Source organism: Galleria mellonella, unplaced genomic scaffold, assembly GCF_026898425.1.
Source record: "Galleria mellonella isolate WM207_F2 unplaced genomic scaffold, CSIRO_AGI_GalMel_v1 utg184, whole genome shotgun sequence".
Lineage (NCBI taxonomy): Eukaryota > Metazoa > Arthropoda > Insecta > Lepidoptera > Pyralidae > Galleria > Galleria mellonella.
In genome coordinates this window covers 8,965,339-9,175,113 of record NW_026442025.1, presented here as the reverse complement: position 1 = coordinate 9,175,113, position 209,775 = coordinate 8,965,339, and the positions used below count along the sequence as shown (strand labels likewise).

At 32.6% G+C, this 209,775-nt stretch overlaps 3 protein-coding genes and 1 long non-coding RNA gene across 5 annotated transcripts; all 4 read right to left on the bottom strand.

Annotated features, from left to right (window-relative positions):
• Positions 1-35,516: 35,516 nt before the first annotated feature.
• LOC113512106 (synaptotagmin-10-like) lies at positions 35,517-160,519 on the bottom strand. Of its 2 annotated transcripts, XM_031909228.2 has the most exons (11): positions 160,376-160,519; positions 104,777-104,930; positions 103,064-103,205; positions 76,872-77,015; positions 65,001-65,123; positions 62,038-62,192; positions 56,161-56,329; positions 54,376-54,496; positions 52,062-52,233; positions 44,842-45,042; positions 35,517-38,838 (listed from the first exon to the last, which is right to left on the bottom strand). In XM_031909228.2, the coding sequence occupies exons 1-11, from the start codon at positions 160,482-160,484 to the stop codon at positions 38,835-38,837; spliced, it is 1,494 nt and encodes a 497-aa protein (XP_031765088.1). In that variant the 5' UTR covers positions 160,485-160,519; the 3' UTR covers positions 35,517-38,834. The 2 variants fall into 2 exon arrangements, with proteins under 2 accessions (XP_031765088.1, XP_052749875.1); XM_052893915.1 differs by lacking the exon at positions 35,517-38,838 and having other exon boundaries at positions 44,838-45,042.
• On the bottom strand, positions 111,495-112,217 carry LOC116412952 (bombyxin A-1 homolog). Its single transcript, XM_031909229.2, has one exon. The coding sequence runs from the start codon at positions 112,174-112,176 to the stop codon at positions 111,865-111,867; it is 312 nt and encodes a 103-aa protein (XP_031765089.2). The 5' UTR covers positions 112,177-112,217; the 3' UTR covers positions 111,495-111,864.
• Positions 116,039-116,531, bottom strand: LOC128200457 (bombyxin A-1 homolog). The gene has a single exon (XM_052893917.1). It carries the CDS (start codon positions 116,470-116,472, stop codon positions 116,155-116,157), a length of 318 nt encoding a protein of 105 aa, XP_052749877.1. The 5' UTR covers positions 116,473-116,531; the 3' UTR covers positions 116,039-116,154.
• Positions 160,520-168,022: 7,503 nt separating the features above from the next.
• Positions 168,023-193,966, bottom strand: LOC128200422 (uncharacterized). The gene is made up of 3 exons (XR_008252722.1): positions 193,430-193,966; positions 192,082-192,227; positions 168,023-168,090 (listed from the first exon to the last, which is right to left on the bottom strand). It is a non-coding gene; the product is annotated as an uncharacterized LOC128200422 (long non-coding RNA).
• Between the last annotated feature and the right edge of the window lie 15,809 nt (positions 193,967-209,775).

Sequence of the window (209,775 nt, the reverse complement as noted above, 5' to 3'; positions counted from 1 at the left end):
AGAGTTATTTCTATATATAAATTTGCACGCAATACAGACTTGTGGGCATTTAAAACAGTAGCTATACAATCATTAGCGTCATCTGGGGACGTATATAGAATAAATGAGCTTAAAATGTTCATAGGCAGAGAAGAGTTCCTCTCAATTCACAGACAAATATCGTTAAAATTCAGATTTTTTTTATACAACTTAGAATGTCAAACAAGCTGATGGCCCACCTGATGGAAAGTGATAACCGTCGCCTATAAACATGAGCAGTACCATGGACATAACAGAGTAGACTGTTTCGCCCATGATACCCCCCATGCGTTGCCATTCCTGAGGACTCAGATGTTATTCCTCTGTACCCAGTAAATTCACGCCATATCCCACCCTTCAAACCGAAACACAGCTATGCAAACAACTGCTTCACGGTAGAAACACGAATGGAACAAAGGTTGGGTTCCTTTGTCCTATTCGTGTTTCTAGCAATCGACTTCTGTACAAAGGCTCCCTCTGGTAAATCTGGTAATGATATTGATCATTGATTTTTTAAACTTTTCCTCGCGTGTTGATTCAACACTAATTCTATCACGATTGAAGTCAGTTTCCTTAGATCAAAATATTATAAAAGTTATTCCAGAAGGTTGTCATTTTGTTGTAAACTGACATCGTAAACTCAACAAATAACCTTGTTTTGTATAACTCATTTGAATTAGTCTCTGAAGTAGTTTTGAATTTTCTCTCTCTCCCGGGATATTTGCAGCGTTGCAACTAGTAAAACCTACGTCTGAGCTATTAGGACTTTGCGTTGGTTGCGGAGATAAACTGTAGCATACAAACATAACCTCAATGGGAATGAAAACTAATGAACCTGCAAAACTTAGATGTCTGAAACTGTCTGGTTAAAACGTTAAAAGTTATTTAAGGCGCATTGTACTTTATTTAACAAATATAGAGACGTTATACAGTGAGTCGATGGTCGAATGATATAGTACGATTCTCATCCACTGATTCCCAGCAGGGAATGAGATTAGCACAGGACTATTACAAAAAGAAGGGCTATGCTTGGCTGTTATTACACAGATGGTTAGCAGGGTTAAAATAATAAATATGTTCTTTTTCATTCCGAATACTTTATGTATACAAAATTTCATGACAATTGGTTGAGCCATTAAGCCGCCAAGTAATAAACAAACAAACGTTGCCTTGACATTTGCTATTGGTTTTTAGAGCATTACTATTTGGTGGATTTAATAAATCCTAAATATGGATCCTCCGAACGGTGAAGGGTTCACTGCTGATATGATGAGTGATACTTCTCCAAAACATATGAACTAATTAACAAGTTTCATACGCGAAATTATAGCTAAATCAGTTCACTTTAATCTCTGTCTCTTTTTTTATTTTATATGTGATTAAGCTTAACTTGCATAAAGTTTAAAACTATTCTCATTTAAAGAATTTATTTAAATTTTAAGAAATAATTCACACATCAAATTTTCACTATTAAATTTTAAAAATATCCACAAATTAATGTCTTAAGAAAATTCGGGTTTATCTGTGTATTTACATAATTTTAAATCTGGTCAACATTTTACCAACTGACAGTCAGAAGCGCCTGTCACTGTATATTACACCAGACCAAATTTTTAATTTATTTATACTTTATTGTACACAAAAATTACATTGTTATAATTTATTTTAAATAAAGATGTACAACAGTCGAGTTTAACTCTGTAAGAGTTCTCTTCCAACAAACCTTGAGTGGAAAAGAGCATTAATTACCAGAACGTAGTATTCGCCTTAAGAATAGCCGTAAAGAATTTACGACTCAAAACAAAACTTATTTACTTTATAAAATTGTTGGAAAATAGTTCAAATATTATCAAGAACTTAGGCAATGAATAATATAATTAATATAAAAAATGGAATTTGTGAATTTGTTAGTCACGCTTAACCGGTTGAATGGGTTCACTTGAAATTCGATACATACCTACACAAATTAATCATCCTTAGAAAAAATATAAATGAGAAAATGAGTTTCTTTGTTACCTTATAGCACTTTAAAGGCTTAACCAAAATTATATGAAATTTGGTATACAAAAAGATTTGGTATGAAAATGGTTATAGGATACTTTTTATCCCGGCCAGTAAACATATCCTCGGCACGCGAACAAAGTCGCGGGTAAACGCTAGTATATATAATACCTACTTTTTATACTATTTTATGCTCCTATTTTTATATAATCAATGAACTAAAATTTAATAAAATAAATAAACTAATTTAATATATTTTTTTATGATAATTAGAATGGCAAACAAACTAACGGCCCACTTGATGGAAAGTGGTAACCATCACCTATAGACATGAATAGCACTATGGGCATCACAGCATATACTGTGATACACATGGTACTTCTCATGCGTTGCCATTCCTCAGGATTATGGTGTTGTCTTGCATGTATGGTCTTGCAATTTAATTGCCATATTATTTAAACCATATCCACTAAAACATAGCCATGACAAACACTGTTGTTACATGGTAGAAACAAAAGCCCAATTTTGTTACGACATGATGTGACAGAAATACTCATGCTGAATTGCATTTTGAATTCTTCTATTAAATAAACACATACATATAAATAAATACATTAATAAATAACTTTAACTATTAAACTAAATAAAGAGCAAAAGAGGAAGAGGAAGACCAAGGAATAACTACATGGGACAAATAAAAGAAACACTAGGTGTCATGTCGTATAAGGAGGTCAAGTATATGGCCTGGGATAGAACTGGCTGGAAAAGATGCATGAATTAGTGGCACCGATAAGAGGAAACTCTTAAATGAAAAGAAGATTAAACTAAGTAACATTATAATTTGGGGACAGGTAGCCCCAAAGCAGTATGCAAGGTATAATCAAGATCAATACCATTATTCTAAGAAAGTGAAACTTAATATTTAATATAATAACTACCGATTTAACTTACGTATAATTACAAAAGGCTCGACTAGTTTCGGAATCAATTCGTGATATTTAATGATGAACGGCTGGGACGAGAACGCGAGCCTGTCTAAAATATAACGTGTGCTTACAACACTTTTAACAATGAATATTTATTTCGACGAAACATAAGTGAAATTTGAAACTTCCATACTAACTTGACAGGAATGAAATCTCTTTTACGGGATAAGTCCTCCATTGTGCACATTCTTTTCTTGAGAACTCTATATCCTGTGATTTAAGATAAAGGTATACAGTAGAGTGTTACAAATAAACAATGTTATTTGTGTCACATAGTAAAGTTATATGTTGTAAGACGCGAGCAAACATTGGAAAGAAAATTAAGTACAAACTCGACATATGCAGTTTTCATTTAACTTGGAGTCCAACTTAAATGAAACATCTTAAAGTTGTTATATTTTTCTGTATTAATACACACAATTTTAATTAAAAAAAAAAATCAAAGACGATTTGACTTTAATTTTCTCATAAATTGCCCCTTTTATATAGAAAAAAAAAATTTACAACATAGAATGGCAAACAAGCTGACGGCCCACCTGATGGAAAGTGGTAACCGTCGCCTATAGACATGAGCAGTACCATGGACATAACAGAATATACTGTTTCGCCCATGATACCATCATGCGTTGCCATTCCTGAGGACTCAGATGTTATTCCTCTGTACCCTGTAAATTCACGCCATATCCCACCCTTCAAACCGGAACACAGCCATGCAAACACAACTGCTTCATGGTTGAAACACGAATGGGACAGAGGTACCCAAACAAACGACTTTTGTACAAAGTCTCCCTCTGGTAAATTACTAGCTTTTACCCATGACTTCGTCCGCAAGATTAAAATGTATTAGCTGACTGAAATAAAAAGTTAAATTAGCCTATGACCTTCACCATCCCACATTGTATATGTATGCCAAGTTTCATAATGATTGATTTAGCCATTAAGACGCTAAAAAGTGACAAACAAGAAACATATCCTACAAGAAAAGAGCACATTCCTTTTTAAAAGGCCGGCAGCGCACCTGCAATGCCGTTAGTGTTGCGGGTGATTATGGGTCACTTACCATCAGGTGAGTCGTATGCTCGTTTGCCCCCTATATTGTAAAAAATACATTTATTTTCACAGTTACATATTAATAAGGAGCATATTGCAGCGACTTCCAAACGGAGAAAATTCCTTGATTCATCTTTTTCGCATGTATTAATTCTGGACCGATTATAATCACTAATTTTGCACTTTATAAGGTATATTTTCATTTTAGTTCATACTTATTCTTCATTTAACCCTTTGCATTCCATTGTCGCCGTATTTGCGACATTAAAATGCTAACATTAAATCCACTGTCGCGGCTACAGCGACGCGATTGTTTTACTGACTCAGCGCCCTTATCACTTAGGTAAACGAAACCGTCTGTGTTTATCCTATAGTGTTTACGATATGTTTATAATGTTTACATTATAGTAAATTATTGTCAAGTTAATAAGTTATTGGTATTTTCTAGGAGTTACTCGGCTGGAGTGCAAAGAGCTAAGCTTTTATTTTTCTTTACGAATAAAAAAACTGCTTGTGACGAAACAAAATCTACTTGTATGTAAAAAAAATATGGTTATTTGTATAGAATTCAAATATTTTATATTCCACGATACTCATTATCATATCAGCCGTTATCTGTTCATTGCTGAATATAGGCCTCCCCCTTAGGGGGGGCTTTGCCAGTAGTTATCACGCTCGACAGACGGATTAGCAACCACAATTAGACTTTGGTGATGTCTTAAGAGGAACGTTGCTGCCCATCCCTCGACTATTAGTCGCCTCTTACGACACCCACAAGAACAAAAAGGTAGCCCATTGTACGCCGGGACCACACGGCAATTTTACTTATTATTCAGAATCAAAAACAAAATCCAATGTGTGTGTGTGTGTATATATATATATAGCAGATTTGCTATTAACAAAATTATTATGAATTATGGAGGTAAATATTGTTCCTTTTACAAGATATAAGTAAGGGAACCTTAGTCGCCTGTTACGACACCCACGGGATAGGAAATAATGGCTCGTTCTATTCCGGGACCACACGGCTGAGAAGGAAACAATAAACAGTATCTATTTATATATAGCAATGTACATCTCTTACATTAGTTACATAACAATGTTTAACGATAAGAAACGAAATATCTCATTCATTTGCACAACAAATTAATCTGTCGTGTTTACATAACCATCAGTTTCCAATAAAACCGTGTAATTATAGCTCGATTGTGTTCAGATTATATCCGGATTTATCCGGTATATTGCACGTGAAATATTGGATATTAATTGACATGTACATCTGTCACTAATTAGTGAACGAAACGTGTGTGTTGATTTGCTGTTCACGTTTTTGGGCTTGCTTTCATATTAATTTTAACCAATGAAACACTATATTTATAATATTAATAAATAAAATAATGGGGATCTATATTTAGGGTCTCATCGATTATCTCGAGAATAATGAGAAATTTAATAACATTATTAATTTTATTATTTAATTATTATTTTTTTTAAACTAACATACATCTTGTGCTTATTTTAAATTGTAACTGAATAATTTTAGTCTGGTATTCTTTTAATGTGTCAAATAATTGGTAGTAGATATAAACAGATATACATAGGAACTTTTTAAAAGAAAAATAAAAAATGATGAGATGATGTTTCCAGGAGGATCGTATGAGGGTAGACCTAACACACCTATTTTTATTGGTTGGTTCATCATCATTATCATCATCATCACCATTATCCGTCCACTGCTGGACATAAGCCTCCCCCATAGACTGCCATAAAGAACGGTCCTGAGCCACCTGCATCCACTGACTCCCTGTAACGCATTTCAGGTCGTCACTCCGTTTAGTGAGGGATCATCCTACCCGTACGTAGTCGCTACTCAAGAACCTTTTTCCTTTTTTATAGTTGGTTATGAAATTATAATTCATCTACGCTAAACGGTACTGGAGTACTAGTAAGAAATAATATCTAAGGAGCCACATTGAGGTCGACCTAATAGGCTATATAGCTATTTCTAGCTGTGGGATCGCTATCCCCTATTACTAAAATTTTTTCCCATTACTATATTAAATATTATTATAATAGATGTTGGCAACCCAAAAAATATTTAATATTTTATTTTTATGTCATGGCAACAGCCGACTCTCTTATTTCAATTACTGTGCCGTAATTTTTTTTTATTATAATATTGTGTGTCCGAAATACTTAATAACAGTGTCCTGTATAATTACAAGTGTTCCTTCATTCACGTATCCAACAATCAACCTAAAGTACACTCTCCCAAAGCTACAAAGAAATGTTCTTTCGACAAATTTTGTGAAGAGGGAAGGCGCGAACAATAAGTATAAAGACTGAATAAAATAAAACATTTATGAGAATAATGAATAATCTTACGAACTATAAAAAATATATACATGTATATATTTTTTTTGATGAGTGAATATGGTATGGTAACCCCGCCTGCGCTAACGGGATACGCTGGCGGAACACCAGTGAAGGGTGATAGATGAGAATGAAAACAGGCCAGTTAGCCCATCATGATGAATTCATCAGGAATTAACCATGATAGTTTCCAGGGAGAACCGCGAGAAGGTCGACCTGGTTGGGTATATTGCTAGCAATGGGATTCTCAGTATTCATTACTAACAATCCCTTCCCCCCTATACATGTATATTAATAATGTGTTATATAATCCTATAAAACTAGTATCTCTTTCCAAATATTTTAAAACCTAGTCCTTTTCTATTATAACTCCTGACAATACGATGGGTTATATAAAATACAACGTGACTTTATTGTATTCATTATATTTGTCCTTAACCTTGACATTTATATATAAAAGTAGTAGCTAATAAAATATCATTATAATATTATATTCTGTATTCTTAGTCCCTTACATTATATGTAATAATAGATTCCGCATTCTATGATTCCATTATACATTGAGATGTTCGATTCTTCCGCAATATGAATGCCTTCCGTTTGCGTTCCGCAATAAAAGACCGGCAGCACACCTGCAATGCCGCTGGTGTTGTGGGTGATCATGGGCGGCGGTAGTCACTTACCATCAGGTGAGCCGCGTGCTCGTTTGCCCCCTGTGTTGTAAAAAAAAAAATATCAAATGTCCAGTCAGAAATTTTAGATTTTATTTCATAGTAAATTACAGATCTTGTTTTATTTTTTAGAGTACTTTGGATAAATTTCTAAATCTGCAAATATGCTCTATTAGGTATAATTCAAAAGGTCACATTCAAATTTTAGTTCAAATATATTAATTTATATTAGATTTTAATTAAAGTAATAATAATAATCTTTATTATCTCCGACAAAATAAATATTGTATATACAAATTTTTTATTTCTGTATTATTACATTTTGTCAAATTCACCTGTCCCTGAATTGGTGGAGCCTGTATATCAGTGATTAAAGACATTTTAAAAAATACAGTGTTAAATATAAACACAGGTGGGAAAGAGATTGTTAGTAATGGGGTCTAACTGCCTCCTTGTTAGCAGGTCAGGTCAGGTCGACCTCCACACGATTCCATCTGGAAACTGTCGTAATCAATATTAATTTCGTCACAACTGACTAACTGACCTACTTTCATCCTCACCTATCATCATTCACTGGTGCCCCGCTACCGTATACCGATAGCGCATTATTTATTAAGCTTACTATTTCATTTTCACTCATTTAAAAAAAATAAACACATACAAACATGCGGCTCACCTGATGGTAAGTGGCTACCGCCGCCCATGATCACTCACAACACCAGAGGCATTGCAGGTATACTGCCGGCCTTATTAAAAAGGAATATGCTCTTTTCTTGAAGGTTATGACGTCGTATATTTAATAAAGTTTGAAGTACTGTTGGTGCAATATAATTGAATGTAGGTAGCAGCAAATCATATATTATATTATTATTATTATGTTCACGGGCTCTGCGAGCCGCATCCCGCAGTGCGAGTAGAGACACTGTGATGCAAAGCACTATACGTCTCCAAAAAAATTTTTTGAATTAAGTCGAAACAATTGTCGGAGACGGACAAACACAGTCATCATATCAACCCTTAACCGTCCACTGCTGAACATAAGCCTCCCCCTTGGGGGGTTTTGCCAGTTGCCATGCTCGGCATGCGGATTAGCAACCGCAGTCAGGCTATAGAAATGTTTTAAGAGAGACGCTGCTGCCCATCCCTCGCCGTCCCTTAGTCAACTTTTACGACACCCACGGTAAAAGAAGGGGTGACCTATTCTATGCCGGAACTACATGGCGGGAGAAATACAGTAAATTTGTAAAATTCCCGTTGTGCATTTAATTTTTTTTTATACAACTTAGAATGGCAAACAATCTGACGGTCCACCTGATGGAAAGTGGTAACCGTCGCCTATAGACATAAGCAGTACCATGGACATAACAGAGTATACTGTTTTGCCCATGATACCCCCCATGCGTTGCCAATCCTGAGGACTCAGGTGTTATTCCTCTATACCCAGTAAATTCGCGGCATATTCCATCCTTCAAACCGAAATACAGTCATGCAAACACAACTGCTTCACGGTTAAAACACGAATAATAATTCTTTAATAATAATAATTCTTTATTTGGAACAAAAACAGTGGTTACAATATTATTGAAAAACGATGATATCCGCAGAAGTATAAAACTGTGTTGCGAATATCAACGCCCTCCTCCTCATTGCAGGATTCCAAAACAGACATTTATGGTAGCTAGATACATCAATGAAGACATTTTGTTATATTTAGCAACCAACTACAATACTAATAAACTACAATAATTAAAAACAATATATATAATTTAAATACAGTAGCCTACATGTTAACTTAAAAACAAAAAAAAAAAAAACAAAGTGTGTGTGCGTAAATGTGTGTGTGTGTTTGTGTGTGCGTGTGTGTGTGTGTGTGTGTGTGTGTGTGTGTGTGTGTGTGTGTGTGTGTGTGTGTGAACGTGTGTATGAGTGTGTGTGTATGAATTTGTGTATCTATGCAGGTGTGAAAAAAATTGTAAATTCATTCGGAAAATTTAATAAGATCTTCTGTATCATCATAAGATAAGGATTGGAGAAATTTTAAACATTTATCTTTGCATTTATGGTAAGGTAAAGGATATATATCTAATTCTTTGTTTAATCTATTATATAGAGAGGAACTTATATGGTGATAATGTCGGCTCGCTATAGCAGTGCGTCGAGGTTCAATTTTACAAATTTTATAAGATTTACGCTTCGAATTTATCAGGTTTACTTCATACGGTATTTCAGAATGCTTACGTAGCATAGTATTTAAAATAAATAGTTGTCGAACAGTTAAAACCCGACAGAGCACATACAGTTCCATAGTCGGGAATAAAACTGGTTTTTTAGCCAAAACTTTCAAAACAGCTCTTTGAGCCCGTTCAAGCTTCAGCAATACTGTTTTAACAGCTCCACCCCAGGAGGTGATACAGTATGTTATTATAGACTGTGCGAGTGCATAATAGATAGTTTTTAAGGTGTTGAAATGAATGGGACAGAGGTACCCAAGCAATCGACTTTTGTACATTGTCTCCCTCTGGTAAGCATATAGCGTGTGGTATATATATAAGCATATTACATTACATTCTCTATTTTACTTTGTAGTAGTTGCCATGCAAAACTGTATTTTAAATAGACAAACATCCTTCCAAAGCACAGACAGCAAAATACTTTCCAAAGAGACCATAAAAATATAATTACCAGATAAACCGAGAGTAATTTTCGTCCCGAACTGAACTTGGGTAAACTCGAATAGCGGTAATAAATGAGAGTATGTCCAAACCTTGTTAATTCATTAGGGGAGTCCAGAAGCTCTGAAATAAATATCTGGAGAGGCGTCGAACGTTTATTAATATTCATGACTCATTAATTTTTTCTAATTGCTCCCATCATACCAGTGGCATATCTATAAAGGTTAACATTCAATGATAAATCTATGATGGAAATAATTGAACGTTCATCAAACTTAATTTGAGTTTTAAGAGTCATTCTCTAGATTGATTTAGATGATAGTTTTTTAATGACTTCTAAAGGACGTTCTCAATTTTCCTGTATTTCCAAGTGATTTCAAAAAGAATGAAGTTATCGATTCGGTTATATGGTTTATTAATGTTTAATTACCTCATTACTCTGTCAATTGTAACCGGATATGGAATTTTTTTTATTATCTGAAATAATATACTTACAGATTATTTCCTTAGAATTTTTATTAAAATCTGTTCAGTAGTTTAAAGATCCAAATAACTTGTTTTGCCATAATTAAAGTCGGTTTTTTTTTTTGTGGAACACAATGTAACGTTCGTTGTACTTGTATTTACAGACACGGCAGAGGGCGAATCTTTCCCTGTAACTTTTATTGTCGATGTTTCTTTACTTACTTACTTTGCTTTTTTGCTTTGATCGGTAAATATTGATTAACTGGAATAAAGTAGTAGCTTCCTTTTCTATCCGTTTAACATTTTTTATAGTGTTAGTGAACCTGTTAACACGTCAAGTAATAATAAACAGACTTACTTTTACATTTATAACATTAGTAAAGATTAAAAAAATTGTTTTATTTATATTATTTTTACCTGTACTTTTCCTGCACTAGATTACCCGAGAATTAATTATTTTCCCTCTAACTGCACTGGGTTGGCTGAAAAAATCTTTTATAGAAATAAGCCCATCATTGCTAACAAGTTGTTAAAGTAATCGCTGTATCTTTTGTTCGAGTGCAATGAAGAATATATAAAAAAAAAACTTATTAAAACCCGATAAGCCATATTAATAAAATACAGATATAATTATTCTGAATAGCATATAGTGAACATACAATTGATTTGGCATGTCAACGACATTCGACTAGGCTGTTAGAAGATTAGAATTGAAATGGGTATAATCTACCTCGATATTATGTCCCCTGTTAGCTGCTTTATGTCTGACAAAATCGGATAATCTCTTTGAAATAGACATTTTCATTAATACCTAATACAGTCCAAATTTCCACTATCCACCCTTTCTATAAATTTTCTCTCCTGTAAGGGGTCTAATCTATATAACTCTAATCCTTCATGGGGTAGTTACAGACATTTGTCGAGTGTTACTATTGAGGTAAACATAACATTCGAAGTGCCCATATTTCGCTGTACATTATTTCAATATAATTTAACTATGGGTAATCCTACAACCCTCCCTCAGATTAATTTGATATGATAACGGTGTTATCCTATGCCTGGTCGACCTCTAGATGCCTCCTGGAAACTATCATGGTTAATTCCTGTTGAATTAATCACCATAAGCCGATTGACCTGACTTCATCCTCGTCTATCATCCTACACTAGTACCCCGCCAATGTAACTCGCTAACGAATCGTCAATTTAAATGCAGGTCGGCATTTCATTGTCATCCAATTAAAAAAATAGTGTTATCCTCCCCGGAAACCGTTGGTTACAATGGACAAACTAACTAACTTCGCGTAGAACAGGAAATTGAGCGCTGCTGTACGTAAAAAAGGTCCGCAGGGACAATTCCGGTATTTTTAATAATATTAAGGTCAATGAGACATGCTTATATTAAAGTAATCAAATTATAAATATAATTGGAGAGACAATTCCGTGGCAATAGCTAGTATTAATAATTTAAATTAAAATAATTTTCTCTGAGAGCAAATATCAAGCATCATTATATCAGCCATTAACTCTTCACTACTGAAAATAGACCTCCCTATAATGGGAGGATTGCCAGTAGTTGCCAAACTTGACAGGTGCATTAGCAACCGCAGTTAGGATTTAGTGATGTTTTAAGAGAGGCGCTGCTGCCCATCACTCGACCACTAAATTCCCTTAGTTGCCTCTTACGACTTCCCTATCCCATGGATAGGAAAGGGTGGATCATACTATGCTAGGGTCATACAGAAATTAAAATAAATAATATATATATATAAAATCTAAATGTCGATTTCGAACTAGATTTCAGTTTTTGAATGAGGAACAAACGAAAAAACATAACTAAATCGAGAAACTCCGCCTTTTTAGAAGTTGGTTAAGATATGTATATAAATATTTATTTACCATATTAGTATGTCAATAGTAGATTTGCTTAGTCTGAGACAATAGGGGGTTACTCAATAAGTAATATTTATTTATTTATTTATTAAAAAGCATTTCTGTAATATCTTTATGCAAATACGAAAAGACCTTCAACTGAACAGATGTTGAGATTTTGTTGAAACTTTCCGCTGTAAGAAATTGGGAGATGCAATTTAAAATTTTGTTACAAGTTAAATGAGTTTTAAGTTTTAATGTCAAGGTCAATATAATGGATTCCAGATGGAGAAGTGACTTTTGTGGTTTCCCCTGTTGTTTTAACAGTATTACGATCATCATACTTTTTATTTATGTTGTTTTTCGCAAATGTCCTCAGGTTCAATCCCGGTCGGGCCAATTTAGAAAATTTTCTCAATGGCCTTGGGTCTGGATATTCTGCATTGTACCATCGGATGTTCGTTGTCTGATTTCTCATAACATAAACTATTTTAAACTGAGGTTCAGGCTATTAGTGTGATCGTGAGGCAATAATTATTATTTAAGGGGGAACGGGATTGTTAGTAATGAGTTACTTTTGTTAGTCATATACCCTATCAGGCCGACCTCCACGCAGTTCCTCCTGAAAATTGTCATAATTAATAATTGTTGAATTAGTCACAATGGGCAATACTTCTAAATAAAATAGAAAGTACCTGGTACCTGGATACCTCTGTCCCATCCGTATTTTTGTAGAAAAAACAGCTGTACTATCAAAGCTGTATTTCGGTTTAAAGAATGAAATATAGCAATGAAATTACAGTATTTCTGTCCCATTCGTGTTTCAACCGTAAAGCAGTTGTTTTTGTATTGCTGTGTTTCGGTTTGAAGGGTGGGATATGGCGTGAATTTACAGGGTATAGAGGAATAACACCTGAGTCCTCAGGAATGGCAACGCATGGGGAGGTATCATGGGCGAAACACTATACTCTGTTATGTCCATGGTATTGCTCATGTTTATAGGCGACGGTTACCACTTTCCATCAAGTGGGCATCAGCTTGTTTGCCATTCTAAGTTGTATAAAAAAAATGTAGAACTACGGAGATATAACATCATAGTTCACAGGAAAGGGTATCATGAGCCATCATAGTATATTCTGTGATGTTTATATAACTGACGGTTAGCACTTTCCATTAGGCAGGCCATCAGTCTGTCCGCCACTCTAAGTATTGAAATAATTTAAATTATGTTCCACAACAAAACTGACTGCAATTGTGGTAAAACCAGTTATTTTGATTTCAAATCTAAATTTCTGAACCCATATTGATAAAATCTCTTTTAGACCAATTTGTAAGTATATCCTTCCAGATAAAATAAGAATTTTTCAAAACAGTTTTTTTATGCAATTTAAAATAGCAAACAAGCTGACATCCCATCTGATGGAAAATGGTTACCGTCGCTTATAGACAAAGACCAAAAAAGAGGAGGGAGATTTTGTACAAAAGTCGTTTGCTTGGGTACCTCTGTCCCATTCGTGTTTCAACCGTAAAGCAGTTGTATTTGCATGGTTGTGTTTCGGTTTGAAGAGTAGGATATGGCTTGAATTTACAGAATACAGGAATAACACCTGAATCCTCAGGAATGGCAACGCATGAGAGGTATCATGGGCGAAATGGTATACTCTGTTATGTCCATGATATTGCTCATGTCTATAGGTCTGCTTCTGATTCAACAACTGCTTCACGGTTCAGTTTATAACTGACGGAGATATTAAGTAACAAACATAGAAAAATAAAACTAAATTAAGAAACTCCTTCTATTTGAAGTCGGTTGATAAACAATAAATCAAGATAAAAACAGATGCAACATATACACTTCATTCCCAAGATTTCAAAATAGGATTCCCTGTATTGTATTACTGAAGAATGTTTATTTAAGCATATATTTTACTAGTATACGTAGAAGTAGTCTACGTAGAAGGACATTAATAATTATGAATTCAATTCGTACAATAGCCATCAACGCAACCTTACTACAACCCTTATAACTCCCCAAAGTCCAATAAGAAACATTCGATACAAACGAATTCAAGTTAAATAATTTTACAAACTTGGTAGACGCCAATTTTATATTAAAATCATTATTCCAATTAAATTCAAAGTTGATCAGAGTAAACAACGAACTCATCAAGGTGGACGATCAAGATAAATACTTTCTATTTATCTGTACTTTCAAATTATTTGACTAAATATTAAAATACTCAGTTGAAAACATTAATTGAAAATTTAAAAGAGAGTAACTTCTTTTTTATTTAAATTTCGAATTTATATTTTCACGGTTAAAACGGTATTTGATGGTATCTGACTGTTTACTGTTGCAAACGGTTATTAACTAACTGCAAATTAACGAATAATTTACTTTCTTTACAACAACATAATTATAAATAACAATTTTATGCCTTGTGGTCTCGGTATTGAATGCACCATCGCTTCCTTTCTAATGGATAAAAGATGCTATAAAAGGCAATTAAGGAAACATGATAAGGAGTAGCATCCCTCTTAAAATATCACCAAAACCTAACTACAATTCTAACCTGCCAAGCATAGCAACTACTGGCAACACCTCCCCTTATAAGTGAAACCTATGTTCAGCAGTAAACAGTTAATGACTGAAACGATAATCGTATTGTTTCATAAATAACACGGATATCAGGTCTGAAGAATATTATGCAATTTTTAAATATGTATTTTCGACTTTAAGGTACCTATTGTATATATTCTATGAGTCTATGTTTATATAGAATCTTGTTATTTGAAATAAATAAAATTTGCCTTAGACCTAATACTAAAAGCAGTCGCACTAAACCGAGCTAATACTGTGGTGATCAAACAACTATTATTACTACTCTATCATGTGTGGGTGTCTCTCTCTTGTATCAAGAGTTTTTTTCGTTTTTTTTTTTATTTTATTATATACTACTGTACTCTATTTCAGGTCGGATTTACTCATTGTAGAGTAGGCCTCTTCATAACTCCGCCAAATGACCCGATTCTTCGCCATGGTCATTCAGGTATTGTCCGCTGTTTTTGTTATATCATTGGTTCATCGCATAGGTTGTCATTCTACTTTCCTCCGGCCTATTCTTGATCTCCACTCTGCGACCTTAAGGCTTTAATATTCATCCTAACGTTTACCCATGTGGCCTGCCCATTATTTTAATCTGGACACAACTAGAGCGCTGCCTTCGACAGAGTCCAGTGCGTCTTTGGATTTCTATTTTTGGAACGTGGTCAGAGAACGTAATATCCAACGTTGCGTAACTTGAAGCTTCCGCACAATTTTTTTTAAATTTGTATCGAACTAATATGGGAGTAAATCCTATATATTTTAATGTAAAGTAGGTAAGATTTTGTTGCAATAAAATATCAATTTTTCATGAATTTAACATCAACCTAGTGACCTCAGGGTTCTTTCTAACCTCTGACGCACAACATGGGTGGGTGGTAGTATACTAAATATTAATTAGTATTCTCTAGGTCACTGTTATTCTGCATTGTATAATCTCCATTTGAACCTTCGTTATTTATACGTTTCTCAGACCAATCACAGGCTAGAACGCATTTTAAAGACACTCATTTACGTCAGGTTAAATAACAATTGTCATAACATAATTTGACCTTTACCTTATTTGAAGTAATTCTAAATAAAAAAAAAAAAAAATAAACATCCTCTCCTGCCGATCTGCTCTTGAACCTGTTGAATCCAATCTCAATATCAATTTCAAATTCAAGTATTCAATCCAATCCAATGCCAACGTCAATCTTGTGCCACATTCTCATAACGCAAACGACGGCTTTACGCGCCCTCCAAATCATTTTTAAATGAAGCAAACATTTGAAAATCCCAATATTTAGACCAAGATTTGATCTTACGACTTCCGTACAGGACTCCCGTCATCTCTACATTATCATACGAATATATATGCAAGGCTTAACTCTTTTTTTTTACTAGTTTATATTTACCTCACCAATTTATAAATGTATTACGGTAGCTTGTAGCCGGTTGGAAAACGAATTACTTAACTGGTTAGTCTACAAAAAAAAATCTTGCATATCTTTATAACCCGGTTATGAAACGGGACTTTAATTTTTCTAGCAGGAAAAATATTTTTTTTTAATGGGTGATAATGGTATGGTAACTCCGTCTGCGCTATTGGTATACACTGGCGAGGCACCAGTGAGGGATGACAGATGAAGATGAAAGTAAGTCAGTTAGCCCATCCTGACGAATTAAACTAGAATTGGCCACGATGGTTTCCAGGGGGAACCACGTGGAAGTCGACCTGACAGGGCATATTGCTAGTAATACGGCTATTTGCCCCATTACTAACAATCTCTTTCCCCCCGGAAAATTAATATTATAACTGACAATTGCATTTAATAGGAATATTATAACAAACAATTGTGTAATAAGAACATCCTGAGTATATTGTCTAGATTTAGTGAATCTTTGTTAATTTAATGAATCAAATAAATTGATAAAATAAATAAATGTAAGTGATACCGGTAACTTTGTTGAATTCAAATATATTCGGCGTAAGAGAGTACGTTATAGATTATTACGGATACAGATCCGATATCTATATATTGGGTTCTTCTAGTCTAGCCCTTTGCACTCCGTTGTCGCCGTATTTGCGATATTAAAATGCTAATATTAAATCCACTGTCGCGGGTACGATGACACGGTTTTTTTTTACTGACGCAGCACCCTTAACACTTAGGTAAGCGAAATAATATGTTTATCTTATGGCGTTTATAATATGTTTATTATGTTTGCATTTTAATAATTTATTGATAAGTTAGTGAGTTATTTGTATCGTCTATGAGTTACTAGGCTGGAGTGCAGAGCTAGACATTGATAATAGAAAAGAGGCCATCATTTAGATACCGCCCATATATCGGTTGGATATCTATTTTGGAGTATATTAAAATTCTTTTATCCAATATTATTTTTTAGATAACAGACTTTAAAAGAACTATAGTTATTAGGCCAGTATATAGATATTGTAACAAAAATATATAGTTATTGCTTACTAGATATTGTAACAAAAATATATAGATATATTACCCACTCCTAGCACGTTGAGAGTCACTTGTCATATCAGTAACAAGCGAGAAATGTCTCAAATTACATCATCAGAAATTATAGTCACACTACTATCACAGTCTTTAGACTGTGTTATGGCGAAGAGTTCTTTAGAACTCTTTACCATAGTTTGATTCAATAGACCATACACGTACATATCAATAAATAACCCAAAATAAAACGAAGGAAAATTTTTATTTGTAACACAAAATATCCATTAATTGAGCGAATGTTATGGTTTGTTTATTACTAATTTATCAGAGGAAGACTTTGTACAAAAGTCGATTGCTCGGGTACCTCTGTCTCATTCGTGTTTCAACCGTGAAGCAGCTGTGTTTGCATGGCTCTGTTTCGGTTTGAAGGATGGGATATGGCATGAGTTTACTGAGTACAGAGGAATAACACCTGAGTCCTCAGGAATGGCAACGCATGGGGGGTATCATGGGTGAAACAGCATACTCTGTTATGTCCATGGTACTGCTCATGTCTATAGGCAACGGTTACCACTTTCCATCAGGTGGACCGTCAGCTTGTTTGCCATTATATATTGTATAAAAAGAAAAACAATTTAAAGTATGGTAAGTCGTTAAACTTATGACAGAAATACGCAGGAGAAGTAAAATTTGGTTATTTTTTCATTGCAATCTACTTTTTATTATTTGTATGAAAGTAAGATATTATTGGTATGTAAGGTAAGATATTATACCTCATGTTGTTTTCAGTTTTGACGAAAACTGGAGCACCAAAATCAAGTAATAATTTAATTGGACATATTATTGTGTAAAAATTACACTTGAATTTATAATGAAAAAATTAATATCTGTTGAAAAACTAACTCATATTAAATAATAGAATAAAAACAAAAAAATAGAGCTGGAAGTCTAAAATTTCACAGAAATATCGAAGGTAAAAATAAATATAGATGATAAAGAATAGGTAGCTGCCTACTGGTTGTATAAATAAAAGATTTTTAGAAATTAACTTACGGAAATTGAAAATGGTGGGCGGGCAATAAATAAAAGATTAGGCCATCTACGATAAGAAAAAATCTATCAAATTTCAATTATTGTCATTTATTTTTTGCTCTCCTTACAACTACGAAATTTTCATTAAGCCAAGTGGCAAGACGTTTATTTTTATATTAAGCGATTCCAAAAATTATTTTACTTTATCTGTATTTTTATTATACATACATATATATGTCATTTCCCATTAGGGTAGGCAAAACAATGGAACGCCAAATGCTTCGATTCAAACAAACCTCTTTCGCTTCTTCCACATTCATCAATCTTGTCATACACGTCATTTTTATTATATGTATATATTATATAATTTTCAATGGCGTTCGTCTTTTACTAACATACATCTCATCCAATTTGTGACTATCAAAGCTTCCTTTTTTTGCTACACAAATTGATTCTATGAAGCTAACTCTATTTATCAATATATGATTCCGCGTTCGAAATTCAAATATTTAAAATTTTACAATACATCCATAATAAATTTTGTCATTCGTGAGTGCGTTTTATATATTTTAAAATAGGAACGGTAAAGATTATTAAATATTAAAAATGTCACAATTCGTTGTTTTTTGCGAATAAAATTTACAGCTTAATCTACTTGAATTGAACTCTAATAGATAAAGAAAAATGCTTAAAATGATTTATAGCAATACAAGGCACGGCTTAATTGATCGTGTACATTTTCACCTTGAAAGTGCCACAGAACTCGACGAGGCCTGAACGGTTTCATTAAGAAACTTTACCGTACCGGCCAACAATTCATAACTCAACACATGATACGCAGTAAGAGGAAAAGTAACAGTCATACCAACCTACGATATAAATAAACAAACTGTGTAAAAAAGTTGGTCCTCTTTATATACGGTACGGTGGTATAGAAGCACAACTTTTTTATGACATTCAGAATGGCAAATAAGTTAATAGCTCCTGCCTGTATGAGCAGCGTCATCAATATCACAGAATACATGGTACAGTTTATGTGCTGTATTGCTGAATTCCTGAGGATTACAGTTTTTTTTTAATGAAAGGTAACCCCGTTTTCGATATTGGTATACATTGGCGGGGTACCAGTGAAGGATGATAGGTGAGAATGAAAAGACAGGTCTGTTAGCCCATCGTGACGAATACACCTGGAATTCAGTACGATGGTTTCTAGGGGGGACCACGTGTAGGTTGACCCAACAGGGATATTGCCAGCAATAGGACTAGTAGTCCGCATTGCTAACAATCTCTTCCCCCCCCCCCCCTCTACTAGTAAGGGTTGATAGGTCAGGATAAAGAAACAGGTCAGTTAGCCCATTCTGATGAGTACACCCAGAATTCAGCACAATGGTTTTCAGGAGGGCACATACAGGTAGACCTGACAGCGTATATTGCGAGCATATTTTTAATATAAAGCACTACACAAGCAAATCTGCAGGTATTTGGTAGTAGATATTTAATAATATTCTTGAGCTAAATGCCCTTTGGCGAATAATAAACAATGTTGGATATAAACAGTAACTTTTCTTTGTTTACAAAATTATGTACGCCTCGGGCACAAAGACGGCAGGGTCATCTTTGTTACGATATTCACGTCTAATTATAACTTTCAACGCCTACCTAAATATCCGATACCTAAGATCAAATACAGATATTACGAGACGTATAAAAATTACATAATTTATTCATTATACTATATTATGTATTTGCTGGTACCTGGAAGAATTATTTAGTTACACTGGTAAAATACTAAGATCTCGCCACTATTTTCTGAAGATATAAAACTTTTTCATGAAACTTAGTTTAAATGAAAGATAAGCAAAAATAATTATCCTATACAATACGCCCGGATTGCTTACTCTCAGTTAACTACCCTAGGGTTGCCAGGTAATGGTAAATATAGGTTAAAATTTTAGTAAATTTAGTTAAGTCATCGTGTTTTTAATAAGATTTATGACAATCAGAAGTTTATTCTTTTTCAATATAAGGCTTAACTACATCTAAAGTTTTCTTTTGAATGATGGTGCTATAGTTACAGGGGAATGGTTGTTTTTGATAAAACAGTTTTTTATTGTTTTTTCTATACGAAAACATAGGGTTGCTTATAGAAAAATGGCAACCTGATTGCGACAAACTGAGAGCAGACTAGCTGGATGCATTATATTATATTTTCACTTATCTTTCATTTAAACTAAATATGTATTTTTATTTTTATTTTATTTTATTTCAATAGGTACACATTACAGAGAATTAACATAGTTACATTAATTTATAAACTACAATTATGTTTTGTTCAAGCTTAATTTAAAAATTGTATACATTCTAAATTCAACGATTGGATAACCTTAAGAGAATGCTAATCATTTAAATATCTTGTATAAAGGACCAAAAACAAAAATATCGTCTAACAAATTACCATTAGGCACTCAAGGTCCTATTGGCTGTTTACCCACAGATGTCACCCTTGGGACAGTTCCTGAAATTAACAGATTAAATGACCTTAAAAAGCTAATTTCCCCCATGGATCAATTGTTTGTTTAATCGAGAAAGGTCAATCCTGAAAAGCCCGTAATTTAATTACAAATACTAAAGTGGCCTAGAGGAATTAATTAAATATTTATTTTTTATGCAACTTAAAATGTCAAACAAGCTGAAGGTCCACCGACTGGAAAGGTTTAACCGTATCGGCTATTAACATAAATGGACTAATATACATGTTTTAGTCCATTTTAATGCTTAAGGTACTTCGCTTGCTTTACCTTTCCTCAGCACTATAATATTATGCCCCTATACCCTACAAGTTTATTGTTACATTCTACCTTTTAGATAGAAAATCAAGCCATATAATCACATCTGAGGTTTGTTGCTAAACTTGGTTTGTACTAAAACTGTAACTAAACGGTTAAGTTACAAATATAATAACCCGTATAGAGCATTTAAAATGGGTTTGGACAGGACTTGTGCTACGTTGCAAAATTAACAAATGGAGTAAACTAGTAACTTTATGGTGTCCAAGAGAAGACAAGAAGAGAAGTGCCCGAAAACAAAATGGATAGACGACATCCGTCAAACCTTGGGGCCTTACTGGAGCAAAGTGGCGGAGGTTAAATTCAGTGGAGAGAGCTAGAGGAGGCCTATGCCAGGAGGCATGCCAAATTAAGGAATATATTATAATAAATAGAAATGGAAAATATGTCTTGCCAAGTTAATAGAGAATTCGAAGTGATAGGGCTTATATATATATATATATATATACACCAGAGGGAGACTTTGTACAAAAGTCGATTGCTTAGGTACCTCTGTCCTATTCGTGTTTCAACCGTGAAGCAGCTGTGTTTGCATGACTGTGTTTCGGTTTGAAGGGTGGGATATGGCGTGAATTTACTGGGTACGGAGGAATTTACTAACTTAACATGGGGGGTATCATGGGTGAAGCAGTATACTCTGTTATGTCCATGGTACTGCTCATGTCTATAGGCTACGGTTACCACTTTCCATCAGGTGGGCCGTCAGCTTGTTTGCCATTCTAAGTTGTATATTTATATATATATATATATATATATATATATATATATATATATATATATATATATATATATATATATATATATATATATATATATATATATATATATATATATATATAGTTGTATTTCTAGTTCTATTCTATTATAGTTGAAAGTCTAACTTAAAAATTGGTTTATGTTTTATCTTAATACTTCATCTAGAATTCATCTATTTCATTAATTTCCCTATCTCTGAAATCCACGTGTAGGAAGTAGCGTACAAAAAGCCAGTACAAAATATATAATATAACTGAGTGTGATAGTAGGTCGCTTATTAATTTCTTATTTTATATTGCCACAGGAAAGTACTCTACATAATTTCCTGTATTGCTGTGATTCCTTTTGATTAAATTCGTTCTAACTTCCAAGAATGTAGTGCTCCTGTCTCGCAATTTACAAGAGCTTCACTTCTCGTCGCCAATTATCTCATAACATGCTCTAAATCCAGACTAGACAAGAAAATAGTGTGGTGAATGTTTGACAAGTGTTATTTCTATTTATTTATTGTAATATTGTTGTTTATTTGTTTACATATTACTTTTAATTTCGTCCAGTCCGGCGAAAAATAAATGTCAACAAAATATGTAAAATGAAATAATAAAAGAAATAAAAGTAGAATTGTCAACCTACTAATAATTGAAAAAAAAAACCGTCACCGGAGGTATCGAGTGACAATTTTTTCTATTTAAAACTAATTTCGAATTTAATGCGATCTTCAAAGTTTACTAGGACTTTTTTTATACGACTTAGAATGTCAAACAAGCTGATTCTACGCCTGTACGCGCTATATACTGTACATGATAGACAGCCGTCAATGTTTCTATTTGTACATAAACTTTTATGTTTACTTAATAGTGAGACTATACAGATCATATTAGTCCATTCACTCACAAATTAGACTCAAAATTCAAATTTGAACTATCATCATCATATCAGCCTCCAACTGTCCACTGCTGAACGTAAGCCTCCCCCTGGAGGATTTTGCCAGACTTGAGAGGCGGATTGGCAACCGCAGTTAGGCCTTAAAGATGTTTTAAAAGGGACGTCGCTGTCCATCCCTAGCCCTTGCCTCTTTCGATACTCACAAAAAAACAAGGAATGGCCTATTCTATGCCAACTACACGGCTGAAATTAGAACAATAACAAATTAATATCTGAATGTATTCCATTTTTAAAGAACTTCAAAAAGAAGGAGGTACTCATTTCTTGACACTAGAGGGCGGTGTTCGCCCACGAGTTCTCATATTAGCAATATGAGTGATTACCAATATGTATAACTTGAATAAATGAAACTAGGTAAGTTTTAGCATACGCTTTGTGGTCCCGGCATAGAATAAACCGCCACTTTGTTTCTCGTAAGTGTCGTAAGAGACAACAAAAGAAATTTAATAGTCGGAGGATGGGCAGCAGCGTACGTCTTAAAATATCACTAAAGCCTAACTGTGATTGCCAATTCCCCGGCTAAGCATGGCAACTATTGGTAAATCCCCTTTATAGAAGGAGGCCTAAGTTCACTATAGTTAAGAATTGGCATGATGATGATGATGAGTACGTGATGTATAACTTAAAGAAGAAATAAAAATAGAGAAGCCATACAGAAAATTAATATTAAAACAGATACCAAATAGAATTATTTATAATTAATGAAACAAATGAATAAAAAAGTAATAATGTATAACAGGCAGCTGGCCTAGTTTCCAGCAATAAACATGTCATTATTAAATTGCGTAGCGTCCGTAAACGATGGTCCTAATTCCCATCCTTAAAAGGATAAATCATTCAACGGAAGTCTTAAAGTTAATATCGTATCGTTAAGTCTTTAAGTTCGCAAGGAAGCAAATTGCAAAGTGTATTTACTAGATCACGTCAATGCACGAAGGCCGCGTCCTTCGAAATGTGTATTTTTAGCTCGTAATACGGGAGCAGCCTTCTGCGTGGGAAGTCGTATTTTTAGTGATGGGAATTGTCGACAATAACGGCTATGTTTATTAGCTATTTAATTTTTCATTATGCTTATTTTATTACACTTTATTTACTTTTTATTGCGCTAGCCAACCGAAATATCTTTATGGTGGTAGGCTTTAAATAACGCCCACCTGATGGAAAGCAGTAATCGTCGTCGATGGATATTACAAAACATATTATGGGTCATGGGGTTTCTTTATTAATTTTTTTTTATGCAATTTAAAATGGCAAACAAGCTAGCTGATTACTTGATGGAATGTAGTAACCGTCGCCTATAAACATGAACAGTACCTACCATAGACATAACAAAGTGTAGATACTGAACTAATACCTAATTTCTTTTTTCCTCTTTAGATAGCTACATTTATAAATATTTAGGTTACATTCTATAACTTCAAAAGAATTGAACTTCTTGACATATTACTTTTTTTTTAAATAATATTTTACTATATTTTATTCAACCTTATATCCAACCTACGCATTAAAATTATTATCTTTTATACTGATTTTCAAACTTTTTCATGAGCCCATATAAAAAGAAATTCTAAAGAATTGCATTGTTTTATTACAAAATTCGTACAAACATCATCACCGGATTTGCTCCGAGATACCACCTCTTGTTCCGTTGTCGTTGATGCTACACAGGAAGCAAAATCCAATCTCTATCGTGTTAGCAAAGGTACTGAATATTGTTCCCTTCTGTACCCCTCTGCTCCCAACATTCAGTCCCCAATATTCTTTATCGCACTTCTTTTTTTTGTGCAATTTAGAATGGCAAACAAGCTGACGGCCCACCTGATGGAAAGTGGTAACCGTTGCCTATAGACATAAATAGTACTATGGACATGACAGAGTATACTGTGTAGCTCATGATACCTATGTGAACTATTCCTGAGGACTAAGGAGTTATATCTTTATACCCTGTAATTTTATTGTCATATCCCACCCTTTAAATCGAAACACAGCAATACAAATGCAACTTCTTCACGGCCAAATAACGAATGGGTCAGGAGTACCCAAGTAGACGACTTTTATACAAAGGCTCTCTGATTATATAGAAGTACGATTTGATAAAAAAAAAAGACAAAACGAATGAACAAATGAAACATTATTTAATGAAAATTATCGGTTAAAGTTAATCTTTTAAATATTTACACGTGTTTGGTTTATTACATGTGATTAACTCATAGAGGCGTACCTACTCCAATTTTCCTGAAACAATAAACCCTTTCCAATTTACGGAATACATAAAAATGTCCAAGAAATGTATTTACCTTTATTAGTAACAACAGCTCTAATAACTTCATTGTATAATAATATATATATTTTACTAATATAATTTTTTTTATACAACTTATAATGGCAAACAAGCTGACGGCCCACCTGATGAAAAGTGGTAACCGTCGCCTATAGACATGTGCAGTACCATGTACATAACAGAGTATACTGCTTCGCCCATGATACCCCCCATGCGTTGCCATTCCTGAGGACTCAGATGTTATTCCTCTGTACCCTGTAAATTCACGCCATATCCCACCCTTCAAACTGAAACACAGCTACGCAAACAACTGCTTCACGGTTGAAACACGAATGAGACAGAGGTACCCAAGCAATCGACTTTTGTACAAAGTCTCCCTCTGGTAATTAAAATTGTAAGTAAATTGTAACTAGATGTTGTCTGTACATAAATGATGATGATGATCATCATCATCATCATGGGAGACATTTAAGAAAAAATATGTGAGGCATCTTAATTAAACCAATAATTGCTAAAACAATAATTTTTAATAATACTCTCTGTCTGTCTGTATATATGTTTGTTCCGGCATTACGAAGAAACTACTGCATCAAATTGAACTCAATTTTTAACCGACTTCATCACAGTTGTATTCTTGAATGTCTATCTTAAAATCAAGTATATGTTTTGCTTAAATCAAATGTATGCTTAATACGCTAAATCCATGCTTATGAAGTTACAGGCAAAAGTTAGTTTACAATACGAGTAAAGTTCAACAAGTTAGTACAGCATAAGCACGCTAAATTTGTCGAGAATTCTTACTTAGCAACTGGTTGTGAAATAACAATAGTATATCTTCTTTGGAACTACTTACTTTTGTAGCAAGATTTTCTTTTCTTTCTTTGATGTCTTTTGAGTATTTGTGTTTTTAATCGGAATGTTTTGGTACAACACGTAACCTAATTCGCTATTGAGCATCGACCCCCTTTCATAAAAATATTAAGCGGTTGGTTACAATACTTCCATTTCTTAAGATAAATGTATACACATTTATCTTCATTATGGAAAAAATAAATAAAAAATTTGTATTACACTTTTTTCTTATATTACAAAGGTGGCGAACAAGTGTACATGTGTTGATGGTAAACGGTCACTGTAGCCTATATTGGGAAATATTGTAAACTGCAAATAAAAATATTGTAAATATACTATTTAAGAAAGAAATGTTTAAAATTTATATATAGTCTAGACTTAGTCAGTGAAGTAGTAAAGTCTGAAGTAAAATGGGTAATACATAACTAGAACTATATATATATATATATATATATATATATATATACAGTATTTAGTGCGAGACGAAACGCCGTGACGAACAAAACGACAAACGCAGTAAGTTCATAAAATTCCCGTTATTTTATTTATTAGACTGAAAAACTACAACGTGAAATCAAAACTGAACAAAATTAAAATTCGTTTATAGATTTTACTTACGTTTTTTTAGATTTTTTTAGAATCTATAATGGTCAAACAATTTCATGCTTTTTTATGAGGAATATATTAGAAAACATGTAAAATAAGTATATATTTTCTACTATATCTACTCGTATTTATTAGTTGACAAATTTAAAACTGAAATGCAATAAAACCGCCGTCCATTCAATTTCTCAACATAAATTTATTTTTTTCGCTTAGAAAAGGAAAGACAAAGAAGCTAAAAATATAGACGTGAAAATTTTTAAAATAGAACACAAAAAATATACATTAATATTTTCGTCACGAGCAACATTTAAATAAATTATATTCAAAGTTACCCAATTCAAAGGTCGCAAACAAATAAATTCGATATTTATTACGTTAAGGGCCCAGGAAGGGTTCGTAGAGGTATTCCTCCAGCTAATTGATTTACACGGTCGTAAATTCAATTCTGAACCATTAAACGTGGGGTAGCTAAGGGCAAAGAATTTTTGTTATAATAACTGCCAAAGAACTTCGGTAAAGGTTTTCGGGTGTAAGTATATCTCTAACTGGATATTTGGAGTAATTTGTGAATGAATGTTAATGAATTGAATGATGGAATTTTATAAATGGAGTATTTTATGTAACTTAGAATGACAAACAAACTGACTATCATCGGAAGAAAACTAATAACAGATATTCATACACAATGGAAAAGCATGAGGCAACCCATAGATACCTCATGCATTTCTGTTCCTGAATAAGTCCTGGGTCTATGCCCAGTAAAATTTATGAAGATACATTACATACATACGAATAAATATAGGTGAACTATGTACCTAATTCTTTTTGAAGTTATTTAAAAATAAATCTTTTTTCTTATTATTATTATCTTTTAAACTTTACACAAATTCTCATCTCCCCTCTTAAGAAGAGGAGATGGCAACTAACCCCCGGCAGAAGCACAGTCGGCCCGGGTTCAAGGCCCCAGGGAGAGAAACCGGCGTACAATGCGGGCAGAATCTAAAAGCACTGCTTTCTGCACCTTTCTCAGGAGTGAGCCGCCTCGGAATCCCAACCGTCTGAGATGTTGTTCTAGACTGGTTGGGATAAGACCGTTCACCGACAAAACGATTGGGATGATTTCGATGGACGTCACCTCCCACATTTCGGTCACCTCGTGAGCCAGGTCGAGATATTTTCTCTTTTTCTCGGTTATTATTATTATTATCATCCATTAACTATCCATTGTTGAACATAGTTTTCCTAATAAGAAGGGATTTACCAGTAGTTGCCCTGCTTGGCAGGCAGGTTAGCAACCGTGATTAGGTTTTAGTAATGTATTAATAGGAACGCTGCTGCCCATCCCCCGAGATTTGAGTTCCCTAAGTCGCCTCTTATGACACCCACTAAAATTAGTCTTATTATTATGCAATGATTTATGGCACTTAAAGATTTATTTGAATATACCATCGAGAGTTATTGGGATGAAATGTTTTTCAAGTAAATAGTTTCGACGTGGATTGTACCACGTCGTGGTCACGACAGGACTGAAGTACGCCGTGTTTTCGTCTGGCAGCTCGCGCAGTCTCTTCGAGTACCCTCACACTATCACTATTATTGTCCAGATCCACCCTACACAAATGTCGATACGTCGGCAATAAAGAAGCAGGTATGTAGACTGTATCCCGATTTATCCCATCGCTGCCCGTATCCGGTATGGTAGGTTTAGAAACGCTCGAGGTAAGGCGAAAGTGCAATTTGATGATGCACAATTATCGGTTGGTCAACGTCAGAATAGACCTGCAACTCTCAGCCGTTGTTCTTTGTACGCACCCCAACGCTGCATGCGATTGCGTGTTTGTCGATTACTATCGGCACCGCCAGTTCGCACCTGTACTGCTCAGTTTGCTCCCACTCATCAAGCTATTTCTCTGCTCAATTCTCTGATTGCTCAGCAGCCAGATATTTATATATTTAATGACAAATTAGATATGTTTTTTAAATGTTGCTTCTGCCAAATGTTTCATCGCGCTAAGTCTCAATAGTGTATTTAAATATGAGTAAACAACGCAAAAGTTTTAAATTAACTAATTAAATATTTAAATAATAATATAAAAAATTTATGTAAAGCAGCAACCCTGTCATCTATTGTTTAAAGGGAAGACTAAGTATTTACATTTGTTTTGAACACCATATTAAATTCAGTTTTACGTTTCAATACCGAATGGCAAATTTGATGACACTTTATTTTCTTTTATTACAAATTAATGTGATACTGATCTTTTGAAATGAATCGATTTGGAAGGCGTCAGATCGTCCCATAACAACTTTGAATTAAACTAAATTAAACTTCATTTGTTTTCTCATTAATCAAATTAACAAAGTTACTCTATTTGAATTTACCTGTTATATTTATCTACTATCGCCCCGGTTCAGCTTTGCACGGGTGGGCTTCTTTTTTTAAATGTTTTGGAATAAACATAGAGTAAATATATTCGAAACGAAGATATTCGCATAAGAACCCAAATAACCGACATAGCCCGAAGGATAAGCAAGCTAAAGTGGCAATGGGCTGGTCACATTGCTCGAAGATCCGACAACCGATGGGGAAGAGAGGTTCTTGAGTGGCGACCGCATATAGACAAACGCAGTGTCGGGCGACCCCCTGTTAGATAGAGTGATAATCTGAAATGCATAGCAGGCAGTCAGTCAATGCAGGTGGCTCAGGACCGTTATTTATTGCAGTCTATGGGGAAGGCTTATGACCAGCAGTGGACGGATAGGTTTTGTTGAGTTCATAAAGCCCCTCTATAATAATTTTTCTTGTATATCTTCCATGTACAGACAGCAACAAGACACGATTTTATTATATGTATGTATTTATTATGTAGAGCTCCACCGACAAGAGCGCAGCTCTTAAATGGATAGATAAATAGATGTATTGATTGATATCCGTGTGGTCCCGGCGTATAATAAGCTACCCCTTCCTTTCCCGTGGGTGTTATAAAAAGTGACTAGAGATAAGAGTGAGAGAACAACGACCCTCTTGAAATATCACCACGGCCTAACTACGATTGCCAATCCGCCTGCCAAGCGTAGCAACTACTGTCAAAATCCCCCAAGATAGAGGCCTATGTTCAGCAGTGAGCTATAAGGCTGCTACCACCATCACAGACAGATAGATAAACATCTATATTAATAAAAAAAATTACGTTAAATATGTTGCTAAGCGTAAAACACGTCTTAAATACTGGTCTAAATTGAAAAAATATTCTTATCTAGAGAAAAGTTTGAAAACTTGTCCTGAAAAATCTAAAAGCTCATTTTTCTTTTATTCGTACAAACTCTTACAAACTATTCTTGACTATAAATTCATACATTTCAATCAAATATTATCACTTTTGACGTGACGGCGTGGAGTCAAATAATTGAAAATAAAATTCTTCAAAATCTTGAATAATTAGTTCTGGGAAATCATTGTAATAGCCAAATCTCAGTTCTATTTTCTCAGAATCTATTATACAACTATTGTATTGGAGCATAATATTGAATCATAACTATTTAAAAAACAACGAATTTTTCTAAATTAACTCGGATTTAGGTTACCCAGATATTTATTACAACACAGCATTTACTCCATCAGCGCACACCAATAGCAGAAACGAGGTAACTATTATATTTTTATTATAATTAAAAAAAAAAAAAACCCTGCTAATAACACTGAATAGTGGGATATTGATTTTAGAGATTTTATTCAGATTTGAGAAATTTGTATGATTGTCTAGCATTTATATAATAACAATATAACAAAGTATTATTATATTCTTTTATCTGGACCTATGTAATTCAGCTCTGGGAAATATCATCTCGCTCCAATATCGAGACTTCACAGACATTCCAAAATAAAATGTTGAAAATAATAATCAATGCCCCTCGCTTAGTCACAAACAAGCACCTGTATCGTGACCTAAAAATTGGTCACACAAAACACGCAATCCTACAAAGAAAGAGCGATAAAACACCCTAACAGACTGGCAAGAGACCTTATTTTTATTATGAATGTTAGTTTATTTTATCTTATCTGTTTAAATAATAATATTAATAACGATAAACAAAACAAAACAGAACGGAAAAAACAAAACAAACTGGCAAGAGACCTTATTTTTTATTATGAATATTGGTTTGATATTTTATCTTAACTGTTTAAATAATAATATTAATAATGAACATTTATTTTACTCCGATATTCATTATTTAATTTTGACATAACTCTTTTATGTATAAAATAATTAGGTTAATAAGTTTTGCATATCAGTATTTTGGTGAAACATGTATCTCGAAGTATAAACCACTGAACATTTAATGTAACCAAGTTTAATGCAAATAAATAATCGCAATTAAATATCCCAATCAGTAAATACATATATCCCAGTCATACGGACGAAGTCACGGGTAGCCCCTAAATAAATAAACAAGTATATAACCCAACTGATTACGGGATGAGTTGTGAAAATCGGTCCTGAATTGGTAACATAATCGAATAACATTTCAACAAAATTCAGACCACTCGTTCTTTTCAATATTGCCTAAATATATCATTGAATTTGACAAGTAGATCGATCAATCATCGTTCGGTCGATTGATTCGTTACCAAGAATAAATAAAAATTGTTTCTCGATATAAATTGATTGTATTAATTCAATGCACCGTCTTTTACTCTTCCTCTGATTCGCGTAACGGTTGACTGGTAGAGGATACCGTCAGGCGTTAAGTTCGCCCGATATACGTGATTGTGTGTAAATAAATAAATAAAGAAAATAATTAATGAAATATTTTATTTATTATTTAGCTATTTTCGTTATTCTACTTAGCTGTATTTACTAATAATAATACTACATACCTCTTATTAATAAATATAATATTTTTATTTATTTTTTATATTATGCAACTAAAAATGGCAAACAAGCTGACAGCCTACGTCATGTAAAGTAGCAACCGTCGCCTGTAGACATTAGCAGTGCCATGAACGTAACAGAATATACTGTTTCGCCCATGATACCTCTCATGCGTTGCCATTCCTGAGGACTCAGGTGTTATTTCTCTGTATTCTATAAATTTACTGTCATATCGATGCCATAGCCATGCCATTCCTTCAAACCGAAACACAGCCATGCAAACATAACTGCTTCACGGTAGAAACACGTATGGAACAGAGGTGCCCAAGCAAACGACTTTTGTACATATATATATATATATATATATATATATATATATATATATATATATATATATATATATATATATATATATATATATATATATATATATATATATATATATATATATATATATACTTATAATAGTATGTACTATATTAATAAAACGAGATAAGCCAGTATGGTAGGACAAAAAGAAAATGTTATTATATATTATAGATTTTTATTGATTTATTATCCCAGTTATAAATAAATATTGATTAGCTTCAAGAGCATATCTGTTGACTACGACGTATCGTGGTATCATATTAAATAAAACGCCACTATTTTCGTACCTTCACTTTAACCAATATGACGAGGTCTTAAGCGGACAAATACGACGTAGTATCCAGTTACAGAGTCCCGCTCGTTAGATACAACTCTGGTGTCAAAGTGTTCATTACTCTTCTCGAAAGATGTTTCTTGTTAGCCGAAATGGGTGAAGTTCGAAAAAACAGATCATTTGCGGTGTTCCGTTTTAATTGGAAAGTAAGGCTGGTTTGATCTAACATTTTGTTGGAGATTAGATTAAACAGAGATTAAAGTGTGAATCGAAATTGTTTAACCATAAAGATGGTACATTTGTGTATAGAATTAAAAACGGAGTGCTTAGTAAAGTTTTCAAAGTTAAATTTTCTTGATCTTTCCACAGTTTTAAATTTTCATTTTACACCTTTTTCTACAGCTTTAAATATGATGTATTCTATGTATTAAATTAAGACATAACCTTCATGATGTTCACTTTATTAGGCATTATTTTAAGTACCTTAAGTTCTAATTTATTTTCTCGTGGTTAAAGCCGTTCTTATAACAAGCTAGCTATTTTTCATGCCTGCATAAACATATATAGAATATTCTATGTGTAAACAATGTTACCTATCCGTGTACCAAATTTAATTCAAATCCGTTCAGCCGTTTACACGTGACTGAGTAAAATACATATAAATATTTTCACAAACTTTCATACATATAATATAAATAGTTGAAGGATATTATTTTACATATTTTTAAAAATTATTTGTAAAACGTTTTTATATGCAAAATATTCATCAACTTAAGGTTGAGGCCGTTTGGACAAGTGACAAGCAAATCCATTGATGGAATCGTCATCGTTAGCGAATTCAGGAGACAGAATGAGATAGCGACATGTTCTAAGAGGCTATTAAGGTGCCTCTTAATACAATTACCAAAAACCTAACTGCAGTTGCCATCCCGCTTGCCAAGCATGGCAACTACTAGGAAAAATGGAGAAGGCCTATATTCAATAATGGTCAGTTAATAGCTGCTATGATGATGAATCATTATAAATAAATAATGTCTGAAACATATAAGTAGCACGAACTAGTAAGAGAATTCAACTAAAGTATAAGTTTTTCTTGTTTATTTAAAATTATAATGCCCATTGGTTCTGCAATGGGGACGCAAAGACACTCAAGGCGTATAACTTCGGTAAACTACATTAATAAATTCCAAACTTTTTACTCTATATAATCTGTCTTCTGACACGTCATTCATCTGATCTTTTATTATAAAAAAGCAAGCAAGTGTGTGTGTGTGTGTGTGTGTGTGTGTGTGTATGTTTATGTATGCATACCTGTGTCCTAATCCCTTGTAAGGATAACAGTCATTTTGTGTGTGTGTGTGTGTGCGTGTGCGTGTGCGTGTGAGTGTGCGCGTGTGTGCGTGTGCGTGTGTGTGTGTGTGTGAGTGTGTGTGCAAGTAGCCACCACACAATAGTAATAAATAGGATAATGGTCGTCTGCTGAAACTGAGGGTCATAACCTCCAGAACCTCCTGTTTTATACCATGATTGTTGGGTTAGCCATAGACATACCAAATTTTAAATAAATTCTACCTATAAAGATAATGACAGCAATTTTATTTATATTTTTTCATTGTTATTTTTCAAGTTCTGTTATTTGTTACTCAATTGTACTTTTATAAACTTAGATAACAAATTACAAGTTAATTGAAAATTAGTTTTTAACAATAGTTTTTAATAATTTACTCAAGGGTATTTTATTTCTTAAATATTTATGTTACGAACTTCAATTTATAATAATTATATGTTTCATTAAATTATTGTATTTCAATAGTTCATTATTTAATTAATATGAAATTAAATTAATTTATATTTCAAATTTTCACAATTTAAATCACATTTAAAATCAATTTGAAATCTATAATATTATAATAATTTATATTTATATTTATATATATAGTTATTCCTATAATTATGGTCAGATAAAATAAAGATAGTAAAATATAAGAATATATTTTTTTACTCTTAATTACTTATCTACCGAATACAAGTTTCTCTGCATACGTAAAGGCTAAATTTTGACGCGCTACTAGAAGACTTGACATCGGTAATTTTTATTACCATTTAAATTTTTATACACATAAAAAAGAACAATATTAATAAGACAAAACTAATATGGAACCGATACAAGAATATTAAAATATTTTTAAATTTTACGAAAATTTCGTAACTCCCCCCTTTTTAAAGTCGGTTTACTCATAAAAGTGTGTAATCAACTATATAGGTATACCCATAAATATAATAAGAAATATTAATAAAAAAATTAACACCTATTTCGAAGTTAGGGCGAATAATATTGCGAGATAATAGCTGATATAATGACGATGGTAAATATTAACACCAGTACTTATAATAGTTTGTTTTTAAACAACTTAGAATGGCAAACAAGCTGACGGCCCACCTGATGGAAAGCGGTAACTGTCATCTATAGACATGAGCAATACCATGGACATAACAGAGTATACTGTTTCGCTCATGATACCCCCCATGCGTTGCCATTCCTGAAGACTCAGGTGTTATTCCTCCATACCCAGTAAATTCACGTCATATCCCACCCTTCAAACTGAAACACAGCCATACAAACATAACTGCTTTACGATTAAAACACAATGTAGCACATCATAAAAACTTCTAGACAAAATCACGTTTACTTCCTAATTATTAATAATACTGAAGGTCAAAATCTTATACATGATATAAATAATTATAAAGTTACTCATATACGTAACATATCTGAAATGATAGGCAATTAATTTGACGGAGAAGATAGTCTGATAAGGAATTTAGTTGCTAACGAAGCCAATGGTTTATTTCTCAAAATGTATACCTTCGACTTACATTATTAATAGCACACTAATAACCAATACGAGTATACGATATGGGTTGCTACCTAGTCCTAATGAAGGTACACCCTTATTTTTGTTCTCGAGGGATTTTGCTTTTAATTCATTGACATCTATGTGTCATGGAGCATTGTAACTTATTAGGTTAATTCTAAAAATGTCATTTCCTAAAATCATGTCTGAATTAAAAAATTTACACATTTTCATGTGGTTATCTGTGGAATATGCCATACATTTTATACCATTATGAAATCTAAGAGATCATATTAATTACATTTTTAAAATAAATATAAGATCAAATTTTCAATATACTTAGTTGAATCAATTTAAATTCTTAAATATATAAATATATCGCTGTATTGGGAATATATATGGTTATATAAATATATGGTTGTATTTCATTTTCGTAAAAATCATCAATATTGATATAACATTGACTAATTTACGATTAAACATATATACAAAAAATTCAATCGAATTGAAAATTTTATTTTCTTAAAACTCGCTTAAAAATTCAAACCATTTTTAGTCCAGTGTCTTACGGAGTAAAAACGAAAAACCAATGGTCATAAATACTTCTACACTAAATACATGAAAATAACAAATTGTTAAAGTTAATAAAAATAAAAGAATAGATAAAAATGTCAACATTTTATTCGTAAATCAGTATAATGTAACTTACATTGACTTATTTAGTGTTACAGTATAAAGAACATTATATTAAGTACAACTCTTACCCTATTCTCATACAAAAATATTACATCTCATGCAACCAACTCTTGTACTGTTATTTCCTTTAATTTACTTGTCAATTCTTACAGGTGTTCTAAATTAAACAAGTATAAATATGATAATTTATAATTGCACATTATAAAATTAATTATAATTATTTTAATTTTAAATATATTATCATTTAAATTTACATAAATATGTTTATTGATTTTTTTTATAATAAAGATAGGTATTTAGTATATTCTCAATATTTCAGATACAGTAATTTGTATTCGTAAATATGTAATAAATCTAAAATGTTAGTCTCCTATAATTATTAGATAAAAAAATTACCCTCTATCAGAACTAGAACCTTCGACTGTTTTTTCTATTCTTATCCTTATTACTTCTTCCACAAGAACCCCTAACAAGTCATAGACAATAGTTGACAACATGGCTTTCAAGATACAACCAAAAATTACTTTTTCAATAGACAAATAAATTTAAAATTCAGTATGAAATACTACAGAGTAATATGCATTGTACACTGAGAAAAAGAATGATTCATTTCTAACAAGTGTCCGAAATGACCCAATCACAAGCTAGAAAACCACACGAATTGGGGATCGAACCTTTTCTGAATGACATGTACAAGTGCATAATGCTTTATACCACTACCACTACCACCACCGAGGAAATTATAATATAAACACTTATTTAATTGTTTATATTTAAATTATTATAAAAGGTGATAGTTAATAATTAATTATTATATTTATAAGACGGAGGCAAACGAACATGCGGCTCACCTGGTGGTAAGTGACTACCGCCGCCCATGATCACACTCAACACCAGAGGCATTGCAGGTGTGCTGCCGGCCTAATACCATAACTAATTATTATGATTTTAAATCATTAATAATTTATTATTAATTATTTATTACAATTATTTATATCTTGAGCGTTTTCCCTGATTTACAACTCATTTTAGCCAATTTGTTAATTGATATTTTTTTAAGAATAAGAAATAAAATTTTTGCACTTCCGTTGCCTCAAATTTTCGTTTAAAAAAAAATAAGATTCTGCATTATTAATTAATAACAAATTATGAATTTTGGATAACTTTCCTTCATGCTTTTTTTTTTATTATTTTGATTTAAGTATAGAAAAAATTTCATCCCCTTTTTAGAAAGAAGTAGATTTTTTCCAAGCAAATTTGATATAAAATAAAAAATTTTCATTATAACTACTAATGTGATAATATTATAATATTTCAAACTTCAGTGGTAGTCATATTTTTGTTTTGAAAAAGAATGATCACTTGATTTTTAGGAAATCCTTAATACTTAGATAATGTGCGAATATGTATTTTCAATTTTAATTATAAATATAATAAAAGTGCATTTAATTATTATAAATTTTTTTTTGTTAAAACTTGTATTTAATTTTTTAATAGTTCTTCTTATTTTTATTTATAAAAATCAAGTGTACAATTAATTTATATTTTAACATCCATCACAATTTTCTTTTAAAACAATCTTCATCAATCCCATTTTCTAAGAATTCAAAACAACGCTATCAGAATATTATCCTTATGGAATATTATTCTAATTAAATGTGGTAATTTAATTATACATATTATGTGGTGCCCTTATGAAAACCCTTCTAAGATTGAGATAAAAATAAAAATTAATTAAAATAATCATAAGAGTTACAGTATGCATTTAAAATTTTTATTTTCTGTATTTTTACCAGATTTATACATTCAAAGTGTAAGTTAGGTACGAGGATTATACAGGGACATTATTATTTATAATATAAAAATATTAATGCCTATAATAATTTAATAACTCATCCAACACTAGTTATATTGTTTACAGAGTTGATTGCCTAATAATGTTGCAAACTATTTTTTTTTTAATTTCCAGCAAATAAAATTGAATACACATTCTTATAAAACATAGTAACCATAACATTAACAGCTTAGCTGATTACATCTCCGATAATTTCTTTTTAAATATTTATATTAAATTTTAACACGATTTAAAGCTTCCATTTCATATTACAAAAAATGTAATATATTGAACGAATATATTCCATGTATTTGTGCATTTAATTAAAATCAAGTTTCCTGTTGTACATATATTAAATACGGCCATATTTGCCGCTTGTTATTATAATAATAAATTGTATGTATTTCATTGCGCAAAGCCCGTCTACATTATTGTCCGACACTAAAAGAATGTTTGAAACATTCACCGTATTTTTTTTTTTTTTATTATTTCTACCTTTTAAATTGTTGCAAGTGTAGAATTGATTTTTCATAAAATGCATTTTACAATTTGTAATACTTTTTAGTTGATATGACACTTATCTCGAAGTACAATAGCGACTAGTTAATATATTTTTTTTTATATATATACCAAATACATTGTAAAAGACAACAACTATTATACAACATTTATGATAATTATGTATGTACATGATACGATCAAGTCTTGAATTTGAAATGTGCGTATATAGATATACAAGTACAATATAAATGTAAAGTGTATAGAAGTAACAGTGTATACAAGAGAGAACAATTTGAAGTAACAAAATAGGGAGTTCACAAAACGTTTATAAAGAAGTAGGCATGGGTAATATCGATATCCCTCCGATATCTATATATTAGGTTCATCTATATACTGATGGTGGAAAAAAGTTCATCCACCCATTTCGAAGTCACCTATACCGCCCAAATATCTACATATATTCGTTTCGATCGTGTTCTTCAACTTGATATTATATATTCAATGATCGATATTTAAAATATCTGTTCTTGAATCAATACACAGATATTGTAAGTACAATATATGGATATTTGCTGTATATTACCCACACATATAAAGAAGGAAAATGTACCGTGATTGTTACTGTTATACGGATATAATCAAACACTACGCCTATTAGAAACAATACGCCATCATTGATAAACAAACTTTTTTTCTAATTGTTAGATTCTTTTGTCTACTCGAACATATAAACGTCTAGTCTAGTTTTAAATCTGCATGCAATATCACGTAACATTCATTTTGACTCGTCTACGATAAATGGACATACAACCGTTATCTCCTACGTTCAGCTATAATTTGGCATCTTGAGAGCGTTTAGTCGATGGTACTATCACCTTGATTTTAATCAACAAGATACTTCGCCGTACTAGTTATTCGTATAACACTTTACGTTTCGCCATTCCGTCTCTTCATCTGAAATAGGAAAGAGATTATGAGTACATTGTTATTACACTCCTTACTAATATTATAAATATGAAAGTGGGTTTGTCTGTTTTTTACTTAATAGCTCCTTAACTAATCGATCGCTATGAAGTTTGATATACGCATAATATGAAGAATGAAGAAGATAGGCTACTATTTATTCCGGTTAGTAAAAATATTCCGGTCACGCGGACAATATCGCGGATATAAACTATACAGGGTGGAAGGGACAGGACAGGACAAAACGAACACAGCTGATTCAGATGAGTGGTCTGAATCATATGGCAAATTATTTTCCCACCGGAAATGTACCATAGTCATATAATTACCGATTTTTAGCTTTGATGCCACGCAATGTATTTGAAATTTTGCGATCCATACGACGCGAGATACCTACAAAGCGCGGTCAGTGGTGCTTCTTCGTAGTTAGTTTTTATACGCTCGTAGCGTTGACCTCGCACAACTGGTTCCGCACGTCGAGATAGGTTTTTAATATGAATATTACATTGCTATTTTTTTTTATTCTTAGTATTTCACAATATTATTAATTTATATTATGACATAATATCATGGATTACATAATTTTAAATGAAAAAAAAAGGAATAAACCTTACATCCTGTATAGATTCGATGCGAAGATGGATAGATGTAAATACCGGGGGAGACCTAGATACGCTATTTTGTTATACATTGCTCGGTATAATTAAGGGGGCACTACTTATTAATTTACTAGCTATATCCCGCTGCGTTTTTCTCAAGAATCCTAAAAGATAATCTAGATTATAGTCCTTCATCCAAATTTCAAACAAACCCATTCAGCAGTTTAAGCGTAATCGAGTAACAAACATCAAAACATCTTAAAAAGTTATTAAATTGGACGAACTGTAATGGATGGGTGCATTAAAAATCAGAGCACCCTTTATGTTAAACGAAACGAGTGCTAATTGTTCCATAATTTTTACATCAAATTAGTAAAATAAAGATAAAAAACAGCTTGTTATTTTACGAGGATTAAACGAGTCGAATAATTAGCATTTCCTTGAGAAACAGGTCACTGTCATTAGCTAAAAGATAAAATAAAGCCCTTTAGAACTGTTGTCTTGTTAGCCACAACGGTTAAGATAAATGGAATAAGTTAATAGCACATTTTTTGTGACTAAAGTGTGATCTTGATACGACCCGTCTGATGGTAAGTGTTTTTACCGCTAAGCAACTGTGCTTTCATAGCTACGAATGAGTTTGTAGATTAATTTATGAATGTGAAATTACAGGACATGAAGGCATAAAATCTTAGTTGCAGAAATAGCAAAATCTGAGGGGCATAATTAGCGGCACAGTATATTTTGTGATGTCCATAATTTTGTTCTTGTTAATAAACGATCGACATGACTTTTCATCAGGTTGGCCGTTAACTTGTTTGGCATTCAGAGTTTCGTACAAAATCCTGGTAAAGCGGACGTAAAAACTAATGTAAGATGTTTCTTCCTGGAATTGTGTAAATGCGATTAATGTAATCATTAATCTCTCTCTTAGATTATATTAATCACTCGTTCATTCAACCGTTCTATGACGTGATTATATTACTATCGGCATATGTATTAATAAATAATTTTCCGTAATTAATAAAACGCCGTGTAATCCAGGCATAGATTGGGCCACCCCTTCTTTATTCGCGGGTATTGTAAGAGGTGACTAAGAGAACTTCATGGTCGAGAGATTCGTAGCATCAACCCTATATATACATACACATACATATACACATATGTCTGTATATGTGTATATATATGTGTGTGTGTGTGTATATATATATATATATATATATATATATATATATATATATATATATATATATATATATATATATATATATATATATATATATTTTCTCATTGTGATTATTTCTTGTAATATATATATATATATATATCTTTTGATAAAGAGTATCTATCTTATAAATAGTGTTTATGTGTTGTATGTGTATTTCTTATGTATTATTATGTATAATTATTTCAGTATGTTACTCAAAACCACTTTGTATAAATTCTATAGTTTAATTTAATCAGCTTATTAACAGCATGGCATGTATTATCGCATATATTCATATATCGCATACTCTGATTCACGTAAACATCCTGACAATCCGATAAAGAAGTCTACATATATTAAATATAGAAATTTTTATAATTCCCTACTGCGACGTTTGAAAAGGGAGTACGAAAGTGGATTAATTCAGCAAAATATAAATAAACCTAAACCTCTTTGGAATAGTATTAATAAAATAATTCATAAAAATACTAAAAAGAGTACTGCAAAAAATCTACTTACAATAAAAAGTGATCCAGTAGAATCCCTCAATTATTGTAATTCCTTTTTCGCAACTGTCGGTCAAAACCTTGCTCATACAACTATGTCACTATTAAATGAAACACAAGACTCTCTGGCATCTGGAGTGAAACTTTCATATCCATCTCCTCATTCTTTTTATTTCCAACCAACTGACCCATTCGAAGTTTCTTCTTTCATACAATTACTTAATGAAAAAAGTGCACCTGGTATTGATGGACTTGCAAATACTCTGATAAAAACAGTTCGACAATATATAAACGAGCCTCTTTCTGCGATCTTCAATTTGAGTATTGCTTCCGGTGAATTTCCTGATCAATGGAAAATCGCCACTGTTACTCCTATACACAAGGGCGAAGATAAAAATTCAGTAAATAATTACCGTCCAATATCTCTGTTGGTTACTTTCTCCAAACTTTTAGAAAAAATCGTAAACAAAAGATTAGTCAAATACCTTGAAACAAACAGAGCTTTCTCAGACGCACAGTTTGGCTTTCGCCGTGGTAAATCCACTGAAGATGCTGTGAGCTCTCTCACTAATAATATTTGTTCTCACCTCGATGAAGGTCAGGCGTGTGTCGGAGTGTTCCTTGACTTGACAAAGGCATTTGACACCGTGTCAATTCCTATACTCTTGCGAAAATTGGAAGGTTTGGGAATTAGAGGCAAACCACTTTTGTGGTTTAATTCATACCTAACGAATAGAAAGCAGTGTATTAAAGTGCATGATCACACTAGTCATTTTGAGAATACTTGTTTTGGTGTACCACAGGGTAGTATCTTGGGTCCTACGCTCTTTCTTTGTTATATTAATGACTTACTATTAACCCCATTAATCAACGCAAAATTTACTTGTTATGCTGATGACACAGCTATTATATTCCATGGTAATAATTGGAACGAATGTTATTTGAACGTTGAGAGAGGTTTGGTTTTAGTTGCTACATGGTTAAACAAAAATTTACTGACAATAAATACTTTAAAAACGAAATATGTATGCTTTTATAAAACTAAAGCTTCAAGGCCGTTCTCCGTTCCAGATATCAAGATACACATGTGTATGGCTATTACTCCTAGTGTTACAAATCCGATATACCATTCTAACACGTGCTCCTGTGACACTATTAAGAACTCTCCAACTGTAAAGTATCTAGGGATGGTATTAGATGAGAAACTTACTTTCAAGCAACACATTGACTATATGTCTGCCAGAGTAAGAAAACTTATTCCCACCATGAGAATCCTCAGAGACGTGATGGATCCATCCTTACTCCGAAATGTTTATGTCGCGCTGTGTCAGTCAGTACTTACTTATTGCATCCGAGTTTGGGGATCTGCTGCTAAGATCATATTGCTGAAACTAGAAAGAGCTCAGCGTTCTATATTAAAGGTCATGTTCAAAAAGCCTTTTAGATATTCAACAGCTTCTTTATTTAATGACGCAAAGGTCTTAAGCATTCGTAAACTGTATATTTTCAAAATTATAACTATTGGTCACAGCATAATCCAAAAGTCACTGAATAACCCTAAGGCTTCAAACAAGCGTTTTTACACTCTCCCTACACCTACTACTAAAACTAGTTTTGCCAGACGCTTCTCTTCTTGCATGATCCCATTCATATATAATAAATTTTGCAAAATTTACAATCTAAAGAACTGCACCCTAAAAGAAACAAAATCAAAAGTAAGCGAACATCTGAAATCTATGAATTATGACGATACTGAAAACATGCTCTTGTTAATCATATAAATGAAAATACTGGTCACATACATACAAACACACACACACACACACACACACACACACACACACGCACACACACACACACACACACACACACACACACACACACACACACACACACAAACACACACACAGAGAGACACACACCACACACACACGCATGCACACACACTCATTCATAATACTTATTTATACATGTGTATTGGTGGTGAGAGAAAGAAAAAATAAATAAATAAAATATTTGTATTATACAGATTAGTTACACAATTGTGAGTACTGCTAAAAAGCCTGTTTAATATCTATATGCATGTATATGCAAACACGAGTACTGCTTCCTACAGGACAGGCTCAGCCTAGTGTAGGAGGCAATGATAAATTCTGTGCTAATACAAACATACTTTGTTAAATAAATAAATAAATAAAAAAAAAAAAAAAAATATATGTATGTATAAATTATAAGTGTACAAATCTTTCAAATTCAAAGTATTACGTAGTGTGACTATTTAATGTATACTTAATATTGTAGTTTTTATCATTTTTCATCCTAATAGTTAATATATAATATGAATATATATTTTTTTATACAACTTAGAATGGCAAACAAGCTGACAGCCCACCTGATGGAAAGTGGTAACCGTCGCCTATAGACATGAGCAGTACCATGGGCATAACAGAGTATACTGTTTCGCCCATGATACCTCCCATGCGTTGCCATTCCTGAGGACTCAGATGTTATTCTTCTGTACCCTGTAAATTCACGCGAATATGCGTGTCGTGGCGGCCTTTAATTGAGGCAGCATTTTATTTTGTAACCTTATTATGTTGTATTTCAAGTAGATATAAATGTATGTTTATTTGTTGTCCTTAAATAAATAAATAATTATATCACATAATTTTCACCACATCTGCCCTTCATACGCTTTCTGTTTTTACCTAATGGTTAGCCGATAGAGAATGCCATATGGCATTAAGCTCGCTACTTATACAAAGTTTTATTGTGCAATAAACAAAAAATAAATAAATAAATAAACCCCCATTATGGGAAGACCAATGTTCAATAGTAGACAGTCAACGGCTGATAAGAATAAATAGTTTAAATTCATGCAATTAATGCAATATTTGGTGCAAAATAAAATTTTATTTTTGCTTTGTAGTAAGTTAAATAAGCATTCTGTGATTAAATAGTTTTCACGTAATTATGAATAAAATAGAATTAAAAACTGATGTAGTATAAAGAAATTGCAAGATAAATTAGCAACCAAAGGATTATCTCGATCCATAATAGAATAAAAATACCCTCCCGTGTTTATTTAGAATATGGTCCATCGTTGTACCAAGTCTCATTCAAATCCATTCAGGTATCTAAATATGACTAAGTAATAAATGTCCCAATTTTTTAATATCTTTGACATTATTTTTGACATACCGTGATTAGCTTTTAGCCGCGACTTCGTCCGCGTGACTGATATGTTAACTGTGTCCTTTTCCATCCCATATACTAAGTGTATATCAAATTTCATAGTGATTGGTTAAGCTGTTAAGGCGCTATAACGTAACGAACAAACTCACTTTCATATTTATAATATTAGTAAGGATTAAATAGGACGATCACTAGTATCCTGTAGATTGGTGTTGGAAAAGTCGCGCGTGCAACACCTCTAGTATTGCAAGCATCTACAAACTAAGGTTTACCATCAGACGAGCCGTGTGCTTGTTTATCGCCATAGTACCATAAAAAATGGCCAAAACTTGGCGTCTAGGTGTACGTGAGAAGAAATATAAAAATTTAAGAGTATTATAGAAATTAAACGAATAATTGAGATGCACCTAGAGACCTTCGGCACTCAGTTTCTCTGCTAACCTCGTAACCATCTTAGCGTGAAAATAAATGGGTACATTTACATTACCTTCCGTTTAAGCAGTTCAATGCGACACTCTGCTGATCGCTCGAGGGCAGAACGACGTTAGCTGGTGGACTCTTGTTCAGGGGGTACCACTGGGCGACTGGCTTGCGAGGATTATCCAGCATTTCAAGCCAATGGTCTCGGCCAATGCCGATCAGACTTGACCCTATAGCTGTGCAGCCTATGAGCTCGTTTGGACTGATCCTGTCAAAAAAAAGACATTAATAATACAATTATCTCTTTCTTTTTTTATTTAAGAGATTTATCTTGTCGGTGCAAATAATTCATGCATTTTCTTCCAGCTAGCTCTATTCCACGCCATATCTTTGACCTCCATATACGACATTAGATATCGTCTAGTATTTCCTTTATCTGTCTCATGTAGTTATTTCTCGGTCTTTTATTTCCTCATTTTTATTTTTATTGACTTAAAAAAAAACGAGGTTCTGAATTTTTCTATACAATACGCGATAACTTTATTATTTCTATATTTGTTTCGACATTTTTTGCATTCGACAAAATTTACTTTATATATATAAGAGTAAATTTTATTATATACTGTGTGCATTTAAAAGCACTATTGTTTTTTTTTTAACATTATCTTACAGTATAAACTTCTAGGTCTATATTAAAACCTCTAGTTTGAAATCTTAATCATAGAAATCGGCGTGAAAATGACTAAAATATCACGTAATAATCACACTTACAAGAAAAATACAGACGAATTAAGAATCTCCTTCTTCTGACGTCATTTTAAACCAAACATGGGTAATATAGGTACCACTATCTATAATCGATTTCTTCTGTATATTAAAAGCAAAAAATAAGTCATTACCTATTACAATATCGCCCATAGCGGTTCGATATCTACTCTTATGTTCATTTAAATTACCTTTATTTAATATATCCGATAATATACAGATATTCTAATTTTATTAATTAATTAAATTATATATTCACATTTTTTTTTCAAGACAACCAACAGCTCTAAAAATGTGATTATAAAAACAACAGTAAAGACGTAAAGACAAAAAGCCAATTACACCAGACTGTAAAAAGTCAATTGCAATTACATATATTTAGAAATATAAGGGTGGGATACGTGAATTTACTGGGTATTAAATGCATCATGGGCGAAACAGTATACGTTATGTCCATGGTACTGTTCATATAGGCGACGGTTACCACTTTCCATCAAGTGCGCCGTCAAATTCTAAATTATATATAAAAAAAACTTGAAGTACCTAATAGATACAAACATTGTAGGTAAAGGCAGTTATTCAAAAAGAAAAATTGGCACATACGTTACATGATGTGTATTATCCATATCTACTTTGAACCCCTTTAAAATCCACTCTTGAATATAATACATCTCATAATATTAGTGGAAACAATCTCTTTTCGGTCTTTTGATATATCCATCACGGCTTCAAAACTTCACTAATGTATATTTTATAGATACAATAGTCTGACAATGATTGATTTGCGCAACCTTTATATCATATTATGAAACCAATGAACACGAATAGAGCCTTATTATCTCTTCCAAAAAGGGTATATTCCACTATCAAATATGTAATGTTAAAATAATAAATTCTTATTGGGAACATAATAAGTTAGTTCAATAAATAAATTCTATTGTATATAAATTATTATAAAACATTTTATTCATGTTGAAAATGTATCACTGACTTTAGTAAATTGTGAATCGTTTACTAATACAATTTTGAAAAGCAAAAAATTTTATATTACCGATGACTAAAGAAATTAAATTCTCTTTAAAAAAGTATAACCTGTTTTTTTTTTCTAGAAAATAAAAATAACTATTAATAAATACTAATACTAGTTCTGATTGCTATTTGCCATGGGCCATCCCTATTTTTCCCGTGGTTATCGTAAGAGGCGACTAAGGGAACTCAGTGGTCAAGGGATAGCCAGCAGCGTCCCTCTTAAAATATCACCAAAGCCTAACTGCGTTTGCCAATCCGCCTGCCAAGCTCGGCAACTACTGGCAAAGTTAGCCAAAACTTGCTGAACAAAGCTGGCTATGTTCAGCAGTGGACAGTTAACAACTGATATCATCATCATCATTTCAGTCATTACCCGTCCACTGCTGGACATAAGCCTCCCCCATATTAATATAATAATATAAAAAGATATACTAGTTTTTCAAGGAATGGATTCATCATTAAATAAGATATTATATATTTTAGTATGTATATATGTGTTATTGGTACTATGGGATTCACTGTTTTTTTTTAAAAACTTAGAATGGCAAACAAGCTGACGGCTCATCTGATGGAAAGTGGTAACCATCGCCTATAGACATGAGCAGTACCATGGACATAACATAGTATACTGTTTCGCCCGTGATACCCCCCATGTTGTGAAGTCCACGATGCTATATCGTTTATGGCCTTACCAATTGGAGAATGTGGATTCTTAATAATAGGAATTAACAGCGCTAATATACTCTGTCAGCCCGTGTAGTACTCGATGGAAACCATCATGGTTGATTCCAGAAGAATTCTTCAAGATGAGACAACTGATCTGATTCCAGTCTAACCTATCATCATTGTGGGGAAATGGATTGTTAGCAATGGAGTTTGACAGCCCCATTGCTAGCAATATGCCTTATTAGGTCGACCTCCACGCGGTTCCCCCTGGAAACCATCGTGAACAATTCTTGTTGAATTCGTCACGATGGACTAACTGACCTACTTCATCCTCACCTATCATGCTTCACTGTGCCCCGCTGGTGTATACCGTTAGCACGGGTGGGGTTACCATTCCATTATCATCCATTAAAAAAACCTATCATCATTGGGGGGAAGGGATTGTTAGTAATGGAATCTATCTGACCCATTGCTAGCAATACACCCTATCAGGTCGTACTCCACGCGGTTCCCCTGGAAACTATCGTGACTAATTTATCTTTGAATTCATCAGGATGAACTAACTGACCTGATTTTTCATCCTCACCATTTATCCCTTCTTGGTACCCCGCCAGTGTATTCCGATAGCGCAGGCGGGGTTACCATGCCATTATCATACATTTAAAAAAAAACCTATCATCATTCATTGGTAATATTTAATTCCCATCCATCCAGGAATGAGTATACACTCATGCATATACTACACAAAATGGGTTTTTCTTCGGATACACTGTGCAGACTGTGTGGGGAGAAATCGGAATTCATGGAACACTTGATGTGCAACTGCGATTCGTTAGCAAGTATGCGTATGAGTCTACTGGGAACGGCTTATCCAGAACCAGGGGACTACAGATACCTTAAACCGCGGGTTATCGTTAGGGTAACACATAGGATCTATGAAATGATGGTATAAGGCAGGGGGAAGCACAAAAGATCCGTATGGGTCGACGTGCATCGGCTTAAATGACCCCATATGCGAAAAAATAGGATAAAATACACTCGTCCCCAGTTTCAATCAAATGCTCATCTGCTTTATAGTAATTTCAAGATAGATAACGTATATATGATCCTATAATATTTAATAGTGTAACATGTCTCTTAATCTGTTTATTTATTTATATTAGTACATTTACTTTTAATATGTCTCTTAGGTTGTAACAAAAATGGTCATAGGCGGATTTATCCCTTAAAAGGTTTTAGAAAGAAGATAGTATCTATAGGTTTTATATATAAATGTGTTGTTTTAGGTGTGTATATATGTGTATATGTATATGTATGTATATGTATATATATATATATGTGTGTGTGTATTGTGGAAACTTTACTGATTTATCTTATGGTTGTGTATACAATTTTATATGTCTCAGGTATTGTATGTTTCCCTTTTAAAGTAAAATAAAAAAATAAAATAAAGCACAAAATATATGGTGCAAAAACAACATTTATAATCTGATAATATAATGACTATGGAAATTTCAGCTACATTTCACTTGTTCATCACTATTAACAGACTTATAACTTTGCTGTTACTTATTGTTTTAGTCTGTTATTAAAACCAGCATTTGCCTTCACACTCCATCGATTCATCCATCTGTTATACTTAGTTTTGATCAAATTTTGTTGGATTATAATTTAATGTTCTCGCCGTCATATGTTGTTAAAATTAATTACATCAATTTATTTTGCTTTGGAAAGTTCAAAGTATCATCAATATGTATTGAAGCCTTATTTTCACAACGGTTAAAAAAAAAAAAGGTTTTTCAATTACCCTGTTAACCTTTATATTATGAATACCGTAAAATATTTTGAACAAGCCTGAACGAGTTCTGTTTATTTATTTAAGCAATTGATAAGGTGTTAATTCCATACTAATTAATTCACGATTGATGTTATTTTTGTACTTTGAACAAAATCTTAAATTATTCAGTTATAAAAAGTTTCCATTTGTATAGTATATGTTACTGAATTATTAATTTATATAGTTTTTAAAAGATGCATTTAATTGGTTCTTTATTACTTTAGCTATATTTCGGAATGACAATGAAACTAACGGCGTATCAGATTTATACAGATGCGCAGTGTCGTAAAAAACATAAAACTACAATGTAATCCTCATTATTTTCAATTAATTGAAATATTATTAAAATATACAAATTATTCAATAATTATTAAGTGATTGAAAAATTTCGAAACCGACGCGAACCCTTATCTTTTACTCCATGCTGAGGCTCTTACCAGTCGAATTACCGCTTCACTGGACACTCATTCGAAAATAACAATCCATCAAGTCCCACCCATTTCGAAATTTTCCAATCACTTTGTTGGGTTATGAATTTCATATTTCAATAATATTTCTATTTCATTTCACATTTAATTGTCATCAAGTTAATAATTATCAAGTCACCATCATTATCATCTTCCTATTCTTATACCAATTATATAATACTTAAATTTACTAATTAATAAAAATAATGAAATACATTTCATTATTTTTATATTGTATTTTTAATTATTTTAAATAAAAATCTGTATCTTTATCCATATTGGACATTTTTTTTGGAAACAGTGTTTCGTCTAAAACTAATAAAGAGGTTGCATTAATTAAAAATAATTACTCTTAACATTCTGCGCACCATGGACAAATAGTCCATAACCTAAGTATAAGGAAAATTTAACCCAAACATATTGCTATTATTAATAGACTAAATATAATAAATTTAATTCTATTCCTTCATTTTTTTTTTATTATTTTCTTATGTTCTTGTATGTAATGTTTATTCATAAAAAAATTGTTTTTAAATAGCATTTACTTAATATTAGAAGTTAAATTATTGTAACTTTGTTTTTTAATATTTGCACGCTTGATCTAAATATATTTTGTAAGGTACTTTTAATTAATAAGATCTAATGTTTTATACACAGAATCATAGCAAATAAAAGTAAGTTTTTAACCATATTACCGAAGATTTTGACGATTCCATTATCAAGTATCTAATCATAAATAAAAATATTTAATATATCATATTTTTTAATTAGAACACAAATAATTTTCTTTTTAAATTAAAATAGTCACTCCGTCTAGACACAGATATTCATCACAAATTGACTAGCACAGCGCCACCGTTTGATCAAAAAATATTTTACGCCCGTGTTAATTTTGTTACATTTAATGTATAACGTGAATATTATTAAATATTCCACCTATCTAATAACACGAAGGAAATTGTTTTAATATCCTACGAGAGAATAACATCTCTTGATTTTAATATTACCTAGAAATGTAACATGGCGTCAACATTAATTTCCGGCTGGCATTGTTTGTGTTATTGAGTTTTGTACAAGTAAACATAGTGAACGTGGAATATTCAATCTAATTCCATTGAATGTAAGTATTATATTCACTTGCTAAGTGTACTGCAATTTGTAAATGAATTAATTAATATTTCTATTATTCTAAATAATAGGGGTATTTGATTTTAAATTGAGAACTCGTAAAAAAAAAAATTTTAAAGAAACATTTTATTTAAAATTGGAATATGAAAAATTAAACCGCTTTAGGTACCCTAGTAAACTATTATTAATTGATTCATATCAGCCGTTAACTATCCACTGATGAATACAGACCTAAGGGGGATTTTACTAGTAGTGACTACACTTGGCAGGTGGGTTGGCAACCGCAGTTAGACTTTTGGTGATGTTTTAAGAGGGACGCTGCAACCTATCCCTTAACCTTTAAATTTCCTTAGTCATCTCTTACAACACCCACGGAAAAATAGAATATACATTTTTAATTATGAATTGATAATATTGTTATTTATTAATTATGAATTAACATTATTAATAATTATACATAATAATTATAACAATATTAATTATGAATTATCTCGTTTGTTTTGCATGAGATAGGATCGATTCTCATGTTAATTATATTATTTTTCATTTCTTCTATTAACTAACATATAATATTAGTATAGAATGTCTTTCGTTCTACCTACTCAATAGCTTTAAAAAAACCTATATTTAAATTTAGTTGTTCTTTTAAAAGACTTTTCTAAAACCAATTAGATCTATGTCAACTAAGTTTGATGAAATTATTCTTCAATATTTTATATTGTTTCATATTAAGATGTCAATCAATTTAGATAGAGAATTCTTATAAATGGATCCTAGTCTCGTCTGAAAAGAATCTTTAGAGGCCCCAAATGGTCGTTATCTGGTTTCATATATCAATCACTGTGTGATAGCCAGATAATAGTTTGAGGGCTAAGTGAATTTCAAGCGTTCAATATTATTACTTGCCGTTTTTATATTTCGTATTTTATATCATATATAGTCAACTAATATTATGAAGATGAAGCCCCCTTCTTTTCCCATGGGTTCCCACCCTGCCTTCCTAGCATGGCAACGACAGGCAAAACCCCCCAACATGGGGAGGGTTATATTCACCAGTTAAAGGTTGATACCATGATGATGATGTTGAATGAAGCCATTAATCCCCATTACTAACAATCCCTTCCCATTGATTCATAGAGAGAGTGTATGAAGATCCACCTAACAATTTTTTTATGGATTTTTTTTAATTTGAATTATATTAAATTCAGTATGTTTTTTCAGCTTTTTTTCATTCTGCAATCGACAGGTTTCATCGTCAGCCATATCATCATCAATCATTGAATTTACCATTTTAAGCATAAGTATGATGACTAATAGAGATCAATGTAAGAGTAAATATACTGCGCCGCCCTCGAGTAAAGAAAGAAAGGTAAAAATAAAGAAAAGTCTACTCACATGTCATAATCAATAACTTTGACGAGCAATGTGACATCGAAGACATTGTCCGCTGGCAGATCGAAGACCAGTGCCTCGTTGTAAACAGGACAGAGTGTATTCTTCTTTACAGTAGTCTTCTTCTTCTTGATGCGCTTGCCTTGACAAATGAGGCAGATCTTCACGTACGGATCTAGGGGGAAATATATTCTTGATTAATAAATAAATACCACTGGATATATTATCATAGCCATCTTAAGTCCCAAACTAAACAGACCTGATATTTAAATACTTTTCAATCGATATTAAAAAAAAAGGAGATTATCATTTTTTTTTTTTTTACGTTATAACCTCATAATCGTATACCAACGTTTCCCTACTGGAGGGTAAGAGTGGACTATTTTCCACCAATCTTCATTAGTAGAGATGAATGGAAATCCATTTTCACTTATTTCTAGATTGGGGTCGATTCTGAGACGTTATTTCTCTAAATTTATTTCTAAAATTAAAATTTCTATTTGATATCATAGTAAAGTCTTTCTTATAAGGACTAATATGAACTAATTTTTTTATAGACTTAAGTCAATATTATTATAATTTTAGTTTATAATGGTACGCAAAACAGGAATTTTGCAAAATTATCAAATTATAATATTAGGATAAGAGATAAATTTAAATAACGCCTCAGACTCGAGCTCAGTGTATATCTGTCTATCGAATAATATTAATTCTACTCATTTTATACTATAGTAACAGCTAATATTATATAATAAAGTTTTTCAAAACTCCCACGAGAACTATTCCATGTGTGCAAAGCGGAGTGCCTCATTTTTTTTATTATAAAATGGACAGTGTCATTGATTTAATTGTAACCTTACATTTTTTACGTTTAAAACAATATAAATTATATATTCACGTTGCGTACATTTTGGTTAAAAGAATTTACAATATAACAGATTTTTTTTATATTAAATTCTTTCTTGTCTACTTTCTCGAAAAACATAATAGCACAGTGAGTTGAAAGCTGAAAATCTTTTTCCTTTACAAAACGACAATACGCCCTAAACACAATGGATCCGTTTTTTACAAACTCCGCCTTTAACATTATACGGTCGACGTATCAAAGTCTAAAATAGTACCCCTATCTCAAAGGTGAAACTTTCATTTCTATATCTCTATGCATAATTTTAATAATTTAAATTTTTGCTCCACAAAATATCGACATTACAAGTAAATTTGGTTTCACAAAAAATAACAGACTGTTTTGATTTAAAAACCAAAATACTAAACCGACTTTGATGTTGTAAGGAATAGTTGTAAGAAAAATAATTATAAAAATCAGTTAAAATTGGGAATCATATGGCGTAACTTTTTTTTTATTCTTAGGGATGCAAACGAGTAGACGGTCTACCTGATGGGAAGCAGCTACCGTCGCTCATAAACACTTGCAACACGAGACGAACTGCTTATGCGTTGCCTTTTACAAGAAAATATACAATTGAGAAGCTCATTTTCAAATAACTCAAACAATTTAAATACGGCTGGCCGTTTAAGAGTGCCTATACGGCTGCGTCCAGACACATTTGCATGAAATTTGTTTTACAAATGTGCCACAAACTAGATTAATACTAAGGATACTTTTATCTTAATATATGCGAATAAAGTTACAGGCGACAGCTAATCCATTAATAAATTAAATTGTAAACCCTTAGATTATATAGATAGAGTGTCTCCATAGAAATGCTTCGAGAAAAACGAGTTAACTTTTTCATACAATTATGAGTGATTCCTTTATAACTTGTATATTTATTTTATCTTATACATTCTGCATGTTTTTAATGCGTACACGCTTATTTTTTTTTTAATAATACGTCTAGATAAATTTTATGCGTAAATATATAGACCACTAATAAAAAAACGAGTCAGCTAATTTGACAATTAGCCGACAAAAAGGAGGGAGACTTTGTACAAAAGTACCTCTGTCTCATTCGTGTTTTAACCGTGAAGCAGTTGTGTTTCCATGGCTGTGTTTCAGTTTGAAGGGTGGGATATGGCGTGAATTTACTGGGTACAGAGGAATAACACCTGAGTCCTCAGGAATGGCAACGCATGGGGGGTATCATGGGCGAAACCGTATACTCTGTTATGTCCATGCTACTGCTCCTGTCTATAGGCGACGGTTACCACTTTCCATCAGGTGGGCTGTCGGCTTGTTTGCCATTCTAAGTTGTATAAAAAAAATAAAAATAAAAAAAAATATATAAATTAACAAACTCCGAGCCGGCGAAGCTGCGGAAAGCAACCAACTAGTTTTGATGTAAATTAAAAAGCATACCTGATGAGCCATTGATATCCATTGCCTTTAGGTTTCTACCCTTGATCACGGTGACAGTGAGCCGTCCAGCAGTGGGCAAGTAACATAGGGACAACATCAACTCGCCTAGATCTTTTTTTTCCTAAAAAAAAAAACAATATAAATATTTACTGCTTATTGTGCTTTGTTCTTGCAGGGCATGACAAAATGTCTTTAATACTAACATACACTATGTAGTAGGACGGGAAGGGATAATCAGTAATGTTAGCAATATACCCTGTCAGGTCGACCTACACACAGTCCCCCCTGGACCTGTTTTCATCCTCGTTGTTTCATTCTGATTCATTGATACCCCGCCATTGTATACCATTAACATAGGCGCTATTTCGTCTTTATTCATTAAAAATCCCCACATAGGAAACTGTTATCTGTATTCATGATACGAAATAAATATAAAATAAATACTAAATATAGTTATTATGACATAATTATTCATATTGATCATCATCATCATTATTGCCCATCTATCGTCCACTATTGAACATAGATTTCCCACGAATTTCACACCTCACATTATGATCCCACGTTATTGCATCCATCGATTCTCTGTTATACTTTCGAGGTCGTGACTCGACCTTGACACAAAATATAAAAAATACTATTCAAAAAGGTGTACAAGGTGAACTCGGGATTGTAATATCCTGTTACACAAAGCCACGTGCCAGCATTATACCACGAGGGTCGTATAAATCAATCCTGTTGAGAAAACCTCTTAGCTCTACGAGAACGCGTATTGTTGGAAACTTCAGTAACATTTTCACTCTAAACAGTTAACCCTGTCATTAATCAACATTCTTGATCCAATATTGTGCATTCTCGTCCCTCGTTCACGGGGACCGTTTAGAAATCCCTTTGGGTCAGATTTCTGCTATGGACCTTCGTCAACCCGTATATTACGGGTCCTTGGTGGTTTAGAGTAGCAATTTTTTAACGCAAATTTTTCTACAATTTTATATCAATTGCTTCTACGATTTAAAAATTTTATCAATTACAGGATAATGTCTAAATTGTTAGTATACTTTTAAAAGAATATTCGATCAGAGTATGATCGATTTTTACCAAAGACACATAGGTCAAAAAATTACAAATAATACAATAAATAATACAACAAAATAAAAAAATAACAAATAATACTTTTCGTACTAAAATCACATCGACGAACTTCGCCAGTTTAAAAAATGTATAAATTTTGAATCTTTTAACTAAAACTGCGTACAATTTGCATTCAAGGGCCAGCGATACACCGGCAATTTCTCTTATGTTGCAGATGCCTATAAGCAACGGTAACCACTTATCATCAGGTGTTCAGTCACCCGGTATGTTATAAAAGACAGTTGTTCAAATAAAAAAAAATCTCAGCATTTTTGTCGTTTTTTGGCCTATTCGAAAAACATTTAGTTACATTGGTAGCACACATCCTTTTAAGAATGCTACAGATTTTGATTCACTTTCACTATAGTGTAAGCGTATTGCTAAATAATATATTTTGGCCCCGGTTTAGAATGGACCATCCATTCCTTTCCTGTAGATGTCGTAAAAGGCGACTAAGGCAATTTAATGGTCAAGGGATGGGCAGCGGCGTCCCTCTTAAAACATACCCAAAGCGTAACTGCAATTGCCAATCCGTCTGCCAAACGTGGCAACTACTGGCAAAACACCCATTACGGAGAAGGTTTATGTTTGTCAGCGGACAATTAACAAATAATATGATGATAGTGTAAGCGCCCTCATAGTTTTTCCACATACCTGTGGTGCAGCTAAGATGTTCATTGTGTACTCAATCTCTTGATGCAGATCAGCCGACTCCAGGAGTCCTTTGAGCACAACGTGACCAATCAGATCATGACGGCTGAACCGGTCGAAGTCATATACGGAGAATTGGAGGTATCGCTGGCGAAGTTCCTCGTATGGTACACTGTAAAAATAGTAAAATGTTAACTTTGTCATAATAGATAATATTCTTTTTTCTATAATATCCTCTTGGTGTTAGAACAAAAGTATGTTCAAAAATATTGAAGAAAATATCAATAACTACAAAAAACTTTGTGATACTATATGTCCAACTATTATCGTTATGTCACAATGACCACTATTTAAAATGTTGTAAAAATGTCCACCCGTGCGAAGCCGGAACGGGCCGCTAGTTGTACAAATATAAAGAAATTAGCAAGTGAGACCTGTTAATAAACATTTGATGTATCCTCATTTCGGCTTGCATCTATAGACTTCTGAATATAGGACTAAAGGTCAAAAGGTCAACATTCCTTTGTCCGTGTTCCCGTATAACTGGAATTGCCAACCCACATTCTACAAAGTAGGTACTAATTCTACACAAATAAAGTCGTGTATAAAAGCTAGTTTCTAGTAGACATCCCTTTGTCCATATTTCCGTACATTTAGCCGGAATTCTTAACCCTTTGCATCTTATATTACGCCCACAATTCGTTGACTTTCAAATATGATTTTAAACTAAATTTTTCTTGCGGCTTTGCTTACCTTATTCTATTTTCTTGAGTGTTATTATAAGTAAATTAATTTCTTCATGATTTAAGACATTCTTATAATAAACTAGTTGTTTCCTACGACGATACCTGCATGAATCAGTAGGTATATAAAGTATCCTATGTGTTACATTAGAGTATAACATAACCAACTGGTGAAAAAAATTTCTTTCAAAATCATTCAGTCGTTTAAGCATGATTGAGTAACAAATATAAAAACATCTTTATATGCTTTCATATTTACAATACTAGCTGTATCTAGCAGCTTCACTTCACTATACAAAGTATCGTATGTTCTAAGCTAGGATATTACCTATCTTTGTATCAAATTTCATTCAAATCCATTCAATAGTTTTTCTGTGGAATAGAACAAACATCCACCAATGCATACATACATAATAATATAATTAAAAGAATAGGATTTAATCAACTTCGATGAAGTTGTTGATCCGTGCTAACGAATCAAAACATAGTTGAATGTTGACATTAAGGTTTCACTACTGAGAATTGACCTCTCCCTATAAGAGGAGTATATAGCCTACTAAATTCTGGCCAGGTGGTCTGGTATAGAGTATTAAAACGAGAGGAATTGCACTGATGTATTGCACTTATATTATCACTTGCTTTCACCCACGACTTCGTCCACGTGACCGGAATATGTAAACTGATCAGAATCAAAAATAATCTACCATATATCCATTTCCGTCCCATATAGTGCATGTATACAAAATTTCACAGTTAAGCCGTTAAGGCGCTAAGAGGGAACAAACGAACAAAATAACTTCCACATTTATAATATTAGTAACTAATAGTTTATAGTTTAGGCATTTACGTTTATTTGTTATTTCAAGGCATATTTATAAACCGCGATAAAAATTACATAAATAAACTAACAGATAACCATACTTATAAATTTATGAATAGATATCCGGTCCGATTTCACACGGGTAGACAGATTTTTCGAAAATAATATATAGCCTATAATATTCACTGATACAGTAGCTTACAATAGGCGCAAGAATTTTTAAAATCGGTTTATTCATTTTAAACAAACAATCAAATCTGTCCTCTTTATATATTTTTTCCTCATTATTTGTATAAAAGTATAAAAGTAAGATAAAATAAATCCCTTAGATAAAGAAGAAAAATCTAATATATTGAGAAAAGTAATCTATATGGATTTTCAAATTTAATTAAAACATGTGGAACTGTTATAACAAACTCATAAACGAACAAACTTACTTTCACATTTGCGGTATCAGCGAGCTTTATGGTAATATAGATAAAGAAAATCCCTCGTATAAAAAGAAAAAGGTGAATGTATTGAGGAAATGAATACAAACTCAGCGCCCAATGTAAGTGAGGATGGAACATTACGGTAAGTTATTCTAAGCTTTTACGCTCTCAGTTGGGTCCGTTCTCTTGGGGTCCGTGAACTCACTTTACCTAGTGCTTCTGAAGACTCTCTAGTGACAATTCACTTCATTTATATGTTTAAATTTCAAATTAGTTTCTGTTCTCTTTTCAATAGAAAACTTTACATTGTTTATTTTTAATTAAAACAACGAAACGTGCTTTCATTAGATATAAATTATTTAGTAAAAAAAAATATCTTTGAAAAACCTGACCAGTTGTAAGTGGGGGAGAAGGGGCTTGTTAGTAATGCGGACTACCAGTCCCATTGCTAGCAATATAGGGTATATTGCTAGGTCGACCTTCACATGGACCCTGGAATTTAGCATAATGGTTACCAGGGAAAATTCCATGTGTGTTCGTCACGATGGGCTAACTGACTTGCCTTTTCATTCTCACCTATTATCCCTCACTGGTGCCCCGCCAGCGTACCGTTAGCGTAAGCGAGGTTACCATTCCAATATCATCCATTAAAAAAAGACCAGTTGTAAATTCGTCATAATATGTGAAATAAAGTAGGAAGAATGTAAAACATACATGTACGAATAAACTCGCTCTATTTGTTCGATACGTATTTTTAATTAACAAGAAAAAAAGTATATTTAACTACTATTAGTTACCTCTTACCTATTTAACATTTCAACCAATCATTATAAAATACAAAATGTATGTTTGTAACACTTTTAAGGTTCATAGACTCATAATAGATTTTATTATCTTTTTTTTTTTTTTATATTTCAAGACTTCTTACACAAGCCCTTCGATGATGAGACAACAAATATGAGGGCTTTTTTTTGCGCTAACGGGATACGCTGACGGAGCACCAGTGAAGGGTGATAGATGAGAATGAAAACAGGCCAGTTAGCCCATCATGATGAATTCATCAGGAATTAACCATGATAGTTTCCAGGGGGAACCGCGAGAAGGTCGACCTGGTTGGGTATATTGCTAGCAATGGGATTTTCAGTCTCCATTACTAACAATCCCTTTCCCCCCCAAATATGAGGGTATAAATAAGTATATTGATTACAACTATTACTTTTTTTTACTTTATTACTAATAACTGTCTACTCCACTAGAATAACGAAGTCCATTAACGTTTCTAGGCGACTGAATCTAATTAATTTCATTTGAAAAGTTCAGGTTTAATTAAATTAACAGATAACATTCCATCCATCGGTTTCGATAATCTAATTTTCCTTAAGCAATGATAAACAAGCGTCGATTATTTCAAAGTACTGAGGCCACTTCAATCGTTTTCAAATTAAAGTAGTCATAGTTACCAGAAGTGAAGCCAAAATATTCAATTTTCATGATAATATAATTATTAAACACTCTGTGGGCTAGGTATACCCAAAAATCTTATAGCGACATTCGAATTTAATATAATAATGCATTCAGAATGCTTTTGAGATTGCTACGATATCGTAGTGCATCAGAGATGTTTGCAGAAGCCCGCGTATATTGCTTTGATGACACTGGTGCGTAAGGTAAGGGGTAGCACCAACGACATCCTGAATATGATTGCAAACAGCTTAGACTGCTCCCACATTGGACACAATTGAGATATCTCAAATGGGATGCTTCAGCGGTGGCCAAATTTTTTATGCTATTTCTTTTTTTTTTATTTACTTTATTGTAAGATGTACTAACATTAGACTAAGATTATGTTACTAACAAATTAAGCTATTGTAGCCTGTAATAATAGATACTAATGTTATTATTAAATGATATCCAGAAAGTTTTTTTTAATAATAACTATTGCGGGGTTATAATAATTAATATCGAATTTACGTTCAATAATTAATCAGAGGGAGACTTTGTACAAAAGTCGATTGCTTGGGTACCTCTGTCCCATTCGTGTTTCTACCGTGAAGCACAAGTGTTTGCATGGCTGTGTTTCGGTTTGAAGGGTGGGATATGGCGTGAATTTACTGGGTATAGGAAGGAAGAGAAGAGAAATAACACCTAAGTCCTCGGGAATGGCAACGCATGGGGGTATCATGGTCGAAAACAGTATACTCTGTTATGTCCATGGTACTGCTCATGTCTATAGGCGACGGTTACCACTTTCCATCAGGTGGGCCGTCAGCTTGTTTGCCATTCTAAGTTGTATAAAAATATATATATAGTTCGGACTCTATAAGAGCCCTTCATCATCATCATCATTTCAGTCCGTCCACTGCTGGACATAAGCCTCCCCCATAGACTGCCACAAAGAACGGTTCTGTGACACCTGCATCATCATGCATAAAAGCCCTTATTCATAATCACAGTTCATAGCTGTGCCAATAAGCTAATAGACTATTACAATTCACGTTAGAATCTAAAAGTACGATTTCAGAAGAGTTTTCTCCCGCATACGTGTAGGCTATAGTATGAATTCCCTGTCAAGGTTTTGCCTAGAGACTACAGTATGGCGTTCATTAAGAAAAATGTATTAAGATTTTTAAAAGTTCGGCTACACGCACGTGATATTCCTTGTGTTGCAAGCATCCTTAGCTTACAATGACCGTTTACTATCAGACGAACTATATGTTGTTTACAATAATAAGATATTAATTTACCTGTATTTTATTACATAATACCCAATATCTTAGCTAATTCTGAGCTACGTTTGAGAATTCTTTTCAAAATAAATAAGGTTTACTCCTGTGTATACATACATATACATATTAATTTCCTCATGATTAAAGATACAGCTTTTTTTAAGCAAATTTAAAGTTAATACTGAGAGATATATTTACATCGTGTTCTCTTATGAAAATAAATATATTAGAATATAATAGATGTACAACTGGTATTGTGAAAAGAATAAACTTTATTATTACATTATTATTATCTTATAGAGAATTATAGTAATAAGTACATAACTGATGTTCATTATTGTATTGAATATTATAAAACATCAGGTGTACTTGCAAAAACTAAGTGGATTAGGTCATTGAACGTAGAACAGAGAGCTAGACAGTAATTTTGCTGTAAGAATGCAGTACTCAAGTTTCTAGTAGACTATCTCACATGGAATTACTACAGTTTTAAGCAACTGATGATGACGATGATTTTCTGGACGATTATTTTTTTTAATCATTAAGTGTATATACCAGGCAACCTTTCCATCGAAAAGTTGCCTGGAAGAGATCGCTTTTAGCGATGAGGTCGTCCATTGTTTTCTCATTGTGATTATTTCTTGTAATTGTTTATATCTAGAATAAGTTTACTGCTGTAATCTTTTTGAAGGAACAATAAAGAGTATCATCTATCTATCTATCTGTCTACTGATATAAAAAAAAATATTTTAATTACCTCATCACGTAACTGATTATCGAATAATAATACTGAAGATAGTCATTATATTTGATCAGATAAAGAAAACTTCATATATTTATAGGTTATTTCCATATATATATGGAAACTTTTTCTATGGTTTTAGTACAAATTACTAAAACCATAGAAAAAGTTTCCATTCAGATTCATCACTCTCTAGATCAGTGTTTCCCAACCTTTTTTGTGCCATGCCCCACTTGATCATCATTATCAACCCCTTGTGGGACGTGGGCCCCACGTTGGGAAACACCGCTCTCAATTATATATTACTCTACCATTATAATATAGTACTCTATGTTCTGAATGCTCAATCTATTGAAAATTTAAATAATATTACATCTATAAGTTTAATTCATAATATGTATATAATGTAAATGTTTACCTGAAAAGGAAGGTTTCATTAAACACGGGATTCAAGTTCTTGCGATGGACTTTCGTCTGGAATTTCTTTTTGCGATCTGGAAGCAGGAACACTTTGATATACGGATCACTGCTGCCCGTCACATCTTTGATTGGCAAATCCCGGGCTTCGAAGATCTAAAACAAGTGAGTTAAAATTTCAATAAAGATGATCCAGATAAAATCAAAACTTTAATAGTATAAAACTAAGATGAGTTATTGCAGCACTAAGAAGTAAGTTCCTTAGTAAAAGTTAAAATCTAGAGATAAGAATCCTTAATGATGAAGTTAAAACTTTATTAGTAAGTCATATATATATATATATATATATATATATATATATATATATATATATATATATATATATATATATATATATATATATATATATATATATATATATATATATATATATATATATATATATATATATATAAAAACATAGTTTCGACTCAATAGAATAGACATATTAAAGTTATGACGATGATTATATTATCACAGATTATTAAGTATATATTTTGTACTTTTTCTAGTTAATAATATAACTATATTAAATACAATATGTATAACGACAATATTATTAATGATGGTATGTTACAGCACAATAATTTCATGGTTATCACTCCAATATATCAATAATCTTACGAAGCAATTTTAATGAAATATTTATTTTTATTAGATACATTATTTACGTTGACGATGGTATTATAAAATCAATAAACCGAAGCATAATAAAATGACAAATTAATAATTCATAACATACCAATTAATGATATTTCAATTGGAATATATTTTGCAAATTTTATTCGAAGTTTATTGAAAACAGGGAATATGAAATGTCATTTAAAAGTATAAATTAATTTAGCTATATTTCGGTTGCTTTCTTAAATTTCGAAAAAAATGTTTTATATTTATACAGTGTCATGTGTCCTAAACTAAACAAATATTATCATGCCATATTGAATTTTATCTTAATTAAAATCAAATTCAAATGTAACTACAAATTTTCAACTCATTTTTAATATGAAGTAAAATACTTGTTGTGTTTAATACTAAGTAATAATATATATATATATATATATATATATATATATATATATATATATATGACCTTTTACTCCGAATTCACTATAACCCTAGTAAGACATATTTTCCCTTTATTATATCTCTCAATTCAGTGTGCCTCTTGGCATAGGCCTCCTCAAGCTCTCTCCACTGAACTCTATCCTCCGCCACTCTACTCCAGTAAGGCCCCAAGGTTTGACGGATGTCGTCTATCCATCTTATTTTTGGACGCCCCTTTCTTCTAATGTAATAAATAGTAAGTAATAATAAAAATATGCAAATTAAAAATAAAACTGAATTCTGTAATAACACAAATAATAATGTAAATTTGAATGGATTTAAAGTCTATAATGTATGTCTGACATCTCCTTAGATAATTCAAAATTTAATCAAGTAAAATTATGTCTGATATTTTTAAGATACTTTACAGATGCGAAACAGTATACTCTGTTATGTCCATGGTACTGCTCTTGTCTATTGGCGACAGTTACCACTTTCCATCAGGTGGGCTATCAGCTTGTTTATTATTCTAAGATGCATAAAAAAAATCTGAATATATAATATATATGTTTATTACACAAAAACAGTTTTTATTTTAATTCCCACTCATTTAAAACAATTTTAATTTTACACTTTCTGCAGTTATATCGGAAAACCTTTAGAAAGCCATACGCACAAAGACTTGATTAACTTTAACAACCTCTCGGGACTTGAACGTCGTTGAAACTCTTAGAGACATTTTGTTGGAAGCCGTAAAACGGCAAATTGAGACCTATATCTTAATCCGAGGTCAACAAACTTTAAGTGGTACAGAACTGGCACAGGTGTATAATATTTCGCACGAAGCTTTCTCATCTAGGTAGACAGTGGTGGAAGTAGCGCGATTAATAAAAGCGCCAAATGTAAATTAGTTGCTTAATATATGCTTTATGATTAAATTTAATTAAAACCAAAATGAGTACATTTTTCTTACGTTTTGTATTTTATTACATTATTAACTAGTGAAATTCATTATACCACTACATATACATTATTTCGAGAACTATGCATGATATTTTCTCGTACTACAATTATTATATTCGATTGCCATCTTGCAACCCTATTGCTGCATATAAAAATCGCGATTAAAAAACAGGGGTTGATTGTAAAAGCATGAAAATTTTAATTTGTATGTATCTTTCAACACTAAATTATAACAAAAAAAAATAAAAAATTTTGTCAAAAAATTTTTAAAAAAATATTTAGAGTTGGGTCACCCTTATGATTGAGGGGTATGAAAAATAGATGTTGGCCGATTCTTAGATCTACTCGATATGCACACATAATTTCATAAAAATCGGTAAAGTTGTTTCGGAGGAGTTTGGTAACAAACACCGCGACACGAGAATTTTATATATTATTCATATTTCTTTATTAACCAATGTAACAGTTTTCGTCACACAATGGCATGTCAATATTTACATTATAATTTTGAAATTATTAAAATAAATAATAACAATAAGATTTAAATTATAAAATAAAAATAAAATTACAAATGAATTATAGTTAAAATTATAAATTAGTCAATACATGTCAACATAATGGTGACCATATACCAATAATGATGACTTCAATTTATGAAATTGGAATTGTCACACTTCTTACAGTTAAACATAAATAAATAATCGTGTTATAATTTAATATTGGTGTTTAGGTATTCGGTCACGTTGTAAAAAAGGATGTTGTTCAAACTATTAGATAATATTAGATTAGAAGATATTAGATGAATATGAAAAGATTAACATTAGATGTTGTTGGATAAATAAAAAAGTAATGCAACGATTTATTTTGACTAAACACAGCAGGCACACAGTAGATGTTATCGGAAATAAACTCAGTTACCTTCACAACAAGGGCCTCAACTTCCTGGTCGTATTTCAAAGCGAAGTGTAATTTCCCACAAAACTCCAGCTCGGCGCTATCGGTAGACGACTGACGGACCAATTCGTTTTTGTATAACTCCGGCTGAAAAGAAACAGGTACACTGTATATCTCTTTAGTAAACTTTTATTCTGGACGACAGAGTCATTAGACGTTTCATACGGCTTGTGATCTACCCGCATATTGTTACCAATGAACAATTTTAATTAAATAAAACATATTCATAGAAACTTCTATTGAGGAAGCCTATGTTCAGCATTGATCGGATAATGGCTGAAATGATTATATTGATTCATAAAAACTTATGTATTGTTTTCTTTTTTTTTTATACCACTGAGGTGGCAAATAAACATACGGCCCACTTGATGGTAAGTGGTTACCGTAGCCTATAAACACCTGCAATACCAGAGGTATTATGCGTGCATTGCCGACCCATTTTCGATGTTCAAAAAAATATATTCTCACGACTATTATCCTAATTCAGGTAATTAACAGCTTAATTGACAATTTTTTTTTATAAAGAATGTAATAATCGAGATATTATTTGAAAATTCGAAATTGATACAATGATTTTCGTACAAACCAAATTGACAGTCTCTGAGCTCTTTAAGTCGTGTTAATAGAGCACTAATCCAAGATACTATCTAAATTACTTTTCTGTTTGTTTGAGTATATTTGTTTTCTAATACAAATTAATATTCTTAACCTGTTCAAAATAAAATTCTTAACCTGTTCAAAAGTGTTTAGCTCTAAAATTTGAGTTACAGGCTAGATTGATATAGCTTAGATATCTTGGACACTTTCAAGATAAGCTTAAAAGTTCTCAATATATGTAGATAACAATAATATATATATATATATATATATATATATATATATATATATATATATATATATATATATATATATATATATATATATATATATATATATATATATATATATATGTCTGAATGTTTTGAGCCTTCCATACTAAATCGAAGAAGATCGAAGACTCAATTCGAATGTATTGTTTTATTTTTGTTTGTTATCTCATAACTCCATCAGTTCCCGATTTTGAAAATTATTTTTTATCTGAAAGGATATAGTTACATATTAATCTCATAGATTTGTTTTCAAAATCGGCTCAGCAATTTCATTTTTACATCAAAATAACTGGTTTTATCATGATTGAAGTCGATTTTATTGTGGGACTCAATCTGTAATATATATATCCTTTTATTTTCGGAAATATATATTAAATTAAATTACTAATAAAAATACATTCCTTATAATATATATATATATATATATATATATATATATATATATATATATATATATATATATAAATCACTAAAACATATTTTATAAATTACAACTATCAATTATATATAATTAAGCCATATATAAAATGATTAAAACTATATAGCGAATAATTTGCATAAAACAAATCCCAAGAGACGTGTATTTTGTACGTGTAAACATTATTTTGTAATGATGTTTACACATTTTTTTTTCTACGAACGTTTGATTTGTTTATTGTAAATGCTCCTAAATAAACATACACTGCTACATTTGTTCTCCTAATAGAATTCATAGTAACGTGAGAATAATAATATGCTGTTTTATCAATATAAAATATTTTTATTCGCCATACATGAATAACTAAATTAGAGCTGACGTATTATTTATTGTAATATTCTTTTTTTTTAATTTATTATTTATCTCAAAAAAGTTCTTGTCTTTTTATTTTTGTAAAACAAAATCTCTCATATTACTATTCGTATAAAAATTAATCGGATATCGATATATTAATTAACAGATAATTCAAAATACCATAGATTTGCATATTAATCATATTTTTATACAAATCTTTGGCACTTGAAATTTTAATATTACTACCTTCTTGCCTGCTACTTTGTATGGACTTTAGAAGTAGGAAAACTAATTACTCGTAAATCATTTCTAAATAGCATATTATGTCTGTATATTTGTTCTGAAAACTGTCTATATAAAATACATATTTATTTAAAAAAAAATCATATTTAACAACTACCTATAATATAAGCACTGATTAATTTGCTACTAGATGGCGTTATTTATGTTAAATTAATGATTTAACGTAAATAACAGTTAATTGACCAAATTGCCCCAACGACAATCAATTAAACAATTAGTTTACTTATGTTCTTTGATGTAACGATACAGGTAGTTAAGTTAACAGGCAAGTATATGATATAATTAGTAAAACAGGTAACTTTATATAGTTTAGACTAGTTTGCAACTACATAAGTAAGTACAAAGTAAACACACAACATTAGTCCTTATTATTGGAACGTTTAGTAATAATATAAAATGACATGCCTGACTGCTGTTACCAACCCGCCTGCCAAGCGTGGCAACTACTAGCAAAACTTCCTTCAAATAAGGGAGGCCTATGTTCAGCAGTGGACAGATAACGGCTGACGATGATGATAATGATGATAATAATGAATAAAAATGTAACAGAATTATTCGACTTATGAATAAAGAGCAATGAAGCGATTTTTTTTTATTCTCATTAAAATTTTACGCCGCTTTGAGAATTTTCAAGAAGGCGTTCATTCGTATCAATCGTATTTCCGTTAACAAATTGATAGGTAAATTGTCCATGTACTCTGTTAAGTATCTTGTATTATGTATATAAATAAAAATCAAATGTTGTTTATTACGGTATCATTTAAGATTGATTTAACTATTTTTATTTTCAATATCAAGTCGTGATGGTTGAGTAAAATTAGACGTAAAAAAGGCGACAAACAAACAAATTCAACGTCACGTTCATAATATATATAATTAGTAAATATATTTTTTTTTTTAATAATTCAAAAGTATTTCCATTATTATTATTACACTACTACTATAATTGGACTAGCAGCTCCATTACTGGTAATATAGGTTAGGTCGACCTCCACGTGGTCCCCCCTGGAAATCATCGTGTCGAATTCAAAATGTGTTCATCATGATGGGCTAACTGATCTGCCTATTCATTCTCCCCTATCACTCCTCACTGGTGCCCCTCCAGCGTATACCGTTAACACAGGCGGGTTACCATTCCATTATCATGCATTAAAGAACATAGGCCTGCCACAATATGGATTATGTGAGGTCTATGTACAACAGTGGACAATTAACAACTAATGTGATTGATGATGATCCTATTATACCTATATATTACTAATATTTATATTTGAGAAGCAAAGAAGTCGTTGCGAAGCACTGACATTCTTGTAGACACATGATACTGCATTTTAAATTCGAATATTTAGAATACTTACATTGGATATATTACTTAGTCTACAAAGACATCTATCATTGTCACTATATTTTTCCTTGTAAAATATTCTTGTATATTATATATGTTTCACTATTTTGTAAACGAGCAAATAATTAAAGATTATGTCTCACAAAAAAAACTATTTCAATTGAGACAAAACCAGTTATCTTCAATTCTATTTGATCTAAAATTTAAAACTGAACCAACTTTGATAAAATTTCTAAGAGACCAATGTATTAGTATATCTTTTCAGATAAAAAAAGGTTTTTTTTTAAATCCGTTTACTACTAACAGAGTTATAGAGTAACAAATATAAAAAAAAAATACGACCGTAAAGAGAACCTTTTTGTTTTGAAATTGGTTGAAAATTGAATATTGTACTCAATGACAAAATATAATATACAATGATGTACTACTTATATGCATTGTATTACAGATTTTACTTTCAGTTTTATAGCACATCGTAAAAGTGGATATCAAAATTGTTTCAGCCCTAGACATTGTGGATTAAAGGGCCGTCCTCACTGGGGACGTATTTATCGGCACATAGTTTTACAATAGCCCGCTTGATTTAACGATAATATGATAATAGGGATTTATGGCGATCCTTGGTAAAATGTCAAAACTTTATAATAATAAATTTCAAAATTTTTATTTCGTTTTTTTATATAATTTTAAAGGAAAAAGTATCTAATGGCCCACCTGATGGGAAATGAGAAACATCTATTTGATCTTTAACATTACACCTTTAGATTATACACCAAAGGATGACTTTATATGAAAGTGCTCTGTTGGGGTGTCGCTGTCCCTCTCGTGTTTTTTTTTATTTACAACACAGGGGGCAAACGAGCATGCGGCTCACCTGATGGTAAGTGACTACCGCCGCCCATGGTCACCCACAATACCAACGGCATTGCAGGTGTGTGTGTTCTGTACGATACAACTGTTTTTACATGGCAGTATGTTAGTTTGAAGAATGGTATATGGCACTGAATTTACGAGATACGAAGGCATAACACCATAGTTCTAAGAAAAAGGAACGCATGAGGGATACCATGGTTGTAACACTGTATTCAGTGATGTCCATGATGCTGGTCATATCCTTTTTATCAGGTGAAACGTTAGCTTATTTGCCATTATTGCCATATTTCCCATGATTGTTGAAAGCGTAGACTTTGAAGCTGTCATAGTAAAGCACTTTGAACTAGTACCCAAGCAAACGACTTTAATACAAACTCTACCTCTAGTGGTTAAATTTCATAACATATACCAAATATAAGTAAAAATAGACTAAGTATTCTGTTTCAATAAAAACTAAAGAAAAAATAACCAGAATTTAGACAAGGATTGATGAATTTGGTCTACTATATCCTTCTATGTCCGGTGGTTTTAGATAAAAAAAATGTGTAGGAATGATAATGCGTTCAGTTTTCATCTTTTTTAATATTTTTTGTTTGATATGTCACAAAACAATTTAAAAGAAAGCTATAAAAAAGAGGATGGTAGTAGTGTCGGCGACACAGGTTTTGTTACAATTATCAAAAAAAAATCTCCCTAACTAAATTAATAACAAATCAAAACATCGAAACATCAAATAATTCTTATTATTGGACATCAACAGCCTGTCTTATGATCGGTGGGTCGTTATTCAATTGTTTATATTTTCATTAAGTGCCATCGACATAGATTATACATACGACATTAATCTAATAACAATATAATATTATGTCCAATATAATAGAATCGAATAAACTTATCTAACAATATTCAGTTCATTGAACGGTATCCACATTTGTGTCTATTGTGCTCTTACAAAATAGTTTCGGGATTATAATAGTCTTTTATCGCAAACAGTGTTGCCAGATTGGGTGTATGTTTCGCATTTATAGGTTAATATTTTTGGAGAAAAGTAAAATGGGTTGAAGAAATTTGGGTAACTTTTTTAACAGTTTTGATGCTAGTAAACTTAAAGTATGAATTAAAGTAACAAAAAAGGGTAAGATAAGTTCAAAGTAGAAACAGAAGGAGCCGCTATTTTTTGTCGTTTACATTGTACTACATAGCAAAACGTACTAAAAAGCGATATAGCTTTGTGTTTAGGTAAAAATCCAGAAAATCATACGAGTATCATCGATTTGGAAAAAAATATTTGACGTTTGGGTAAAAATCTAACTCGCATTTGACAACCCTTATTGCAAATCGAGGCCAAATAATAATGTTATTTTAAGCGTAATATATTTCATATCTTGGTAAATAATTCATCAAAAAGTTGATTTTTTTCGCATGCGTGGATTTTACATATTAAAAGTAAAACATAGATTAGATTATGAGTTAGAACATTTGGATATTTGTTGTTGTTATTGTTAGTGTAGGGTTGTTATTTAATCACGCTTAAATAGCTGAACTGAATTAAATGTATTTTTTTACATAGGTAGGTGATTTACAAAGCCACAGGAAAGAGGCAGTAATAATATAAGTCATCAAGACCATAATCATAGGTAGCCTTAACGGCTTAGTATCACTGATGTATGAATGCAATGGGTATTTTATGTTTTTTTTATATTGTAGAAAGAAACAAAGTGTAATCATAATGGAGTATGCATATCCAACTAAGATGAACTCTAACAAAAAAATAAATTTAAAAAACTCACTGGCAAAGCATTATCACTTTCACAATGTGTATCTATTTGCTAACCCTTACATTCAAATAATGTTTTTAGATATCCGAGCGACCATATTTTAAACAACAAAAGTAATAAAACAAAGATTTAACACTACAACAGGTCTAGTACAAATGAAATCTGATATACACGTAACATTTATGACTGAGAAGCACATAAACACATTTTAACATCTGTGTTGCCATTATTCTTCTCAATATATATCTCTATAACAAATAACGATAGTATAAAATTAAATATGACGGTCATAAACTGTCAAAATCGATCAATTTAACAGAGGTCGTTTGTGACTTTGTCACGTGCCTACAATTTATTCTTTTGTTCAATAAACCGCTAATACCTACAATATATGTGTACAGTAGATTACATTAGTTGCATTAGGTGTTATCGGACAACTTTATTGTATCATTTATTTTACGATGTAAGTTCATTCCCCCGGGAACTCATCTTGCGAACTAACAAACAATATGTTTATATTGTTGCTCGTAAACTAACATTAACCTTGTACTGGTCGTAGTGTAAAGGACCCCAGAGGGTTGTGATATCAATACAGCCTTACAACACTTTTAAAAGCTTTTTTTTTGCCCTGAATCCAGAAATTTAGATACTCTGGATAAGTGGCAAACGTATCTATTCGTAAATCATGCTTACTATAAGGTCCTAAAGTGGCGTGTTTCCTAAAATATGGTTGAGCGCAATGATGGCTAGCTCATCCGTCATATTCGTGATCGGATGCTGCTTGTGGGACCGGTCAGCTCCTGTTTGCCTGTTTATTTTTTATTTAATAATACCTGTAAATAGACCTGAATTCTGATTACATTCACAGTACCCACGTAACAATACGTTGTACACAATTATTTGCAAAAAGTAACTGTTATGTTTCTTGCGGCTTCTTCTCAGCAGATAACAACATCCCGAATCCAGCAGTACAATCATAAAAATTGACGATTTAAAAGAGCTTGTAAACAAGTCTATTTGAATCAAAATTATTCCTATTCTATTGTAAACGTTAGGGGTAGCAATCAATGAAATAGTATGAGACGGTGACATCTGGTGTCTTGTTCCTTCTCATGCGAGCACAAATCGTAATGATTCTTTTAATGGATTTCGGCACGGCATTTGTTATGAGATGATTCGTAAAAGTTAATTTAGACCAAGAGATTGAATTCGTATTCCTTCTTTCTGCTATTTCAATTTTTTGCAGTAAACAAACTAAGTGTATCGCCACTTGATGGAATTTGCATTAGAAATATCCATAGGAGATGACAGATATAGCAGAATGGATTGGTAAACTATAGTGGCAACTGGCCGGTATGTATAAGTGGTAATTGGTCGAATGTACCAATAGCTGATGTGGTAGGAAGTTTCAACGCAATGTATGGCAACCTCCAACTATCTGATGACATTAAATGTGTTCAAAAAAGTCAAGATATAGCTTTATGCCGTTGTTTCTGGTGGTCTAAAAATCTTCTATCTTCAGACACTTTATATATACTGCGAATGGCTAAAAACCATATAAATGAATGAGACAACGAAATTGATTATAAGCACTCTAAAAGCATTATTTAATTGTTTAATTGCACTCTTCAACAGCTATGTTTGATACATGTCCACTCTAGGCTTCTTTTTTGTAATCTTTGCTTAGTCCAAACGCAGCTTAATAATATAATAAATTATACAGCATGTCTGTACACTTTTTAATTATCTCAAAGCGTTTATTTTAGTGAAATATTAAATGTAAATATTTCTTGAAATAAATTTCCATTGTTATTCGCGTTCATGTAAATTTTATCTAACAATTCTCTATTGCTCACCTCAAAATCTGTGCTACACTAGATAATTAATTAGAAACAAACCAAGCGTTTAATATTACCTACAGACTCATATAATAATATGCCATAATTAATAATAAAATTATTTAAGATTCGTTCACAGACTGTAGCAGGTGTCTATGTTCAGAATGATTGATATAGAATAAAACACACTCATATGGCACCTCTGTCCCATTCGTGTTCCTACCGTGGAACAGTTGTTTGGTTTGAAGGGTGGGATATGGCAGTGAATTTACAGGGTATTGAGGAATAAGAACTGAGTCCTCAGGAATAACAATGCATGGGGAGTATCATGGGCGAAACAACATACTATGTTAAGTCCATGGTACCGCTCATGTTTATAGGCGACGGTTACCACTTTCCATCAGGTGGGCCGTCAACTGTTTGTTTGCATTCTAAGTTGCATAAATAAAACATAAATAACTGGCAACCCGTAACTAACTAGTAACAGCTTCGCACGGTGAAAGAGAAACAATATAGTGTCAGTGTGGAGTGATTAATAATATTACTATTGTATCCGTCTATGGCTATCTAAATCTACAGAACTTGCATAATTTTTTTAAACATTAAATGGTCGTAGAATACTATATATACATAATATGTGTAAAATGTTATCGCTGACTTATATGTAGCTCTAAAAAAGAGAAACAATCCCATCATACAATATTTTGTTATGATTCAGCATTATCAATTAAAGCTCTCAATCAACTTTATTTGTTCCGACATCTTGAACAATTTTTGTTATATATATATATATATATATATATATATATATATATATATATATATATATATATCAATAAAACACAAACTTCCAAACTCAAACAATAATTCAAGGAAAATATTATAGCTAGTTTATTCTGTTTCTTTTGAGCTTAATGTTTTTTATACCAAGGAATCAAAATTTCATTGTTTAATCATGAAAAAGAAATGATTAAAGGAAGTTGGTAAAAAAATTAATAAAAGATTTATGTGGGACACTGCAGTTACGGAGCGGATAGTGGTCGGAAACTGCGGTGGCTCGAGAGGAAGGGGCCGCATTCCCATGTGCCTTTAATCTAGAAAGAAGCCAAAGAACACCCCTCTCATAAATCATTTAATATATAAGTAATCTATTTTTATGAAATTTAAAATACCACTGCTTCTCACGACGCGTGGGTAGACTACACTGTTTCTAAATTAAACAAAATATTTAAGAGTATATTAGACGCGTAGGTAGCTGTAAGGTATCCGCTTTAATAAAAATTAGTCAAATATCTTCTTAATATAATAAAATTGTATGGATGGTGTCTGTGCATGGGAGTTCTTTAAAAAAAAATAGGAATATACTACTAGAATACAAACCAAACTGATAATTTTTAGAAATTTTGTATCTTATTTTTTCCGGCATCACGCAATAACTACTCTAGCAAATTGAATGCTGTTTCCATAGTTATATTCTTCAAGGACTAACTCTAAATCTAATGTTTTTTTATGCAACAACCTGACCTGATGGAAAGGGGTAACCGTCGTCTATAGACATGAGCCGTACTATGGACATAACAGACTATATTGTTTCGCCCATGATATCTCCCACGCGTTGCCATTCCTGAGGACTCAGGTGTTATTCTTCTGTACCCTGTAAATTCACGCCATATCCCATCCTGCAAACCGAAACACAACCATGTAAACACAACTGCTTCACGGTAGAAACACGAATGGGACAGAGGTACCCAAGGAATCGACTTTTGTACAAAGTCTCCCTCTGGTATGTGTATGTTTTATCTTGATATGCCATCTATGTGGTATTTTAATGATTTCCCTACTTCTAAAATACACACGTACGAAGTAACGGATAAATAGCTAATTATTTATAAAAATCCCGTGTTACGATATTAGTTTATACTAATCTTTAAAATCACTCATTTTAATGAAATTTTATAAATGTTAAAATAGAGTAAAACCTACTTTTAGGCACAAATATCCGCATTCTATATGCAAATATTTTTAATAATGTAATATAATTATATAAATTAATTAAATAATTGGAATAACTCATAGATTCATTAATTATATAGGTAATGTATAATATAATTAATGAACCTTTGAGTTTCATTCGTTCTATAATAAGATAATAATTATGTTTCACTAAAAACAAACAATTTCAATTTTGGCAAAACCAGTTATTTTAATTTAAAAACAAAAGTATTGAACGGATTTTGACAAAAAATTCTATGAAATCAGTCTGTACATACAGTGAAACTTGGTTAAGTGGGACCTGGATAAGTGAGAAACCTTCATTACTGGAACTCATGCCAAGGACCCAGCACTTTAGCACTGAATTATATTAGCTTCTATTAGAGAGACAAAGCAAACCTCTATATCTGTATATCTTTGTAGATAAAAAAAAGAAATTTCCAAATTTGTTTACAACTAATAAAATTGTGAGGTAAACAAACATTAAAAAAATATACAATCGAATTGGGAACCTTTTCTTTTTGACGCCGTTTTAAAAGTATATATGACAAGTCAATATTAATTGTATCGATGTCGAACGATTTTGCTTTTTTTTTTTGTGGAACAAAATCTACTTAATGACAATTATATAAGTGTGTGTTTACCTAAGAACAAGGAATGATAAAATTGTCAATTCATAGCAGGCTAGTGTATAGAAAATGTTATATGGCCGTATAACCCTACCAAATTCAGGTACAACCTGCTTGCATATTCTCTACATAAACTGTGTCGAATATATAAGCTAGTAATGTAAAATTTGTTATTGACAAATAATTGACATATCAAACATTTTCTATACACTAGTCTTGTATATATATACTAGCGACCCGCCGACTAAATAGCGCCGACTGGCCGGCATATTAGAAACCTTTAAAATTATCAGTGTTTCTCTACAATATTATGCATGTATTATACATATAAACTTTCTTCTTGAATCACTATATATATATATATATATATATATATATATATATATATATATATATATATATATATATATATATATAAATAAAAAATACATAACAAAAAAGGCAACTGATGGTATATCTTTCGTCCATCTTTTTACTAATAATATTTTCATAAGAAGAAAGGAAGCAACCATATAATTTACAGTATTTATTTTATCATTCCTTCTATAAAATTCCTTGTTTTTAGGTACTTACAAAAGATTGCACACAGATAAACTCACGACAATGAACTTATTGTTCTTGTAAACTTTAAACTAGAACCTGCTCTGTGATTACGCTGTAATATAACCTAAAAACGGCACAATAAGGCTGTAATTAGGAACCAAAGGACTGTGCTTTTACGAGTATTAGCGGCACGTTGTCTTTCGTGTGTTTGTAATTACACTTTCTTCAAAAAGTATCTCTTGGTATATATTTTTTTATCATTATTTTATTTGACTTTCTTTATTTTAAATAGTTATCATTAATTTATTTATACTTTGTTATACACGCTAATAATATATAAAGAAATATAACAGTGGAAAACAAATTTAAAAGGCGAGCTTTTTTCGATTTTTTTTTAATAATATAGAAGCCTGTAACATGGGTTATACATATTATACGATATTAACGTATCTTTTTTATAGATGAAAGAATTTTTAGATTCCGTTTAGTACCTTTTGAGTTTATCTATCATAAACAAAGGAACAAAAAATATTTCCTGTTTATAATACTATAGTATATATACATATAGTATCATCATCATCAACTCAGCCATTGACTATCCACTGCTGAACATAAAGCTTCTCCATGAGGGGCATTTTGCCAGTAACTACTAGCAATTGCCATGCTTGGCAGGCGAATTGGCAACCGTAATTATACTTCAAAGATATTTTATAAGGGACGCCACTACCTATCTATTATATATAGCATACCATATAGTTTAGTATATATTACGTTAAGTCGTTTGCTAAATAGACAGGGAGAACTGAGCGCCTTCATAACGCTTTCATGTTTTCAATAATCAATATATAAATATAAAAATTAATAAATATAAAAAACATAAAACTTATACATACCTTGATAAGACCTATAGAAGAGTCCGCCCTTTCAAGACTACAGATGCTGAACTGTATTGAAGGCAGGTCCAGACGGTGGGATAATTGTCTCTGGAATGTTTGATGACGCGTCGGCACTATTGGCAACGTGGTTTGACGGAGAACCTGTAACAAATATATGGGTACTTTTAGTATAGACTCTTTTAGTAGATATAGGTAGTTTTCCGACCATTCTATGTTAAATATTTTTTTTAATACTTATTTCAAGATATTTATTAATACATTTATTATTAATTAATATTATATTATCTATTTTCTACTGCTTTAACCTCATAATGTGCTGATACCGTGGAAATTTGGAAAAAATCTTTTTTACTGGTTATTTATTTTTTTGTTTCGTTTATTATATTTATTTTACACGACACATTTTCGCCAAATTTCCGAGACTTATATAATTGTTTTTTTTTATAATATCCCGGCTATTAGATATTGTCGTTGATACTATAAATGTGCATATGTGTTTATTTGATACATATATATATATATATATATATATATATATATATATATATATATATATATATATATATATATATATATATATATATATATATATATATATATATATATATATATACTATTTTAAATAAAGAAGGACATAGATTACTTTTTATCCCGGTCAATCAATATATCCCGGTCATGCGGATGAACTCGTTAATAAAAATCAGTCGAAAATAATGAAACTGATTAAAAAATAATGAACTCAAATAAAAAAAAATTTAACGCGTTTACAAACTTATAATTTTCACGATAAACCATCCAACTTAATATATTAATTAAAATTTACTCTCAAAGTTGCAAGAAAGTGCATTAATTCATTACATTAATAAAAAAAAAATACTTTACATAGTCTTCATATATCATGCTTAAATGTAAGTAAAACTTTTTACACAAATTAAATAGATAGTAACGACTAACAGCAAGTTTCTTAAGTCTAGTTTGGCTTCTTCCGTCTTAATTCACTAATAAGGTTCATGCTTCTCTTTCTAGGTAAAAAAGTTAGTTAATGATTAGTTAAAGAGAAGAAGTTTATTCATCTAGTTATAAAGTAATGAAGAAAAATAACAATTTAATAATAAGCTTCTCATTTCGATTACTACAACTTCAATATTAACTGTTAGATTTCTTTACCTATCCCAATAATGAAGTCCCCCGTTCGTGATTCACTGTTCATCTCAAAGGTTGACTAGTAGAGAATGTAGCATTCTCTACTAGCATTAAGTCAGCCTTTTGTACTATATTTTCTTTTGTTCAATAAAGTTATTGAAATAAATAATTAAATTCAGAAAAATTAATGTACAAAAGCAATAGAAAGTAGTAAATAGATTAGATGAGAAACAAGATACATACCATATGACAAATAAAATAGACATATATGATATAAGTCTGGGTGTTTTCTGTTAAATATATATGTATTTACAAAAAAAAAATATATTTTAACTTAATTACAAGCATTTTTGAATTGTCATTTTTTTATGATTCTACCGTCCATTCGGAATGTAATCTCAGCTCCGAATAACTGGCATAAAATTCAAATGTAGCTTTTTTAAAAGGAGTTGATTTTATAATTATATGTATAAACACGGACTAGCACAAGAGTTATTAGACAATTTAAATTATTAGACAACTAAAGACCATTGTTATAATGATTAAATTGTAAGTCAAACAAAATATATTCAGATATGTGTCAAACTTAATTTGTAAATATATATTACTTAAATATCACATACGTTTTGACCATTTTAAGCTAGTCATGTTAATTGTTTGATTATTTATATCACTTGTCCAGTATCCATAGTATAAACTCTGTTTAAATTGAAACTAGATGGCGCTGTTCATATTTATTAATCTCTTCAAACCACATCCATATAAGTACCGTTTACCATCAAAGAAACGAGTGATACAGCGCAGACAACTTTTATACAAAATCTCCCTAAGGTAATAAATAATACGATCAAATTAAATTCACAGAAGTTAAATGAAGCAGCTATAAAGTTAGTCGTAATTAAAAAAGAATATACTCAAAGTTATAAGAGTGTTATTATGAAGAATTTTATATAAGCTTTTAATAATAACTCAAGACTAGCGGCTGGCCGCATTAGTGGGAAACTTAATAAGGAAAGCGGCTGGCCGGCGAGATATTTACACCTATATAAAGTAGTGAGACAGGCTGACTTAAATACTGACTCGAATACCAACTCGGTGCTTAAGTATTCGAGTTCTTAATATACAGAAATCGAATACACAAAATTCAAATACTTGCGGAACTCAAATACTAATCGCGTGTTTATTAAAAGTTATTTTGTTTTTTTTTTTAGCATTTTTATTTATTTTAGTCTTAATTTTTTTTTTTTATAATGAATAATAATAGAATAGTAACCTCACTTGTGCTATCAGTATATGCTGGCGGGACTCCAGTAAGAAATGATAGTTGCGAGTTAAAAGGCAAGGTCAGTTAAGCAATCGTTATAAATTCACCTGGAATTAAGCACGATGATTTTTAGAGAGAACCGCGAGGAGAAGGATTTGTCAGTGTATTGTTAGCAATGAGGCTACTAATTCTAATTACTAACAACCTTGTAAAACCCCCCATCCACCCCCATCAGGGTTAATTACCAAAAGATAAATTATTAGATTACTGTGTATTCGTTTCCTTCATAAAAGTAAATTTCAAAAATCGATTGAAAATTACTCAATTACTTGTCCGAGTATCTCAGATTCGGGTCGAGATTCGATTATTTTTTTAAAGATTACCAAAATTCTCGAATGCCAAAAAAAGCCACCTTGGCACATCACTAATATAAAGCATCTGGAATTATCTAGTAACGCGGTACACTTAATATAAAAGCAAGAGAAAATAATGGTTTAATTTTTAAACCTGCTATTTATTACTAGCCGTATCCGACGGCTTCAACCGCGTTGTTATCCTAAATAAGAGCAATTTATTATTTTGTCTCATAGAACAATAGAGACGTAACGTGATATTGAGTCACTTAATGTGCAAGATTTATAATGGCATTTAATTGTCTCTGCTTTTGTTCAATTTGTTTGTATTATTGGAATGTTTATGGAATGATATAATAGTAATATGATAGATAATAATATGATAGTAATCACACTGCTAGATTATTATTACTTATTGAATGAATGGATGATTTTTTGAATGGTTTATTTTTCTCTTCACAAAAGGTAGTAAAATGTACCAGCTTGAGATACAATTAAATATCTGAGACCAATTTTGTTAGGGACTGGTGCCTATAATAGGTTTTGAAACGACGTGTTACATGTCATATATTACTGACCGCACAATGATAGCCGCATGAAGATGTTATAAATCGCTCAACAAACGCTCAAATTTTCACTGTAATATAGAATCTGGAACGTAGATATTCCCGGAAGTACTAAAGTGATCGATATAGTTCGAGGACTTGTAAATTGAAGTGACAATGGGCAGGTTATATTATACTGGTAGCTTGAGCAACAAACAACTGATGGGGAAGAAGGGTTCTCGAGTGGCGACTAGGTGCGGGTAAGCGTAGTGGTTTTTTTTTTAATGAGTGATAATGAAGTAAACTTGCCCGCGCTATAGGTATACACTGGCGGGGCATCAGTGATCAGTGACAATGAAAGCAGGTTAGCTAGCCCATCGTGTTTAACCACGAATTAACCACGATGGTTTCCAGGGGGATCCGCGTGGAAGTCAACCTGATAGGGTATATTGCTAGCAATGGGTCAGCTAGACCCCATTACTAACAATCCCTTTCCCCCCAAGCGTAGTGGAGCATTGCCCCGCGAGATAGACTAACAATTTCAAAAGTTATGTAGGAATTCCTTAGATGTAAGCAGTACAAGACAATTGTAGAGAAATATAAAAGGCATATGTTCAACAATGAACGATGGATAGGTTGCAATGATAATGTCTATTTCGATTCAAATATCTATTAAAATAACATCCACTTCGTTTCGCGATAAATAATTACCTCGATAAAAAGAAATACTAAGACTTAAGTAAATCGAAAGATTTAAATTGCAGGAAAAGTCAAAACAAGATAATCAACTTTACTCAATTTGAAATTAATATTGTTTTCAGTTATATCAAAGCCTTTGACGTTAGACCCTAAAAGAGAGTGGTTTATATAACTTTTAAAATATTTCTCCCCGACTTTTCCTTGTACTTATAAAAAAGATTTACTACGCGAATATTGATCTAGTTAGCCCACGTGTTTACTATGGACGTACTAAATAAATATACTTTATTATAATTACAATAGTTCAAAGGTACTACATTCTATTCCTTAAATTCAAGAGAGCATCTTCAAAGATAATCTATTACTTTACAGGATCTGGCATATTAAAATATTTAATCCAGTTCAAAGTGATAAAATCTTTTTCGCCCGCGGTATTAAATGCTTTATTTTTTTTTCTAAATTTACGTGAAAAGTCGCTGTCAGATTAAAAGTAGGTAAATTTTGTTCTCAGTCGCTTGACCTTTCTAAATGGATATAAAAGCAAGTTTTTTTTATTATCTCTTGAATATTTTAACTGATGAAACGTTAATAGTAAAAATGAAATAATAAATACGATCGGACATATTGCACAGTGTCATCTAGTCCCAAGCTGGGGAGAAAGGGATTGTTAGTAATGGAGACTGAGAATCCCATTGCTAGCAATACACCCAACCAGGTCGATTTCCTCGCGGTTCCCCCTGGAAACTATCATGGTTAATTCCTGATGAATTTATCGTGATAGGCTAACTGACCTGTTTTCATTCTAATCGATCACCCTTCACTGTTACCATTTCCATTTTCACCCATAAAAAAAAGTCCCAAACTGAGTAAAGAATATTTTTTATGTATATAGACACATAATATACATATAAAACTTTCAGACTAATATAAAACATACTCATGAATATAAATGCTTTTTACGAGAATCAAACCCGCGACCACCAGGAGAGGCGGTATCTTAAATTGCTACATCAACAAGTTTGTTTCACTCTTGCCAAAAGAGCATTACCATTTTGTAAACAGATGGCGTTACGTGGCCTTGTATATCAGTCGGACTACCCACATTATTCGTCGCATATTCAAATCCATGTTGCAAAGAAAAGGCGAACTACCCGTCGTGTATCGGATTAATTAAGGTTTGTTAAAGGTCACCGGAGAATTTTCTTTAAGATATTCACATGAATTTCACAAAGCCTAACAAACATTCATCGTTTTAGTAAAATTGTACTTGCTTCAGCAATGACCTATTTTTTATTTTCATTATCCTAAAAGGTAAATAATCATATTATCATTCGTACTACGCTTAAATTTGATTTCACAAAAAAAAACTTAGGCAATTTTTAAACTAGTACATTCAGTTTGCCCGGGGAGAATTGTGAAGATAAAAATTAACTAGAGTTGCGATGAAATATTATTTTGAGCGACTTAAAAGCAAGAGATTTCCAATTTGTCTAGGTTTTTTTTTACGTAATTGTGTTAGGCGATGTCGTCACCGTTATTTTTATTGTAATTGTTAGTTTTTTTTAATGCCTGAGATCTACCTGGTAGGATATATTGCTAGCAATGTTCATCAGATGTTTGCGTGTGTGCATGCGTGCAAGTGCGAGCGTCCATGTGTGTGAGCGCGCATGCGTGAGTGTGTGTATCACAATTGAAGTTACTTTTTGCAGTGCAAAATATACATGTCTATTATACTAAACAAAAACAAGTAAAAAGGCTCGTATTATCGTTCTACTATACTTTAATATGACTTTTGCAAAATTAAAAGACAATTTTTAACCTAGAACTTTAGATTCCCCGGGGATTTGTGAAGATAAAAAACACGTAGAGTTGCTTTTTCATTCACATCTTCGTACTCCCATTTCCAAATATGTTCTACATTTTATATGCCTAGCAAAGTATATGAACGTCATTATATTACGTACGTAGTTCTCTAAGTAGTCTATGATTATATTGTATAGGTATATATGTACGTCTATTTGTTAAGGATACATACTGCTTATGTTTAATGTCAAACGTACGTTTCCATGAAAGGTTATAGCGGTTTATTACATGAACTTTCGACATTAAACACTCGGGTAAGTATTTCTAAGCATTACAATCTCCCCAAAATCATGCAAAATACATACTTAAAACAAAATTGTTTTAGGTAACTTCGAAAATGAAGGAGTTTCTCAGTACATCTGGAATATTTTTTATTGTTTTATTTTTTTGCTTAATCGCTTTAGAAATTGCGATATAATCGTCTGTTATTCTAATTATTTTTATAATCAGTAGGATAATATAAGGGAAAGGGATTTTAATGCTGAAAAATTTTGATCCTGTCGGATCGACCTCCATGCGGTTCTTCCTGGAAACCATCGTAATTAATTCTTAGGTATTTAAGATTATTTTATAATAATAAATTATTGTATAATAAAAGTTTAAAGGACAGTACCTATAAATCGTTCCTTAGCCATTATTCTGTAGAAGGACACAGTCAAAAATATTAAAGTTAATAGCAACAATATATATTATAATACGTAGGGGGGAAAAGGATTGTTAGCAATAGAGTTTGACAGCCCCATTGCTGGCAATATACCTTATTAGGTCGACCTCCACGTGGTTCCCCCTGGAAACCATCGTGAACAATTCTTGTTGAATTCATCACGATGGGTTAACTGACCTACTTCATCCTCACCTATCATCCTTCACTGGTGTCCCGCCGGTGTATACCGATAGCGCGGGTGGGGTTACTATTTCATTATCATCCATTAAAAAAAAACTATAATACGTACAGATACGAGACAATCATTTGAATAGAAAAAAAGAAACAATATAAAAAATAATATTAGAGATATATTTGGAGATATATTTTTAGAGATATATTTATTTATTTATTTAACAAAGTATGTTTGTATTAACACAGAATTCGATATAATATCGATGACGACGATGATGATGAAGACTTAAATTTACAAAATACAGTCACAAAGAAGTTTTAATATAATATATTCAATCCATTCCTACCACTACTCCATCTCACTCTTCAAAACGAAATATAACACACTAAAAACGTCTCGACTTTGCTTGAATTCTTTTAAATAAAATACTGCCTATATTAATTACCCACTGATAATTAAATATTAATTTATTCATTGATAATTTCTACAAATGAAAGTTTTTGAATAATTAAGTACTTTTTGAGTACTTTATCCATTACAAACAAATAAATAAATAAACCAGAGGGAGACTTTGTACAAAAGTCGATTGCTTGGGTACCTCTGTCACATTCGTGTTTCAACCGTGAAGCGTGAACACAACGGTGTTTGCATGACTGTGTTTCGGTTTGAAGGGTAGGATATGGCGTGAATTTACTGGGTACAGAGGAATAACACCTGAGTCCTCAGGGATGGCAACGCATGGGGGGTATCATGGGCGAAACAGTATACTTTGTTATGTCCATGGTACTGCTCATGTCTATAGGCGACGGTTACCACTTTCCATCAGGTGGGCCGTCGGCTTGTTTGCCATTCTAAGTTGTATTAAAAAAAAAAAGTATGAATTAAACAAAAATATAAAGAGAAAAGATTTTGTTACTTTATATAAGAAAGCTTCTTCTTAGCAGCAGAACTAGGTAGATATCCATGTAAGGTTGGCACCCTCTAGTATCAAGAGATTCTAGGTCGTCTTCGTATGCATATAAAATCATCTGATATAGCTTACTAGGTAACGATTTTACGTACCTTCCGAAACACGAAACAAGTGACAATCATCAATGATCCAAACATGAATTAAATTTTTTTTATGCAACTTAGAATGACAAATTAGCTGACGGAAGTTGGTAACGGTGGCTTATAAACATGAATAATACCATGAATATAATAGAGTATACTATGTCGCCCATGATACATGATTTAATTGTGATATTAGAAAATTTCAGAGTTTAGGCTGAGATTTGATCTTTATAGGTTAGGATCTCTGGCCTGCAATCAAGCAATGTTCCACGAAACTGTAATCGTTCGCAGAAGTGAGTGAATTAAAGGTACATATAAAATTTTGGCCAAATCCACTAAAGTAATGCATGTTCTACGTAGGTCAACACACTAAAACGAAAGCTAAAAATAAAAGTGAAGTTAACCGTTGGACAAACACTCAACCTTCCGATACATTTAACACAAAAGAAGTCGATCAACTTGAATGGTCCACAGTATTTATGCGTACACCTTGAAAAAGGTATGTTTTTTAACAAAACTAGTTTTATTTTGCGGATTTATCCATGTGTATTGGGTTACAGGCTGATAAGATGATGATTATATAAAACAAAGTAAAAAAGATGGAAACTGAACGTTGTAAAATTTTTACATCATCATAATCAAAAATATTAAAAAAAATTAAGACTTAGCCTTGGAATTACTACACAATTTTGTATGTGGTAGAGCCACGCTGTAATACCATATGGTATTGCAGCATGAATGGGCCGGCTCGACCGGGGAAGTACCACACCCTCACAGAATACCGACGCTAAGTGGCTGCACTTTTAGTGCGACCACATTCCGTATGGTGAGTGAGGGAGTCCGGAGGCCCATCCTATACCCATCCCTTTCCTTATCCTAAAATCCTCCCCCAACTCCGTCCCCCCATCTTTCAATACCATGGCAGTGGAATTTAAAAAAATAACGTACCCCAGGGAGGTACCAGCAGCCATGTTGCTGGAGAATCCTCCCTCGAGCAACCACGCTCGGGCTGCCCTGCGTATTCTGGGGGGGGCAAAATTCCGCTCTATGGGACCAAGGGCAAACAGAGCAAGACTTCTGCGGCATCCCCTTTGCTCAATGTGAGCCTCTGTAATATTAGGGGAATTCATTCAAACCTGAACGCTGTCCACCACCACCTAGAAACGGCGCGGCCGGCATTGCTCTTCCTCACGGAGACACAGATATCCCCTCCTAACGAAACATCATACCTGACCTACCCGGGGTATAAGCTTGAACATTGTTTTGTTTCGCGTGCCGGTGTATGTGCGTATGTCAGAGAGGATATCTGCTGTCGACGCCTTGGGACTCTTGAAGGTACGGACCTGTCCATTCTATGGCTGCGCGTAGATTGCAATGACCATCCCCGCATCTATGCGTGCCTATACAGGTCCCACAGCGGTAACACTGAAACCGACCAACTCATTGAGCACGTCCAAATGGCTACAGATTCCCTGCTTGAGCAGATTCCTTCCGCTGAAGTCGTGATTGTTGGCGACTTTAATGCCCACCATGCCGAATGGCTTGGTTCGCGTACAACCGACTATGCGGGAAGATCTGTTCATGACTTTGCTTTGGCTTATGGTCTGACACAGCTTGTTTCCTCGCCTACGCGAATCCCTGATGTGTTGGACCATTCACCTTCACTGCTGGACCTTCTGCTGACCACCCACCCAGACAACTATGTGATCTCCGTTGAAGCCCCGCTTGGATCGTCGGATCACTGTTTGGTGCGGAGCGAAGTGCCTCTTACGAGTCCGACTCCACCTCGTTCTACGGGTAGACGTCGCATTTGGCACTACAGGTCGGCAGATTGGGATGAGATGCGGATTTTTTTCGCATCTTACCCATGGAGGCAGGTTTGCTTTACACTGGATGATCCCGACGCCATTGCCGATTCCATTGCTGATGTGGTGCTTCAGGGAATGGAATTATTTATTCCTAACTCTGTGGTGCCCGTCGGCGGGAAATCCCAGCCCTGGTATGGAGCCTCCTGTAGAACAGCATCTCGTCTAAAACAGGAGTGCTTCCTAACTTGGGCTAAAGGTGTGGCGTCGCGAGATCCTAACACCAGTGCTCTTAAAAAGAAGTATAACTCTGCCTCTAGGTCTTTCAAAAGAGTAATAGCCACAGCGAAGTCAGAGCATATTAGTAGAATTGGCAAGAGATTGGCTAGTTTGCCCTCTGGGACTCGAGCTTTCTGGTCTCTTGCCAAAGCTGCACAAGGGAATTTCTGTAAGTCATCTTTTCCACCTTTGCGCAGGGAGGATGACTCGTTGGCCCAGAACGCTAAAGAAAAGGCCGATCTTCTTGGATCCATCTTTGCGTCAAACTCGACATTGGATGACGGGGGGAAACCACCACCAACCATCACGTGTTGTAGGAGCTCTATGCCTGACATTAAATTCACGCATAGCTCAGTGCGTAGAGCACTTTTCTCCCTCGAAATCCATAAGTCGAGTGGGCCTGATGGTATTCCTCCAATTGTGCTTAGGACGTGCGCACCAGAGTTGGCTCCGGTTCTTACGCGTCTTTTTCGGCTTAGCTACTCATCGGGCATAGTCCCAAAGTTTTGGAAGACTGCTCTGGTGCATCCGATCCCTAAAAAGGGAGATCGCTCAGATCCAGCTAACTATAGGCCCATAGCTATCACTTCCTTATTCTCGAAGGTTATGGAATCCATCATTAACCGTCAACTGCTCCGGTACCTAGAAGAGCACCGGCTGATCTGTGATCGCCAGTACGGCTTTCGACAGGGACGTTCGGCCGGTGATCTTTTAGCTTACTTAACACACCGATGGGCAGTGGCAATCGAGAGTAAGGGAGAGGCCTTAGCAGTTAGTCTGGATATTGCGAAGGCCTTTGATCGGGTGTGGCATAGAGCGCTGCTTTCAAAGCTACCTTCATTTGGGTTGCCTGCGAGACTGTGCATTTGGGTCGCCAGTTTTCTCACGGAACGTAGCATTAAGGTCGTAGTCGACGGAGCATGCTCTGATTTAAAACCTTTGAATGCTGGTGTCCCGCAAGGCTGTGTACTATCTCCGACTCTGTTTCTTCTGCATATCAATGATATGTTACAGATAAGTAATATTCATTGCTATGCAGACGACAGTACAGGAGATACATTATATACCGGTCATGCAAAGATCTCGCGGGCACATACCGATGAGTACCGGAATAGACTTGTGTCTGAAATCGAAACTTCACTCCATCAAGTTTCGATCTGGGGTGAACAAAATCTTGTCCAATTTAACCCCAAAAAGACACAAGTCTGCGCGTTTACCGCAAAAAAGACGCCGTTTGTCGTATCTCCTCACTTTCAGGGCACTTCCCTTGATAAAAAGTCGAGTCTAGGAATTCTGGGCGTTGATATATCTTGCGACGTCCAGTTTTGCGGTCATCTGGAGGAGAAGGCTAAGATAGCTTCCAAAAAGTTAGGAGTGCTCAATAGGGTGAGACGATATTTCATGCCAGAACACCGCCTGAAATTATATAAAGCCCAAGTCAGGCCGCATATGGAATACTGTTCTCACCTGTGGGCAGGAGCGCCACAGTACCAACTCCTTCCGTTAGACCGCATTCAAAGTCGGGCGGCTCGAATTATCGATAGTCAACGCCTTACTGTCCGACTTGATCCACTGAAACTGCGCAGAGATGTTGCATCTCTGTGCATCTTCTACCGAATTTATCATGGGGAGTGTTCTGAGGAATTGTTCGGATTGATACCTGCTGCTGATTTTCACCACCGTACAACCCGCCACAAACTAAAGTTTCATCCCAATCATCTGGACGAGTGGCGGTCTTCCACCGTGCGTTTTTCAAGGCACTTTCTTCCACGCACAACCATTCTTTGGAATCAACTTCCAGCAGCAGTATTTCCGAACCGATACGACAACATAACCTTCAAGAAAAGAGTATATTCCTTTTTAAAAGGCCGGCAGCACACCTGCAATGCCGCTGGTGTTGTGGGTGATCATGGGCGGCGGTAGTCACTTACCATCAGGTGAGCCGCATGCTCGTTTGCCCCCTGTGTTGTAAAAAAAAAAAAAAAAAAAAAAAACAATAAAAAGTTGTGGGATACTATATAACATGAACTATTTACTGGCAATACATGTGTAATTTATGGTTTGAAATACAAAAGTCAGTAAAAAAATCCCTGGGAAAAATTAGTAGAATTGAAAAAAAAAAATTGGGTCCCCCAATAATTTGGACTAGATTAATTTCAACACTACGCATTCAGGTTCAATTAGTATAACGTACCATGCCATATTTTTTTGTCTATTTCAACCGACTTCAACAACAGAAATGTTCTCAATTGTATTTTTTTTTATGTTTTCAAAATCAATTTGTGAGTTTCAAAAATTCTTTTTTATCTAAAAAGATATACTTAGAGATTGGTATCATAGAAATTTTATCAAAATAGGGTCAGTAGTTTAATCTTTACATCACACATTTACATCACAATTGTGGCAAAGTTACTGGTTTGCCACAATTGATATCATTTTTTTTATTTCAAAGTTTCTTTGAAAAAAATGGCGATGTCACTAATAAAAAACTCTGTAACATCAACGATTTTTATTTCAGATAATGATCACAATATCTAGAATAAATTGATTATAACGAAAATATTCAATAGAGATTCCATAGATGCTTATATTTCAAACTAGATTTATGTCCCCTACTTCGTACACGTGTACTTCAGAAATAGGAAAACCAACGAAATAGAACACTTATAGATGGCGTATCAAAATAAAACATACGCCAGATTTTAAGTTAGGCCTTTACGAACAAAACTGTAAATACCGCATCTAATTTCGTGCCGAAGCTTTTGTGTGATACTGGAACAAATAAACAGACAAAATTTCTAAAAAAATTTATTAAATCTTATTAATGGCCTTCATACAATTTTTTTCTTAAATATTTTCCATTCATGTCCAATGTACAGGCATCGTCTAATCTTTACAATTTTATTTATTATAGTAATAAAATAATACTTTCTGTTATGTATAATAGTACAGTACCAAACTCAAAGTTATTAAATAGTAATTTATCTGGGACTCAACTATTATATCGAAACTGGCAAGTCAAGATTTCGCCTTGCAATCTGAAGAGGTTGACCTACTTATATTTTAATTAACTGAGCATAGTCGCTCTTCAGACCATCCTATTCGGAGGTACTTGGTCTGAAATATTAATATATCAAATAAGGTTAAAGGCTTTATCAAGGACTTTTGTAAGGTCAAAACATCACAATTCAATATCAGTATCGACGACCTTGTATGTGTAACAGTTTAACATACTGCCTCACATTCCAATAGTTGCGGGTTTGATCCCCGCACAATACAAATATTTTCACCCATGAGTAAGTAGGTCTGTTTTTATAGATCTGGGTGTTTTTTATCTATAATAGGTAGATATGTATGTATTGCCATGTGGCCCCAGCATAGAATATGTCACTCGTTCCTTTCCCGTGGATGTCATAAGAGGTCATATGACGTGAACTTAATGGTCGAGGAATGGGCAGTTCTCTTAAAATGCCACCAAATCCTTATGGCAGTTGCTAATCCGCCTGCCAAGCATGGCAACTACTAGCAAAACCTCTCTTTTGGGGAAGGCCTATGTATGTATGTAAGTAAATATTTAAGTGATTTGTATTAAATTACAGGAGTCGCCGTTATGGCGCAGACCTCCGTCTTTTCTTCCACATATACCTATTTTGGGCAATCCTCTTCCACGTTTATCCATTCTACATCACCAGCATATTAACAGATATTGTTACATGTTATTCTAAATATCTATTTATTAAACTTTTTTATTCTAATTCCATTGTCAATTTAATTCATCACCATCATCCTATCCTTATCCCAATTATTATTTGAAGTCGGCGTAATATGTTTTTCTCTTTCATTTTTTTTTTCTATCCCTAATCTGACAATTATCTTTCAGTCCATCCGTCTTTTTAGGTCTTCTTCTCCCCTTATAGCCAGCCGTTTATACTCGATACCTTTCTTAAAATATGCTCCTTATCTCTGCGCATTACGTATTCATACTAAGACAGAAGGGTACTCCCTAACTTTTTTTTATCACTGGCGCTACTTTCATAATTCCTATGATATTAGTATTATTATTTCAGCCATTAACTGTCTAGTGCTGAACATAAGACTTCCCCATAAGGGGAGGGGAGTAGTTGCCACGCTCGGCAGGCGGGTCGGCAACTGCAGTTAGGTCTTTAGAAATGTTTTAAGAGAAACGCTGCAGTCCATCCCTCCACCATAAGCTTCCTTATTCGCCTCTTACGACACCCACCGGAAAGAAAGGGGCGGTCTATTCTATGCCGGTACCTACATGACGATCCTATGATATTCTTAATTTTGTCCATTCTTATCACACCACATATCCATCTTAACATTCCCATCTCGGCTACATGCGTTATTTACTTTATATCACACAAGTGTACGATAAAAACCAACAACGACAAAATAAATTCCATCTGTCTCGCACTTTCGCACCAACACGACGCAACGACGGGACTTGATGCAACCACCCCCGCCCTCACTCCACGACTCGTCGTCACCTACTTTGTTATATAAGTCGAGCGATAAAACACACGATTCGCGATAATAAACAAACATTCGATTCGAATATTGATTGAATTAGGTAATATATTACATTTTAATTTAATTCATACTTTTGGCCACAACAGAATATCAGTGTTTTGCTCTTTTGAGGGAAAGCAATAATTTGAGTTGTGATCATTTTGTGTTACTATGGCACACGCATGAATAATCAATGAAAATAATTAATGAATAAATATCTATGAATAATAACTATTTTTGCTAATTTTTAGTACGAGTATACCATATGTAGTAGAAATTAGCAATTGTTGGTGCTTATCAGCTATATATATATATATATATATATATATATATATATATATATATATATATATATATATATATATATATATATATATATATATATATATATATATATATATATATATATATATATATATATATATATAATATATAGGATTTGTATAATATATTACTGATTTAATATTCGAATTGTAAAATTAGTATTTATTAATTATTCGAATAACAAAGTCATTCGAATTCGCGCACCTCTAGTGTATATGCGTTTGGATGAATGTACACTCGTATATATCATTGACAACAATTCAGTCCTGCCAATTCGAATTCAAATATTCTCGACCAAATGTGGGAATAGGGAATTTTACGTTAACCACAACGGCAGCAATTGATAAATATGTCTGACACGCCATTAGGGATTGTAGATATGGGTTTTCTTTTTTAATAAAAAAATGTAATATGACAAAGCGCAAAGTAATACTTATTGTAAATATGAAACTTCATGTCAAGGCAATATTGTGTAAGAACGTTTTGACACTTTTTTTATGACACGAATTTGGTCAACAAGCATATAGCCCGTTTAATGATAAATGGTCACTGTAACCTATAGACGTCTGCAACACCAGTAAAATCACATGCACGTTGCCTACCCTGAAGAAACCTTAATACATCCTATTTAAAAACCCTTTTAAATTTTGATCATAGACATCACTACATGATTAGAAATGAATGCGAAATGTAATTAGGTCCGCTTTATTTCCATTGACATGTTTTTAATTTCCTATCTGTGTATAGTATCTAGTAGGCATGGGTAATATAGATACCGAGGGAAGAAAGGTATTGTTAGCAATGGAGTTTGACAGCCCCCTTGCTAGCAATATGCCTTATTAGGTCAATCTCCACGTGGTTACCCTTGGAAACCATCGAGAACAATTCTTGTTGCATTCGTCACGATGGGCTAACTGACCTACTTCATTCTCACCTATCATCCTTCACTGGTGCCCCGCCGGTGTATACCAATAGTGCAGGTGGGGTTACCATTACTTTATCATCCATTAAAAAAAAATAGATACCGATTCGATATCTATATATTGGTTTCCTCTGGACATTAATGACGGAAAAAGGCCTTCACCCATGTGGATGTCTATTTACGAATATATTAAATAGTCTGTTATTCAATATTATTGTTTTATTGTTAAAAGTTTTGTAAGTACACATTATATTATTGATTCCGAAACTAGTCAAACTTTTTCGACCTAATAACACGTAAGTTAAAACGGTTGTTTTATTAAATTACATTAAAATATTATTGTTGAATAACAGACTTTTAACATATTCGTTATTGGACCAGTGTATAGATTATTATTTCAGCCGTTAACTGTCCACTGCTGGACATAAACCTTCCCCATAAGGGGAGTTTTGCCAGTAGTTGCCACGCTTAGCAGACGGGTTGGCAACCGCAGTTAGGCTTTTAGAGATGTTTTAAGAGGGACGCTGTTGCCCATCCCTCGCGCACAGTAAATAGGTATTGTAACTAAAATATATAGCAATATTACTATATATTGCTATATATTGTTATATATTTACCCCTAATATCTAGAGGTTTTATTATATAAATGGCTATAGGACGAAGATTGCCCAACATCGTTTATTGGGACAACGAACTCGCATAACTGAGATGTCGACCCCAAAACGTGTGCTCTGCTTCATTCAAACTTAAGGACATTTCTTACAGACTTTTATTATTCACAAGATTTTTACTTAAGTAAGACTGGAGTTATGTTATTATGTACGTTCCGTTAATATTATATTCGTATACATAAAAGTTTGTGACGATATTTAGAAGTTTATAACTCAATCAACTATAAACAGCTCGAAGAATTTTCTTATACTCGTATTTTTATACGACTTGGTACTACGTTTCTTTATACAAACTGTATTTCTTTTTTAAATGTTTTCACAAAAGCGAATGTTCTCAATTTGGTTGTATATTTTTATGTTTGTTTATTGATTAAGAAAATTCTTTCCTTTTTTCGCAATTTCATTAAAATAAAACCATAATCTGAATAAAATCTTTATATTTAATAGTTGAAAACAAAAACAGTTGGTTAAATGAAAAATTAGATTTGTTAACAGTTATTCAAACATGAACATACTCTCTTTCAAAAATTAGGCAAAATAAAATCAAAAATTTTAAGTGACCTCCGAAATATCTGAAGAGACCTTCACAAATTGTAGCTAAGTACTATCTCGATCAGGTCAGCTTTCAAATAGAAAAACGCATCATAATCGGTCCATTAGTTTAGGCTAGCTAGGTTTAGCTACACAAAGACATACAAATACACAGATACGTCAAACTTAAAACACTTCTCTTTTTGTATTGGAGGTTAATGATAATGAATGTACCTATTCTATTTTTTTTACGCAACAAAATGTACTTCTTTTGCCTTAGGGTCACACCATTTCAGGCATGAATGCACCATTATGAAAATGGCGTTACTCCCTAAATAAGGACCCTTAGAATATTTAAAGGTCACAGAGCACTGCAAACAAGGGAAATCTTTCTTACTCGTATTTGCACGACAAAGATCTAATATTGACCTACTACAAACTTGGGTCGATAACCTTACAAGTGTCCTTAGCAACCTGTCTCACTGACAGCGAGTAAGCGACAATCGCTTAATATCTAATAATATTATACATGTAAAAGTAAATTTATTTCAAGGCTCAACCTATTGTGATAAAATTTTATATAGGTAATACTTATATAGAATGGAGAACACAATGGACACAACCGACCATTTCTCCTGAAAAATTAATTCCAGTTACGGGGACGAAGTCATAAATAAAAATTAGAATCTAATTAGTTTTTATTTTTTACGATAATAAATTTAGTGATACGAATGCTAGGTAAAATGGACCTTTTATATTCTAACCCCATGTAGTAGCTAAATAAAAATACAATCGCATTTCTTTTAAATTCCCATGATATTTACGTCATGAATATTAAAAATAAGAGGCACATATTGGGATAATAGAAAATCCATTTTCAAAACTTTAATATTTATGCAAATTTTTATATATCATCTCACTTTAAACAATATTTATTTGTTTATTTTTTATAAAAATATCTTAGCTCGGTTTAAAAAGTTAAACAAATATATATTTCAGTTTGAAGAATATGGCACTAAAATTATATGGTACGGAAGCATAACATTGTAGTTCTCAGAAATGGCAACATCAGTAACCATAACGCTGTTCGTGTTTAGACGACGATTACAACTTTTCATCAGATGGGCCATCAGCTTGTTTGCTATTCTAAGTATCATTAAAAACAAATAAATGAATGGAAACAAAATTTTTTTTATCTTATTTGCTATTCATAAGCCTGTTAATATTACTTTTAATATTTCGTCCGCTTCTTGTTAGCAATGAGACAACAACCTTACTCCTGAATGTGTTAACACGAGATATTTGTGGCAAACACCAATACGCACTTTAGAAGGTTATATTAAAAGGATTCTTTACATGCTAGCAATATATAAAAATGATCGACTAAATAAATGTATGAAGTAAATAAAGGAAGACGAGAACCAATCTCCTTATGGATATAATACACACTTATATTAAAAAATTATATATATATATATATATATAATTTTTTAATATAAGTGTGAAAGTATGTTTGTTTATTTGTTGTCTTGTTTAAGCAATCGATAATATTCACGTACTATATAGAATAGAGGAAGAATAGCGTAAACTTATCCCAGTGCGCAGATAAAGTCGCGAGTAAAAGCTAGTATTTCTATAATACTGAATTCGACGGTAAAGCATGAGCTGCTTTCTTGAGTCTCTATCACTTTACTAAGACATTAGTCACTTATTTAGGGAACAAACGTACCATGAAGTATCATGTACAATATTTTCCCCCTTTTATTAAACTATATACTTAAAATCTATTTACAGGTAGTCCTGACTTTTTTTTTTTTTTTTTTTTTTTTTTTTTTTTTTTATAGAACTTAGAATGGCAAACAAGCTGACGGCCCACCTGATGGAAAGTGGTAACCGTCGCCTATAGACATGAGCAGTACCATGGACATAACAGAGTATACTGTTTCGCCCATGATACCCCCCATGCGTTGCCATTCCTGAGGACTCAGGTGTTATTCCTCTGTACCCAGTAAATTCACGCCATATCCCACCCTTCAAACCGAAACACAGCTATGCAAACACAACTGCTTCACGGTTGAAACACGAATGACTTCTACACTAGCGTTAACTCTACATCAAGAAATATATATTGTATATATTTATTTATTTATATGTTTATTTATTTTTTATTGACCACATTACAAAAAATCTTTGGTAGAAGAAGCGGACTTATTTATTTATTTCTTGTTGCATTCCATAATATACTTAGTAGATAACATTTCAATTATGGACCCTGTTGGGCACAGCAAGCAAGCTTGGCAAAGAAATGTAGTTATGCGGTGAAAAAATTGAACATTCTTGTAGATAAACACTTTAACTATTTATACATACGTATCTATATTACAAATATTCCATTTATTCAATATTAAAGAGTAATTCCAATAGAATGTAGACAAAGATCTTAATATTGCAATACCAAGAAACGAATGATTACATTTTTTTATACCCAGGAAACAATATAAAACTGAAGACGTAAAACAGAGACCGCTGGTTGCTTATTTAGCGATGTCTTGCAGATTGAAAATATTTTATGGTATATTAAACTAGTAGAGCTTTTACCCACGACTTTCTCTATGTAACCGGAATATATCCACTAACCACCATAAAAAACAGCATTTAAAAAGCAGATCTATCTATATGCATACCAAATTTCATAATGACTGGTCAAGCCGTTGAAGTGCTAAGATGTAATAAAAAACTTACTTTTAAATTTACAATATAAGTAGTAAAAATAAGCAACAAAATACATTTTTGTGTATACATGTAGTTAAATATTTAGAGTGGAGTCGAAATCATTACAAAATTGCCGACTAATTAGTAAATTATTTTTCCTCGTAAAATAACACTGCGATCTTCCTATTAAATTAGCGCATTTTTTTATTAGAAAACATGTTCAGTTTCACTAATATAACACGACTTAATATGACTCTAATGAATCGAATTTATTTTGTATATAATAAAGTGTACGATCATAATTAAAGAAATATAAAATATGTATAATTTAAACCCATATTATGGGTACCATTCCAATATCTATATATTGGGGGAAGGGATTGTTAGTAATGGGGAGGCTAGTCCCCATTGCTATCAATATACCTTATCGGGCCGACCCCATTCGTGTTTCAACCGTGAAGCAGTTGTGTTTGCATGGCTGTGTTTCGATTTGAAGGGTGGGATATGGCGTGAATTTACTGGGTACAGAGGAATAACACCTGAATCCTCAGGAATGGCAACGCATGGGGGGTATCATGGGCGAAACAGTATACTCTGTTATGTCCATGGTACTGCTCATGTCTATAGGCGACGGTTACCACTTTCCATCAGGTGGGCCGTCAGCTTGTTTGCCGTTCTAAGTTGTATAAAAAAAAAACCTCCACGCGATTCTCCCTGGAAACTAACTTGACTAATTTATCATTGAATTCGTCACAATGGGCTAACTGACCTGCCTTTTCGTCCTCACCTATCACCTCTCACTGGTACCTCGCCAGTGTATACCGATAGCACAGGTTACCATGCTATTTTCATCCATAAAAAAAATCTATATATAATATATATATATATATATTATTGGAACCGATATTAAATAAATCAGCGATATATAGATATTGTAACTAGAATATATATGAATTTCTAATTGTTACCCACACCTATTATATATTTGCCACATTATTCTGTAAAGATATAATTTTAAAAATATTACATAAATGTTGAACAAAGCCTGTTACACCTAGCGAAAATATACTTAAGGGAGAAAAGGCCTAAAAATAAAATTAATAAGGCACGATGACACGTTTCCTTTGTACTCGTTCGTAAATATTTACAAGTAAAATATTTTAGGCAAAAAGGTTTGATGGGTAAAAGCAAAAAGATGAACAAGCTATTATGATTGCTATTTTATTTGTAAAGTCATATCATGTTTTGAAACATATTTTATTTAGCTTTATTTTATGTATTTAATTTTACTAATAAATATGTAACTATAACATATATAGTTCACTGTGTTATGTTTTCTTGATAGAATTTTAATTAAATTAAATATACTATACTAACTTTCTCCCGCGACTTCGTATACGTCGACTTAAAATTTTACCACTTAGAGCTTGAATTTTCAAAATTCCTTCTTTATTGTTCACCTACGCTATATAACGTGTGTGCTAATTTCAAGATTCTAGATTTAGCTGTTTAGGCTTTACGTTGATGTATGTGTCAGTCAGTCACTCAGCATCTTTTTTTATACATATGGATTCAAAATATTTGTTCTTTGTTCCACTGTCTTTGGTAAAATCTTTTTTTTTTTATTATTATTATTTATATACGCAACCGATTTCGAAACATCATCTGCAGGTTGTTTGAACTCTTACATTTTACACTGTGACAAGTATACTACTGTTCTACCATTCGCTCGTGATGTCTCTATTTAGCATATTACTCTGTAATATTTTTAGAAGTACCCACTTATACCGTTACATTATAAAATACACCTGAAGAATAAGTTTCGAAACCGGTCGCAAATATAAATAGTAAAAAGAAATTTAATACAGACAATGAAGTGAAGTACAAGTATTTTTATGAATATAATATTATATCTATATTGGCTACAATATAGACATATTCTTCAGTGGATTCACCTTTCTGATGAATACGGGTACGAGCTCCCGATGACCATAACCTCAAACTTAAACTCTCTTAAACTCCTTCAAAAAATCTATTCAAAAATCTTCCCAAAAATTCCAGTCATCGCTGCGTTTGTCCGACGTGATAACATATAAGTATAAACTCCCCAGTGAAAGTATCAATAATATGTGACCAAAGTGTGAAAAGCGGAGGATCACACATATTGAAATGTATGGAATTACCTCTATATTTATGCAAGTAGTGTAGTAAGAAAATAGTTAATTAATTAAGAGGTTTAATAATTGCTAATTTAGCACTGCACGGCACAGCATTGTTCGAGCTTTATGTGTCGCCCCACCAGTCGTATCTTAATTTACTTTATTTATATATAGTATATAAGATCATTTTTTCTGATAATATTGACAAAAGACGATTTCAAATGTATTACAGAGTCAGTAGATATAGGTAACTCAAGACCGTTCCTTACGGCGGTCTATGGGGGAAACCTATGTCCAGCAGTGGACGCATAATGACTGAAATGATGATGATGATGATGATAAATAGATAGATAGATAGATAATTTATTTGCATTACTTACAGCACACAAATTACAACATACATACACAAAAAGAAAAGCAGGATAACAAAAATGTCAAAAAAAAATACACAAAGCCAAATACAACTTTCGCTTGTGAGTGTGCCTTAGCAATACAAAATGGCCACAACTCAGTTTATTGCTTCGCCCTTTGTAAAATAAATATTACAAATGACTAATAAAGTTAGAAATCTGTTATACGTCACTATCAAACTCGTCGTATCAATATTTCCCGTAACAAAAGACATTGGGGAAGGCCTATATCCAGCAGTGGATAGATACAGGCCTATTGAACAGAATTGATGATCAATGCCCTACCTTAAAATGAAAGGCCCCAAGACAATTTTTTTTTAATAGATGATAATGGAATGGTAACTCCGCCTGTGTTATCGGTATACACTGGCGGGGCATCAGTGAGAAATGATAGGTGAGGATGAAAAGACAGGTCAGTTAGCTCATCGTGATGAATACACTTGGAATTCGACACGATGGTTTCCAGGGGGGACCACGTGGAGGTCGACCTGCTTGGGTATATTGCTAGCAATCGGGCCCTTAGTGGAATTATTAACAATCCCTCCCCCCGCCCCAAGAAAATTAGACAGATTCGCTTTTTCGCAGTGACTTAATTACGGCTTCTGCCTTACTAAAAAGTTCTTTTGGCCTACCTTAAACTTGGGCCTAGCTACGGCCCTGAGCGACGGTTACCACATTCCACTTGTTTACCTTTTAAAGTTGCGTAAAAAGAGACATACATACAAAATGAAACCCTAAAAAGCCACCGTTTAACTATCTATTGAATATAAAGTGCCTAAAACTCGCGAACTTGTTATCTACTAGTTATTACACTAGGTATAAGGATTATAAACGTGAAAGTTTGTGAAAATGGCTGGATAGATTATCTAGATTTACGATATGCGAGGAATATAAATGTTACAAAGTAAATCTTTACATGTACGATTATGTCGTTGGATTGAGAATATTCAGAAATGTAAATACTACATAAGATATCGACAGCTTACGAGAATAACATACGAGTGTAACATACAACACAATGGTAACACTCGAGAAATGCCTCTGAATATCCTATCAAGGATAAGTCTTTTTTAGTTTCTTTATTTGATTTATTGAAGATTTTTTTCTACAACAAAACCGGCAAAATTAGTGTAATCAATCTATCCGCGTATTATACCAAACATTTTTTGTATTGATACATTGCAAGAAGTTAGTGGATGGAGGTGGCTCAGAAACGTTTCTTATGGCAGTGTATGGGAAAAGCCTATGTTCAGTATTGGACATATAATGGCTGATATGATGATAATGACAATGATGGTTTTTTCGTAATGTGATCAATAAAGAATCATTAAAATCTATTCAAACATTGCGTACACATAAGAAATATATTTAAAATTAATTCCATTCTCACCCATCAAACTTCCCTACCCTTTCCAAATTACTTAAACTTCTAGTCAATATTAGTTTGGTCATTATTGAAAAACACTAATTATTGCAGCAAAAATATGCCGACTTGTAAAATTTCAAATGTAGACTTAGCATTTATCAATATTTTCGTATATAGCCTATGATTCCTACCTGCTTACCGAGAGACGTATTACACAAGATTCTGTCACTGGTATATAAAAAATGTCTATTGAAAATATAACTGCTAATCCAACATGAGAATATATAAACGATAAAATCTTTGTACCTTTAAGAAAAGAAATATTTTTATACTCGTATATTGTAGACACCGACGTCTGGGTTACAATTCCTAGAAATACAGATCAGTAACATAATATTTACACATTTTACCCATTTATTTTTCCATCGAAAACACAAATTATAAAAGTTCAAGTTCAAAAACAAACATCTTCATAATACGATACTTGGGTTTCTTAGAAAATCTAAGATCTATTTAAAAGATGTCAGCAAAAAATGTTTACTAACCAAAAAGTGCGACCGGTGTTTATCAATACATACTCTTTGAAAGCATTCTGTTGTTGTTCGTACATTATGTGAAATTTATTATCCTGTCATTTATGAAATTGCATTAAGATATACATAATCCCATATCATGAGAGAAGAAATATGTTAAGTAAAAATTCCGATCGTTGCGAAACAAGATCTACCTATCTACAAAAACATAAGATTCTGCGTTTAGAAACAGAGGCTGATCATTGATCACAGATCGAGCTCTAATGAATTCTAATCGATTTTTCTTTTATTGAGAAACAAAATGTTCTTATTCATCCCCAGAATCTCATAAGAGAGTACGAATGGATATAGGTACACACGAAGGCAAGAAAAAAACTCGGAATACACTAAGCCGCCTGGCTACAGTACACTAGGCCATTATCATTCCTCTCCTACTAAGCATAGTCGTTAATGGGTTATTATTGTTATGGAAAAATGTATAGAAAAAAGATTAACTGAAGTAATTCTCATTGTTTCATAAGGGATTATTAAATTGGTAAGTCAATTCTTTGAACGGAGAGATTGATTTTCACTGTACCACGTTATAAAATAATAAACAAGAATGTTCTAAGAAATGATTAACTACTCGAAAGTTTGGTAAATAACACTGAAGAATATTGCCAAGAATTCATCGTCGGCAAAATATTAAAATGATCGGAAAGAGGCGAAGGCGGATAAATTCAGGTAAATTATACTTAAATTTTCAAAGCTTTCGCTGAATCAAACCTGATACTAGAATAAGGTATTACTGAGCCTGTATCAACATTTTTCTGAATTGTTAATCTCCGTTACTTTGTAAATATTATAAAACGTTATTTTTTTTCTGTAAAAAAATGCTGCCTCTATTCGTTCTTTGATAATAAAGTTGTTCTTTATACCACTTGAAATGGTACATAAACCATTTAAAAAAGGTTAACCTACAGACACTCTTCGTCTCTTCGCCTTTTATCCTGTTGATACAATACGACACCAACTTTCCCTTCCCGTGCTTCCTTCTATCTTACACTCTCTTATAATTTTTCAGAAGTTATATATATATATATATATATATATATATATATATATATATATATATATATATATATATATATATATATATATATATATATATATATATGTGTGTGTGTGTGTGTGTGTATATATATATATGTATGTATGTATATAGTACCAAAGGTTTCAATCCTTACATAGTCGTACCTTTACTTCATCAACCTTTATAATTCTTGAGTCCTCCCTCACATTAAACAAGGTCTATAATTATTCCATAATGTTATTTTTTAATATATAATTCTCGTAATAAAACAAAAAAATATCATCTTACATGGAACAATGTTTAAAATAATATCTGCGGTAGACATTGTCTTACGGTGAAGAATATTACTACAAATTTTCCTATAAGAAGTCTCTGGTTTTTACATTGGCCGCTATAAACCACATCACGCCGCCGGCACCGATAAGAACTCCGCTGATATGAAATAAAGCCTTTATATCCGTATATGTATCTAATGGAAAAACTTAAAGCTCGAGGCCCAATACGAAGAACAAAGGTTTATTCAAGGGCCCGTACAAACAAATATTGGGCGAATAAAGACAATAAAAAGATAACGCATTTTCTTTTAAGATGCTTAAAATGATACTTGATGGAAAGTAGTAACTATTGTCTATAAACATGAACAACATCATGGGTGTCACAGAATACACTGTGATTTCCATATTACATTTATATTATAAATGTTACTACTTTTGAGAACTAAGGTATTGTGCCCCTGTACCCTATGATTTTACTTCTATATCCCGCCCTTCAAACTAAAACACAGTCAGTCAATGCTTGCATTGCATGTAGTCTCTGTCAGGTATACTTAGGTAACTTAAGTTATGATGTTTTTTTTTTGCATTATAGGTTTTTGTATTTTATATGTGTAAAAATATTAATTCACTCGTGCACCACCGACCCACTTCTATATTCTCCTTTAATCAAAGGTTGTCTTTAACGATAAGACTAGTTTTTATACATTTACGTATTAGATTTATGTATATATTTTCATTTGTACTTTATGCTATTGTATTTCACTTGAATTGTTTTTACATTATTGTATATTTTTATGTTTCTGATGCAATAAAGAGTTATATAAATAAATAAATAAATTACCTTTTTCCCTTGATCTTTATGCTCCTGGACATATTCTTGCTTCAACGGTTCAGTCTGTAAATCTGGCAGGGAGTGGCTGATACGTATGGCTGCTTGACGAGACAACGAATCACAGTTACTATCCTCTGATTCCCGTCTAGTCCTGTAAAGAAATAGTACGATATATTTCGATTTTTAGCACCTACATCTTTTTACATTTTTTAGTGTGATGAGAAAGCAAGGATATAATAGTCTCTTTACTAGCAATATACGCTGTCAAATAAACCTTGGTAAGAATCGCATTGTAGTCCTCAGGAATGATGACGCATGAATCCATAATGCTGTTCATATAAGGGATGTCATGGGTGATACAGTATACTCTGTTATATCCATAGTACTTAGGCGACAGTTACCACTTTCCATCAGATGAGACGTCAGTTTGTTGGCTATTTTAAATATCATAAAAAAGAAGAAACCAAACGAGGGATCATGTGGAGGATTTCCGAAAGGAAATCACCCTGATTAATTAACAGTAATAATCCCAATGGACTGATCTGTCTTCCTCCTCACTTATCACCACTCGCTGATAAAAAATATAGAGATTTTTTAACGAACTATTTATTCCATTTTCATCCAACAACTAAAAAATATACAGAACTTCCAGTGACGCAAATCCGATCAATAATTACAGTCGTGAATATATTAAGAATAATGTATAATCAAGTCCAACATCTTAAAAATAATTTGTCATCAATAGAAAATTACGAAATCTTATAAAGTTGAAGAACCGAATTACATTAATGAAAATATTAATGATCCCATAAGAATAAGATGAAGAACTCTCAAATGAATTACGAAAATTAATCAAATGAAACGATATTGTACTCATTTTCCACAGTAATCCTATTAATATTACAAATGTGAAAGTTTGTAACGACGAACGAATAGATAGATGGAAATCAGTTGCTCTTTCAGATAAAAACTACTGAGCAAATTTGAATGACATTTGGTACAAAGGTTTGATTGTAACTTAGTACATAGAATACTTTATGACTCACGCGGGTGAAGCCGCTTTATACAGTAATTCTTCCCCATTCCCCCCTGAAAAAATATGTTAATTTATTGAGTAGTCATTTGCCCATAATCCAGTAACTAGTAGCTGCACATAACATTCTTCATAATTCACTAAGCAACTTAGAACTTCTGCACACCTAACGGTATAAAAACATGTTTCAATATCGAAACCATCACTGGCATGACGTCTTTAAACTTTAACTTATTCTGCGTAAGACGTGGCGTAGTTTCCGAAATGCTGCCCAGCTGAGTTGAATTCATCGATCGACTTCTCGGTTGAAGTTACACTACCTAACCTAATTTGATAATTTGGCACACAAGTTTTTTTTTTGGTTTAAATTTTTTGAAGAAATAATTACCTTCTTTAGATATCGGTCCTATCGTGCCCATTTATTATATTTTATAGTTACTTACAACTTGCTAGCGATAAAAAGACATGTTTATCCACTAATTGTTTTATCATCATCACATGAGCTCATATGGGTTTTGCCATTAGTTACCATACTTGGTAGGCAGGTTGGTAACCGCAGTCAGGCTTTAGATATGTTTTAGAAGTGACACTGCAGCCCTTCCTTCGTCATCCCTTAATCGACTCTTACGACACCCACGGGAATGGCCTATTCTATACCGGTACCACATGGCCAATTATAAATTATCTACCTGCCCATAATCCAGCGCCAAGTAGCGGCGCACTGGTAGCCCACAGCAGCCAAAAGGACGGCGGCCATCACTGCAAGCAGCAGGGCCGCCGCGTAGTCTACTGTGCTACCGCGCACCGCCGACTGGCCTTCCAGCCCTTCCGGTGGCCACGCAGCTGTAACAAACATTGATGTTTCATGACTAGCTGGTACCCGTGGCTATGCCTGAGTACGTTAGTATCTTATAAAGTAAAATACAACAAATATAGTAATTGTACTTTTTTTATTAGACAAAGGTTCGTCTCAATATAAGCTGACTACATAATTGACATTTGGCTAGTATATATGGCTTGGCTTTAGCGCCCCTCCTGGCATGGTTTAGCGTGTGGCGGTAGCTGTGGCTGAAAGAGGCTTGGCTCGGCTTTGGCTAGCTAATAGCGATATCTCGTGGCGTGATGTGGCGTTACCAAAATATACTGTTCTCTGTTAATTTCGAATAATTTTGGATTACAAACAAAATCACTTTTACATATATAATAATAGTAAATATTTTGCCCAAAACAGCATTTGATAATATCGCTTTCGGTATCATGTAACTATAAATTACCAGATATAAGGTAATATCTCGCAACATGGCAACAAAACGAATGTAGTATTAAACGGAGACTTTATACAAAAGTGAAGCAGTTATGTTTGCATGGCTGTATTTCGGTTTGAAGGATGGGATATAGCAGTGAATTTACAGGGTACAGAGGAATAACACCTGAGTCCTCAGGAATGGCAACGCATGGGGGTTATTATGAGCGAAACGATACACTCAGTTATGTCCATAGTACTGCTCATGTTTATAGGCGACAGTTACCACTTTCCATCTGGTGGGCCGTCAGCTTGTTTGCCAATCTAAGTTGCACAAAAAAGAAACGTATAATTTGAACCATGGCCAAATTCAATATTGTTTTATTTAGGTAGGCATATTAGCAATATTAAACTTCTCTAGTTATAGTTGTAAACATGTCAGTTCTTATAGTATTAGTTTCAGTTATTATAGCAAAGAGAAGTTATCATTGCCTTAAATATAACTAACTAGTATATTAATTAAACTTACTAGAAGTAGACTACAAAAGACGTCTACATGGCTACCTCTGTCCCATTCGTGTTTCTATAGTGACACAGTTATTTTTTGCATTATAAACTACAATTAATGTGACTGTTATTTATAAAATCATACGAGTACAAATTTGTAAAATGATATTAGGGATGGATTTCGAACTTGGGTTTTTTTTTAATGCATGATAATGGAATAGTAACCCCACCCGCGCTAACGGTATACACCGGCGGGGCACCAGTGAAGGATGATAGGTTGAAGCAGGTCAGTTAGCCCATCGTGACTAATTCAATAAGAATTGTTCACGATGGTTTCCAGGGGAAACCACGTGGAGGTCGACCTAATAGGGCAAATTGCTAACAATGGGGCTGTCAAACTCCATTGCTAACAATCCCTTTCCCCCCATCCTCGAACTTGGATACCTCGGTCCACAATTAAGTGGTAATTGCTTATTATACTTATTAATAACTAGCTCTCCATACCATATAGCAGGTGTATAACAAATTTTATAGTAATTAGTTACGGTGGTATAAAATAACAAACTAATTCGTTTTTACATTTGTAATATTATTAAGGATGTCAAAGTGAGTTTGTTTGTTTGTTACCTCTTGGCACATTAACCAATCACTATGTAATTTAGTACACAGGTATTATATGGAATATAGAAGAACATAGGCTATTTTTCATCACGCTTATTAAACATATACTGGTTACACAGAGGAAGTCGCGGATTAATGCTAGTGTATAATATCAGGCAGTAAGGATTCAAGTTCCACCATGTACCAGCTGACACAAATTAACAACTTTGATGTTTGTATAAATTATTGATGATACGTATACCTTCAGTGACCTTCAATTGTCGATATCATCAATCGTTACCCCAGTTAGATCATAATTATAACTGACACGTTTAACGGAATCACAAACCGCGTTCCCGAACTTTTGGGTGAAGTTAGTTGTTTGATTGTCTATGAATCGTTCAATCGGAGAAATTGGAAGATAAAGTATATTCAATTATCATGTCTTATTCATGTTAAACGTCCCTTAGGAATTCCTGGAAATTCCTGAAGCTATTTATCTATTTATTCTTTATTGCACAATAAAATTTTGTACAAGTGGCGAGCTTAATGCCATATGGCATTCTTTACCAGCTAACCATTAGGTAAAAACAGAAAGCGTATGAAGGGCACATGTAGTGAAAAATATGTGACATAATTATAGAAACATACTGAAATAAATATACATAATAATACATAAGAAATACACATATAACACATTAATACTCCTTTTAATTTATGTAGTTATACTAATATGATAATATTGATAGTTATCGCAAAATTTTTTTATTAAAAGATTACAAATTGAAAGGTAATCAAGTCATTAAGCAAAGAAAATATGGTTATAGTATGAGATTCTTGTTGAGATTTTTCCAGTAGACTACAGCATGGGGTTCTTCAAAAAAGGGATAAATAGGGTTCTGCAGGGTCAGAAACGTGCAGGTAATGCCCCTGGAAATGCTATACCGTAGTCTATGAACACCTAATACAGAACAACAATGTGCCTATTTATCTATCTAAAATGCTTGATAATAAAATACTTCATAAATTGAGCTTATCACTGTAAAATGTGGAGAAACTTAATAATCGAGGAATGAGCAGCAGCGTCTCTCTTCAAACATCACCAAAACGATGATGATCCACTCCGGTAAAGCTACGGGAAACAGCGTGTAGCTTCACAAATTAGGCTTACTACTGGAATATATACATGTATTATCTATACATATAAGAATCAACTACTGTTCATCAATATCGTTAAAACTCAAAAATGGCTTGTCCGATTTGAATAGTTCTTTTTTTTTTTACTCATTATAATAGAGGAGAGGATTAAAAGAAAAAAATAATCTAAAAACACCTAAAACTTTGCTGAAAAATCATAAAATTAAATATATTTAATTTTAAAATATTATTAATCTTAAAGTTTTAGGTTATAAGGTAATTTTGTATGGGAATCGCTACTTCTTACTTTATAACTGCATTTTATTACTTTTAATGGACGACGTTGTAGATCATATTAAGTTCCCCGGTTTTTCTATATAATAAGTTACTACTAACGTAAAACAAAAATAATAATAGTCATTAAATAAACTTTGTTGTTTTCTACCATTTTATATACATTAATAACTAATTATATTACAATAGCTAACTACAAACTGTAGCAACTTTATGATTTATGGCGTGTAAAATGTAATTTTGCAAATATCTAAATAACATAACCGACATCGGGATTACGCGAAGTTTCGCCATTTTAAGTTTAAATCTGTTTATTCGGGGAAATAACGAGCACACAGCCGCCTGTGTTTAATTGGGTTTGAAATTCTTATGATGGATTGTTTATTTCTTAATTACAAAAAAAAATCACGTTTAAAATTATTTGTTTGAACTTTGAAGGCTTTTATATATCACTACATAGTATAAAATGAAGTCGCTGTCGTTGTCTGTCCGTCCCTATGTATGCTTAAATCTTTAAAACTACGCAACAGATTTTGAAACAGTTTTTTTTTAATAGATTGAGTGATTCAAGAGAAAGGTTTATATGTATAATATAGTAGAGAAACATTGATAATTTTGAAGATTTCTAATGTGATGAGATGTAGTGTGCACCCGTGCGAAGCCAGGACGGGTCGCTAGTATAATTATATAATGGTCTAATGGGAAACTGAGGAGCGAGGAAAAGCAATCGGTGCAATATGCATTACGCAACGCTATGTTAGTACAATCAATGTAGCTCTGTATATGAGCGTACACAGCACACCTACAAACCAATATGAAACACACACATCTATGAAACATATCGCAGTTAGGTATCCGACACAAAATATAATACGTATATTACAACAAGTGGTTACTCTCTAAACAGCTCGTGCCACTAAATGGGATTTAAATAATGGCCACTTAGAAATCGCCCATAAACAGTTTGTTCACCCCTAAACTTGACGAAAGTTTAAGCAACACCCGTACTTTCTTGGCGCTATTTGCTCGTTAAAATTCAGTTTAGAATGCTTGCGATACGATTAAGTCTCAACTTAAGCTGTTTGTTGTGGTCACGAGCATATTTTGTTAACTGTGTTAAATGTATGTATATGTACACATAATATATTACGATAAAATATTATTTATGAGCACTTAAATAAAAAGCAATAAATATATGTTAAAATAATATTTATACTAGACGTATAAAGAAATAAAGATTGCTGTAAATAATTAAAATCATGCAAATGGAGGTTTTATCGCTAAGCAATGGTTTGCGGACAATCTTTACTTAGATGTCATATTAAAAAAAAATTGGCTAACATTATTTTGCCTTTATCGAGAAATCTAGAATCTAGAAAAGTCAAGGTGAAAAAGACATTTTCAAGACATGACTTCATAACAGATGGGCGAGCCATGATTGCGTTCAACCATATTTTAGGGAGAACAGAAACCCAGTCCACCAGACCGTCACCCGTCTGGTCATAAATTAACTGCCAATACTAAAATGTAAGGGTGCGAGGGAAACGACTGATTTATTGCATTCTCAAAATTGATTCAAGCAATTTATTTTAAATTTACTATACACAGAATTAAATAAAAGTAATTCCATTCCTTTAAAGGAAAGTTTCACCATTAAAATTGAACAATTTTATGTTTTGAAAGAGACGGGAATTAACGCGATTATTTGGATATACAATGATAATTCACCTGAACTACCTCGACAATTGTATCAGGTTACACCAACCGTGATTATAAGCCAAATGTAACGCGAAAGTCTAACAGTTAATATTGAAGAATTTTCCCAAAAACAAAATTGATAGAAAAACCACAATTAATATTGTTTCTCCCATCCTCACAGTGAGCCGTATTAATGTTACCACTATAACATTTAATTAGTTAGTTTAGTCAGTTTTAATCAGTTTAGTTAGTTTAATTAGTTATTTATTAGTTTAGCGAAGTAATGTGTATTTTTACTTTTAAATATATTCTTATTTTTTTTATAATAAAGAAGCACCACAAAATAAATGAATATTTATTTTATTTTACATAATTTTATCATTACTTCTCTTTTGTGTTCGAATTTGTTTAAGCAGAAATCTTAACAGTGAAACGAAGACGAAGTATACAAATGGGCTTTCTCCTTTAAGGACTTTGTATTACTTTTTACCTAAATTTGAAGTTCAATCCATCTTACAATCTACAAAAGATGTCATTGTTGATAGAAGTAGGTACTACAGGAAATAAGAAGGTATTCTAAAGGCAACGATAATAAAGGCTACCCCTTCGGTACTTATTTCTACCAAAATCTATTCTTCGTCTGTGTAAATTAAGTAAAATCCAACTTCGAGTGACTAGAGTTAGTTGTTCACAATTTGTTTTACTAAATGATTTAATTATTTAGTAAAACAAATTATGATTGATTTTCCTGTAATAAAGGAATAATTTTAGGTTTTCAGGATTAATATTATATTACTTGTAGTGGACCGGATTAATACATATGTTATACATGTCAAGTAAATATTTTTGAGAGAACAAAACACAAATTGAAAAAAATACAACTGATTATTTAGAGATCACCACACAAGTAAACTGTATCAAAAGCATAACTTATTATCAAAATTAGTTAAGAATTGGCATAACGTAATCGCATAACATAGTAAAAAAAGTTAAGGGGAATTTATCTTATTTACTTGACGCACATAACAGAACAAACAGCATGATTTAGTAATAAATACGACTATAACAAAGCCATTCGGTTGCAAAAAAGGAAAAAATGTTACGTTAAAATTCCAACAATAGTTTATGATAAAAATTAAAAAAACACAAAAAGAAACAAAAGAAAGATAAATCAAAAACAAAAGTTAAATTAAAAGCTTTTAAACATTAGATTATTCAAGTAATTTCAAACAATAGTTTACGATATTGATTATGACTGTATCCAAATATACCTCTTTCTTTTAGAATACACTTAAATATATTTTCCTTGATAAACGTCTATTAAAACATATTTATAACAAATTTACTTTGCAAGTAATTTACTTTATTCGAGGATGAAAACGATTCAAACCATTCCCTGGTTTTTCAAAGTAGACAACATTGATTAATCTTTGGAAAATGTTTCCACTGCGGTGTACTTTGGAAACAATGGTTTTTAATGGGAGCTGGCTTTTGAGATGGCTGGTATTAAATCGGCTTATGAAAGCACATAAAAGTATAAAAACAGAAAAAACCAGTTAAGAGTATCTAAGTCAAAGCAAGCCATTTATTAAAATAAATTTCAGATTTTACTATTTTTTTAGAGCGATATTGTATAGTGAAAAATTAGAATAAAGAGACAGTATGCGAGAGAAGCAAACAATTGATGAACCAAGAATTTGCTTTTTACTAAATATATATGAGAAGTATAATAAAAAAAAAACGAGAAAAAAGAGAAACACAGAATAAAAACAGAAAGAAAAAGAATCAGTTAGAAAAAAAAAAGAATTGTCTTATGGACAGACAAATAACGTTAAAACTTATGATTAACATAATATAGAGTTATATAACAATAAAATATAGACAAATTGATATTCACTTAGCGCTTAGGAAATCAATAAAGAAGTTAATTCATCATGAAACCATCAACCATTTATTTAACACCATTTCTTTAATCATCATGTTCATATCGGTCACATGTCAGTAAATCTTAAACTAAGTATTTTAAAACTAAGTATCTACTCTATACTAGTTTTATAAAAAAGTAACCCTGACTTGGCTAACTGAGTCTTCACTGTTAAGTCAAAACTATGACATTTTCATTGACGATTCTTCGTTTACAGGAAACAAATTAAAAAAAAAGATCAAAAATTCATTCTTTAAAAGTCCATTAATTTTGTACTTGAAAACATGGTAGATTCTTGTTAAGATATAAAGACACCAACAAACATATACCATTATGATCTATAAGATCTGCTTAAAATAGTATTCTTGCATCGTCTAACAGTATGTCATTAATTCCGATATCGAGCAAGGCTTCAAACAGCACTCTGATGCCACTCCTTGCCTCTTGCCCCTCACACCGTCCAAAGCTCTTATCTTCGGTAGACCCAACCAGGACCAATCATTTTCGATATCGTTCGAGAAGCCGTCGTAAGTCCTTTTCACGTGATCTTGGTATGGGCATAAGAAAGCCAGTGCGTCTGATAATTTTCTGCCGCAGAATTGTTTTACTGGTACCGTCACCATCGAGTTTATCGACGCGAATGATACGATGACGACAAACACATAGATGAGAATATTGACTTTCATGATTAAAAAGACTGTCAGCAAAGGTCCTTATAGCGCAACAAGTCGACTCCGAATGTGCTTCGAGAGGCGACGTCACTTATTTTATACTGAAAGCTGCTTATTAATATTCTAATACATATTTAAATTTCATTACGTATTAAGCACATTTTCATAATTATTTTAAGGACATGTGACAATATCGTATACGGCGTGGGTTATCCTGTCATATGTCTTTATAATCAGATCCTGTGGCCATTGAATGTAAGTTGCTAAGGAAGATGTCATTTTCACGTACCTACACACTTCTAATCGAGGATTTACATATTAATGAGCATGTATTTATTGTACAATAACATGTTGTTACACATTTTCTAGGTAGGATTAAATTAAATTTTGACATGACCTCACATGTCACATGGGTCTCATTCACACCGTATACACATCTTCAAACTGGCTTCATTCACACATTTACGAATCGTAAATTAATACGAATCGTTATTTTATTTTGACAATGGCCATAAGATTTGTAATAAAAATACAGGCGATTTAATAACTTCTTCATTTTTGAAGTCATTTAAAAATTACCTGTTCGTTTATTAAAACGGTCCCATAACAAGTAACGATGAAAAATTCGTACGCGATTGTGACGTGTGTCTCGTATATCACGTTCAGTTCTAATAATAATCGTTATTTAGGTTCAAGAATTCTATCAAAGATCCCAATCATAAGGATATATATTTTGTTTGTTTTTACTATCATCAGGAGTCATTGTACAAAGAGTAACAGAAGTGATTACCGTCTATATTAACTTTTTTATTTTAGCGCTGTATATTTTATGTTTTATATGAGACGGGAATTAATTCGATTATTTAGATAAACTATGATAAATTTACTTGAATCTCGACGTTTCGACCAAGTTATGTCAGCCGTGGTCACGAGTAGACTGATGTAGCGCCTTCATGTCTCCGCTTCCGAGGCAGAAACATTTTCTTCTACCCACTCATTGTCCCACATTTTACTAATTGGGTCACTAAAAATTAGCGTCTATTTTTTAAATAATACGGTCAGTGAAAATGAACAATATTATCTGAAAAACAACAAAGAATTTTGAGTTGTCATATTAAAACGACGCGAACTTTAATTAAAAGTTTTCTCGTTTTTCGTAATAATTTAAATATCACTCTATAAAGGGATGTTTGTACAATCTAAAGTTCCAAGAATCGATTTAACATACATATCCACGTATTTGCACTTTAAAATTTTTATCGTTTTTACAATAAAGTAAGCAGGTTGTTTGCTCATCGCGCAGTATCCCTTTAGCTTGAACGTTAAAAATATTTTGCTGGAATATCGTTAAAAAATTTTATACGCTGCCATAGTCTATCATCCGATTCATTGGTTGTATCCACTCTAGTAAATTGACTACATAATAAACTCTGAAAAATATCGAAAAAAAATAGTAAATATATAATATAGTCAATCGTTGTTGTTTTATAAATAATTAGGCTAAAGATTTTGTTCACGAATTATATTTTAAGCAATTTCCAAATTTAATGGAGGAGTTTTTATTGTAGGCATGTTTCGCGATATCTTGATCAGTTTTTTACTGATTTTAATAATTATTTTTGCAAATAAGTAGAGTATAGAATGTTTATACTGGTTCCTTATTAATATTATGATATTTAAAGTACCATAAATTTATTTAAAGTGAAATGCTCGAACACCATAATTATGAAAACTGCTAATCTAAGATATGATGAAACTACGCTACTTATACAAAAGTTTAATATAAAACTTGCACAAAAAATATAATTAATTAATCAAAATCTGTTGCGCGGTTTAGGAGGAGTAAGTGGAGAAATAGACAGACGACGACAGCAACTTCATTTGACACTCTTTAACAATATACACTACCTAATGATATAATATTAATAAAATATTTTATTCTACATGCAAGCAAAGCCGCGGGAATATCTATTTCTATCAGATAATAAATATTCAAAAGAAATTCTCATTTTTATTTTTTTGAATTAAATTAACCTAACCGGTGTTTTTACACCGGAAACTAATTTATCTTATGCGACAGCTGGAGAGGAAACGCATTGTAGAAATTCCCTTTTACATTTTTATGAAGAATCACTTCAAGTTTTCTTGAATTCTATATTTTATATTACTGACTTACTAATATAATAAAATTGTAACTGCACAATGTCTGTGCAAGGGAAATATTTATCTTAATAAAATCAATAAATGCTTAAACAAAACTATTTGGGAAATGTATCTATCTGTTTAAATAATATTACTATGTCAATTTACAATTATGTAGTAATTTTTCAAGTGTCCAATCATGAATAAAACTGTCCACTCTAAAATAATTTTGTTTCACTTTTTTACTAAATCGTCTATTTGAAAATATATTAATGGGTACTCTTAAATAATTGTTAGGTTGACTTATATATGTCTTATTATTTATGGAGATTTCATATTAATCAAATGATATCAATCGATTGTTTGTAAGGCAATCTTACCTGAAGCAATCACTTGAAATAACAATAACATCTGACCCAATCAACATTCAGCCGATTATAGCCGACTCAGCTTAACCCAAATTGTTGACCATCACGGATTAAAAGTTATAAACTTTTATTGAGGTTCCGTACCCAAGTAATAAGTGTACCTTATGAAATTCTGCAATTTCAACAGGCTTCAAAAATGGAAGTTTTGAAATTTATTTTTCGTGTATTACGCAATATATTTACCAATTGAGAACTGATTTTAATGATCATTTTTTATCGAATAAGTTTCATTTTATATAGGATTTATACATCTCGAGTTTACATATTATATTCCAAAGGAAATTAGGTTTTAGATTATGTTAATTCTAGGTTAATAATAAGTACTTCCTGAATAGTGCTTTATAAGTAAAAGCACGATTCATATAAGATAAACCTACCTGTATGTACTTGATTTAATCTATAGTATATGAACAATGTTATTCAAATAGGTACTTAAAAGATATTTTAAGTGTAGGATTCAACTACAAATATTTAATGCCTAGATATACCTAGATATGCCTAGATAGATAGATAGAGATAGATATACGTTCTCGGGGTAGATCACCAATGCGATGGACCGACCTCATCAATATGGCCACACAGCAGTCTATTGTGGAATGCTCTCACTCGGCTGTGAACAGAAGTAGATAGAGACATATTGCGAGGACCTCAATCGCGAAGGAGAAGCCTCGTCGACGATCCACTGTCATTGTTAAAACCACGACCACTCTGTCAAGAGTGTACGACTGAAGAGAGAGAGATATATGTATATGAATGAGCTAAGCACATACACGTACACTGAGTATTTTTGCACAATTTGTAAGATAATACGTTCAACTATTAAGCCACTGAACTGATTTCTAATTCAGATTTTTTTTAGTTTATATAATAAAATTAAAACGGTGCTGAAATCAATTCAGCATCATTATCAAATATATATATATATATATATATATATATATATATATATATATATATATATATATATATATATATATTTTTGATATATCTTTTGTTTGTAGTGGATAAATTCAAAAAATAGTTAATCGATTTCGAATATTCTTCACCTGTAAAAAGATACATTATCAGCGAGTAACATATGCTGAAATATATTTAAGAAAAAACTGTATGATACCCCAGGACAGGGTCGCTAATACAAATTAAGCAACAAAAGATCTAACAATTTAATTTAACAAATCTTGATTCTTATCGTTCAATTATAATTATATTCACCTTATGTATTATTTCTCTTAATGCAAAACTGATATTTTGCAAAGGTGTAATTTTTTTTCCTATCAAATGAAGCAATTATAATAACAAGACCAAACTCAATGAAAATATGCCACAACTTTATTCAAATTCAATATAAATTATAAGTCTTTTTGTCTATTCCGAAATACGAAACAGCGGAAGTGCTTCAAAAGAAATATTCTTATTATGTATCTTAACAGTAACTCAGCAATTCGGATAATGCACACGGCTGATCACAACATTCTGCGGCCACTCCTTGCCTCTTGCTCCTCATCCCTTCCAAAGCTTTGGTCTTCGGAACAGCCGGCCAGGGCCAGTCATGTCGCTCGATGTTATCCGTAAAACCATTAAGAGACCTTTTCAAATGCTCCTCAAATGGACAAAACAACGCCAGAGTTTCTGGTATTCTTCTGCCACAGAAATATTGATGTGATGAAGTCACCATTGAATTTGTTGACGCCAATGATACGATGATGATGATGAAAGCGTAGAAGAAAGTTTGTAGTTTCATGATTTTGTAAGTTAGGTGATTTGTGTATACTACAATGAGTCAAGTCTGAATATCCTAAGTGCTGCTACACACCTGATTTTATACTGTGAATGGCTTATTAATATTCTAGTGTTCAAATTAATATTACCTATAAAAATTTACTATTAGACTTTAACATCGATATATAAAATACACAAGATTCCCATAGCCATACGAAACTTAGAATGAAAAGTATTACCAGTGAACCATTTTGACATTTTATAGTAATCGTGCAAAGAAGAAAGTCAAATAGCAAAAAATACGAAACTACATGTCTAAACATCATATTTTTACAAAATTAAAATATTTTCTTGGTATGCGCTCTATTTTCATAGTTGCTTTATTATCTCATTATCTTAGATCTTTTGTACATCAATGGATTTTCATAATAATTTTAAAAACACATGACAATATAACCCACGTAAATTTCAAAGCTTGTAAAAGTAACTGAATGTGAAATTGTTACTCTTACGCACGTAACATATATAATGTGAACTGACAAGATAATAGCAAGTAAAACCCACTCATACAAATATGCATATTTAAGTGAACACAGTAACCTACATCTAATTTTAGCGATGAATATTAATGGACATAACAATATATAACCACAGTGTTTTGCACACTTCGCTTATTCTCTAAGAAGCTTTCGACTGGATTACACCTCGCTTATCAGTCGCGTATTAAATTGTGTTCATAACATAATATATAAATCTATAATATATAAATATTTGCAATATATAAATAACATTATTCATTATAATTATTTCAGCTATAATGATTTTCATGATACAATAAATTGAATTTTACTATTCGTCAAGAAAAGAAAATTTTCGTCTATTCGAAACAATTCGTTTATTTTATATATTTAATATAAAAAAAAAACGGTTATAATGCCAGGAAGAGAATAAGGAGAGTACAATTTTTTCTTGTAAAGTGAATAAACGGAATAAATAAGAGAATCACATAAATAGACAAAAAACAGAAAGGCGTCTTTATATTCTAAGGGAAAGGAGACTCAACGACGTAATTAAACGAATTGGAAATAAGGAGGTATCTTGATTTATTTTATAACAATGTTTTTTTTTTAAACGCAATTTTGTAACGCCGTGTCTGTCACACTAGAAAATGCTTGGGTTGGTTATAATGAATAAAATTATCAAAACGTCATTATATTTTATACGAGTATATATTTATTGTTTGATTTTACATTTATAATATTACTTAGTATGAATGCATTTTTATATTAATATTTATTTATTAATAAAAATAATTATATACAAAATAAAGAATTCACCACATAAAGGTATAGTAAATAAATACTTATAATTAGTTTCATATGTTTATTATAGCTTATATATATAATTATGTGCATTGTATATGTGTAGTACCATATTATGTATTTAGTTAGGCACTATTTTCCAGATTTCCACATAACTGATTACTTGCTTAGAATTATTTTACATTTTCCACTCACCACTTCCGCTTAGTTTTTTTTTTATACAACTTAGAATGGCAAACACAAATGGCTGACAGCCCACCCGATGAAAAGTGGTAACCGTCGCCTATAGACATGATCAGCACCATGGACATAACAGAGTATACTGTTTCGCCCATGATACCCTCCATGCGTTGCCATTTCTGAGGACTGAGGTGTTATTCCTCTGTACCCAGTAAGTTCACGCCATATCCCACCCCTCAAACCGAAACACAGCCATGCAAACACAACTGCTTCACGGTTGAAACACTAATGGGACAGAGGTACCCAAGCAATCGACTTTTGTACAAAGTCGCCACCAAAAATTGGCCAAATACTGTAAACAAAACAATTTGACTCTTATTTGAAGCTTATGTTCAGCAGTGGATGGTTAAGGGCTGATATGATGATAATGGTGATATAGTAATGATGAACGGCTTCATACCAAACATAAATGGAACCTTATATATGTTGCTTATTATACTAAAGCCAAATATCTTCTTAATATACAATTATGTTGCTGTTATTGTTCTCAAATATTGTTAGATGTCAATATACTGCATGTACTCGTATAGTATTGTCTTCATGTTACCGCATTTTCTTCTCAATTTAATTTCAAATAAAAGCAGCGTTTCAACCTTTGATATCCGACTCGAAGGACTGAGTCCTTATGTTGATATATTTTGTACCAAATATTCGCTCAATATATAATTATGTTGTTTTTATTTTTCCTCTGATGTAAATAAATCAATATACTGCAAGTATCGCTTTTTTGCTACATAAAAGCATTTTCTTTTCTACCAGTTTAATTTGAAATAAAAGCAACGACTCAAAGATTGAAATCCGGCTCGAAGGATCAAGTTCTTATGTTGATATGTTTAATTATGCCATGCTATTGCACGCTATCAAAGAGGGCGCTAGAGGGCAAATCCCTGGAAATATATCACGTTTTATCTTTCGCTCTACATACTTTCATACAATGTAATTACATAATGAAAGCTTCCTAACTGTTAATTTTACAGGTCAGGTATTCCATTATGTAATAATTATAATATTTAGTCGAGTTCCCATATCATACTGTTGGAAAATTTTCTGTGATCTTACTTGAAACAGTACGTCCCTCCGTTTACCTATCTTTCATGTCCTTTTTGTACTCTTCTATTCAGAACAACCAAACAAAACAAATGCAACAAAAATAAATATTACTCGTAAACTATGGAGGCTAAAAATTTATTTATTCGTTTAATCTTTATCGCAAACGTATACACAATATTGATGCATATGGCAGACTTAACACCTTCAAGCATTTTTTGTTATTTTTCTATTTATATAAAATAAAGTATTCAGTTATATTATTTTTATTTCAGGTGTTAACTGTCCTCTGCTGAACATAAGCCTTCCCCATAAGGGGAGTTTTGCCAGTTGCCACGCTTGGCAGGCGGGTTGGCAACCGCAGTTAGACTTTTACATATGTTTTAAGAAGGACGCTGCTGCCCATGTCTCTATCATAAGGACTTCAATTTCACTTAATATATTTGCATTTATAAAATTTATAAATATTTTTTTTTATTGAAACTTTAATACACACGGAAACTGTGTACATATGGCAAACTTAAAACCGAACAGTGATCTCTACCAGTCAACCATTGGGCAAACCGAGAGATAATTAGGCGGTGTATTATTGAATCGAAGTAATGTAAAAATTAATACTTAATATATTCATATATTATAAACATATAATTAGACTAATATAAACATACATATAATAAATAAATAAATATATTATCATACATAAATAAATACATAAATATTACTATAACAAACAATTAACTATATTAAAAGAACAAATGAAATAATCTATGACTCATATAGAATAACCGAGTAATTTATTCTAAGTATAATGAATATAAATCTTCACGCAAATTCCATTAAGAAACAAATTTGTTAGCATATTTTTTGTTCGTCTTCGGTTTTGATATCCCATGGGAATTTAAAGACGAATGGAAAGTAAAATATTATAAATGCTCATTTCGGATTCAAAATTTTCTAAATAGATTCCCATATAAAATACAAAACAAAAAACCCTCATTTATTATAAATCACGTCAAAAATAATCATTGGAATACACTACAGAGTTATTAAAAGAAAAAATAAATACCATTTTTTCGCGCCAAAAATGTTGACATTAGAAAAAGTAATTCAAATAGACGAGTACATAATAATAAGAGTACATAATGAAGTACATAATCTGTGGTGCGGAAAAACAAACATCTTGACGACAAATGGGATTGCCAGAAATAATCGCTTGTCAGTATTCTCTCGCCTCGTTAACTTTAAAAGCAAACACTGAACGGTTGTCGTTTTAACTTGTCTTTTACACCGCCTTGACTTTTACAAATATACATATAATGTCAAGAAATTCCCAAAAGGAAGTTCCGATTCGACTTTGTTTTTTCATTATGTGATATCGTCGACAATTCTGAACAGATCTTGATAAATGTTTTCTCTTTTTTTTATGGGTACTGATGGAATGGTAACCTCACCTGCGCTTTGGGTATACACTGGCAGGGTACCAATGAGTGGTGATAGGTGAGGACAAAAAGTTAGGCCAGTTAGCCTGTAATGTGATGAAAATACACTTTACCCTCTAGACAAGTGGCAAGCGAATTCGTCGATAGAATAAAATTCGGTAACGACTCCGTGAGTTAGAAAGAGATATCCGACACTGCTATCTCATTCTGTCTCACGAACTCACCAGCGATGTTGATTCCATCGATAAAGTCGCCTACCACTTGTCCTCTACCTGGTTTTCAGCACGATGGTTACCAAGGAAGACCACGTGGAGGTCGACCTGGTTGGGTATATTGCTAGCAATGGAACCCCTACTCTCCATTATTAACAATCCCTTCCCCCCTTACTCAAACATTAGTGTCTGCAAATATGTAGATTCCATATTAATTTATTTTTATTTCACTTGGAATAACAAACAAGCTAACAGCTCATCTGATGGAAAGTGTTAACCGTCCTATAGATATGAATATTACGATTAAAGTCGCTGTTTTTGCTAAACCTAATTTTTTATATAGCTTGATACTATCGAAATTAAACATCCTTACCAATAATATAAATGTGAGTGAAATTTACTTTATATCTCTTGGTGTTTACTTCACCGTTTAACCAAGAGTTGTAAAATTTGGCATACCCGCAATATTGGAGATAAAGAAGAACATAAACTAGTTTTCATGCGGATTAATATATATATTGAATGTATTAATCCACTAGCTTCCAACAATGTATTTGAGGCCGTCGCTCCATCCAATGGAGTTCGTCCTGTTGACTGTACAGTGTCGCCAAAAAAGAAACTTTGTCCCCTGTTTGTTTTTGGCTTTTCGAGCTATGTGACCAATCCATTACCTATATATATTTCAGCCATAAGTTCTGTTACAAATTAAAATACATTTTTTATGAAGTAATGTAATATTACTAAAATTTATACCTACATATTTATTAAAGTCTCAGCAAAAAGTAAAAAAATATGCTATTCCAAATGGCCACCTTTGACTTATATACAGACCTTTAATCTCTGTGGCCTTGAATCTATGGAAATCAATACGCACTGTTTCCAAGGGAAATTTCACCACCGCTTGCTACAAAGATTTTTTAAGAGACTCAATGTCACCGTATCGTTAAGAGCAGGCCATGCCCTCTAAAATTGACCATAATTTAAAGTCTAAAGGGTTGAGGTCTGGGCTAGATGAGGGCCAGTCTTCAGCTCTTATAAAGTCCGGAACGTTGATTTCAAGCCAGGCTTGGGTAGTTCGCGCCTTATCTGTTGAGAGTACGATATACGAACATACGGCTGATACCAAGATTTTGAAATGTCTGGAATATGACCAACGGCTCCATACCCACTTTGCGCAAGACGATCACTGCTATCCTATTTTCTTTAACAGCCCATTCCATATTGTAATTTGATAATGAACACGAAAAAATATGTAAAATGGTGCAAATTCGAAAGATTTTTTTAAAATAATAAACGTGTTCCAAATTCAAAATAATTAAAAATTTGAAAAAAATAAAATTTATGGCCAGACTAGTTATATATTTTCAAATACAAATCATCTTTATTCAAATAGATTTACTAACAAGCACTTTTAAAACGTCTTTTTTTTAAATAATCTGTAAGACTGAAAATCCTGCTGTACACGTATACAATATAACCCACCGATGTAAATACACTAGTTCGTTAATATTACGCCCTTAGCGCGGGAGGCCTCTTAAACTGGGCGGATAACGTAAAACAAATCCTGTTATTTACCGCGTAAGGCTTTTTAATAGCCTCGGTCACGCTGACGAAATCATGGGTAAAAATTAGTAGATAAATTATATTACGGTGTTGGTAACCGCAGATAAGAAAACCAGAACAAAATTAATGGAAATTTTCCTTGTCTGTTGTCAACGAAAATTTTCCAAGAATATTTTACCGTCAAAAAGTTCACTTATAATTTAATATTGCTTAGAGATTGCCAACTTCTAGCAAGTGTTGTTTTTTTCTGTTTTATAATGAATAAAATTGAATATGATTAAGTCATAACTCAATAGTTAATTTGAGAGCAAAATATAGTTGTAAAGACATTTTTGTTTAAGATAAAATATAAAAAAACATATCTTAAAAAGGTCCTATGAAATATTAGTACGATTATCTAAAAAAAACTAGCCATTACCCGCTCGCGTTAATATTGATTTTGTTTATTACCTCTGGTCGTTGGTATAGGTAGAGATAAAATAGTTATAAAAAAACTGGCCCCCTTTACAGAGTACTTTAACAAAAAATAAGTACACTTATGAATAATAAACAATAATTCTAAAAAGTTTGAAGCAAATCGAACGACATAATAAAAAGTTGCATACAAAAACTACCTTTCCCTCGCCCTACAAGTGTCTTCGCAATGAAAAGTAGCCTGTAACGACCTCCAGGGTCATATCTATCTCTATACTAAAATTCACCATAATCGATTGAGCGCTTTAGGTATGAAAACGTAACAAACAAACACACCTTCACCTTTATAATATTAGTTAATATTAGTTTTATAGATTACTAGCGATCCGTACCGACTTTGCACAGAAAAATAGAATTTTCTAAAATAATGTATAACCTGAATTATCAGTGAGTGAACATATACATGTTCACTCGCTGATAATGTAGCTTTTTGTAGGTGAAATAATTTTTAAAATCGTTTAAGTACTTTTTGAGTATATCCATCACAAACAAACAAACAATCAAATTTCCTCTTTATAATACGAGTATTAACAAAGTCTACATGGTTTCATTTTCCTTCAAATACAATATGTTTCATAAAAAAAATTTCAATACATCGAGAGTATTATAATTTGTAAATTAATGTTTAGTTCTCTCACATAGCACTTTTATAGTAATTCACTAGTATTGAAAACTGTTATTGAAATATGACGGATAATTCTTTGACACTAGGTTCAAAGTATTTTATTACTACTTATTACCTTTAATAAAACGTTATTACTATCAATTTCAATTCCGTAAAGAAAATTATTACATTTGTAAATTCAGCACAATCACTGTTTATCATCAGCCGACCCCGAGCAAAAGGCAGCATTTATCAACGTCAACGGAATTATTAAGAAAATTAATGTTCGGAAAGAAGATTCATATCTATAAATATTCTTTATTTAATACATAAGTGCAAATTTATAATAATATACTTTATTATTCTGACTACAGTGTGGTCCATTTTGTTAGTAACAATTTCCTTACAAACTATGTTAGTAAAAAAAAAAGAAAAGCAAATTGATTTAATTAAACAGTTCACCCAGATGTGACCCAGCCGACTAGATCAGCATCTGAATGAAATGCCCAATTACAGGCGAGTTATATTTCTCGCCTATTACTTTTAGAATGCTGTTGGTGCTTGTCCTAACTCTGTGTAGCAATGATGCAGTCTTCTTTCTCCTTATAGTGTAGTAGACATCTACGCGAGGTTGAGCAAACATGTTAGAAGCGCTACAAAAGCGAGGTAAATTTTTTATGCAGTATAGAATAATAAAAAAGCTCACGACCTACCTGAAAGTCCAAATGACAAAGATGGACACTATATAACCGTCCCTCTTTCTCATCTAAGCTAATATTATAAATAAGGAGGAAATGGACTGTTAGTATTGAGGTTAAATAGCCCCATTACTACCATATATTACGCCCTACCAGTTCAACTTCTAGGCGATTCCTCCTAGAAGACATAGTGGTTAATTTTTATTCAATTGACCACTATGGGCCAACTGACCTGCCTTCATCCGCACTTGTCATCCTTCACTGGTTACTCGCCAACGTATACCGATAGATACATCTTCACCTAAATAAATAAATATGGAAAGAAAAGAAACAGAATAGAAGTAGAATAATAAATTTTTGTTTTTGATAAATTCAATAAGTATTTAAAATTGATTTTGAACATTCTGGATATTTAATTATGTTTTTTTTTAAAACACAGGGGGCAAACGGCTCAACTGATGGTAAGTGACTACCGCCGCCCATGATTTTATTTTAAATAAAAAAAAAGTCATGCGAAGTTGAAGAGGGTTGTATGTGAATATTTACAAGAAAATTATACCTATCAATTGAGCATGTCTCTCAGTTATCAAGCACTCATAATATATACAAGCTTTACTTATTATAGGTTTTGGTTTAAATGGCAGTATGACGAATGATATTTATTTATTCTGTTTCCATATACTAAGTAAACTAAACTCAAACTTGCTGTAAGTTCGTCTGCACATGAAAGAGAGAGAAGATTGAGAGTGAGGCGTAGGCACTTATAATACAATTCAAAAGAAACTGAAACTCTACCATTTGAGAATCGTTGAATAAAATTTAATAAAATTTGGTACTTAAATGCTAATTTAAATTCACGCGGACGAAAACAGGAGGAACATTGTCTGTATGTCTATAATGAGTAATATTAATTGCCTCACTGCCGCGCCCTTTCCCTGAATATATACACAGATGTGTATATATATATATATATATATATATATATATATATATATATAATAAAGATAATATTAATAATTTCATGAAATTTGTGAGCGTATAATATTTCTCTTACAGTTTATTGCCAATCCTATTTTCCACGTCACTTGATATTTCAATATTATGGTAATGACCCATAAGTAAATTTAACAACTGTTCTATTTCCACTCTTGTGCCAATCGGAATAAGGTTCAATTTCGATCAGAGATAAAATATATAATGAGCCGTAAGAAGTAGTGACCTTGTAAAAGTGGCCGTCATGAAGTATTTATTAAATTTTTCATGATGTCACGACTCACGCGACGCAATAAAAAAAAATGTCTGGCGTTGTAATATCACTTATTCAGTCTGAAAATACCGGACAAACTTTTTTGTATGAAATTATGTAGAACATAATTGTTAGCAATTATTGCAGTGTGTTCCAGGCATTGAATGGGACACCCCTTCTTTCCCGTGGGTGTCGTGAGAGGAAATGGACAGTTAACGACTGACATAATAATAAATAGAGTATATATTATATAGTATATGTAACTATATATGTAAATAACATGAAAAAGAATTTTTGCAAATTTTTTCCTTAAATTAATGAAAAAGATGTTAAAAATCTACACAAAACTTTGTCATTTTTATTTGAAGTTTGAAACTTGAAGCTTTTGAAATAAAAGACACGTATTTCAGATCTTTTGAAAATTATCGCCCTGTATATGTATGTATGTGCATATCATGATGGCTCTTAATTAAGGCGATACTTTGAAATGTAACTTTAACATGATGAAAATAAGGTACAAAATTGTTGATTATCCTTTAATAAATAAATAGAATAAGGTTAAAATGATTTGGGAATGAACAGCGTCTCTCTTAAAACCAAAGGCTTACTGTGGTTGCCAACCTGTCTACCAAGTATGGCAACATATATATATATATATATATATATATATATATATATATATATATATATATATATATATATATATATATATATATATATATTGATATGATGATGGTGGATATAGTACAAATAAGTCACTTCTTTATTTTTTTATTTTTAATTTATTTAGACGATTTTTCTATGCAATTTAGAATGGCAAACAAGCTGATGGCCCACCTGTTGAAAAGTGGTAACCGTTGCCTATAGACATGAGCAAAACCATGGACATAACAGAGCATACTATTTCGCCCATGATATCCCACATGCGTTGCCATTCCTGAGGACTCAGCTGTTATTCCTATGTACCCTGTAAATTTACTACCATACCCCACCCTTCAAACTGAAACACTACCATGCAAACACAACTGCTTCACGGTGGAAATACGAATAGGACAAGGGTGCCCAAGCAAACGACTTTTGTACAAAGTCTCCATCTGACGAACGAAAAGAAAAAAAAAGATGAAGCAAATAAAATGTCGCAATTTATAATTATTTTACTCAGATTTGTAAATCTATGAATATGAGATGGCAACTCTGCCTGCGTTATTGTTTTACAGTATCAGGATCAAGCCAAGGGATAATTGGTGAGGGTAAAATCGGGTCAGCTGTCCTATTAATTTGTTCCATTAATAAAGTCAGTTGGCCCATTGTGAGGTCCACCTGAATGACATGGTATATAAGTAAGAATAGGCTTGTCCGCCCCGTTATTAATCCCCCCCTTCCCTCCCACCTCAACTTGCGTATTCAGATTGTATCTGAAGAATGGGCTCGTGTAATATTTGAAATCATATGTAGGTTATTGCCAGTTATAAATATTACTTGAAGTTAAAAGGATTTTTAAATAAACTTTCGGCACTTAACGCGATTAAAATCCTGGAAGGGGATTATTAGCAATGAGGATTAACAGCCCTATTTCATATTTATTTAATAATAAATACATTTTTCTTGACATAATGGCAAGTCAATATTTGCATTATGATTTTTAAATTTTGTAAGTAGCTTTTAACCGGTTTTTGTCGTGTAGTCCCAGCATAGAATGGGCCACCCCTTCCTTTCTCGTGGATGTTGTAAAAGGCGACTAAGGAACTTAACAGTTGAGACATTTTTTTTTATACCACTGAGGTGGCAAACAAGCATACAACCCACCTGATGGTAAGCGGTTACCGTAGCCTTTGAACGCCTGCTATACCAGAGGTATTACGCACGCATTGCCGACACTGAAGAAACCTCTTTACCCCCCCTTTTGAAGAACCCCATGCTATAGTCTCTTGGGAAAACCTCGGCAGGGAGCTCATTCCATAACCTAAGTGTTCGTGGGAGAAAACATCTCTGAAACCGCATTGTACGCGACCATTTAGGCTGTAAGACAGAAGTAGCAGTGTCCCTCTTAAACATTGCAGAAGCCTAACTACGGTTGCCAACTCGCCTGCCAATCATGGCAACTACTGGCAGAACCCCCCAAAAGGAAGACCTATTTTTAATACTGGACATTTAGCGGCTAATACAATGACGATAATGATTTTAGGAACAAATATGCTATATGTTAATACTATTTGTTTTAAAGCTCTCTATATTCACAAAGGCAATTTATTTAAGAGGCACGTTCAACTAGTTATATTATTTATTCATCAAATACAGATAGTCTAATATATTCATCGTTTACTAAGATCAGTTTAAATTGAAATCATTACGTAAACTTAGCACTTAAGAGCTTTATTACGACTTGTATTCGTGAAATGAATAAATTCATTCAAAATTAATTTTACATCAGTCATAAACTCAAATATTAAAACTTGCAAATTGATACCAAAGTATCCAAAACAATATAAAATTTGTAATAGTCATTTTGTCCATTCACATTTTATTTATTTTTCATATATTTACATGTAAGTTGTAAACTCAACTTTTGTTTAAACAAAAGTAATAGCTGAGCTTCTTGCCCGTTCTTCTCAGCCGAAATTGTATTCTGGTTCGTAATAAACGGTAGATTCGTAAAAAATAACTATTCATAAATTATTATAATTAACTTTTCCCAAGAGACTACAGCATTGGGATTCTTCAAAAAGGGGGTAAAGAGGTTTCTTCAGGGTCGGCAACGCGCGCGTAATACTTCTGGTATTGCAGGCGTTCATAGACTACGGTAACCGCTTACCACCTCACCACCACCTCAGTGCCACCTCAGTGGTATAAAAAAAATATAAAAAATAAAAAATATTTTTATTTATTTATTTAGAACACGGATGAAAGGAATGGTACTCGAATTACATCGTCGATATGTGATTAAGCTCTAAAATTCAACATGCAACCCAACACGCACTTGCCTATTTTTTATTCTATCCGTATCAACATTATACATATTCTATACTCATAAGTTCGATTCAATAAATTGTATTATTGTTATCCGGACCTATAATAACGAAAGTTATTTAGAAAATAGCAACTGTCCGTATTAAATCACGACACGGAAGAAAACAATTCGTCAAAGTGTCAATGAGTCCTAACACTTAACATGTAATCCAATACTCACTTGCTCATAATTTATTGCTTTTTTTGTAATCTTACCAATATAGAACAAATAAGTAATAAATTATTTTATTATGTTTAAATAATATTCATCTATTAATACTATAATGATTATATTTAATTTATTTATATATTATTTAATAATTAATATGACATAGCATGTAAGAAGATGTTTATTGTATATTTTGAATTAATTACTGACGTTAAGTAACGAATATATTATCGTCAAAAGAGAATATTGTATTATATGGTAAAGTCTTTATTGTACATACTTGTGGAATGTGATCAAAATAATAATAATAATAATCAAAATAAATTGCACGAATAAATAAATAAATCTACACTTGATATTTGAATTCCACAGTTTATTAACCCTTAAACTTAATTAAAGTTACATAAAAAATATAATAACTATTTGTATTAAAACAATTCGTCGACGTGTGAATGCGCCCTAATACTCGACACGTAACCTAACACGCACTTGTTCATTTTTTTATTCTATTCGTGTCAACAGCTGTCGGTTTGATTCCATGAAAAGTCCTGCACAGTTCCCTGGGTCCACATTAGCAAGGATACGTGGTTTGAAAAATAGAGTAAGTGGAATTTTGTACTTGTATCCTTCGACAGTCCCGTCACGTTTATCGAATGGGCATTCGGCATGTTCTTCGGGCAAATTGTAGTGTGGGGCCAGTGTCCTAGACCAGTGTTACTCAAACTGTGAGTCGAAATGCCTAGGAGGTTCGCAAGTGAAGAGAAGTGACTCGCGGTCCTAAGCGAACTAAAAGTATTTTTCTTTTAAATAAGTTATAAACTTTCTAGCTCTAGTTGAATTCTTGATCAAGATTTTCAATAAAAAAAATCTATATATAAACTTAATTTTATTATTGTTCTAGGACACCGCCAAAGTTTCCTTACTAAAAAGGTCTCAGTGTTTAGAAGTTTGAAAAACACAGTCTTACAGAATAAATTATCCCTTTAAATAATTCAGTGTATTTTTTGATCCCTAAATCATTCGCAAGAAAGCAAGATGATAGAAAAGTTATGAAATAGGATTCTGCTCATTGTTTTCTCTTATAAATTATTTATTTATTTTATTTCATACAAAAATCCTCAGATCTCTTACAAAATATACTTGCGTGCTGAGTATCGTATAAATAAAGTCAATAATAGATTTTAATTTACAATAAACAAAAATCATAAGTTTTAAACAAGTAAAATGAGTTAAAGTAAGTGTGTGTAAAAGAAATTATAACAATGAGTATCAATGAAGTCGACTGATTAATAAGTCAAATAAAATCTATATAATATATATTTAATACTTTAAAATAATAAAATAAAAATCTATATGATATATATTTAATTTTATATTTTTGATGAAACTGTTAAAATATGATTATTTTTTAATTTTTGTTTATATTTTTTCTATAGTTTATTATAATTTTTAATCATTTTTTTAACCCCTGTATAAGTGGCTGTTGTCATATATTTCGTAAAATAAAGTTTCATTCTCTCTCTCTCTTTCCTTCTTTCTACTTACCTACATAGAAACATTAATAGGATCGTCAACATCAAAGAATTCATTGTAATGGCCGTAATACCGTACATCCTTTTAATGATTTAAATTTTGTTCCTTCGTACCTAATAATTTCACTGCCACCCACCCTTCAAATTTATACAAATACAGTAAAAACTCCATAATTATGCAAACGGATGATTAATATATTACCTATAAGTATATTAATATAATATATATGAATTATAAATCTAAAATTTTATTGAAGAATAACACAAAAAATATATAAATATGTTTCTAAGAAACAGAAGAAACCTTTTCCAAATAATTGAGTTTTATGCTAATACAAACAAGCTGTGTATTACACTCGAAGCCTTATACTTTCGCATCAATGTCAGAGTACAATGTCATTTTCATTTCGTAGCAGAGCAACATCTTCGGAGGGGGGAAGCTCGCCCGGCCGTCACTTGAACCTTCAGAGTATCGGATGAGAGCACCCTTATCTAGGTCACCCCATTCAAAAGAAGAAGAACAAGTGATTCTATAAGAAATACCTGTCTAAAGAATTTATATAGGTGTAAAAATATTTTATGATGTAAAAAATTTACCAAGTCCGAATATAATCGCATCTTGAAAATTCTGTAATAATGATGATAATACCAGCCGTAAAAGATAGGCCTCTCCCTTAAGGGATTTTGCCAGTAGTTGCCACGCTTGGAAGGCAGGTTGGCAACAACAGTTAGGTTTTAAGACGCTGCTGTTCATTCTTCGATCGTTTAGTTCCCATAGTTCTTACATCACCCACGGGAAATTATGAGGTAACTTATTCTATGCCGGGACTACGCGGCTACGGAAGATTCTGTGAATTGACAAGTTAAATAAAAAAAGAATTTAAAAGAATCAGTCAAATTATAAACCTCCTTGAATAAGTCGCTTGAAAATTTCATAAAATTATTATTATAAACCGAGTCACCAGGCATGATATAAATAAGGCATCTGTTTAAATATTACAGCTAAAATAACGACCTTTACCCGTATTTGCGTAAACATTACATTTGCACTCATATCCAGTCTGATGAAAACCTGATGATCTATCAGATAAAAGTTTGTTACTATTTAAGTTTTGTACTTATTTCTCATTCATAATCATTTCAATGGTACAATCTTCAGAAAGTGGTGCGCGCGCCTCGCCCCTATACCCGGGTGATCATGACCGGTATCTGGGTCAATATTTCATTGGTCGTGACCCACATCCGGAACACCCGGTTCTATGATCATGACCTAGAGTCCTGGGTCACCAAACCCTTAGTTAAGACGGTAGATATTCGATACAAAGAGTTTCTTCGAAACGCAATTTATAATTAAACTGATTAAGTTGTTCTTGAGAATGTAATTAAATATTTCTCTCTTACTTTGCTTTTTGTTTGCTTTAGTTGAAATAAATACGTCCTCGGGTCGACTCTCAGGCGGGTTAGTAGATTGCATTTTTATTTATTTATTTATTCATTTTACACTTTTGGATAAGGTAATAATAAACTTTAACAGCGAATACAGCACTAAGCTCTTGGCTTGTATCACAGGAATCTCAAATACAAAAAATTAAATATACATTTTTAATACAAACGCTAGTTTATTAAAAGGAGACTTTGTACAAAAGTCGTTTGGATGGGCACTGTGTTTCGGTTTGAAGGGTGGGATATGGCAGTGAATTAACAAGGTACAGAGCAATAACACCTGAGTCCTCAGAAATAAAAACGCATGGGGGTATCATGGGCGAAACAGTATGCTCTGTTATGTGCATGGTACTGCTCATGTCTATAAACGACGGTTACAACGTTCTAACAGGTGGGCCATCGGCTAAGTTACATAAAAAAACTTCCAAATATTACCTTCATACTTTGATAGTAGAGCTGGTCCACGGTATTAATAATCCTCCGTGGACGGAGCCGTGAATGTGACAAGGTACTAAAGTGTTTGACACATTATTCCGGATGACTGAACTGTACAACCCTCACGCCATACCCGGGTAAACGGGTAAAAATACCTTTATCCGGACGAGTAATCCAATCAATATGGATGAGTCCCATAATACGTGTAAGTACATAAGAATTTGATAACTTACCGACAGAACGTTACGCCCGATTACGGCCGTACGCCGCCTGAATAAGACTTCCGGATGAAGCCGAAACAATTGTCGGAAATGGCATACAAAGTTCGTTAATCTCCCGTTATACTTGTATATAGACATCGTGTTAAAAATTAAGATACTTTTAAATACATATTGTATATTAAGGTGTATACAGTGGCGGCCCCATACGGGCAAACGCAGTGTTGGAAGACCTCCTCACTAAATGGAATAATAACTTCAAAAGTATTGCAGGGAGTCAGTTTTGTTTTATAACACAAGAGTAAACGAGCATACTGCTCACCTGATAGTAAGTGACTACGCCGTCCATGATCACCCGCAACACCAGAGGCGTTGTAGCTGTGCTGCCGGCAAGTCAGTTGATGCAGGTGGTTCAGAGTCATTCTTTATAGCAGTCAATGGGGGAAACCTATGTTCTACAATGGACAATGGATGAATATATATATATATACCATGTACAGTTTGAACATGTACAGTTGAGTTTCTTTCCAGTTTTTGCTACTGAAAATATTCGCTGAACTGAGCGACTTAAAACAACGTTGGCGTACATAAGTAACTAAAAATGTCATATGTAAAATAATGATTTTGATTTCTTGATAACTTTCGTATATATTAAAGAAATGGATCCACTCGAAAACATAGATTTAACAAATGCCAAGTCTCGCAATGAAGTTTTTCCATTACAAAAAGTTATAAGATCTCATGCAATGTCAAGTGTCAAAGTTCAACAACTTTGTTATAAATTGTTATCAAATCAATTATTTACCAATAATTATAATACCAATATTAGACACGTATCAATATTAGACATCTCTATTTCTATAATAATTATAAATACTTAGCAATTGCACGGTAACATATATATACTACTAAATCTAATCCGCAAAAGAACTAAAATAACCGACATAGCACGATGGATAAACAAGCTGAAGTGGCAATGAGCTTGTCAGATAGCTCGAAGAACCGACAACCAATGAGGAAGAAAGGTTCTTGAGTAGCGACCGCGTATGGGTAAACGCAGTGTAGAATGACTACCCCTACCACCACACTAGACGGAGTGACGTCCTGAAATGCATTGCAGATGCAGTCAGTGAATGCAGGTGGCTCAGGACCATTCTTTATGGCAGTCTATGGGGGAGGCTTATGTCCAGCAGTTGACGAATAATGGTTAAAATGATAATATATTACTAATAAAATGCGTTATTTTTAAGTGTACTGTTTAAATTTGCTAGTAGACATGGATAATATGGGTATCTATATATTAGGTACTTCTGGACATTGATAGCGGAAAAAAGGTCATCACCCATTCCGATATCGCCCACATCGGTCGGATATCTATTTTCTAACACGTTAAAAGTATGTTATCCAATATTATTTATTGAGTAACAGACTTTTAACATATTCATTATTGAGTCAGTACCTATATAAATATTGTAACTAAAATATATAGATATTGCTATATATTGCCCACACCTATTATTTAGTAATCGAAAGATTTATGTAAATTTTTTATTTAGATTATTCTTTATCTATAATTTTGGTACTTAAGTTTGTATACACAACATTTCTCAAATTTTTCTTATTTTAATTTATCTTAGTCTTGACCTCTATTAGTCTCATTAAGAGCTTTCATATAATATCATTTAATTGTAATTTTATTACATTATTAAGACGATGGGATATTATTTATTTATAAGGCAATATAGACATTCAGTGTTACAAAGTTTAGTGTCACAAAATAGAAGATGTTAGAAGCGTGTCGCGACTGCTTATTCAGGTATAGTATATGTCTAATATAAATAATATAAAATTAAGTAAGTATTATAGGATATTGGAATATTATTTATTAATAAGGTAATATATAATAATAAGTAAAACTCGTTTACAAAACAGTAGCGAGCTGCACGTTGTTGACCGATGTTCCAATTCTACAATACTTTATCCCAATTAAATGAAGATTGATTCGGTAATTTGTCTCGCGGAAATAACATGATGTATTTATTTACTTAACCTCTTGAATAATTAACTAATTGTTTTAATGGAATTATTCACCCACGCGTGGATTTTATCACGCAAAAAAAGCGAATTCAAAAGACAAAATTAATATCGGCTGGACTTACATCCCCCTTGGAAGATTTTGCTAGTAGTTACCACGCTTGGCAGGCAGATTGGCAACCGCAGTTAGGCTTTAGAGATGTTCTAAAGGGACGCTGCTATATATCCCTCGCCCTCTCTTAGTCGCCTTTTACGACACCCACGGAAGGGATGGCCTATTCTGTGCCGGGAGCACACGGCTATCGACTTACTAATCAACTATTCATAATGTAGTATTCTATTCACATATATTTGTGAGATAACACATTTCTAACTACACGGTATCTGTACATGGAAGATATTTAGGAAAAAATATTATGAGACATCCTAATAAGAGCAATGTATGATTGTAACGGAATTACACCTTAGACCTAGGGTGGTCGCACACATTGTGGTTTTTAGAATAAAATAGAATAAATATTCATTGTAAGCTGTACATTATAATTATTCGTAAGATATTAATAACGTGTTAAAGGAAAACACAGCCTACCCATACATCGGGCGTATAATACAATAAGCTACATACGTTTCGAAGAAGCTTCCTCCCGCGAACACATAGGGTTGTTCAAAAAAGGCCTTCAAACACCTTGAGTGCTTGAGAGCTTGTCTGCTATCAAAGTAGTATAAAGAAAAAAAAATACGCAAATACTATTACTAGTCAAAATTGGATGCGCTTTAACAGTTGTGTTCCTAAAGGTCAAACATAATGTTAATGAATGCTTCACCATCTAGAAATGATCTATTTTATTGATTTTTCTACTTTTAAAATTCACGCGTACAAAACCGCTGGCTAACATTAAAATATGAATGGTAATAACATAGTATTGTTATTTTAAAACGAATAAAACACCTCGATAAACGTCGAGATGTTACGAATTCAAATATTTACATTCAATTCAAAATATTTGAGTTTAAAACGTGGAAATATAGTATATTTTGCTAGTATATTTTGAATGGATGCAATAATCAAAGTACAGTGTAAAAAATATGTTTTTTTTTTTGTACTGTGCAGTAAACTAGATTTTGTTCCGTCCGAAATCTTGCTCATGGTCAACCGTGGATCCACCGTTGTAGGTACGATGGGCATGTTCACAACCCTAATCAACTTATGACGTCACACTTTCACAGTCTATTGAGGTCGATAAGCTGATGATATTATGTTTATTTATTTAAACTTTAATGGACAAGCTAAATGTATGTACATTTGGCGGACTTGACACCAGATGGTTTACTCTACCAGACAACTATTGGGCAAATAGAGAAATAAGTAAGTGGTGGATTATTATGTTTCAGAGATGTTTCCTCCCACGAACACTCAGGTTGTGGAATGAGCTCCCTGCCAAGGTTTTCCCAAGAGACTACAGCATGGGGTTCTTCAAAAAGGGGGTAAAGAGGTTTCTTCAGGATCGGCAACGCACGCGTAATACCTCTGGTATTGCAGATGTTCATAGGCTACGGTAACTACTTACCATCAGGTGGGCCGTATGCTTGTTTGCCACCTCAGTGGTATATAAAAAAATATAAATCCAAAATTGCAGACACAAAATAATATTTAACATATTTATGTATTTTAAACATATAATTATTATTGGTTACTTGTAATACAGGTTTAACATCTAGATGTTACCTATACCTGCATCTGTACTAGTACAGGCACCAGCTCCCATAAATAATGTACAGTATGTTATATGTAGTAAGTTCCTTAATTGTCTGTGGTGAGAAATAAATAAATGAATATCCAATATATATATATATATATATATATATATATATATATATATATATATATATATATATATATATATATATATATATATATATATATATATATATATATATATATATAAAGGAATGAATATAAATAGCCTTTATACTTCGAATACCTTTGTAATTCTAATGAGCGAACAAACTAACACTGCACAGGTACATAAATTAATGTAATGGCGTTCTCCCCACGACTGCTCACGTAGAACTATACACTGTACAAAATCTTGGTCAGGACGTCATATATTTTGTATACATCTTCTTTATAGGAATACATTATATCGATCATGAGCGAGTTACTTCGAGTCGCATTTGGCCGATTTTCGGGTGGCAGCGACGACAACCTTTCTTGCATTCGCGCCTGCTCATCATATGCATACCTCTGCATGACTAAGCTCTATTTTAAATGCCCGCGATTTATAACACACGAATTTAGAACAGTAAGTTCTAAATTCAAATATTTTTCTAATGCGTCGATAAATCATATCATGGTTCATTGATAAATATTACAACAGGCGAGCTTAACTATATAAGAGTTCTTCTCCAACAAACCTAGAGTGGAAAGAAGCATTAGTAAAGTGTAAATATATATATATATATATATATATATATATATATATATATATATATATATATATATATATATATATATATATATATATAATTTGCACTAAAACATACAGTAATAACAAAAAGTTAATAACAACGTTAGCAAAGGCCAACTTATCTCTAACAGAGATTTCTTCCAGTCAACCTAACACAGTAGCATAGAAGGTAGTGAGTGGATCGTAAGGCCAAACAGAAATTAAAATAAATATTGTACATATAAGATGTTTAAAAAAAATCCTAAATAGACCACTCCTGTTACCATAAATAACTCAGATTTCAACTATAACTAGTGCATATAAGAACACTGATAATCAAGATTCAGAAAGCACAGCAATTGTAAAAAAATAAAACCCATTTGCGAAAGTACCATCGACGTAGTATATCTATCATTAATATACCAACGAATATAACTCATCTGTTACTCGATTTATTCGAATTGTACGTTTAACAATACGAGCTATAATAATCTCCTCGCACCTACACATCACATGTATTCTGCAATTGAAAGAAAAAATACGTCTTTTGACAACGCGACTGTATAGCGCTCTTGAAGAAATTGAGAATTCTAATTTGGAAATTAGTAACCTTAAAAAAATCCTGGTAGGGAAGAAAATAAACAATACCACTAGTAAAATCCCGTAAATGGAAAAAATAAAGAAATTCACTACTGTCAACAACTATGAAGTTTCATAAGGATATTATTAATGAAAGAATTCTTTCTTTAATAATATTCTTTTAACATTCTTTCTGTTTTCTGAAAGAAAAAATTTAATATTTTTATAATATAAACTTAGATTTAAGCATTTCACAATAGTCATTTCTTTTCATTACCGTCCATGCTGAAAGCAATTTCAACCAAGAAGAACGGGTAAGAAACTCGACTGTTCCTTGTTTTCAAAAAACAACAGCTGAGTTTCTTGCACATTAATACTGTTAATATATCTCCATCTAAAAACGAAGCATTAAAAAAAACCAGAAAAACAAACACAATTATCCTTAGAGGTCGCAGTGTTACGGGTTTTTCTGCCCAAGAGATCCCATTTACTCGATAACAATAATAATGAGTACGCTACATATGCAATTATATTGTATTTTTATTTTATTTATTTATTTACTATTTTTTTTTTTGATGGGTAAAAATGGTTTGGTAACCCCGCCCGCGCTAACGGGATACGCTGGCGGAGCACCAGTGAAGGGTGATAGATGAGAACGAAAACAGGCCAGTTAGCCCATCATGATGAATTCATCAGGAATTAACCATGATAGTTTCCAGGGAGAATCGCGAGGAGGTTGACCTGACTGGGTATATTGCTAGCAATGGGATTCTCAGTCTCCATTACTAACAATCCCTTTCCCCCCTTTATTTACCATTTATGCCAGCTTGTCTGTAAGAGATTGCTTTTAGCGAAAAGGCCGCCTTTTGTAAATGCACATTCTGTATAAATACTCCTTGTATACATCTCTAATGTACACAATAAAGAGTGTATTATTATTATATTGCAATAAACAAAGTTTACCCCAGTATTGGACCCATATTAAATTTTTTTTATTAACTCTAATTTTAATATCTCCATATTAACTCAATGCGATTGTAGTCAACTATTCAAAACAAAATCAAAATGCCGATGAATAAATATTGGTTCGAATAGTTTCGGTCAAAAATTGAAAGAATGTGTTATAGCATACTTTCAATACAATATTAACTTTTTTGCGTGATTTTTACACTATCATTAGGTATGCCCCACCAATATTACAATTTTCACATTCATAACATACCTACAATGGCATGGAATTTAATATAGATAGAAATAGGATCACAATAAATTATCTTGTAAGGACGGGAACAATTGCCTGTAATATACAGTCAGTTCTAGACTTATTTATGGATGATTGAATAACAGATATCCGAATTTCGAAATATATGTATTTGCCAATATATTACGCGTTTAAGTACGGGATTAGAACTGCCGTGTGTAAAACGGGACCACGTTTTAGATTATAACCATTGAAGCTGCAGTTTTTGTTTGCGGTACATAAAGCAAAGGAAATTAATGAAAACATGTCCAATCTAATCGTTAAATAATAAAATCATTAGTTGTTTGAATGTTTCGATTTGTTACTAATTTCATTTAGAGAGTATTCCTGTGAAAATTTAAACAAAACTTCGTTATCATTAAGTTCACTGACAAATTATATATTAATTACAGTCTGTCAATGAGTTTAATGAAATGTACTCATACTTTTATATTTAAATACACCATTTCACGTTCTAAATTCAAATATTTATTTACATATTTGAATTTAGAACATGAAATGGTTTTTCTAAATAGAGACATTTCGTCGTTTATCGGTGTGTGTGTGTGTGTGTATGTGTGTGCATTCGTGTCTGCGTGTGCGTGTGAGTTTGTGTGCGTGTGTGTGTTTGTGTGTGTGTGTGTGTGTGTGTGTGTGTGTGTGTGTGTGTGTGTGTGTGTGTGTGTGTGTGTGTGTGTTTATGCAGAAATTGCTTTTTTACAAAACAATGTATTGTACATGTTTCATATAAAAGTGATATGCAAGAAATTACTTTATTAAATCAGTCCATAATTCCTCATCTGAACAGACGTTAAGATCTCGCTTGTAATTTAAGCGATTGACGTGAAATTGTTTTCTGCGAAAAATGTTTTGGCACAAAAAATATTTAAGGCGTTATCCAAAGTGTCTTAAAGCAATTACGATCAAACCTTTTTTTTTAAATTTCGAACCGTGTATTAAATTGATTGGGGAATTTCCTAGAATGGGTATGCTAACAGCTAAATAATTATTCCCTCAAGATACGCAGTAATTAATAAGGAAATAATTTAACGGTGTTAAATTAAACCGTAACGAATCCTTTGAAGGGTCGATGAATTACAGTAATTAAATAAACATGTTTGTGCAGTTACATATGAAGGCCAATTTATTAATACGAAACTAGTATCATGTATTCCCATGGAACATGTCTCGTAATATTAATTAAATGAATCAAGTTTCGTTTCTCGTTTCAATCAATCAAGAACGTGAAATTTGAGGGAAGTTTATATATATATATATATATATATATATATATATATATATATATATATATATATATATATATATATATATATATATATATATATATATATATATATATATATAAGATGACCTTCTATGCTGCGACCACATGGCAACGAAAGATCACTGTTTTATAATTATTTATGTTGGCTTTACTCACATTTTATGGTAAATACGGGGATGCTTGACTAGTTTCTTACTAGAAACTTACTAGAACTTAATAGAAGCCCAAAATTATTGTTTTGACTTCTATTGTTCTTATTAAGACCTTCTATATACAATTTTTTTTATACAACTTAGAATGGCAAACAAGCTAGCGGCCCACCTGATGGAAAGTGGTAACCGTCGCCTATAGACACGAACAGTACCATGGATATAACAGAGTATACTGTTTCGCCCATGGTACACCCCATGCGTTGCCATTCCTGAGGACTCAGGTGTTATTCCTCTGTACCCTGTAAATTTACTGCTATATCCAATTTTTTCTTAAATATCTCCCATGTACAAACACGGTTGCAAGTTATAATTTCATTAAATGTAAGAATATTACAGAGTTACATTTTTATTAGTACGACTTGTACAAACATTTACTTCAACATAATTACTACAGCATTAACTTCAATATCTACAATTCTAAGTTTCCAAAACTATCTGCTAGCGTTTAGCGTATGATTTCAGAAACTTACGTTAAGGAAGCCATAAAGTTTTCAATACAAATTTTCGACCTAAACGCTAACTCAGTGCTAACGTAAAACTATTAAACTTACACTAAAGACTCTAATATTATAAAATGTTGTAATATCTATTATGATGAAATAACATTTTAAGAGCACATTTATAGAGTATCGTTTATCCTTTTGAACATCTTTTATTTACGTACATATATGTAAGTATATGATAATAGATTTAATAATAGATTTATTTATTTTCTCCACAAATTTTACACAAAAAGACAGGCATGAAAAAAATACCACTATATAGTCGTATTTTTTTTCTTTCTATTTCATATATATGTTTTTTTTTATTTCATATATATGTATAAATACATAAATGCAGTGCTCTGTAAAACTTGTAGAAGACTGGACCCTAAACTAAATAGATCTTTTTTATTTCCATAGTATTTTCCATTTCTTGATAACTAAGAGAAATCAAATATTGAAATAACTTGCTCTTAAGTACATATTTAGTAGTATTGTACATGTTAATTTCTTTTGTTTATATGATTATATATTTTTACCTGTACGGTATATATATTTGTATGTATGTATTGTACATTTGCTTTCTACTGCCATGTCTTTTTTTTATACTGCTTAGAATGGCTAAAAGCTGACGGCCCACCTGATGGAAAGTGGTAACCGTCGCCTATAGACATGCGCAGTGCCATGGACATAACAAAGTATACTGTTTCGCCCATGATACCCCCCATGCGTTGCCATTCCTGAGAACTCAGGTGTAATTCCTCTGTACCCAGTACGGTCACGCCATATCCCACCCTTCAAACCGAAACACAGCTATGCAAACACAACTGCTTCACGGTAGAAACAGAAACACGAATTAGACAGAGGAACCCAAGCAATCGACTTTTGTACAAAGTCTCCCTCTGGTAAAATGTTTCTGTATATTTTATTAATGTGTCATATTTTTTAATATAATAAATAAATATGGCAACGTATATTGAATAACGCAGACACATTCAAGTCGCATCTACTTGATGAAACTAGTTACAAGGCATTTTTTTTTATTAAAAATCGCAAGATTGCACGACACTTAATTATTCTTTTTACAATCGATAAGGTTCATTGGCATTTTAGTTTCCTGTTAATTTTGAATATAATCTACTTTAATCTTTTACATTCCGCGTTCTAATTTAAATTGGATATTTCGGTCCGCGATAAAATATTCATCATTTGCACAGGCCTTATTTTCACTTTGTAAGATTCGGACTTCGCTTCAGTCCGTTATCGCATCTATGTATAAAAATATAATAACTGACCTGCCTTTTCATTATAACATATCACTACTCACTGGTATCTCTCCAGCGTGTACCGTTAGTGCAAGCGGGGTTACCAGTCCATTGTCATCCATTAAAAAGAACATAGACGCGATGGTTGTCCGAAGAAAAAGCCATGTGTATTGTACCTATACCTCGTATACTGTACTTTGTATCTACATACTTACTAATTACTAATATTATAAATGTGAAAACTGTTTAACATCAACCATTTTTTAACGTGGTCAATAAAGAAAGTATAAATTGGTTTAGGAACCTCGCGCTCTGCGTGCCAAGGCGCGCAGTCAGGCTCGCGCTCGCGTCACAGCCGCTCAAGATTAAGGACCTCGAATTGTTCCGGAACTAGTCGAGCTTTCTCGACCAAATTCCACGTAAGTGAATCTGATAATTATTTCATTAAACTAAAAATGTACTACAAATTGTATAAAATAAATTAAATACCCACTGTCATTTCATGACGGTGACAGACACAGGCTACGCTTTACCCCGATTACACGGACGAAGCCGCGAGTTAAAACTAGTAAGATTTAAATATTGGATTCAGTTAATATGTATCATCGATTCATATCATCCATACATCCATTCAATGTCGCAAACGGATAGTACGCATGCGTGCGACGTCATAACCCGTTTCCGGGTGATCTTGACCCGGAAGTAGGTCACGATCGTGTCCCGCGCAGCCTCCGACCTTGGAACAGCCACTGGGATCTATTTGTAACGTTGAAAATCGTTTAGAGGATAGATAACAAGGATAGAGGCAATGTTATGAAACATTATTTATAAGCGACTTCCATATTCTTATATTCGCCTGTTTATTTTTACTTATACGTCGTCAATTCTGAACCGATTTCGATTTTTCTTTTGTAATAATTGGCTTACTATGAATGGGTAATATATACCAATATCTATATATTTTAGTTACAATATCTATATATATATATATATATATATATATATATATATATATATATATATATATATATTGGCCAAATAAGGGATATATGGTCGATATCGTTTAAAATGATGATCTTTTATCGTCTTTGGTGTTCAAAGGAAGCAATACAGATATTATTCATGCCTCTCAGGTTTATTCCCTTCTTGATAGGCATAGAAAATATCAATACCGCTCCAATATCTATATATTACGTTCCTCTGGATATTGGAATTGGTGGAAGAAAGGTCGTCACCTATTTCGATATCGTCCATACTGGTTGGATATCAATATTAATATCGATCAGATTCTTCATATTGACATTGGCTAACACACATTTACCATATTCCTTAATAGAGCCAGTATTTACATATTGTAACTGAAATATATAGATCTTTCCTTTATAATATACTTAATAACCCCAATTCTCCGTCGTACCTCCGCTCCCGGTTTAAATTATTACCACCACCAATCCGTCCTAAACGCTCCTGTCAACTTCAGTCCAGGACTCTCGACCTGACCTTTGTGTAGAACATATTTTATGGGCAACTCTTTCTCGTATCGAGCTGCCCAATTATGGAACAAACTCCCTTTCCACATACAAGAGCGCCCTTCAATTATCTCTTTCAAGAAAAGGTTGAAGTTACATTTTCTTTCGTTTGAGTCATAATCTTAATTTTTCATTTTTATAATTGAACTGTCAAACCTTAAAATCATTCAACTAAATTTCTATTGTAGATAGTATATTCATTTATTTTAACATCCATTGTATAAGTAGGTAGGTATTATATTTATTTATAGTATATGTATTTATGTAATATTTTAATATGTATCTTAATACTTTATTTAACTGTATGTTTATGTACTCTAAATATTAATAGTTGTAGCACTTCAGCTGCCCGCTAACAACATGCTTTCTAACTGCCTTGGGTTGACTGGAAGAGATCTCTGTCAGAGATAAGTCCACCCTTGCTCACAATATTTATAAATGCATTAACAATGTAATTTACAAGTGTAATAAAGAATATAATAATAGATATTTATTCCATCCTCAAAGCTATCGCAGTAGCCGCAGTATTAATTGGGTGACTGATGAAGGTGTGATAATCGTTAACACTCCGCAAACGATCAATCACCCTGACTGGTGGAATTGATTGACGAGAAACCCACAGTTTGCGGGCACCTTATTATATTCGGTCTGACTGGGACTGGGTAGATAGTACGTGTATATACAGACATTACTATATATATTAGCCTACTTCTTGGTCACATATTATTTTTGTGACTATTGAAGATAGTTTTTTTTTTTTAATTAAATAAAGCAATGTCATTACAATAATTCTAACTAGCTTCGATCACGGTGAAATAAATACAAGTATGAAATTTGTAAGAGAATTAATCGTTTCAATTAAGAAAATAATTGCTTCAGAAATGACTAAGATATCGCAAAATACAGAAATAATACAGAGACATAGTAAACTGGACGTAGTTCTCTGATATTAAATAAATAATTAAGATTACCTTTTGTACCATATATTCTGATTGGTTAATGAAATTTTTCATTAAATAATATTAGTCTAACTGTTCAAGGGCAAAAATAATTAACTATATAATTTGACTATTTAATTTATAATTCTACAGAATTACTGCCAAACTATCCAATTAGTACAATTTATAGAACAATATCTATAATATAATAATAATAATGTAATATTGGAAAATAAATAAGAAAAATCCTTTAAATATATGTTATAAATGTCAGTTTGTTTGTTGGCTTTTAGCGTCTTAACGGAATAAAATCAACCCATAAATTGTAGTGACTCAAATATATTATTATATGCTATTTTGGCAACCTTTTGTAAAATAAAAAAAACTAAGCTTTAATAATAATTAAAGATTGTGTCCCATAATAAAAAAAAACGACTTCAATTGTTACAAACCCAGTTATTTTGATTAAAAAACTAAACTACTTAACCGATGTTGATAAAATTTCTATGAAACTAAACTTTCAGTAAAAAAAATTCAATACGGTTTAGAACTGACGAAGTTGTAAGGTAAAAAACATTAAAAAAATGCAACCGCACAATACAAATTTAGCGTCGCATATCACTAAAAACAATAATATCTGAGTTTGATATTCGAATAATTAGTAATTACTAATTATAAATTTGAAAAAAGTATTAACTAATAAGTATCGAAAGCTGCAAATCTTTACTAAATATACTAATTTGGCAACACTATTTCCATTAACATAGAAAAAGATATTCCAGCTATCGGATCGACTCGGCTACGTTCGTACCGACTCGTACGTGAACAACTACTAATGAATGATCTTAGCCATTAATAGAAACATATAATGAATGAAATTGATAGTCGAATAAATAAAATTAATAGTCGAATGATTTGACAATCATTTGAATAATTCGAATGAATTGCGCAGTCGATTAATTAAATTCGCACATCGCTAATAGCTTGTCACAGGTAAACATTAAAAGAAAGTTAATACCTTTGTTACAGGTGGCAAAATTTTCTTTGCAGATACTCTCAACTACTGTTGAAAGTATCTGATAAATTACAAAGGACCCTCTTCAAATCTAATTGCCTACAACGGTATTTGCCACTACACTCTGTCATTTAATAATATTTGAAATATTATCCAGCGTCGACAGCTGTGTATTTCATTATAAACAAGCAATCTATTTACCAGAGGGAGACTTTGTACAAAAGTCGATTGCTTGGGTACCTCTGTCCCATTCGTGTTTCAACCGTGAACCAGTTATGTTAGCATGGCTGTGTTTCAGTTTGAAGGGTGGGATATGGCGTGAATTTACAGGGTACAGAGGAATAACACCTGAGTCCTCAGGAATGGCAACGCATGGGGGGTATCATGGGCGAAACAGTATACTCTGTTATGTCCATGGTACTGCTCATGTCTATAGGCGACGGTTACCACTTTCCATCAGGTGGGCCGTCAGCTTGGTTGCCATTCTAAGTTGTATAAAAAAAATCTATGATCTCTTTCATTAAAACTTGATGAAAAGGTTTTCAAAATTTGTTAAAATTATCACAAAAACACCCTCTAAATACAATTTGTAACAAATCGAAACATTCAATCATTTAATCAGCTAGTTGTCTTACGGTTACATTAATTATTTGTTAGTTTACATATTTGTTAAGTTGGTAATTATATATGGTTGAAAACAACGACGGTTAGCTCGTCCGTCATACTCGTGAACGGGTGCTACTAATAGGGATTGGTTTCTTTAAGAATACTGTGTACGTGTATGTGTGTGTTAAAGTTAATACTTTTTTATTTTCTTCCTTTTTATCAATATGACCTTTCTGATAGTCATTTTACCCATTCACATTTTTGTTGTAAACTTAACTTTTATTTGAATAAAGCAACAGCTGAGTTTCTTATCCGTTCTTCTCAGCTGAAATTATATTCCGAATTGGGCGATAGATGACTATTCAATATGACTATTCAAAAATGCTTATATTAAGGTTACTTGAATTGAAAAAATAAGTAATATTATTATTGAAATCGGACTTACTACTATTAGTTTTTTTTTAAAAACCTATTATTGTAATGTATATTTAGTATTTTCAAAAAAAGACGTATTAAATTGGGCATGCTCATCTTCTGTGATTTTATGGATTACTTGGGTATTTCACAAAATCCCTATTATCCCCGTTTTCCTGCAACACATAATTATATCGCATTGTAAGTATGATTTTACCTGCTAAAAAAATATTCTTACCATTTTTCCTCCAATTTGCGAAGATTCCTTCGAATTGTGAGAGCGTTACCGTTAAACCCTCGGCATTGAAAGGGTCGGTTAGGGATTATCTGTTCTTTGTTTATTATTTCAGTAAATTTTCCGATAAAGGTATCCCACGGCCATACTCGGTCAAGGACAAGCGAATTATCCTTTATACAAGAACCTCATTATATTGTGGTCTCTGATTTAATTAAAAAACAAATTTAAAATTACAGTAATATGTTATATGTATTATTGTAAATGTTAATGTTATTGTATGTATTATATCTATGTATTTGAAAAAAACAAACAGAGTTTTGTGCCTCTGGTCAAACTGTTTATAATTACTTTACTTCAAGTAAAGGTTGCCTGAAAGAGATCGCTTGTAGCGATATGGTCTCCCATTGTTTTCTCAGTGTAATCTGTTCTTGTAATTTTATGTATTCCTTTTTTTTTAATAATTTAACTAATGTTATCTTTTGGAGGAAACAATAAAGAGTTATTTAATATATGAATTTTTCTTTATAAACCATATTCATATTAGGAATGTGAATGCAAGTTTGCTTATTTATTTATTACCTCTTCTATCAAGATGTAATTTGGAATTTCGAATAGAAAAAGATATTATATTTTATCTCCGTCTTGCAAACAAAGACACCAGCGAAGCTAGTTTTTAATAAATATGAGAAATTCTAATTCTGTAAAAAATTAAATATAATTTTATAATACAAACACTAGTTTACCAGAAGGAGATACCCTATGTTATAATACAATCAGTGTATCGAACTTTATTAAAATCCATTCCATCGTTTAGGCATGAATGAATAACAAACATCGAAATATCTTTATAAATTTGCACATTTACATATGTTGCAAGATTTAGCTTCAATACCTACATGATTACCAAATTCAATACTCTCTTATTTTTTTACGAACAAATGAAACGGCATGCAAACGGTTTGTAATACATTTTTAGCATTTAGCATTTGCTGTCAGATGCCAGATAATCCCTTGAGGAATTTGTGCCATTTTGATTGATCAACTTCGATAGCAGATTACATAAGGGGATAAGAAAGACTCAGTTTTTTTTTTTGATGGGTAAAAATGTAATAGTACCCCGCCTGTGCTAACGGGATACGCTGGCGGAGCACCAGTGAAAGGTGAAGGGGAACCATGAATTCATCAGGAATTAACCATGATAGTTTCCAGGGAGAACCGCGAGGAGGTCGACCTGGTTGGGTATATTGCTAGCAATAGGATTCTCAGTCTCCATTACTAACAATCCCTTTCCCCCCACAAAAGCTCAGTTATAAATAATAATATGTAAATTTCTCTGAGGATGAAGGAGATTAAGAATTGTATTCGCGATTTGGGTGCCGAAAGGTTAACACTAAACTCGGAGCAGCGATCCAGTAATTTGCCTAAAAATGACTCGTTTATAGATGAAACACGTATCATAAAATATGCGTGAACAAAATGGCAATCGGAAATTGATGGCTAATAAGGAAGGTTGTGAAACTTCTGGTAGTAATAGTGGTGGTCAATCTTCAAGTGTTAGCAGTCACACATATACTAATTTGTAACGGAATTAAACAAAATAATTTTAATCAAATAACTAGTAATATGAATTTCTGCAAGATAGAACATCTACTTCAGTAAAATATAACTGTATCAACGGTAAACTTGAACCTTCAATACACATACGCATTATTTGTATATATTATTTGGCGATCATTGGGGTCTAGCGGTGGGTCATATTACCTCATGAAGCCCTCGCAATATATATATAATCTAATAATGAAGTCTTAAATGAAGTCATCGATAAAGTAGTATACAGTTTTTACCCGCAACTGCATCTGTTGAACTATATATTAATTGACATGAATAATAATAATTGTATATTGTTTCTCACAAAAAAAAACAACTTCAATTCAAATATTTAAAGCTAAACAAATGAACCGATTTTGATAAAACCTATACTCGTATGTAAACGATCTATAAATACCTATATCCATTCCGATAAAAAAAGAATTTACCAAATCGGTTTATAACTAACAGAGTTATGAGGTAACAAACATAAAAGAAAAATATTACTAAATTGAGAACCTCCTTCTTTCTAAGTCGGTTAAAAAGCAGATTATATACATTTCAGTGCCAATGTTATAGTTATTGAAACATCAAAAAGTAACAAATAAACTCAAATTTACATTTATTAATTGGGAAAGAAAATTATTAACAAAATAAAATTAAATATATTATCAATCCTATACAGTGTATTTTATGTTTTGGGAATAAATAAATAAATAAATAAAAATACAATGTGACAGGTTGATATTCCTAAGGACTACAGTATTATGCCACCGTACCCTGTAATTTTACTGCCATAGGATATGGCAAAATAAAGCAATTCTACTACTACTTCTACTCTTCAAAATAAAGCAAATAAGACTGTACAAGTATAGCTACTTAACGATTGAAACACAACAGATCGAAATATCTACTCATGCAAACTACTTATGTACAAAGTGTTCTTTTAATAACTCAACATCGTAATTTTATATTTTCTCTTTTTTTTCTAATAATTACCTAGTGATTTCCAGTGAAATGTAAGTACTACATTCAGAGACAGAGACGCGTGGGAGTGTCTATCGTGCCGGGGCTATCCCCTGCGTTAAATACGAGTATCAACAATTCGCCTACGCTTATTGCAGTACGTAAATATAACTCGTTAATAGCTACCTATACGTTTATAAAACTAAACGTACATTTTTAAAGCAAAATAACCAACTTCAATAGTATAATTTCAACACGCATATAAATGACGAGATATTTTGTAGAACCATAGGATTGGAAATATTTGAATTTAATCTCTGTTTTAATACGTACCATAGACTAAAAATAGTTTTTTTTTTTATACGACTTAGAATGGCAAACAAGCTGACGGCCCACCTGATGGAAAGTGGTAACCGTCGCTTATAGACATGAGCAGTACCATGGACATAACAGAGTATACTGATTCGCCCATGTTACCCCGCATGCGTTGCCATTCCTGAGGACTCAGGTGTTATTCCTCTGTACCCTGTAAATTCACTCCATATCCCACCCTTCAAACCGAAACACAGCCATATAAACACAACTGCTTCATGGTTGAAACACGAATGGGACAGAGGTACCCAAGCAAACGACTTTTGTACAAAGTCTCCCTCTGGTACTATAGTACTTATTATAACAGTATTTTCGTACAAAATATATAGTTTTTTACGTTGCCTAGAATGACTTCAATAGTGATAAAGTTAACATGTGATCAATAAATATGATATGTCCGTATTTCACCTAGCATATTAGAATTCAACGCGGTAGGTGGCGGTAGCGCCGTCACTCGGATTAATTTGGTTATTAGAATTTCTATTATCACCGGAGATTTAATCGGAAGTTTAAATGAACTTTCCCACTGTGTTTCAATATTGTAACTAATAGAACCTTATCAAATAGAATAAATCAATAGAATTTAATCAAAATCTTAACAAATAATTGGCTCGACCATAAGACATTCAGTTAATGTTCAATAATAGTACAAATTAATTGGACGTTTCAATTTGTTGTTAATCTCATTTGGAAGGTATTTCTGTGATAATTTCGCCAAAACACAATTCATCATATCATGTCCACTGCTGAACATAAGCCTCTTTCATGAGGAGGGAGGGGGGGTTTGCTAATAGTTGCTTGACAGGCAAGTTGGCAACTGCAGCTAGTCTTTGGTTATGTTTTAAGAGACGCTGCTGCCCATCCCTCGACTATTTAGTTCCCGTAGCCACCTCTTACGACACTCGAGGGTAAGGAAGTGGTGACACACTATATGCTGGGACCACATGGCGTAAAAACCAGGAAAATGCAGTAACCTACTGACGGATCTAATGAATTTCAGATTGTTTTTAGTGGAATGATAACCAATAATGTCGATATACTCTGGCGGGTAAATGATAGGTGAAGATACGTCAGTTGGCCTATTGTACCAAACTCGCCGAGAACTACTTTACCAGAGAGAGATTTTGTACAAAAACTGTTTGTTTGGGTATCTCTGTTCCATTCGTGTTTTAACTGTAAAGAACATGTGTTGACTTATGTTGCATGGCTGTATTTCGATTTGCAAGGGTGAAATATGGCAGTGAATTTACAAGGCACAGAGGTATAACACCTTAATCCTCAGGAATGGCAACGCATGGGGGGGTATCAAAGCGGAACTTACTCTATTATCTCCATAGTACTACTCATGTTTATTGGCAACAGCTACCACTGTCCATTGGGTGGGCTGTCAGCTTGTTTGCCATTCTAAGTTGTATAAAAAAACCACCACAGCTTCCGAGGGAGACTACGCGAATGGGTTTCATATGTGATATAAGTACCTTTCCGTTTCATTACATTCCTTGTTAATTCATGATGAGTGAATATTAATAAAAATGATAATTTTTTCCATATCGTCACAGAGCGTTGCTTCATTAAGAACATAATCTCCAAACGTCCGTGATATTTACATGTTAGCGTCAATTTATGATCGGCGTGCTCGGGACAGAGCCGCTGGATCGACCCGCATACCATTTGATGAATTATGCTCTATATAAATTGGACAGTTCATTTTCATATCACGTATCATCAGCATCAAAAGCAGACGAATATTTTAGGATTTTCGAAACCTACTAAACTATATCTCGTAATATTAATATGTTATTGTAAATATAGTTGCTTTGAATAAAACTTAAAACCCCCTCTATATGAAATAAGTAAAAAAAATCGTATAAATCGATCAATTTTTTTTTTATTTATAAGGCTATTGGACATCAATAGACTATCTTATGGCCTGATTAATTAATGCTTTATTTATATTTTTATTAAATTCCATTGAAATGGACTAGACTATAGTCAACTAATTATAATTCTATAAAATATTTATCTAAAACAGACGCTTACATTGTTGCATTACTTATCATGATCATTTTCATATCACCCATCTACTCTCCACTATTTTTTTTTAATGGATGATAATGGAATGGTAACCCTACCCGCGCTATCAGTATACACCGGTGGGGCACCAGTGAAGGATGATAGATGAGGATGAAGCAGGTCAGTTAGCCCATCGTGACGAATTCAATAAGAATTGTTCACGATGGTTTCCAGGGGGAACCACGTGGAAGTCGACCTAATAGAGCATATTGCTAACAATGGGGCTGTCAAACTCCATTGCTAACAACCCCTTTCCCCCCACTCTCCACTATTGTACATAGGACTCCCCCAAAAGTCGCTTATATTCAAAATTCTGTGACTATTCTCCGGCTTTTGATGCTGACTGTACGATCAAAACAAAATTGTATAATGTATTTTTTATTTACTTTTTATTAAATTAAATTTTTTATTGCTGTTTATTTTTCTTCTGATTATTTGATTAGAATTTGTTTTAATGCCGACACAATTACCATATGTGTGACTGCCAACACTCGAAGATTGATTAACTACCAGAAGTTCTACAACCTTCCATATCAGTCTCCGACAGCCATTTTGTTCACGCCTGTTTTACGATAAAATAAGTCTAATCACATAATTGGTTATATAATTAGAATTATTATTATATCACTGGTGATATGGATTTCCGCAAAATAACAATCAAGAATACTGTGATTAATTGTAGCCTGATAGCTTTTTATTTTCTTTTTCATTATAAATACGAAGTTTGATAATCATTATATCTACACAAGTAAAGCCACGGTGGATAACAAGTCTCCTATAAAAACTTATTGATGTTTACGAAAATTCACTGAAATAAATTAAGTGCACAAAACAATAAACTCAGCCAAATACCACTTTCATTTTGTTTAATTATCTTGAAGTTCATTGGATACAATGCAAATGTATCTACAATTAATTAAATGAAAACAATTAATTTCTTAGGAGCATCTCAACTTGTAAGACCGCACAATACTAATGTATTTGATATATACATTAGTATTTATACCAACATATAATGCACAAAAATAAAAAAAAATATAAGACTAACACGAGAGTATACCCTATTGAAAAAAAAAAATTATCGAAATCAAATTAGAATTAGCCACATATCGCCTAAATTAAAACACATTAAAAAACTAAAATTGAATGTCTTCTATTATCAGAAGTCTTTTAATAATATTTCAGATTCAGATAAAATATAAGAATTAAATTAAATGTAGATATAGAGGAAAGGGAAGGATGTTAGTAATGGGGAGATTAGGCCTCATTACTAACAATATAGTCATAGTTTGTCCAGTCAAACTCTATGCGATTTCCCTTAGCAACCACTTTACTTAGTTCCTAAGAAATTTCCTACAATGAGCCAGCCTACCTAACTCTGTACTCGTCTATCACCATTCACTGATACTCCGCTAAGGCATATCAAAAGCGCAGGCTGAGTCATCATTATAAAACTCAGCCAAAACAAACAAACCAAAACTAGCCCAATTAATTAGCTAACAAAGCCGTTTCTGAGGTACGCTTTCATAATAAGCCGTTAATAGCCACTTGTCCGGTGTCACCGACTTAATACCCAAACAATAGCATTATAAATCCCCTTGACGGCTTAACTACGCGCTCCTGTAATTTGGCCAAACATTTGATCCCCAATATTCCCCAAGAAACCCGTAAATCCCCGTAACAACCGGCTATTTGAGTAAATAGTTCTAATTGCGACGATATTGTGCAAAATGATCTTGAAATTGAACAAGGTCGGGTGAATGGCTGACTTCTTGTGTTTCGTCGAAATATATTTGACTTTATTTTCTTTCAGTGTCGTCTATGATGTCTTATATTTTTTAAGAGGAAAATTATTTTACGCGTCCTATCATTACTGAATACTAGATCCAAAATTCCTTTATCTAAGCACATTCATTCTAATACAACCTTTAGTATTGTTACTAAGGAAATTTAATTAAAGAAGGAACAATGACTCATTTATAGGTAGTGGTGTTAATGCCAGTTAAAGTATTGGGAGAGCAAAACCATGTAGGAGGTGTTAACATTACGTGGTTTCATTAGAATTGATTTTTCAGGTTGGTAAATCTTATTTGTTCCCCTGACTTGATATAGCCAGTGTTTTCCTTTTCTTTTGTTATTATTTTAATATTCGCTATGCTATTAACTATAAAATTACTTACATTTACAACAACTAGTTTTTCTTCAAATAATTTAAGATTTTTCCAACAAAAAATGTTTATTTATGTCCAGATTTTATTTATTTTAGACTAACGAAACTACTAAACCGATTTTAATAATGAGTCAGTCAGTCATCACGCAGCATTCTCTTTTATTTATAAATAAGAATTGCTATTTTTCTACAAAATCATAATTTATTTTTTCGCTCCTATACGAAGTTACTTCATAAAGTTGAAATAACAAGTCTATAAATACCGTCTCCATTTTATCCGGCCCCCGGATAAAAATTCTAAGGCCATTTAAACATACGAGAGAAGCAATACCCGGTGAAAACCGATTACACGGCATGAATTAAATATGATCCACATACCCGGGAGTCCTTCGGAAGGCATGCGGATCTGGGCATCTGTGCTGCTCCAGTTTCCCTCATTTCAAGGTCAAATAAAAGAAATGAGCTTTATTGTGTACATAATGATGAATTATGGTAATATTTTGTTCTCACAAGTCAATAATCTGTTTTTTATTACTTTGCATATTTATTAAACAAGTTCCGGGTGTTTTTTTATTTGATATTGATTGTAACTTGTTTTACGAGTTAACATTGTTATGAGTATTTTACCTGGATTATCTTTTTAATATAATAAAATTTTATAAATATGTTTGTATGCTTTTTACGCAATAACGCTTAAACGACTGAACGGATTTGAATAGAATTTTGTAGATAGGTAGATTATATCCTAACGTTTACATATTGATGTACAGGAAACAGTTAATGTGGTTTGAATATGAAATAAAGTAACAATATAAGGTTATGTGACATACGTTAGTATGTGACACAATTATAATAAAATTGCACCTATATGATATCTTTACATGGAAGATATTTAAGAAAAATTGTATTGATAACACTGTGGGGGTTCTTCGAAAAAGGGATAAAGGTATCTTTAGGGTAGGCAGCGTGCGCGTAATGCCCCTAGTATTGGAGGTTCATAGGCTACAGTAACCGCTTACCACCAGGCGGACCGTATGCTTGTTTTCCACCACAGTGGTATAAAAAAACAATTAATGTTCTTATTAAGACATTAATATGGTCTCAATCATAAACGATATTCTTTGGAAACTTTATATGTATGTTTGTCGCGGCGTTACTCAAAAACTATTACATCAAATTAGATATAATTTCCACAGTTGTGTTCCTAAAGATTTAGCCTAAAATGTGGCATATATTTTATCTTAATACACCATCTAGAAGTGGCATATGACATTGGTTTTTCTACTTCTAAAATCCACGGCCACAAAGTAGCGGGCTGTAACTTAGTCTAGAATATTTATTTATTTATTTGTACCAAAGCAACAGTATATACACTAATACATTAATAAAATAACAGCATCAAATTTGCATTGGAGTGCTTTTTTTTGCTGCATATTTGCATATCTGCTCTGCATAATATTCGATATTATAAACATTAAAATAATAGCTACAATAGATTTAAAATAACAAATTGACAGCTTTAATGTAATGTACAAAGAATGTTAAAAAATATCAAGGTCCTTACATACATTATTATAAATCTTAATAAAATTTAAAATGTGAAAATTAATATGTTTGTTTATTTGTTCGTTAACTCTTGGCCACTTAAAAACTAACCCATCACTATTAAATTTGATTACATATAGAATGGACAAACACATAGGCTTACTATTCCGGTCATTGTATATACGCTGGCAATGATGACGAATTCGTGGGTAAAAGCTAGTAGTAAAATAAATAGGCTTATAAAAACTGAGTATGTTATTATCTACTATATTACAAATTGGGAACATAATAATATTATAAATATTAAATATATCTACTCACATTTAATATTTATCCACTTTCAATATTGTCCTTGAGGGGAAAACATATAGAAAATCCATTATTGTAATATATAATGAAACTTCCTGTTTTGTTACATATTATTTTGAAAGTAAATAACTACATACATATAAAAGACATTACGTATGATAATTTAACGATACTGTAACCAAAATCGATGGAAAATGTATTATTTTTTTCCATTTTCCAACAGCTACTTCGGTCATGACGAAATTAAGTAATACTGGAGTATAACCTATGCAGTGTTGCCAGATTAGGTATTTTTTCGAATTTCCAGTAAAAAATTTTGTATTTGCAGAATTTTGAAGAAATTAAATTCTTGAAGAAATGCAAAATGGGCTTGGACATGGTTAAAAAAAAAACTTTTACTTCCAGAAGAAGTCATATCGATTTGGGGAAAAAATATTTTACGTTTGGATTAAAATCAAAATCACTGAAACACAAAAATCTGAAAAAACATTGGATTCAAGCACTGGATTCAAAGACATTGCCCTAGTAGTTTCCAGGTTAAAGTGGAGATGAGCAGGCCACACGAAGAGACGTGAGGATAGACTTTGGAGCCGTAAGATTGCAGAGAGGAGACCAATAATTAGTCTGAGGAAGTTGGGAAACAACCCATGCACTGAGCCGATGACAAGTAGAACTGTGGGTGAGACCTGGATGCGCATGACGTAGGATTACCCAAGCCTTCACAATACACAGATACATATATATATATATATATATATATATATATATATATATATATATATATATATATATATATTGTTTTTATATCAGATACTCTCAGATTATTTATTTCAAATTAATCATCGCTTCTTGATTACTTCAATGTTGTGGCATTTTTTTATACCACGAAGGTGGCAAACAGGCATATATCCCGTTTAATTGTAAACGGTTTGTGTAGCCTATGGACACCTGCAATACTAGGGATGTCACGTATTTTTACCTATTATATATAATATTTCACGTGTATTGCATAGGCGTCACATTATATTCATTCTAAGATGACCATGATCATTTGAAAGAATCACGAATAGGCCTATACTCAAAAATTAAACTCTCAAATTGTAAAATTTAAGAATAAGAGTGACAAAAACAATGGATTTCGTAGGAGAAAACGCGGTAAATGGCTAGTATAACTATTTTACGTTAATTGCACCTTGTTAAAATGTAATAGGCTGGATAGTATTACATAATGTTTTACAATTAGCCATATTATACTACGCCGAAAAGACACAAGACGCTGCCCAATTTCCTTAACATTATCTTAAAATAATATTACTGAGTAGTAAATACGTAGTTAATTAATGTAATGGTTTGAAAAACTAACTAAAGGATTGTTTACCTTATACGAGTACAATATAGCAATTACTTTCCTCAACTTATAAATTTATATTACATGAAAGTCTTTTTCTTGGTTTAATTTTGTATAAGATTATGATTACGTTTTCCAAATAGAGGTGTTCTAAATTCGTTTGTTTTTTTTTTTATGGATGACCTGCGATTATATCGCCAATTAGGAATCGATTTTAATAATTCTTTATGCAATCGATGGGGCATGTTTTCGTGTTGATCTTGTAATATTTTTGTGATTAAATAAAGGTAACTTAGAATAGCAAACAAGCTAACGGACCACCTAATGGAAAGTGGTAACCCTCACCTATAGACATGAGCAGTAACATGGACATAACAGAGTATACTGTTTCGTATATGGTAGCCCTCATACGTTGCCGTTCCTGAGAACTAAGATGTTATTCCTCTGTACCCTGTAAATTCGCTGCCATATCCCACCCTTCAAACCGAAACACAGCCATGCAAACACAACTGCTCCACGGTAGAAACACGAATAGGACAGAGGTGCCCAAGCAAACAACTTTTGAACAAAGTCTCTCTCTGGTGAAATGTGTTATATAAATAAACACATTTTTTCTTAATACGTTATCTGGAAGTCGTCTATTTCATTGGTTTTGTTACTTCTGAAATCCATATGTGCGAAGTATCGAACAAAATATTAGTCATAGTATAGTATATACATGAAATCTATATTGAAAAAAAAATTAAAAATCAACGTTACCTGTAGTGTTTTTGACAGAATCAGACAAGTTTTCCATTATCAAATAGCTTATGTAACCCGTCAATTAGTTTAGTTGATAGACTCTTAGTTTTCATATAACTTGAGACGCTCGAACGGTACATGCCTATCTACGTCCTCGTAATCCGCCCATCAACCGTGTAGAATTAAAGTGGTCGGACCACTTTAATGGATGAGGGGAAAGTTTTAGCAAGAAACCAAACAACAGTGTTTCCTTTCTACATTTCCTGGAAACAATTTCATTATAAACTTGTACTGTAATGGTAGCTGCCTAAGAAAATAGATGGAGCAGTTGGCAGGTGATCTCACGTAACGTACTCCATCTACAATGGCATCTGGAATTATCTGCCACAAAGTACAATTGTCTTTAAGTGATGGAATTCTTAATATTTGCAACTAGCTTTGTACCGTGGCTATGACTGCGAGAAATGGATTAAAAAGTACCCAATTGATGAATCCATGATATAGACAATTTGTATACTAAACTAATAACTTAGAATGGTAAACAAGCTGACGGCCCATCTTATAGAAAGTGCTAATCGTCGCCTATAGACATAAGCAGTACCATGGACATAACAGAGTATACTATTTCACTCATGATACCCCCATGCGTTGCCATCCCTGAGAACTCAGGTGTTATTTCTCTGTACCTTGTAAATTCACTGTCATATGATATCTTCACCACCTATTTGGTGTCAGGAGATTATCGATCGCCATCATTATTAAAAAAAAAGTTTGAAAAAAGAAGATCCAACACTCACAATCGTTGAAATTCTCCATGATGCCAGCCAAGTAGGGTATTGAAGCTAGTGAGCTAGGGGTAACCGCTTTCGGTATTGAATCCGGGAAAAAGGGGATCGCCCTAAGGCCCTTGCCTGAGCCCTTCTTGGAGAGCTACAAAGATACAAAGATACGAAAATGCCATCAGAGTCATCGATCCTAGTGACAAAAGGGTAGTCATCCTCGATGATAAATTCAGAGCAAAGTTGCTCTCCTCGAGGCCCCCACCTGAGCCCTCGTCGAATAACTAAGAAAACTCGGTCTATATGCACAAAAGTTTCAGACATGGCTTATCGAACCACGGCTTAACGTGCATTTCGTATCAGTCAAGTGACAATCGGTTGCAATGATTTTAAACATGAATTTGAAAGTAAAGATTTAGGCTCGAATTCGATCTTGAAATCCCGGCACTTCCAATCAAGTAGAAGCTCAAATGCCGTCAGCTCAAATGCCTCCTAATAATAAAATAATTGCCGTGTGGTCCCGGCATAGGAAGCGGTTTCCTTTCCCGGTGGAGTAGGATGTCGTACAAGGCGACTAAGAGAACTGAATGGTCAAAAGATGGACAGCAGTGTTCCTCTTAAGACATCACTAAAGCCTAACTGCGGTTGATAATACACTTGCCAAGCGTAGCAACTAGTGGTCAAGGCATATTTCGGATGTCATACTTGAAAATTACCAATTAAAACATAATATTTTTTTTTAATCTTCATATCGAATCCCATAGGAGTCAACGACAAGCTATCCTATAATAAGAATCCATGTTACATTATCTCAAGTATGATTATAAATTAAAACCTATGTACTAGTATGTGCAAGGTCAAGTTCAATAATTAATCAATGTATTTTTAATTCTTTCTGATTCTGATATATTATTAATCTGAAAATGAGTATGTTTGTTCGTTTGTCCCCTCTTGGAGTATCGACTCAAAACTAAATTTAAGTTAAATTTGTTAAATGTTTAGTACTTAGACTGAAGGAGGATTTATTTCCCTGTCACACAATTAAAATAGCGAGCTCATTAAATTAAAAATAACAATAAAATCATTAATATTTAATATTTTTAAAGTATATCAAATTAGAACTAAAATAAATTAACCCAATATTGCTGTAATAACAAAAACTTTTACCATTATTTTAAATAATATATATTTTATTTTATTTAAAATAATCAATTTAAATTATCAGTAATATAATACAAGGTTGATTGATATTTATTTTCATTTACAATCCACTGAATTCTTATTTTAAATTATAAATAAAAAAAAGCGAGTTTGTTTATTACCTCCTGGCACTTTAACGGTTAATCAATCATTCTGTCGTTTACACGGTCATTATATGCGGGATGGAGAAGTAGCCTTACTTCTTGTCGCGTTTCAGTAAAATATCCCAGTCACGGGAGCGAAATTGCGGGCGAGAGCTAGTAATGAAGCAGGTCATTTAAATTCACTGAATATACTATAAAAGCAAGTTACGCCACAAGTTGTAAGCAAAATAAGGGTTTTGTTATTATAGTAACTGACTAACTTCGAATCTGAGCCTACATAGATATTCTCTATAAGAACTATATAACATATGGTCACGATTGTGTTTTGAAAGTTTTTATTCAAAATTTTAATATTCTATTTGTTTTATATGAAACTATTATATAATTATATATATACACTCTTAAAAAATATTTATTAATTATTTTTATAATTTTTATATACATATTCATTTATCTTTATCACTATTCCAATAATGATAGTATTACAAACTACACGATTTTTTATATTTAAATACCAAAATAGTTTTATATTTATTGATATTCCAAAAATCACATTTATATATTAAAATATGCAAAGTGAAAATCAATAAAATTGCTCTAAAATCACAATTAAATCACTCACTGAATATATATTTTTAAATAATTCGTTTAAACATAATAAACACTAAAAAAGCACTAAACGTTATTTTTATTTTACACTATTGATTATACACTTTACAAATATAAATTTCGATTAATATTATTTTAAATATAAAATAAATAAAAAATAATAAAGTGAAATTTCAAATTTGGAACTAACCTTCGCTCGCCCGCGTTTCTCTCGAGTCGTCGACGATCAACAGGTGGGGTCGTCTGGCGCGCTCGAGCTCAAGCCCGGGTGGCGTAGTACCGTATCGCGGGACGCCCATCGCTGCCGGCAGTCTGGGCGCGAATGGAGAACGTTCCTGATATGCGAACGTCGCAGGTGGTACACCTAGTACCTACCCCGTCCCAGTCAGACCGAATATAATAAGGTGCCCGCAAACTGTGGGTTTCTCGTCAATCAATTCCACCAGTCAGGGTGATTGATCGTTTGCGGAGTGTAAACGATTATCATCACACCTTCATCAGTCACCCAATTAATACTGTGGCTACTGCGATAGTTTAGAGGATGGAATAAATATCTGTTAATATAAATATATGTTTTAGTTACAATGTCTATATATTGGCTCAATAATTAATATAGATATCCGACCAGTACGGATGATATTCAAATGGGTAATAACCTTTTTCCCGCCATCAATGTCCAATCCAAACCCAATATAAAAATATTGAAGCAGTACTAATACCACCCATGCCTGCAGTCAAAGACGCATAACTCCTTTACACTTTGTTATTTGTATCACATCAGCTTCTACTACTATGTTTAGCACTAGATACTATCTAGTACTGAATATTCACCCTTCGGGGGTTTTACCAGTAGTTGCCAGGTTTGACAGGCAGATTGGCAAGTACAGTTAGGCGTTAGAGATGTTTTAAGAGGGACGCTGCTGCTCATCCCTCGTCCTCCCTTAGTCGCCTATTGCTACACTTACGGGAAAGGAAGGGGTGGCCTATTCTAGCCGGTTATCTATGCCAGGACCACACGGGAATAATTACATAAACTTAATTACATAAAAATAAGATAAATAGGCAGCAATGGGCGGCTTTTATTGTGATACGCCATGTAGAACTAGTCTGTTTCTTTAGCCACTTACTTATCAAAATCCGTGCGTACCAAATAGTGGGCAAATAGCTAGCTTAGTAACATATATATATATATATATATATATATATATATATATATATATATATATATATATATATATATATATATATATATATATATATATATATATATATATATACACATATTTTAACATATTTATAAACATAGTCATGATGTTTCAGTACGACATAGTAATTCAGTTACAGAGTACAGGGCCATAGTATATTAATTCTGTGAAATGGAAACGCATAAAGGATACCATAAACATTAAAATGTATCTTGTTATGTCTATGGTGCTTTTCATGTTTATAAATGACGGTTATAAGATTCCATCAAATAGATCAGTCTATATGTTTGTCATTCTAAGGTACACGGCGGCAAATATTATTTCTGCCCATAACAGAAAAACTGCTAAATTTAGAGTGACCATAGTAGATTTTTGGCCCAAGTGGCAAAATTTCGAAATCTGCTAGTAATCATACGAGGTTAAAAAATTTTGCCCGAAGCGGCAAAACTTTGAAATCTGGCAGTGATCATAATAGGTTAGAAGTTTTAGCCCGTAGTAACAAAATTTCGAAATCTGGTAATTATCATAACAGGCTAGATGTTTTTGCCCGGAGTTCTGATAGTGATCATAATTGGTTATTCTTACTCATATCTCTAAATGTATATTTTTAAGGGTAGGTGTTTACTTCTTTTTTTATACCACTGAGGTGGCAAACAAGCATACGGCCCACCTGATGGTAAGCGGTTACCGTAGCCTATGAACGCCTGCAATACCAGAGGTATTACGCGCGCGTTGCCGACCCTGAAGAAACCTTTTTACCCCCCTTTTGAAGAACCCCATGCTGTAGTCCCTTGGGAAAACCTCGGCAGGGAGTTACTTCATTTGATGTTTTTATTATTAATGATAACAATAGGATTTCATTCGATCAACGGGCTTATTTTTTAATTAAAAAACTTTGAAGCAGCATCCATTACGTACGTACGCTTTAATCAGAATATACTCGAATAGTTCCAATTAAAAAAATGACAAAATTTTAATTAGAGCTACTTTTTTTTTTCAAGAGAATGAAATATACAAATACTAGCCGCAAATATACAAATACTTTCCGCAGCTTCGCCTCTTATATACTGTTGCTGGTACTTCCTTCCATTACTATATCATTCATATGGAAGAAAAGAATTATTACTAATAGAGACTAGTAGCTACATTTCCTATATAACTTCACAAGACGAGCTCTACGCGGTTCTTCATGAAAACCATGGTGGTATATTCTATTCTGTAATGTGGCCACTAGCCTCCGTTACTAATAATCCCTTCTCCTCCTGGACGTAATGGGTTAATCATCATCATCACATCAGCCATCTACTGTCTACTGCTGAACACAGACCTCCCCCAAAAGGGGGTCTTGCCAGTAGTTACCCCGTTTGGTAGGCGGATTGACAACCGCAATTAGTATTTGGTAATATTCTAAGAGGAACGCTACTGCCCTATCCTCGACCATTAAGATCCCTTAGTCGCTTCTTACGACACCTACGGGAAAGGAATGGAAGGGAAAGAAATTGGCCTATTCTATGCTTGGACCACATGGTAACGGTACGATGTTTTTCATCATCGATTCGAGGGTTGCCGTCGGGTATTTATTTATTAAGTGCCAAATGAATAATATGTATTTTTAAATAATGCCCCCATTCATTAGTCGTTTAAATAGATTAAATTAATCAATTATTTTTATAATCCTTAGCTGCTTTTAAATCTTGCATCACTCAGCCGGTAACTAATGGTTTTAGCATTATGAAACTTCATAAAAACGTACTTTAGCCAAAAGCTTTTAAGTATATAAAAATTATAAAAAAAAACTTTATTTCTACAATAAACAGAAGTACGGTGGAATTTTGTTGTAAAATATGTAGATTAAGTTATCTCATTTATCCTCTAAGCTTACTCTCTACTCTATTCATGCAATAACTCTAAAAAATGGTGTAAGAAGTCTCATAAAATACGTCATACAAATTGTATGACTTTTTAAAAGAACTTTCAGAATAATAAGGTTTTCGATCCATCAGATTCTTTTAATCATTTTACACAATAATATTGCCATTTTTGAACCGATTTTCAAAATTCTTTTTACAATTGATAAGGTTTACTCTCATACTGATGCTTCTATTTTTATTTTCCAAGTAGAAAATTAGTTTGTTGCGTAGTAAAATTTATTTAGCAATATTATTAACATTAATAATGTTATAAATTAAATTGCAATAAATTTTAAGCTGTTGAAAAATTTAGAAACTAAATTCGGAAACTGAACCTGTGAAATTTACACCATTCCAGCAAATTTGTTTACGCAACCTAAATATAAATAAAATGTATGTAATAAATCTATCTACAAAACCTGTCATCATTCATTGCTGCGTATGTATTCATTGTGTGTATGTATTGGATAATTTTTACAGTATATACACGTATGTACACGTGTGTGTGTTTCATATGCAAATAAAAGATAGGTTGAATACATATATACATATGTATTTATCCTATCTTTTATTTGCATATGGAGCAGCTAAGCCGTTACACGGCAACCCATTGGAATCTTTTGTGCTTCCCCCTGCCTTACACCATCATTTTATTGATCCTATGTGTTACCTTTGCAATATATATACCTGTGCAATATCTCGCGGTTTAAGATCTATAGTCCCTGGCTCTGAATAAGCCGTTTCCAGTAGACACACACGCACTCCCCCTCCCCCTTCTTGAATACGCCTATGGTTTTACGTATACTTAATGACTTTTACCTTGCATATATATATATATATATATATATATATATATATATATATATATATATATATATATATATATATATATATATATATATATGCATTTGCCTTAGGTATATTTAGAGGGGATCTTACTATGCCCACCTTAGAATTGTTTGGTGCCCACCCCAGAATAAGTAGCGGAGCGTTCAACTGTAAATAAAGACATGTCCGAGAGTACATGTACGCCTTTTTAAAAGGGCCAGCCCCCCCCCCCTGTCTGGAAAATAATGTTAAATATGTCAATGACATTTACTTGTAACTTGACTTAATTTTTAAGAGCCTAACGCCTTTTGTAATGGAGTTCAATGACTGTAATTTAAACTTAATACATGTTTTTATTAAAACTTTAATAACATGCAAATTAATTTTGTTTAAATAAAAATAATACAATATATTTTTCCAGTAATCCCACATTCATAGTTAGGCCTTCATAACTCGGTATTTTGTATTAATGTAGAGAAAATTTTCAACTACCTACTAGAAAAGTTTATATGAATAGAAGCGTGTATGTCACCTTCAGTCTGTTAATGAACTTGTCATATAAACCTGACTAGCTATAACTCGTGACATTGCTCGTGTAAATAAACACACTATAATATACTTTGAAAAATATAATTCATAAAATTTCTGCTCGTATTACATATATATTTACAGGAGGATTATGGAGTTACATCACAGCCAAATACCACATAGCATTATTATGTCCCCTAATATGGATAAAAAGCCAGTTAAATGTTATCTCTTTGTATTTATGTAATACTTAGCAAAATGTGTATATTTTGCTAAGTATTTGCGTAGACACAAAAAATGTAACCTATATTCTTAATAAATAGCACGTATGTATGCATAAATTTTCATTATGATTTGTTAAATTTTTAAAACAATAAGATGCAATAAACAAACTGACACACATTCACATTTATAATGTTACGAAGGATTTCTTAATTTAACTTACTATTTACCTTATTTTATTGTATTTACGTATGTACCTTTATTGTAAATATAATATATATATATATATACACACTCACACACACACACACACACACACACACACTCACACACACTCGCGTACTCGCACGCGTACACGCACACACCCACACAAACCATGCACCTACGTGTACCCAAATTCACATGAAACATGTCATATAATTAGATTATCCCTGTTCGCCGCAACATAACTGTAAAATGACTTGCTTTGACTTCCACGAGACAGGCTTTGCCTAGTGTGGGGTCATAGCTATATTGTACCATAGGCTAATTTTGTTAAAGGAAATAAAGATATTCTTATTCTTCTATACACATACATATATGTCCTTACTAATATTATAAATATAAAAGTGAGTTTGTTTATATGTTTTCTTTGCCGCCTTAACGACTCAACCGGTCGTCTTGAAATTGGTATATACCTACTGTTTGCGCGTTCCCTTATTTTTATATATTTTAAATAATATTATTATTAATTTATTCTTATTTATATGCTAGTTCAAAAATAACAATAGTAATCGATACCTAGTGCTAAATTAATTTCCCTTGATCCTATCCTATCCAATCACCGTCATCGTCTTTACCTCCGAGCTACAACAACCAATGAGAACGCCGGAAGCTTCTAAGAAACTTCAGAGCCGTCTTCAATCTTAACCGTCAATGTGACCTCCGCAATAGACGGGTAAATGTAGTTACTGCTTTCATAATTTACAGTGCTGTGTTTGTAGACAAAATTTTGTGTGTGTACATTAGTGATAAAGTGACGGAAGGAATCAAAGCGATTCATCATATAATAGCCCACGACAAGATGGTGAGTCCTTATATCCTTTTCGTTATCTCTTTCATACCTAGATTGTTTCCTATAAAACCCACCACCTACTATTTAAGAATCAAAAGGACATACACCACTAGTTATCCCGGTCACGTGGACAAAGTCGCGGGTGTAAACTAGTACTTACACAAATGATATCGCGTAAAAATTCGTAGAATTAATTGTAGCATCGTAGCACGTAGCATGCCCGTAGGCGTACTACGTCGTAGCCACGTAGTACAATAAATACAGTATTACCATAGTACAAAATCCATACAAAATATAAAAATACATAGTCGGCAATAAGTAATCTAAACCTAAAATACCGCCATGTGATTCCGGCATAGAATAGGCCACCCCTTCCTTTACCGTAAGTGTCGTAAGAGGCGAATAAAGGAGGGCGAGGAATGGGCAGCAGCGTCCCTCTTAAAACATCTCTAAAACCTAACTGCGGTTACCAATCTGCATGCCAAGCGTGGCAACTATTGCTAAAACTCCCCAATAGGGGGAGGCCATTGTTCTGCAGTGAACGTAACGCCTGGTATGATGATGATAATTGAATGTGAATGATCAAATTTTTGTAGGCAGTATTAATATTAGTCAGTCTATAATAATGATTTTAATTTGGAGACCATGTGGAGGTCAATATAATCTACACTGGTAGCAATGGGGACATTATTCCCCGTCACTAACAATCACTCCCTCTCCCCCTCAAGGTCATTGTTCTATTCTCAATAAGACTATAGACTTTTGACTACAACAGAATATCAGTGTTTTGTTCTTTTGAAAGCAAAGCAATAAACTGAGTTTGATCATTTTGTACTGCTATGACGTACGCATGAAAGAAAAATTATGTTACTTCTTTTATGTATTTTTCTTTTTTTGTATATGTATCTATGTATGTTGTTATTCGTCTGCTATAAGTAATGCAAATAAATTATCTATCTATATAAGTACTTTATGTAAATCATAAATCTTTATTTACGAAAAACACGATGTAGAAATATATTTCCATGCATATATATATATATGTCTAGCTAAATTTATTTTGAATACAAATCACAAAAATTTGAATCTATATTACGCGTTATCTGAACCAATTCGGATGATTCCTTTTTTCATTAAAAGGCCTTGTTGTGTGATTAAATAACATGGATATTATAAATTTCTAATTATATATTATTACATTTTTAATTATTCCGGACAACCGATGGGGAAGAAAGGTTCTTGAGTGGCGACCTTGTACGGGCAAACGCAATGTAGGACGAACCCCACTAGATGAAGTGACGACCTCAAAGTAAGTATGAATGAATGAATGAGTATACTTTATTTGCATTATACAATATAGGAAATAAACAAGACAATTTACAAACATAACGATACAATTGTATAAGTACAGTAAGGCGGTCTTATAGCTGAGAGCAATCTTTTCAAGACAACCTTAAGGTAATGGACTAATTGTTGTACAAGTAGGTACTATTTATCTACAAAAAACATTTCATTGCATTAAGTCCTGATAGTGTATTTAAAATATGTATAAACAACACGAAAATTTAAAATTAACCTGAATATAGTTTTTTTAGGGAACAAAATCAAAAATTATCATTTTATATATATGTGTTGCGGCTCCATTCTTATATAAAACAAATCAGCCAATTGCAGCTTCTATAAATCGCGTGATATTATTTTCGCCATAGCCATTAGCCCTTATTATCGCATTCACCCAGTCCATCAAATTTTATAACGCATTATCATTCGAATAAACGCATTTAGATGTGTGTATGTATGCGTGTGTATGTGTATGTATATAATATATATATATATATGTATATATATATATGTATATATATACATATATATATATATATATGTGTGTGTGTGTCTGTGTATGTATTTTGCATATATAAAAACCGATCAATTGTGTCATTACGCAAATGTGAAAGCGATTCATGGCTTAACATAGATATAAATTTGATTATGTATTCAGCTGTAAGTTTTCCAAAAAATAAATAAATAAATAAAAGAGGAAACGCATATTTTTTTATTCTTAAACATATTACACAAAAACTAGTCAAAATGCGCATAAGCTAGTACAATATATAATACATATTATAGGTATATAAACTTCTATATTCCTCGTATGAACCTGAAACAAAATGTCAAATTACAACATTTGAATTGATTCGCAATTTTTGCACAATCAAATGGTAAGCAAATATAAACTCTAATGGGTCCATGGGTCCAGTTAAGCATGACCCTCTTATATATGCTTAAAAATCCCATCTAGATTACTATTTCACTAAGCAACGGCAGGGTTAAGGGATCATCTTAGGCTGGAATTCCACACGAGGCAAGTACAGGAAAACGCCGACGGTTGATTAACCCTTTGCACAGTCACGTAATAGCCGGTTGTGATATGAAAAAAATCGATCGGATACGAGTTAAACTCATATGCTGATGGTTCCGTAGAATGGCAAACAAGCTGACGACCCACCTGATGGTAAGTAGTAACCGTCGCCTATAGACATGAGCAGTACCATGGACATAACAGAGTATACTGTTTTGCCCATGATACCCCCCATGCGTTGCCATTCAGGACTCAGTTGTTATTCCTCTGTACCCTGTAACTTCACGCCATATCCCACCTTTCAAACTAAAACACAGCCATGCAAACACAACTGCTTTACGGTTGAAACACGAATGGGACAGAGGTACCCAAGCAAACGACTTTTGTATAAAGTCTCCCTCTGGTAAATTATAATATAATAATAGAGAAGAATAAAAGAGAAAAACATATTATGCCAACCCCAAATATTAATTGGAATAAGGGTAGGAGGATGATGATGAACCTTATTGGTACGGAACCCTAAAAATGATTTTCCGGAACGTGATACTATCATTGCAATCTACTATGGTTACATTCATTAGGCAAATGGATTTTCTGTTTGTATTCTAACCGGTATTATGTGCGTACGCTGTTATTGTATTAATAACAGGATCAAGTTATTACTTCGTGCGATCGATTGAATTTCGTAGAATTCATTTACCCGTATTTTTTTGTTTACAAATTATAAATTTATTTTCATAAATAAATTTCCATTTATTTTGGAATTCGAAGTTCATGATTGGAATAAAAAGGATTACAACTCGAACACGTGGCAAAACTAACTCTTGATAAAATATACTCGTAGACAACAAAATAATATTTGATATTCAAATGGTATATTAGTACAGTAGGGATATTATATTTACATTTTTACATATATAACATCTCCCTATTTAGAAATAAGAGAATTTTCATCGTGCCTCCTATAAAACTGTTTATAATTACTTCTCTCCATCCAAAGGTTGCCTGGAAGAGATCGCTTTTAGCAATAAGGACGACCATTGTTTTCTCATTGTGATTATTTCTTGTAATTGTTTATATCAATAATAACATTACTATTGTAATATTTTGGAGGAAACTATAAAGAGTATCTATAAAATTAATTAATAATAATAATAAAAGACTAGGAGAAAAGCAGCATATATTTTTCTCTACCCCATATTATAAGTGTATGTTAAATTTCATAGCGATTGATTAAGTCATTAAAGCGTTAAAAGGTAAGAAAAAACAAACTTACTTTTACATTTATAACATTAGTAAGGATTGTGGTATGATTAATATTTCAGTTCGGTGACAGAACACCATCTGAATCAATCAAAGATAACACGCTGAATAATTTTTTGGAAACTGACAAATATTTCCAATACAGTGTGTCCCAAATAAACGAAAAAAAAAACAGTAACGGTTAAATCAGCATAAGCCGTTAACCGTCCACTGCTGAATATGGGCCTCCTCTATAAATATGGGGGGTTTAGCCATTAGCTGCCACGCTTGGCAGACGGGTTAGTAACCGCAGTTAGGCTTTTGGTGATGTTTAAGAGAGATGCTGCAAGATGGAGGAGACGACTAAGGGAACTTAACAGTTAAGGAATGGGCCCCTTCACTGTTAAGTTCCCTAAGCCGTCTCTTACGACACTCATGTGAGAGGAAGAGGTGGACTATTTTATTCTGAGAGCACACGACATGAATTTAATACGTATAAGAAGCCTGGCTGGAAAAAAAAACGCATACATTAGTTGCATCGACAAGAGGAAACTTTTAAGTGAAAAGAGAGACATAAGAAACCTAATATAAAATAAACTCTATCATTGTTTATAGCTAAGGGAATTGCAATTAATTAAAGAGATATCACAAAACGTACACAAATTTAAACTATTTGTACGTTTGTTAATGCCTCCAGGACAATGATTTTCCAAGGGTTTGCATATAATAAAGCAGTTTACACACTCGAAAAAGAAATATAGTTAAATTCCTAGAATGAATTAAATTAAATAATGAGTAAATTAAATTACCTTTGAACTCCCACATACCCGTTGCACTGGCATGTGTTTACTATTTATGAATTCATTATTTAAAAAGAACAAGTAAATAATCCCTCTAATATTTGTAAATGAAAAAAATTACGAAGATGTATTAATGTTTATTAGCCATTACATTGGAAAGGACAGACCACTTTCTACTATCATATGACTCGCTATTGACAGGGAGTTTACCCTTATACCCTAGATCGTCACGTACAACGTGGTTTCAGAGATGTTATCTCCCACGAACGCTCAGGTTATGGAATGAGATCCCTGTCCAATTTTTTCCAAGAGACTACAGCATGGGATTCTTCAAAAAAGAGGTAAAGATGTTTCTTCAGGGTTAAAAATGCGCGCGTAATACCCCTAGTATTGCAGGCATTCATAGCTTACGGTAACCGCTTACTATCAGGTAGACTATGTGCTTATTTGCTACCTCAGTGACATAAAAAAACAGGTTATGTATTAGATTTAGGCATAGAGTTTCTTTATTATAATTATTGTAGACAATTATTATTATTGTGATTATACATTATTGTTCCGTAAATACTTTTGTGTCAAAATTTACTTGTACTATATGCATAGTTCTTAAATAATTTAAACACAGTAGGTATGCCATACAGTTCTCTTCTAATAGAAATTTCTTGACACACAAATACTCATGAACTTTATAGGAACTAGGTTTCTATTCTGTGTACTGATTTGCATTTATGCGTACTATCTAAACATTTGAAATCGTTTTTCAGATTTTTAGTTTCGAATTAAAGTCTGTACTGTAAGCACGGTTCTTAAATAATTTGAATACGTTAATTACTCGGGAACTTTACATGAACTAGGTTTCTGGTTTATGTACTAATTTGAATTCATACACGCTATCATTGCAAATGAATTTTCGGATTTTTAGTATCGGATTATAGTCTGTATTGTAAACACGGTTCTTAAATAATTTAAATACATTAAACTATCGATAGTTCACTTGAGCAGTAATTTGTAGACAGACAATTACTCACGGACTTTGTTTAGTTAAAATAAACTACGTGTCCTGTGTATTAATTTGAATATATACATACTAAATAACAATCATTATCAGTGATGAGTATTTTTTTTTCTTTTAATACTTAGCTATAATACGTAATTAACTTACTCTGAGTAACTGTTCATTAGCTTAGCTGTTCTATGATATAAATTTGAAAGTTAAACTATTTGTATATTTCTGTACCTTATAGAAATTTTATTATAGAAATAAAATAATAAATCATAATTTTAAAAATAAAGCTAACAAAATAGGATGTATGCTAAAAATAATTAGCAAAAATTTGTGAAAATATTACGTACTTAATATGCATAGAAGGAATATATTCGAATTAAAAAGCTCATCCTTTTTTAAGTCGATTGAAAAACTATTTGTAAAAAAAAGGAAATTTAATACATCGTCACCTACCTAACAATACGTGTTTACGTAATCGAAACACCTAAATATTCGTTACTTATACTGGGCCTACCCTGTCTATGTATAATTCTGAAAAATGTCAATAGACATAATACCTCGGACGTCTCGAAGGTAAATAAACCGTGGCGGAAGTTAAGTAGACAAAACAGCCTGCCAAACGATATGGAACCTTAAAACAATTTAGTAAGAAACAAGGCAATAATCATAAAATAAAGCGCAACAGGCTACTCATACTGGTACAGCGAAACCCTCACGCACACATAAATAGCTCGCACACAAAGACACATACTTGTGTGTGTCGCCAACATTTACACAGTAAGCCATCTGCTTCGTTTTATCTAATAAAAAACATTGGAGGCTTCTTTATTTAATAAATTGGATGATTCTGTACTGTATGTACTGTAGATCTAAATTGAGGTACAATACAGCCACCTTTACGCATATGAGCTAACAAATTTATATAATGTGTTTTACTATGATGCTAATGGCTAAAGTAACAACAATACAACTCGAGCTATCAAATAACATAAGAACTTATTCACACTGCAATCTACATACGGAAGCTCGGCGACAATAATGTAGAACTTTTTTGCAGAACATTTTTTATTTATAAAGAGGTTTCTTCAGAGATAATTGCTATCTCTAAAGAAACCTCTTTAGAGACGGTCCCTAGTATTTTAGGCGTTCATATGCTACGGTATCCGCTTACCATCAGGTGGGACGTATGCTTGTTTGCCACCTCAGTGGTGTAGAAGAAATATTCGGAAATGTATTTACGCTTGATGGAAATATCTGATTATAAATATCTAATATAGCGTGCGTTTTCACTAAAAATAAATGCATATTTACCATCGACTTGAAGAATACTAAATTGTACATTTCCAGGAACACAAAAACAAGAAGAGCGTTTCTTTAACAATTCGCGTTAGAAACAATGGATTTAAACTTTTTATACAATTACAAATATATTCTTTATTACACTTGAAAAAAAGATAAAGCGATTAGTTTAACAACTTCTCATCTCTTCCTGCCAACCCAATGCAGCGAGAAATAAAATAATTAGCGAGTAATCTAGTGCTGGAAAGGCACAGGAAAAAAGGTGTGCAAGGTAAATAGAAAACAAATAAAACAAACATACACAAATTGTAAATAAATATTTTTAATATATTATGATTTTTTTTTTATGCAACTTAGAATGGCAAACAAGCTGACGGCCCCCCTGATGGAAAGTGGTAACCGTCGCCTATAGACATGAGCAGTACCATGGACATAACAGAGTATACTGTTTCGCCCATGATACCCCCCATGCGTTGCCATTCCTGAGGACTCAGGTGCTATTCCTCTGTACCCAGTAAATTCACGCCATATCCCACCCTTAAACCGAAACACAGCCATGCAAACACAACTGTTTCAAGGTTGAAACACGAATGAGACAGAGGTGCCCAAGCAATCGACTTTTGTACAAAGTCTCCCTCTGGTAGATATATTGATATACGATGTATAATATTATAATAATACATTACATGTATTCTTAATGTTAAGATAAATATCAAACTCAGAGGGGTGATGTCCAGATATCCTTTTAAAAAAATCTGATGTATTAATGTAATTATATATTGGATCAGACAATCATATCTGACATTATTAAAAGAAATAGACGAAATAGTGACACAAATATTAAAACCACGTGCTTTTTATTAGACTATAAAATGAAAACTCTCAATTGAGTTGATTTTTTTAATTAAAACAAATTGTAAGAGTTTTTTTAATTTGGGTGTGCTTGAGATATCTTCTTGTACCAAATAATTAATAGTAAATTTTTTTATTATTCTATTTAGCTTTACTTTTTTATAATTTAAACAATGTTTGAAATTATTAAAATGTGGAAAGATTTTATAAAATTTATTAAATATATTCTATGGAACCAATCTGTAAACTTTTTCTTTCAGATGAAAAAAAACATCCAAATCGGTTTACAACTGCTTAAATAATGAGGTAACAAACACAAAAAAAAAAATAGAATTAAATTATTGCTACACAAAATCAAACACGATATAATATCAATGTCATTTTAACGAACATTTTTTGTATAATACCCTTAGATAATACAGTGTGAAGATTGTTAAATAAATGTCAAATACAGCTAATATCCTGATTGTGTAGTTTCATTTAATTTTTTTTTTGTCTTGAAATTATACATTTAAAAATTATTTAAATAACTTAATTTTTATTTTACATTTATATTATACTTTTAATGTAAAAAAATAACACATTTCTGTGCTTAATTTTTTTTTATAATAATATTTCAATAATTTTCATTATTCCAATATTAACTGTCAAATCTTAAAATCATTAAACAAAAATTTTTATATGGGTATATTAATTAGTATATTAATTTATTTAAACATTTATTATATACGAGTACTACTACCAGTATATATGAGTAGATAGGTATTATATTTATGTATTTATCTAATATTATAATATATATTAATATTTCATTTAACTGTTGTATAATATTAATTCGTATTCTAAATAATATTTTTTTTTCAGTATTAATAGTTGTTCATACAGCAGTTGTGCACTTTACGTGTCCATTAAGGACATGTTTTCCACTGTATTGGTTTGACAGGAAGAAGTCTCTGTCAGAAATAAGTACACCACTCACAATATTTATAAATGTATTATATATAATTTACACTGTAAATAAATAAGAATATACATATATATATAATAATTTATATTTTTTTGAGAATGTGTACAATTACTTAGCCAAAAATGAATAATCATCTTCACCATTAAAAGGTATGCGTTGTAAAGAGGGTCTGAAGGCTCATTTACATTTTCTTTTTATTATTATTATTAAGAAATAAGCTTTTTCAGGCATAAAAACCTATAGTAATCTATTGTGCTCGCCCTTTATTAAAGTTCGCTGCTAATTCCTGTCTGTAACAATAACTTATTCTTTTTTTGTTCGTCATAATAACTTTTAAAAAGTTTTTCAATTTTATCTTGCTTTACGAATAATACAACAATATACTACAGCAGCAACGATTCGAACCACCATATTATATGTAAAGAATTTGTATTAGCTAAATTTAATAACTGATACTGGGTCTAGATCAAAGGAATATATCAAATTCATCGCCTAAGGAATTATAGGAATCAAAGCGGGCAAAATTAAGAATTGATTGAAAAATTATATAAAGATAAACATGAATCCATTAAAACATAATAATAAAACATTTATAGAGAAAAAAACTATGGCACAAACAATGGCATTATGGCGTGTATTAGAAACCTAAGTAAGTATAAATAACTCAAAAATTATCTGATATTTTACGACTCGTGTTACTTTGAGAAAAATATTCAATTTCATTGCCAGAATTCATCGTTAAAGGTAATGTTTTCAACTACATGTATATGAAATATATGAAGTGTACCATAAGTAAGGGGTTACCCTTATTAGATTTAAATGATAAAACATGTTAATTTAATCCCATTACCATAAACCTTACTCTAAACAGCGTACCGTATTAAACATAAGTATTAATAAAAAACATAAAAACGTTGTGCCCGACACAAATTAAGAAACAGATGGCTGTAACTGCGAATAATCTTAAAACCCTTGATTTACAAGCGACATTTCAGTCGCCCTGCGACCACAAATAACGCGGGTGCCTAATTACTTGAAGCATAAAAGGTATTGGTTTAAAATAAAAATTAAACGGTAACTAAACCTACCTATATTTTTAATTAGCTTTTGCCCGCAACCTATTTTAGAAGTAGATAACCACTTTTAAATATCGTGTTAATAACCTACAATCGTTATATCAGAACAAATATGCCAGATAGAAATTTTAAGTACATATATATATATATATATATATATATATATATATATATATATATATATATATATATATAATATACAATTATATTTTATACTTATATACTATAAAATATATATATATATATATATATATATATATATATATATGTATTAAATATTAATATTTCCTATTATATTTCCTCAGTTTAATAATGCACCGCCTTATTTCTCTGTTTACCCAATGGTTGACTGGTAGAGAACACCGTTCGATGTTAAGTCCGCCATATTTTTATAGACCTTCAATGTGACCTAAAGTTTAAATAAATATTATGCATTAATATAACAAATAAAATATTTAATTTCTCTATATTATGTTTTTAAAATTACCCATTTCCCCCTGATTAAGCGTACCTCACATGATGTAACACATGTAATGTGAATATCTCCCCTATACATTTTAACTTTGACAGAACTTAACAGATGTGTGTCATTAAAATATGAATGTTTCCATTGACCTCTCCTTGGACAATTGCAAGTGGTCACGAGTGGACAGATGTAGCGATGTCATACCACGGCCAGTGTAACGTTCGCAGGTCAATAACCTAGACAAATTTTCAAGTTTACCTGAATCCTCATGTTAATTGCCATCTCTTATAAACTATAAACAATGCAACGAGAGAGTCTATAGGGTAATTATTACCTTATTACCATTTAAATGTAATTATTATATTACCTTATTATCATTATTCCGTTTGCCGCTGAAATCCACTAATAAAAAAACTGAATTGAGAACCCTCTTTTTTAAATCGGTTATATACAGTCAGTAAATTAGAGTTTCCTTAAGAGTATGTTTAGATGATTTTACTCAATCATACTTCATATCATACTCAATCACACTCATAATCAAACAGGTCAGTTTAATTGTATGTATAAAAATAAAACTTTCGCTATTTGTGTGCTGTATTATTATAAATTTTAATAAATTAAATTTCATTTTATAATTCGCAATGTTCGTACAAAATGTAAAATTATTAGTACGTGCCCTTGAGCGTATTAAAAATAAAACATAGCACTAGAGATTTGGTCTAACTATATTTTTGTACTAACAAGCGCCCATTGTTGATTTGGTTCTATTGTATTTAGATGGTCTAAAGAAATTTAGCTACCGAATACACGGTATTTAAAATTATTTAAGAGATTAGGATAAGTAAACTATATTTATAAACATCTGGTCAATATACAGCCAGGGCTGCCAAGTCTCACAGAAGCGAAAACTTTTAAAAAAGTGTTCCCTATTCAAATTAAAATTTAACGTGAGTTTATAAAAAAAATTGCAATTTTTTTTTCAAATTATTGGGCAATTAATAAAAAATAACGTATCATGAGTATTTATAGTATTATAACATGTAATTATCATCTATTTACTAACTGACCCGACAGGTGTTTATTCAAAAAAAATTGGCAGTTAGCAACATTTATTACAGAAAAAATAAAAATAATATTTTTACGGTTTCCCGAGCATTTATCTATTTTTTTCTCTTCATAAGAATCTTTCTCAGACTTCAAAAGAATATTTGAAGAAAAAAACAGCAGAACAGGTCCAGCTATTTTCGACTTTTGCCTTTAGCAACCCAATTAGGGAAACATTCTTGTTAATTTATAGTTAATAGATGTTATTGTTAATTTTTTATAATTATTATTGTTATTCCTGCTTATCGTTTAAATATTTTTATTGATTGATCAACATGGTAACAAAGTAATTAATGTACCTAGTTTTAAAAATTGATTGAAAACACTTGTAAGTGCTTTTCAACAATTTGTAAAATATTTTGTGCTAACCATCGCCAGTTTTGAATACAATATCATATTTACATTTCACATCTATATCAAATTATTATATAAAATTCATGGATTTTCTAATATAAATATATCTTTTATTTTCTAGACAAAAAAAATCTCGCGTCTAGATGTGCTAGATTCAAATTTATGTCCGTCGTCTGATTTTTCATTACGCAGTGTATCCAAACTTTAAGAGTTAATATTACTGTCTAGGCCGCCATTTAGGTCCTTATACTTAATTAAATTTAAAATGTAGCAGGCAATATAAAATGTTACTTGAGGCAATTTGAACAGACTGATTTAGTGTCACATTTATAATTAGTAAGGAGACAGGTGGTACTTCATTACAATTTTATTAGACGTACAAAATATACATATTAAAGACAAATGTTACTTAGACGAAAGACATTAATTTCTCCCCTTTCTTTAGTTCTATCCAAGCTATAAATACAATTAGTACTGAAGATTAAGTGTAAAATGATGCCACTATGATTGTGAAATTTCAAGGTACGAAAACATCTTCATTTTAGCCGTTAACTATCCAACACAACTTAGTGCTAAACGCTTCACTAGCAGTGAAGGGTTTAACTGAGTGACATAAGCCTTCCCCATAAGGGGAGTTTTTATCAGTGGTTGCCACGCTTGGCAGGCGGCTTATTAACCGCAGTTAAGCTTTTAGAGATGTTTTAAGAGGGACACTGCTGCCTATCCCTCTACCAGTAAGTTCCTTTAGTCGCCTCTTACGACACCCACAGGAAAGGAAAGGGTGACCTATTCTATGCCGGGACCACATGGAAAAGAAAGTCATCTTGTCTCTTAATAATGGCAACGCATGACCCTACCTCTGTGTATCCCCAGGGGTAGAATCATCGCAGTACATATATTCTATAACTAAAACCAAATATACCCTGATTACATTCATGTATATTATTTTCGAAAATTCCATCTACCCGCGCGAAGCTAAACCGGATTACTAGTTAGAAATAATATTAAAAGCACTGAAGTGAAGTTACAAATAAAAATTCCAAGCGATAAAGGTGTCGGTCCGTCCTAATGGGCAGCTGTTGAAAAGAGTTATTCGAATGCCAAAAAAGCTTGTTCATCCTTTGACGTACAACCACTGTATATGTAAAAATACTATTATTCAAAGAATTTTCGGTAAAAGGGTTAAGTGAATAATGTTCAACGTAAAAGTTACAATTGATATGAATACTTGAGTATTATATTACGACGTCTCAAAGACACGCACACACACTCTATTCCTGTCTTTTTCAAGATATTAGACAGAGAAAGTCTTATCTTACAAGTCGAGTAATAAAAGTTAATAAAAATGTTTTGATGTTTTTTACTCAATCGCGTTTAATCAGCTTAACAGTTTTTAATTAAATTTCGTATGCATTACAATCTATATCCTTGATTAATACATAGAATATAAGTTTACCTTTAATTTGAATTTGGCCAGCTTCTTTTTATGAAACTTAAAATGAAAAACAATTTTTATTTTAAATACACAATCGAAACTGCTTTCATCGTCACCTATCATTGACGGCCAACCAGCGTATAGCGATACCACAGGTGGGATTACCATTCCATTCTTACCTATTAAAAATACCAGGCCAAAATGAGTTTACTGCAACTTAGCAGGGTCATTCATTACAAAAGACGGTAAATATTTTTGCCCAGAGCGGTAGAATAGCGACATGCTCTACTTAAAAGTTTATACGTCTTAAAGCGAAGTTTTTAATACATTTCAAAATACATACACGTATATGAACTATCTGCATAATAGCATCGGTCAAACGTTTTCGTCAACGCCTATCTAAATTAAAGACTTACGTACATATTTACCTCGATCTTTCTCTTAAATTAAATTTTGTCATGTTTCGTTTTAAATAATTGGTCAAACCTTTACGATTAAATTTGCATATAAAGATCACTAACATCAAGTTGTACTCCTCCGGGTCTACTAAATAATATAACTATACTGTAATGCTACGTTAGACAGAGACACGAATAGAGAGAAAATAAAAAAAATATACAAAAATGTATTAGGACACAGGAAACTAAAATCAAGACGGTTTTCGTCAATAGATATGTACACTAAAACCACAGTATAAATAATAGTGCTAAAGTACAATATGGACCCTCCCCGTCTCCCACTGCGATGTGACCTTACCCCCTCTCAAACACGCGTCAGCTACCATACTCTAATGGTTGTTCTTAGTCTACGCTTCAATAACGACAGATGTCAGAGAAGGATAGAGGATACAATATTTGAGATGTCACAGCTCAATTCGCATTATACAACAAATAAACTCGCGCTTTTTCCGCGCTATCCCTAACTTGACACGCACATATTGTCACGTGTACAGATGTCTGTAACGTACTGGTTTCTGCAGTTGTGACAATCACGAATCGTGGCATTTTTATACGAAGTGTCCGTGGTGTACAAAAACACACACGAACTCACATATATCCATATTCTCCGCTCACTGCACACAGAGATACACTCACACAAATACGCACACCATGTTAGTATAGAGGTTCAAATTTCTTATCATTTTTTTACTCGTATGTCTTTGAAAAAATATTTAGTTACATTGATAGAAAATGCCATTTAAATGATCCTATTCATTTATTAAGATTTAATTCTGTATATTGTAATATTTTACTTGTGTTCAATTTGATAAAAATGTTACAAGAAAACTAAAGTAACAAGGGTCATTGCTCTGTCTCGATTTCTTCCGTAAAAAGTTCAAACCTAACCAAGCCACGCCCTCCCACGGCCTAGTAGACAGTGCTCTCGGTCGGCCGCCCTCGCCGTGAACACTAAAGGGTAACCTGTAACCCTTTACTAATTACCTAATTACTCATCCCTAGTATTCGTAATTGGGTGCTTAACGATTGCGATAAAATATAGACTCTAATTAGTGTTTGCTCATAAATATCCTTAGAATTACAAAATTTATGTAAAACCCAAGTTTTTTGTGTTTTTGGCATAATGGTAATTTTCTTAATGGGTAAGAAAGTTTCTTGAATGGCGACCCCACACTCAGTGTAGGTCGACCCGCCATTAGATAAAATAAGTGGAGAGAGTCAGTGGATGTAGGTGTTTCAGAACCGATAATGTAAATACAGATAATGGCCTTGATAATAATTATGATGATGAGTAATTCTGTTATAATTTACGCAAATAAAAAGAGATTTTTTTTTTATTTATATAACCTAACCGAATAACCTAACAATTGTAACAAAATCGTGTTAACTGTCTAGATTTACTAGTAGTAGTATAGTAGATTCGAACTATTTTTATTTTAAAACTAATAAAACAACCATTGAGTTATACTTACATAAAGATATTTCGTAAATAGATAAAATTAAAAATATTTTATTTTGAAACTTGAAATCGTGTTTCTGCAAGTAGATTTTATTTCGCAGTGAGCAGTACTTTACAAAGAAAAACCTCAGATTCGATGTTAGAAAATGGGACCATGTGGTTTAAACCGTAGTAATTGAAAAGGGAATTATCAGAATTGGCTGTGTAATTGCGTCACATACTCAAAAAGAGACTTTAAGCACACGTGTTCTGTTATTTTTTTCACTTAATCATGCTTATCTTGCAAGCTCCAGGATTGCCAGGTATTATTTAACATTTTTACCTAAATGGCAAATATTTTTTCTCCAACAAAATTCGGCAATTATATTGACGATTAACGACTACCCTAATAGAAAGTGTTAACTGTCGCCTATAGACATGAACAGTACCTTGGGCATAATAGAGTATACTATTTCGCTAATGGTACCCCTCATGCGTTACCATTCCTGAGGACTAAAGTGTTTTTTTTTAATGAGTGATAATGAAATGGTAACCCCACCCGCGCTATCAGTATACACCAGCGGGGCACTAATGAAGGATGATAGGTGAGGATGAAGCAGGTCAGTTAGCCCATCATGATGAATTCAACAAGAATTGTTCACGATGGTTTCCCTGGAGAACCACGTGGAGGTCGACCTAATAGGCTATATTGCTAGCAATAGGGCTTACAAACTCCATTGCTAGCAATCCCTTTCCCCCGAACTAGTGTTATGCTTCTGTACTCTGTAATTTCTTTTAATTTCAAGTTGATACGATTTCACAAGCATAAGTGAACAACAAAAAGGCCCTTGTCTACAATTAACTTTTCTGGCCCTCTATTTTGTCACCTTACAGTTTACAAATACGAAAACTGTCAAAAAAATAACCAAATTTCTACAAGCCCATTTCACAATTCCCTAAGAATTTCATTTTTTCAAAATTTTGCAGACAACAAATTTGCCTAAAATTGCGAAAAAAATACACACTACAAATATGAATAATGTATGTACCTACATTACGCAAAAACTAAAATAAACTCAAATAATGCTATTTGGAGTTTCCATTTGAAATTTATGTCGAAAAAGTTTAAAGGACTACTATACAGGTACATTGCCGGTATTTTTTTCTAATTAGGATATGAATCCTTATTTTCTCACTAATATTAAAAATATGAAAGCAAGTTTCTTTGTTTATTACCTTCAAACGTCATGAAATTAAAAATAAACGTATTACATAGTACAAAAAAAGATATAGGCTACCTATATACCGGTCAATCGACATATCCCAATTACGAACGAAGTCGATGGTAAAAAGTAGTGTACAATAAAACTTATACAAACAAATCAGACGGTATTTTCAATGAGGTTCATGAAAGGTTCAGTAAAATTCAGTAGGTAACAAAAATTTGTAACATTTAGTAACGTTACTAATTATTGACGCTGTAATATTACAAAACCTACGATAGCTTCACTATGTTTTCATATAAAAATACTTGCGCCGTCTATGTATATTATATCTATTAAATATAATTGTATTATATAGATAGAGCATCGAGCCTCAAAAAACCTAATTGTCACATTATCTGATTCGTTTTTTTATAAGTGTTCTATATATTTACGCATGAACTGTATCTTAACGTATTATTTAATAAATAAAATGAGTGTTTACGCATTCAAAAGATGCAGAAATTATATTTCAAAATAAATATAAAAGTTATAAAGGAATCACTCATAACTATTTATCACGCAAAATTGTATGAAAAAAGCCGACCCGTTTTTCTCGAAGCATTTCTATGGAGACACTCTATCTATATATTTTAAGATTATATCTATGACAAATACCATCACCCCCTCTCCTTCCTCATTCCAATCGAAAGGTAAATTTTATTTGGTCGTAACTCTACAAAGAGCTTGTGGGCGCGTTATGTCGTACGCCAAAGTGGTTTTACGATCGGTACTACATCGAATAGTTATTTCTCGGATGACTGACAAGGCTGGCATTTCGAAGATGAAAACTAGTAGGTGGCTAGATACTGCCCGCGACTTTGTTTGAATTAAATTCAATATAATATTTGAGATAACATATATTAAACTAAAAATCGATACCAGTTATAATCTACTCGTACCTATCATTATAATATAATCTTATGTGTTTTTTTTTATAGAATATGAAATATCAAATAAGCTGAAGGCCCACCTGATGGGAAGTGGGTATTGTAGCCATGAACTTTAGACATGAACAGCACCATAAACTTCACAAGAAACTCTGTGCTGTACGTAAGCCTCCCTTTTAGGCAGATTCACCAGTAGTAGCTACACTTGGCAGGCAGATTGGCAACCGCGGTTAGGCTTTGGAAACATTTGAAGAGAGATACTGCTACCCATCCCTTGCTCTTCCTCAGTCGCCTCTTAGAACACCCACGGTAAAGAATGGAATGGGCTATTCTATATCGAGGCCACACCGCCATCGCCATTTTATATATATATATATATATATATATATATATATATATATATATATATATATATATATATATATATATATATATATATATATATATATATATATATATATATATATATATACTATTCTCATGAATCTAAATGTAGTAAAAGAGTAAGCCGACATGTAGTTAGTTTTAGTATAAGTTTTATGTTATTATTCCACTATATCTTATTCCACTTATAGCTCACATAAACTGATCACTTAGGTATGACAATGGCTTAAGAAATAGGCTTACTAGAATGTAATAAACTTTTTAAATGAAAGCAATACAATTTGTGGTTTGTGGGAATACCAAACCGAAACTTAGCATTTATCACTGATATACCAAACAGCTCGACCTCCACGCGGTTCTCCCGGAAAACCATCGTGATTAATTCTTGTTGAATTCGTCAAGGTGAGTCAATTGATCTGCTTTCTTCCTCATGTATCACCTTTTACTGGTGCCCGCCAACGAAACCAATAGTCCAGTTGTGGTTTATATTCCATTTTCATTCATTACCAAAAAATCTAAGTGTTCATGAACAGTATATTCATAAAATTATGCAACTTGCCTCAGTTTTTAATCGATATCTGCAAATATTCTAAAATGTTTCAAAATGAAAAACAATAGTTATTATAATCACGCGACTTATATGAGAAGTTAAAAATTATTTTAAACTTTCCTCTTTGAACAATTAAATTTTTGAATAAAATTCGAACATTCTCTGTAATATTCCGTACAGAATAGGAACAACACTGCTCAAACAACTTTAACTGTGACACAGGTGGACTCATGAAACAGGCATTGTTACGGTCGATATTACCAATTCTACAGACGCACTTTTACCACTTGAGCTTGTTTATCCCATTACATACTGCATGTAATACTTTAAATTAGTAAATTTTTTTCGAAATTGCAAAAATAATTTCAATTCAATTTGTATTTTTTAATAGTACTATTACTCATATAAGGGTTCTTCTACCTTCATTCGCAGCTGACAAAACTTACTAGATGACAGCTTTCCGTACTCTACGATGTAGTAAGCGAGTCACAATCATTTTTTATACTCTGTTGCAGTTTTGAAAAATCCGACTTGAGGTACTGTCGGACTGAACTAAAAAATAAATATTATAATTATAAATCTATAATAATAATTTATATGTTTAAAAAATATATTTTATCTATGTACGTAACTCATTAGATGGAAAACCTTATACCAATAAAATACAGGTTCCATTTCAATATGTAAGACCGCAGTTCTAGGTTTTATTAGCCTCGAATGTGGGAAGACGTCGTACCTTTTTTAAACTAATTACTACGGATAATTTAGATGAAAACAACTTGAGCATACGTGTAATCTACTTTCATAAATTATTTATTATGTACTCAGCGCATTACTGCACACAATAATTTATATTAACTGTCTCCACCTACGTCGTTTGCTCCATAAAAATATTGAAGATAGGACAGGACTATCTTGTGTCTCAAGTTAAGACAAACAATAAACATTTACAAAATTTAATTAAATACATTTGAGCGGTTTTCGAATAAGAATATTTATTATTAAACTACATAAGAATATTTATAAGTAATTGCACTTAATTACGAGCATTTTTCAATAGTCATTTTATATAATTCTACCGCCCATTCGGAATGCGATTTAATTTTTTTTTATACAACTTAGAATGACAAACAAGCTGATGGCCCACCTGATGGAAAGTGGTAACCATCGCCTATAGACATGAGCAGTACCATGGACATAACAGAGTATAATTTTCGCCCATGATACCCCCATGCGTTGCCATTCAGGACTCAATATTATTCCTCTGTACCCTGTAAATTCACGCCATATCCCACCCTTCAAACCGAAACACAGCCATGCAAACACAACTGCTTCACGGTACAAACACGAATGGGACAGAGGTACCTAAGCAATCGACTTTTGTAGAGACTAGCAAAAAGGACAAGAATTATTTAAATTATTAGACAAATTAATTTTGCTATTGTATCGAGATTAACATTAAGAGACATTAACATTTGTCTGCATAAAGCAAAAAAAAGCGGAGTTTTAGGGTTCTAGTTCTAAATAATTAAAGGCTTGGTATAAATAGTTTCTGAATTGTATACATAGATATTTTATCATAAAGACATCGTTTTTAACTTTTTCCTTACTCGTTATTACATACTAATTACATTCTAAATGTGAGTTTTATTTTCTGCGTGGCCACTTATCTATAAATTTTCAAGTTAGTTACTCTATCACGCATAAACTACTAAACGGATTAAGATGAAATTTGATATACGGATAGGTTATATCATAACTTAGCACATAGAATACTTTATGTACTTAGGGGAGAGTGGAGTAATGAGAGCGGTTGGGTAATAAAAGCGTTGGTGGTTAAATAGTACCTATACTTTCTCACACGCCCTTTGATACAAGTACAAAGTAGTGTGTGAGAAAAGGCTCCTAACATACACAACTTATAAGTGTCTCGAGTTAGGCCACGAGGGTCAGTTGACGATATTTCAATCCACGCTTAAAAAAAAATACAATTTATAATCCTCTTGTTAAGCATGAAGAAAGAAAGAGAAAGAAAACATTTATTGCCAACAACAGAAAGAGTTACATTAATATTATCAATAAAAAACAAACATTACATTCGTTATTGCCAACGTATTGCCATATTGCCAAGACATAAATTCATTGTAGTAATTAGTCTTCAATATAAAGCCAATTGTGTCTTCTTTTAAGTACCAGTAATTACTGGCACTTTAAAGAATATAGATTTGTCTTTGATTTTATTTTAATGCGTATTTTCATAATTAATTTTCTCGCGTGTATTAACTTTTAGCAACATCAATGAAGCAAAAACAAAATACAAGTAAGTCTGTTCTAATTTTACTCTTGGATATTGCTTTATTACGGGGCATTATATCTAGTAGCGCTTATTATTGTGATCAAAATAGAACTAAACAATAGTTTATTAAAAACAGCTTAAAGCTATTCCCGTTCTTTGATGTAATAATTTTATTTTAATGTTTAATGTAATTTTATATAGCGGAACGTTAAATGCAGTTAAATAAAATGTATCATGGTCTCAATATCAACATTACAACAATAAATGGATAAACTTTTAGTTTATCCAATGAACGCAATATGTTACAGCACGATTAGTTGATTTCTTAAATAACGAAAATATTTACTGTATTGTTTCGTGCGTGTATATATGTGTCTCTGTGTGCCTGTGCATGCATGCGTGTGTGTGCATGTGCATATGTGTGTGTGTGCATGTGCGTGTGTGTCTCTCTCTCTCTCTCTCTCTCTCTCTCTCTCTCTCTGTGTGTGTGTGTGTGTGTGTGTGTGTGTGTGTGTGTGTGTGTGTGTGTGTGTGTGTGTGTGCGCGCGCGCGCGCGCGCGCGTAAGTGTGAATATGTTATATGTTTTTTCGCCAACTTTGAATTTATTCTAATTATAATTATTCATGTAAAAATGAATTGATATCAGCATCAAGAATATTTTCCGTCTTCGGCCGCCATTATTACAAATGTAACATTTAACATAATTGCAATTTATTTAAAATGGTTACTGTCCCCCAGCAGAATGTGAATTAGCTATAAAAAAATTCAAATACTATAATTAAATATCTACCTTATGATCAATTTACATCGGAAATAACAGGAAAATATGTACAAACAAGGGAGAAAACTTTTATACAGAAACTCGATGCATAAACTTTGCACTCCGAATATCTGAAATACAAAAGTTTATGTCTTGTCTTTGTGTTATAAGTACATTACAAATCACAAACACCTATTTACGAGGATATGACAACAAAGGAAGGGTATGCTAATTTTAGAAATCATGCGTTAAAATTAGGTGCCTACAATTCTCAATATGAAGTTTGCACAGAAAACTTCCAACTCGAAGAAAATACGTAATCACTGATATTCGAAATGTGAGTTTGTTTGTTAACTCTGGGCTCTTTTACGACTTCACAATGACTAACTTCACTTCATCCTCACTTTTCTTCATTTAGTGGTTCAGACTCTGTCAGTGTATACTGGCATCGCAAGCGAGATTTCCATTCCATTTTCGTCTCTATGAGACGAATTGTCTAGCATGAGAAGGAATCGTTAGTAATGGGCACTCTAGTCACCATTGCAAGTACCGGAGTCCGCGTGATTTTCAACATAACAGGACATCATGTTTACTTTTACACGGTCTCCTCCTGGAAACCATCTATGATTATTCATGAATCCGTCACAATGGACCGACTGATCTAACTCCATGCTCACCATTTCATTCACCATTGAAATCCCGCTTATATACATAAATACTTTTTATTATTTCTTCTGAAAAATTAGAATAATAAATTTATTATAGATACAAACAATTACAATAAATGATCATAGTGAGAAAACAACTTTGGCGACTTTATTGCTAAAAGCGATATCTTCCAAGCAACCTTTGGATGGAAAAAAGTAATTATAAAGATATCGGAGGCACGATGAAAATTCTATCATTTTTAAAAACTTATATATGTTTGTGTATATAAACACCTATTTTTATAGGTAGGTAGGTATATAAACACATACCTACTGACATATATAGATATAAAACGTAAAGTTATAAAATTTTTAGATATCTAAAGAAATAAGTATGCTAACCATACAAATAAACAAATTAAGAAGATGACAACTTGCTCTGATAAAAGTTCTTAATTTTTGTTTTAAAACTCGACAAAGATTGTATATTTCGTATAGAAACTGCTAAACTATTCCATAGCAGTACAACTTGCAGCGAACAGATTGTCGTAAAAACTAGAAAATATATATACACTAATACAAAACAATATGTAACTATTGTATTTTCATACAAAAAAAAAAACAGTTTTTATAGGGTAAACCCCTTTTCTATTTTTAATTCCCTGTACTTAATGTAAATAAATAAATAATAAGGAAAAATCCCTTTATTAAACAACCATCATCATCATCATCTTCCTACCCTTATCCCAATTATTATTTAGAGTCGGTGTAATATGGTTTTTATTCATATTACAAAAAGATTTAGCTTATATTTTTACGACCAGGCGCGTGCCTGCGATCAAACCTCTTTGGGAATGCGTTTGTTGGTGATTTCCTCCACCTACGATATGAAGGAAAGGATTTAGAAAAAAAGGAAGGCAACTTTGGAAATATGTAAAAGAAATTAGTAAATAAGAGGAAGAAAGGACTTATATGAGAAAGGAAAGAGGGGGGAACACTGCAGTTGCAGAAAGGACTGGGACATTGCAGCGGCTCGGGAGGCCGGGGTCGCATACCCGTATGCCGTATGCGTTATTCTAGAGTCGGACAGATTTCTAGAGAAGGACACCCTTGACGCTTTCTCAAACAACTAACGCACCCCCTTCTTAAATAACGAACATTATAAATTACAAAATATAAATATCCGTTTACATATGTACAGTACAAGAGAATCTTACACTCTTGCTTGAATAAACCATTTTCCAATTTTGTTTTTGATAATACAGTCTCTGTATAGCTCCTGAATAGGATAATACTTCAAATAGCTCGAGTTTGTTGTTTGAACTACTGCTTGTGACATGCACTTAACTTTTTAAAAGATCGTATTTTATGATAAAATGCGCACAAAGCTGATAGAATTTCGTACATTGACCCAATAAGGTCAATAAAAATATATTCCTTCCTATTAGAAATTTCATCGACAAAATTTTTGAAAAATATGTACAAATTTATAAATAAATACATAAATTATAAAAGAACACGTCAAAAAAGAGAAGTGATCTATTAATTTGCTTGAAGATGCACATAAATTGTAAAATAACACTTCAATAAAAAAAAAGATAAGCGGTCTATTAATCTGCCTGAACATGTCTCGTTTAGAGGAGAAACTCTTGTCGCAAAACGTTCTAATAAGGTTAGAGAACTTCTGGTAATAAAAATAGTAGTCAATTTTCGAGGATTGGCAACCGCACACATATTAATAGTAGCGGAATTAAATAAAATAATTCTAACCAAATAACCAGTAATCTTCGCAAGATAACACCTAATTCAGTAAAACAATAGAAAAAAAAAACAAATTTATACATAACTAGTTCATAAATCGTAATTGTTTAATTGTGAAACGAAAATAATAAAGTATAAAAAATACAGATACATTGGGTACACTGAAAATTTTTCCTAATGTATGAATAAAACAAGTTAAAATAAAAATATTACACTTATTATTTTTTAATAGTACTCTCCTTAACATTTTATTGTATATTTTAAACATTTTTTTGATCAATCGAGACATTTTTTAAACCACAAGGACCATTTATCTGAGTAAAAGTATTGCGCACGTAAAAATAATGTTTTTCTTAGTAATTACTTTTTAATTATTACATTTAGAAATAATTTTAATAATAGTAGTAATTTATTCACAGTAAATTGATGATACAAGAATAAATGCAAAGCTAGTCCTCTATGCATGCCTCTATATTATAGAAATATAATATTAATAAACAAAATGCCTTCGTTTCGTTGCGAGAGCTTTATTGACAATGCAAGTGAAATGTTTACAATGCTTGGGCCAACGACCTCACGACTGTTGCACAGAAATAATGCAGACAACATAGGGCTGCTCTTTTTGACAGTCTAGACTAAGAAATATAATTATCAAATATAATTTATTTATAAAATTTCACGTGATATATTCTGACGTTTGATGAAGTCTCTTATCCTCAAAATCCATCCTCCCGTCTTTACCCTGTAGCGGGTCCTTTACCATTCACACTGCTTAAAGAACATCTTCTATCCTTATGAACATACTTGTATATTAGTGTATGTATATATGTATTTTATATCAGCCATTAACGCTTTTTCTAGGTCTTTTTCGTTGTTAAATTGTCTTAGTATTGTACACAGTTCTACATTCCCGCTGACATTTATATATATATATATATATATATATATATATATATATATATATATATATATATATATATATATATATATATATATATATATATATATATATATATATATATATATGTGTGTATACAATAAAGTATAAAATAAATAAGATATTAATATAGGATTATGGTTGATATATATATATATTTTCATTTTTATATATTTATATATATATTATATATATGTATACAAATAAATATAATATAATTGATTAGATATAAACTCAAGTTTGCCTAATTCTTTTCTTTTGTAAATTGTCACAATATTGTACACCGCTTTACCCGCTGACATTTATGCTCCCTTCCACTTTGGATTTGCTTGCAGAAAATTCTTATAAAGTTAAATTTGTCTTTGTACATTTGTTTTCTACTGTCATATTTATTCATTAGTATATACAATAATGTGAATTTACTGGGTACAGAGAAATAACACCTTAGTCCTCAAGAATGGCAACGCATGGGGGGTATCATGGGCGAAACAGTATACTCTGTTATGTCCATGGTACTGCTCATGTCTATAGGCCACGGTTACCACTTTCCATCAGGTGGGCCGTCAGCTTGTTTGCCATTCTAAGTTGTATAAAAAAAATTATAAATAAATAACCATTCTTGACAAATTCACCATTAACTATCAAATTATGTTGCCGTACCTTATAATATCACTATTGTATCTCAGCCTTCAAACCGAAATATAACAGACTTTTAGTATAGAAAGGAAATGAAATCTTTTCAAACTTATTTTTATATTTTCTCTATCTAAGTACGTATTATGATTCTGCATATTATCTGGTTACATAACACAGGGTGTCCTAACGAGGGATGAGACAATCTGTGTAAACCATGTGAATGTGTGTCGTGTCACTAATTACCATAACAAACCATTAACATTTCCCTGCTGCGCACCGGCCTCTCCGCATTAATGGAGAATATTAGCTTACTATTACTACGTTACTCTGATGACTCGGTATAAGGTTCCAAGGTTACCTTCTGTTATATATAGTTTGTTATAATGGGTACCTCTGTCCCATTCGTGTTTCTACCGTGAAACAGTTGTGTTTGCATAGCTGTGTTTCGCTTTGAAAGGTGGGATATGGCGTGAATTTACAAGGTACAGAGGAATAACATCTGAGTCCTCAGGAATAGCAACGCATGAGGGGTATCATGGGTGAAACAGTATACTCTGTTATGTCCATGGTACTGCTCATGTCTATAGGCGACGGTTACCACTTTCCATCAGGTGGGCCGTCAACTTGTTTGCCATTCTAAGTTGTATAAAAAAAACCTTTTTTTGTAAACCTTAGCATATCAAACAATCTGACAGTCCACCTGATGGAAAGCGGTAATGACAATTACTGGCAATGAATGGCATATTGATATGAACAACACCATAAACATTACAATCCAGAGGAATATGGGGTTTTTTAATGGATGATAATGGAATGGTAACGCCGCCTGCGCTATCGGTATACACTGGCGGGGCACCAGTGAGGAATGATAGGTGAGAATTAAAAGGTAGGTCAGTTAGCCCATCATAACGAATACACCTGGAATTCAGCACGATGTTTTCCAGGGGAGACCACGTGGAGGTCGACCTGATAAGGCATATTGCTAGCAATGGGACTGGTAGTCCATATTACTAACACACCACATATAATAACACTATGGGATTATGCCTCTGTACCCTGTAATTGCACTACCATATTTCATCCTTTGAAACTGAAATACATCCATGGATTTTAAAATCTAGAATACCTCACAAATTTGCGCGACTCGCTATAATCTATAGAATACATACCGGAGAGTAGGCCGAAGAACTGTTTGACTTGGTTTCTTTATCCTTTCGGCACCGGATGACCAAATAGAATAAATTTCCTTTATGTAGACCTTTATATCGTAGGCATATCATTTACACGCACAAAGACACAGTTGTACCTTCATACCCTGAAATTCGTTTAACTTTTTTTTTTTTATTATAGCCCGACATGTGTCCACACTGCATAATTAAAGTAAAAAAAATAACTGAAATAAAAGGCCACGTGGAGATCGACCTGCTTAGTTTGAAACAAGATGATATAAATTCCTGTGATATTTATTTATTAAATATCTAAAGTATAGTATCTACAGGTCTACTACAAAATCGCTTAAAAAGTAATTAAGAAATTTTATGATTTTATGAGACAATCGCCTGTTATTCTTTCTTAGCACGTACAAGCCATTTATAGAATGATACGGGCATGAAGTAATTTTTTATTACTAGTTTGATGTTCATATGTACAATTATGTTCTTGATACAAATGAAAAGAATAATTAAAATCGTACCTAAATTAACATAAGTATGTTCCACATTAGCTGTTTTAAAAAACAATGCCGACATGCGTCAGTATGTAAAATAAATTTATAAATTTTCTTATATTTTTTTTTATACAACTTAGAATGGCAAACAAGCTGACGGTCCACCTGATGGAAAGTTGTAACCGTCGCCTATAGACATGAGCAGTACCATGGACATAACAGAGTATACTGTTTCGCCCATGATACCCCCCATGCGTTGCCATTCCTGAGGATTCCGGTGTTATTCCTCTGTATCCAGTAAATTCACGCTATATCCCACCCTTCAAACCGAAACACAGCCATGCAAACACAGCTGCTTCACGGTTGAAACACGAATGGGATAGAGGTACCCAAGCAATCGACTTTTGTACAAAGTCTCCCTCTGGTACATATTTTAGGATATAACCGACTTAATTATATTTTAGGATATAACTGTCCCGTGTACTAAATTTCATTAAAATCTGTTCAGTAGTTTAAGCATGATTGAGTAAGAAACATAAACATATCTAAACATCCTTAAAAATTTTAACATGTATGATATTAGTAGAATAATAAATATACAAATAACAATTAAACGTAAATTGAATTCAAAAAAAAATATAACACGAACATCAAATCAACTATTTTTATTTAAAAATCAAACTACTAAACCGATTTTAATAAAATTTCTATGGTACCAATCTTAAAATATAAAATATTCAGTTAAAATAAAATTTTCTAAATCGGTTCATCAATGACGGAGTTCTGAAGAGACAAACATATAAAATGCGACCAAATTAAAAACCTTTTTAAAGTTGGTTAAATATATCTACCTGTGAACCTTCTATACTGTTAACGTCGATTAAAAACGTTGCAATCTGTTTATTATTCGCATGACTAGATATTCGAAGATATTAATATACAGGGCCGTCTTCGGTGTTTCATTACAAAGCCATTGTTCGAGAGCCAGCCGATATTTTCATTAGCAGTTCATTTTTGCTCTAGTCAAACAAAAACGTCTATTGAGTAGCTATATTTCTTTTTTATAAATGTTTTTAATTCGCCATTTTCATGCGACTAAAATGTTATATTCTCCTTTTTAAGTTGCTTATAATTTGAGGTTTTATTCAACAAAAAAGAACACCTGTCGATTAAAAAGAGAAACACCAAAATTGGTTAGAGAATTAACCAACCAAGAGTTAACAAACGTATTGCGTAATGTACAGTGAGAAAATCTGAATCATTACAATTTTACCAATAAAACTGTAGTTTCCCCAAATATAGAAAGAAAATGTGAAAATAGTGGGCTCAAATTTTTTAGAATTTTTAGAAAACATTTTTTAAGATGGTTAAATTCACAATACTATTAGCCTGTTAGTATAAGAGTGTAATTTTTTTTTCTCTCCTTTTCACTTTAACATTTAGTTTCACGCGTAGAATAGTCAATAGTTCTTAAGATTGCTGATGATTTAAATTTTACTCTTTATAATAAACACAAATACAACAAAATACAATAGAAGGTCCTTCTCTTTTTTTGGTTTAATGGACTCGATTCTGAGGTGCCATTTCTCTGAATTTATCTCTTAACCTAATATTTTAATTTGGTAATTTCGCAAAATTACTGTCTTATGCACCATCATAAAATAAATTTATAATAAATCTATTAGAAATTTAGTTCATTTTGGTTCTTAGAATAAAGATTTTGATGTTATAATAAATTGAAATTTTAATTTTAGAGATGACTTTAGAAAAAAGGCACCTCTGAATCGACTCCAATAACAATTATATACAATATAAAAACTAACTGTTATTTGTAGCTAGAGATGGGCAATCCACCTGGGTGGGTTTAAAGTCTGGTGGGTAAAAACCGGGTGTTTTGGGTTTATTGGGTTTAAACCCCATAAACACCCAAATTTTTGGGTGTTTATGATTTTGTACTTCATCATCGTCATCTCAGCCGCAAGACGTCCACTATACTGGACATAGACAATATTATTATGCAGCCTACAGAATAAAAAACTTTTAATTTGATTTTGAGTTTATTAAGAAAGAGATGAAAGTAAAATGTAAAACTACAGTCAATCACTGTCAGATTCAGAGTTATTACAAGCGATGAATTGTATAGGTTCGATAGGCTCTATTTCGTCTACCTCTCGCTGCCGAATGTAGTTCGGAGAATGGTCAGTAGCGAGAGGTCGTGGAAAGCCGTACTCACCTTCTGTGACGCGGTGATGTCGCAGAAGGAAGCAGCTGAGCGGGAGCGTGAGAGTGCCTCCACCGCTCCCGCCATGCGCCGCCGTCGAGTCAGGCGAAGGAGAGGGGGCGCGCCCAACTCCGCTTCCCCCCCCCTCCCTACTAGGGCCGGGGTGCAGCCTTGAGGGAGGCACACCCCACTAAGTTCCCTAGGAGGTATGCGCACGTACCCGTGTGCCTCCTGAGACGGTAGGATGGGAAGGGCATTCCCCATCCTAAACACGAGAGGTGGCCTGCCCTACAACATCTACAGGGCGGGCCGTCGCGTCGGGCTCCGGTCGTCTTCAACTCGGGAACCCGGGGACCCGACATATGCGCCTCGAGGTACGTCGTGAGGTTTTAGTGGGTAAAAATCCCACACACCCCCCCTGCCTTCCCTTCGGCAGTTGGGAAGGTCTTTGGAAGATTTCCTCACGTTAAAAAAAAAAAAAAAAAAAAAAAAAAAAAAAAAAAAAAAAAAAAGGCTCTATTTCGTCTAAACTGTTATGTTCATTTACTTGCTCAATGAAAGCTTCTAAGGTATTTTCTTCATTAAACTGAATGTCCTCGCATTCAGCTTTATGTTTAAGATTCCAGTTATAACAAATGAATGAAATTTTTTCAGTTCTTTCAGTTGTAAGTCGATTTCTTTTGTTATTATGTATGTAGCCTTGGATACTAAAGGAACGCTCAGTGGCTGCCGAAGTACAGGGAGCTGATAGAATACGAATCGCTACTTTGCTTAACTCAGTGGAACCACAAATACCTTTCCACCATATTAGGGGCTCAATGCTATCTAATGAGCTCCATACAAATCCTCTGGCCCAAAAGTTTTCTTTAGCTTTATAACACGCCAAATCTGCCATTACATTTGACAAACTTAAGTGTTGGCTTAAATTGTAGATAAACTCCATACCCTTAAGTTCTTCCTCTTGAGTAAGTTCGACTCCTAGAGTCCTGGGGTCTAGAATATATGCTGCAAAATGTATTGGCCTCATTGCCATATTGCATCTTGAAGATACTGATGTTAGAATCTGCTGTTTGCTTTCTTCGCTCAATGTCGAAATCTCATTTAATGCAAAACGTATCTTAGCTTGTACATCTCTAAATGTAATGTATGTGCGATGCAAACGATTCTGGTCGCTCTCTAAGTAAAATATGCTTTCAGTGACTGGTTCCAAAATACTTATACATTCCCCTGTCTTCGTCCAGAAATCATCACTTAGAATTAAATCTTTAATATCTCTTGAAATTACCACATCTTCTCTAACTGTTAATATTTGCAAAGCTATCTTATTTGCTTTCAAACTTTTTAACGAAGTAACATGACTTCCCCATCTTGTAGCACAAGGCAATTTTAGTGTTTGTGTAGAATCTTCACCCTGCCTTGATTTTATCAACAAGGAACTTAATCGTTGACTCCTTTTAACAGTTTTTATTATATTTATGGCTTGCATAATAAACACAGTTACTTCTTGTATCTTTACAATATCTTGGCACAACAAGTTAAGGATATGTGCACAGCAACCGAGAGGAACAACATGTGGATATTTGAGTTTTGTTAATTCGAATGCCTTTTGTATATTTCTAGCGTTATCGCCAATAAGTACAAGAAACTTATTTGCTCCATACACTTTCATTACTTTTTCAACTTCTTGGCTAAGGTATTCACTAGTGTGAGGATTACTTTCTGTATTCAAACTTTTAACGTATGCAGGTTGAGGTTTTGATATAAGAAAGTTTATTATTCCTTCATTTCTTAAATTAGACCAGCCATCGCACTGAAGGTGTAAGTAACTACAAGCATTTAGTTCCTCATTTAACTCAAAACGCATTTCTCTATATATTTTATCTAAGTATTTTGTCGCTAAAGCTTTACGTGAAGGTATTTTAAATTTTGGTTGCAATTTTTCGAAAAATTGTATCCATAAAGGATGTTGCACCATCGATAATGGCGTCCCTGTTACAAATATAGCTCTCGCTAATTCTGTTTTTATATGATCATCGGTGTCTTGAAACTCAGCATTTATTGTAGTGTTAGCAGACGACGAGGGGCTTATAAAAGAATCATTTGTCTCTATCTCTGACAGTCCAGACATTTTGGTTTTGGACGAGCTATCTTTTATAAGTTTCATAGAGTCTTTTAATGTTTCTGGAGATTTTGGACAAGTGATAAGATGTTGAAGCATTTTGGCAGCATTACTGAATTTGTAGACCTTATTACAAAGCTTGCAAGAAACAGACTTGTTTGGTAAAGTACGGTAGTGCTCCCATATGCGTAAATCTTTAGGTCTCCCCATTGAACCTAAAAAAATGAACGATGATTAGTTGGTCTGACGAAAATTCAACAATAGAGTGCCTATTTTTTTACAATGATTATTTCTTGTTATTTACAATAAATTTATTAAAAAAATAATAAAATAAATACAAAAAACCTTTGTAAAATTACATCTCCTCGGAGGATTAAACGCAGACGCTAGTTTATTATCGTATTGTTCTGTATTTTTCTCAGCAACTTCTTTAATTCGATTAGGTACTTACGCATATTATGTTAAAAATAAATATCTAGTACACATCTTAGGCTATCCACCATTATTATCCAATGACGACTCTCAGCTAACTATGCACTATCATCCAAAATAAACGTGTATGGAAAATTTTATCCCAGTCGGTTGAGGATTGAGGATAATTGCATCAACATACGAACATACCTACATACTTTTATTTACATAACGCAAGCTAAATAAAAGCTTGTAATAATACATCTAATTTTAAGTTAAAATTGTTAAGTGATCATGATATAATTGTATCATTCAAAAATCCACTTACCTTTAATTATTTCTTGTTAAGTATAAATATTATTTCAAATCTGCTCCCTTAATATGCACTTTTTTACTGCTTTTCCTACCTAACACGTTACCAGGAAGTCACGTTACCAGAGTCAGAGTAATAGTGAACACGTTTGACAGTGATTGTCGTCGCCTCATATTCAGCGTCGACGAATAGGGGAATCCCCAGTCATAATGTATTGCATGCGTGGCGGTCTTACTTCAAATCCATAAACAAAGAGATAATTACAGAACTCGATACTAGATGGCGCTGTTTTTGTTTGAAGAAAGTTTGCGGGCTAAAATACATAGAATTTCATCAATGACTTCCACAAAGAACAACATTTCTGTTTTTTCTAAGTCCGTATCTCTTCCGTATATTTCATAAGATATAAGCTTGGGCTACATTGTTATGCAACGTGATTTTGTCGCTGTCTTGCTAGCAGGGTTGACAGATATACGATTTAAATCGTACTCATACTATTATTTGTCTATTTTTTAATGTACGATCGTAAAGATTATGATCGTAATTCGCACAAAAACATACGACTTTTTGGTTACCTGGCAACATTTTTATTATGAAACGAACATGCTCACATCATCAGTCACATGCAACAATTTATTGGGGATTTCCCCTTCACATCTGGCAGTCCTGCTTGCTAGAATATAGGTAAGTCAGCCACAGTTACTGACGATCGATATTTAAAGGGTATTGTTTTTGTGCTAAATATTTCATAAAAACGTTATTTAATACTTTGTGGATTATTAATTTAGTTGATAATCACTGGAAGTAAAATGGATGCTAATTTGAGAGATCAAGATCTTCGTATAAAACAGTTAATAAAAGAAAATCTACGTAAGTACTCTTTTTATACCTAGGTAGGTAAGGTATAATAAACACAAAAGGTACTTAGATCGCGTGTGTTCGAAGCATTTATTCTAATAAATTTAATTTAAAATTGTAGAAAGAAAAAAATGTCTGCCAAGCCGTAGCCGAAGCCGATCTCCAAATATATTTGGCGATAGTGAGACCCAGTGTCCAGATGATTTACCCAGCGTCGTCGCAACAAAGAAAAAAACGAGGATAAAGTAAAAGAAAATTTACTGAAAGAAGAAACAAACTGTTCTAAATGCTTAATTTATGGAGAAGAGGATAAAAGAAATGAGTATTTCGGACTGTTAGTGGCTCAAGAATTTAAATATATACGGCCATGTGTGCGAACGAGGTGTTATGAAGAAATTTTAAAGTATCTACGGGAAGCAAAAGGCCAACATGTTGATCAACTGCAACATGAAAACACTGAAAATTAATTACTTTCATTTTATTATATATAGATTTTTAAAATTTCCTGAAATATTATTAGTTAACGTTTTATTTAATATTGTAGAATTGATCAATACAATTTATAAAAATAATTTATTGGTATTACTCACATATTTTCAAAAAAATACGTAAAAACCTATTTTTTTGGGTGATTATGGGAGTTTATGGGTGTTTATTGGGTTTTTACCAAAGCACCGGGTTTAAACCCGGTGCTTTGCCCATCTGTATTTGTAGCTTTGCATGCGTGGTGTTCTACTTCCCTTTAAGTTGTAATATTAAAAAATCCTTTCTATAGAATAAACCAAACAATAAAAATATATATAACAAATATCAATTTTCTAGATTTTTATTTTAATTTTGTCTGTACGTTAATGTTCGTGTAATGTTGATGACGAACGATTTGATAAATATAATTAGTGTGAGCCACTCTATTGATTTTTGTTTTCTGTTACGCACGTCTGAACATTATTGTTTCCAATTATGAGCGACGTAGGTAGCTACCGAGATACCTACTTGGTTCTAGGTTACTACACTATTGTAGGCTTTCAACATATAGAACGACATAGGTACCTTATAATAATTATGCAAGGAAATTTCGAGATCTTACCGAATACCAGAGGGAGACTTTGTACAAAAGTCGATTGCTTGGGTACCTCTGTCCCATTCGTGTTTTAACCGTGAAGCAGTTGTGTTTGCATGGCTGTGTTTCGGTTTGAAGGGTGGGATATGGCGCGAATTTACTGGGTACAGAGGAATAACACATGAGTCTCCAGGAATGGCAACGCATGGGGGGTATCATGGGCGAAACAGTATACTCGTCTCGTCTATAGGCGACGGTTACCACTTTCCATCAGGTGGGCCGTCAGCTTGTTTGCCATTCTAAGTTGCATAAAAAGAAAAATCTTTCGTTCCGTTAGCACGTATGTTAAATGATGCGTAATATTGAACGCATTTATAATTTAACATACTACAGCAGAGGAAGGGTACAATTTTATATTTACAACTAACTTTTTCCCGTGACTTCATATATGTCGTGACGTGGATTTTGTGACTCTGTCGATGGCGAGCGGTACGATTATAAAAGGTGGCCGTGGGCATCTCTTCAAACAATTGCTCGGAAGACAGTCCGTTATACAAGCGAGAGAACAGTCTTTGTAATTTGTCCTATATGACACGACTTTTTCATTACGATAAACATAATAGGAAATTTCCGTGCCAGGTAAAGTATCGTCGCGGAAAATTAAACCTCTCCATAACGACATATTGTTTTCCTGTTATATCAATGTAATTATATTATATTGTACAATAAAATTGTAATAATGTTTATACATAGAAGTTATTGAGGAAAAAATTATATGGAAAGGTTTTAATAAGAGTAATAAAAGTAAAAACTTCCGTGTGGTCCTGGCATAAAATGAGTCACTCCTTTCTATCCCGTGGGTGTTGTAAGAGGCGACAAAAGGAACTTAATGGTTGAGAGATGAGGAGCAGAATCTCTTTTAAACATTTTTTATACAACTTAGAATGGCAAACAAGCTGACGGCCCACCTGATTGAGAACTGTCGTCTATAGACATGAACAGTACCATGGATATGACAGAATATACTGTTTCGCCCATGATACCCCCCATGTGTTGCCATTCCTGGGGACTCAGATGTTATTTCTTTGTACCCTATAAATTCACTGCCATATCACACTCTTCAAGCCGAAATACAGCCATGCAAACACAACTGCCTCACGGTAGAAACACGAATGGGACAGAGGTATAGACACAAAATAACAATATATATATTGCCTTTTCTTCACAATCATTCTCTCACATACCTAATGGACGCTTTTATAATTGACAACGAGAGTAAAATATATCCAATTGTATAGAGCCGCCTTTAAATTTCCTTTCACGTCCACGATACAGCCATGCCGTGCACGTTCACGATATCGTTACAGAAAATTAAAAGCGTTTCCATACAACTGCATACATTTTATTCTTCTGATTTTACCACCTGTTTGGATGTATATGTAACGGAGACTGATGATTACATACTTAGAGGGAGACTTTGTACAAAAGTCGATTGCTTGAGTACCTCTGTCCCATTCGTGTTTCAGTCGTGAAGCAGTTGTGTTTGTATGGCTGTGTTTCGATTTGAAGGGTGGGATATGGCGTGAATTTACAGGGTACAGAGGACTAACACCTGAGTCCTCAGGAATGGCAACGCATGTAGGGTATCATGGGCGAATCAGTATACTTTGTTATGTCCATAGTACTGCTCATGTCTATACGACGGTTACCACTTTCCATCAGGTGGGCCGTCAGCTTGTTTGCCATTCTAAATTGTATAAAAAAAAACATACAGCCTATTAGGTCGACCTCCATATGGTAGGGGGTCTGTATTGCCGGCAAATGTACTGATTTATTTATTTAATCAAACATCTAATGACGTCATTACTAGCAATATACACTGTTGAGTCCTCAATATACACAGTTATATATACGACATAATCCTGGGTTCACGAACCGAAACATAGTTCGTATGAAAAAGCTTTAAGTTACTCAAGGAGCTATAGAGAATACTATGCTCGAAGTTTCTTTGTGTGACAATCCAAAATAAGGATATCCACAAAAGTACTACAGTGAACGACATAGCCCGAAGGATTAGAAAGCTGAAGTAGCAATGGATCGATCATATAGCTCGAAGACTCGATAACCGATTAGGAAGAAAGGTTCTTAAGTGGTAATACCGTAAGGACAAACGCAGTCTGGAATAACCCTTCACTAGATGGAGTGACGACTTAAATGCATTGCATGGTGTCAATGAGTGCATGTTGTTAAGGACCGTTCGTTATGGCTATGGGGGAGGACTATCTTCACCTGTAGATAGATAGGCAAACAAGCTATCGGCCCACCTGATGGAAGTGGTAACCGTCGCTTACAGACATGAGCAGTATCATGGACGTAACAGAGTATACTGTTCCACCCACGATATCCCCCATGCGTTGCCATTCCTGAAGAATAAGGTGTTATGCCTTTGTACCCCGTTAATTCACTGCCAAATCTCACTTTTATCCTTTTTCAGACTTCATCCTTACCTATCATCCGTCACTAGCATCCCGCCAGAGTAAACTAATATCGTTGGCAGAATTATCATACGTTCCCGGAATGTCTATTATTGTAAACAAAAAAGCTATTTTGTTTACTATGATAGACATTCCGGGAACCTTAATGATTAAAGTACCCGGATGGTCCGGAAACTAGTCGACGATTCTCCATAAAAATACACGTACCTAAATCAATATAATTATGGAGTTGGCATGCGGGCGAATACCACGCGACGAGGATGAAGTGGAAACAGCGTTATTTTTATAGCAGTGTTATTATGCAATACAGAGTGCAATTTAAATACCAACAGAATGTTGCATCATTCATACAGGGAATACAATAATAAATCTGACACAAATTCAATTAATTACAGTAAAAAATTATAAGTTACAAGTCCGTAGATCACTATCAACAACATCTCAGCTATTATCTGTCCACTGCTGAACATAGGCTTCCCCCATAGAATGTCATAAAAAACGGTTCTAAGCTACCTACATCCGCTAACTCTCTACAATGTATTTGAAGTCGTCACTCAATCTAGTGGAGAGTAGTCATACACTGCGTTTGCCCGATTGATTAACTTTCCAAAATTATATATATATATATATATATATATATATATATATATATATATATATATATATATATATATATATATAGAATTTTGGAATTTGGAGTTTTTTTGAAATTTGGAATTTTGAAATTATATATATATTTTTTTTTTTTCTTTTATATAACCGCCTCCCGCCTCGCTCACTTACAACCAGTCCGTACGTATGACAGCATTTTTTGGGTACTATCGCTCCTGTCAAAAAGACAATGTTTCCACAGGATAATTTATCGTCATAGTTAAAATAATAAAGTTTTTATTAATTTATTAATAATCTATGACCTCTATACAACCACCTACCTGTGTAGTTTTATCGCATTCCCGGAAGACCGTTATACAAAGGCGGATTAAATGTCGAGAGTTTTGAGAGCGCCGTAGGCAAGCACCTCATCAGCGCCCCTTTAGAGGGCCTTATATTATAAATTTTAACTAATACTAATAATAGTAAGCACTTATGACTAAAATTATGAGTTATTTATTTAAAAATTGTTACTAGTCACATTTAAATGGAATTAAATTAAATATATTGCGATGAATGTGGTAAGTTGAGATGACACGAGTATTATACATTTTTGTGTAACCTTAACATTTAGCCAGCTTGGCATGCAACATTTTTACATGTATTATTATTACTTATTATTAATTATAAATTATAATTATTAAAAAAAATCTATTCTATATATTTGTTTAACGATATTGTCGATAATAACATAGTTATAGTTTAAAGATAGCAATAAGTTTCATTCAATGTTAAGTATTGCTAACGAATTTAATCTCTCATCTGTTACAGTTTGACAAAGATATTTTTTTACTCTAAATAGACAGGAAAAACGCTGCTCACCACTGCAATTGACGACTGCCGTCGATACGCACATCTTTAAGGCTATAATAATGTTTAGGCAAATTGTATAAATATCATTTATATTGTATAAGTAGATACATAGGTACTTACTGACACAATTAATTTTATGTAATTTTTTTCTTTAATTAATAATTCCAAACGCGCGCCTCTTCGTAACCTCGCGCCCCTAGGTATAAATGCCTAGTTTACCTTAGGGATAATCCACCCCTACCGTTATATGTAGGTGCTTAAATGTTTGGAACGAAATTAATAAAAGGATCAAAGTGGGCGTATGTTTTGATGACCGATTGATTAACTTTCCAATCACATGACCGCCCACCGCCTCGCTCACTTACAACAAGTACCTACGAGTGTTGTTATTGATCACAAAAATCAGGCCATTTATTAAGATAGAAGCCGTGCTATTTTCTTGACCTCCTAATGACGGTATTTATTTGTTTTTTCTTCTGAATGATAAATATTCGAGTACGTATTGTCTGTACTTATGAAACATTAATTTTGATAAAGTTTTAGAATTTTGCTTGCCGATTTATTATTAACTGACGATCCGCTACGGCTTTTTCTTTTTTAATAAAATACAGCCTATGTTTCTCGCTGATAATATTTATTTATTCATTAGTACAAATATGTGTACACGGCGGACTTAATGCTAAACGCATTCTCCCAATCAACCATAGGGAAGTGTCAGAATACTCGAATGTGGTATATCATATATAAACGAATAAGTATATATAAATAACAAATATACTTACACATATATGACATATACTATATTATACACGAAATTGAGAATAATATAAAGCACTTACTGCTCGGTAAAGTAAAAAAGTAAGCGTGAACGTTTTTTTGAAAGACGGTTTAGTCGGTAGTCTCTTAATGGCATCAGGAAGCGCGTTCCAGAGTCGTGAAGAATGTAGGAGAAAAGAGTTTGAAGCATAACCAGTACGGTGAGAGGGGAAAGATAGTTGGAGACTATTATTGGAACGAAGGTTACGATCGTAATGAACTTTCTATAGAATTTTTAAAATCGGTTGGTTTTTAAGTTTATAATTATAAACAAACGTACAAAAGGTAAAATCTTTCCTCTTTATAATATTTATTTTTATGTTTGAAATAAGATTTTGTAACACGAACTTGATTTTATTATTTAACAAAAAATGTGGTCAATAAATATATATGTATTTTTAAAAATTAAACTGAACCTGCATCATGTTTTGTTACCATAATCTTTAAGCATATTTATTTAAAACAGAAAAGATGTTTTTGCTTACATTTTAAACGTGATTCACTCATTACTATTTGGTACAGCACATACATTCACATCCGCTTTCAGACAGGTCATAAATCTTTTTGAGTCTACCTTTTCCTTTATATCTCACTACAAACTCTTTATTCTTTTATCAAATTGATTTTCATCTGGAGCTAACTTCATTCTCAATGGGGAAGGGGATTACACCCGCTGGATCTACCTCAAAACCGTCGTGGTTAATTAATACCCCATTAGTTTCAAGCTCCACTTGTACTCCGTCATTGTATATCATAATAACGTAGGTGGGTACACCGATCCATCTTTATTTATTTATTAATCTTTAATATACCTACAGTTTAAAAGGTAGACTTAATACTATATGGGGTTATTTACCAGTCAACTTGAAAAAAATATCTCATCAGGTACATACTCGTATATAACTCTCTGGCTTCGGGGGAAAAGTGATTGTTATTAATGGAGACTGAGAATCCCATTGCTAGCAATATACCCAAGCAGGTTGACCTCCTCGCGATTCTCCCTGAAACTTATTATGGTTAATTCCGGATGAATTCATCATGATGGGCTAACAGGCCTGTTTTCATTCTCATCTATCACTCTTCACTGGTGCTCCGCCAGCGTATCCCGTTACGGCACCCATCAAAAAAAATTTGGTTTCTTTACTTTCTTCTGGATATACCATTCCACTTTTTTTTTATACAACTTAGAATGGCACAAGCCATGATGGAAAGTGGTAACCGTCGCCTATAGACATAAGCAGTAATGGACATAACAGAGTGTTTCGCTTCTGTACCATTTCTTGTTATTCCTCTGTACCCTGATTCACCCCACACTACTATCACGAATAATAGTCTTATGTCATATTGTCAATTACTCTGCACGTATTTATCAGTATATAAAATATTCTATGTGTTAAGATACCCGCGTACCAAATTTTATATAAATCTGTTCAGCCGTTTAAGCGTGATTAACAAACACACAAACATCTTTACAAAACTTTTACCTTCTGATAATATTATAAATGTAAAAGGATGAATGAATTAATGGAGAGAGGGTTAAATGTTTGTTACTCTGTCACGCAAAAACTACTGAACAGATTTGAATGAAATTTGGTACACGGGTAAGTTATACTCGCATCCTAACTTAGCACGTGGGATACTTTATATACTGATTCATGTGAGCGAAACTGCCAGATACAGCTAATTTATAATATTAGTAGGATTTATAAAATATATACCATACCTAATTATACTTCATATTATGATATACAAAGAAGAAAGAAGTCAGTCTAGTTCTTTTTGTTTGTAAATTGTCACAATATTGCACACCGCTCTACCCGCTGATATTAATGCTCTTTTCCACTTTGGGTGTTGCTGGAAGAGAACTCTTTTAAAGTTAAGCTCGCCTTTGTACATTTACTTACCTCTGACATATTTTTATGTATTATATTTAATTATATTTAATTATATTTTTATGTATTATATTATTGTACAATAAAGTATAAATATAAAAGAAATATATAATATAAATCTACTATATTTTCCACACATTATTTAATTACACTATAACCTAAAAATAACTCAAATCTACGCTTCAAATAAATTAAGTAAGAAGTACAATTAGACATTCTAGAGCAGGCCTTAAAATAATGAATTTACTTACTTTATTAACTACAATGTAATTTCTAAACTATACAAATTTCTATTTACTAACCTTTGGTTAACTTTAGAATAACCAAGGGCAAACAGATTATAATTAGAACTAAAATATATAACCGTACATACATAGATATTAAAATTTCTGACGAAAATACAAGGATTTTCTTTTTTCCGTTCGACTATGAAAGTGGTAATTTTGATCGACAATAAATGGTAATTACCGTCTTGGGTAGATCATCATCATCATCATCATCATCTGATATGATGATGATCATATCAGTCGATAAATGTAAAATAAATGCATATTCGTTACGATAAGGCGCAACCTTCATACATGAGAGTTCCTAGGTATTGAGTTATACAACAGCAAATCTACGAAAGTGGCAGTTTCGTAAGTTGCCAAAGAAAATCATTTATTTTAATATCTGCCAAGGATATGCCATATCGATGCCATAACGAAAGTGCCACTTTCGTAAATATACCGAGGTATAAATCACGTGTTTTGGAGAGAACTTCAGTTTAAATAACAACGTTATAGCAATCATTCATGGAAAATAACTAAATTAGGATTAAAAATTTATAAAATAATTATTGTAATTTTCAAATTAAAGTGTTTATTATACTATAAAAATATGCTAAGTAAGTTTACTTTGGGTATATCACAAAAATATGGAGATTCGAGCTACTCGATTTCTTTAACTGTTAGAGATAGAAATTTAGATTTTTAAACGTAAAATGTAGATTTTTAAAGAAATGTCAAATTTGAAAACACTGCAGATTCGTAAATTTGCCATAGAGGTGACAATATATGGTACAAACAATATCTTCAGCACCCTTAGGGGTTTTTTATGGATGATAATGGAATGGTAGCTCCACCCGCACTCTCGGTATACGCTGGCAGGGCACTAGTGAGGGATGATAGGTGAGAATGAAAACAGGTCAGTTAGCCTTTTGTGACGAATTCCACAAGAATTAACTACAATGGTTTCCAGGGGAAACCACATGGAGGGTATATTGCTAGCAATAGGGCTGTTAGACGCCATTACTAACAATCCCATACCCCAGAACCCTTAGGTGTACTGAAAAATTTGAGCTTCCCGTACTGACATAACAGCAAAAGGTACTATTAATAATTTTTTTTTACAATTTTCTGTTAGGAAAAAGTTTTAGTTGAGTACACAGTATAACACCTGACCCCCTAGACAAGTGGCAGGCGAATCCATCGATGGAATCGTTATTGAATGCGATTTCATAAGTTAGAATGAGACATCCGATGTTGCTATCTCATTCTATCTCACGGATTTGCTAGCGATGTCGATTCCATAGATAAATTCGCTTGCCACTTGTCTAGAGGGCCTGTATTATGTAGGAATGTATACAAAATGGAGCCGATTTTGAGGCATCAATCTCTAATGAAAATTTGATATCATCATATTAGCCTTTAACTATCCACTGCTGAACCACCACCGCCTCCACCTTAGGGGGTTTTGCCAGTAATTGCCACGCTTTGCAAGCAGATTGGCAACCGCAGTTAGGCTTTGGAGATGTTTTAAGAGAGACGCTGCTGCCCATCTCTCGCCCTCACTTAGTCGCCTCTTACGACACCCAAAGGAAAAAGGGGTGGCGTATTCTATGCCAGGACCACACGGAAGCTTTGATATACTTAATATGAAATATTAATTTTAAAGATAGGCATAAAGAATGATGCCTCGGTTTCGACCCCATTGTCTTTACCCCCATGGTACCTCGCAGAGCTTTCTGTAAATCTACAATTAAATTCTTTCTTAACCTTTCAATTAACGAAAACAATTAACTTTTGACGTGCGTGGGTAGAACATTTTAAAAACTGGAAAATTATATTTACGGGTCACTGAACATTTTAAATTCCAAAGGGTTAATTCTTAACAATATAACATTTATAAACTTTACAAAACTGAGTTGAATAGATGGGATTCTGTTTTTTCACATTAAACAAACGTTAATTAAAAGAAAACTGAGATGAAAGTTCCTGAAGTTTTGTACCCACGTTGATCAGTTTGATTGTAGTTAATTAAAACTTCATAATATTTTGTATAGCGTAAAATTCTTATCTTTTAATCCTTTGATTAATTTATATAATAAATACAAGTACAGCGTTGTTGCGCTTTAATTTTAGATTTAGTTTGAACTCAGTACGTAGTACGTTATACTACGTCTATAGTTTGAACAATACTCGTATTTAGAGCATTCATAACACAAATCGCATCATAGAATACATTACAATACAAATAAATCTAACATAAAAAAAAACTGCACCTACTTCATATTTAAAAATTTAATTAGAAAATTGTATGGAACGTCTAATTGTCCAAGGGTCGGTACAAGGCAAACGTTCTCGGGGTAGATCACCAACGCGATGGACTGACCTCATTAAAACGGCCACACAGCAGTCTATTGTGAAATGCTTTCACTCGGCTGTGAGCAGAAGTAGATGGAGACGCATCGCGAAGAAAGGCCTCATCGACGATCCACTATCATCATGAAAATCACGACCACTCTGTCAAGAACGAAGAAGTGTACGAAGAGAGACTTCATATTTTCCTTCGGAATTTTTCAAATGCATGTTTACCATCAAAATCCAAATTTTAAATGACAAGTTAATAAGAGTATTATTGCATAATTTTGGTTTGCTAGCACAGCACATTATATACATAATCACAAACATTGATAAATATTAAATCTATATGTACCAAATTTAATTCAAATCTGTTCAGTAAAATGAATAATACGCATGATTGTGGGCGACGTTTACCACTGTCCATTAGGTAGGCCATCAACTTGTTTGGCCTATTCTAAAAAACCAAAGATTAAAAACATAAAAGAAAAGAGCATATTCCTTTTTAAAAGATTCTCAAAAATCAGGTGAGCATTTTTAACAAAAAAAAAAAAAAAAAAACTAACAGTAAGATAGATAGTCTGTCGAGTTTGGAACACCATATAGTGGTTTTCATATCTATGATTTAGGCCGTAAGCTTATAAGATTCTGAATATTATTTTATGCAAATTATAATAAGTCTTTTAAAATAACTTCTAGTCTTATAGGTCCAGACATAATAAAAATCTGGACTTACAATTTTATGCAGATTGAATCTGTACATTATTTTCATAAATACAATTTTATTTTCCAATTCCATTATTTCCTACGATCAAAAGTTATATATTTAATCAGACTTGTCCTTCGTACGCACAGTTCAGTCTATATTAGTTTCTAACCCGAGACAGTAAGTTAGAAGATAAACTTTGTAATGTAATTTTTTGATTA

Coding starts and splice junctions, on each gene's coding strand:
- LOC116412952 (XM_031909229.2), bottom strand. CDS start 112,176: ATGAAAGTCAATATTCTCATCTATGTGTTTGTCGTCATCGTATCATTC.
- LOC128200457 (XM_052893917.1), bottom strand. CDS start 116,472: ATGAAACTACAAACTTTCTTCTACGCTTTCATCATCATCATCGTATCA.
- LOC113512106 (XM_031909228.2), bottom strand. CDS start 160,484: ATGGGCGTCCCGCGATACGGTACTACGCCACCCGGGCTTGAGCTCGAG. Junction 56,330..62,037: donor AATGAAACCTTCCTTTTCAG/GTAAACATTTAC, acceptor CTATTTTTACAG/TGTACCATACGAGGAACTTC. Junction 54,497..56,160: donor ACATCTTAGCTGCACCACAG/GTATGTGGAAAA, acceptor TTTTTTTTTTAG/GAAAAAAAAGATCTAGGCGA.